Raw genomic sequence first — 288,358 nt, 5'->3', positions numbered from 1 at the left:
TCCATTATATTTATGTCCTTTATTGAGCTCATCTTTGCATGAAATATATATATATATATATATATATATATATATATACACACACACACACACACATACACAGTATATATGTATAGAATAACATGATTTATTCTCTCTGAAGAACTACTGCTCCTACTAATCTTTAGTATCAATTCAGAAAGACTATTTGGATCCAAGAAAATGTATTGATTCTACGAAATCTCAGGTATTTACTTGAAGGTCTTTAATATCATAGTTCCATTTCTACCTTGGATCTCATATCCTTTGAGCAAGAATTAATCTAATAGATAAAGAATGTTTAAACTTGAATTCCATTTATTCTCAGAACTTTGTTCATAACTTTTATTTTGGGTCAGATAGTGGGCTTTGATATTTTGGGATATTTAAGTTTTTGTTATATAAAATCTATATGACTGTTTACTTTTTAGACATTAACATCAAATAACTATTTTTATATCTCACAAATCTTTATTTCATTTGTTTGTATTTTGAGGAAAGTAATCAGAAGGTAATTGTTTAAAGAGGTATATTTTTGGTTACAAAGAATTTAATAGTATGTCTATTTTTCGTATGTTCACCTGCTTAAAAATGCTTTTATGTATTTCAAATAATTTTGGTAACATGTCCCTGAATCATTCTAGGAATAACAGTTTTTGACAATTCACTAAATTGTGTCTTACACATCTTGAACCAGCAGCTTACCCAAACAATCTCTGATCCTTAAAGCCAAGTCGGTTGCTTCCTATGCTCTCAGAGAGGCCAAGTAAGTGAATAAAAACCTTTGGATGTTTCTAGGGTACATTTCTTTAACTCCACTTTTCTCTCTCCTTTATTTTCTACTTACTTGAAGAGGTTTCCTTTTCCTGGACTTAGTTTTAAGGCTTTACCTCTGATCTCTATTTTATTTGATTTCAGTCCTTAAGAATAATCCCTTCATTCTCCCCCTCACCCCCCAGAAAATGTTGCTAAGGGTTTTATTTCTAACAAGAAGAAAATAATAAAATTAAAATGGACCAGTTGGAATCAAGTTTCCTGTTGAGAATGCTCTCATCATTTTAAACCTTAGCAACTCTGCAGAGTTTTAGTTTTGATCACCACGCATTCTGCTAGCCAAGTATTTACCACGCACCACAATGTATCAGGGATTACAAAAAAGCACCACCTCAATTTTTTGTTTCGTCAAGAAAAGACTATATCATCCCATAATGCAAGTAGACACATACCCACAGACACACACACACACACCCCAACACAGACATTTTTTGAAGTAAAGGAAGAAGGAGCCATAAAATTTAAAGTACAGTTACCCATCAGCATCTGCAGAGGAATCCATGACCCACAGCAATTACCAAAATCCATGGCAGCTGCTTAAGTCTCATATTTGGTTCTTCATGTCCTTGGTCCCACATCTGTGAGTTCGATGAACATCAGATCTTCTAGTAGTTATTTGTTGAAAAAAGAATGTTTGTATAAGTGGACCCACTCAGTTTAAATTCATGTTGTTCAAGGGTCAGCTGTAATGTGTATCTTCTAAGTGATATTGCTGGCCAGAAGTTTTATGTGTCTGTGGAAATAACTGGTAAACAATCTAAAAAGAATAGAAAATAGTTTTATTTGAATCAAACTGAGGACCATAGCCAGACACAGATGCAAGAAGCACTTAATTTTTGTTCCACCAGAGTACAAAGTGAAAATGAAAGTGAAGACACTCAGTCGTATCCGACTCTTAGCGACCCCATGGACTACAGCCTACCAGGCTCCTCCGTCCATGGGGTTTTCCAGGCAAGAATACTGGAGTCGGGTATCATTGCCTTGTCCAGAACCAGAGTACAAAACAGGGGCTTAAAAGGCAGATCAGCAAAATTACATAAGTTGTTTGACAAGAATTCTAATTAAAGCTGGCAAGAAGTAAGGGTGCTTGTTAAGCAGGGATTGGTTAGAGTCCAAAAGGGTTGCATAGTTACAAAGGGAAGATCTTGAGACCATACGACTGCAACTGGCAGCTGATAATAGATATTGTTGACAAAGTAGATCCAACCAGTCCATTGTAAAGGAGATCAGCCCTGGGATTTCTTTGGAAGGAATGATGCTAAAGCTTAAACTCTAGTACTTTGGCCACCTCATGCAAAGAGTTGACTCACTGGAAAAGACCCTGATGCTAGGAGGGATTGGGGGAAGGAGGAGAAGGGGACGACAGAGGATGAGATGGCTGGATGGCATCACTGACTTGATGGACGTGAGTCTGGGTGAACTCTGGGAGTTGGTGATGGACAGGGAGGCCTGGCGTGCTGTGATTCGTGGGGTCACAAAGAGTTGGACACCACTGAGCGACTGAACTGAACTGAACTGAACTGAGTAGATATTGTTCTGAGAACAGCTGGTAGTGTCTTGAGTCTCATACGGTTCAGAAAATCCATGTTCTTAGTAATACACAAACATGTATTAAAACATGCACAAGGGCTACCCAGGTCCGTTTTGAATACCTGAAGCACGTTACTCCATTTGATTTTTAAATGTATTTGTTTCTTTAATGATTTAAGTTGATGTACAATCCATGTTTGATAGTCTACAAACAGGTTGTTTTAGTTAATCTAAAGTTCAAATAAAATCACGTGTAAGTCAGAATGACTTCCCCCTACCTCAATATGTTGTGAAACTATCTTCCATCATATGCTAAACAGAAATATACTCTAAGATATCCAGATATAGCTCAGGGAGCTCTTGTTTCAGTATTTTCCTACAATGTCTTGAGAACCTTTGGTCCGTATTAGAAAATCTTTCTGTTAAAGTGAGTGATTCTAGCTAGCTGGTTGGTGGAAATTTGCCAAGACTTTCTTTCAGAGCATTTTATTGATTTAGCTCAACATTAATGGTCAGGAATCATCTAGAAAGAATTTACTTGTGCAATCTTAATTCTAGAAATATAGAAACTTCTTTATGAAACTTATAAGAAAGCAGAGTAAAATGATACTACGTAGTTGTTACAATCCACTAAGCTTACCTTATTGGGTGTAACTACTTACAAACCAGGATTTCAAAAATTATTCTCCTTATGGTTAATGATACTTCAACCCCTGCATTCATCATGTAAATCAAGGAGATAATTTTCCTGAGGTGGAAGACATCACCAAATTGCTCTTTATATTAACTATAGTAATAAAAGTTGAAATAAATTTTAGTAAAACACTGTGGGAAAAATCCCTTCCTAAAGTCAGTGCATGCCTCCAATTCCAGATAATTTCAAGAATAAAAAAACACATCATTTACTATAGCCAAGCTAAATTCCAGCTGTAGACAAAATAGCCTGCTTATACAGGTTAATGGATAAAGACCACTAAAATATACCCTCTTAAAAATAAAAAGATTCTAGTAATATATTTTTGATCTATTTCAAAGTAAACTAAATAAAACAAAATTGAATGATAAACATAGATTTTTCCCTTTTCTAGGTCACATGTTTGTCAGCTGCACTTCCTAATTTTTATTTCTTGATATGTAGTAAGGAACATTGCTTCATCTGTGGATTAGGCAATGTGTGAAAACACCCACAATTAAAAATTTCCTATATTTCTCTCCTTGAAGCCCCAGTCTTTCATTCTCATAGTCTGACAGTCATTTTATTGTTGTCTTGGAACTTTGACAGTGCTTCACACACAAAAAATCCTCAATCCTCATTTCCAATGACTATGACCTAGGTCAGTCCAACATCCACACTACTAGTTTTCAAAAAATATGAATACTTACTTTCAGTCACAAAAGAAAAAACTCATTTTCTCTCATTCAGTGATTACTTTAGAATATGCATCACAAAAAGGAGATTTTTTTTTTAAAGTATTTCAGGATGATTTAATCAAATATCTTAACCTTTTTAGCCCTCTTGTCATTATCCATTTATAAACGAGGTAAATTTTAGCAACAACATATGCTAATAGTCATAGTTTTAGGCTTTCAGCCAAGAAATTCATGAACATTAATGGGAAAGAGTCATAGACTCTGAGCAAAAAACAATTCAATAAGGACTATTTTTGTCTGATACCATTTCTAATTTATGATAAGGCCAACATGTACATATGCATTTATATATGTGCATATATATTTGCAGATGTACACATAAGTATGTGCTCAATCACTTCAGTCGTGTTCGACTCTTTATGACCCTATGGACTGTATCCTACCAGGCTCCTCTGTCTCTGGAATTTTCCAGGCAAGAATACTGGAGTGTGTTGTGATTTCCTTCTCCTAGGGATTTTCCCGACCCAGGGATCGAACCGTGTTCTGCTGAATTGCAGATGGATTCTGTACCCGCTGCACTGCCTGGGGAGCCCTGAGAGATAGGTATATATATGCATATAAAGCTGATATATGATCTCAACTGTAAAGACTCTCACTGTGGACTGTGTTTCTAGTAACTGTTATCTTCCATCAAGTAGGATTTGCACTGCTATTTTCACACTGGAATAGAGAAAATGGAAGTAGAATAAGTTTAAAGGCACATTTGCAGTAATCAAGGCAACAAAATTACTGATTAAAAACAATTGTTTCCTCTTTTATTCTCTTTTTCAAAATTTAGTTTTAGATTAATCTAATGTTTTAGATTCAATAGATTTATTCACTTTCTCCTTAAGCATATTCTACTGCTGAATGCCAATGCCCTCTTTTTAATTCATACACAAAACAAGAAATATGAACTTATAGGATAAATAATGGTAATATAAAACAAGGAACATTTATTCCCCGTCAATATCCTGAGACCTAAAATTTTAAAGTCGCTTACTAAAATTGTCCTTTCTATGAAGTATGGCTAAACAAAAGCCAACAGAATGTTGAACCCAACACTGACTGCCAAATTTATTTTGGACAAACACAGGATTGAGCAGTCAGTTTCCTTACTCCTTAAAAAATATCAGGAAAAAATATTAAGACAATCCTAACTAAAACTCATATTCAAGTGCATATATTTTGGCCACCTGATGCAAAGCGCCTACTCATTGGAAAAGACCCCAATTCTCGGAAAGACTGAAGGCAAAAAGAGAGGAGGGAGGCAGAGAATTAGATGGTTAGATAGCATCACCAACTCAATGGACATGAATCTGAGCAAAATCTGGGAGATAGTGGAGGACAGAGGAGGCTAAAATGCTCCAATCCATGGGGTCACAAAGAGTCAGACATGACTTAGTTACTGAACAACAACAAAATATTTTTATATTTTAATTTTCATATAATGTTTTGAAGTTTAATCTCTGATTGAAAAATCATCAATTTTACCTCTTTTTTAATAAAGCAAACTCACCCATGTAACTATCACCCATGTTAGAAAACAATATTATCGTAGGAGGAGCTAAGATGGCGGAGGAGTAGGACCGGGAGAACACTTTCTCCCCCACAAATTTATCAAAAGAACATTTAAATGCTGAGTAAATTCCACAAAACAACTTCGGAAAGCCGGCAGAGGACATCAGGCACCCAGAAAAGCAACCCAAGTCTTCGAAAGGAGGTAGGGAAAAATATAAAAGACAAAAAAAGGGACAAAAGAGGGAGGGACGGAGTTCCGTCCCGGGAAGGGAGTCTTAAAAAGAGAGAAGTTTCCAAACACCAGGAAACCTTCTCACTGCCGAATCTGTGCCGAGCCTTGGAAGCACAGAGGGCAACATAACAGGGAGGAAAAATAAATAAACAATTAAAACCCGCACACTGCGAGCCCTACGGTAACTCCCCCAGCAGAGAAGCAGCGCAGACACCTGCACATGCCATTAGCAAGCGGGGGCTGGGCAGGGAGGCGTGGCGCGGGCTGCATCGCAAGAATCTGGCCTGAATACCCCGAGCACTATCTGAGCGAAATAATTTGGGCTAGCAAACCAAACTGTGGGCTATCTACCACGCAAAAAGCCAGCCCTAACCTATGACACCGCCAGGCCCAAGCACGGAATAAACGACTGAACAGAGATAGCCGGCAGCAGACCATCCCCCTCCGGTGATAGGCAGCCAGAGCCGGAAGGGGACAATCGCAGCCCCAGAGAGACATTATCTATAAAACTGTAAGCAGGCTTCTTTGCTAACTAAAACTTCTTGGGGGTCTGGACGGTCAACATCTGCATGAGAAGGTGTGCCGGTGCACAACTAGATAACCGAGCGGTGGGGAGGCGATAAGTCGCAGCAATCGCGCGCGCAAAACACCTCATCACCTGAGCTGCTCGGATCTGGGAAGGGCACAAAACACAGGCCCAACTGAGAGTCTGCGCCTCTGAGGACTACCCGAGTGCCTGAACCTGAGCGGCTTGGATCTGGGAAGTACAGGCAGCCCAGGGCGGGCCGCGGATGGTTCGCGGCAGAGCAACCTAGAGCCTGAGCAGCATCTGCAGAGAGGCTACATGCGCTGTGAACTGGGGGCAGACCCAGTGTGGCTGAGGCACTGCGAGCACACGCCAGTGTTATTTGTTTGCAGCATCCCTCCCTACCTCCCCTCAGTGCGACTGAACAAGTGAGCCTATTTAAACAAACAAAAAAAAATTTAAGTCCTCTATTATTCCTTTAATATCCACTTTTATAACCGATTACTTTGCAAAAAAAAAAAGAAGACCCTATTTTTTTAAAGCAAACTTCATATATATATATATATTTTTTTAAATAACATTTTTGACTTTTTTTTCTTTTTCCTTCTTTTCTTTAACATTGTATTTTTGAAATTCCAAACTCTACTCTAGATTATTAATTTTAGCTTTTTAGTATTTGTTATCAATTTTGTACCTATAGTTTATTTTTGTTTTTGTTTTTATATAATTTCTGTGACCCTTTTTTCTTTTTCTTTTTCTCTGTTTCTTTCTCTTCTTCTTTTAAATAACATTGTATATCTGAAATTCCAAACTCTATTCTAGATTTTTAATTTATGCTTTTTGGTATTTGTTATCAATTTTGTACCTGTATTTTTTTAATATATAATTTATGCGACCTTGTTTGTTCTTGTTTGTTTGTTTTTTTTTTTCCCTCTCTCTTTCTTTTTCTTCTTCTTTTTTAACATTGTATTTTTGAAATTCCAAACTCTACTCTAGATTTTTAACTTTTGCTTTTTGGTATTAGTTATCAATTTTGTACCTATATTTTCTTTATAATTTTTGCGACCTTGTTTGTTTTTGTTTGTTCGTTTTTTCTCTCTTTCTTTTCCTTCTTCTTTTCTTTAACATCGTATTTTTGAAATTCCAAACTCTACTCTAGATTTTAAATTTTTTGCTTTTATGTATTTGTTACCAATTTTGTACCTTTAAGAACCCAATCTTCAGTACCCATTTTTCACTAGGGAGCGAGATTACTGGCTTAACTGCTCTCTCTCTCTTTGGATTCTCCTTTTTCTCCACTAGGTTGCCTGTGTCTCCTCCCTAACCCCTCTCTACTCTACCCAACTCTGTGAATTTCTGTGTGTTTCAGACGGTGGAGAACACTTAGGGAACTGATTACTGGCTGGATCTGTCTCCCTCCTTTTCATTCCCCCCATTTATCCTCCTGGCCACCTCTGCCACCTTCTTCCTTCTTCTCTTCTCTGTATAACTCTGTGAACAACTCTGAGCGGTCCAGTTGTGGAGTGCACATAAGGAAGAGATTACTGAATAGCCCACTCTCTCCTCTATTGACTCCACCTCATCTCATTCGGGTTACCTCTAACTCCCTCCTCACTCTTCTCTTCTCCATATAACGCTGTAAACCTCTCTGGGCGAAACAAGTTTCAGGGCAAGACATACCAAGCAAATTCTCCAGCAGCAAGGAACACAGCCCTGAGCTCCAAGATACAGGCAGCCCAAAGTCACCCCAAAACCATAGCCATCCCATAACTCGTTACTGGACATTTCATTGCACTCCAGAGAGAAGAAATACAGCTCCACCCACCAGAACACCGACACAAGCTTCCCTAACCAAGAAACCTTGACAAGCCACCTGTACAAATCCACACAGAGCGAGGAAATGCCACAATAAAGCGAACTCCACAAACTGCCAGAATACAGAAAGGACACCCCAAACTCAGCAATTTAAACAAGATGAAGAGACAGAGGAATACCCAGCAGATAAAGGAACAGGATAAAAGCCCACCAAACCAAACAAAAGAGGAAGAGATAGGGAATCTACCTGATAAAGAATTCCGAATAATTACAGTGAAATTGATCCAAAATCTTGAAATCAAAATGGAATCACAGATAAATAGCTTGGAGACAAAGATTGAGAAGATGCAAGAAAGGTTTAACAAGGACCTAGAAGAAATAAAATAGAGTCAATATAAAATGAATAATGCAATAAATGAAATTAAAAACACTCTGGAGGCAACAAATAGTAGAATAACAGAGGCAGAAGATAGGATTAGTGAATTAGAAGATAGAATGGTAGAAATAAATGAATCAGAAAGGATAAAAGAAAAACAAATTAAAAGAAATGAGGACAATCTCAGAGACCTCCAGGACAATATTAAACGCTACAACATTCGAATCATAGGGGTCCCAGAAGAAGAAGACAAAAAGAAAGACCATGAGAAAATACTTGAGGAGATAATAGTTGAAAACTTCCCTAAAATGGGGAAGGAAATAATCACCCAAACCCAAGAAACCCAGAGAGTCCCAAACAGGATAAACCCAAGGTGAAACACCCCAAGACACATATTAATCAAATTAACAAAGATCAAACACAAAGAACAAATACTAAAAGCAGCAAGGGAAAAACAACAAATAACACACAAGGGAATTCCCATAAGGATAACAGCTGATCTTTCAATAGAAACTCTTCAAGCCAGGAGGGAATGGCAAGACATACTTAAAGTGATGAAAGAAAATAACCTACAGCCCAGATTATTGTACCCAGCAAGGATCTCATTCAAATATGAAGGAGAAATCAAAAGCTTCTCAGACAAGCAAAAGCTGAGAGAATTCAGCACCACCAAACCAGCTCTCCAACAAATACTAAAGGATAGTCTCTAGACAGGAAACACAAAAACAGTGTATAAACTCGAACCCAAAACAATAAAGTAAATGGCAACAGGATCATACTTATCAGTAATTACCTTAAATGTAAATGGATTGAATGCCCCAACCAAAAGACAAAGACTGGCTGAATGGATACAAAAACAAGACCCCTATATATGTTGTCTACAAGAGACCCACCTCAAAACAGGGGACACATACAGACTGAAAGTGAAGGGCTGGAAAAAGATTTTCCATGCAAATAGGGACCAAAAGAAAGCAGGAGTAGCAATACTTATAGCAGATAAAATAGACTTTAAAACAAAGGCTGTGAAAAGAGACAAAGATGGTCACTACCTAATGATCAAAGGATCAATCCAAGAAGAAGATATAACAATTATAAATATATATGCACCCAACACGGGAGCGCCACAATATGTAAGACAAATGCTAACAAGTATGAAAGGAGAAATTAACAATAACACAATAATGGTGGGAGACTTTAAAACCCCACTCACACCTATGGATAGATCAACTAAACAGAAAATTAACAAGGAAACACAAACGTTAAATGAAACAATAGACCAGTTAGACCTAAGTGATATCTATAGGACATTTCATCCCAAAACAATGAATTTCACCTTTTTCTCAAGCGCACATGGAAACTTCTCCAGGATAGATCACATCCTGGGCCACAAATCTAGCCTTGGTAAATTCAAAAAAATTGAAATCATTCCAAGCATCTTTTCTGACCACAAAGCAGTAAGATTAGATCTCAATTACAGGAGAAAAACTATTAAAAATTCCAACATATGGAGGATGAACAACAGCCTGCTGAATAACCAACAAATCACAGAAGAAATCAAAAAAGAAATCAAAATTTGCATAGAAACTAATGAAAATGAAAACACAACAACTCAAAACCTGTGGGACACTTTACAAGCAGTCCTAAGGGGAAAGTTCATAGCAATACAGGCATACCTCAAGAAACAAGAAAAAAGTCAAATAAATAACCTAACCCTACACCTAAAGCAACTAGAAAAGGAAGAAATGAAGAACCCCAGGGTTAGTAGAAGGAAAGAAATCTTAAAAATTAGGGCAGAAATAAATACAAAAGAAACAAAAGAGACCATAGCAAAAATCAACAAAGCCAAAAGCTGGTTCTTTGGAAGGATAAATAAAATTGACAAACCATTAGCCAGACTCATCAAGAAACAAAGGGAGAAAAATCAAATCAATAAAATTAGAAATGAAAATGGAGAGATCACAACAGACAACACAGAAATACAAAGGATCATAAGAGACTACTATCAACAATTATATGCCAAGAAAATGGACAACGTGGAAGAAATGGACAAATTCTTAGAAAAGTACAACTTTCCAAAACTGGACCAGGAAGAAATAGAAAATCTTAACAGACCCATCACAAGCACAGAAATTGAAACTGTAATCAAAAATCTTCCAGCAAACAAAAGCCCCGGTCCAGACGGCTTCACAGCTGAATTCTACCAAAAATTTAGAGAAGAGCTAACACCTATCCTGCTCAAACTCTTCCAGAAAATTGCAGAGGAAGGTAAACTTCCAAACTCATTCTATGAGGCCACCATCACCCTAATACCAAAACCTGACAAAGATCCCACAAAAAAAAGAAAACTACAGGCCAATATCACTGATGAACATAGATGCAAAAATCCTTAACAAAATTCTAGCAATCAGAATCCAACAACACATTAAAAAGATCATACACCATGACGAAATGGGCTGTATCCCAGGGATGCAAGGATTCTTCAATATCCACCAATTAATCAATGTTATACACCACATTAACAAATTGAAAAACAAAAACCATATGATTATCTCAATAGATGCAGGGAAAGCCTTTGACAAAATTCAACACCCATTTATGATAAGAACTCTCCAGAAAGCAGGAATAGAAGCAGCATACCTCAACATAATAAAAGCTGTATATGACAAACCCACAGCAAACATTATCCTCAATGGTGAAAAAATTGAAAGCATTTCCTCTAAAGTCAGGAACAAGACAAGGGTGCCCACTTTCACCATTACTATTCAACATAGTTTTGGCCACAGCAATCAGAGCAGAAAAAGAAATAAAAGGAATCCAAATTGGAAAAGAAGAAGTAAAACTCTCACTGTTTGCAGATGACATGATCCTCTACATAGAAAACCCTAAAGACTCCACCAGAAAATTAGTAGGACTAATCAATGATTATAGTAAAGTTGCAGGATATAAAATCAACACACAGAAATCCCTTGCATTCCTATACACTAATAATGAGAAAACTGAAAGAGAAATTAAGGAAACAATTCCATTCACCATTGCAACGGAAAGAATAAAATACTTAGGAATATATCTACCTAAAGAAACTAGAGACCTATATATAGAAAACTATAAAACACTGGTGAAAGAATTCAAAGAGGACACTAATAGATGGAGAAATATACCATGTTCATGGATTGGAAGAATCAATATAGTGAAAAAGGGTATACTACCCAAAGCAATTTATAAATTCAATGCAATCCCTATCAAGCTACCAACAGTATTCTTCACAGAGCTAGAACAAATAATTTCACAATTTGTATGGAAATACAAAAAACCTTGAATAGCCAAAGCTATCTTGAGAAAGAAGAATGGAACTGGAGAAATCAACCTACCTGACTTCAGGCTCTATTACAAAGCCACAGTTATCAAGACAGTATGGTACTGGCACAAAGACAGAAATACAGATCAATAGAACAAAATAGAAAGCCCAGAGATAAATCCACGCACATATGGACACCTTATCTTTGACAAAGGAGGCAAGAATATACAATGGATTAAAGACAATCTCTTTAACAAGTGGTGCTGGGAAAACTGGTCAACAACTTGTAAAAAAATGAAACTAGAACACTTTCTAACACCTTACACAAAAATAAACTCAAAATGGATTAAAGATCTCAACGTAAGACCAGAAACTATAAAACTCCTAGAGGAGAACATAGGCAAAACACTCTCTGACATACATCACAGCAGGATCCTCCATGACCCACCTCCCAGAATATTGGAAATAAAAGCAAAAATAAACAAATGGGACCCAATTAAACTTAAAAGCTTCTGCACAACAAAGGAAACTATTAGCAAGGTGAAAAGGCAGCCTTCAGAATGGGAGAAAATAATAGCAAATGAAGCAACTGACAAACAACTAATCTCAAAAATATACAAGCAACACCTACAGCTCAATTCCAGAAAATTAAATGACCCAATCAAAAAATGGGCCAAAGAACTAAATAGACATTTCTCCAAGGAAGACATACAGATGGCTAACAAACACATGAAAAGATGCTCAACATCACTCATTATCAGAGAAATGCAAATCAAAACCACTATGAGGTACCATTTCACGCCAGTCAGAATGGCTGCGATCCAAAAGTCTACAAGCAATAAATGCTGGAGAGGGTGTGGAGAAAAGGGAACTCTCTTACGCTGTTGGTGGGAATGCAAACTAGTACAGCCACTATGGAGAACAGTGTGGAGATTCCTTAAAAAACTGGAAATAGAACTGCCTTATGACCCAGCAATCCCACTGCTGGGCATACACACTGAGGAAACCAGAAGGGAAAGAGACACGTGTACCCCAATGTTCATCGCAGCACTGTTTATAATAGCCAGGACATGGAAGCAACCTAGATGCCCATCAGCAGATGAATGGATAAGAAAGCGGTGGTACATATACACAATGGAGTATTACCCAGCCATTAAAATAATACATTTGAATCAGTTCTAATGAGATGGATGAAACTGGAACCTATTATACAGAGTGAAGTAAGCCAGAAGGAAAAACACCAATACAGTATACTAACGCATATATATGGAATTTAGAAAGATGGTAACAATAACCCTGTGTATGAGACAGCAAAAGAGACACCAATGTATAGATCAGTCTTATGGACTCTGTGGGAGAGGGAGAGGGTGGGGAGATTTGGGAGAATAGCATTGAAACATGTATAATATCATGTATGAAACGAGTCGCCAGTCCAGGTTTGATGCATGGTACTGGATGCTTGGGGCTGGTGCACTGGGACGACCCAGAGGGAGGGTATGAGGAGGGAGGAGGGAGGAGCGTTCAGGATGGGGAACACGGGTATACCTGTGGCGGATTCATTTCGATATTTGGCAAAACTAAAACAATATTGTAAATTTTAAAAATAAAATAAAATTTAAAAAAGAAAAAAAAAAAAAAGAAAACAATATTATCATCAACCCAGAAAAACTCACAAACCCCTTGTCAATCACTATAGCCCCTGAAAAGTATCTACTAACCTGTCATAAAATTTCAGGTTCATTTTGATTATTTTTAAACTGTATAGAAAAATTAAAGTATCTTTACATTTGTTTCTTGCTTCTTTCACTAAAGATTAAATTTTCAGATCCATTTGTTGCTAATCATGTAACTCATTTTTATTAATAAATATGGATTTTTATGAATTAATATGCAAATTTGCCACAATCCACTTAGTGATGTTTCCCATTAGTGATACCCCATTAGTGATGGTTGTTTAATATCTTTCATATATAGAAGTGAACCTTCATATATAGAAGTAGGATTTCTGAGTCATTGGATATGGTTTTGATGGAACTGCCAACTTTCTAAAGCTGTTTTAATGACTTTATTCTCCCCTCAACAGTGTGTGAAAGTTTAAGTAGCCCCATATCCTCATTAACTTTTAGTGTTTTCCATCATTTTCAGCTTAGTTATTCTGTGAGGTGGCTAATGCATTTGGCTCCTTTTTATGTGTATATTGGTCATTTTAACATCCTCTTCTAGAAATGGTTCATTAAGTCCTTTCTCTGTTTTTCTATTGGATTACCTATAATTCTCTCATTGAATATAGTTGTTCTCTTTATAGTCTGGGTGTTGGGGCTTTGTGAATAATATGTGTTATAAATACCTCCTCCCACTCAGTGGCTTTCCTGTGACTCAGTGGTATCCTTTAAGAATCAGTTCTCAGTCATTTTAATGAAGTCTGGCATATCTATTTGTATTTTGCAAGCTTTGTGTCTATTTTTATAAATTATTGTCTATTCTAAATCCAGGAAAATATTACCTTATATTTTATTTAAAATCTTACTTTATTTACCTTCTACCTTTGGATCAATAGTCCACTTAGAACTGACATTTCTTTATGTGAGCTAGAGTATAAATTTCATTTTTCACATATGGCTATCCAATTGACTTAGTGCCATTTTTTACCAACCTTTCACACTGTTCTACAGTATCATCTTTTCCATAAATCAGTTTGTAATATGTGTGTGGATCTATGTCTGGGTTCTATCCTGCTTCATTAAGCCTATTTAGGTACATGCCAATACCACAGACTCTTAATTTTTTACCTTTTAAACCTTGATGTCCAATATGTTCTGACCTCAAATTTTCTTTTTTTAAACCTGATGTTTAATTGCTTTACAATGTTGGGTTAGTTTCTGAGGCTTCCCTCAAGTTGTCTATTTTACATATGGTCATGTTATTTGTTGATGCTAATCTCCATTTTTCTTTCTTAATTTTTTTCCTTAGTCTTAGATTAAGTATTCTTGGTCATTTATATTTCCATATACATTTTATAATAATGTTATCAATTTTCATATAAACTTTCTTGGGTTTTATTTAGATTTCTTTGAAAATATGAATCAGTTTTTGATGAATGGTCCTTATTACAGTGTATGAAATGTAGTTTATGATTGGTAGTCTGCAGTTTCTGTAAGTTTATTACTTCATCAGATTCTTAAAAGAAAGTCTTTGTAAGTTTAAGTTTCAAGTTACCTTACCCAAGTTAGAGATGTTGAGAAATATATCTCAATGAATGTACATGAAAGATTGGGCTTTCAAGTATCAGACCACCACATAAGTAGAAAGGTACTGCATCTCATTTCATATTTTAAGTTGGAAAAAAAATTAGAAGCCCACATAAGAATGTAACATTTTAGAAATACTTCCATATTCTTATCTTGGACCTAAATAAGTATATCAGATCAGATCAGATCAGTCACTCAGTCGTGTCCGACTCTTTGTGACCCCATGAACTGCAGCACGCCAGGCCTCCCTGTCCATCACCAACTCCCGGAGTTCACTCAGACTCGTGTCCATCGAGTCAGTGATGCCATCCAGCCAGCTCATCCTCTGTCGTCCCCTTCTCCTCCTGCCCCCAATCCCTCCCAGAGTCTTTTCCAATGAGTCAACTCTTCGCATGAGGTGGACAAAGTACTGGAGTTTCAGCTTTAGCATCATTCCTTCCAAAGAAATCCCAGGGCTGATCTCCTTCAGAATGGACTGGTTGGAGCTCCTTGCAGTCCAAGGGACTCTCAAGAGTCTTCTCCAACACCACAGTTCAAAAGCATCAATTCTTCTGCGCTCAGCCTTCTTCACAGTCCAACTCTCACATCCATACATTACCACAGGAAAAACGACAGCCTTGACTAGACGAACCTTTGTTGGCAAAGTAATGTCTCTGCTTTTCAATATGCTATCTAGGTTGGTCATAACTTTCCTTCCAAGGAATAAGCGTCTTTTAATTTCATGGCTGCAGTCACCATCTGCAGTGATTTTGGAGCCCAGAAAAATAAAGTCTGACATTGTTTCCACTGTTTCCTCATCTATTTCTCACATAAAATGTAAAAAAAATAAACAAAAAAAAAAAAACACCAGAACTTAAAAGAGGCTTCTACAGAAGACAGAAAAGAGAGAAAAACTGGTTTAAATGTTTCTATTGCAGTGGGTCCTGCTATTTAATTGAACCCTAGAGATAATAGTGAAATTAATTCTATTAGAATATACAACTCATGTACACTGACTATTCCCCCCAAAACACAGTCCAATTAAAAAATTGACGGAGAATCTGAATAGGAATTTTTCCAAAGACATACAGATGACTACCAGATGCAAGGAAAGCTGCTCAACATGACTAATTATCAGGGAAATGCAAATCGCAATGACAATAAGATATCACCTCACACTTGTCAGAATGTCGTCAAAAGACAAGAAGTAGCAAGTGTTGAGGATGTGGAGGAAAGAGAACCCGAGTGCACTATTGGTGAAAGTGTAAATTGGTGTAGCCACCACCAAAAATAGTATGTAAGTAAGTGTTAGTCGCTCAGCCCTGCTAGGCTCTTTGCAACCGCATGGACCTCAGCTCACCAGGCTCCTCTGTCCATGAGATTTTTCCAGGCAAGGATACTGGAGTGGGTTGTCATTTCCTTCTTCAGGGGATCTTCCCAACCCAGGGATCGAATCGGGGTCTCCTGCAGGTACGGAGACCCTTCAAAAAAATAGAGTTATCATATGATCCAGCAGTTCCCTTCCTGGGCATTTATCTGGAAACACTAGATAGAACAAATATATGCACCCCAATATTTATAGTAGCCCTATTACAATAGATGATATATGGAAGCAACCTAACTGCCCATTGATAGACCAATGGAAGAAAAAAAGATCCGGTATATATACACAATGGGATATTACTCAGCCATAAAAAATCATATTTTGTCATTTTCAAAAACATGGGTGGATCTGGAGGATATGCTTGGTGAGGTAAGTCATACAAAGAAAGATAGATACTCTATGCTTTTACTTATATTTGGAATTTTAAAGACAAAACAAACAAATATAGCAAAACAGAAACAGACTTACAGATCAGAGAACAAACTAGTTAACCTGGGGAGTGTGGATGAGGGGGGAGATGAAATAGGTGGAGGAGATTAAATGGTATAAAATACAGTTATAAAATACATAAGTTACAGGGATGTAACATACAGCACAGGGAGGATAATCAGTAACTTTGAATGATGTGTAATCTATAAGAACATTGAATCACTATATGGCACACCTCAAAATAATATAATAAGTTAATTACTCTCCAACTAAAAAGAGGAAATGTAAAAGATAGAATGTACTTTAAATATGCTACATGTTTGGGAAAAATAGGGGGAAAGATGTTTTAAAAAAAAGAAAGAAAAGAAACTCCTCTGTTCAGTTCAAATCATAGTCCTAAGAATTCAGGTCAGTATTTCATTTCAACAAGTTACACAACCAGATTCCAAATATAATCGATTCTAAGAAGAAGCCAAGTGTTATGAATAACTAGATCACTTCTGAGAACTGCTCTATTCTCTTTCATCTCTTTGAGAGTAAATTTATTTTTTTTAATTTTATTTTATTTTTAAACTTTACAATATTGTATTAGTTTTGCCAAATATCGAAATGAATCTGCCACAGGTATACCTGTGTTCCCCATCCTGAACCCTCCTCACTCCTCCCTCCCCATACCCTCCTTCTGGGTCGTCCCAGTGCACCAGCCACAAGAATCCAGTATCATGCATCGAACCTGGACTGGCGACTCGTTTCATACATGATATTATACATGTTTCAATGCTATTCTCCCAAATCTTCCCACCCTCTCCCTCTCACACAGAGTCCATAAGACTGATCTATACATCAGTGTCTCTTGCTGTCTCGTACACCGGGTTATTGTTACCATCTTTCTAAATTCCATATATATGCGTTAGAGAGTAAATTTAAAATAACATTTTTTTTATCATTTTCACTTATTTCTTGACAACTCCTAATAATATAAATATAAATCATCTGTAATGCAAATTGTGTAACCTAGCACAACATACTAACTAAAATTGGCTCATTTTATTTTGCTAGGATAACAAAAAGGAACAGTTTTGAGGTCCAATTTATACTAGAAAGATGATAAAATGTCTTTTTCAATTATAGTTAACATTTTATTACATACTTTGCCTGATTCCTTAGATAAAGTAGGTGTTTTCAGGCCATTTACAGCAAACAAGAAAGACATTTCACTCTGTCCTGATATTTTTAGTTTATCTCAACTTTGAATGTTTATCAAAAGCAGTAAGACCTAGTATTATCAGAAGAAATATTTTAAGGTAGAATGCAGTCAAATAAGCAGTCTCAAATTTTGATGGCATTCTCAAGCAGGTAACAAATAATGCCTAACTGTACTACTCAGTATCTGAAATTACTGAGATAGTAAACTTTATATTTCTCCACCATAATGAGCTTACCAAAAAGGAAGATCTATTCAAAACTTTGTCCTGAATTAAAAATATACAAAAGGCTTTTTGGGAAAGATTATTGTCCTGCACTTTTGGTACTAGCATTTGTGTGGGATTGCAAATAACTTGATTTGGGAGAGAAAAGGAGCCTCACCTATCTTTTTTGCAGTTAACAATGTTTTTGTCTCTTATTTGGCAGAGAGACTAGTAAAGTGAGTAATACGCTCTTTGGAAGATAAACATGGCTAACATGAAAATGTTTGGGAACAATATGTAATGCTGGAACTGCTGGAACTTTTAATGACATTTGAAAATATATTTAAAACCAGCAGAGTAATAGAGTGTTCTATTGCCCAGGTACCTATTGAAATTTATAAGGAATTTCAGAATACACTTGAGTGTGAGCAGGTCTAGACAGTATAGTGATCTAGAAGGCCCAGGAGACCCATTTAGGTTTTAGATGAGGTGAAAAATTGATGTAATGACACTAGATATTGTGCCTCTTCTAACATTCTCAAGTAAAAGTGGAAAGCAAGTTCCTATGAATACCTACATATCTTAATAAAGAGATTCATGTCAGTTTCTAATGTACTCATGAATTATAATGAAGATGACTGTATACTCAAAAAATACACAAAAGAATTATTTTCTATTATTATTGTTTCTTCAAGATATGACCTAAAACTTTTCAGTCAAAAATGCCTCTTTCTTGCCTTTTGGAACAAAATCTTGTCTCTCAATTTTATACCTACCAAAGTGCTTAGATTAAAATCTCTTTACGTGAAAGGAAAATAAACATGCATTCCATAATCCTAGACATCTATGATGCCTTTATGTCTATGTATTTGCTCTACATATGGCTAAGAATAAGTTTCAAGCTTCTAAATCTTCAAAAGTGAGTTTTCTGTCCAACTTATATCTACAGTATATTTGGCACTTTGGTCATTCTCAGGCATCAAAACATGAGCCTACACTGTGGCACTGCTGCTGCTGCTAAGTCACTTCAGTCGTGTCCGACTCTGTGCGACCCCACAGAAGGAAGCCCGCCAGGCTCCCCTGTCCCTGGGAGTCTCCAGGCAAGAACACTGGAGTGGGTTGCCATTTCCTTCTCCAATGCAGGAAAGGGAAAAGTGAAAGTGAAGTCGCTCAGTCATGTCCAACTCTTAGCGACCCCATGGACTGCAGCCCACCAGGCTCCTCCATCCACGGGATTTGCCAGGCAAGAGTACTGGAGTGGGGTGCCATTGCCTTCTCCAACACTGTGGCACTACAGAATAGTAAAAAGAAGCAATGAAAGATGAACCAGAGGACATTCATTTCAGTTAGGAGTTGTCATTTGCAACAGGGAATCTTGGGCAAGAAGCCTAACCTCTCCAAAGTGGCCATCTTTGAGATGTCTTGACTGATATAGGGAGACAACTAAGATCTGTATAAAAAGCTCGTGTTACTACAGGTATGGAATTTATTGGATATACAATTTGTGCACTTTGTGAATTTTTGATATATTTTTGTTTTTTAAATGTATCCCTTTCTTCCTCAGAAATTATGTTATGGGCACACAATATTTGGGTCAAATGTGGACAGTTAGAGGTAATCATATTAAAAAATAACATTTTAACCTTTTGTCTTTCTTTACACTGTAGAAAATGTCAACATGACCTTGCCATACTATAATTTTTTTTCACTTTAAATTAAATTTGTGCACTAGCCATCTAATGATTAAGGAAAATCCCTATTCTTATAACTCTGAAATCCTGTAACAAATCTTATTCTTGTCTCAGCATCGTAACTATTATGAATTGTTTAATCAAAGCTTTATGTCTTTCTCTACTCTTGTTAATGTTTAATCCTCTGAATAGCCACCAGTGTATGACACTGAAACTTTATACTGCTGCCTTTAAACTTACCATTGCCTTTTCAGGACAGAAAATTTAGAGAAATAATGGCTTATTTAAGAAAGGAAATGCTACTTTTACTCATCTGACATGTATATTAGATAAACATTAGAAAAAGGCAATATGAGAAGAAGAGTAAAGAGAGAATATTTTATTTAGTACATTTTTTTAAGCTCTATCAATTTTTAGAAACAAATCAGAAGATTAAAATAACTTAAATATCTTAAAATATACATTCCTTTGTATATAGAGTAAAAGCCTAATGCTACTCCATGTTTCCAAGATACTGAATAAAATGTGTTTTTAAAACTTCTTCCAGGTTACATCCCATTTGAATCTGATGAGCCAATCTTGTTTTGCAAGGAACTAATAATTTTTCCTTTTTGTGTAGTTTGTAGATCATTGTAGAAAACTCATTTATGCTACTTTTAATGACATGTCACAGCTCATAAATATAGTTTAATATTGTTTTCATATAATAAAAGAAATTGCTCTCCTGTATTCAGTATATAGTGGAAATGTGTACTATTCAAGTTATAATTTTTCTCTACATTGTAGAATATAAAATAATCACATGTGCCAAGACATAAATATTGTTTCAATAACATTTTAGCAATTCTGAATTTCACATCATATTACCTATATTGAAAATTCTGTCAAATCACAAAGCAGAAATTACATAATTGACAGACTAACATTTATTCCTCAAGTACATTTTAGATGGTGTCAGACAGTGGCAAAAGTCTTTTTTAAGAGGATAACTCAATCCTTGATACTTTTAACAGGCCCCTCTTGTGCCATACATAGTGATAAAACAGGAATAAAGAAGTGAATAATATGAAAACTTTTCCTCTCAAAAGAAAACAAAAATCAACACGTCTTCTCTCTAAGGTTATATCAGCTGCTTTCTACAATTTCCTCTTTTTGGACTTCCATTCTGAGTATTTCCTACCAATAGATTAGCCTTCTAACAAAAAATACCCTTGCTGTTTTTGTTTAGTTACTCAGTTGTGTCTGACTTTCTGTGACCCCATGGACTGTAGCCCACCAGGTTCCTCTGTCCATGAGACTTTCCAGGCAAGAATACTCGAATGGATTGCCATTTCCTTCTCCTTAGAAAAAACAGGGTGGTTTAGTAAATAAATATTCTTCATATAGCCCGTCTATGGTATGATCAATTTTGTAAATCATTTATATATATTCATTGCTTATGTTTGAATTGAAATATGCCAATGCTGTTAGTTTGATACACTGGGGGGAAAAAGTGTATATGAATACAAAGGAGCTTGTCTATATATTATTAATCTAGTGGAATTTGATGTAATACAGATATATCTGACTATTTAAAAAGTGTTAGAATTGAATTAGTAAAATTCTTTGTTATCACATATTACATTACCTACATATGTCTTAAAGTATAATGTAAGATACTCTTGGAAAAGACATTTTGTTTCAATTATGAACATGCTTTAAACACATTTTGGAAAGTAATTGCACACAGTGATGTCACTTCAATCATTTTCAGTGAAATTCTATTTATTTTTAAAATCAAGAATGTATACTGAATCTTGAGTTGATCAATATTCACTGTGTGAGAAAATGAAACCCAAACTGGTTGTATTATGCACCCAGATATAAAAGTTTAATGTATTAAATAATTTCACCTGGCTTTTGATAACACAACATGAGCCAAAAACTCAATACTATGATGGAGTTCACTGTTTTGATTTTTCCTTCAATGTAATAAGACAGGGGGAAAAAAATGGAGCAACTAGAGCAAAAGAGGGAAAATCAGCCTCTAGTCCATTAGGATTTGATCAAACATGTAAAATATTGTAGTTGATGATAACAGATAAAAATCAAATATTTGAATCTAAGTGTTTTAGATAAAATCAGAAAACTTAGAGAACATGAGAGAAAACTGAAAATTCACTTGCAAGCCATTTATCTCCCTAGGGCTTCCCTGGTGGCTCATAGGTTAAAGCGTCTGCCTGCAATTCGGGAGACCTAGGTTTGGTCCCTGGGTCAGGAAGATCCCCTGGAGAAGGAAATGGCAACCCGCTCCAGTATTCTTGCCTGGAGAATCTCATGGACTGAGGAGCCTGGAAGGCTACAGTCCATGGGGTCGCAAAGAGTCGGACATGACTGAGCGACTTCAATAATCTCCAGTCTAGACCTTTCCAAGCATTGCAATATTCAAAACACATGTCTCCAATAGTAATGTTGTGATGTTCACTCTTTAATTCTTATAGTGGTAATTGGGCCTTGGGGCCTTCAGGATTCATAGGATTATTGCTTTTACCAAAGTTTGCCTTTTCCATTTATCTAACGTACTCTATTTTCTTAATATGATGTGATACAAAAAATACTAGGGAGAAATATTATTGGTTGTTAAGAAGAGAGAGCCAAACTTTGCACTGAGACACCAAAAATAGTTGAGTTTCTAGAATGTATTTGTTGTGTCTTTAAATGTCCTGAAATATTCTTCCAGTATACATAGCTATTGGAGAAAGATCTCTCCTACCTACCTCTGTTTTGCACCATCTCCTTGTTTAATCTTCCACGTTGTTGTTGTTATTGTTGTTGTTCAGTTACCCAGTCATGTCCAACTCTTTGCAACCCCTTGGACTGCAGCATGCCAGGCCTTCCTGCTCCTCACCATCTCCCGGAGTTAGCCCAAGTTCATATTCATTGTATTGGTGATGCCATGAAGCTATCTCTTCCTCTGATGCCCTCCTCTCCTTCTGCCATCAATTTTTTCCAGCATCAGGGACTTTTCCAATGAGTCATCTGTTTGCATCAGATGACCAAAATACTAGAGCTTCAGCTTCAGCATAAGTCTTTCCAGTGAATATTCAGGGTTGATCTCCCTTAAGATTGACTGGTTTGATCTTGCTGTCCAAGGGACTTTCAAGAGTCTTCTCCAGCACCACAGTTTGAAGGCATCAGTTCTTTGCTTTCTTCCTTCTCTATGGTCCAACTGTCATAACCATATGTGACCACTGGGAATACCACAATCTTGACTATATGGACCTTTTTCAGCAGAGTAATGTTTTTGCTTTTCAACACACTGCCTAGGTTTGTTATATCTTTCCTGTGAAGAAGCAATCATCTTCTGATATCATGGCTACAGTCACCATCCACAGTGATTTTAGAGTCCTAGAAGAGGAAATCTGTCACTTCTTCCATATTTCCCCTTTCTATTTTCCATGCAGTAATAGGGGCACTTGCATGGTCTTAGATTTTTTAATATTCAGTCTTAAGCTGGCTCTTTCACTCTCCTCCTTCACCCTCATCAACAGGCTCTTAGTTCCTCTTCACTTTCTGCCATTAGAGTGATATCATCTGCATATCTGAGGTTGCTGATATTTCTCTCACCTATCTTGATTCCAGTTTGTAACTCATCCAGTCTGGCATTTCTCATGATATGCTCAGTGTATGGGTTAAACAATCAGGGTGACCCCAGACATCCCTCTTGTATTCCTTTCTCAATGTTGAACCAATCAGTTGTTCCATAGAGGGTTTTAACTGTTGATTCTTGACCTTCATACAGTTTCCTCAGGAGACAGGTAAGACTGTTTGGTATCCCCATTTCTCTAAGAGTTTTCCACAGTTTGTCATGACCCACATAGTCAAGGCTTTAGTGTAGTCAATGAAACAGTGATAGTAGATGATTTTTCTGAAATTTCCTTGCTTTCTCTATAATCCAGAAGATGTTGGCAATTTGATCTCTAGTTCCTCTTCCTTTTCTAATCCAAGCTTGGACACCTGGAAGTTTTTGGTTCACATAATGCTGAAGCCTAGCTTGCAAGATTTTGAGTATGACCTTACTAGAATGGGAAATGAGTGTGATTGTCCAGTGATTAACTCATTCTTCGGTAAACTCTTCTTGGGAATTGGGATGAGGATTGATCTTTTCCAGTTCTGTGGCCATTGTTGGGTCTTTCAGATTTGCTGACATAATGAATACAAAACTTTGATGGCATCATCATCATCAACCCTTTAGAGATTTGAATAGTCCTGGTGGAATTTCGGGAGAAGGCAATGGCACCCCACTCCAATACTGTTGCCTGGAAAATCCCATGGATGGAGGAACCTGGTAGGCTGCAGTCCATGGGGTCACTAAGAGTAAGACACGACTGAGCGACTTCACTTTCACTTTCCACTTTCATGCATTGCAGAAGGAAATGGCAACCCACTCCAGTGTTCTTGCCTGGAGAAGCCCATGGACAGAGAAGCCTGGTAGGCTGCAGTCCATGGGGTTGCACAGAGTCAGACATGACTGAAGTGACTTAGCAGCGGTGGCAGCAGCTGGAATTTCACCACATCCACTAGTATTATTAACAGTAGTGCTTCTTAAGGCCCACTTGACTTCACACTCCAGAATGTCTGGCTCTGGATGACTAACCACACTATCTTCCATAGCCAATCAAAATCGGACACATCTCAGTTTTGGTTCTTAAATAATGTTTAGTTCTACACTCTGGAATACTGCACTTAAAATTATAAGCATGATGTTCAATATTTGCATTATTTAAGAGGAGAACAATATTTGGGCAGAGGAGGCAAAGCAAGAGTGTCTGAATCTAAAACAAAGATTTCTAAACTTGAAAGTGGAATCAGAATTAAAGGAAATGAAATGCTCCTACCTAAGACTGGGGCACATACCTCATCATGAACAGGATTTTAGCTGTGGTTTAGATGTCTACAATTCCATTTCACTATGGCATCTGCCCTTTATTCTCAACAAAAATTACAAAATGATAAAGCAGATTTAGCATTAGTATATGGTAGATCAGAATATAATGTGGTTGTGGCTGTTGTTAGCCTAAGACTAAAGAAAATAGAATGCTAGTACAGAGAGGTATGAATGCTTAGGATTCTGTTGAAAAGCTCCTATCGTCTTCTAGTTCACTTGGCTTTGATCATACCTTCTTGCTATTCTTTGTGTATAGCAGACAAGGTCACAATTTACAGGTCTTTGTTTTTGTTCTGTTTTTCCTGATATACCCTAAACACCTTGGACAGAGACTTATATGTTAATAGATGATCCATAAGATTTGGCAATTGAATGAGTAACAATTGACATAATATATAACAGTTTCCATCACTCTGTTGGGTGCTGTACTCAACTTGGGATAAATATGGTTATAATAAAATAGTCACAAATCTGACTGAAAAAAAATTCAGTTTATTGACCTTAAGTTCAAGAGAAAAGTACAATATAATGTCAAAAAACTAGTTTTAACTTTTTAAATTATGTAAATGCATGATTTACCTCTTCACTGCTAATTTATGGTATAATTTTTGAAAAATTTCTTCCTAGTTTTAGCTTACTGAGACTACTGCACAGATGCTCAGTCATGTCTGAATCTGTGTGACTCCATGGACTGTAGCCCACCAAGTTCCTCTGTTTATGGGATTTCCCAAACAAGAATACTGGAGTGAGTTGCCATTTCCTTCTCCAGGGGATTTTCCTGACCCAGGGCTCAAATCTGCATCTCTTGTGTCTCCTACATTGTCAGATGGACTCTTTACCATTGTGCCATCTCACTAAAACATATTAACTCCATATCTGAGTCAACACTAGAGGGCTTTATCATGATTCATAGTAAAAGTGGTGCTTTCCTTTAATATTTGATCATGGGTTCTGTTTTCTGAGTGCAAGTTCTTCTCTTCTGGGAATATAAAGCATGTGGTCAACTGGCATTTGAGATGCTGGTGTTTAACAACTTCCTAGAGAGCTTCCTGGATGTAACCTGAAACCAGTCCCACTTAGCAGAGGGCAGGGAGAGACAGAAGAAAACAGATAGATCACTCCAGATTGGTAGGTGATAGGTTTAAGAAGCAAGGGAATATACTTCAGAGACTTGTTTTGAGTGGCTACAAGTTGAGTCAATTTTCACATCCACCTGCCAGAATCTTAAAAATTTATACAGGGGCCTTATCTGGGTTCAGTCACATCCCCAGTTCAGGGAGTAGTCTCAATATCACATTTCTGTTTCAAGGCTGTGTACTTGGAGAAGCTTCTGTAGGCAGGAAAAGTGAGAGGATTGACATTCAAAGGACAGAAGCGGGTGGAGAGCCTCCAACTGCCCAGGTCCAGTGGGAGGGTCAACTGATGGTCACATCTTCTTGATGACTTCCTCTAACAGATATAGGCACTTACTCCCCACATCTCTGCAAGTGAGTGTTTCTTACTTTAATTGGAGAAGGAAATAGTAACACACTCCGGTACTTTTGCCTGGAAAATCCCATGGATGGAGGAGCCTGGGAGGTTACAGTCCATGGGGTGGCAAAGAGTCAGACACAACCTCACTCTCACTTTCTTATTTTATTACTACAGCATTCCAACAAAATGGCATATATTCTATATGGAAACATTAGTTTTTAAAGATTCCAACAATAATCACAAACATCAGATAAGGAAAAAAAAAAGTGCTGAATGGGAAAACAAAACCAAACTGAGGAGTTACTAATCGGTACTGGAGAAGACTCTTGAGGGTCCTTTGGACAGCAAGGAGATCAGATTAGTCAGTCCTAAAGGAAATAAACCCTTATTCATCGAAAGGACTGATACTGAAGCTGAAGTTCCAATACTTTGGCCACCTGATGCAAAGACTCATTGGGAAAAAACTCTGATACTGGGAAAGATTAAGGACAGGAGGAGAAGGGGTAACAGAGGAAGAGATATTTGGATGGCATCACCAATTCAATTGGAGAAGGCAATGGCACCCCACTCCAGTACTTTTGCCTAGAAAATCCCATGGATGGAGGAGCCTGGTAGGCTGCAGTCCATGAAGTCGGACACGACTGAGCGACTTCACTTTCACTTTTCACTTTCATGCATTGGAGAAGGAAATGGCAACCCACTCCAGTGTTCTTGCCTGCAAAATCCCAGGGATGGGGAAGCCTGGTGGGCTGCCGTCTATGGGGTCACACAGAGTCGGACACGACTGAAGCGACTTAGCAGCAGCAACCAACTCAATAGGCATGAGTTTGAGCAAATTCTGGAGATAGTGAAGGACAGGGAAGCCTGGCATGCTGCAGCCCATGGGGCTGCAAAAAGTTGGACATGACTTAGTGATTGAATAATGAAAAAGAACACTCATTATAAAGAAAATATCCAGAAGACAAAAAGAAGCAAACTACAAAACATAGTAAACTGATGGGAAAATTTTGTGATAGAAACCAAAACAAATACCTGTAGTATACCTGAAATTCCCATAATAAATCCAGGATGAGTCACACCGGTATCTGCACTGTCTTTTCCACATATGCTGGTGATTGTACAGTTCACCTCATCTCTTTCTGTGTATCCCTCTTTATAATCTACAGCAATAAAGGTCTGAAAGCTTTCATGACATAAAGCAGTGTACAATGTCTGTGAAATCAAGTTGTGAGTGGACTAGCAATGTTTTGATGTCCGGGACTTTCAAAGTATATTTGAAAAATCATTTTAACAGTATTTTTAAAGTTTTTAAAGAGTGCTTAAAAAAAAACACTATGCTTTTATTTATGCTTTACTCTTGGATGTTATTATAATTAGACAAAAACCACTACTAGGAAGAAAATTTCCATGGTTTACATCATGTTTTCACATATAGATAAGAGTCACTAGATTTGCCAAAAAATTATATGCCTACCTGGAATTTTCATGATTTATAAAAACCTCATGGATTTTTTAGAGCTATGTCACTGATATTAAAATTGGCAGTCTTAATGGGATTTCTTTTATTTGACAAAACATATAGTGTTCAAGGTTAATAATACATTTCAGCAACACATAGAGTGTACTTGGCAGATGTGTGTTCAATTTCATCATTTTGATAGGCAGATCCTATTCTTTTCCTCTTCATAATAAGTAAAATCCTGCCAAAAGCCAACAGTTTGAATTGCTTTAAAGTTCATTTTAATGTAAATTTGGAGAGAGTACATTTTTTCTCTTGCTACAAGCCTAGCAAGCCTGTCTCTGCAAGAAGACTGGCTGGCTGGAAAGGAAGTTGATGATTTTAAAAGAAACTTATTACAAAACAATGAATGGGATACAGTTGTATTACTTGTTCGGTGGGAAAAAAAAATGAAGTTTTCTTTTAGTGTAAGAGAGAAGGGTCTATTGAGACTGTCATGTCTAAAACAGGATTCCAAGCTATCTTTTATTAGCAAAAGCTTGCTATTAAATTTGCAGTATTTCAAGGATGATTAACACAGACTCTTTCCTAGTATTGAAACTCTGGAAAGACATTACAGAAAAGTCATAGCTTTTCAAAACTTAGGAATTTCAAAATAATCATCCTGTACTTTGTTACTGAAATTGATCACAAATATACTCTGTAAAAGCAGTCTTTATATTAGTTCACACATGAAACAATATTGAAATTCAACCCTTTTCTCTTGATTAAACAAACACATCTCAAATTATCCTACTTCAAAAAGATTATGATACAGGAGGCTCATTTTGTTTGATAAAGTACTGCGAAAATCCACCCGCAACAAGTTAACAAAAGACATCCCAGGTGGCCTAGAGGTAAAAATCCACCTGCCAAGCAGCAGACTCAGGTTTGATCCCTGGATCAGGAAGACCCCCTGGAGGAGGAAATGGCAACCGACTCCAGTATTCTTGCCTGGAAAATCCCATGGGCAGAGAAGCCTGGTGGGCTGCAGGACTAGCACCACCTGGGAAGCCTTTATAAATTCTACGTATGTTCTTTTAGAAGGAGTTAAAGTGTCTTTTGTAAATCCTGGACAAGATAACTATACTTTAATAATGTCCTGCAGATTAGAATATGCCAGCAAGCCTCAAGTTACTGAGTCACAACCTCCCAGAGAAATTGAACTTGTCACTTTTAACTCATCTAAACTATCTAGGGATGCATATCCAATAAGAAATCTCAGACTGGCTAAGGGACACATCTGTGGCTGAAGGAGTTAATGCAGCTTCATAAAGTGCTTACACGCTTGTCTCCCACTGGAAAACCTGACTCATTGCACATCTAGAATGTGCAAAGCAATTTCAGTCTGCAGACAACAGGCAGATGGACTGTCTTGAAGACAGAACTCCCTTGTTGACAGACAAAACAAGTACAGAAATGCAGCCTAAGGTCAAATGCTTGCAAACTGCTTGAACAAGCTTTAGGGAGCTAAATGGGCAAACGAACCTGATGTCCCAAGAGGGATTTTGGTTTTGGAATTTATTATAGTGTTCATAGTAATTGATTGTATTCTATTGAAAAAATAATTTATTTAACATGGATTAGAAAGGCTTTTAAAAAGATAGGCCATGAGGGAATTAACTTTGATATAACAAATAAGCATTAACACTGAAATGAAGAACATAATGCATTGTAATGCTCTATAGAAAATATTGCAAAAGCCTGAAGTAACTTGATGCTGAGTCATGTCAGTCATGTCTGAATGCTTGCCACCCTGTGGACTGTAGTCTGCCAGGCTCCTCTGTCCATAGGATTTTCCAGGAAAGAATACTAGAGTGGGATTCCATGCCCTTCTCCAAGAGATCTTCCTGACTCAGGGATCGAATCCACCTCTCTTATGTCTCCTGCATTGACAGGTGGATTTTTTACCACTACACTGCCTGGGAAGCCCACCTGGTACAAAGAGTAAACCTTAACAATACAAATATCTCTCATTATATTTTTTAATTATTTCCCCAAAATTATTTTCCCATTATAGGTTTTTATTTTTAATGTTAAATGATATGGGGATAAAAATAACCCTCATTTGTATATACTTAAAATTATACACCTTATGTCATTGAAATAAAACAAAGTTTACCACAAAGTATACTACCCGTGTACCGGCAGTGAAAATGCAGTAACTGTCCTAGATGAGGACTTGTATTTGGGAAAAATTCAAATTTTATCTTATTTCCTATTTCTGAGTATGTATATTGCTGCATATTATAGTCTACAATGTTTTCTTCTCCTTCCTTTTTAATGCATCTTTTCTAGAAATTCAAGATCTCTTGAGTTTTGTGAAATGCAATCAACTCAGAATCATTCAACAGTGTACAGCACTGCAGTGTTTATGGAGTGAAAACAAAACCAGCTGGGAAGAGTTGGCTCTCCAAAAAAAAGTGATTTAACTTAGAAAACTTTTAAACTTTAGCCATTGGAGATGTAGCTTGTGTGTCTGTGTGCATGCTTAATATGTGTTTGCATATTTGCACATACAAATATGATTGCTATAAATGGCCTGTTTAAACTGTAAGTTTGGCATAAATTCTTGGATTTATTATGTAAATAGTAGCTGTAAAGTTTTTAAAATTTGTGAATACCATTTTTATAAGCTTTTCTCTTTTAGAAAATAAATTTGTCTATTTGAATCAAGTCTATGAAACTGAGCCATCCTTAAAACATCTACTTGAAAGATACTTTCCTTGAATATCTTCTTTAAATTTCAACCCGTGGCTGGGAAAGCAGTGAAAATAAAAATGATTGTCTTTAAAAACAGGTGTAAACTATTTCATTCTCATTAAGGAAAATAATCTGCTTGCACAGAGAAGCTCTAACTGAAACAGCTTTTATGGAGAACCTACAAGTACAAGCAATTCTTCCAGACACTGTGAGGATGCAAGGAGAAATAAAACAGCATTTCCAGAAGGAGTGATTCTTAACTTCTTCTGCACAACAGAGTCATCTGGGGAGTCTTTCAAAATCCTCAAACCTTAAGTCTTAAGTAAGTCCAATTAAATCAGAATTTCAGGGGTGAAACTTAGGAATCAGCTCTCCCAAGTGACTGATGTGCAGCTTACCTAGAAAACTACTGTGCTAGAAGGATTCTTCTCAAATTTTAATGGTCTCGTATGTCACTTGCAAATCTTGATAAAATGTATATTCTGACTGAGTAGTTATGAGGGTTGCTGAGAGTTTATATTTTAATGCATTCCCAGAAGCAAGTTAGGGCAACATGACTTTCTGCTGTGTGAAATTATTCATTTCTAATTGTGAAATCATTTCATTTATGGAAGTCATTTGATACAATAGTGATAGATTCCTACAGAGACAATGTATATTTCAACTCTGAGTATCTAGTGCACTCTATGTCTGCTGCTGCTAAGTCGATTCAGTCCTGTCCGACTCTGTGCGACCCCATAGACGGCAGCCCACCAGGCTCCCTGGTCCCTGGGATTCTCCAAGCAAGAACACTGGAGTGGGTTGCCATTTCCTTCTCCAATGCATGAAAGTGAAAAGTGAAAGTGAAGTTGCTCAGTCGTCTCCGACTCTTAGCGACCCCATGGACTGTAGCCCACCAGGCTCCTCCATCCATGGGATATTCCAGTCAAGAGTACTGGAGTGGGGTGCCATTGCCTTCTCCACACTCTATGTCTAGACTCCTTTAAAAGTTTACTTGGTTGCTTTATGGCTTCTTTTATCATTCAAACTGTGAATGTCAGCTTCAAATCAAGGTATAGATCTGTATGAGGATACAGTTTCTCACAGAGTTTCCTATTTTTCACTCTTTTCCAAGAAAAGTTTATTGTACCACTTGTAGTTCTGAGTCTTTGGACAGTAGTACCCATACAACAATTTCTGTAGTCAAGATGCCAGTTATTACCAAACACTTTTTTTTTTTTTTTCACTTTGGCTGTGCTGGCTCTTTGTTGCGGTGTGCAGGTTTAGAGCCCAAGGGCTCAGTAGTTGGAGTGTGTGGGCTTAATTGCCCTGTGTCACGTGGTGTCTTAGTTCCCTGACCAGTGATCAAACCTATGTCTCCTGCATTAGAAGGTAGATCCTTAATCATTGAAGTTCCACCATGGAAGTCCCACCAAATACTTCTAATATTTTTTTCCTGAGTACATAATCTAGATACATGTTTCTCCTATCTTAAATTTTGGTATGGCTATGTGACTGAAGCTTCATAGATAGAATGTTAAGAGGTGAGATCTGACAATGCTTATGAACATTATTACACACAAACTTCCACGCTTTTACTTGTTTACTAACATTTTCAGTGTCCCCTGAGTAACTGTGTGAAGAACATCCAGATTTTTCCACCATAACTCACCACTAGCCTGCTCAAATGAGAAAAACCTTTAGAGGTGTTGAGCTATTATACATTATGAAACTAACCATGATATTCAATTCCCAATCTTGGTTTGTCCTGAGATACACTTTTTTTTTTTTTTTTTTGGTCTCTTAGGTTACAGAAATCTCTTTAAACCTTATGGGTTGAATAATACACCACCAAAAATGTGTTTCAGAGTCTTAATTTCTGGCACCTGTGAACATAGCCTTACTTGGAAATAGGGTCATTGCAATGTCATCAAGTTATAAGGTCATTAGAATAGACTCTATTCCAATGTTATTGGTATCCTCGTATAAAGAGAAGAGATACAGAGACAGCAAAGCATGGAGAAAATATACTGTGAATAGAAACAAGAGGAAAGCCACATTACAGAGGTGGGTATTGCAGTGATGCAGCTGGAGAAAGTGGAGAAACTCCAAGGATGGCAGGCTACCACCTGGGCAAGGAAGATATAAGGGAGTAGTCTACCCTGGGTTTCATGGAGTTGGGCCCTGATGACACCATGATTTCAGATTTTTAGCCTGCAGAACAATGAGAAAATACATTTCTGTTAAGTCACCCACTTGGGGGTACTTTATTACAGCATCCCTGGGAACTCACACAATTCTGAAACATAATTCGCGTGTTTGAATGTGCTCGGAGGACCTTGGCAAGTTCAATGGTCAGGATTCTTTTCAAGGAATCTGGGTTTTTTTTTTTTTTTTCAATGTAATTCATTTTATTTTTTTTTCTTTAATAGAAAATTATTTAATTAGTATACATGTGTTCCCCATCCTGAACCCTCCTCCCTCCTCCCTCCCCACACCATCCCTCTGGGTCGTCCCAGTGCACCAGCCCCAAGCATCCAGGTTTCTTTTCTATTTTTCCCAAATGATTCCATTGTAAATCTTCAGATTTACAAATGTATTGATAATAAGCCAGTCACCTTTCCTCATGATGAAAACTGAGAACTAAAACTACTAATTTTTTATTTTATTTTAATATGGGTTGACTATGTCCCTGTCCTGGAGAAGGCAATGGCACCCTACTCCAGTACTCTTGCCTGGAAAATCTCATGGATGGAGGAGCCTGGTGGGCTGCGGTCGCTAAGAGTCGCTAAGAGTCGGGCACAACTGAACGACTTCACTTTCACTTTTCACTTCCATGCACTGGAGAAGGAAATGGCAACCCACTCCAGTGTTCTTGCCTGGAGAATCCCAGGGATAGGGGAGCCTGGTGGGCTGCCATCTATGGGGTCACACAGAGTCGGACACGACTGAAGTGACTTAGCAGCAGCAGCAGCATGTCCCTGTCCACGTCATTGCACATTTACAATTTCAGGCAGTCGCCAATAACTTAATTGCTATTCCCAAAACTCCCAGAAAATGCCATTTGAATAAACATATAACTATCCAATATTCAGTAGAGTATATGAATTGGCAGTATTATGTCCTGAGAAAGTCAATCCCCTCATTTCTTTAACTATAAAACTACATCTACTAACTTAAAAAAGAAGAGATCTGTTGTACAAATAGCATTGCCTGAATGTGCTCTTCAGAAGGTATCTTGACATCTTTATCCATAAAAGTCAAACATAATTTTGAAAGGTGCTTACCTTAATCTTGTACATAAATCAGGCCCCAAATGAAAATATCATGTTGGCCTGGCACTTCTTGAGGGCAAAATATTTTCTGAACATAGGGAGGTATATTAGACCTGGACCCATTTTGCTTCAAATTGATTGAAATGGACAAAAATCAACAGTGGATAGATAACAGAGTCTTATCTTGCACCAGTTCTTGTAACACTCCTCTCCTGATCCAAGAAAACCAGAATGCTATTCCCATGTTCTCAACCAGAGCTTACCGAAAGGATTTTAAATTGCTTTCCCATTCTTCTTTTATCCAAAAACCGGAGGACCTGCCATAGTACTCTGCAAAAGGAATCAGCTCTGAAATAGAGTCTATCTACTTTATATATAGTTTCAGCTCAGAAAAGACAAAAGGTTTCTAATGGTAAGTGGAAATTTTGTCTAAAGTCCATAACTCTAGAAAATGATATTAGAGCAGCTGAGGGAGGAGACAAGAGGGTGACAGCATGAGGCACCTCAGTTCAGTTCAGTCACCCAGTCGTGTCCATTTCTTTGTGACCCCATGGACTGCAGCACGCCAGACCTCCCTGTCCATCACCAACTCCCGGAGTTTACTCAAACTTATGTCCATCGAGTTGGCAATGCCATCCAACTATCTCATCCTCTGTCTTCCCCTTCTCCTTCTGCCTTCAATCTTTCCCAGCATCAGGGTCTTTTCTTTTCATTCTTTCTTTTTTTTTAATATAAATTTATTTATTTTAATTGGAGGCTAATTACTTTACTGGGTCTTTTCAAATGAGTCAGTTCTTCTCATCAGGTGGCCAGAGTATTTGCACTTCAGCTTCAGCATCAGTCCTTCCAATGAATATTCAGGACTAATTTACTTTAGGATGGACTGGTTTGATCTCCTTGAAGTCCAAGGGACTCTCAAGAGTTTTCTCCAATGCCACAGTTCAAAAGTATCAATTATTTGGCGCTTGGCTTTCTTTATGGTCCAATTCTCACATCCATACATGACTACTGGGGAAAAAAAAAAAAAAAAAAAACAACGTACCTTTGACTAAATGGACCTTTGTTGGCAAAGTATTATCTCTGCTTTTTAATATGCTATCTATTTTGGTCATAGCTTTTCTTCCAAGGAGCAAGCATCTTAATTTCATGACTGCAGTCACCATCTTCAGTGAATTTGGAGCCCAATAAAACGGTCTCTTACTGTTTCCATTTTTTCCCCATCAATTTGCCATGAAGTGATGGGACTGGATGCCATGATCTTAGTTTTAGTTTTTTGAAATTTCTAAGTAAAATGAGTAATGTCCCCCCCCCTTTTTTCCCCCAGAAGAGAGATAATGGGAAAATACATTTCATAGTCAGACTGGTCATAATAGTTTGCATAGTCAGACCCTCATAGTAGTTTGTCATTACTTTAGCATACACCTGCAACATATCAGAACAACTGAATAGAAAGTGGAATAAGTTTGACCTCATTAAGTTTTTGGATATAGTGTATTTTTTCAAAAATATATCTTTCCATAATATCTAAATCAGAACCTATCTTTTTGCCAAATTTTTATAATTATGCTATGGGCTGAAGGAAATGGCAACCCACTCCAGTATTCTTGCCTCAGAAATCCCATGGACAGAGGAGTCTGGTGGGCTACAGTCCATGGAGTTGCAAGAGTCGGACATGACAGTGACTAAACCAACATGGGCTGAATTATTTCCATTCTCCCACCAGGTGACGATAGTGGCAAAGAATGCCAATGCAAGACTGGAGATACCTGGGTTTGATCACAGGGTGAAGATCTCCTGGTGGAGGACATGACAACCTGCTCCAGTATTCTTTTTGCAGAATCCCATGGACATAGGAGCCTGGTGGGCTACAGTCCTTTGGGTCGCAGAGTCGGTGACAACTGAAGTTACTTAGCATCTTCCTAACTCAGGGATGGAACCCAGGTCTCCCATGTTGCAGGTGGATTCTTTACCAGCTGAGCCACAGGGAAACTGGAGAATACTGGAGTGGGTATACTATCGCTTCTGGAGCGGATCTTCCCAATCCAGGAATGGTGCCACGAACCGGCTTCTCCTGCATTGCAGGCAGATTCTTTACCAACTGACCCATCAGGGAAGCCCTAGCATGCACTGTGCCCCATCAATTCACATGCTGAAGCCCTAATCCCAACTATCTCAGAATGTGACTGTGTTTGTAGGTCAGGCATTTAAAGAGAATTATGTTAAAATGAAGCTGTTAGTGTGTCCCCTTAATGCAATCTGAATGGTATCCTTCTAAGAGGAAATTTGAACACACAAAAGAAACACCAGGGATACCTGAACATAAAAGAAAGGCTTTGTGATGGTACAGTGAGAAAGTGGCTATCTGAAGAGAGAAGCTCAAAACAAAATCAAACATGCCAACACCTTGATCTTGGATTTTTAGACTCCAGAACAAGAAGAAAATAAACTTTTGTTGCTTAAGGCACCCAATTTGTGCTATTATGGCAGCCTTAGCAAACAAATAGACACTGCTTACCAGCTAATTGTATTTACCAGCAACATCACTTAGTATTTGATTTTATCATCTTTAATTATGATAGTCCTGATTTATGTGTATGCTCAGTTGTGTTCAACTCTGTGACTCTAAGGGCTGTAGCCCATCAAGTTCCTCCGCCCATGGGATTTCTCAGGCAAGAATACTGGAGTAGTTTGCCGTATCCTCCAGGGAATCTTCCTGACCCAGGGACCAAACCCTCCTCTCCAGTAGGTGGATTCTTTACTGCTGCATTATTGGGGAAGCACTATCTTGCTTGTTCCAAAAAAAGCCTGAGGCTTATTTTTTAAACACTAATTTACATTTGTATTTAATAACATACCTTAAATGTGATTTCATATTAACATACTATTTTACCTTACTATGAAATAGTCCATTCTATGAAGACAGCACTCTGTATTTAATCAATTCTACAATGGTAAACATTTAAGCTGCTACTAGTTTTCTGTTATTATGGTGCCACAGACTACTTTGTATATATATATTTGCTCAAATGTTTCCCAGACTCACCATACTGTGATTTTTTTCAAGTAATTGGTTTATTTATCAATTTAATAGGTGAAAAATGGGTTGCATTTAATTCATTGTGAGATTGATTTCATTTTTACTTGCCATTTATCTTTTGTGGACTACCATTTTCAGTTCTTTGTCCATTTTTTTTAATTGGGTTGTTCTTTTTCTCGTTGATTATATGAGTTTTTCATATATTAAATAAAGTAGTTTTTTCCTTTAGTATCAAGCATTTTTCCCCACTGAAATATTCCTTTTATATTGGTTGCAAATATTTCTTTTCCAGTTGGTCATTTTAATTTTAATTTTTTTAACATTTTATTTTGTACTGGAGTATAGCTGATTAACAATGCCATGATAGTTTCAGGTGAACAGTAAAGGGACTCAGCTATACATATACACGTATCCACTCTCCTCCAAACTCCTCTCCCATTCATGCTGCAATTTAACATTGAGCAGAGTTATAGACCAGGGATACAGTAGGTACTATTCAGTAAGTCTTCCATTTGTCTTCTATTCTAAATACCAGCTGGTCATTTCTAAGTACTTTTTATTATTTATTTATGTCCATAGGCATGTGGAATCTTAGTTCCCTGACTAGGGATCAAACTTGTGCCTCCTGCAGTAGAAGCACAGATTCTTAACCACTGGACCCCCAGGGAAATCCCAGCTGGTCATTTTAAAGGTCCCTTATGTATGATTGAAATAAAAGCAAAGAAAATTAAAAACATAAATGCTGTATTTTACAATGTAGCATTTTACTGATTACATGTTTAGATCACATGTTATTGATTCATATTTAGACTTAAAGGGGAGGAAAATTGCTATTAAGTTACATGGTATCTTAAGGGCATTGATGGGATTTTTCTACCTTTGAGCATATAGTACAGTTACGTTGTGATGAAAAACAAAAAATTCACTGAAGAAAAACAAGTATTATCAAAAATTTAGCTCACTGAACAGAACTAAATACATTTGTTTTTCTGCTAAACACCTAGTGTTAGCTTTTAAATCATTATAAGAAATTAAAAAAATAAAATATTAAACACTTTCTGTGCATATCAGAGTTGTCAGATGATGAATTTTGAAAAATCACTCCATTTTTATTATTATTTTTCTGTTTTTTCTACCTTACACAATGAAAAAATAATCTAAGTGCTATTTAGGGTCTTTGTCTAATTCACTAATATATTGTCAGCACCTAGAGAATATCCAGTATTAAATAGGTACAAAAATATCATTATTAAATAAAAAATTGATATTTACTGTACATTTTTGCTCCTCTTGTGAATAACCTCTTTCAGTTTAGCATAGCTATTTTAAAGTTCATATTTGTACTTTAAAATATTTGTCTGTTCACTAAAAATTACACTTTCTTTAACGTGTGGGCCTTAAAAATCAACCAGAGAAAGAAGACAATATTTCCTGTAAACACTGTCATATAAAACAAATGTATTTACTAAATACAAAAATGGAAATCACTTAAGCACAAATATGCTTCAAATTAGTTTAATTTTGACTAAATAAATAGTAATGGAAATAAAATCCACAGATAATTTCTGCATTTACTCTCCCTAAAAACTCTGCATAGAATGAGGAAAAAAATAAGCACTGGGAAACAGAAAACATAACACATGTGATTTTCGTTATTATTATTTTTTTTAATCACAAAACAGCTCAGAATATGCACATGAGCAATATATGTGAATAAACACTTGTATAGCGATGACAATTATCATTTACGGATCATTTAGCAAGCTCTGTGTGTCTCTCAAAGTATTCATATATATTTCCTTATTTAATCAATAATACATTGATTGTACAGTATTAAGTTATCTCCAGCTTTTTGTGACCCCATGAGCTGCAGCACACCAGGCTATGCTGCCCTACAGTATAGCCTGGAGTTTCCTCAAACTCATGTCCATTAAGTCAGTTATGTCATCCAACGATTTCATCCTCTGTTGCCCCCTTCTCCTCCTGCCCTCAGATATTCCCAGCATCAAAATCTTTTCCAATGAGTTGGCTCTTCACAGCAGGTGGCCAAAGTATTGCAGATACAGCTTCAGCATCAGTCCTTCCAGTAAATATTCAGGGTTAATTTCTTTTAGGATTGACTGGTGTATCATTATATTCCCATTGTATAGATTAGAAAAGTTCAGTATCTAAGAACCAAGTACACTACAGAGTTTTGAAGTTTTACAACTGATACTCAAACCTATACTAGCAAACTTCTGTGCCCCTCATCTTAAATACTATCCAAGACAAAGCTTAAAATCTGTCAGGGGGTAGAGAAAGTATTACATCCAGTGAAATATCATTATATGGCTGACTTCTCCTTAGAATCAATAAAAATTAGAACACAATAGAAAGATGTGCTTAGAGTTCTGAAAATTAAAAATCTGTCAATCCAAAATTATCTGTCTAGTGTAATTTTTTTAATGAATCTAAACCAGAAGCATTTAAAAAGAGTAATGCCTTAGAGAATTTGTGTAGAGTTGAAATGAGTCAGACATGACTGAGCGACTGAACTGGACTGAACTGAACTGAAATTAACTATAAGGAATGGTCAGCAAAGTTCTTCAGTTTGTTTCCCTTCTGGTTTCCTCAGTGTGTATGCCCAGCTGTGGGATTGCTGGATCATAAGGCAGTTCTATTTCCAGTTTTTTAAGGAATCTCCACACTGTTCTCCATAGTGGCTGTACTAGTTTGCATTCCCACCAACAGTGTAAGAGGGTTCCCTTTTCTCCACACCCTCTCCAACGTTTATTATTTGTAGACTTTTGGATCGCAGCCATTCTGACTGGTGTGAAATGGTATTACTCAGCCATTAAAAAGAATTCATTTGAATCCGTTCTAATGAGGTGGATGAAACTGGAGCCTATTATACAGAGTGAAGTAAGCCAGAAGGAAAAACACCAATACAGTATACTAACGCATATATATGGAATTTAGAAAGATGGTAACAATAACCTTGTGTACGAGACAGCAAAAGAGACACTGATGTATGGAACAGTCTTATGGGCTCTGTGGGAGAGGGAGAGGGTGGGAAGATTTGGTAGAATGGCATTGAAACATGTGTAATATCATGTATGAAACGAGATGCCAGTCCAGGTTCAATGCACGATACTGGATGCTTGGGGCTAGTGCACTGGGACGACCCAGAGGGATGGTATGGGGAGGGAGGAGGGAGGAGGGTTCAGGATGGGGAGCACATGTATACCTGTGGTGGATTCATTTTGATATTTGGCAAAACTAATACAATTATGTAAAGTTTAAAAATAAAATAAAATTAAAAAAAAAAAAGTTCTTCAGTTTGACTAGAAGTTATTTCAAATAGAAATCCAGATCTGCATGAAGAAAGATGAGTACCAGGAAAATTAAAATTGAGGATAACTATAAATTACCTTTTAATCATTTTATGAGTGGATGTATATATGTGTATCACATATTTAAAAATTCTTTAAAATAGTGTTGACTAAAGCAAAAATGATGTAAATATATTCTACTTGTTATACCATATGGAGAAGTAAAATATATGAATACAGAAGTACAAAGGACAAGCACAAATGGAATTACACTACTGTGAGGTTTGGGCATTGTTGTCAAATAGTATAATATTATTTGAAAATTCAATATGATTAATTAAATATTTGTACTATAAGAGTCAAGAATTATGCTGTCCAATAGGATTTCCTGTGAAAATTAAATATTTTGCTACTCTGTGCTGTCCAGTCCTTTAACCACTAGCTACATGTGGTTATGATGTTTTATTAAGTACATTTTTTTAAATTTTATTTTTAAACTTTACAATATTGTATTGGTTTTGCCAAATATCAAAATGAATCCGCCACAGGTATACATGTGTTCCCCATCCTGATTTAAATGACCCCATGTGGATAGTGACCACTCTATTGGACAATCCAGCTCTAGAGCAGTCACTAAAATTAAAAAAAAAAATGAAGAAATATAATCCAAAAATTAATAGAACAAGTAAAAAGGAATAATAAAGTATACTTACTTATACCAAGTGTATACCTGGTGTCTCAGCGGTAAAGAATCTGCCTGCCAATGTAGGAAATGTGACTTTGATCCCTGGGTCTGGAAGATTCCCTAGAGGAGGAAATGGCAACCCATACGAGTATTCTTGCCTAGGAAATCCCATGGACAGAGGAACCTGGTGGGCGATAGTTCATGGGATCACAAAGAGTCAGACACGACTTAGTGCGTAAACAACAACAGCAACACTTGTACCAACATAGAGGAAAAATAAGGAAGAAAAAGAACAAAGTACTGCTATAATTAAACACAACTCAAACACATCAATTATTTGATCATGTAAATAAATAAATCAACCAAAAGTCAAATGCTTTTAGATTAGAAAAGAAATCAGGACTCCAAGAGTGGGGGAAAAAGGCTTAGAAACACAAACTTTAAATATAAAGACATAAAGCAATTGCAAAGCAAATATCAGAAGAGAGCATAGCAAACACAAGAAAGCTGGTTTAACTGTATTTAATAAGAAAAAGTATTCTTCAAAAACTCACCAGTGATAAAGTATAACATTTCCTTATGATAAAAGTCCAATTCATCAGTAAGATAAAAATAAATTAGCATATACCTAATGGCAAAGATTCAAATACACATATCAAAAAATTGCTATAATCCAGGGTTTAAAACTCTCTATTCTGAGTAATTGATAAGTAGACAAATAATTAGTAAGAAGAAAGAAGTTCATTGACCTAATTGACCTTGCTGCTCCTGCTGCTAAGTCACTTCAGTCGTGTCTGACTCTGTGCGACCCCATAGACGGCAGCCCACCAGGCTCCACTGTCCCTGGGATCCTCCAGGCAAGAACACTGGAGTGGGTTGCCATTTCCTTCTCCAGAATTGACCTTGATAGAATACTATATCTCAAAGCTAAACTGTCATTTTTCTTTCAATAAACATTGACTACCATGGACAGAGGAGCCTAATGGGCTACAGTCCATGGGATCACAAAGAGTTGAACACTACTGAGCAACTAAACACATACACACATTCATCCATACTGTTGACATGCTGAGCCATATATTATCCCAGAAATTTTCAAAATATTGACCTTATTCAGTTTGTGTTTTGATTGCTATAGAATTAAATTAGAAGTCAGTAATTTAAAGATAAACAGAAAATCATCAGGTATTTGGCAATGTAGTAGTATATTTCTACATAAAATATTGGTCAAAAATTGACTATAAGAGACTGTCTCTTTGAGTCGTGTGTCTGTTCCAATACTTTCTATGAAGCCAGCCTTTTGGGTGGAGAGCACCATCTATGTGTTTTGGGGGCAGATGAAATTTCCCAGATCTATTCATGCCTTGCTGAATAACATCCCATTGTATTCCAGAATCATTCTCTTATTCACTCTGAAAATGACCTAAAAGATTTCCAAATTATTGGCTATTGGTGATATTGCCACAAGTAGAAAATAATTCCAATGTTTCTATAGCCTACTTCCTCCTGCCCTGAAGTATGATCCTGAAGACAGAGGAAGGAATGAGTCCCTTGAGCCTGATGTGTATTTAATTTACCCTCCCCTTCTCATGTTAGTTTTCCATATCCCTGTATCCTGTCTTCTCATCCCCTTCTCTTTCTTTGTTGAGATGATTTTCTTACTTTTCCCAAGAGTATGATTACAGAGCATTACAGAGGAAAATATGACCAAGAAAAATACTCAAAAATATCCCTGTGTGTATAGGCTGGTCAAATCATTGGTGATCAAGGTAAAAAGATAACTTCCCCATAAGAGTCTTGAAACATATATGCCTCAGATCAGTTCCTCATCATGACAGGTTAGACCAATATAGTTAAAATCACAAATGCTAAAAATGTGTAAGGCAGAGGTGTTCTGCACACTCTGTGACGTGCTGCCTGCTTTTCACATTACTCTATGGATTACTCTATTTTGAGCTCTAGCTGCTTTGCTAGATGCCTTTTAAAAATCTGTTCTTATACTTCTCAGCTGTATTATGGTAATGGCGAAGGTTTCAAATCAGGAAACTAGTAGAAAAATCAGGGACAAATCTATGACATTTTCTACATGGAGAATGAAAATAGAAGTGCTGGTTTCCTGTGCAATGCAATTTAATACCCCTTCACCCAAAACACCGGAGAAGGCAATGGCACCCCATTCCAGTACTCTTGCCTGCAAAATCCCATGGATGGAGGAGCCTGGTAGGCTGCGGTCCATGGGGTCGTGAAGAGTCAAACACGACTGAGCGACTTCACTTTCACTTTTCACTTTCCTGAATTGGAGAAGGAAATGGCAACCCACTCCAGTGTTCTTCCCTGGAGAATCCCAGGGATGGGGGAGCCTGGTGGCTGCCATCTATGGGGTCACACAGAGTCAGACATGACTAAAGTGACATAGCAGCAGCAGCAGCACCCAAAACACATACTTGTAACCTGAGTGTTAATTTTGACTACATACTGGATCTGTCTCTGTGATTTTAACCCTGTCTTGCAGCTTCTGTTATTATAAACAAACATGTTATAAACAAACATAATGGTCAGGGAACCTTGCCCTCCTCTGACCCTTAAACCTCTCTGACCCTTGCCCTCTCTCACCCTCCTCTTGACCCTTAAGCTAACGTGCCTTTGTTTAGTTCACAGAGAGATAACCTGAGCCTGCCTACCTGTGAATGACTGTGACATTCTTGAGTTACCATCAAAACCCTCTGCCTGAGACTTGCCATTCTAGGAGATATTTACAAGAATTAAATGATCTTTTACTTTACTTCCTCACCTCCCCTCATCTCTGATCCATGAAAGATCTTGGCATCCAGGCCCCAACAAGATGGTTATTTTGAGATGTTAGTCTGCCATCTTCTCAGTCAGCCTGCTCTCTGAATAAACTCGTATTCCTTGTCTTAACACCTCATCTCCTGGATTTATTGGCCTATCATGTGGTAAGTAAAGTGAGCTTGGACTCAGTAACATATAGACACCCACACAACACATACAAATTAACACACTCCCTTTTGGCTAAAGAAAATCAGTGTTAATATCAATTCCACTTCAGTCAGATGTGGGCTACAAAAGTATTTTTGTGTGCCTTATACTTACTTAGTATGCTATTATTTTGAGTATGTGTGCTGCATAAGTAAACACCAAAAAATGCAGTTGTAAAAAACAACCATTTTCATGTTCTTAGAATTTTATGAGTCAGAATTTAGGTGGTTGCAACAGAGGACTCATCTCTGCTTCACAGTGACTGAGCTTTGGTGGTTAAAACAGTAAGAGATGGGTGTGATGGATAAAATGGGACCATGTGTCTAAGGTCTTAATTGTGGTTGTTGGCTGATCCTAGATGTCTTCTTCACTCACCTGTTTGACACCTGGGCTGTGGGATGGACTGGCTGGAGTAGCTGAGGTGAACTGAGGGCATTTCTCTCACCTCCCCTCTTTTTCCTCATTGCTTTCTCTCTTCAGTATGACAGTTTCCGGGTTGTTGGACTTTTTACAGAGTCTCTGGCTTCCCCTAGTGGAAATATTCCAAGAAATCTACATAGAAGTAGCAACACTTCCAGTGAAATAGTTTTGGATGTATTAAAATACATTCCTAAATGTACTTCTCTAAACATTTAATTAATGAAGTAAACTATTAAGGCAAGCCCAAATTAAAGAGAAGTAAAATTAGACTCTACCTCTTAATGGGAGAAGCAGCAAGAACTTGTGACCACATTTATTTTTAACCATACAATGAGCAGTGTTAACTGTAGTCATCATGTTATATGTTTCACTTCCAGTACTCATTTTACTGGGGTGCAGATAACTTTTCAGCATAGTGTTTTCATTTACTGTGGATATGTTCCCAGAAGTGAAATTGCTGATCATATATGGTAGTTCTATTTTTAATATTTTGAGAGACTTCCATAGTGGTGTATCAATTCCTTCCAAGAGCACACACAGTTTCATTTTCTCCATACTCTCTATAGTATATATATCTTTTGTCTATTATATGTTCAGTTAAGTTCAGTCACTCAGTCGTGTCCGACTCTTTGCAACCCCATGAATCGCAGCATGCCAGGCCTCTCTGTCCATCACCAACTCCTGGAGTTCACCCAGACTAAAGTCCATTGAGTCAGTGATGCCATCCAGCCATCCATCTCATCCTCTGGCATCCCCTTCTCCTCCTGCCCCTAATCCCTCCCAGCATCAGAGTCTTTTCCAATGAGTCAACTCTTCGCATGAGGTGGCCAAAGTATTGGAGTTTCAGCTTCAGCATCATTCCCTCCAAAGAAATCCCAGGGCTGATCTCCTTCAGAATGGACTGGTTGGATCTGCTTGCAGTCCAAGGGACTCTCAAGAGTCTTCTCCAACACCGAAGTTCAGAGGCATCAATTCTTCGGCGCTCAGCCTTCTTCACAGTCCAACTCTCACATCCATACATGACCACAGGAAAAACCATAGCCTTGACTAGACGGACCGTTGTAGGCAAAGTAATGTCTCTGCTTTTGAATATGCTATCTAGGTTGGTCATAACTTTCTTTCCAAGGAGTAAGCATCTTTTAATTTCATGGCTGCAGTCACCATCTGCAGTGATTTTGGAGCCCAAAAAAATAAACTCTGACACTGTTTCCCCATCTATTTCACATGTAGTGATGGGACCAGATGCCAAGATCTTAATTTTCTGAATGTTGAGCTTTAAGCCGACTTTTTCACTCTCCACTTTCACTTTAACAAGAGGCTTTTGAGTTCCTTTTCACTTTCTGCCATAAGGGTGGTGTCATCTGCATATCTGAGGTTATTGGTATTTCTCCCAGCAATCTTGATTCCAGCTTGTGCTTCTTCCAGTCCAGCGTTTCTCATGATGTACTCTGCATATAAGTTAAATAAGCTGGGTGACAATATACAGCCTTGACATACTCCTTTTCCTATTTGGAACCAGGCTGTTGTTCCATGTTCACTTCTAACTGTTGCTTCCTGAACTGCATACAGATTTCTCAAGAGACAAATCAGGTGGTCTGGTATTCCTATCTCTCTCAGAATTTTCCACAGTTTATTGTAATCCACACAGTCAAAGGCATTGGCATAGTCAATAAAGCAGAAATAGATGTTTATCTGGAACTCTCTTGCTTTTTCCATGATCCAGCAGATGTTGGCAATTTGATCTCTGGTTCCTCTGCCTTTTCTAAAACCAGCTTGAACATCTGGAAGTTCATGGTTCACATATTGCTGAAGCCTGGCTTGGAGAATTTTGAGCTTTAGTTTACTAGCATGTGAGATGAGTGCAATTGTGTGGTAGTTTGAGCATTCTTTGGCATTGCCTTTCTTTGGGATTGGAATGAAAACTGACATTTTCCAGTCCTGTGGCCACTGCTGAGTTTTCCAAATTTGCTGGCATATTGAGTGCAGAACTTTCACAGCATCATCTTTCAGGATTTGAAATAGCTCAACTGGAATTCCATCACCTCCACTAGCTTTGTTCATAGTGATGCTTTCTAAGGCCCACTTGACTTCACATTCCAGGATGGCTGGCTCTAAGTCAGTGATCATACCATCGTGATTATCTGGGTCGTGAAGATTTTTTTGCACAGTTCTTCTGTGTATTCTTGCCACCTCTTCTTAATATCTTCTGCTTCTGTTAGGTCCATACCATTTCTGTCCTTTATCGAGCCCATCTTCACATGAAATGTTCCCTTGTTATCTCTAATTTTCTTGAAGAGATCTCTAGTCTTTCCCATTCTGTTGTTTTCCTCTATGTCTTTGCATTGATCGCTGAAGAAGGCTTTCTTATCTCTTCTTGCTATTCTTTGGAACTCTGCATTCAGACGCTTATATCTTTCCTTTTCTCCTTTGCTTTTCGCTTCTCTTCTTTTCACAGCTATTTGTAAGGCCTCCCCAGACAGCCGTTTTGCTTTTCTGCATTTCTTTTCCATGGGTATGATCTTGATCCTTCTCTCCTGTACAATGTCACGAACCTTATTCCATAGTTCATCAGGCTCTCTATAGGCATAAGGCAATATTTCACTGTAGTTTTGATTTGCATTTCCCTGATGATTAGTGATACAGAATGTCTTTTCATGTACCTATTGGCCTTTCATATGTCTTCTTTGGAAAAAAATTATATATTCAGTTGCTTTGCTGATTTTTTAAGTGGATGTTTTTTTTCTTTTTCTGGCCGTTGAATTGTATGAGTTCTTTATATTTTTGGATATTAACCTCTTATCAGATAAAGGGCTTGAAAATATTTTTTCCCATTCCATAGGATGTCTTTTTATTCTGTTGGATGTGTCTTTTGCTGTGCAGAGCTCTTTGTTTGTTTGTTTGTGTAGTCTACCTTATTTTTATTTTGTTGCTTGTACTTCATGTGTTCCATCCTTTTATGTGTCCACATTTAGTATATGAGAGACTTGGTTCTGTATAAAGTGGGTTACAAACTTACAGTGTTGAAGAAAAGCATAATAAATCAATCACACAGTCATTACCATTTAATCCATGTGAATTATACTGAAATACTTCCACAGGTTGACTGCTTAGCCTTTTTCTATTTTCTGCTTCTATCATAGGTTTTGCATTATCATCTTATCCACATGACCTACAATCAAGGATTTTCTACCTTCCTCCCACACCTTAAAGATATAAAATTTTATCTCTGTTGTAACTGTCAGTCAAAATCTAACCCATATTTTAACATAATTTTATACCTAGAATTCTATAGACACCATTTCTTTGGAAATATTCAGCATAAGCAGATGATTCTACTAAACTTACAAAAATGTTCTTATACTATATTCTTTTTATCTTAATAAAATGCTAGAGTCCCAGCAAGTCTCAATAAAGAAGACAAAATTTAGTGACCTGAAGGAAAATCAGTAAAACAGCATAAAGAAAAGAGTGAAACAAATAATATAGCAATGTTGGATGTTATTGTCTGCCATTACATGTTAATTTAGCTAAACAAATATTAGTTCACAAAAGAGGTATTTTGATATCAACTAATTTAACACATTTTTGCACATTTCTTAGTAGTTTTCATTTTAGAAATACATGAAAGCAAAATTTTCATATCATGATACATGTATCATATGTAGGAGCAATATTTTAACAGATTTCAAAAAGCAAGCTCTTTCAGAAACTATCATGAGATTATAGAGTCCATATAATTTCTTAGTTTAGTTTCTTATACATCTAGAGTTATATAATTTCTTAGTTTAAACTCTTCCAGGTGGAGTATTAATATCCAACTGATGGAAGGAGAAAAAAATGGAGCAAAGGAAGTACACTGTATTCCCAACTCATTTTGATAATAGTTTTTGTTCAGAATTATTATAAGGAAAGCACTCCAGAGATTTGTTAAACTATTCTGGCATAACATTTTGAATAATGTAAGAATTGCAAAACAAATTATGACTTTCTAATTGAGAAAATATTAATAGAATTAGAGACTTTAAACTCTAGACTTATAGGGGAAAAGGAGAAAAATAAATATTATTTTAATAGTATCCAGCCTCAAAGTCTTGTCTCACTTTATAAAGTTCAAAAGGGATAAATATAACCTAACCCTAAAATCATGTGTGTTCATCACTTTGCCAATTAATAACAGTCAAAGTCACAGAATTGAATTTTTGTGTTGTGTGCTTAGTTGTGTCTGACTCTTGTGACCGCATAGACTGTAGCCTACCAGTCTCCTGTGTCCATGGGATTTTCCAGGCAATAATACTGGAGTGGATGGCTATTTTTTTCTCCAGGGGTCTTTCCGACCCAGGAATGAAGCCCCAGTCTCCCGCATTGCAGACAGACTCTACTGATCAAGCTACATGTGTTATATAAGTGTTCTGGCAGCATTTTTTTTTTTTAAGTCATTCAGTGTTGTGCCCTTGGCTCATTTATTAAACTCAGAAAATGACATGTTCACCATGTGAGAGTGAAAAAGTTGGAGAATATATGGAAAACAATAATTTGTTAAATCACCCTTCTCCCTAGTAGAGCAAAATGCATTTGATTCATAGACATGAAAAAGAATATAGACATAGATATGCTTGAACACACAACACACTTATATATTTGTCTCACTTTGCCTGGAGAATTCCATAGACAGAAAAGCCTGGTGGGCTACAGTCCATGGGGTCGCAGAGTTGAACACAACTGGGCGACTAACACTTTCATTTAAATAACTTGAAAAAACAGTTATATGTCTCACCATTAATAGTCAATTAGAGAAACTCTATAATGATATGTACATTCTTGTTTGCATTTTTAACTGTGAAATAAACGTCAAAAATATTTGTCAGCATAATAAAACTCTTCCATTTCCTTAACAGATTTCAGCTATTAGAAACAGATGGTGTTTTGGTGGTAAACATAATTAATTTCATTTTATAGAATTTACTTAATTAGAATCGGCCTCCATATCTCACATGCATTGGATTTCATTGTTATGCATATTGTTTATAATTCTGCAAGCTGTCATAAATGCATACTGATTATTTTTAATTCTTAAAAATACCATTTATAAACAGAAGATAATCTATTCATTTCCCTGAATAAGTTGAAAATGAAATACATTATTTTAAAATTGAGTTTTATAGAATGTTATAAGCAGATAGATTACCTTGTTTCAAAAATGCATAGAGATGTCAGAGTGTCCACAAATTTGAAAATATATCACCATTTCATATCTCTTCAATTATGTTAATGTTTTTGTTTTTCATTTCTAAAGTATTAGCTGAAATATTTTATACTTCTAAGGTTTACAAAAATACTAATCATGACAAAACACATGATTATTAGACCATGAAATCAGTCTCAATTTATTCAGTTTTATAACCAGAATATTCCCAATGTAGATTATATGTAAGAACAAATTAATCTGATATAAAAAAAAACTGCCTGTTTCCTATATATTGGTTATACATAATGCTTCACAATGAAATGGTTAGTATTTTAAACATTGTTTGTGTATATGTGAGTTTATCTCCTTCTGACCACCTTCAGTTTTCTAATATTATAATGATGAATTAAATGTAATAATAGGCTTATTAATGATTGAACTGAACTGAATTCAAATTGTTTATATTTTTTAAATATATTTTTACCATTTGATTTTTTGTTTATATTCCAAAGAGCAAAACATTGTCCTGGCTGTTAGTCTATTTGAGCATAGCGTTCTTTCACTCTGTAAAGTACAATTAATAATTTATCTTTTGTAACTCACTATAGTAATGGTTTCTAATAAGTATCAAATGCTATGGTTAAAAGCTATGAATTTTATAATCTAACTAGAATTGGAAAGTTTAAGGAATATTTTGAATGTGTTTAAAAGAATTTAAGCTTCAGTTCAGTTCAGTTCAGTTCAGTCGCTCAGTCGTGTTCGACTCTTTGCGACCCCATGAATAACAGCACGCCAGGCCTCCCTGTCCATCACCAACTCCCGGAGTTCACTCAGACTCACGTCCATCGAGTAAGTGATGCCATCCAGCCATCTCATCCTCTGTCGTCCCCTTCTCCTCCTGCCCCCAATCCCTCCCAGCATCAGAGGCTTTTCCAATGAGTTAGCTCTTCGCATGAGGTGGCCAAAGTACTGGAGTTTCAGTTTTAGCATCAATCCTTCAATTATTGTTTTGTATATACTTATTTTTAAATTTTTAATTGAAGTATAGTTGATTTACAATGGCATGTTAGTTTCAGGTATACAGCAGTAATTAAGTTATACATACATCTGTGTCTACTTTTTCATATTTTCCTTTATAAGTTATTACAAAATATTTAGTATAGTTTCCTGTGCTATAGAGTAAATCGTTGTTCACTATTTTTTTTATATATAGTAGTGTGTGTCAGAGAAGGCAATGGCACCCCACTCCAGTACTCTTGCCTGGAAAATCCAATGGACGGAGGACCGTGGTGGGCTGCAGTCCATGAGGTTGCTGAGTCTGACACGACTGAGCGACTTCACTTTCACTTTTCACTTTAATGCATTGGAGAAGGAAATGGCAACCCACTCCAGTGTTCTTTCCTGGAGAATCCCAGGGACCGGGGAGCCTGGTGTGCTGCCCTCTATGGGGTCGCACAGAGTCGGACACGACTGAAGTGACTTAGCAGCAGCAGCAGCAGTTTGTGTATGTGAACCCCAAACTACTAATGTATCTCTCCCGCACCCTCACTATCCCCTTTGGCCTCTGCTATGTCAGAGAGCCTTTTTCTGTTGTATATGTACATTCTTTTGCATCATTTTTAGATGCTACATATAAATACGATATATGATATCTGTTTTTCTCTGTTTGGTTTATTGCAGTTAGTATTATAATTTAGGTCCATCCATGTTGCTGAAAATGGAATTATTTCATTTACTTTTATAGTTGGGTAATATTCCTTTGTATACATATACCACACCTTCCCTATTCATCCATCTTTTGATGGACATTTAGGTTGCTTTCAGGTCTTGGCTATTGTAAATAGTACTTCAGTGAGCATTGGGGTGCTTTTATCTTTTGAAATTATGGTTTTCTCCAGATATATGCTCAGAAATGGAATTGGGAAGATCATACTGTAGCTCGATTTTTTAGCTTTTTAAAGGCATCTAAACTGTGGTCCATAATGGTTGTGATTCCCACCAAAAATTATATAGATTCTGACCAACAGTATAGTGGGGTTCCTTTTATCTCTCACACTCTCCAGCATTTATTATTTGTAGACTTTTTGATGATGGCCATTCTGACTAGTATGAGGTTATAATTCATTGTAGCTTTGATTTACATTATTCTAATTAGTGATGTTGAGTGTTTTCCCATCTGCCTCTTGGGCATTTGCATCTCTTCTTTGGAGAAATGTCTATTTAGATATTTAGATCTACCTTTTACTTTTTTTAAAATTTTTTGTGCTGTCTTTGTCTGATTTTGGTATCACGGTGATGATGGCCTCATAGAATCAGTTTGGAAGTGTTCCTTCCTCTGCAATTTTTTGAAAGAGTTTTAGAAGGATAGGCATTAGCTCTTCTCTAAATGTTTGATAGATTTCTCCCGTGAAGCCATCTGGTCCTCTGTTTTTGTTTTTTGAGATTTTTTTTTTTTTTAATCACAGCTCAATTTCAGTGCTTGTAATTGGGTTGTTCTTAATTTCTATTTCTTCCTGGTTCAGTCTTGGAAGATTGAACTTTTTAAGAATCTGTCCATTTCTTCCAGATTATCCTTTTTATTGCCATATAGTTGTTCATAACAGTCTCTTATAATCCTTTGTATTTCTGCATTGTCTGTTGTAACCTCTCCTTTATCATTTCTAATTTTGTTGATTTGAATCTTCTTTTTTTCTTGATGAGTCTGGCTAAAGGTTTGTAAATTTTGTTTTTCTTCTCAAAGAACTAGCTTTTAGTTTTATTAATCATTACTATTGTTTCTTTCATTTATTTTTCACTTATTTCTGCTCGGATCTTTATGATTTCTTTCCTCCTACTAATTGTTGTTGTTTTTCTAGTTGTTTTAGGTGTAAACTTAGGTTGTCTGTTCGGTGTTTTTCTTATTTCTTGAGGTAAGATTGTATTGTTATAAACTCCCCTCTTAGTACTGTTTTTGGTGCACTCCATAGGTTTTGGGTTGTCAAGTTTTCACTGTCACTTGTTTCTAGAATTTTTTTGATTTCCCTTTTGATTCTGTCTGTAACCTGTTGGTTATTTAGAAATGTGTTGTTTATTCGATGCATGATGCTGGATGCTTGGGGCTGGTGCACTGGGACGGCCCAGAGGGATGGTATGGGGAGGGAGGAGGGAGGAGGGTTCGGGATGGGGAACACATGTATACCTGTGGCGGATTCATTTTGATATTTGGCAAAACTAATACAATTATGTAAAGTTTAAAAATAAAATAAAATTAGAGGAAAAAAAAATAAATAAAAAAAAATAAAAAAAAAAATAAAAAAAAAAAAAAAAAAGAAATGTGTTGTTTAATCCCCATGTGTCTATGTTTCTTACACTTATTTTTCTCATAGTTGATATATAGTCTCAGGGTTTTGGCCAGAGAAGATGCTTCATTCACAATTTCAATTTTCTTAAATTTACTAAGGTTTGATTTATGACCCAATATGTGGTCTATCAATGCAAAGACATAGAGGAAAACAACAGAATGGGAAAGACTAGAGATCTCTTCAAGAAAATTAGAGATACCAAGGGAACATTTCATGTGAAGATGGGCTCGATAAAGGACAGAAATGGTATGCAGAAGCAGAAGATATTAAGAAGAGGTGGCAAGAATACATAGAAGAACTGTACAAAATAGAACTTCATGACCCAGATAATCACGATGGTGTGATCACTCAGCTAGAGCCAGACATCCTGGAATGTGAAGTCAAGTGGGCCTTAGGAAGCATAACTACGAACAAAGCTAGTGGAGGTGATGGAATTCCAGTTGAGCTATTCCAAATCCTGAAAGATGATGCTGCACTCAATATGTCAGCTAATTTGGAAAACTCAGCAGTGTCCACAGGACTGGAAAAGGTCCATTTTCATTCCAATCCCAAAGAAAGGCAATGCCAAAGAATGCTCAAACTACTGCACAATTGCACTCGTCTCACATGCTAGCAAAGTAATGCTCAAAATTCTCCAAGCCAGGCTTAAGCAGATATGAACCATGAAATTCCAGATGTTCAAGCTGGTTTTAGAAAAGGCAGAGGAACCAGAGATCAAATTGCCAACATCTACTGGATCATCGGAAAAGCAACAGAGTTCCAGAAAAACATCTATTTCTACTTTATTGACTATGCCAAAGCCTTTGACCGTGTGGATCACAATATACTGTGGAAAATTCTGAAAGAGATGGGAATACCAAACCACTTGACCTGTCTCTTGAGAAACCTATATGCAGGTCAGGAAGCAACAGTTAAAACTGGACATGGAACAACAGACTGGTTTCCAAATAGGAAAAGGAGTATGTCAAGGCTGTATACTGTCACCCTGTTTATTTAACTTATATGCAGAGAACATCATGAGAAACACTGGGTTGGAAGAAACACAAGCTGGAATCAAGATTGCTGGGAGAAATATCAATAATCTCAGATATGCAGATGACACCACCCTTATGGCAGAAAGTGAAGAAGAATTAAAAAGTCTCTTGATGAAAGTGAAAGAAGAGAGTGAAAATTTTGGCTTAAAGCTCAACATTCAGAAAACTAAGATCATGGCATCCGGTCCCATCACTTCATGGGAAATAGATGGGGAAACAGTGGAAACAGTGTCGGAATTTATTTTTTTGGGCTCCAAAATCACTGCAGATGGTGACTACAGCCATAAAATTAAAAGACATTTACTCCTTGGAAGGAATGATATAACCAACCTAGATAGCATATTAAAAAGCAGATACATTACTTTGCCAACAAAGGTCTGTCTAATCAGGGCTATGGTTTTTCCAGTAATCATGTATGGATGTGAGAGTTGGACTGTGAAGAAAGCTAAGTGTCGAAGAATTGATGCTTTTGAACTGTGGTGTTGGAGAATACTAAGTCTCTTGGACTGCAAGGACATCCTACCATTCCATCCTAAAGGAGACCAGTCCTGGGTGTTCTTTGGAAGGACTGATGCTGAGGCTGAAACTCCAATACTTTGGCCACCTCATGCAAAGAGTTGACTCGTTGGAAAAGATCCTGATGCTAGGAGGGATTGGGGCCAGGAGGAGAAGGGAATGACAAAGGATGAGATGGCTGGATGGCATCAATGACTCAATGCACATGAGTTTAGGTGGAGTCCGGGAATTGGTGATGGACAGGGAGGCCTGGCGTGCTGTGATTCATGGGGTCACAAAGAGTCAGACACGACTGAGCATCTGAACTGAACTGAACTGAACTGAACTGATTGTGTTGTATCATGGAGAATGTTCCATGTACACTTTAGAAGAGGGTATACTCTTCTGCTTTTGGATGGAATATCCTGAAGATATCAATGAGATCCATTTCATCTAATGTATCATTTAAGACTTGTGTTTCCTTATTAATTTCCTGTCTTGCTTGCTGATCTGTCCATTGCTGTGAGTTGGGTATTAAAGTCTCCTATTGTTATTGTGTTATTATTAACTTCTCCTTTTATGTCTGTTAGTGTTTGTCTTATGTATCGAGGTGCTCCTTTGTTGGGTGCATATTTACAATTGTTATGTCTTCCTCTTAGATTGATCTCTTCCTCTTTGATTGATTCCTCTTGATCATTATGTAGTGTCCTTCCTTATCTCTTGTAATCTCCTTTATTTTAAGGTCAATTTTGTCTGATATGAGGATTACTACCCCAGCTTTCATTTGCTTCCCATTTGCATAGAATATATTTTTCCAACCTCTCACTTTCAGTCTATATGAGCCTTTAGGTCTGAAGTGGGTTTCTTTTTTTTTTTTTTTTTTAATATAAATGTATTTGTTTTAATTGGAGGCTAATGACTTTACAATATTGTATTGGTTTTGCCATAATTCAGCATGAATCTGCCATGGGTATACACATGTTCCCCATCGTGAACCCCCCCTCCCACCTCCTTCCCTCTACCATCCCTCTGGGTCAACCAGTGCACCAGCCCAGAGCATCCTGTATTGTAATAAGAATTAAAAAATTAATTCTTCAAAACTCAGCTTTCTTTATATCCAACTCTCACATCCGTATATAACTTTTAGGTAGGTTTATTCTGAGATAGTTTATTCTTAAGCTTAATATTTTTTAGAAATGATTCTTAAAAATTTATAAGGATTATATTTACATAATATTTCCACTTATCTTACTTATTGTGAAAAAGGTAAGGGGTTACCCTGGTGGCTCAGAGAGTAAATAATCTGCCTGCAATGCAGGAGACCCGAGTTCAGTCCCTGAGTCAGAAAGATGCCCTGGAAAAGGAAATGGCAACCCACTCCAGTATTCTTGCCTGGGAAATTCCATGGACAGAGAAGCCTGGTGGGCTACAGTCCTTGGAATCACAAAGAGTTGGATACGACTGAGTGACTAACACTGAACCCTGACTGTCAAAAAACTCAAAGCTCTGCTATTATCACAAATAATGACCACATATTGCAAATAATGACTCAAAGGTAAGATGCAATTTGTTCTGAAGAATTCTCTTAATAGTAATACATTATAATCAATATAATACAATATAATACAAATATAATACATTATAATCAATAGTTGAACTATTTCAAATCCTGAGATGATGTTATTGTAGCGTTGCACTCAATACATCTCCACAGTTGGAAAGCTCAGCAGTAGCCACATGACAAGAAAAGGTCAGTTTTCATTCCAATCCCAAAGAAGGGCAAAACCAAAGAATGTTCAAACCACTGCACTATCACCCTCATTTCACATGCTAGCAAGATGATGTTCAAAATCCTTCAAGCTAGGTTTCAAACAATATATGAACAAAGAACTTCCAGATGTACAAACTAGATTTAGAAAAGACAAAGGAACCAGAGATCAAATTTCCAACATCCATTGGATCATAGGAAAAGCAAGACAATTCCAGAAAAACATCTACTTCTGCTTCACTGACCACACTAAACCCTTTGACTGTGTGGATCACAACAAGCTACTGGAAATTCTTAAAGACATGGGAATAACAGAGAACCTTACCTGCCTCTTTTTTTTTTTTTTTTTTTTTAGTTTAATTTAATTTTATTTTTAAACTTTACAATATTGTATTAGTTTTGCCAAACATTGAAATGAATCCGCCACAGGTATACCCGTGCTCCCCATCCTGAACCCTCCTCCCTCCTCCCTCCCCTTACCATCCCTCTGGGTCGTCCCAGTGCACCAGCCCCAAGCATCCAGTATTGTGCATCGAACCTGGACTGGCAACTCGTTTCATACATGATATTATACATGTTTCAATGCCATTCTCCCAAATCTTCCCACCCTCTCCCTCTCCAACAGAGTCCATAAGACTGTTCTATACATCAGTGTCTCTTTTGCTGCCTCGTACACAGGGTTATTGTTACCATCTTTCTAAATTCCATATATATGCGTTAGTATACTGTATTGGTGTTTTTCTTTCTGGCTTACTTCATTCTGTATAATAGGCTCCAGTTTCATCCACCTCATTAGAACTGATTCAAATGTATTCTTTTTAATGGCTGAGTAATACTCCATTGTGTATATGTACCACCGCTTTCTTATCCATTCATCTGCTGATGGACATCTAGGTTGCTTCCATGTCCTGGCTATTATAAACAGTGCTGCAGTGAACATTGGGGTACATGTGTCTCTTTCCCTTCTGGTTTCCTCAGTGTGTATGCCCAGCAGTGGGATTGCTGGGTCATAAGGCAGTTCTATTTCCAGTTTTTTAAGGAATCTCCACACTGTTCTCCATAGTGGCTGTACTAGTTTGCATTCCCACCAACAGTGTAAGAGGGTTCCCTTTTCTCCACACCCTCCCCAGCATTTATTGCTTGTAGACTTTTGGATCGCAGCCATTCTGACTGGCATGAAATGGTACCTCATAGTGGTTTTGATTTGCATTTCGCTGATAATGAGTGATGTTGAGCATCTTTTCATGTGTTTGTTAGCCATCTGTATGTCTTCTTTGGAGAAATGTCTATTTAGTTCTTTGGCCCATTTTTTGATTAGGTCATTTATTTTTCTAGAGTTGAGCTGTAGGAGTTGCTTGTATATTTTTGAGATTAGTTGCTTGTCAGTTGCTTCATTTGCTATTATTTTCTCCCATTCTGAAGGCTGTCTTTTCACCTTGCTAATAGTTTCCTTTGATGTACAGAAGCTTTTAAGTTTAATTAGGTCCCATTTGTTTATTTCTGCTTCTATTTCCAGTATTCTGGGAGGTGGGTCATAGAGGATCCTGCTGTGATGTATGTCAGAGAGTGTTTTGCCTATGTTCTCCTCTAAGAGTTTTATAGTTTCTGGTCTTATATTTAGATCTTTAATCCATTTTGAGTTTATTTTTGTGTATGGTGTTAGAAAGTGTTCTAGTTTCATTCTTTTACAAGTGGTTGACTAGATTTCCCAGCACCACTTGTTAAAGAGATTGTCTTTAATCCATTGTATATTCTTGCCTCCTTTGTCAAAGATAAGGTGTCCATATATGTGTGGATTTATCTCTGGGCTTTCTATTTTGTTCCACTGATCTATATTTCTGTCTTTGTGCCAGTACCATACTGTCTTGATAACTGTGGCTTTGTAGTACAGTCTGAAGTCAGGCAGGTTGATTCCTCCAGTTCCATTCTTCTTTCTCAAGATTGCTTTGGCTATTCAAGGTTTTTTGTATTTCCATACAAATTGTGAAATTATTTCTTCTAGCTCTGTGAAGAATACCATTGCCTCTTGAAAAACCTTTATGCAGGTCAAGAAGCAACAGTTAGAACCAGACGTGGAACAATGGATTGGTTCCAAATTGGGAAAGGAGTACATCAAGTCCATATATTGTCACCCTGCATGTTTAACTATATGCAGAGTACATCATGAGAAATGTCAGACTGGATGAGGCATAGGCTGAAATGAATATTTCTGGGAGAAATAGCAATAACCTCAGATATGTAGATAACACCATTCTTATGGCAGAAAGTGAAGAGTAACTAAAGGGCCTCTTGATGAAGGAGAAAGAGGAGAGCAAAAAAGCTGGATTAAAACTCAACATTCAAAAGCAAAGATCATAGCATCTGGTCCCATCACTTCAGGGCAAATAGACAGGGAAACAATGGAAACAGTGACAAACTTTATTTTCTTGGGCTCCAAAATCTCCTTCACTGAAGATGGTGACTGCAGCCATGAAATTCAAAGATGCTTGCTCCTTGGAAGAAAATCTATGAAAAACCTAAGCAACATATTAAAAAGCAGAGATATCACTTTGCCAACAAAGGTTGATGGAGTCAAAGATATTATTCTTCCAATAGTCATGTATGGATGTGAGAGCTGGACAATAAAGAAGGCAGAGTGCCAAAGAATTGATGCTTTCAAACTGTGGTGTTGGAGAAGACTCTTACAAGTCCCTTGGACTGCAAGATATTGAACCAGTCTATCCTAAAGGAAATCAATCCCGAATATTCATTGAAAGGACTGATACTAAAGCAAAACTCCAATACTTAGCTATCTGATGCAAAAAATGGACTCATTGGCAAAGACTCTGATGCTGGGAAAGATAGAAGGCAGGAGGAGAAGGGGACGACAGGATGAGATGGTTGGATGACATCAATGACTCAATAGACATGAGTTTGAATAAACTCCTGGAGTTGGTAATTGACAGGGAGGCCTGGCATGCTGCAGTCCATGGGGGCGCAAAAAGCTGGACATGACTGAGTGACTGAAATGACTAACTGACTGAAAGGAAGAATTTGTGTAATATTGAAACCCAAAGTGTAGGCTCATATATCAGTGAAAAAGAGATGTATATGAAAAGTTCAATAATATTTTTAAGAACATCTTTTTGTAAGAAAATGTATTTTGTATAAAATACCTTTACATAGATAAATGCTTATGTTTTAATGGATTACCATTTGTAACCTTGCTCATTTAATTTTCTATATGACTACATATTCAAAGGAACGGAAAAAATTTTAAAACTAATGCATTTTTTTAGCAAGATAGTATTAACTGCATTTGGATTGAATATGTCTTTCTTAATCTTTAATACATTTAGTATAAAAAGTATTAACACACTGGCCCAGGAGAGAATTAACAAATTTATGTAGCCATTTACACATTTTTCTTTTCTAAAATATAGCTTTGAATCTGAGTGAGAGATAAGAAGGGAGAGTAAAAGAATGAAACTGAATAAGGAAAGAAGGAAAACAACCAACTATTAGAACTTTGAATATATACCAGTCAACTAACTAAAAAAGAAATTCCTTGTCCTTTTAAATATGGCCTAATCTAAATTACTGTTTCTATAGGCATCAAAGAAAATAAAGAGTTCTATGCATTTGTGTTAGGTGTGTATGTACATGTGTGTGTGAACAAACAAAAAAAGATCCTCTGAGTTTAGGTCATCACAAACCTATGATTTTGCACTTGTGAAAACATTTTCAGATTCTTACTGATTCTGTCACTGAAAAGGCCACTGAACCTATCACATGTGTAGAAATTGCTTAGTGGAACAGATTTATCTGGGCAATTACTACATTGACTAAGAAACAAGGAGGCCGAGTATCCCCTTAACACAATTGTTGTTTCATTGACTAGTGTTAAGTGAGAGACACAGCCTAAGGACATAGGAATAATTATGCCCTCCTGGGAGCCAAGCATGATGCTGTGTAAAGATTTGAATTCTAGATAAATCATTGGAGTAGTGTTGGCAGCAGTATGGATCCACGGTTAGAAAATTGGTTTATCCCCAGTGTGACCACATTGACTGAAATAAATGCCCAAAAATGTACAGAGCCAACAATTGTTCCTCAGTGGGAATCATTTTAGTCATTGTTAGTGTAGTTTCATTTAAATTACATCCAAGAGGTTGTTAATTGATATCTGGGGATATATTAATATCCCAGATAGCAAATACAGTTTTGTCATTGTACCTATTTTTTCTCTCTAGTAATAACTGATTTTAAATCTAATATCAAGGCCTACTCTCCAAAATAAATCTTATATAATTGTCAAGTCTGAATTTTATGATAAATCCAACTTATCAAAAACAAAATGGTCATTATTAGAAGTTATATTGTGTGCAACAGCTAGTCTCAATGAGCAAAGTAACATAGACTCTGTTTTTTATTTTTTCAGTGTCAATGTGCTATTAATTTATTCTTTTACATGATGGATACTAAGAGAAACATAAACCTGGTGAAACAAATCAAGATTTTCTTTGAATTAAAAGTTACAGAATTAGTTTTGTGTTTGCATATTCTTGCTTTCCCAGACATGATGTTTGTGACCTTTTTCCTTTATTCCACAACCATGATTTTAACCTTTTGCCTCAAATCTCAAGATAGAAGCATCCAGATTTATAGTATACTTCACTATAGAACTACCTCAATTCTATAGAACTGGTCCCTAAAATCACCCTTTAAATAAGGGCTTAATGCTAAAACTATTGGAAAAATAAAGGCTCAATTCCTGTTTTCACTTATTATTCTTTTCATACAACAATTATTTATTGAGCATATATATGTGCTGAGAGCAGATAATAAAATGAGGAGTACATCATCTCAGAAAAGACCTTAAAAGTACCAGCATCAGTCACTTCTCTGCCATACATCCTTACCCTTATTTTAACTGTACTATAAACTAAAATGTATCTCTCTCTCTTGGTCATTCTTTCATGCATGCATGCAGATGGTCACACGCACATCGGATGGTCAGTGTTTTAACCTGAAAATGTTATACTATTGTTGTTGTCGTTGTTGCTCAATTGCCCAGTAGTGTCCAGCTCTTCATGACCTCATGGACTGCAACACACCATTCCTCCATGTCACTCATGCAGAAGTTAATGTGTGTTGCATCGGTGATGCCATCCAGTCATCTCATCCTCTGACAACCTCTTCTCCTTCTGCTTTCAATCTTTCCCAACCTCAGGGTCTTTTCCAATGAGTCAGTTGTTCCCATTAGGTTGATAAAATATTGGAGCTTCAGCATCAGTCCATCCAATGAGTATCCAGGGTTGATTTCCTTTAAGAATGACTGGTTTGATCTTCTTGCTGTCCAGGGAACTCTCAAGAGTTTTTTCCAGCACAAAAGTTTGAAGGTACCAATTCCTTGGTGCTCTGCCTTCTTTACAGTCCAGCTCTCACAATGATATGAGACTACTGAAAAGACTAGAGCCTTGACTATACAGACTTTTGTCAGCAAAGTGATGTTTTTGCTTTTTAACACACTGTCTAAGTTTGGCATAACTTTCCTGCCTAGAAACAATTGTTTTCTAATTTAATAGCTGCAGTCACCATCCACAGTGATTTTAGAGACCAAGATGAGGAAATCTGTCACTTCTTCCACATTTTCCCCATCTATTTGCCATGAAGTGATGAGGCCAGATGCCATGATCTTATTTATTTATTTTAACATTTAGTTTTAAGCCTGCTGTTTCACTCTCCTCCTTCACTCTCATCAAGAGGATCTTTAGTTCTTTGCTTTCTGCCATTAGAGTGGTATGACTCATATATCTGAAATTTCTCCTGCCAATCTTGATTTCCAGCTTGTAACTCATCCAGCCTGGCATTTCTGATAATCTGCTCAGTGTGTACATTAAATAAACAAGGTGACAAATAGCAGCCTTGTCGCACTCTTTTCTCAATCCTGTACCAGTAAGTTGCTCCATACAGTGTTTAAACTGTTGTTTCTTGACCTGCATACAGGTTTCTCAGGGGACAGGTAACATGGTCTGGTACTGCCGTCTTAAGAATTTTCCACAGTTTGTTATAATCTACAAAACTGAAGGCTTTAGCCTAGCCAATGAAACAGAGGTAGATATTTTTCTGAAATTCCCTTGCTTTCTCTATGATCCAGCAAATGTTGGCAATTTGATCTCTGGTTCTTCTGCCTGTTCTAAACCCAGTGTGCATGTCTGACAGTTCTTGATTCATATAGTTCTGAAGCCAATCATGCAGGATTTTGAGCATAACCTTACTAGCATGTACTTACTAGTATAGTCCATGGGATCGCAAAGAGTCAGACATGACCAAATAACTTTCACTTTCAATTTACTAGCATGGGAAATAAGTGCAAACATTCTTTAGTACTGCCATTCTCGGGAATTGGGATGAGGATTGACCTTTTCTATCCTGTGGCTACTGCTGAGTTTTCCAGATTTGCTGATATATTGAGTGCATCACTTTGATAGCATCATCTTTTAGGGTTTTAAGTAGCTCTACTGGAATTCCATCACAGCCACTGTCTTTATTGACAGAAGTGCTTCCTATGGACCCCTTGACTTCACTCCAGAATATCTGGCTGTGGGTTACTGACCACAACACCCTAGTTAGCTGAGTCATGAAGATCTTTCTTGTATGATTATTCTGTGAACTTTTCCCATCTTATCTTGATCTCTTCTGTTTCAATAAGGTCTTTACCATTTCTGTCCTTTACTATGCCCATCTTTGGATGAAATGTTCCTTTGATATTTCCTGCTTGAAGAGATCTCTAATCTTTCCCCTTCTGTTTTTTTCCTCTATTTCTCCACATTTTTCATGGAAGAAGGCCTTCTTGTCTCCTTTTGCTGTTCTCTAGGCTTCCGAATTTAGTTGGGTATCAGTTCAGTTCAGTTCAGTTCAGTCACTCAATCATGTATGACTCTTTGCAACCTCATGGACTGCAGCAAATCAGGCCTACCTGTCTATCACCAACACCCAGAGTTCACACAAACTCATGTCCATCGAGTCCAAGATGCCATCCAACCGTCTCATCCTCAGTCATCCCCTTTTCCTCTCTCATTCAATCTTTCCCAACATCAGGGTCTTTGCCAATGAGTCAGTTCTTCGCATCAGATGGCCAAAATATTGGAGTTTCAATGAACACACAGGTCTGATCTCCTTTAGGATGGACTGGTTGGATCTCATTGCAGTCCAAGGGACTCTCAAGAGTCTTATCCAAAACCGAAGTTCAAAAACATCAATTTTTCAGTGCTCAGCTTTCTTTATAGTCCAACTCTCACATCCACACATGACTACTGGAAAAATATAACACTGACTAGACAGACCTTTGTTGACAATAATGTCTCTGCTTTTTGATATGCTGTCTAGGTTGGTCATAACTTACCTTCCAAGGAGTAAGTGTCTTTTAATTTCATGGCTGCAATCACCATCTGCAGTGATTTTGGAGCCCCCAAAAATAAAGTCTGACACTGTTTCCACTGTTTCCCCATCTAATTCCCATGAAGTGATGGGATGAGATGCTATGATCTTCATTTTCTGAATGTTGACCTCTAAGTAAACCTTTTCAATCTCCACTTTCACTTTCATCAAGAGGCTCTTTAATTCTTCTTCACTTTCTGCCATAAGGGTGGTGTCATCTGCATATCTAAGGTTATTGATATTTCTCCCAGCAATCATGAATACAGCTTGTGCTTCATCCAGCCCAGGGTTTCTCATGATGTACTCTGAATATAAGTTAAATAAGCAGAGAGACAATATACAGCCTTGATGTACTCCTTTCCCTATTTGGGATCAGTCTGTTGTTCCATGTCTAGTTCTAACTGTTGCTTCCTGACCTGCATACAGGTTTCTCAAGAGGCAGGTCAGGTGGTCTGATATTCCCATTTCTTTCAGAATTTTCCACAGTTTATTGTCATCCACACAGTCAAAAGATTTGGCATAATCAATAAATCAGAAGTAGATGTTTTCTGGAACTCTCTTGCTTTTTCGATGATCCAGCGGATGTTGGCAATTTGATCTCTGGTTCCTCTGCCTTTTCTAAAACCAGCTTGAGCATCTGGAAGTTCATGGCTCATGTATTGTTGATGCCTGGCTTGAAGAATTTTGAGCATTACTTTACTAGCATGTGAGATGAGTTCAACTGTGCCATAGTTTGAGTATTCTTTGCCAATGTGTTTCTTAAAGATTGGAATGAAAACTGTCCTTTTCCAGTCCTGTGGCCACTACTGAGTTTTCCAAAATTGCTGGCATATTGAGTGTAGCACTTTCACAGCATCATCTTTTAGGATTTGAAATAGCTCAACTGTAATTCCATCACCTCCACTAGCTTTGCTCATAGTAATGCTTCCTAAGGCCCACTTGACTACACATTCCAGGATTCCTAGCTCTAGATAAGTGATCATACCATCATAATTATCTGGGTCGTGAAGTTATTTTTTGTATAGTTCTTTTTTGTATATTCTTCCCACCTCTTCTTAATACCTTCTGCTTCTGTTAGGTTCATACAATTTCTGTTCTTTATCGAGCCCATCTCTGCATGAAATATTCCCTTAGTATCTCTGATTTTCTTGAAGAAATCTCTAGTCTTTCCCATTCTATTGTTTTCCTCTATTTCTTTGCACTGATTGCTGAAGAAGGCTTTTTTATCTCTCCTTGATATTCTTTGGAACTCTGCATTCAAATGGGTATATCTTTCCTTTTCTCCTTTGCTTTTTGCTTCTCTTCTTTTCACAGCTATTTTTAAGCCCTCCTCAGACAGCCCTTTTGCTTTTTTGCATTTCTTTTCCATGGGGGATGGTCTTGATCTCTGTCTCCTATACAATGTCACAAACATCTGTCCATAGTTCATCAGCCACCATGTCTATCAGATCTAGTCCCTTAAATCTATTTCTCATTTCCACTGTATAATTGTAAGGGATTTGATTTATGTCATACTTGAATAGTCTATTGGTTCTCCCTAGTATCTTCAGTTTAAGTCTGAATTTGGCAATAAGGAGTTCATGATCTGAGCCAGAGTCAGCTCCCAGTCTTGTTTTTGGTGACTCTATAGAGCTTCTCCATCTTTGGCTGCAAAGAATATAATCAATCTGATTTTGGTGTTGACCATCTGGTGATGTCCATGTGTAGAGTCTTGTCTCATGTTGTTGGAAGAGGATGTTTGCTATGACCAGTATGACCAGTTTTTCTTGGCAAAACTCTATTAGCATTTGTCCTGCTTCATTCTGTACTCCAAGGCCTAATTTGACTGTTACTCCAGGTGTTTCTTGAATTCCTATGCTAGCATCCCAGTCCCTAATAATGAAAAGGACATATTTTTTAGGTGTTAGTTCTAAAAGCTCTTGTAGGCCTTCATAGAACTGTTCGACTTCAGCTTCTTCAACATTACTGGTCGGAGCATAATAGACTTATATTACCATGATATTAAATGGTTTGCCTTAGAAATGAACAGAGATCATTCTGTCATTTTTGAGATTGCATCCAAGTACTGTATTTCAGACTCTTTTGTTGCCTATGATGACTACTGCATTTCTTCGAAGGGATTCCTGCCCACAGTAGTAGATATAATGGTCATCTGAGTTAAATTCACCCATTCCAGTCTATTTTAGTTCACTGATTCCTAAAATGACGACGTTGGGTATAGTTGGGTAAACATTTCCCTTTCTCTCATGCTTTTTGCTTCTCTTCTCTCTTCAGATATTTGTAAAGCCCTCTCAGATAACCACTTTGCCTTTGCTTTTCTTGTTCTTTGGGATAGGTCTGCTGCCTCCTGTGCAATATTACAGACCTCTGTCCATAGTTTTTTAAGCACACTGTTTACTAAATGTAATCCCTTGATCTGTTCATCACCTCCACTGCATATTTATAGGGGATTTGATATAAGTCATACCTGCCTGGATTAGTGGTTTTCTTTGCTTTTTTTAGTGTAAGCCTGAATTTTGCTATGAGAAGCTGATGATTTGAGCCACAGTCAGCTTCAGGTCTTGTTTTTGAAGACTGTATACAGCGTTGTCATCTCTTGTGTTGTTGAAAAAGGGTGTTTCATGTGACCAATGTATTCTCTTGGCAGAATTCTGTTAACCTTTGCCCTGCTTCATTTTGTACTATAAGGCCAAATGTGCCCATTACTCAAGTTTCTCTTGACTTTCTAGTTTTGCATTCCAATCCCCAATGATGAATAGAATGCCTTTTTTTGTTATTAGTTCTAGGAGCTCTTCTACATCTTCATAGAACTGATCAACTTCAGCTTCTTCAGCATCAGTGGTTGGAGTATAGACTTGAATTACTGTGATGTTGAATGGTTTGCCTTGGAAATAAACCTAGATCATTCTGTTGCTTTTGAGATTGCACCAAAGTTCTGCATTTCAGACTCTTTTGTTCATGATGAGGGCTACTCAATTTCTAAGGGATTCTTGCCCACAGTAGTAGATATAATGGTCATCTAAACTGGAAGGAATGATGCTGAAGCTGAAACTCCAGTACTTTGGCCACCTCATGCAAAGAGTTGACTCATTGGAAAAGACTTTGATGCTGGGAGGGATTGGGGGCAGGAGGAGAAGGGGATGGCAGAGGATGAGATGGCTGGATGGCATCACTGACTCGATGGACGTGAGTCTGAGTGAACTCCAGGAGTTGGTGATGGGCAGGGAGGCCTGGTGTGCTGCGATTCATGGGGTCGCAAAGAGTCGGACATGGCTGAGTGACTGAACTGCACTGAACTGAACTGAAATTAAATTCACCCATTCCCATTCACTTTAGTTCACTGATTCCTGAGATGTTGACGTTTACCCTTGCCATCTCCTGCTTGACCACATCAAATTTACCTTCATTCATGGACCTAACATTCCAGGTTCCTATGCAATACTGTTCTTTGCGGGATCGGATTTTACTTTCATCACCAGATACATCCACAACTGCATCTCATTTCCACTTTGGCTGAGTTAATTCATTCTTTCTGGAGCTATTAGTAATTGTCCTCCAAGCTTCCCCAGTAGCATACTGGACACCTTCCAACCTGGGGACACATCTTTCAGTGTCATATCTTTGTGTCCTTTTATACAGTTCATGGGGTTCTCATGGCAGATATACTGGGGTGGTTTGCCATTCCCTCTTCCAGTAGATCACATTTTGTCAGAACTCTCCACTATGACCCGTCTGTTCTGGGTGGCCCTACATCTCATGGCTCATAGCTTCATTGAGTTATTCAAGCCCCTTCACCCCGACAAAGCAGGGATCCATGAAGGGGTATAATACTATTAACACATATAAATTACACATAATTTCATGTGTGCATATAATTAGCAACATGTGTGCAGTATTTGCTCTGTGTTAGGCATTGTTATAAGCACTTTAACTCTGAGCATAATATAACTGAGACTTATAAAGTCGATGGTTTTGAATTTTTTTCACTTAAATGTATAGCTTTCATATACACTAATAGCTTTAAAAGCAGGAACAGCTTAAAATGTTAGTTCTACTGGAAGCTGGTTAACTTACAATTAAAGGAAACCTGACAATGCATTCAAAGCGAAGTAATTATTTTAGCATGTGATCTCAAAGAAGTAAAAAAAAAAAAAAAGCATAAATACAGAAAGGGAGAAGATGTCTTTTTCCTGATAAATCTCTATTTATTTGGTGCTTTAATTTATGAACAGATTTGACTTAAAGTGCTAAAGTTTAAATATTAGCATTTAATATTTATAGAATATAACTGAAAACATTCCTTGAGAAACATAAGAAAATATATCAGATATATCTATACTTAAAAGCTATTCTGAAAGTGGAGAGTGAAAAAGTTGGCTTAAAGCTCAACATTCAGAAAACGAAGATCATGGCATCCGGTCCCACCACTTCATGGGAAATAGATGGGGAAACAGTGGAAACAGTGTCAGACTTTATTTTTCTGGGCTCCAAAATCACTACAGATGGTGACTGCAGCCATGAAATTAAAAGACGCTTACTGCTTGGAAGGAAAGTTATGACCAACCTAGATAGCATATTCAAAAGCAGAGACATTACTTTGCCAACAAAGGTTCATCTAGTCAAGGATATGGTTTTTCCTGTGGTCATGTATGGATGTGAGAGTTGGACTGTGAAGAAATCTGAGCACCAAAGAATTGATGCTTTTGAACTGTGGTGTTGGAGAAGACTCTTGAGAGTCCCTTGGACTGCGAGGAGATCCACCCAGTCCATTCTGAAGGAGATCAGCCCTGGGATTTCTTTGGAAGGAATGATGCTAAAGCTGAAACTCCAGTACTTTGTCCACCTCATGCGAAGAGTTGACTCATTGGAAACGACTCTGATGCTGGGAGGGATTGGGGGCAGGAGGAGAAGGGGATGACAGAGGATGAGATGGCTGGATGGTATCACTGACTTGATGGACATGAGTCTGAGTGAACTCCGGGAGTTGGTGATAGACAGGGAGGCCTGGCTTGCTGTGATTCATGGGGTTGCAAAGAGTCGGACACGACTGAGTGACTGATCTGATCTGATCTGATATTTTCATTATAGTATCAATTATTTGGGAACTTTTGATTCAGACTATTATGAATTAAATTATACCTCCCCCATGTATTTATCTCAGAATCATGTGGAAATTAGTCAAATGTGTAAGCCTCAATTATATCATCCATAAAATAGAGATAATAATATGAAATTGATAGAATTGTTATGAAGCCAGAGATAGTACAGGTGATGTAATTAGCATAGTATCTAGCACACACTAGTACCTCAGTAAGTGATAGCTATCATTTGAGAGCATATTAAAAACACACCAATGTTTAATCCTACAAGGAAAGAACATTCCAGTAAGTAAAGCATGGAAATGTAATCCCAAAGCTACATTATTTTTTTTTTAGTTTATTTTTTAATCGAAGGCAAATTAATTTACCATGTTGTGTTATGAATCAGTTATAATTATATATATATATATATATATATATATATATGTATGTATATATATCTCCCCTCCCTCTTGTGCCTCCCTCATCTCCCCCACCCCACCCCTCTAGGTCATCACATAGTACCAGACTAGGCTCCCTTTGTTATATAGCAACTTCTTACTACCTATTTTGCACACAATTGTGTATATATGTCAATGCTACTTTCTGAATTTGTCCCACCCTTACTTTCTACCACTGTGTCCACAAATCTGTTCTTTATATCTCCATTCAGTTCCTGTAAATAGGTTCATCAGTATCTTTTTTCTAGGTTCCATATATATGTGTTAATATATGATATTTATTTTTCTCTTTCCGACTTACTTCACTCTGTTTTAAGAGGCTCTGGGTTCATCCACTTCACTACAACTGGCTCAAATTTGTCTTTTTTTATGGCTGAGAAACATTCCATTGTACATATGTGTTAATACTACTTCTTCTTTATCCATTCATCTGTCAATGGACACATAGGTTGCTTCCACATTCAGCCAGGGTCATATTTTTGAGCCTTGTGGCGCTATGAGTCTCTACTTTCATAAGGCTAAAAACAAATTTAAAAGATTCTCAAACATAAGTTATATTGACAGTGGAGAAATAGAAAATATCCTTAGAGTTAGAAAATATTTACTTGAGTTCCCTTCATTACCAGTTCCCTTCAAGAATTTTCTCAACTATGAGCTATCATTTATCGACTAATTTTCTGAGAGTATAGAGTCTTGTTCAATTCTTGACAGTAACACATTTTTCCATACTGATAAATATGAACTCTTATATGTAAAGCAGTTTTTGCTATCCAAATTGCTTACACATTTTGTTTATTATATCTCCATAAATTATGAAATTAATGCCTATTTTCATTAAAATATCACCTTATCAATTATATAGTTGTGTGATTTTCATTAAATTATATTTTATTCAAAGCTAAAAATGGACCTGGTTTTTTATATTAGAGTTTTTCCTGTCATTAAAAAAAATATTTGCTCAAAGATGAAATAGCCTGGCCACAGTTAGTGAAAAGAATTTAAGTGTAGGAAAGAAAAATGTTCCTTGGCTCTCATAGAGTCCTTGGCTGGGTTTGAAAAGAAACTGACAAAGGCAAATTAATGGGATAAATATTTTTTTAACGTAAGTTTTATTTGACATGACAGACTTCATAAGGTAATGAAACCCCAATAAACAGTTAAATCTGAGTGTTTTTTTTTTTTTTTCTCTAATTTTATTTTATTTTTAAACTTTACATAATTGTATTAGTTTTGCCAAATATCAAAATGAATCCGCCACAGGTATACATGTGCTCCCCATCCCGAACCCTCCTCCCTCCTCCCTCCCCATACCATCCCTCTGGGCCGTCCCAGTGCACCAGCCCCAAGCATCCAGCATCATGCATCGAACCTGGACTGGCAACTCGAGTGTTTTTATGCTAGGTCTAAAGAAAAGTAGACAGTCATGGAGAAATATTCTAAGTCAAGGAGTGCAAGGCAAACTGAGGAAATTTAGCAAAGCCTATTTGTTATGATTCTTTTCATACTGCTTTGTTTTGGGATGTGAAGATGTTCCTTCCTTTCAGTTACAGGTAGGGCACCTTTTTTCCAGATGTTTTTGTAAATTTTTCAAAGGACAAAGGTGGGGAGAAGGTCAGTGTGCATTCCAGCTTCTGCTGTGTTTTCAACTCTTTCTGCTTGAAATATTCAGTATGCCAAGATGCCATATTTGGTGGACTGGGTCCTGAAACTTGTTAGAGGAGTGTGAACTCTTCAAAGTTAGTACCATTAATTGTTGAAAAAGAAGTTTCAGAAGAAGTGGCAATGTTAATAGTAAATGTATCACGACAAATATTTATTGTGATTAGAATAAGCTAAGCTAATGATTATAGTAATATCAGAGACAATGTTAATTTTCAGTAAGTTTTAAGAAAGGTTAAAGTGAGATGATAATGGATGTTTCAGTTCAATTCAGTTCAGTTCAGTCGCTCAGTCATGTCCAACTCTTTGCGACCCCATAAATTGCAGCACGCCAGGCCTCCCTGTCCACCACCAACTCCCAGAGTTCACTCAGACTATGTCCATTGAGTCAGTGATGCCATCCAGCCATCTCATCCTCTGTCGTCCCCTTCTCCTCCTGCCCCCAATCCCTCCCAGCATCAGAGTCTTTTCCAATGGGTCAGCTCTTCGCATGAGGTGGCCAAAGTACTGGAGTTTCAGCTTTAGCATCATTCCTTCCAAAGAACACCCAGGACTGATCTCCTTTAGAATGGACTGGTTGGATCTCCTTGCAGTACAAGGGACTCTCAAGAGTCCTCTCCAACACCACAGCTCAAAAGCGTCAATTCTTTGGCACTCAGCTTTCTTCACAGTCCAACTCTCACATCCGTACATGACTACTGGAAATGGATGTTTAGGATGAGAGTATTTTGCAATAAAATGGAATGATACAGAAAAATTATATTGTAGAATAAAATTATAACCCCTATTTTAACTGAAGTCACTTATAATTATTCTTTCAAAGAGATGTCACAAGATTTTCAGGTTATAATATGATTATACAGATGAATAAGAAGAAACTAACTTTCATATAAGAACACTAGTATTAGAGTGGTAGATGTGATTATTAAAAGTATGATGAAATATGTGAAAAAAATTAAATGGGTTACTATCCTTTAAAATATCTAAAGCTATTATTTGTAATGTAGACATAAAAAGTACATTACTCAACAAGGAAACCATCAACAAAATGAAAAGATAACCCACAGGATGGGAGAAAATTTCTGCAAATGATGTGACCATCGAGAGGTGAATTGAGCTCCATATAACTCATTAAAAAATTCAGTAAAACATAGGCCTAAGATTTGAGCAAATATTTTTCCAAAGAGGACAACACAGGTGGCTAATCAGGCTCCTGATGCTCAATGTCACTAATTACTAGAGAAATGCAAATCAAATCCACAATGAATAGTTTCAAACCCTCACTCCTGTCAAAATGGTTGTCATCAAAAAGTATACAAATAACAAATGTTTGAGAGGAAGTAGAGAAAAAGGAACCCTCCCTTTCAACAGTGTTTAAAGGGATGCAAATTAATGCAGCCACTGTGGTAAACAGTATGATGGTTACTCAAAAAACTAAAGTTAAATTACCATATGATCCAGTAGTTCAAGTCCTTGGTATATATTTGGGAAAAAAAGCTCTAATCTAAAAAGATACATGCACCCCAGTGTTCATAGCAGCTCTATTTACAATAGCCAAGATATGGAAGCAACTCAAATTCCCCATCAATGGATGACTGATTTAAGATGTGGAATATCCATATAGCACACCTTAAATCAGTCGTTGATTGATATTCCACACCTTAAATCCATTGCCCATCGATGGGTATTTGTGTTGTTTCCATATCTTGGCTATTGTAAATAGAGCTGCAGTGAAAACTGGGTTGCATGTATCTTTATGGAATAGAACTTTCTTTATGAATATTAGTGAGCCATAAAAAAGAGATTGTGCCATTTGAAACAATGCAGGTGAACCTAGAGAGTATTATGCTCAGTGAAATAAATCAGACAGAGAAAGATAAATTCTGGATGATCTCATTTATATCTAGAATCTAAAAAAGAATACAAATAAATATATAAAAAAGCAGAAATAGACTCACATAAAATAAACCTCTGATTACCAAAGGGGAAAGGAGGGGGAAGAAATAAATTAGGTGTATGGTGACTGAACTGAACTGATGGGATTAATAGATGCAAATTACTATACATAAAAAGGAAAAGCAACAAGAATTTTCTGTATAACACAAGGAATCATGTACAGTATCTTGTCATTATTGTTGTTCAGGTGCTGAGTTGTATCTGATTCTTTGTGACCCCATGGGCTGTAGCACACTAGGCTTCCTTGTCCTTCACTATATCCCAGATTTTGCTTAAACTCAGTCCATTGTGTTGGTGATGCCATCCAACCATCTCATCTTCTGTGACAGTTTATTCCTCCTGCCTTCAAACTTTCTCAGCATCAGGGTCTTTTCCAGTGAGTCGACTCCACATCAGGTAGCCAGAGTATTGGAGCTTCACCTTCAGAATCAGTCCTTCCAGGGAATATTCAGGGTTAATTTTTTTTTTATGATTGCCCAGTTTCTTTCCTTGTGGTCCAAGGGACTCTCAAGAGTCTTCTCGAGCATCACAATTAGAAAGCATCACTTCTTAATTGCTTCCCTGTAGCTCAGATAGTAAAGAATCTGTCTGCAATGTCTAGAAGACCCTGGTTTGATCCCTGGGTTGGGAAGATCCTCTGGAGGAGGGAATGGCAATCCACTCCAGTATTCTTGCCTGGAGAACCCCGTGGACAGAGCAGCCTGATGGGCTGTTCATACGGTCACAAAGAGTCAGACATGACTGAGTAACTAACACTACTATTATAGCCTTCCTTATTGTCCAACTCTCACATCTGTACATGACTACTGGAAAAACCATAGCTTTGAGTGTATGGACCTTTATCAGCAAAGTAATGTCTCTGCTTTATAATACACTGTCCTGTTTTGCCATAGCTTTCCTTCCAAGGAGCTAGTAGTTTTAATTTTGGGGCTGCAGTCACTGTTCACAGTGCTTTTGGAGCCCAAGAAAATAAAATCTGTCATTGTCTTCACTTTTTCCTCATCTATTTAACACAAGGTGATGGGACCAGATGCCATGATCTTCGATTTTTGAATATTGAGTTTTAAGCCAGATTTTTCAATCTCCTTTCCCACCCTCATCAAAAGTCTCTTTAGTTCCTCTTCACTTTCTGCCATTAGAGTGGTACCATCTGCATATCTGAGGTTGTTAATATTTCTCCTGGCAGTGTTAATTCCTGTTTGTGAGTCATCCAGCTGGACATTCCACATGATGTACTCTGCATATAAGTTAAATAAGTAGGATACAATAAACAGCCTTGTGGTTCTCTTTTCCAAATTTTGAACCAGTCTGTTGTTCCATGTCCAGTTCTAACTATTGCTTCTTGACTTGCATACAGGCTTTTCAGGAGGCAAGTAAGGTGATCTGGTATTCTCATCTTTTTAGGAATTTTCCAGTTTGTTGGGATTCACACAATCAAAGGCATTAGGATACTCAGTGAAGCAAAAGTAGATTCTGGAATCCCCTTGCTTTATCTATGATCCAATGGATGTTGGCAATTTGATCTCTGGTTCCTTTGCCTTTTCTCAACTCTGGTTGGACATGTCTTGTAATAACCTAAAATGAAAAATAACCCTCAAAAATGCAAATCACTATGCTGTATGCCTGAAACTAACAAAGTGTTGTAAATCAATAAAAATTAATATTTTTATTTAAAAGAATGCATTATCATGCAGTCCCTCTGTAAATAAATCCAAAGAAAATACTTGCAATTTAACATATGATATTTAATTAAGGAAAAATAAATGTTATCTCACCAGTTAAATTTAAATACAACCTGGTTCCGATTCCACTTCTGTTGCTAAAATGTTGTGAGACTGGGGAAATCATTTAACTTCTCTGAGAGTTTGTGTGCTGATCTGTAATGGAGGGGATAGGAATCGCAATTTGACCTCTGAGGTCCCCTCAGGCTATAATAAGCTATGATTATATGAAATTAGCAGAGTTTAATAGAATGAAATCAATGGAGATAAACATGCCAATAAGGCTTTCTAATTCAGACTTCTCTCTTATAGGCTTATCTTTAAAAGGACATGTATTGCAAATAGAAAAAATTTACATAGAGATATTAAAATTTTCACCACTATGTTTCACTTGTAGCAAAACATCTCCCAAACCAAATGTTTCAATATATAACTATACTGAAACCATTACCTTTAGCAATTTGAGAAGCGATTTGGGATTACATAAAATTTACTTAATACATTTTTGTAATAGGAAAGATATTCTATTGCAAGTTTATGTATAGATGCATTTATGGTGTAACACTCTTCCTCAACTATACTTTCATGTTTTCTGTGAGAAAAACAGTGTCATAAGTTGCATTGCTTGATATTAATATATATATATATATATATATTTCATTTAATACTAAAATCATATATTAGAAATTGATTGCTATCTTAATTATACCTATTATTTTTGTAACTATTTTGAAGTTTCTGGAAAAAGCTAGTGATATTTTCCTAAAAACAAGTAGGAGTTATCTATCAAATGAAGGTTTTTTCCTTAATATTACAAAAATCTTATACTGTATCCTTCTCAGTTTTAATGACAGTTTATAAGAAATTTGCAAGAGAGATATGTCCATTAAGGAAAAGAAGCTAAACTGTTTCAGGATTTTTTCCTCCCACATCAATGTTCTGCATCTAAAAATAATGTTTCAGATTAGAAATGTGGAAACAGTGGCAAAGAGTACTTCCATGAAATGATAGATTGATTATTTGAGACCATTTTAAGGTCAATGATAAGTGCTCTAATCCACTTCATGAGACAGAAATTCAAGTTCTTCCACCTTTTAGCCCTGACATCTCTTATATTCTCATTTTCCACAGAAGGAAAAAGAGAACATGTAGGGTTCATAGCCCTGAAAATAAAGTCTTAACTTGAAAATACAAACTATAACTTCCATTTAAATTCCTTTTACAAGAACACATTGTTGTGTCCACATCTAATTGCAAGGATTATTGGGAAATATATTCACTCACAGAAAATAAGCATAGACAATGTTGGTTAACATTTAGAGACTTTGTGGGGTTTATTTTGTCTTATTTTGGTTTAGAACTATTCTCAATGAACTTTAATATTTAATGTATAATGCAAAATAAGCTATATTCTTGAATTAACTTCTTAAAGTGTTAAGGACAAAAGTCCTGTATTCACAATTCCCAGAAAAATATACACATTCAGAGAAACACCATTGTTAATTAATCATCACTTTAAAAATGTGAAAATATTATTCAACATTAGAAAAATATCACTTAAGATGAAGTACTAAAAGTAGTATAAATCATGTAAATACACCTAAACATGTTGTTGTCTTATATAATGCAAGCATTTTCACAATGATTACTTTTTTGTGCTATATATAAAAACGGAAAGTCAGAAATCTTGTTAGATTCTAACCTAAACCTAAAAATTTAACTGAAATCATTTTTCAAGAAATAGATGAAGATGTCCCTCTCACCATTCCTTTTCAGCATGATATTAGAAGCTTGACCTAATGAAATAAACTAGATAAGGAAATAAAAGGTATACATATTGGGAAAGAAGACATAAGACTTATTGTTTGCAGATGACATGATCATCTATATAGAATTTCCAAAAGAATTAAGGGGAAAAATCTTCTGGAACAAGCAAGGGATTATAGCAAGTTTGCAAAATACAAGGTCATAGTAAAATTTTAGTTATTTTCTTACACACCATCAGTAAATAGGTATTTCTTGGTATTACTGAAAAGAGCTAAAAATGTATATCCACACAAAAATCTACCTGAAACACAGATACTTATAGCACCTTCATTCCCAATTGTCAAAACTTGAAAGAACCCAAGATTCCTCATGGGTGATTGAAGAAATAAACTGTGGGACATGCAGACAGTGGAATATTATTCAGTGCTGAAAATGAGGTGGTAAACCAGGGAAAAACACAGAGTATAAATGCATATTATTAAGTGAAAGAAGCCACTCTGAAAGGACTACCCACTGTAAGATTCTAACTATATGGATTCCAAAAAAGAGGTAACCATTATGTAGAAGTAAAAATTCTACACTAAAGCATAAAGTTTCTGAAACATAACTTTATAATTTAAGAGATACTCTATACTGGGAGATTCAGCATTATTAAAATATCACTTACCTGCATTATCATATAGATTCCATTTAATCAACAGAATATTTCAACAGCTTTTATAGTTTTATTTTAGAAATTAAACTGTTTCAAATTTTATATTAGAAAGGTGAAGGAACAAACTTAGCCAACTTAATTATTAACGATAAAAGGAGGAAAAAAGTTGGAAGATATTACAATACCTGAGTTCAAGACATTACTATAAAGGTACATGAATTAAGAAAGTATGGTATTTATGTTAGTAATAGAACATGGCATGAATAGTATGAGTATAGATACCATTCATATAAAAATATGAATACCATACTTTTATATATGTATATGATATTTATATAAATTTATATAAAAAGTACATTTTAAAGTACTATATATATATATAAAGTGTGTTATTCATGTTAGGAAATAGATAGCTAAGAAATATACCTAAAGTTATGGACAGTTTATTTTTTATAGAGCTATCAAACCAATTCAAGATGGAAAAGAGTGTATTTTTAATAAATTGTACTAGAACAACTGAAAATCGTTATTGAAAAAAGTGAAACTTGACTTTTACCTCATATCATACAGAAGATTAATATGAGGGAAAGATGTTTAAATATGAAATCTAGAAGTCTGAAATTTCTTGAAGAATACATGAGAATATCTCTTGGACCTTTAGAAAAATAGTTCTAAAGGAAGACAAAAGCAGTGTTTTGAAACGACCAAGTGGACTTCATCTAAATCAAAAATTTCTTTTTTAAAACAATGCTAAGTAAATATAAAAAGAAAAAAAAAGTAAACCATTAAAGGTAGAGAAACATTCACAAAACACACATTATACATGCATGTAACAATGGAGTTGAATTCAGAATATCAGTAACTATCAGACCAAAAAAAAGTTGAACTAAACTTAGTCCATTCTGACTGCTATAACAAAGCAACAGAAATACCATGGATGTACTAGATAGTTTATAAAGAGCAGAAATTTATTTGTCACTCTTCTGGAGGCTGGAAAGTTCACGACATGATATCAACAATTTTTTTTTTTTACTTTTTTTTCCTGCAAGGTTGATTAAGGCTTTAATTTCATGCACAAAAAAGAAACCTCTATGCATAATTTTAAAAGGAAACAAAACCAAGGAAAAACAGTAAAGGGTATGGAGGAACATAAGACACAAATAAATTGTTGCTCCATAAAAAGCACCATAAAGAATCAGAATCAAAAATCACTTTGAACACAAAGAAGAATACCTCACTCTGTGGCCAAAGCTGCGGCTGGTGAGAGCCTGTTTCCCAGATGGCTGTCTTGTCACTGTAACCTTATATGGCAGTGGGAAAGGGATACCTCTGGGGTGTCTTTTAAAGTTCACTCATCTTCCAAAGACCTCCATCTCCAAATATCATAAAGTTGCCTATTAAATTTCAAAATCAGGATTTTGGGAAGGGGGACATCATCATTCAATCCATTGCATTAGCTCTCAGGAAAATGTAAATCAAAACAACAAAAAATTATTAGCTGCCTATTAAGGCAGTCAAGATTCAGAAAATTTATATCATGGAAGGGAGTATAAATGAGGTAGAGAAAAGTGAGAAAGTTCATGAGGGTGTTTGGAATTATAGTCAACAGCACAACCCTTGAACAACATGGATTTGAACTGAGCCAGTGCATGTATGCTTGGATTTTTCAAATAAATATAGAATTAGCCCTCTATATTCTCAGGTTTCCCATCAGCAGTTTCAACAAACAGCAGATCAGAATGTTCATCTGCTGTTGGCAGAATCCAAGGACATGGAACCTGGGATGCAGAGGACCTACTATAGGAATTAAGCATCACTGAATTTTGGTATATTCAGCGGCTCCTGTACAAGGGATTCTCAAGAGTCTTCTCCAACAGCACGGTTCAAAAGCATCAATTCTTCAGCACTCAGCCTTCTTTATGATTCAACTCTCACATCCATACATGACTACTGGAAAAACCATAGCTTTGACTTGATGGACATTTGTCAGCAAAGTAATGTCTCTACTTTTTAATATGCTATCTAGGATTGACATACCTTTTCTTCTGAGGAGTAAGTGTCTTTTAATTTCATGACTGCAGTCACAGTGCACAGTGATTTTGAAGTGATTTATACTTATTTAGTTCCAGTGAAATCAAAATCAAACAAAACATGACCCTGCCCACTCAGCAGGCAGCAGTCAATCTACTGACACCAGGTTGTGGTAAAGGACAGTATAGTGGGTTTTTTTTTTTTTTTAATATATATATATATATATATATATATATTTTTTTTTTTTTAATTAAAGGATAAGGGGTTTCCCCAATGGCATGTTTGATAAACAATCCACCTGCAATGAAGGACACAGCAGATATGGGTTCAAGCCCTGGGTTGGGAGGGTCCCCAGAGAAAGAAATGGCAACCTACTCCAGATTTCTTGCCTGAAAAAACCCTAAAGACTCCACCAAAAATTTACTAGAGCTAATCAATGAATATAGTAAATTTGCAGGATATAAAATCAACACACAGAAATTCCTTGCATTCCTATACACTAAAAATGAGAAAATAGAAAGAGAAATTAAGGAAAAAATTCCATTCACCATTGCAATGAAAAGAATAAACTACTTAGGAATATATCTACTAAAGAAACTAAAGACCTATGTATAGAAGGCTTTATATTGTCACCCTGCTTATTTAACTTATATGCAGAGTACATCATGAGAAATGCTGGACTGGAAGAAACACACCTGGAATCAAGATTGCTGGGAGAAATATCAATAACCTCAGATATGCAGATGACACCATCTTTACGGCAGAAAGTGAAGAGGAACTCAAAAGCCTCTTGATGAAAGTGAAAGTGGAGAGTGAAAAGGTTGGCTTAAAGCTCAACATTCATAAAACACAGATCATGGCATCCAGTCCCATCACTTGATGGGAAATAAATGGGGAAACAGTGGAAACAGTGTCAGACTTTATTTTTCTGGGCTCCAAAATCACTGCAGATGGTGACTGCAGCCATGAAATTGAAAGACGCTTACTCATTGGAAGGAAAGTTATGACCAACCGAGATAGCATATTCAAAAGCAGAGACATTACTTTGCCAACTAAGGTCCATCTAGTCAAGGCTATGGTTTTTCCAGTGGTCATGTATGGATGTGAGAGTTGGACTGTGAAGAAGGCTGAGTGCCGAAGAATTGATGCTTTTGAACTGTGGTGTTGGAGAAGACTCTTGAGAGTCACTTGGACTGCAAGCAGATCCAACCAGTCCATTCTGAAGGAGATCAGACCTGGGATTTATTTGGAGGGAATGATGCTGAAGCTGAAAATCCAGTACTTAGGCCACCTCATGCAAAGAGTTGACTCATTGCCAAAGCCTCTGATGCTGGGAGGGATTGGGGGCAGGAGCAGAAGGGGATGACAGAGGATGAGATGGCTGGATGGCATCACTGACTCGATGGACGTGAGTCTCAGTGAACTCCGGGAGTTGGTGATGGTCAGGGAGGCCTGGCGTGCTGCGATTCATGGGGTCTCAAAGAGTCAGACACAACTGAGCGACTGATCTGATCTGATCTGATAAAACACTGATGAAAGAAATCAAAGAGGACACTAATAGATGGAGAAATACACCATGTTCATGGATTGGAACAATCAATATAGTGAAAATGAGTATACTACCCAAAGCAATCTATAGATTCAATGCAATCCCTATCAAGCTACCAACGGTATTTTTCACAAAGCTAAAACAAATAATTTCACAATTTGTATGGAAATACAAAAAACCTCGAATAGCCAAAGAAATCTTGAGAAAGAAGAATGGAACTGGAGGAATCAACCTGCCTGACTTCAGGCTTTACTACAAAGCCACAGTCATCAAGACAGTATGGTACTGGTGCAAAGACAGAAATATAGATCAATGGAACAAAATAGAAGGCCCAGAGATAAACCCACACACCTATGGACACCTTATCTTTGACAAAGGAGGCAAGAATATACAATGGAGAAAAGACAATCTCTTTAACAAGTGGTGCTGGGAAAACTGGTCAACCACTTGTAAAAGAATGAAACCAGAACACTTTATAACACCATACACAAAAATAAACTCAAATGGATTAAAGATCTAAATATAAGACCAGAAACTATAAAACTCTTAGAGGAGAACATAGGCAAAACACTCTCCAACATACATCACAGCAGGATCCTCTATGTCCCACTTCCCAGAATATTGGAAATAAAAGCAAAAATAAACAAATGGGATCTAACTAAAATTAAAAGCTTCTGCACAACAAAAGAAACTATAAGCAAGGTGAAAAGACAGTCTTCAGAATGGGATAAAATAGTAGCAAAAGAAGCAACTGACAAACAACTAATCTCAAAAATATACAAGCAACTCCTGCAGCTCAATTCCAGAAAAATAAATGACCCAATCAAAAAATGGGCCAAAGCACTAAATAGACATCTCTCCAAAGAAGACATACAGATAGCTAACAAACACATGAAAAGATGCTCAACATCACTCATTATCAGAGAAATGCAAATCAAAACCACAATGAGGTACCATTTCATGCCAGTCAGAATGGCTGTGATCCAAAAGTCTACAAGCAATAAATGCTGGAGAGGGTGTGGAGAAAAGGGAACCCTCTTACACTGTTGGAGGAATACAAACTAGTACAGCCACTATGGAGAACAGTGTGGAGATTCCTTAAAAAACTGGAAATAGAACTGCCATACGACCCAGCAATCCCACTGCTGGGCATACACACTGAGGAAACCAGAAGGGAAAGAGACACGTGTACCCCAATGTTCATCACAGCCCTGTTGATAACAGCCAGGACATAGAAGCAACCTAGATGTCCATCAGCAGATGAATGGATAAGAAAGCGATGGTACATATACAAAATGGAGTATTACTCAGCCATTAAAAAGAATACATTTGAATCAGTTCTAATGAGGTGGATGAAACTGGAGCCAATTATACAGAGTGAAGTAAGCCAGAAAGAAAAACACCATACAGTATACTAACGCATATATATGGAATTTAGAAAGATGGTAATGACAACCCTGTATGCGAGACAGCAAAAGAGCCACAGATGTATAGAACAGTCTTTTGGACTCTGTGGGAGGAGGCGGGGGGAATGATTTGGGAGAATGGCATTAAAACATGTATAATATCATATAAGAAACAAATCTCCAATCCAAGTTCGATGCAGGATACAGGAAGCTTGGGGCTGGTGCACTGGGATGACCCAGAGGGATGGTATGGGGAGGGAGGTGGGAGGGGGCTTCAGGGTGGGGAACATGTGTACACCCATGGCAGATGCATGTTGATGTATGGCAAAACCAATACAATATTGAAAATTAAAAAAAATAATATAATAAAAAAATTTTTAAAATCCCATGGACAGAGAAGCCTGGTGGGCTACAGCCCAAAGGGTCCCAAAGAATTGGACATGACTGAGAGACTAAACACAGGAACATACACAGTTGCTTTCCAACGTTCTTCTGGTTTCTGCCACACAACAGTGTGAATCAGCCATAAGTGTATATATATATTATTTCCTTCTTGAATTTCCCTCCCACACCACCCCTTCCCACCCTCTAGGTTGTCACAGAGCACAGGACTGAGCTCCCAGTATTGTACAGCAACTTCCTACTAGGTATCTATTTTATATATTTCAATGTTACTCTCTCAATTTTTCCCATCCTCTCCTTTTCTCTGTGTCCACGAGTATGTTCTCTATGCATCACTATTCTTGCCTTGCAAACAGGTTCATCAGTACCATTTTCTAGACTCCATACATATGCATTAATATACAATATTTTTTTCTCTTTCTGACTTACTGCACTCTATATAATAGGCTCTAAGTTCATCGACCTTAATACATCTTTAATTCCTAGGTGCCCAACGTGGGCCAAGAAAGAACAGACAGTTCATGTTCAAAAGACTCAAAACTCCTCAGTGGCTTTCAGGGAAGAACTTTTAAAGTCAAGGAAAAAAACTGGAAATAGAACTGCCATACAACCAGCAATCCCACTGCTGGGCATACACACCGAGGAAACCAGAATTTAAAGAGACATGTGTACCCCAATGTTCATCGCAGCACTGTTTATAATAGTCAGGACTTGGAAGCAACCTAGATATCCATCAGCAGATGAATAGATAAGAAAGCTGTTGTACATATGCACAATGGAGTATTATTTAGCCATTAAAAAGAATGCAGTTTAATCAGTTCTAATGAGGTGGATGAAACTGGAGCCGATTATACAGAGTGAAGTAAGCCAAAAAGAAAACACCAATACAGTATACTAACGCATATATATTGAATTTAGAAAGATGGCAATGACAACCCTGTATGCGAGACAGAAAAGAGACACAGATTTATAGAACAGTCTTTTGGACTCTGTGGGAGAGGGAGCGGGGGAATGATTTAGGAGAATGGCATTGAAACATGTATAATACCATACAAGAAATGAATTGCCAGTCCAGGTTCAATCAGGATACAGGAAGCTTGGGGCTGGTGCACTGGGATGACCCAGAGGGATGGTATGGGGAGGGAGGTGGGAGGGGGGTTCAGGATTGGGAACACTTGTACACCCGTGACGGATTCATGTTGATGTATGGCAAAACCAATACAATATTGTAAAGTAATTAGCCTCTAATTAAAATAAATACATTTAAATTAAAAAAAAATAAAGTCATGGTGAGGGAAAGGTTTGTGGAGTATATGATCAGCTCATGTACTCTTTTGTTGGTTAACGGTGAAATAACCAGGTGGTATTTTTAGACTCAATGTTATCAACCTTCTAATTCCAACCAATTTGAAATCTACATACTAGTGGTCAGCAGTTAACCTCTTCCACCACTTGGGTCTTTAGCATTACCAAAACGACCTAAGGAAATGGCTCAGGATATTATCTATAGCCCTTGAGAAGGAACCAAAGGTCTTCAACTTTTTCTTATAACTAAATTATTATAATTTTGGCTTGCTTAATTCTTTGTTTCTGCATTTTCCAACTCCTCTGATTAAATTTGCTCTTTGGAACTCGGAGAAGGCCTAGGAGACTAAAGCATTTTCTGCAAGCAAGTTTCAAAGGACTTGGGCCTTGGGAGTCTGTCCCTGGGAAGATCTCACAGAGTCCTGCTCTGTTTCAAAATGTGAAAATTTTACTCCTATATTGTTCATTTTATCCTCCACTTTTTATGCCAATTACTTGTACACAAGTTTTGTCTATATTTGATATGTCATTGTTATAATTATTAGGATTCCCAGAAGGCTCAGAGGTAAAGAATTTGCCTGCCAATGCAGGAGATGCAAGTTTGATCCCTGGGTTGGGAAGATCCCCTGGAGAAGGAAATAGCCACCCAACCAGTCTTGCCTGGAGAATTCCATGGACAGAGAAGCCTGGCAGGCTATAGTCCGTGAGATCACAAAGAGTTGGATACAATTGAGCACACATAATTATTGCATTATATTTTCTTACATATTTTAAAAAAGCTGAGAGTAGATGGGAAAGCATATCTAATGCTTTAAAATTACATTCTTATCTACCATTTCTTACTCTCTTCGTTTCTTGCAGATTTGTTGCTAATCAGTGTCATTTGTTTATACCAACACAGCTTTTTCCCCACCTACCTGTTCTGTGTTGTTTTGTTATTGTCAAATATATTACATTTCTCTGTGTTATGGGTCCAGAAGTACAATTACATAATAATTGTTTTGGACTACTGCTTTTGAAATTAGTCATGAGAAGAAACAAGAAGAAATGTGCAATTATAGTCTTTTGTAATTACCTATATAATTATCTTTAATGGAACTCATTCCTTTGAATTTCATTCTGATGTCACTTGCTTTCACCTTGTAGAATTCATTTAGAATTTCTTGTAAGGTGTGTCTCCAAGCAATGAATTCCCTCTCTTTTCATTTACCAGGAAATGTCTTTATTATATTTTTTGTAAAGACATTAAAATTAGTATCAGATGCATAACAGAATCTTGATTGACAGCTTTTTGTTTTATTTTTTACTTTCATCACTTTGAATATGGTGTCCCAGTACTTCTTGTTTCTGATCATAGGACTGCTTATTTCTTATTGGGATACCCATATAAATAATGACTTGTCTTTTGCTACTTTCAAGATTTTCTCTTTGCCTTTGACTTTTTAATATATTGACTATAATGTGTCTGAGGGTATATCTTTTATCTTATTTTGAATTTGTTGAGCTACTTAAGTAAGCAGATTGATCTTTTCATTAATCTGGGCAGTCATTATTTTCTCAATTGTTTTTCATCTTTCTTTCTCTCCTCTCTTCTGCCGAGTTACACATAGATTATCTGGTTAACGGTGTCCCAAATTTCCTTTAGGCAGTATTAATTTTTCTTTAGTTTTTTTTTTTTTTTCTTTTTCTATTTTGGTTCTTCAAATTGCCTGGTCTCTATTGATCATTCTTTAAATATGCTTGTTCTTTTTCTTTTTTCTTTCAGATTAAAACTCTTATTGAGCTCTTCTTGTGAAAGTCTTATTTTGGTTATGTGTTTTTCAACTGTGGAATTTCCATTATGTTATTTATAATAATATCTATGGCTTTATTAATATTCTATGTTTCCATACATTCTATTTGTAATTTTATTTATTTGTAAAGTATATCTTTCTTTAGTTTTCAAGCATATTTGGGAGAGCTACGTTAAAGACTTTGTTTTCTGATTCTAGGCCCCTTCACAGGCAGTTTCTATTGCAATTTTTCCCCCCTAGTGTATGTGTCATGCTTTTACTTTATTATTTGCATGACTTGTAGTTGGGGGTGGAAAAAAGGGGAAATTTTAGAATGTAGTGGAGCAACTCTGATTATTGATTCTCCTTTTCCAGAGGTTTTTTTCTTGTTGCTTGCTTAGTCATTTTTTTGTTCAGTAATTATGCTAAACTTATTTTGTGAAGTTACTTGTCTCTGCATTTTGAAGCTGCTGATGTCCCTGTTCAGATGATTTTCCCCCTGCTTTTATATTTCAGTCAGGCTTCTTGTAGGTCACCCCTGAATTGGTATTAGCTGCATTTTACAAAGGTTTTATTTAAGCCCTCTTAGTCATTGCGATTTCACCATTTACTGTTATATATGTGTGGCTTATTTTGTCTTCAGTTTCAGAGACCATTATCTTAGAGATACTCTCTCAGATCTTTCCTAAGAGGGTTAAGCATGGGTATGCACTCAATTTTCCGAACTCCCAAGAATGAGAGCAATTTTGTTTTTAATTTTTAATTTTTGAATTCACCTGTAAGAGCAGTTTATAATTCAGTTTTTAGCCAGAAATTTTGTTTAAACTCCTATGTCAGTGGCTCTTCCACCATGTGTTATGAGTCTATTTGTGGCTTCAAGATGCTTCCAAGTCTACCCAGCATCTTGCTCTGATCACTCCTGAAATAATTCAACCAAATTCTTCCCAATTTCCCAGTGCTTACAGTGTTCCCTGAAGACCTATTCTTAGCTTTCTCTTCTTTTCATTCTCTATTAAACTTCTGGCTGTTCTATTAATACTACTTTGCTATATCATAGACCAATCAAATTCCTCTTATTTTCTCTTCAAGGTCTACTTTTTGACAACACCCTTAGGCATGGGAGTCTCCATTGTCTGATCAAAAACAAAAAAGAAATCAGCCCCCTCAGATAGAGTGTTTTCTAAGGTGACTCTCTCTAAGAGTTGAAATTGAATAGTTGTGGCAAACATTGTTTTTTTTTTTTTTTCAGATTTCTTCCTTTCTTCCTAGTGTGCAACTCCTGCCCTAAGAATGAATGAGGGGAGGGGGGGCACCCAGTATTTTTGCTGTAACATGGCTGAGTAAGAATTTTCACCATAGAAGTGGGGATTTCGTAGGGGAATGGAGACCTGGTTGTATCAGATATGCACCTAGATGGAATAGAGCCTCTAAAACAGGGTGCTTGAACCACCAACCTGGGTTTTGTCAGTAAGTGAGAAACTCAAGCAACCTATTTCTTCCAGAGTGAAACCATAGGCACAGAATAACTGGAAGGAACTCATCTTGGTATTACTTGCCTGCAGTAGGGTGTTATGTGTATAACTTCTGTAACTTGTTGCTAGAGTCATGGTAAAGTGTATTCAGTTCAGTTCAGTTGCTCAGTCATGTCTGATTCTTTGTGACCCCATGGCCTGCAGCACCACAGGTTTCCCTGTCCATTACCAACTCTGGGAGCTTGCTGAAACTCATGTCCATTGAGTTAGGGATGCCATCTAACCATCTCATTCTCTGTCATCCCTTTCTCCTTCTGCCTTCAATCTTTCCCAGCATCAAAGTCTTTTCCAATGAGTAAGTTCTTCGCATCAGGTGGCCAAAGTATTGGAGCTTCAGGTTCAGCATCAGTCTTTACAATGAATATTCAGGGTTGATTTCCTTTAGGATTGACTGATTTGATCTCATTGCAGTCCAAGGGACACTCAAGAGTCTTCTCTAACACCATAGTTCAAAAGCATCAATTCTTCAGGGCTCAGCTTTCTTTATGGTCCAACTCTCACATCTATACATGATTACTGGAAAAACCATGGCTTTAACTATACTGACCTTTGTTGGCAAAGTAATGTCTCTGCTTTTTAATATGCTGTCTAGGTTGGTCATAGCTTTTCTTTCAAGGAGGAAGTGTCTTTTAATGTCATGGCTACAGTCACCATCTGCAGTGATTTTAGAGCCCAAGGAAATAAAGTCTGTCACTGCTTCCATTGTTTCCCCAATGTGCCATAAAGTGATAGGACTGGATTGCATAATTTTACTTTTTTTTTTTCATGTTGAGTTTTAAGCCAGCCTTTTTACTCTCCTCTTTCACTTTCATCAAGAGGCTCTTTAGTTCCTCTTCCCTTTCTGCCATAAAGGTGGTGTCATCTGCATATGTGACGTAAAGCATGAGTTTACAGCTAAATTCATGGTCTCCTGCTATTCTGTGAAGGGATTTATTATATTTTCCTGAATGAATGTTCCATTGTTTATAATAATTTATTAGGGCAATTTCAGACTAATTTCTAGTTATCATAGTTAGATCAAATAAAATTTATTTTAAAAATACATAGTTTTTTTTTACTTTAAATTTTGCTTCTCACCAAACTGATTAATTTCAATTTTTTGCACCCAACTAAGATTTTGTTACTGTGTTTTAAGAGAGAGAAATGAGGATCAAAGAAGCTCAACATTTGGAAATGATTGGACAAATTAAGAGTCAAAGGTAAATGCAGCATTATATATAACAGCCAAGATATGGAAACAACCTAAGTGACAACCTAAGTGTCCCTCAATGGATAAAAAGGAGTTTATATATATATATATATATATATATATATATTCCACTGTGTGTGTGTGTGTATATATATATATATATATATAGCATCCCATTGTGTATACATATACACACATATATGTATGTGTGTGTATATATATATATATATATATATATGTCATGTGTATATATAAATATATAAATATATATATATATATATATATATATATATATATATATATATGTATGTATGTCTTCCCTGGTGGCTTAGTTGGTAAAGATCCTGCCTGCCAATGCAGGAGATGAAGGTTCAACCCCTGAGTTTGGAAGATTCCCTGGAGTAGGAAATAGCAACCCACTCCAGAATTCTTGCCTGGGGAATTCCATGGACAGAGGTTCCTGGTGGGCTACAGGCCATGGGGTTGCAAATAGTCGGACACAACTGAGCAAACACACACATAGGGCTTCCCAGGTGGCTTCAGCGGTAAAGATCCCACCTGACAACGCGGGGGACATAAGAGCTGAAAGTTCGATTCCTGGGTCAGGAAGATCCCCTGGAGGAGGGCATGGCAACCCACTCCAGTATCTTGCCTGGGAAATCCCATGGAGTCTGGTGGGCTACAGGCTATAGTGTCACAGAGAGTGGGACACTATTGAAACAGCTTAGTGCACACATGCACGCAGACACACACATATATATACACACGCACACAATGGAATATTATTCAGCCATTAGAAAAAAGGTAATCTTGTTATTTGCAATAATATGGATGGACCCTGAGGGCAATATGCTAAGTAAAATAAGCCAGGCAGAGAAAGACAAAAACTGCACAGTTTCGCTTACATGTGGAATCTAAAAATAGGAAGAGAAAAAAAAGTTAGAAAAGCATTTGCTATAATAAACAAACAAAAAAGTACTTGTTGGGGGCCAAGGGTACAGGAGAAATAGGAAAAGACTATAAAAGGTGCTAACTTTCAGTTATAAGATAAGTAATGCCTGTATGACATGCTAACTATAGTTGATAAACTATATTTTATAACTGAAGTCTGCTAAGAGAATAGAACTACAATGTTCACAACAAGGGAATAAAAAAGATAAATATGTGAGGTAATGGATATGTGATTGACTAAATAAGGGAAATCCTTTCTCTATGTGAAAACATAAAATTACCAGGATGTTAAATTTAAATATTTTATAATTTTATTTATCATGTATTCCTCAATAAAGCTGAAATTTTTAAAAAAAGGGTCAGAGATAAATCTGAAAGCAAGTTTTATGCCATTTCCTTGCACACTCCAGCTAGGCCACTCTTTGATATTTTGTTCTGTATTATCTGTTTCACACCTCTATCAAAAATCTTGAATACTAGTCTTTTACAATATTTCTGACTTCATTCAAGTCTCTCGAGTAGGAACTAGTGTGCAAATTGAAATGTCTCTTCCAAAGAAAGCCTGTAAGCAACTAAATTGTTTAGAAATTGGGGAAATGTCTGTTCCCTTGCCTACAAGATCTTATTCCATTTATCAATTGCAATCGTTTAGATCAAAGTTGAGAGACACATGAAATTCACTGTGAAGTCTGTAAACTGCAGAACATGTGGTATTTATTTCTTTAGTTTGCTTCAGCACAAAACCTTGAAATTTGCCCTTGTATTCTGAACAGATTTCTAGCAGGCACTATAGTTTTCAGTGTGTGTTTAATGTTAAAAAATAAACAGAGACATTTTCTTAGAATAAATATTCTAATTGTTTGGAAAACATTGAAAACGTTAACAGTTCTTATAATGAGCAGAAAATTGTGCATTGTTCTTTTGAAACACAAGCATTTTCTGACATAGAACTATGCCAGATCTCTATTACGTATATTGTGCCTCTATTTTCATATTTTTTCTAAGTCAGTATTGTGATGTAAAGTCTTTATTACTGTACATGGATTATTTTATATCCAACTGAAAGTCCAAAAATACCCAATTATATCAAAGAATCAGAAGAGAAAAATATTTTTCAATTTCCTGGAAATTTAATTTTACCCAAACCTCATCTTCGCAGAGTCTACAAATTCCTCTTCCTGAGACTAAATTTCTTTTCAGACATAAACTCCAAAATTAAAATTGGAGATACATTTTCCTAACTGGAACCCTAAAGTGAATACAATTCATTTTTCTGTTTTGGTAAAATTAGTCCTTATCCAAAGCATATGAAAGTGTGAGTCTCTCAGTAGTGTCTAACTCTTCATAGCCACATGAACTATAGCCCAACCAGGTTCCTCTGTCCATGGAATTCTCCAAGCAAGAACACTGAAGTGCATTACCATGCCCTCCTCCAGGGGATGGTCCCAATCAAGGGACTGAACCCAGGTCTCCTGTATTATAGGCAGATTCTTTACCATCTGAGCATGCATCCATCAAAAAAAAAAAAAAAAAAAAACAGAAGGAGAACAAGAGGTATGATCTGAATTTCTCAATTTTTTTTTCCATTTAATGATCAGGAGTTCATTCTAGTTGCATGCTTTGTATAGCTCTAGAATAAAGCTCATTCATCTGCCTAATTCTTTGTATTTCCAAATTCCATTTTATCCTCAGATGTCTTCATCATATCCACAAAATAAAACAAATTTCACAGTATTATTGGAAGATGAACTATCTAAAGAGCCCATAAACAGGTTGACATTATATCAGAAAGAATTCTATTATTTATGGAGCAGTTTTGAGGGGCTGACAACTAACTTAATAAAATATTTTACTACTTTGGCAAAATGTCAAATTGTAGAAACAAAAATGGTCAAAAACATGCCATGAAGATGTTGTCATAAATGTATTGTGACATTTAGGAAATTATAATCTTTGAACTGTTAGATTTTGGAGAAAACTCCTTTGTACACATAATACGTAAATCTGAGTATCTCACTAGTAGTATACAAAGTTCTATCAAAATAAAAAGGTAGTAAATCTAATATATTAATAATTGCAATTAATAATAAATATTTATAAATCAAATATTATTTAAAGGTGAAAACAAATTAGCAATCATTCACAGACTTATTAATGCAAGTGAGGTGGTGTGTTTGTGCATTTGAACTACTAAATAGTATATGATAATCAATTTATATCATAATGCATTATATAAGTTCTAATAATAACCTTCATAATCTTCTTATAAATTTATATTCTAAATGAAAATTTCTCAGATGATCTAAATGTCATTATATAACTTAGGGTAAATGTCATTAGTTTTTATTAACTTATATTTTAAGCTAATTTATAATCCATGCTATTACATACTCTACAAATTTTCTAAACTGTTTCATGGTTAAATAATACTTTTTTTTTTGTACTTTGCAGATAGCATAAACAGAATTCTATTTTAAAAAGTAGAAACGAACCAAACTACTTTTGTACAAACATCCGTTCTTTAAACATTTGTGGAAATTAAAAATAATAGATTTTCCCTAAAGTACATCTTAATTTATATAATACTACTTATATGTTTGGCTTCCCTACTGGCTCAGATGGTAAAGAATATGCCTGCAATGCGGAGACCCAGGTTTGATCCCTGGGTTAGGATGATTTCCCTAGAGAAGGGCATGGTAACCCATCCCAGTATTCTTGCCTGGAGAATTCCATGGACAGAGGAGCTTAGTGGCCTACCATCCATGGTTCATAGTCGTGTCCTGGTGGACACGACTGAGTGAATAACACTTTCACTTTTCATTTATGTGTTACACTGATTGCATATGGAAGTAAAAAGTAATCATAAATATTTTAAGTATAATTATTACATATAAATTGAACATGACTATTTTAAATAATATGTCTAAAATATTGCATATTTGGAAATTAAACTGAGTTTGAAGCAAAACCTCCTTTTGAAACATTACCATTTGTGTTCAAACCAAAAAAGATAAATAAATATTAATTAAGAATGTAAAATGTCTACAAAACATAAAGTGAAAAATAACAGATTCCCTAATTATAGGGTTTCATATACTGTCTTGGTTTATGATATTTACTGCCTTAAGTTAAACATAGATATTTGTAAGAACAGTTATGTCCTGTATACCTAAGTGTCTCTGTTTTGTTTGTGTATATCTGTGTGAGTGTGTATACATGAATGTGTATACAGGTATGTTAGAGAAAGAGTTAACTAACATGATTATAAAAGAAGATGTAGCTCACTCTGTTTTCACTAACTACATAATATTTTATTGTTTGAAACCCCATAAAGTAAAATAACTTATCTTCAGAAACTATGTTCAGTTCAGTCACTCAGTCGTGTTCAACTCTTTGTGACACTATGAATCACAGCACGCCAGGCCTCCCTGTCCATCACCAACCCTCGGAGTTTACCCAAACTCACGTCCATTGAGTCGGTGATGCCATCCAGCCATCTCATCCTCTGTCGTTCCCTTCTCCTCCTGCCCCCAATCCCTCCCAGCATTGGGGTCTTTTCCAATGAGTCAACTCTTCGGATGAGGTGGCCAAAGTATTGAAGTTTCAGCTTCAGCATCAGTCCTTCCAATGAACATCCAGGACTGACGTCCTTTAGGAGGGACTGGTTGGATCTCCTTGCAGTCCAAGGGACTCTCAAGAGTCTTCTCCAACACCACAGTTCAAAAGCATCAATTCTTCGGCATTCAGCTTTCTTCACAGTCCAACTCTCACATACATACGTGACCACAGGAAAAACCATAGCCTTGACTAAAGGGACCTTTGTTGGCAGAGTAATGTCTCTGCTTTTGAATATGCTATCTAGGTTGGTCATAACTTTCCTTCCAAGGAGTAAGTGTCTTTTAATTTCATAATGCAATCAAAAACTATTATTAGTGTTAACTAATAATATATGATTAAAAAAATAAAGAGGAAAAAGAATGTAAGAGACAATACAACAGAGTAAATGTGCTGAAGGGTTTCTACTATATTTCCAATGATATTAGATGAATTACAGTAAATGATCTTTTGGATTTACTCTTATGCTCAAAATAATTTAAAGAATATCATTCAGAAATTTAAAAAAAAGCAACAATAAACAGTTGAAACTGAGGAGAGAACTCTCAGGTTGTAAAATCTAATCAGTGATAGAGTTTGGGGAGCAAATGCCAATACTGTTGTGAAATGCAGGTTTTTGAGCCTATGTGATGTTCCAAAGTGATTCAGATGGTAAAGAATCTGCCTGCAATATGGGAGACCTGGGTTTGATCCCTGGGTGGGGAAGATCTCCTGGAAGAGGAAATGTTAACCCACTCCAGTATTCTTGCCTAGAGAATCCCCATGGACAGAGGAGCTTGGCAGGCTACAGTCCATGGGGTGACAAAGCATTGGAACGACTGGGCGACTAAGCACAGCACGATATTCCAAAGCATTGCAAGTAAACCTGAGAGGCCATCATAAATTCAGATTCAACAGGGAACTTTGTTCAACTGTTTAATTGTTGTAACTTTATTTCTCTCTCATTTAATGATCCAGGGGTGAATGTTTTAATGTTGACCAAGTTTCTTTTCTTAAAATTATCCAGGAACCTTAGATATTAGATTAGCGTTATGCTCAGCCATAAGTCTGTGATATCTATCACTAGGGTCTGTAACATTGTTAAGAGTTGCTCTTTTTCTCTGTAATTGATAAAGATGATAAATAGGTTTTCAGTGGAAGTATGCAATGAGTGCATTTAAATTGAAAACATATAAGAATGTGATATGTGCATAGAGTGCCTTGATAAAGTGTTTCCATTTATAAAATTTTCACCTAGAGGAAAATCAGATAGATGTGTACACATGTAAATAATAATGTGGTATATGTTAGTTATAAGAACAAATATATAGTTTAAAGTTTAGGTGTTGGTAGTGATTTAAAAGGACTTCTCAGGTGGCACTAGTGGTAAAGAACTCACCTGCCAGTGCAGGAGACATAAGAGATGTAAATTTGATCCCTGGGTTGGGAAGATTCCCTGGTGGAGGGCATGGCAACCCACTGCAGTATTATTGCCTGGAGACTCCCATGGACAGTGGAGCCAGCGGGCTATGGTCTGATCCATAGGATCGCAAAGAGTCAGACACAACTGAAGCAACTTAGTCAGCAAACAAGCAGGTAATTTAAACAACTCTATTTTTTACATCATCCCCAATAAACTTGACAGAATGCAAAAGGAGAGATTTCCAAAAAGTAATCATAAGAAACATACAATTCAGAGTGTTTCAAAAATGAAAATAGAGGCTATTTTTACATAATTTTTTCAGATGTTAAAATTTAAAAAGATTTTAAAATGCAAATTTCTTAATATGCTTGTATGCATATATTTTAAGTGTCTACATATATGTATATCTATAACAATCATATTTACAAGAAATATGAGCAAATAAGAAGAATAATGAGTTGTCTTAGAGAAGGGGCATGAGCTTATAGAAACACTTATCTCAGTTTGAATCCCACATCTGACCTGTATTATCTATGTGATTATCAGTAATTGATTTCCCCCATTTTCAGTTCAATCACACGAAAATCAGCTTAGTGAAGATTACATTTGTGTACCCATGGGTATAAAATAAGCAACTAGTTGTGAAGTACTCAATACAATGTTAAGAATAGTGTGCAATGATGGTAGCTTTATACTTTGTCTTCTATGGTTATTATTATAATTACTATTGTCATATATTTTTAAAGGAATTTTTGAAGTCTTTAATATAATGATTGTACACATGTCCCTTTTACCAAGATTAACCAGGTTCTGCTAGAACATTTTTAGAGACAGAGAAACACTATAAATTCCCTTTATCTATAAATGTTATAATTTTATGTAATTATGGCTATGCTAAATCTATACATCAGTATATATTACAAAACTATCCTTTTGACATTTATTCAAAATTCTTATGACTTTGCCTAACAATTTATCAGCAAATTATTCATACATTTTAAACTATTTTTTCATTTAGAAAGTTTCAATAATAATTATAATACAATGTATCAGTTTGATGGGAAAGTGTACACTTATGGATTTCCTTTGGAAACCAATTAAATAAGATACACTTATTGAAAATATTACACATATGTGGCAGAACAAGGCTGATATTTTGTGCATTCCTGAGAAATAATGTTTAATAACTGAGAAAATGGCAGTACGGTGCCACCCTGTATTTCCATTAAATAATCTATTCTTAAGATTTTTGCTTATTAACATTTTAAATCTCATTTTTGGAGCAAAAGATTAATAATCTTTGTCAGGATCTATCCAACCACCTTTAAGAAAAGTGTCCATATAGAGGAAGCCATCATTTTAGTTTTCTTAAATGCAGGTTGTTAGAATTGCTTCCTTTTTGCATATAGCTAGAATATAATTACAATAGATAATTAGAGAAAGTAATTACTGAGTTCTTCTTTCAGTCCTTGCACATTCATTAAGGATTATATATAAATCTAAATTAGCCTAAAAAATACAGTAGTTGACAGCTCAAAAGCTATCTTGAATTATAATATTAAGAACAGTCATCTTTTATCATAAATATCTGTGTTTAGTTTGGGACCATGCAAAGTTATATTAATTTGTATATTCAAGGTTTTTACATACTATAAAGTATTAATGAGGAACTGTAGGAACAATCTGAATTTGTATCTTTAAATCAGAAACAGAGAAAGGTTTTGTTTCCTTTTTTTTCATTTTACTTGTATTTTCAAATCTCAAAAGTTGTGTTAAGCCATTATTTCTATACTATAAGAGATACTATATACAGAATGATACTTTTTCTACCTTATTCTGTTCAAAATATATAAGCTGTGCACACTTTCTCTTTATTAAAAGGAAGGATAAACAATGAAACAATGTGAAGTGTTACTGCATTATAGCCATTGACTTTCTGTGAGTAAACTCAAAATAGGTTAATTTCATAGGATTTCAACCTAGATTACAAATCATAAAAGTCTCTAGCATGTGGATGTATTTGCAGCCCTGAACTTGATTACAATGTAAATTTCATGAATTTACTTTAATGATCATAGTCTTTCTAGTCTTTAACCTTTATTCCCATCATTGATGCCTGCCTAAGTATCCAATGCCTACCAAAAAATTAATAGTATTTAATTGAAAGAATTATTTGGTAGAAAAATAAAAAGGATTTTGAAATTGAATGAGAAATTATGTTAAAATTAAGGTTCATTTTTTTCAGGAATAGTTAATATTCTTAGAATATTTTGCTACTGTTTTCATATCATAAGGAAAGCAGATATACATCAATATCTACAAATTAAGTTATATAAAAATATGTTTTAAAGATTTCGCTTATTGACTTAAATTTCAGGCTTCCATCTGTTTTACCAAATATTAATTCATAGTAACCTTTGGATTAATCATGCAAGGAGATGAAACAAATAAAAGTTTTGAAAGATGTTTCTGAAAAGGAGTGAGTAGGAGAGTTGCTGTACAAGATATCAATGCATGTATAGTCATGGTAACCAAGACACGCTGTGCACAGAGATGAGCAAAAAGAGACTGAGAGAACAGAGAAGGAAGTGGCCAAAAAGCCTGCTTTGTATGAATTCTGATGTATACTGAAAATAACTTTAATATTCCTGAGGAAATAAAATATAATGCATAAATAGGGCTCAGAGAATAATTTTAACTACCAGATTGGAAAAAAATATAGTATCACAATCTCAATTGTTAATAAGGTAGGGATGTATGATCACACCACGGAGGACAAATTGGTACTCCCATTTAGAAAATCAGTTTGGCACTTCTTTATAAACTTGAGCTTGTGCATATGTTCCTTATTATTCAGCGTTAGTGCTTCCAGAACATAGACTTGTATACCAGAAGCCATGTATCTTATGTGCTGTTCATAATAGAACAACAACAACAGACACACACACAGAAACTAAAAATAATACATACAGCTATCATCTTTAAAATGGATATTGATTTAGATATGGTCAAAGAATGCAAAATTAAGCAATGTATTACTGAGAGTGTTTACCTATGACACAAGTTAGTAATATTAAGCAGATATTAAATGATACAAAATTCAGAAGAGTCGTTTCATCAAGAGGAAAGAAGAGCACAAATGTGAATCAAGGTTCACTTAATGCTTCGTTCCTTAAGGAATGTGATCAGGATACAGGTGTTTCTTCCTTCAGATTGTGAGTTACCTATTATTACATTCGGTTTTTGGTACGCCAGAATGCAAATAGAAATGAAAATACCATGAAAACTGGAGCAAAAGCTGTTTTTAAAGCTAAAAAAACAGATTGAATGGGATTTTTTAGTTTCAAATAATGGATAAAAGAAAGAAAAATGAATTATTTTATGTGCAAAATATTATTGTGATGGTTTAATTCTAGTAAACCAAATGTAATTTCTGAAATGATAAACACAAACTTATATACTCACAGTTTCAGATGATTTTTCCTAACCTAATTATATCCAAGAACTAAAAGAAAAACAACATTCAGTATTCTTCATTAATATAGAAAAGAGACAGAACAGAACATTCTGGTTACTGTGGAACATTCTTTTTCCAAAATCGTCAATAAAGAAGCACCCTCTACATTAGGAGGTTAGTCTCTCAGTTAACTATCCTTATGGTGGGCCCCTCCTCTTGACTTCCTTCTTAGATGGAGGAGAATACAGAGACTCATTTGAGACAGACTGCCCTTTATTAATCTACAAAATTATTGGTTAATTTATTTATTAGAAATAATTACATGCTTATATAGTTTCCCTACCATATTCCAGTGAAAATATTTTAGTGTATTATTTACTGAACATGTGATGATATGCACTAGACATAGTGACAAATTATCTAATAAAGTAAAATTAAAGACAAATCTAGTGTGACTGCTACATATCAATAGACCACAGTGACAAGAAGAATTTTAATATTAAGAACAAAATATTTCTCTCTTTGTTATTTTTTAAATTATGAAAATATGAGACCACATTCAAGAAGACTAGGAAAATATAGAATAAAGTTACATAGAGTTCCACTACACATTACCGTTATTTAAGTAGATAAATTAAGAATTTTAGTTGGAGTCTCAATATCAAACTCTCAAAAATTAATAGAATGAATATACAAAAAAGTAGAAGGATATAGTACATCTGAAAAGCACCAGTTCAACACAAGATTTATATAGTTTTCACATAATAGTAGGATACATGTTCTATTCAAGTTCCCATAGTCTTTATTTTTTTGTTGTTTTTGTTTTTTCTTTCCTTTTTTTCCCCCCATAGTCTTTAAATTAGGAGACACTAAAACATATCCAAGGATATAAAACAAGATGCAAAAATTTCATGATCTGAAGATATTGAAATCACAGAGTCTAAGAGCAGAATTTCTATTGAGGCATAATGCACTGATGCCTGTCCATCAGTCCCTACTGCTGCTGCTAAGTCGTGTCAGTCATGTACGACTCTCTGTGACCCCATAGACGGCAGCCCAACAGGCTCCTCAGTCCCTGGGATTCTCCAGGAAAGAATACTGGAGTGGGTTGCCATTTCCTTCTCCAATGCATGAAAGTGAAAAGTGAAGGTGAAGACGCTCAGTTGTGTCTGACTCTTAGTGACCGCATGGACTGCAGCCCACCAGGCTCCTCCATCCATGGGATTTTCCAGGCAAGAGAACTGGAGTGGGGTGCCATTGCCTTCTCCATATACATATACATATATACATATATATTTGTAGAGGTGGAATGGGTTGAACTGTGTATTGCATGAATGTATTAGTCACCATTAAATTCAGAGGAGAAAGAAAATAGGCTATGTCTGGTTAGATTTGAACTTAGTCTTAAAAAATGAAGAAAATATTCAGTATTAGAGAAAGAAGAGACTGATGAAAATGAAATAAAAAATACAGGAAGCAGTGATAATTTAATACAGGAAAACAAGGAAAAGGTAACCACTTAAGTAAAATCAGAGTTTCTGTTATTCAGTCTAAAAAATATTTTTAGAGCGCCACCTTTTGGTGAGACAATTTTCTGTGGGTCCTTTTTGTTTTTGAACTTCTTGCATGCAAAGGCACAGATAGTTTTGTCCCAGATATATTTTTAAAGGCAGTCTGTAGAGTGAGCCACCCTGAAAGATAGAGATAGTGTCTTTCTCTAGAGCAGAGATCTTTGTGTACTGGCCACAGTAGTAAAGTTAATGTCTCTCTCTGGGGCAAAGGTTGGACAGGTTTGACTGCATCACTGGCAAAGATAAGCATTTTCTGAAATTGGAGCTCTTTAGATGTGAGCAGAAACAGTGCTCATGTTACATACAACTAGTCACCTCTGAATTACTTCAGTGAGAGCCGGGAGACATAGGGACCCAGAGCAAATACAGAGTTCATGATATCTGTTTTGTTAAGAGTAAAACATAAACAAGCATACACACCGCATCTTTGATTCAGAGGTCTTCTGTTAGCTTGAAAGGAGAATAAAATCTCAGTCCCTTCGCATTTCTTGACACCTACCAAGTTCTAGGCATATTTGGGGCTTCCCAAGTGGCTCAGTGGTAAAGAATCTCCCTGACAAGGCAAGAAACTCAGGAGACAGACCATTAATCCCTGGGTCAGGAAGATCCCCTGGTGGAGGAAATGGCAACCCATTGCAGTATTCTTGCCTGGGAAATCCTATGGACAGAGGAACCTGGCAGGCCACAGTCCACGGGATCACAAATAGTTGGAAATGACATAGCGACTAAGCACACACACAGGTGTATTTTAGGCTTTAGGGAACATAAGTGAATAAAACAGACCATGATTTCTACACTATTAGAGCTTGTATTTTAAGGATATAAAATTTTTAACTCAAGGTATTCAAAAATTTTAAAATAATAATTAAAATAATAAAACATAGCATGTAAATAGAATTTTTATAAAATTTTATTTAAAATTGTAAAGAAGTGAAGGTAAACTTTACATAAAATGGTGCCATGTGAAAATGCTATGATGATCATATACTTTTAAGATATTATTTAACAGAGGATGTTGATAAGCATGGTAGGACCAGAGCGTAAAATTAATGGACTACCATATATTTTAAAGCCAACTAGGAATTCCTTAATGGTTATATCTTAAAATGAGTAACCAAAGTGAGGACAGAGACAATGTTATATAATCTCTTGTGTTTCATGAAATGTGGTCTAACTACACATTTTAAAAGAGGTTAATATAAAATTAGAAAAATAATTCTGATGCTGAATTTGACAAGACTCAAAATAAAATGATGGAGTGGCCATGAAGTTAGAAATGTGGTCTTAAAAAATGTTAAACTGGAAATTGATAACATAGATGATAGAGGAAGAGGTATCAAGACAGGACTCTACTTAGTTTTAGGAACCTTGATTACAGGATGATAGTAAGACTTCCAAATGAAAGGGATCATGAAACAGTGAAAAGTTGGCTCTAGAATTTAGTAAGAAGTTTGAATGTGAGGCAAAGTTTAGTATCATCCCTGGAGAATTGATTTCTTATGCTGCGAGAAAGATAAGCTCTCAAGGATGGTATAAAAATGAAAGAACAGATGGTCAAAACCTAATGTTGAATCACCCACATTTTCAGAGAGTTCCCAAAAATAATCCACTAAAGTGAAATAGAGTTGGAGAAAGAGAAACAGGAGAAGGATGAGGGGATTCAAGGTAGCACAGGGCCCCAGATACCAATGCAGACAAGAGTATCAGCAAGGAGGGAATGACTGTTTTACACAGGGACCAGAGAATGTCAAAACTGGGGGAAAATTATAGGTGACCCTCAATTTTGTAAAGGTAGAGGCCATAGAATTCATAGAAATAAAAGCAAGATAGTTTTAGAGCAATATTTTCTTAATATTATGTATGATTGTTATTTTTATTGAAACATAGTTGATTTACAGTATTGTATAGGTTGCTTTATTGTGTACAATATAGTGACTCACAATTTTTAAAATTTATACTCCATTTATAGTTATTATAAAATATTAGCTCTACTCCCTGTATTAGACACTACATCCCTGTAGCTTGTTTTATACATAATAGTTTATACCTCTTACACCCCTACCCCTATATTATTTCTCTCTCCCCACTGGTTAACTACTAGTTTGTATATATATACATATATATAACATTTCTTCTTTATTCATTCATCTGTGTGGACATTAGCTTAATGTGTGAACACTTAGCTTGCTTCCATACCTTGACAACTGTAAATAATACTACTGTGAACATTAGGATATATGTATCCTAATCCTATCCTATCCAGAAACCATAAAACCAGAGGAATAGGCAAAAAAGGTAAAACCCTCTTTGACATAAATTACTATAGTAATTTTTCAGATATGTCTCTTAAAGCAAAGGAAATAAAAGCCAAAGTAAATAAATGAGACATAATTAAACTTAAAATCTTTTGCACAGCAAAGGAAACCATCTATAACTTGAAAAAATATCCCTACTGAATAGGAGAAAATATTTGCAAATGATGTGACTAATAAGGGATTTCTATCCAAAATATATAAACAACTCATAGAGTTCAACATAAAAAATAAACTGATTTAAAAATAGGCAGAGGACCTGGATAGCTGTCTTTCCAAAGAGGAAATTCAGGTGGCTAACACATGTGAAAAGATGCTCAATATCACTAATCATCAGAGAAATGCAAATCAAACCACAGTGAGATATCATCTAGAACGTGTCAGAATGGCTATTGTCAAAAAGACCACAAATAACAAATGTTGATGAAGATGTAGGGAAAAAAAGAGATCCCTTGTACACTGTGGGAAAATGAGTTGGTGCAGTCACTGTGGAAAACACTATGGAGGTTGTTCAAAAAACTAAAGAGAGAACTACCACATGACCTAGCAATTCTAATCCTGGGTATATACTGGAAAAGCAAAAACACTAATTTAAAAAGATACAGGTAAAGCATAATTATTAAATTAATTTGTCAAATATTCTGTTAAATGATCTTTAATTTTTTACTTAATTTAATTACATATGATATGTTCGATATACAAAATGTCATTTAAGTAAATCTTACTCTTTTGTGTATATAATGTAATTTCAACATTAAAATTAATAATATAATGCCTAACTATAATTTTATTTGTTTTCAATAAGGCTTTTCTGTGCTAAATCCTGAGCAAAAAAAAAAATATGAATTTTTTCAATTAACTCATTAACAATAACAATAACAAGTGATTAATACTATGAAATGATTCAGTATGAGCAAAGGGATACATCTAGAGCAATAAAAATTATCCAATATTTCTTCATTTACTCTTAATTTCATTAACTTTCTGTGTGTCTTTGGGAAAGGAAATGTATTCCACATCAGTTTTTCAATGCGTGTGTAGGAATAAGAATGATACCTGCTTCAAAATTATCTACATACTGGTACAATTGATTTTCAAGCAAATGCAGAAAAATATAATGAGTGAGGCAGCAAATAATTTAAAGTTTCATTTCAATAGTGTTAAATAGTTCAGAATTTTTTTTATTATATTACTTTGTTTTAGCTACACAATTTCATTACATTAACTAATAATATGAAAAATACATATTTCTCTAAAATACATATGGGATCATAAGCCTTCCTCTCTCTAACCTAATTCTGTCTACTTGTATGAATAACCACTGAGTTCATTAGAGACTACTGATGTGTGCAAAGTAATTTGACAGTTCACAACGTCATATATTTAACTTTGTGAAAAAAATGTTAAATGCTGTTAGATTTATTGCTACATTCATGTGCCTACTGTCTTTGCCATCAACTCAAATAAAAATTAAAATGCAATACTTTGTTTGAATGCTGAGGCTTCTGTAGGCTATTATACACTTCTTCTTCAATAGAAGAAAGAAAACAGAATAATACTGTATTGTTTACTGTGATTTATGTTACTAATTTGGTGTCATAAACATGTTAAAAACTTAGCCATATCGCTTTCAGTACATTTTCATTTCCAGAGTTTCGTGAAAAATGATTGTGTACAGAAAAGAGAACGAGTGCCAGGAAAACTTAATAGAAACATATTCCACAGCTGTATTTAAGCAAAGGTGACAAGGATTGATATGCAAATGGTACCACATACAATCTACAAGGGAGAATAAAATCTCAAGGGCTCTCAACTCTTGTGGTTAAGGACATTTGCCATATGGAGTTAGTAAGAAGAATCCTACTGGAATTTTCTCCATAGATAAACATCTTACATATTTTTTATAATTGAAATGATATATCCAAGCATGTGATACTGCTTAAGATAACTGTAATATGCTACCACTTATTGTGAGTTAGCTACCTGCTAAACACTATATTGTTATAGTTTCTAATTTGTTTTCAAAATGTATCTATAACTTAGGAATTATCACCCCCATGTTTAAATGAAAAAATGGAGGAAGGGACAGAGGAACAGGCTTAAGCAACATGCAAAAGGATAATGACACACCTGCAATATAATCTATTTTATAAATTCAAAATACCATATTAGGGACCTCTCTGCTGGTCCAGTGGCTAGGACTCCCTGCGCCCAAGACAGAGGGCCTGGTTGGGGCCATGCCTGGTTGGGGAACTAGATCCCACATGCCAGAGCTAAGAATGCATATGCCACAACTGAAAGATCCTGCATGCCTCAGTGAAAATCAAGGATCCAAGTGAGACCCGTCACAGCCAAATAAATATATTTTGCAAATACCGTATTAGTATTTTCTGATGTTATATTACTTAAAATATTATCTATTATACAATATAAGCAAACAATCACTTTTAGATTTATTTAAGGAAAATATTTGTCCTTTTCACCCAGATCCCAACATATATTGGAAAATCTTTTTTTTTTTTTAATGAAAAGTAGATAGTTTTCTCTTGTCAATGGAAAAGATAAGGAATTTTATCTCCCACTCACTTTCCCAACATTAGTCTCATTTTGGTTGATCCTTGAAATACATTTCTCAATTCATAACTTCTGTCTCCGTTTCTCTACTTTTTTAGCTAATTTTACATGCATACATTTATTTCTTCTGATGATATTTAGTCTTAGGTAAACCTTATTAGTTGAATGAATAAAGTTGTTTTTTTTTATAATAAATGGGTTAGCCTTTCAAGTGGGAACTGAACTGACTTCTGATAAAAATCAGAAAATAACCATATACTTTATGATACTAAGCACTTACATTTGAATTTTGTGTATGTATATTTGATTTCTAAATAAAAATAATTAAAACAGATAGCTCTAAAGTTTTTTTGGAAATGCAGTGAAAGTTGTGAGAAATTAAATCTATGAATTAAAATTTTATTATAATTTTGAATCATAATATGAATGTGGATAATTAATCTTTCCCACCAAGTTCAGGGTCAACTGAGAAGCAACAAAGAATTAGCAGGTGTAGAAATATCATATACTTTTGTTTTGTTTAACTGATAAAGATCTAGCTTATTTGAGAGAAAAAAATGGTTTGCATGCTTCTTCTTATTCTTGAAATTGCCCATGAAATTAATGCTTGAAAGTGTCGAAGAGACATTCTTTACCCATATTGCTACTGTCTACTACTTTGGAGTATGTGTATGTGTGTGCAGAGGTGGCAGAGTGGGAGCACCCCTCACTTCAGCCGGTTGAGAAATTTGGATGAAGACTCTGTTCCCTTCTAGTAACATACCCTACCCCAAAAGAAATACTAAGGAGTGGTGAGTGGTGGAAGAAGACAGGAGAGTTTAGGAAATTTTTTTCTCATGAATGAGAACAGAATACTTGAGAAATGGATCATGCAATTCACCCTTAGGTTTGTTTGTTTTGTTTTTCAAACTTCATTCAAAAACCTAACTTTCCTTTTGGAATGCCAGAGTGAAAAGTGAAGGCAATAGAAAGGTTTTCTTCTCCTTTTCTCAATAATATACTCCATATGTAGAAGATAGATTACATGACTGGTAAATATAAAGTTTGCTTGAACTGAGACACCCTGAACTACAGGAGCAATCTTATTTTCATTTTATTAAGATAATATTAATAGTCAAGAAGATAAACTTGGTTGGTTCTGAACTATCCCATCAGCCAGTTAACAGTAATTTTTCTAGCCCTTAAATCAAAACTCATCTCTTTGCCTCACAATTGTTACAAATACTCATAACCTTAATAATGACAATTCTATATCAAATTATTATTATCTATTTATGATAGTCTCAACTTTTAAAATGTTTTATGACCCATATTATAGTGCCTTGAGAATAACAGATAATTAATAAATATTTGTTGATTTGGTTTCTAATTTTTTTGTTTTATAACTAACTGTATAGTCTCTGCTTAAACTGAAAATATCAAGAATTGAAAGAGAATTTAACATATCTCTAAGTTTCTTCACTTTCTATGTATAAATTGCTATTCCTCTTGGATTTCAACCTATTATATAATTTCTTTATGGTACTATCCATCACCTTCCAAAGGGCTGATGGTACCATTTGGGAATTGTTAATATAAGTACTTACCTCTAAATAAAGTTAAATGAAACATATTGTGTAAAAAGGCATTGAGGTAAACATTTTTATTGACACTCAGACTGGATGCATTTTTTTTAGGCTTTGAGTCAAATTTTGATTCTGTTTTTGAACACAATCTATTTTCTATTATGTAAATAGTTTTAACACTGTAAATTTAATAGTGAAGCATTTAACACATCTCTTCCTAATTTTATTTCTCATGCTAATTTCCAATCTATCTCAGGTCTTCTATTCATAGGATATAGGTATATTATAGTTATATCATATAATCAATTGTTTTTTCTATTTGCATGTTCACTATTGTACAATTTCAGTGACCAAATAATTCCTTATTTATATCAGAAGAATAGACAGGTTCATTACTGACATACATCTCTTCTGCATTCCAGCTCTGTTTGAGTATAACTCACTAAAGAGCAGGAGGAACCCATAAAAGGAAAACAAAATAAAGGAGAGTAAAGGCATATATTAAGGAAAAGTATATGAAACACAAAGGTTTACCTGAGAAATCAGAAGAAAGAGGGGAAAGAATAGAAAGATACGTATGTGAGAAAAAAGGCAAAGAGGAAATCTTCACCAAGGGGAAGGAAGAAAGGTGAAATCAGAGAAATTATATATTTTTATAAAATCTTAAGGGTCCTTGATATTGCTGCAAATAAGTATTAATAATCTCTCCTGCCGATTCCTCCAAGCACAACTCCAGATTCACATCACTCCACTTAAACCAATCTTTGATGATGAATGTTCCTTTTAACCACATTTTCTCAGAGTTCTTAGTTCAAATGCTTGTATGTATCCTCTGCTAACTGATAATGACTCTGTACTAAGAATGACTCAAGAGTCTGTTGACAATGTCTATCAATCCAAGGTGGCATCAAAATAAAGTTTTGTGCAGTGAAGAAAAAAAAAAAAAAAAAGGAGTCTAACTCCAGCGAGTCTTCTCTTTCTTTCCTAGTAACAAGCACTTGAGGGGCAGAATGCCAGTCTAATGTAAGCCAACTGTGAACTACTGAGAATATGTCAGAATCTATCCTTAGCAATCACCATTTCATATTTGAATAAAGGAGCCTGAATTTATATTTTAAGTACAGGAATTCTCACATGGGAAAGGTGAGTGGAAGCAGGATATTCTTTTTCTGCAATATTAAAGACAATATGATGATTTATATTACTTTTTCTTAATGTAAAAGCTGAGTCTTTTGGCCTTTGAATTCCAAAAGTTTGGCAGTTTACATTTTTTATGATGCTATCAAAAATGTAATAGCATATGAGTTACAATATCTAATGTGTTTAATTTTAGTCAAACTTATTATACATGGATCTAGAGATAGGAGGTAAATCTGTTCTTGTTTGAATTGACCTTAAAGAAACTACAGGAGAACATACACTGCAAGTATAAACCTGACCATGCAAATGTGTGCAAAATAAAACCAAATTTCTTTCCCTGAACTTAATGCTAACATGAGCATCAACTATAACCAGTATGCTAATTCAATGTAAGAATAGTCTAATAAGAATTTTTTTCAGATAACTTAGCTTTCCCCCTGCCCTTTCATCCAAGGGTAGATAAAAATTATGAAAAAGTGGACACACAGCCAGTGGATTGACAGAGGAGCTGCTGATAATTGATCAATATATTTCTTTTCATCCAAAGAGACATATATGGTTGTATGGTTGGGACATCATATCATCTAGTTCTAAGATTGTTTTCTTAATGCATTATATTCATTAAGATGTCCTGTGGATTTCCCTGGTGTCTCAGATGGTAAAGAAATCTGGCTGCAATGAGGGAGACCTGGGTTCAATCACTGGATTAGGAAGATCCCCTGGAGAAGGAAATGGCAACCCACTCCAGTATTCTTGCCTGAAGAATTCCAAAGACAGAGAAGCCCAGTGGATTATAGACCATGGAGTTGCAAAGAATTGGACATGACTGAGTGACTAACAAACAAACAAATATATATATATATATATATATATATTTACACACACACACAAACATAGTTAAAATTTGTATTGGAGTATAGTTGATTGACAATGCTGCTTTAGTTTCAGGTATACAGCAAAGTAAGTCAGTCATACATATATATGTATTGACTCTTTTTTAGATTCTTTTCAGAGTATTGAGTAGAGTTCCCTGTGCTATACACTAGATCTTTATTAATTAGCTGTTTTATATATAATAGTGTGTATATGTCAATCCCAACCTCTCAATTTATCCCTCCCCCCTTCACTGCCCCCCCCCCAGGTAACTATAAGTTTGCTTTCTACATTTGTAGCTCTATTTCTCTTTTTCTTCTATTTGTTACAACTTTCCTCCCTCAAACTCTGAGCCTCTCCAAGCCATACTCTTTCTCTTTCTCATCTTTATCTCCAGATTGAGAGAATACCTATTGAAAAGTAGGTTAAATAAGTTTTGATTTTAAAATATAATAAAATTTGCATTTATCTACACTGAGCAGTGTTGAAGACCTTTTCATGTGTCTCTCCACCATCTTTAAGAACAGGTGGCAAGAATACACAGGAGAACTATATAAAAAAGATCTTAATGACCCAGATAACCACAATGGTGTGATCACTCACCTAAAGTCAGACATCATGGAGTGCAAAATCAAATGAGCCTTAGAAAGCATCACTATGCACAAATCAACTACAGGTGATGGAATTCCAGTTGAGCTATTTCAAATCCTAACGATGATGCTGTGAAAGTGCTGCATTCAATATGCCAGCAAATTTGGAAAACTCAGCAGTGGCCACAAGACTGGAAAAGGGAACAAAAGAATACTGGAGTGGGTACCCTATCCCTTCGCCAGAGGATCTTCCCAACCCAAGAATCAAACTGGAGTCTCCTGCATTGCAGGCGGATTCGTTGCTAAATGAGCTATGAGGGAAGCCTCATGAAAGTGAAAAGGAACGTGAAAAAGCTGGCTTAAAACTCAACATTAAGAAAACTAAAATCATGGTATCTGGTCCCATAACTTCATGGCAAATAGATGGGGAAAAACATGGACACATGAGAGACTTTGTTTTCTTGGGCTACAAAATCACAGCAGATGGTGACTGCAGCGGTGAAATTAAAAGCTGAGCACCAAAGAATTGATGCTTTTGAACTGTGGTGTTGGAGAAGACTCTTGAGAGTCCCTTGGACTGCAAGGAGATCCAACCAGTCAATGTGAAAGGAAATCAGTCCTGAATATTCATTAGAAGAACTGATGCTGAAGCTCCAATATTTTGGCTAGCTGATGCGAAAGAACTGGCTCATTGGAAAAGACCCTGATGCTGGGAAAGGTTGAAGGCAGGAGGAGAAGGGGAGGACAAAGGCTGAGATGGTTGATGGCATCACCGACTTGATGGACATGAGTTTGAGCAATTTCTTGGAGTCAGTGATGGGCAGGGAAGCCTGGCATTCTACAGTCCATGGGGTCACAAAGAGTCGGACATGACTGAGCGACTGAACTGAACTAATCTGGAAAAATAGAAAGGAATGGAACAGAATAGAATAGAAAATGTAAGTGTAGGGGTAATTGGTCCTATAATGATTCATCAGAATAAAAACATCGGTACTTCGGTGACTTTAACTTACTCTTCTGGTGGTCTCATTTTATGCACATGTTGATTGTTACAGTTAGAGCTATCAGAGGTATCTACATACATTTTAATCTGTATGGTATTTATATCTCTCTAAGCAAAAAGGCATTCATGTTTGATTGAAAGAATATTTTGAAAAAAATTTTTAAAAATGGAAACAGAATCCATTTATTATTATTATTGTTACTGTTAAAATTGAATTATTAAATTTTTCTATATGTAATGTGTATATTCTTTATCATATGACAACTTGACATTTAACTTGAAGTTAAGTGTGTATGTATACATTTATTGAAAATTACACATTCCATAAGTCACACTTTTTAAAGTCTACATTTCCTCCACTGTCTTCAAATTACCTTCATCCCCTCACCTCAGTATTTCTACATTTTTCTTTATTTCTCTTTCAAATTGAAATTGTCTGCTCCTAAGGCGCTTCAGTCATGTCCGACTCTGTGCGACCCCATAGACAGCAGCCCAACAGGCTCTGCCCTCCCTGGGATTCTCCAGGCAAGAACACTGGAGTGGGTTGCCATTTCCTTCTCCAAAGCATGAAAAATGAAAAGTGAAAGTGAAGTTGCTCAGTCGTGTCCGATTCTATGCAACCCCATAGACAGCAGCCTACCAGGCTCCTCTGTCCATGGGATTTTCTAGGCAAGAGTACTGGAGTGGGTTGAAGAAACACGATGTAGAATTATAGAAGGAAACTTAAATATATTTAACAATGGCAAGTTCACAGTGTTTAATAATATACTTTGTTAAATATGTAATATTTCAATTTTACCTTCTCATTTTAATAATAAAAATTATGTTCCCTGATAATCAAAAATATGTAATCCAGAAAATTTGTTCTTGCTTTTTTAATCATTATCTTTTGAAGAAGTAAAACCTTATTTTATGCATATGTAGGGGACAGGGAGGCCTGGCGTGCTGTGATTCATGGGGTTGCAAAGAGTTGGACACGACTGAGCGACTGAACTGAACTGAACTGAGGAGTAAACTTACTCATTGTCTAACTGGTGAGATAAACTAGAGTTCATCTTCTTTGAAATGTAGCCATGGAGAGGTGCCTCTTTGTAAAATACGTTTTTAACAAGTCTTCAATACAGAATTCATTACAGTATATTAACTCAACTGTTTATTTGCATAACTGTCTTACTAAATCAAAATATCCCAAATCCAGAGACCTAAATTCAGGGATCATTCCTAAATTACAGACTTTCATTGTTCATTTATGTATCATTATTACCTATTTTAGTACTTGGGATATAGTTAATAGTCAATAAATATTTTTAAATTAAGAAATATTTCTTACCCAAAATGTTTTCTAATTCTATATTTTTTACTTTGTTTGATTCAGTCAGTTCAGTTCAGTCACTCATTCATGTCCGACCCTTTGTGACCCCATGAATTGCAGCACACAAGGCCTTCCCTGTCCATCACCAACTCCTGGAGTTCACTCAAACTCACATCCAACGAGTTGGTGATGCCATCCAGCAATCTCATCCTCTGTCCGCCCCTTCTTCTCCTGTCCCCAATCTCTCCCAGCATCAGAGTCTTTTCCAATGAGTCAACTCTTTGCATGAGGTGGCCAAAGTACTGGAGTTTCAGCTTTAGCATCATTCCTTCCAAAGAAATCCCAGGGCTGATCTCCTGCAGAAGGACTGGTTGGATCTCCTTGCAGTCCAAGGGACTCTCAAGAGTCTTCTCCAACATCACAGTTCAAAAGCATCAATTCTTTGGCACTCAGCTTTCTTCACAGTCCAACTCTCACATCCATACCTGACCACTGGAAAAACCATAGCCTTGACTAGATGGACCTTTGTTGGCAAAGAAATGTCTCTGCCTTTGAATATGCTATCTAGGTTGGTCATAACTTTCCTTCCAAGGAGTAAGCATCTTTTAATCTCATGGCTGTTGATTACATTAACTCAAATATTATCAATTATGTTTTGATTTGAATTAATATTTCTAGTTTTTATTTTTTAACTAAATGAAAGGTTCTTTCAATTCTATTTTACGAAGAATTTACAGCTTTAAAATTTTCAAAAGAGTCACACAAATGTTCACATAATTCCCTACTAATCCCTTTTCCTCTCAACCCCTATATATTACCCCTCCCTTTCTCACCCTCCCTACAGGTAACTTCTGCTTTGTTATCTTTATGTAAGTGTCTCCTTCATTTTTGTTTTATTCACTACTTTGTTGTTCTTTTTTTAGACTCCACATATATGTAATAAAATACAGTATTTACCTTTCTTTGTCTGACTTATTTCACTTAACCATAATGCCCTTCAGTTTCATCCTTGCTACTGAAAATGACAAGACTTAATTGTTTTTATGGCTGAGTAATATTCCATTGCATGTATATGTACACCACATCTTCTTCATCCACTTGTCTTTTGGTGCATACTTAGGTGGCTTCCATTCCTTGACAAATATAAATAATGCTGCTATGAACATTGGGGTGCATGTGTCTTTTCAAATTAGTGGCATTTTTTGTCGTTTATTTTTTTCTTTTATCAGATATATAGATAGATAGATAGATAGATAGATATACACACACAGACACACCCATGAGTGGAACTGCTGGGTCATATGGTAGTTCCATATGGGAAAATAGATGGGGAAACAGTGGAAACAGTGACAGACTTTATTTTCTTGGCCTCCAAAATCACTGCAGATGGTAACTGCAGCCATGAAATTAAAAGACACTTGCTCCTTGGAAGAAAAGCTATGACCAATCCAGACAGCATATTAAAAAGCAGAGACATTAATTACTTTGTCAACACAGATCTGTCTAGTCAAAGCTATCGTTTTTCCAGTAGTCATGTATGGATGTCAGAGTTGGACTATAAAGGAAGCTGAGTGCTAAAGAACTAATGCTTCTGAAACATGGTGTTGGAGAAGACTCTTGAGATTCCCTAGAACTGCAAGGATATCAAACCAGTCAATACTAAAGGAAATGAATCTTGAATAATTATTAAAAGGATTTATGCTGAAGCTGAAACTCCAATACTTGGGCCACGTGATGCAAAGAGCTGACTCATTAGAAAAGACCCTGATGCTGGGAAAGAGAGAAGGCAGGAGAAGGGGATGACAGAAGACAAGGTGTTTAGATGGCATCACCAACTCGATGGACATTGGTTTGAGCAAGTTCCGGGACATGGTGAAGAATAGGAAAGGTTCACATACTGCACAGTCCATGGGGCTGCAAAGAGTTGGGGATTACTGAGCGACTGGACTGAATTGAATCACTAGTGATGTTGACTATCTTCCCATGCATTTAGCCACCTGCATTACTTCTTTGGAAACATCTATTCATTTCTTCTGCCCATTTTTAAAATGGATTTTTTTTTTAATATATTGAGTTGTGTGTCCAACTACATGCCCAATTGTTAACATAAATAATATCAAGATTTAAAGATCTGTCAGCTTTGTACAGCTGACATTAGTTACTTCTTTTCTTGGTAATATCTTGAGTCACATGGAAGAATTAGTTAGTTCAGTCACTCAGTCCTCTCTGACTCTTTGTGACCCCATGAACTGCAGCTGGCCAGGCCTCCCTGTCCATCACTAACTACCGGGGTCCACCCAAACCCAAATCCATTGATTTGGTGATGCCATCCAACCATCTCATACTCTGTCAGCTCCTTCTCCTCCTGCTCTCAATCTTGCCCAGTATCAGCATCTTTTCAAATGAATAAGCTCTTTGAATCAGGTGGCTAAGCAGAGCAACCAGAGATCAAATTGCCAACATCCGCTGGATCATGGAAAAAGCAAAAGAGTTCCAGAAAAACATCTATTTCTGCTTTATTGACTATGCCAAAGCCGTTGACTGTGTGGATCACAATAAACTGGAAAATTCTTCAAAAGATGGGAATACCAGACCACCTGACCTGCCTTTTGAGTAATTTGTATGCAGGTCAAGAAGCAACAGTTAGAACTGGACATGGAACAACAGACTGGTTCCAAATAAGAAAAGGAGTACATCAAGGCTGTATATTATCACCCTGCTTATTAACTTACATGCAAAGTACATTATGAGAAACGCTGGACTGGAAGAAACACAAGCTGGAATCAAGATTGCTGGGAGAAATATCAATAACCTCAGATATGAAGATGACACCATACTTATGGCAGAAAGTGAAGAGGAACTAAAGAGCCTCTTGATGAAACTGAAAGTGGAGAGTGAAAAAGTTGGCTTAAAGCTCAACATTCAGAAAACAAAGATCATGGCATCTGGTCCCATCACTTCATGGGAAATAGATGGGGAAACAGTGGAAACAGTGGCTGATTTATTTGTTTGGGCTCCAAAATCACTCCAGATGGTGACTGCAGCCATGTAATTAAAAGACGCTTACTCCTTGGAAGGAAAGTTATGACCAACCTAGATAGCATATTCAAAAGCAGAGACATTACTTTGCCAACAAAGGTTCATCTAGTCAAGGATATGGTTTTTCCTGTGGTCATGTATGGATGTGAGAGTTGGACTGTGAAGAAATCTGAGCACCAAAGAATTGATGCTTTTGAACTGTGGTGTTGGAGAAGACTCTTGAGAGTCCCTTGGACTGCGAGGAGGTCCACCCAGTCCATTCTGAAGGAGATCAGCCCTGGGATTTCTTTGGAAGGAATGATGCTAAAGCTGAAACTCCAGTACTTTGGCCACCTCATGGGACGAGTTGACTCATTGGAAATGACTCTAATGCTGGGAGGGATTGGGGGCAGGAGGAGAAGGGGACAACAGAGGATGAGATGGCTGGATGGCATCACTGCCTCGATAGATGTGAATCTGAGTGAACTCTGGGAGTTGGTGATGGACAGGGAGGCATGGCATGCAGCGATTCATGGGATCACAAAGAGTCAGACACGACTGAGTGACTGAACTAAACTGAACTGAAAAGTATTGGACTTTCACCTTCAGCATCAGTCCTTCCAAAGAATATTCAGGACTGATTTCCTTTAGCATGGACTGGTTGGATCTCCGAAAAGTCCAAGGGACTGTCAAGAGTCTTCTCCAACACCACAGTTCAAAAGCATCAATTATTCTGTGCTCATCTTACCTTGTAATCTAACTCACATCCATACATGACTATTGTAAAAACCATAGTCTTGAATAGACTGACTTTTGTTGACAAAGTAGTGTCTCTGCTTTTCAATATGCTGGCAAGGTGGGTCATAACTTTCCTTTGAAGGAGTAAGCGTCTGTTAATATCATGGCTGCAATCACCATCTGAAGTGATTTTGGAGCCCAGAAAAATAAAATCAGCCACTGTTTACAATGTTTCCCCATATACTTGTCATGAAGTGATGGGACCAAATGCCATGATCTTCATTTTCTGAATTTGAGCTTTAAGCCAAATTTTTCACTCTCCTCTTTCAGTTTCATCAAGAGGCTCTTTAGTTTTTATTCACTTTCTGCCATAAGGGTGGTGTGATTTGCATATCTGAGGTTATTGATATTTCTCCCAGCAATCTTGATTCCAGCTTGTGCTTCGTTCACCCAGCTTTTCTCATGATGTACTCTGCATATAAGTTAAATAAGCAGGGTGACAATATATAGCCTTGGCGTACACCTTTTCTTATTTGGAACCAGTCTGTTGTTCCATGTCCAGTTCTAACTGTTGCTTCCTGACCTGCATACAGGTTTCTCAAGAGGCAGGTCAGGTGGTCTGGTATTCCCATTTCTTTCAGAATTTTCCACAGTTTATTGTGATCCACACAGTCAAAGGCTTTGGCATAGTCATAAGCAGAAATTGATATCCTTCTGGAACTCTCTTGCTTTTTTGATGATCCATTGGATGTTGGCAGTTTGTGTTCTTCTACTTTTCTAAAACCAGCTTGAACATCTGGAATTCACTGTTCAAATAATGCTGAAACCTGCCTTGGAGAAATTTAAGCATTACTTTACTAGTGTGTGAGATGAGTGCAATTGAGCAGATTTTTTACATTCTTTGGCATTGTCTTTCTTTGGGATTGGAATGAAAACTGATCTTTTCCAGTCATGTGGCCACTGCTGAGTTTTCCAAATTTGCTGCCTTATTGAGTGGAGCACTTTCACAGCATCATCTTTCAGGATTTGAAGTAGCTCAACTGGAACTCCATCACCTCCACTAGCTTTTTTCGTAGTAATGCTTCCTAAGGCCCATTTGATTTCACATTCCAGGATGTCTGGCTCTACGTGAGTGAACACACCATTGTGATTATCTGGATTGTGAAGATCTTTTTTGTACAGTTCTTCTGTGTATTCTTGCCACCTCTTCTTAATATTTTCTGCTTCTGTTCTCTATTGACCCCATCTTTGCATGAAATGTTCCCTTGGTATCTAATTTTCTTGAAGAGAGCTCAAGTCTTTCCCATTCTTTTGTTTTCTTCTATTTCTTTGCATTGATTGCTGAGGAAGTCTTACTCATCTCACCTTGCTAGTCTCTGGAATTCCACTTTCAAGTGGGTATATCCTAGCTTTTCTCCTTTGCTTTGCACTTCACTTCTTTTCACAGCTAAGACCTCCTCAGACAGCCATTTTGCTGTTTTGCATTTCTTTTTCTTGGGGATGGTCTTCATCCCTGTCTCCTGTACAATATAATGAACTTCCATCCATAGTTCATCAGGAACTCTGTCTATCAGATCTAGTCCCTTAAATCTATTTCTCACTTCCACTGTATAGTCATCAGGGATTTGATTTAGGTCATACCTGAAAGGTGTAGTGGTTTTCTCCACTTTCTTCAATTTCAGTCTGAATTTGGAAATAAGGAGTTCATGATCTGAGCCACAGTCAGCTCCTGGTCTTGTTTTTGCTGACTGTATAGAGCTTGTCCATCTTTGGCTGCAAAGAATATAATCAATCTGATTTCGGTCCTGACCATCTGGTGATGTCCATGTGTAGAGTCTTCTCTTGTGTTGTTGGAAGAAGGTGTTTGCTATGACCAGTGCATTCTCTTGGCAGAAATCTATTAGCCTTTGCCCTGCTTCATTCTGTACTCCAAGGACAATTTGCCTGTTACTCCAGGTGTTTCTTGACTTTCTACTTTTGCTTTCCAGTCCCCTGTAGTGAAAAGGACATCTTTTTTTGAGTGTTAGTTCTAGAATGTCTTGTAGGTCTTCACAGAACTGTTCAACTTCAGCTTTTTCAGCGTTACTGGTCAGGGCATAGATTTGGATTACTGTGATATTGAATGGTTTGCCTTGGAAACACACAGAGATCATTCTGTTGTTTTTGAGACTGCATCCAAGTGCTGCATTTTGGACTCTTTTTTTTTTTTTTTTGCTGTTGTTGTTCTAGCAATATATTTTTTTAATTTTTAAAAATTTAAATTTATTTATTTTAGTTGGGGGCTAATTACTTTACAATATTGTATTGGTTTTGCCATACATCAACATGATTCTGCCACGGGTGTACACGTGTTTCCCATCCTGAACCCCCTTCTCACCTCCCTCCCCATATCATCCCCCTGGGTCATCCCAGTGCACCAGCCCCAAGCATCCTGTATCCTGTATCGAAGACTATGATGGCTACCCCATATCTTCTAAGGGATTCCTGGCCACATTAGTAAATATAATGGTCATCTGAGTTAAATTCACCCATTCCAGTCCATCTTAGTTCACTGATACCTGGAATGTCGATGTTCACTCTTGTCATCTCCTGTTTGACCACTTCCAATTTGCCATGATTCATGGACCTAACATTCCAGGTTCCTATGCAATATTGCTGTTTACAGCATTGATCCTTTCTTCTACCCCAAGTCCCATCCACAGTTGAGTGTTGTTTTTGTTTTAGCTCCATCCCTTCATTCTTTCTGGACTTATTTCTCCACTGATCTCCAGTAGCATACACCTATCGACCTGGGAAGTTCATTTTGCAGTGTCCTATCTTTTTGCCTTTTCATACTGTTCATGGGGTTCTCAAGGCAAGAATGCTGAAGTGTTTTGCCATTCCCTTCTCAGTGGACCACATTCTGTCAGACCTCTCCACCATGACTCGTCCATCTTGGGTGGCCCCACATGGCATGGCTTAGTTTCACTGAGTTAGACAAGGCTGTGGTCTGTGTGATCAGATTGGTTAGTTGTCTGTGATTGTTATTTCAGTCTGTCTGCCCTCTGATGCCCTCTATAAGTGCCTACCATCTTACTTGGGTTTCTCTTACCTTAGACCTGGGGTATCTCTTCATGGCTGCTCCAGGTCAGGTACGGTGGCCAAGAGGAGCTACCCCTTAACCAAGGTAATGGAAGAATATGGGCATCTTAATAAAGTGTATGGTAATGGGGGGAAAAAAGAGTAGGAAATGGAAACCCTCTCCAGTATTTTTGCATGGAAAGTCCCATGTACAGAGGAGTCTGGTGGCCTACAGTCCTTGGGGTCACAAAGAGTTAGACACAACTGAGCAACTGAGTACAATGGAAAAAAATAAAATGAATTTTTCAAGCATGTGTGAATTTGGACAAGGAGTGGACTTTATAAGGCAATTATACTGAGTCAAAAAGAAATTCGAAGACAGGAAGTAACTGGGTGAAACATAAATCTGTGAAGGAAACAAGAGACAAGAAAAACAGGCATCCACTATTTGATATTTTTGCTTGGAATTTTGTAGTTATTTTCATTCTCTGCCTCTTCTACGTCCTGACTCACTATTTACTACCACATGTAGGTTTGTCTTCCTAAGTCCATTTTTCTTCTTTTTTCAGTGAAGCCTAGTCCAATTTCTAGCTATGATATTTACTTCAGTGTTCTAAAGAAAATAAATTTTAAAAACTCACAAGGGTTGTTAAAAGTATGTTTGTTTCTAAACCACATTTTCTAATTTAATGCTGTATTTCTTCCAGGGCTTCCTTGAAGTAGTGTTTTTCAAATCTGGCTGCTAATTTTTATGACCAAGGGAGATTTTTAAATGTGCTGATATCCACATATCAGTATATTTTTAAAAGCACTCCTGTTGATTCAAATGCACAGCCATGGCTGAAAGCTACTGCCAGAAATTGACTAAAACAATTGATTTACTTAGTGGGCATTTCATATAAAAGTGATGTCATCTTCAAAATCAGGCAACTAAATGATTTATTAGAATAGTCTCCATACACAAACTGAGATAAAGGCATTTGCCATGCTTTCTTGCAAAGAAGAATAAAATATCAATATCCAAAAGAAAAAAAAAAATCTCAGGAAAGAATCTTTGAAAATGCAGGGAATTTGCTGCCTTTTTTTAAAATATAGTTTTTAAAATGAAGGATATTCCATTTGTCCTCTTCTCTTTCTGTTTCTTCTTCCCCCAAAATAGAACAGAAGGTACAAGGCAGCAACCTACTTTTACTTCACTATTTGTCAAATTCTTAAAAAGAAAACATGACTGATAAGTGGTACTTAATGTTACAAGTATTTTTGTAAAAATGTGATACTTTTATTTGAATAACTTTTACATTGGAAAATAACTTATATTTTTAAATGCCTTAAAAATAAAATTTATTTGATAAATTCAAGTTCTGAAAAGCAGAAAGTGATAAGAAAAATGATTATACAAAGTGAATGCCACACAGAAATATTTTTAAGACATTTATTTCCTTTTTTCTTAACATAGATTTTCCAAAGTATAAGGTTCTGTGTTCCCCAGAGCTAAGATGACTCAATATCTCAATTTGGCCTAGGAAGCTAAAGTTTTTATCCTCCATATTTTAGGAAATGTGCAGGTCAGAGCATATTACTCCAGAAACAAGTACTGTCTATGTCTTCTTGTGAGATATCTGAGATGGCCTAATTTTGTGCTGGTTCATAACGCAATTCATGATTCCTTCTACTTTGCCACAAATGGTTTAGTTTCTCTTCTAAGACTCATTCAGTCCCAAGGGTTTGATTGCATTTTGTATGGGGGGACCCTGGATTCCACATAAGTTCAGGATTTGAAGATACTTCTTTTTTCCTATTCTTTTTGTGTATGTGTGTGTGAAATAGCTAAAAACCTTTAATACACTTTTAGTATAAGTGTAAATTGATACATTCACTTTTAAAAATAGATAGTATTTACTGAAGCTGAACATAGACATCTCTATGATCTAATAATTTCTACTCCTTGGTATGTTCTTAGCAGAAATGCATACAGTTGTGTTCCAAAGACATTATAAGAACATTAAAAACAACATTACCAATAATACTCCCCAAACTAGAACAACTGAATGTCCATTAACATTAGAATGGAAAAATATGTTGTGCTATACTCATATAAATGAACACTATACAGACTACATGCTGAACTCGGAATATATTGATATTTAAGACAAATAGATTCAGTTAATCCTCTATCTACTGTTTCAGGAAGCCTGTTTCCCTGACTTTGCATTTCTCTGAGGAGTCTATTTTCAATTCCTCCTGATGTGTTGACGTGAAGGAACAGGCCTTATTTAATTGATTTACTGAAGCTTCCTCATTTTGGTGAATTAATCAAGCATTGTGAGAAACAGATAAGAAATGGCTTTTGGGGAACAGTGTCACATATAAAGATTAAGGATCTTTCTCTATCACAAGATAGACAAAGCTGCTTCTAAATGTGTGACAAATGAGTTTGAGCTTGGTGGTTTATGATTAGTTTCTACTGATTACTTGTTTTCAATGATTTTTTGACCAGTTTTAATTGCTGAGCAAACAACATGTAGGTGAGCAAGGACGGACTGCTTTGGCAAGAATTTATAAATATGCTTTAGACCACACCTAACCATCCCTAACCTGTACTCCGGGAGAAGGCAATGACACCCCACTCCAGTACTCTTGCTTGGAAAATCCCATGGACTGAGGAGCCTGTTGGGCTGCAGTCCATGGGGTCGCTAAGAGTCGGACACAACTGAGCGACTTCACTTTCACTTTTCACTTTTATGCATTGGAGAAGGAAATGGCAGCCCACTCCAGTATTCTTGCCTGGAGAATCCCAGGGACGGGGGAGCCTGGTGGGCTGCCGTCTGTGGGATCGCACAGAGTCAGACATGACTGAAGTGACTTAGCATAGCAACCTGTACTCCGACGGTACAAGTGTCTGTCTGCAATGCAGGAGACCTGGGTTCGATCCTTGGGTCAGGAAGATCCCCTGAAGAAGGAAATGGCAACCCACTCCAGTACTCTTGCCTGGAAAATTCCATGGATGGAGGAGCCTGGTGGGCCAGTCCACGGGGTCGCAAAAAGTCAGACACAACTGAGCAACTTTTCACTTTCACAATCAGTACTACTGAAAGAGGGACTCAATTATCAGACAGAGGTAATCTTTATGTGTTCTGGCCCCTTAGGTATCTATCAATGTGATTTTCCTATCAGGAGTGCAAAAAGCCATATTCACTTTGAGTTTCTTATAGTATTGGCAAGTGCTGTCAGACAAGCAGCCTCAAACTTAAATCACTATTTTGTTTTTGACTGTTTTCAGGATCCAAGCTAACCTCTTGGATCCATGTAGCTTTTTTGTAGGCAAATAAATTTCAAGCACTCACATGCAAATGCAAAGTCAAATGCAAATCAGGGAAACAGGCTTCCTGAAACAGTAACTAGCAGATTAACTGAATCTATTTGTCTTAAATATTGATGCCTTCTGAGTTAAGCATGTGGTCTTGATATAAAAATAGAAAAACAGAAGTATCTTTATATACAGATTTTTTCTAGAATCTGGGATTCCTCTGTAAAAAATGAAATGACCTCTAGTTAAATAGCTGCATAAACTCTGAATATGGCCTTAGGTGTGCTCAGTCATTTAATCTTGCCCAATTCTCTGTGAACCCATGGACTACTATAGCCCACCAGGCTTCTCTGTCCATGGAATTTTCCAGGCAAGAAACTGGAGCAGGTTGTGATTTCCTACTCCAGATGGCTTTAGATAGCAGACATAAAAATTTTCATTATCCACAGAATAGAAAAATCAGTTTGGTTCAGTTTAGTCACTGAAGTGAAAGAGTTGTGTCCAACTCTTTGCGATCCCATGAATTGCACTACTCCAGGCCTCCCTGTCCATCACCAACTCCCAGAGTTCATTCAAACTCACGTCCATCGAGTCAGTGATGCCATCCAGCCATCTCATCCTCTTTCGTCCCCTTGTCCTCTTGCCCCCAATCCCTCCCAGCATCAGAGTCTTTTCCAATGAGTCAACTCTTCGCATGAGGTGGCCAAAGTACTGGAGTTTCAGCTTTAGCATCATTCCTTCCAAAACACCCAGGACTGATCTCCTTCAGAACTGACTGGTTGGATCTCCTTGCAGTCCAGGGGACTCTCAAGAGTCTTCTCCAACATCACAGTTCAAAAGCATCAATTCTTCGGCGCTCAGCTCTCTTCACAGTCCAACTCTCACATCCATACATGACCACTGGTAAAACCATAGCCTTGACTAGAAGGACCTTTGTAGGCAATGTAATGTCTCTAGTACTATAGAAAAAAGAAATGTTAGGCAATGGGGTGTATTAGAACATGTGATATTTTTTGGTAGAAATCAATAAGAAATTTATTGAAATTATTGCAAATCAAAGACTTGAAGAAAATTTTAAGATGTGTATATAATAATCTTGAAATCTATTTTGCCTAGAAATCAAGAAATAATTGTGGTGATCTGAATTTAAAAATGTTGTTATTTGTGTCAGATTAGAAAAGAGAAGAAATGAAGAGAGGATAAAATAAAAGTGAAATACTGGTTATTCTTATTTAACTTTTTTAAATTAGAAAATTTGAGAACACAAAGATTTGGAGTAACTGAGATAAAAGAGTTTTCTTGATATTGAAAGTATAAACTACTTTGAAAAAATAACTTGACTTCATATTCTTAAGTTGAACTTACAGTATTGTAATTTCATCCTTGTAAATACCCAAGAAAAGCCTTAATATCTGTGTGCCTGGAAGCATCTAAATTACAGGATCTTTGACTAGTATTGTATTCAAATGGTATACTGGAACCAACTCAGACTGATCCACTGGATAATCATAGAATAGAAAACTCACACAGTTAAAAATAATAAGCAGAGCGGATTCTTTACCACTGAACCATCTGGGAAGCTCCTAAATAATTGTACAGCAGTGAAAATGAAGGGACAACCTAAATGAATATAGTAACAGATACTGTGTTGAAAAAGAAGTCTCAGAAGACCAATAGGAGACAATTTTATGTAAAGTTCAAATATAAGTAAAATATTACTTATGTATATAAAACACAAGGTAGGCCATGGCAAACCTCAAATTCAAAGTAATTCAGGGATTACTTTTGGGAGTGATAGAATTGGAATATGAGTGTGTGCGTGTATGTGTGAAGCTCATGCATGATCAGTCGTGTCTGACACTTAATCCAATGGATTATAGCCTGCCAAGCTCAACAGTCCATGGAATTTTACAGGCAAGAATACTGGAGTGGGTTGCCATTTCAAGAGTAGGAGTTCAGTTCAGTTCAGTTGCTCAGTCATGTGCAACTCTCTGTGACCCCATGAAGTGCAGCAAGCCAGGCCTCCCTGTCCATCACCAATTCCTGGAGCCTAGCCAAACCCATGTCCATTGAGTCAGTGATGCCATCCAACATCTCATCCTCTGTCATCCCTTCTCCTCCTGCCCTCAATCTTTCCCAGCATCAGAGTCTTTTAAATGAGTCATCACTTCGCATCAGATGGCCAAGTAATTGGAGTTTCAGCTTCAACATAAGTTCTTCCAATGAACACCCAGGAATGATCTCCTTTAGGATGGACTGGTTGGATCTCCTTGCAGTCAAGGGATTCTCAAGAGTCTTCTATAACACCACAGTTCAAAAGCATTAATTCTTCGGTGCTCAGCTTTCTTTATAGTCCAACTCTCACATCCAAACATGACTACTGGAAAAACAATAGCCTTGACTAGATGGACCTTTTATGACAAAGTAATGTCTCTGCTTTTTAATGTGCTGTCTAGGTTGGTCATAACTTTCCTTCCAAGGAGTTAACGTCTTTTAATTTCATGGCTGCAGCCACCATCTGGAGTGATTTTGGAGCCCAAACAAATAAATCAGCCACTGTTTCCACTGTTTCCCCATCTATTTGCCATGAAGTGATGGGACTGGATGTGATGATCTCCATTTTCTGAATGTTGAGACTTAAGTCAAATTTTTCACTCTCCTCTTTCACCTTCATCAAGAGGCTCTTTAGTTCTTCACTTTCTGCCATAAGGATGGTATCTTCTGCATATCTGAGGTTATTGATATTTCTTCCAGCGATCTTGATTCCAGCTTGTGCTTCTTCCAGTCCAGCGTTTTCCATGATGTACTCTGCATATAAGTTAAATAAGCAGGGTGACAATATACAGCATTGACTTACTCCTTTTCCTATTTGGAACCAGTCTGTTGTTCCATGTACAGTTCTAACTGTTGCTTCCTGATCTGCATACAGGTTTCTCAAGAGGCAGGTCAGGTGGTCTGGTATTCCCATTTCTTTCAGAATTTTTTCACAGTTTATTGTCATCCACACAGGCAAAGGCTTTGGCATAGTCAAAAAAGCAGAAATAGATATTCTTCTGGAACTCTCTTGCTTTTCCAATGATCCAGTGGATGTTGGTAAATTGATCTCTGGTTAATCTGCCTTTTCTAAAACCAGGTTGAACACCTTGAAGTTCATGGTTCACATATTGTTGAAGCCTGGTTTAGAGAATTTTGAGCATTACTTTACTAGTGTGTGAGATGAGTGTAATTGTGTGGTAGTTTGACATTCTTTGGCATTGCCTTTCTTTGGAATTGGAATGAAAACTGACCTTTTCCAGTCCTGTGGCCACTGCTGAGTTTTCCAAATTTGCTGGCATATTGAGTGCAGCACTTCCATAGCATCATCTTTAAGGATTTAAATAGCTCAATTGGAATTCCATCACCTCCACTAGCTTTGTGCATAGTGATACTTCCTAAGGCCCACTTGACTTCATATTCCAGGATGTCTAGCTCTAGGTAAGTGATCACATTATCATGATTATCTGGGTTGTAAAGACCTTTTTTTGTACAGTTTTTCTGTGTATTCTTGCCAACTATTCTTAATATCTTCTGCCTCTGTTAGGTCCATACCATTTCTGTCCTTTATTGAGCCCATCTTTGCATGAAATGTTCCCTTGATATCTCTAATTTTTTTGAGGAGATCTCTAGTCTTTCCCATTCTATTGTTTTCCTCTATTTCTTTGCACTGATCACTGAGGAAGGTTTCCCTATCTCTCTTTGCTATTCTCTGGAACTCTGCATTCAAATGGGTATATCTTTCCTTTACTCCTTTGCTTTTTTCTCTTGTTCTTTTCACAGCTATTTGTAAGGCCTCCTCAGACAGCCATTCTGCTTTTTTGCATTTCTTTTCCATGGGGATGTTCTTGATACCTGTCTCCTGTACAATGTCACGAACCTCCATCCATAGTTCATCAGGCATTCTATCAGATCTAGTCTCTTAAATCTATTTCTCACTTTCACTGTATAATCATAAGGGACTTGATTTAGGTAATACCTGAATGGCCTAGTGGTTTTCCCCACTTTCTTCAATTTAAATCTAAATTTGGCAATAAGGAGTTCCTGATCTGAGTCACATTCAGCTCCCAGTCTTGTTTTTGCTGACTGTATAGAGCTTCTCCATCTTTGGTTGCAAAGAATATAATCAATATGATTTTGGTGTTGGCCATCTGGTGATGTCCATGTGTAGAGTCTTCTCTTGTGTTGTTGGAAGAGGGTGTTTTTGTTATGACCAGGGCATTCTCTTGGCAAAACTCTATTAGCCTTTGTCCTGCTTCATTCTATGCTCCAAGGCCAAATTTGCCTGTTACTCCAGGTGTTTCTTGACTTCCTACTTCTGCATTCCAGTCCCCTATAGTGAAAAGGACATCTTTTGGAGGTGTTAGTTCTAAAAGGTCTTATAGGTCTTCATAGCATTGTTAAGCTTCAGCTTCTTCAGCATTACTGGTCAGGGCATAGACTTGGATTATCATGATATAGACTGGTTTGCCTTGGAAATGAACAGAGATCATTCTGTTGTTTTTGAGATTGCTTCCAATTACTGCATTTCAGGCTCTTTTGTTGACTATCATGGCTACTCCATTTCTTCTAATGGATTCCTGCCCACAGTAATAGATATATGGTCATCAGAGTTAAAGTCACCCATTCCAGTCCATTTTAGTTCGCTGATTCCTAGAATGTTGACGTTCACTATTGCCGTCTCCTGTTTGACCACCTCCAATTTGCCTTAATTCATGGACCTAACATTCCAGGTTCCTATGCAATATTGCTGTTTACAGCATTGATCCTTTCTTCTACCCCGAGTCCCATCCACAATTGAGTGTTGTTTTTGCTTTAGCTCCATCCCTTCATTCTTTCTGGAGTTATTTCTCCACTGATCTCCAGTAGCATACACCTACCGACCTGGGAAGTTCATTTTTCAGTGTCCTATCTTTTTGCCTTTTCATACTGTTCATGGGGTTCTCAAGACAAGAATACTGAAATGGTTTGCCTTCCCTTCTCCAGTGGACCACATTCTGTCAGACCTCTCCACCATGACCCGTCCGTCTTGGGTGGCCCCACACGGCATGGCATAGACAAGTACTGTTGACCTTAATGGGCTCCTCTGGTGGCTCAGACAATAAAAATTTATCTGGAATGCAGAAGACCTGGGTTTGATCCTTGGCTTGCAAAGATACCCTGGAGAAGAGAATGGCTACCAGTTCAATATTCTGACTGATGAATCTCAGGGACAGAGGAGCCTGGAAATCTAAAGTCCATGGGGTTTCAAAGAGGCAGAAACAACTGAGCGAGTAAGCACCCACATGGATTGATATTAATTAATATTCATCTTGGACAGTGTATCCGTGACTATTCATCCTATCATAAAAAAAGTCACTTTTAGAAAATATTTAGAAAATATAATAAAGTTCCATTATCTGTAGCAATGAGGTTTATATATATATATATATATATATATATATGCTGCTAAGTCGCTTCAATCATGTCCGACTCTGTGCGACCCCGTAGACGGCAGCCCACCAGGCTCCCCCGTCCCTGGGATTCTCCAGGCAAGAACACTGGAGTGGGCTGCCATTTCCTTCTCCAATGCATGAAAGTGAAAAGGGAAAGTGAAGTTGCTCAGTCGTGTCCAACTCTTAGCGACCCCATAGACTGCGGCCCACCAGGCCCCTCCGTCCATGGGATTTTCCAGGCAAGAGTGCTGGAGTGGGGTGCCATTGCCTTCTCCATATATATATATATATATATACACCATTGCCTTCTCCATTATATATGGAGAAGGCAATGGCACCCCACTCCAGCACTCTTGCCTGGAAAATCGCATGGACGGAGGGGCCTGGTGGACCGTAGTCCATGGGGTCGCTAAGAATCGGACACGACTGAAGGACTTCACTTTTACTTTTCACTTTCATGCATTGGAGAAGGAAATGGCAGCCCACTCCAGTGTTCATGCCTGGAGAATCCCAGAGACGGGGGAGCCTGTTGGGCTGCCGTCTATGGGGTCGCACAGAGTTGGACACGACTGAAGTGACTTAGCATAGCATAGCATACATGTATGTATATTAATAACAAGGATTTTGGTAAGTCCAGTCTTACGCACTTGAGTTCCAAGGGGAGTGCTGGGTCAGGCAAATATATAAAAAAAAGAAACCAAAAAGGGGAAAAAAAAAAAGGAAAAATTTAAAATTAACCAGACAGAAGTTTGAAGATTAAATAATGAGTGAGCAGTGTCCCAGATGGAGAAAATGATATTTGATTAAGAAATAAAGGAAAACACATACCACAGTTTCAGATATACTATGTGGGTATATACATAGTAACTTCCATGCATTATAGCAATTCCACCCCTCCGCCATGTTACTAGATGAAACATTGGCATTGAAAGTTCACACAACTAGGAAGTGGGAGAGTTTGTGCATTTCACCAGTATATAATCATAAGAAAAGAGCTGCCAGAGTGTATTATTGAAAAAAAAATCTTAGAAAACAAAAATAAAGTTGAAGGAAAGAATACTAATATCCTGTAAATTGTGCCAGTCTTTCATAAAGAGAAAACTGAGAAGCGTTAAGAATCCAAAATCTTAAACAAACCCTCCTAAAGCTATTAGGGGAGTAAATAAAACAGAGAAGAGCACATCTCTTAACTTCATATCGACATTGTTATCATAGGAGATGAATATACACTCAGTGCCTCAGAATTCCAAAAAACAGGAGTGACCAGACTTTAGGAAATGAAACGCTGTCCAGGGAGCATAGGAAACTGAGAGCCCTGTGCGTGTGCAAGCCTGCTCAGTCGCGTCCGACTCTTTGCAACTCCATGGACTGTAGCCCACCAGCCTCCTTGGTCAATGAGATTTTCCAGGCAAGAATACTGGAGTGGGGTGCTATTTCCTCCTTCACTGTGTCTTCCCAACCCAGGGTTGAACCCCAGTCTCTTGAGTCTCCTGCATCTCCTGCATTGGCAGGCGAATTCTTCACCACTGCACCAGCTGGGAAACCCCGAGAGCACTGGAGTCAGTTTAACTAATGTGATCTTCTAGCTTTTGTAAGGGCCTTTTTAGGGGAAACACTAAACTGCCCCTCAGTGGGAGATTATCACATCCTGATGGATCATGGGCTTATTGGTTAGACCCAGTGCATTAAAAGAAAACCTTGGGGGATAGAAAGAAGCATCTTTATTTCTGTTGTCTCCAGGTTTTCATGTGGGGGGATTCCTGTGATGGATATTCATGACCCCTCTCCTTGCTCCTTATTTACTACTCTCCCTAAAGGATAATCTCCTTGGCTCTAGTTCCACTAAGTTCAGGAAACTGGAAGTATGGTTACTGTAAGTAAAGCAGTTCCTAACTTGATTGTACCTAAAACAGTAAAGTTGAATTGTACACTTAATAATGGCTAAAATGGCAAGTTTTATGCTATGTATATTCTACCACAAAAATTAGTTAGCTAATTTAAAAAAATCTTACTGGGTGAAGCAATAAATGGACTTTCTAGCACATTAATATTATGTGAAGGCTATGGACTCATCAGTATGTAGCTTTTGTTGCAAACATTGCAGGTTCATCCTGTGTAGTAGTTTCCTCCTCAGAGCTTTCACCCCCCCCCCAAAAAAAAAAAAGCCTTTCAAAAAATCTTCTGTGAGGCTATGATTGCATTGTCTTTTTTATAACCAGTTAGTTGAAAAGGAAAAGAGAAGGCAGCACTATCATGTACCTTGTTCTAAAAATTAGTAATCAATACATTGAAATATTCTTCAAAGTTAATTTTTATAGCATTTTTCCAATAAAAGTTTAGGTTATTCACACCTAAGTATGAAAGTAATAAATACGCTCTTTGGAAATATTCTCATGTTTTACCCCTGATGCAACTGTTACTTAAAAACACTCTTACAGTCCTCTGACCAGAACTGGGTTTCAGCCATACAACATAGCCAGACATAACTTTGGGTAGAACTTTTCAAAACAAATGCACAAGTTAGGTACCAACTCTGTGATCTAATGCCTGATGCTTTGATGTGGAGCTGATGTTATAATAATAGAAATAAAGTACACAATAAATGTAATGCATTTGAATCATTCTGAAACCATCACCTGCCTATGGAAAAACTGTCTTCCATGAAACCAATCCCTGATGCCAAAAAGGTTGGGTACTGCTATTCTAAAGAATTAGTTTGATGTGAATAAGAAGTAATAACTTAGCAAATCAATTATAAATAAAAGTGGAAAATGATATTTAATTTTGTTTTTTCTATCTTAAGCAAACTTTCCATTAAACAGGGGAGATGTTTGACAATATATGAAATGAGACATACTCCAAAAATTCATTATAACTTTATAATCACTATTTTTATGTTTATATGTATTAATATTCATCTGTGAGGTTATGCATGTGTATGTGCTTCTCCAAAGTCTAATCCAAAGTTATCTTTAACTCTATCAAATAGCAAAAAAGAGACATGCTGTTTTTACGTGATGTTATTTATCTATCTGAATAAAATGCTGAATTCAGATAAAAGCTGAAGAGATCAGTCTTTTTAAAAATGGGAAGTAATCCTTTCTTCCTCCAAATAAAATTGAACTATAACATTCTTCTTATCTTTCTAGGTGTCCGTGTTGCTTAAAGATTGGAAGTTAAATTTAAAAAGTAGGCAGAAGTTTGTATCTAGAAAGTGACATTTTCACTGTAATAGTTATCATTATTGTAATGCTGGTAAAGTCTAATCAATGATAAATGTCAAAATCATAAGTGTTATATATTGTGAGCTGTCTGAGGGCTAAGATACATGGAGAGAAATCTACTTTGAAGAGGTTAAAAAAAAAAAGGAAAATCATGATGGCTCTTTTCTAGGGAATATACTCTAAAGACAAATAACAAAGGTGTGCATTAAAGAGCCAAATTTAAAGAGTAGAATAGAGTATTTTAATTTGTTTTCTACTTTTTCAACCAGTGTTTCACTAAGATTAATAATGCCATTTAAAATTACAATACGACTGTATATGAGTTGTGACAGTGGGTATACTTGAATTAGAGGAAAGTGAAATAAAATGAAATTGAATGTTAAGCAAAGGTAATCAAAGAGAGTTTACATATGTCAAGAACTTTAAATATAATATCATATTTAATATTCACCTTGCATTCCATTACAGGTATTATTAACCCCAAATTCAAATGAACAGCAACAGCAAAAAATTTAAAGAGGTTAAGTAATTTGCAAAAGGTTTATGACTTACAGTGATAATAGAACACCAAGTGCTTGCTTATTCATTGACTCTCTGCAGCGCCGCCTCCTGGATAAATGAGGTAAAGACTGTTGTAGGCATTTTTATTTCCTCTGTGACACTGAGTTCACTTGGAAAAAGTCTCAGAGAAAAAAAGTGTATAATATAAACTCAGAGGTTTTAGAGTACCGGCCAAAGGTCTATGGGTTTGTTGAATTTTTAGTCTTGGCTGAATTGTGGCTGAGTAAGCAGAAGGGCATAAGAGTTCAGTTAAGGTTAAAAAGGACCATATGGCGTATCACCAGAGGAGCTTACAGGCTCAAGTCCTCTGAGAACCTGTGCAACTAAGAACTTAGGTTCATAGAGTTAACGGACAGACTTTAAGTAATGTGTTGGGAGAAGTACAGTTAGGTCCCTTTGGGATTGTGAAGTTACAGAAAGCGAAGGCAGTGTTCCAGAACCTGCCATCTGTAGGTCACGTTGACTTTCCTGCTCAGAGGCCCTTGTGAAGGGCATACATTGTGCACACATATTGAGCATTCTTCTGGAGCAGGGTTTAAAGAAAAGGAGCTACTTTCCTTCTTTCCTGAGTCATTGGAGGGACTGAGCCATTGCAAAATAAGATGCAAGAAATAACTTTAATAGAAGGTCATGCATTTTAACTTTAAAAAATTCCAAAGAAATAGAGGAAAATCAAGCTCATTGCCCAAGATGCAAGTTAAAGTAGACACAGAGAGGCAGGTCCCAGATGCCCCTCTAAGGAAAGATTCGCTTACAGGTCTAGGAAGTCAGGCAGTAGACAGACTCCAGCTGTCAGCTCCTTTAGCACCTTGTCCCCACTTCAGAGAGCTACCTTTCCGAGGGCTATATCCTTCTGAGGAGCCTGAATCCAGTGGGTTTTCAGGTAGGAGGTCTAAAGAATTGGCAATTTCAGCTCAATGTGGACCTTCCTACCAGCAGTCTTCACCCCAGAGCTCTCCCTGTGATTGGATCAGGTTTTTCAGGCCTCTGAACGCAATTTAATTCCTTCCCCTGCCAAATCCTGTGTCTCCCTTTTCACAAGGGTGGATTCTTGTTAAATATTTGGCACCCCAGACTCCATCTCAAATCTGTCTCTGGGAGACCCAGCACATGCTGGCGGCTCTCACTTCCATAGGCTTCCCAAGTGGCGCTAGTGATAAAGAATTGCCTTGCAATGCAGAAGACTTAAGAGACATGGGTTTGATCCCTGGGCCAGGATGATCCTCTGAAGGAGGAAATGGGAACCCACTCCAGTATTCTTGACTGGAGAATTCCATGGACAGAGGAGCCTAACAGGCTACAGTCCATGAGATCGCAAAGGGTTGGACATGACTGAAATAACTTAGCACACACTCACCTTCATAGGAGGTGGATCTGGAGATGGTGGGAGCTGGAGATGGTGAGGCCAAGAAAGAAGCCAGGTGTGAGGCAGAGCTTAGTTATCATCACTGCCTATTGAGTGATGGTGCAGATCCCACACTGATGCAGCAGAAGCCTTGAGGGTTGGGTGTGAACTGGATTTGTTCCCTGTAAGTGTGTGCACTATCAGCACCCAGCACCAAGACTCCCATGCCAGAAGGGAGGAGCATCGGAGCTAGTGAGTCCCGTGTAGGAACTCAACTTATGACTTAGCATAGGTTGTAGGGAGCTGGCCACAGACAGTGGTCCAGACCAGACACCAATATACCACCTGTGGGGGCACCAGTCATGTGCCTTCACGTCCCCTTGTACTTCATGGACAACTGGTGACCTCTCCCACCCTTTGCTGGCCTTGTCTTGTTGTAGAGCTGCACCGCCAGGCAGACAGAGCACATGTGGGCTGTTGGGGGTCATCAGGACCTGGGCCATGGGGGTCCAGAAGTCACCACTTTTTTAAAATTTATTTTTAATTGGAGGATAATTGCTTTACAATGTTGTATTAGTTTTTGCTGTAAAACAATGTGAATAAGCTGTAAGTATACGCACCCCCCCTCCCTCTCAAGCCTCTCTCGAACCCCCATATCTCACCCCTCTAGATGATCACAGAGTATCCGCTGAGCTCCCTGCTGTACAGCGGCTTCCCAGTAGCTATTTTACACCCAGTAGTCTATGTATGTCAATGCTGCTCTCTCAGTCCATCCCACCATCTCCCCTCGCTGTGTCCACAGTCTGTTCTCTAAGTCTGCATCTCTATTCCTGCCCTGCAAACAAGTTCATCAGTACCATTTTTATTGATTCAATATATACACAATTGAATAGGATACATGGTTCTTCAGAAGCACTTTTATTATTTTATTGAATGATTCATTTAAAATAAATTTTCAATCACAACAATATGGCAAAGCAAAGTGTTGATTAATCCTAATAGTTACTTTAATGTAGTATGGTTGAGAAGCTTGACAGCAATAGATTTCAGCATATGCAACACCTACACTGGAAATATACTAATATAATACTTATCTCTACACAAGAAATATTCTCCTTTGCATTAATATTTTTCCATTTATATTTTTAATAGATGTGAGTCCCATAGTTTTATTTTGTCATAATGAACTCTGAGTTCATGGCTGTAATAGTTCTTCCATAATAAAGTTAGAGTTCCAAGCAGAGGGGGATTCCCTGGTGGCTCAGATGATAAAAGAACCTGCCTGCAATGCAGGTGACCTGGGTTTGATCCCTGAGTCAAGAAGATCCGTGGGAGAAGGAAATGGCAACCCAGTTCAGTATTCTTGACTGGAGAATCCCATGGACAGAGGATCCTGGGAGTCTACAGTCCATGGGATTTCAAAAGTGTCAGACATGACTAAGCAACTAACACTTTCACTTTCAGAGAGGAGATATTTTTCTGCAGTGGTAAATAAAATATTTTTTAAATAATGAAAAACTTGCCTGAATTTTTTTCTTCAAGAAGATATAGAACATTTATTTATACTTTAGTTTAGTAGGCCACCTAGTAGCTATTATCTCCATAAACAGATGAGAAACTTGAAGGCTTAACTCAAAGAATGCCTGAAATAACTTACAGAAAGTTTATTCTTATAAAGTGAGTGGAATATTTAGAGTAACTTTGTTAAAAATAGTGACATTAAATTTGCACTTTAGATTCATGACCTCTATTCTTCAGAGGTTCTTTCTCATTTTCAACCCTCTCTGCCCTTTATCTCTGAATGGCAAATGTCCTTATAATGTCCCATTTGTCAGCATCAACTCTCCTGAACTTCCTTTGATCTCTGTAGCATTGACATTAGCTCAATTATATCAGCTAGGGTTAGATTAAAATTTTCTTCATCCAGCCCACACGGATTGGTTTCCAGAAATGATTAAGTCATTTTCAAGTATTGTGTACATCTTTAATTTCCTCTAAATTGCATATTTAAGACAATGTGTGTGTGTGTGTGTGTGTGTGTGTGTGTGTGTGTGTGTATCTGTGTGTGTTCTGTGTGCTCAGTCATATCCAACTCTTTTCAACCCCATGGACTGGAGCTCCTGATTGGAGCCCACCAGGCTTTTCTGTACATAGAATTTTCCAGGCAAGCATACTGGAGTGTGTTGCCATTTCCTACTGCAAAGAATCTTCCTGACCCAGGGATTGAACCCAGGTCTCTTGTGTCTCCTGCATTGGCATGTGAAATCTTCACCACTGCGCCACCTGGGAAGCCCAAGACATTTTATAAAGAAATTAAAATACATAACTTCAAAAAACATTGTAAATGAAATCTACTCTTTACACAGTTTAATTTTGGAAAAAAAAGATTTAAAAATACATTTTCAAAGTAAGAGATTTGATCACTTGCGTGCACAACTGAACATCCTTAAAAGATGGCGTAGTTTACCAAGAAGAACATAAGATTGATTATGAAACTTTTTAGATTCTGTTCATAGCTCTGCTGTTGCTTGACTTTGGCAAGATCTAAAATATAGTCAACTTTTCACTTGCTTCATGCGTATGAGCTAAATTAAATGGCTCCCCTCCCACCCATATGGTGGACTTTCTGCACAGATGCAGTTAGTATTACATGCTGTGCAGAATCCCAGCTGTAAACTGAAAATGGTGCTTTCATTTATTTTCTATTGTTTTTAGCTTTTTTTTTTCTTTTGAAAATAAGCTTAAGAAGCAAATGAAAAACAGAAAACAGAACCAGTGTATTGGCTAGTTCCACCATGAAGTGATGAAAGATAGAAAGGACTGAAAACCAAAGGAAAAGTAGTGATACATCTAAATGAAAAGAATGATTAAAATGGTGAAACTCATAATAAGCTTCTTAAAATGCATATTCTTCAAAAGAAATGTCCTCCAAAAGAAGTATTCAGAAGTCCCAAATGTTCTCCAAAGTTCTATCGAAGATGATGTGTTCTAAGGGAAAATCCTGTGCTCTGGTTCCTTTCAGAGGGTATAAAAATCTGAGAGCAAGGTGGGGAATACGTGTAGAACCTCAGTCAAATACATATCATTTAGTATTTGATTAAAGCAATGAGTAATTTTCAGCTTTACTATTAATATCTGGAAAAGGTAGGTTTAATATAAAAATAACTCTTTATTGTAATATAAGTCTTTGGGTGTTTTTATGAGGCATTTCTGTTCAGAATTTTCTTTGATTCCAGATTTCTATATGTTCCTCAGTAGAAAATTTTACAGAATCCTTAGGCTAAAAGCCAATCTAAAAATCTAGAAGGATCCAGCATGAGTGCGTACAAAACAAGCCGAGACAGTGAGATGTGCCTGAAAAGAGATGTGAATTTTGGAAAATGATGCACAAAAAAACTGCATTATTCAGGATCATTTTTTAGATAGTCTTTTCTCTAGCTAGAATATCAGTTCTATCACTACCATAGTCGATATCTAGCTTTTCATTTATGCTTATAACTCTATCATTTCTATCTCTTCTTTTAGTTGAAGTCAAATGGTCCTCCTTATGTAGTGGCAAAGTGTTTGGTCTGTAGTCCTTCATCTTCCTCAAGATATCTCAACAACATATAATAATGAAACTTTGATGAAATTAATATATTTCATTTGAAAACAATTTTTTCAAAGTTCATATTTCTCCCAAGTCCGGCCTTCTATACCAAAATAGCCTATAATAAGGAGTAGGCAAAATTAACAAAAAAAAAAGTATTAATTTTTTGTATGTTCTCTTGACTCGCCTATGTAATTCACTGTACCTAAAATAAGTATTGGGTATCATGTGACATATATTGCCAATTCTTTCCTAGAAAAATCTTACCTATATTGAAATCGTCTACATTTCAGAGTGCAGAATTTTACATACCTTGGCAAATATTCAGTATCTGTATATCAAATAATAGACAAGCACTAAAAATGCATAATGGTTTCCCAGGTGGTTCCGTGGTAAAGAATCCACTTGCCAGTGCTGGAGACTGCCAGTGCAGATTTGATCCCTGGGTCAGGAAGATCCCCTGAAATAGAAAATGACAAGCCCCTCCAGCATCCTTGCCTGGGAAGTCCCACGGACGGAGAGCCTGGTTGGCTACAGTCCATAGGGTTGCAAAAAGAGTCAGACATGTCTTAGCAACTAAACAAACAAAATGTATGCAAATTACCTATTTAAAAAATTGTTCAAAAAATTCTAAGTTAGACCACAGTCACAAGCAGAGACATAAAAAAAAAAAAGAAAAGAAAACTAAGTTAAAGGAATGCTGTACATCACTGAATTGTCCTAATCATATATAAAGTAATGTCAGATGGTGTTAACATTAGTGTCCTGGTTACCTACTGCTGCACACACAACTACCTCAAAAGTTAGTGGCTTACAACAACCATTATTTACTTTGATCACAGATCCACAATTTCGACAGGGCTGGGGTGGGAGGACTCCTCTTTGTTCCACAGAATGTCACTGATATGGCTAAACTATGGCTGGAGAATCTATTTCCAGGATAATTTGGTCAGATGGATGAGAGCTGAGCTAGGGTTGTCAGTCACGAATCTTGTCTTCTTTCCTTATGAGCATCTCCTTGAAACTATATGGGGCTCTTCCTAGAATATGGCTGGGTTTTGACAAAGATTATTCCAAAAGATAGGAAGTAAGAACTGCCACTTTTCCAAGACTTGAGCCTAGAACCTGTCACAGCATTATTTCTGACGTTTACTATCTGTCGAAGAAATCTCCCATAGTATCAAAACCACATCTGGGTGAGAAAATATCAGAGAATTTGTAGTCTGCCTTGATTTTTCACAAATATTAACAAAGCTGTATGAGGCAGGTTATAAGGAAAACCAATGAACCAGATTTGAAAGGTCCACTGATTTTAGTTCTTTATGTCTCAAACTATGTTTCAAGTTAGTGCACTCCTGTTTAATATGAGCTTATTTTTCAAGTGTCTGCAAATTACAGAAGTATCTTTGTGGATAATTGGCTTTGGATAAGTAACTTTGAACACCTTAAAGACACAATTTATATATAAGATAGATGCAGTTAATTTTTTCTGAATTTATCTTACTATTTTATTAGTAAAAATCAAGTAAAATAGTTAACATTTCCATGATTTATCTATTAAATTATAGCTAATTTGCTTAGCATTTTAATAAATATCAGTTTATAACATAATATTCACATAGTTATAAATAATATAGTTATTACTTACTAACACTAGAACTTATAACTGTTATAATTATCATTAATTTTAATTACCTTAAGTGATTCTAGACTGTCACATACTTAATATGTACCATTTTCTTTAATAAAATCAAAAGAAAATCCAATTTAAAATAAATTACTTTTTAGCTTTCACTCAAGACTCAGAGCTAATCATACCATTGCTTATAAAATTTAAGGTGTATGTTTCATTAATGTGTTTATACAATTAAATGTAATAACTTTTCAAACTGATTTCTAACTTTTGAAAATATTGTGGTGGGTAGTGGCTTGATTATACATTATATAGTGGTTTGATACATTATATCAAATGTGCCAGAAGGAAACTTTCTACTTAAATATAAAAGAAAAGATTTGGAAGCAACCTAGATGTCCATCATCAGATGAATGGATAAGAAAGCTGTGGTACATATACACAATGGAGTATTACTCAGCCATTAAAAAGAATGCATTTGAGACAGTTCTAATGAGGTGGATGAAACTGGAGCCTATTATACAGAGTGAAGTAAGCCAGAAAGAAAAACACCAATACAGTATACTAATGCATATATATAGAACTTAGAAAGAGGGTAACAATAACCCTGTATACGAGACAGCAAAAGAGACACTGATGCAATCTCAAAAATGACAGAATGGTCTCTGTTCGTTTCCAAGGCAAACCATTCAATATCACGGTATTCTAAGCCTATGCCCCAGCCAGTAATGCTGAAGAAGCTGAAGTTGAATGGTTCTATGAAGACCTACAAGACCTTTTAGAACTAACACCCACGTACTGCATTTTTGACTCTTTTGTTGACCATGATGGCTACTCCATTTCTTGTAAGGGATTCCTGCCCACAGTAGTAGATATAATGGTCGTCTGAGTTAAATTTATCCATTCCAGTCCACTTAAGTTCGCTGATTCCTAGAATGTCGACGTTCACTCTTACCATCTCCTGTTTGACTACTTCCAACTTGCCTTCATTCACGGACCTAGCATTCCAAAACAGATGTCCTTTTCATTATAGGGGACTGGAATGAAAAAGTAAGAAGTCAAGAAACACCTGGAGTAACAGGCAAATTTGGCCTTGGAGCATAGAATGAAGCAGGGCAAAGGCTAATAGAGTTTTGCCAAGAGAATGCCCTGGTCATAGCAAGCACCCTCTTCCAAGAACACCAGAGAAGACTCTACACATGGACATCACCAGATGGTCAACACCAAAATCAGATTGATTATATTCTTTGCACTCAAAGATGGAGAAGCTCTATACAGTCAGCAAAAACAAGACCGGGAGCTGACTGTGACTCAGATCATGAACACCCTATTGCCAAATTTAGATTTAAATTGAAGAAAGTATGGAAAACCACTAGACCATTCACGTATGAACTAAATCAAATCCCTTATTTCTATGCAGTGGAAGTGAGAAATAGATTTAAAGGACTAGATCTGATAGACAGAGTGCCTGATGAACTATGGACGGAGGTTCATGACATTGTATAGGAGACAGGGATCAAGACAATCCCCAAGAAAAAGAAATGCAAAAAAAGCAAAATAGCTGTCTGAGGAGGCCTTACAAATAGCTATGAAAAGAAGAGAAGCAAAAAGCAAAGGAGAAAAGGAAAGATATAATCATCTGAATGCAGAGTTCCAAAGAACAGCAAGAAGAGATAAAAAAGCCTTCCTCAGTGATCAATGCAAAGAAATAGAGGAAAACAACAAAATGGGAAAGACTAGAGATCCCTTCAAGAAAATCAGAGATACCAAAGGAACATTTCATGCAAAGATGAGCTAGACAAAGGACAGAAATGGTACGGAATTAACAGAAGCAGAAGATATTACGAAGAGTTGCAAAGAATACACAGAAGAACTGTACAAAAAGAGCTTCACGAACAAGATAATCACAATGGTGTGATCACTCACAATGTGAAGTCAAGTGGGCCTTAGAAAGCATCACTATGGACAAAGCTAGTGGAGGTAATGGAATTCCAGTGGAGCTATTTCAAATCCTGAAAGATGATGCTGTGAAAGTGTTGCACTCAATATGCCAGCAAATTTGGAAAACTCAGCAGTTGCCACAGGATTGGAAAAGGTCCGTTTTCATTCCAATCTCAAAGAAAGGCAATGCCAAAGAATGCTCAAACTACCGCACAATTGCACTCATGTCACACGCTAGTAAAGTAATGCTCAAAATTCTCCAAACCAGGCTTCAGCAATATGTGAAACATGAATTTCCAGATGTTCAAGCTAGTTTTAGAAAAAGCAGAGAAACCAGAGATCAAATTGCCAACATCCGTTGGATCATCGAAAAAGCAAGAAAGTTCCAGAAAAACATCTATTTCTGCTTTATTGACTATGCCAAAGCCTTTGACTGTGTGGATCACAATAAACTGGAAAATTCTTCAAGAGATGGGAATTCCAGACCGCCTGACTTGCCTCTTAAGAAACCTATATGCAGGTCAGGAAGCAACAATTAGAACTGGACATGGAACAACAGACTGGTTCCAAATAGGAAAAGGAGTTTATCAAGCCTGTATATTGTCACCCTGTTTATTTAACTTATACATAGAGTACATCATGAGAAACACTGGGCTGGAAGAAGCACAAACTGGAATCAAGATTGCCAGGAGAAATATCAATAACCTCAGATATGCAGATGACACCACCGTTATGGCAGAAAGTGAAGAGGAACTAAAAAGCCTGTTGATGAAAGTGAAAGAGGAGAGTGAAAAAGTTGGCCTAAAGCTCAACATTCAGAAAACTAAGATCATGGCATCTGGTTCCATCACTTCATGGCAAATAGATGGGTAAACAGTGGAAACGGTGTCAGACTTTATTTTTCTGGGCTCCAAAATCACTGCAGATGGTGGTTGCAGCAATGGAATTAAAAGATGCTTACTCCTTGGAAGGAAAGTTATGACCAACCTAGATAGCATATTCAAAAGCAGAGACATTATTTTGCCAATAAAGGTCCGTCTAGTCAAGGCTATGGTTTTTCCTGTGGTCATGTATGGATGTGAGAGTTGGACTGTGAAGAAAGCTGAGCGCAGAAGAGTTGATGCTTTTGAACTGTGGTGTTGGAGAAGACTGTTGCGAGTCCCTTGGACTGCAAGGAGATCCAACCAGTTCATTCTAAAGGAGATCAGTCCTGGGTGTTCATCGGAAGGATTGATGCTGAGGCTGAAACTCCAATACTTTGGCCACCTCATGCAAAGAGTTAACTCATTTGAAAAGACCCTGATGTTGGGAGGGATTGGGGATGGGAGGAGAAGGGGATGACAGAGGATGAGATGTCTGGATGGCATCACTGACTCGATGTACATGAGTTTGAGTAAACTCTGGGACTTGGTGATGGACAGGGAGGCCTGGTGTGCTGCGATTCATGGGGTCACAGAGTCGGACACGACTGAGCAACTGAACTGAACTGATTCAAAGAGATATAAGAAGAAGTAGAGTTCATAATGGGCCTAGAACATTTATACTATACAGAAATCGCAGAAACAAATATTTGCATTTAAATTAGCGATAGAATGTTAGTTTCTTATTAATTAATAAGCTAATTACTTATTAGTTAATCAGTTGGCCAATATATCTTAGGGAAACACCCAAACACATCACAGTGAGTTTAAAGATGATGACAGAGAGAAAATGAGGAAGAAAAAGATGATGATTGAGCCAAGCAGATGGAATGATAACATGGATACGTATCTAAAGGAACACAAGAGGGTGAAGAAAAGTGACAGGGAAGAAAATCTGTATTCAAATAGAAAGTGATTCCATTTTTATCTATACATATAGAAACTTTTATCAAGGAATACAGAAAACATGTTCTCATAGTGAAATATTACAGTGAGCTCTGAGTTGAAAAGTAAAACAATCTTCACTTTCAGAACACTAATAGTAAAGGCATACTTTTTACACACACACACGTATGTATGTATGTATATATGTGTGTGTGTATCATGGTAATAATTGAATGATTTTAAGATAAATGATGACATCTAAGAATCGTTTATAACTTTACAACTTCAACAATTAACAATTTGACCTTACAAAATCACATAATCTTTTCAGCCTTAATTTACTCATTTGAAAAGTGGGAATAACACTATTGATTCTAACTTTAATAGTGGGTTATACACAATAAAAAAGAAGCTAAACTATTTTGAAGTTACTAAAGAAACTGTAGAGGAAATTGTAAATATGAGCTACTTCTTCGTAACATTAATGATTTGAAAACTTAGAATGTCATTCTTTATCTCTCATACATTTAATCATTGTTTCAAATATTAGAGTGTTCATCAATATGAAAAAAATAAAATAGGAAAAGTATTGGAAATTATTGGAAAGAAACTTATAATAGTGAATGAATGACAGTTTTTTTTTTTAATTTTCATTTCCATTAAAGCATTCTAACTGTATTTAAATGATGCTATTATGTCGATTAAAATGCTGTAATAGAGTACAAGTTCAAGATCAAAAACTGCTTTCAAGTATAAGAATTACCAATGATGAAGATGGGTGGTTTCAGGTTGTTCTGACCTTCTTAGAATTAGATCTAAACAAAGAAGTCTTTCAGCTTTGGAGACATCATATAAAATTGTCACTGTTCAGGACTGACCTGAGTTATATGGAGGTGAATATGGGGGATATTACCTGTATTAATATACTGAGCTTGTGCTAATAGTTTTGAGAAAGAATAATGATTTTGAAAATTCAGACTAAGCATAAATCTTCCTGCTTGTTAAGCTTTATATAAGTCACCTTAAATCTTCAGGACCTAGAAGTTATCAGTAAATCAATAAATGAAATAATTGCAAACTCAAAATTTTGGAATGGAAATGGGAAAGAAAAAACTCTTTTTGCTTTTTCTATAATGCATATCACAGAATGAACCTGCAAATAGTTTACATAATATAGCATATAATATTTAAAGAAAGTGTTTTCAGGCAGAAAAAAAAAATCAGTATATAAAATTCAATGATTCTTCAAAGGACAGTTCCTTTTAAACCCAAATTATTCTATTCAAGCACAGAATGAGTCTTACTAAAGAAAGCAGCTATATGAGTAGTTTTTTTTTTTTTTTTTATTCCCCAAAGAGGTTAAAATATATTTGGCCCACCTTAGTCAAGGTTACAACTTCCTTGAGGCTTTATCTTCTAACAGAATCATTTACCTCTCTGTTAGCAACTTTTGTCTGGGGTTTTCTGCTTCCTCAAAGTCCCCTGTCCTGTCTGTAAGTTAAAAAATTATCTTATACCCAATTATTTGTGCTTTTGAAAACAGTATAAACTCAACTATAATTGGGTCACAATTAGATACAAAACTAATAAAGCTTTTAAGATTTTTGGTTTATAGGTGGCTCTCTAAATAGTGAGCCTTTACAACGCTGACTTACATTGGAAAGCACTGCAAATGGGTTATTGGAGAAGAAAGAGGCAATTCCCCGGGCTGGTATCTCAAAGAAAGAACAGAGATTTCTCATTAACCAGACATCTTATCCAGCAGCAGGGCTTACTTGACTATACTTTCAATGTAAACAGCACAGAACATTCAATATTTCTGTGTTCTCCAAGATTGTATTCAATCATGGTCAGTATTGAATAGCTAATTCCATACTGTATTGCTAATTTGCTATGTATTGTTATACCCAAATGAGTTGATGAGATAAACCTGAATTTATTTCCTGCCATGGTAACAGAGAATACTACCTCAGCAGAGGGAAGAGATGTTGATTGAGATTTTAAAGTTTAGCTTCAGGTGGATCATTGAATGTGAAGGCTTGGTTAGGATCAGGTAAGAATTATAACAAAATTGTTCATGATTGTGGACATAGAAAAGAAAGAATTTTGAGGCAAGCAGTACAAAAGGTCTTGTCATGTATCTTTCAGTAAGTTCTTGGACTGAAAAATAAAACACTTGGTAATTGCTATCTTCTAGGCAAGAGTTGTCTGTAATATTAACATGAAGTTGATGAAGTCAGCAGAGGAGGAAAGGCGTGCTAATGTAGACAGTAAGCTGTGCGATGGAGTCCCAGTTCTCAGCAGGAAATCCCCACAAAACAATATCAAAACTGATGAAGCAAGACAAGAAAGCAGACACCAGAACAGAGAAATAGCAGGCTCGATGAAGAGCAACATTTGAACACAAAGAAAAACAAAATGATAAGATTGGATCTTAAAGGAACTATGGCTTTAAACACACACAAACAATTTTTTTTTTAATTAATAGACTAAATAGCAAGATGGATATTGCTGAAAAGTAAACTAATAGGCACATGAAGATTGCTCCCAACGGAATAAGGAATTGTGAAGGATGAAAAAAGATGTAAGGAATTTGGTAAAATAATGTTAATTTCTAACATCCAAATTGCTTGAATGCCAGAAACAGAATACTATGGAATCAGTGATTCAAAAATCAGTTTATAATACTCAGTATGGTGAATATAGACATCAATATTGTATTTTAATCATCAAATTGGATACGACTGAATCTTAATTATCCTCAAAAAAGAAATGATGATTATGTGATGCTATAGAAATGCTAAGTATTGGTACAATGGCCATCGTATTATGACATATAAATGTGTCAAATCAACCCATTGTACACCTTAAATGCATACAATGTTATATGTAAAAAATATTTCAGTTAAAGGTACAAATATTAATAGAATAAAAAGTCAGTTTCACCTGAGAAAGTTTAAAAATAAAATTAATTATGCGTTTCTATCCTAACCAAATATTTTGTTTTTAATCTCAAGCAAAAAACATTTAAAGGCTTACCTGGTGGCTTAGTGGTAAAAAATCCACCTGCCAATGCAGGAGACACAGATTCGATCCCTGGGTCGGGAAGATCCCTGGAGGAGAAACTGGCAACCCACTCCAGTATTCTTGCCTAGGAAATCCCATGGACAGAGGAGCCTGGTGGGCTATAGTCCATGGGGTTGCAAAAGAGTCAGACATGACTGAGCGACTACTAAACAACAACAACAACAAACATTTATGCTTCACAGAACGATGTTCTGCTATTCATAAAAGCAGAAAAGTATTTCAACTGCTGAGAAGCCCCTGAAATCATAGTCTCTGAGAGTTCTAGAAAATGTCTCTCATGCAGTGAGCAATATCTTATATCAGAGATTATCCAATCTAGGATGCAAGTCTCTTCTTCAACATTTCCTTAAGTCCAAGAGTGCTGAGAAGCTCTTCATGTCTGAGCGCCCAGAAAATCTGATGAGGGGAAAGTCTATATATCCCATAGAGTGAAAGAGTGCTCCCATTGTCTGGAATTCCCTCTCCTATGAGTGCACAAAGTAGGTTGATGGCACGTCACTTGTCCCCACACTTTACTTAACTTTTTAAACAGAATCCTTATCCAGTTAGATTATTTTCAGAGTAGTTGAGTTATCTCAGTTAATTTTGATAATATTTTCCTAACAACATCCATGTTGCCTGTTATCACAGGATACATTGTTCCGCGCCTTTTATTTCTTTTTATATATTGTTTAGTTGCTAAGTTATGTCCAACACTTTTGTAACCACACGAACTGTAGCTTTCCAGTCTCCTCTGTCCATGAGATTCCCCAAAAAATAATACTGGAGTGGGTTGCCATTTCCATATCCAGGGTATCTTCCTGATCCAGTAATCAAACCCACATCTCCTGCATTGCTGGTGGATTCTTTCTGTTGCAGGGAAATTTACTTCTACATCAGGATGTAAAATTCCTTGAGAAAGGTGCTATTGAAACAGTTTCATTTTACTAAGGAAGGTATGCATGTTTCTCCAAAGTGGTTATTCAGAAACATAAGTACCACCTGTCAATTGCTCATCACTGATGACACAAGATAGTTAGAATGATTAGACTGCTATTTTGGGGCAGGAACCACTATTCTATCTTTGAGCAGGTAAGCAGCCTTATCGTCTCTTTAGGTTCATAAAGACTGTTAGCTATATTCAGAGGAAAAACAAGAGTCCTGCCTGACTCTGGTACCCACCATTTCAGTCAGGCTTAGATAACATCTACTAATTTTGATCTGAATAAAATCATCTCATTTTATTCATTTCCATTTTTAGCACTGACATAATACCTACCTTGCCTGGCAAATCCCATGGACGGAGTAGCCTGGTAGGCTGCAGTCCATGCAGTCGCGAAGAGTCGGACACGACTGAGCGACTTCCCTTTCACTTTTCACTTTCACGCATTGGAGAAGGAAATTGCAACCCACTCCAGTGTTCTTGCCTGGAGAATCCCAGGGACAGGGGATCCTGGTGGGCTGCTGTCTATGGGGTTGCACAGAGTCAGACACGACTGAAGTGACTTAGCAGCAGCAGCAGCAGTACCCACCTTCATACACTTTATCATGGAGGTTACATGCTAATGGGACAAAATGTGATATATTTCTTTTTTTTTTCTTTCATCATTGCTAAATAAAAACAAATCTGGATTTACTAAGGAGAAATTGTATTTGAAAGGAATATTGTAAGGGTGAAAAGGACTATTGTGATGGGAGAACAATCTGATCATAAGGCTTTTGAGTATCTCAAGGGTTAGGACAAGTTTTCTTTTATAGAGAGAAATGGACAAGGTTAAAAGGAACTCCATGAGGGGGAATGAGATGAAAGGGTGGCATGATCAGAAAGGAGATCAGAGAATGTTTCACTCTGAGGCCAACCTATTCTCAGGAAGGGCTGTTAAAGAAAAGTTGTATGCTGCCCAAAATTAGGGACCTGGAGAAGGAGAGAAGCTTAGCTAAAGTTTGTTTTGTTTTGTTTTTAACAAGAATTTGTTCTGACTGGTCAGTGGGGACGAGCAGTTCGGCTTCTAATTAATGAAGCAGAAAATGAGAATCAGGAAGATGTGGGTCTGGGTTTGTTACAGGAGTACAACAGGAACATCCATGATTCTTATCTAAATCATGTGGAGAAGAGAGGTTCATCACAGTAGACCTTTTCCTTGGAACACAAAAGGTTAGAGGATTTCTTAACTTTTGCTATTTTTCAGAATTACAGGGCTCAGGTAAAATTCAGTACTGTCATCATAAAGATCATTTTAGATAGGCATCAGAGATGCCCAAAATATGTCTTGAAATTTCAAAGCACAGTTCTATAAAAACACTTACAGTCATCCTGTGAAGTTAGAAGTGAAATATTTAGAGGTTCTTCTTTGAATAAAAGCCTGAATTGAGTGGCTGCATTTATTGTTTGTTCTGAGGGGCACATGTATACACACAACAAAATAAAAATGGTGTCTGTTAGTATTTAAACACCTGAAAGCTATAATACTTCTATCTCAAAAATGGTAATATTTTTATGTTTTTATGGATTACATATGATATGAGTTTTGCCAACACAGGAAAATCTAGAACAGATAGCCTGGGCTACTACTTTCTCACTCAAAATCTAGACTAGGTAGCCTGGGCTTCTATTTTCTCACTCAAAATGTAGCACATGAGTAGATGATTACTCAAAAGTTACATATAGTATATAACTCTTAGTTATAAAATATGGAATATTATGTAGAATATAGAGTGCCGTTCTACAATAGGTTTTCCAAAATTTGAAACTCTAGATTTTGAGTGTGGCCAGTCTTTCAATGCTGATTCTGCTGTTTGCTGCAGAATCAATAGTTTTGCTATAGTTTTGTCACCTTAGTAAGTTGTTAAGTCCTTTGTGCCTTATTTTCTACGTCTTTAAATTGATTACTCCAATGCCCACTAACTTAAGTGAGCTTGGGAACATAAAAGTGATTTATTGCATGTGGATTAAAGTGCCAGTAAAACAAAACAGCAAAAATACAAGGGATGAATTTCAGAATTAATAAGTTCCCTTATGAATGAATTCTGATAATAAGGATTGTCAATACTTGATGCCTAAATAAGAACTGACAGAGCAAAGATGCTACAATTCTGAATCTACTCACCCAGTAAACTCTGCCCTTGGTCTGCCCATGGGCCACATAAACTGTTCCTCACTGCTCGATTCTTTTTTTTACCTAGAATAAAATCCAAAGACATTCCATCCTTATATTTTTTAAACTTTATGAAATATTTGTTCTATTAGCACTAAAAAGATGACAGATACATGCAGTTTTAAAAGCTAATCATTTTCTTGTCACACCCCTAGAGTTTCTTCAACTAGCATAATAATAACTGGGCCATTATTCCTCTGAGAACTGAAAATGAATGTTCATAAATAATTGAGTTTCTAAAAGCCATAATAACAAGGACTTTAAATGGCACATTTACTTACCAAATTCACTCTTTTTTTCTGCCACGTAATTTTAATATACCTTTATAGGTACTGTGCGTGATTTCTTTCTATAGCATTATCTCTGGAGAACAGTGATTTTTTTTTTTCTGTAACTGAGTCTGAAAGAAAAAATCTAGAGGAATCTTTGAGATTAATACTTGTGTAAGAGGTGCTATGATTCAATGCTGAGGAAGTTTTAGACTTTATGAGTATCTTTGATAATATTATTACACTGTTTAACAAGAATGTCGGGGGCAATGGGAAGGACCTATAGTCATTTAAGAGTAATTGACAAGAAGGTTTGGGTGGCTCTCTTCTTCCTTGCATGTGTGTTTCTGTCAGGGAGATTTCACTACTAGCGTATTGTTGTTTGGTTGCTAAGTCATGTCCTCCTCTCCCATGACCCCATGGACTGTAGTGCACAGACTCCTCTGTCCATGGGATTTCCCACACAAGAATACTGGAGTGGTGTGTCATTTCCTTGCCCAGTTGATCTTCCTGACCCAGTGATCAAACTTGCGTCTCTTGCACTGGCAGGTGGTTTCTTTACCAGCTGAGCAACCTGGGGAGCCCAACTAGAATATGTTGCTCGTTGTTCAGTTGCTCTTTGTTGTTCATTGTTCAGTCATTCTTTGTCACCCCATGGACTGTAATCTGCCAGGTTCATCTGTTCTCCACTATCTCCTGGAGGTTCCTCAAATCCATGTCCAGTGACTTGGTGATGCTATCTAACCATCTCATCCTCTGCTACCCCCTTCCTCTTTTGCCTTAATCTTTCCTAGCATCAGGGTCTTTTTTGCATCAGATGGCCAAAGTAATGGAGCTACCGCAGGAGTCCTTTCAATGAATATTCAAGGTTGATTTCCTTTAGGATTTGATCTCCTAGCAGTCCAAGGGACTCTCAAGAGTTTTCTCCAGCACCACAACTCAAAAGCATCAATTCTTCGGCACTCAACCTTCTTTCAACTAGAGTATAGTACATCTTTTTGGCAGCAAAGATATGAGTCTGTTAAAAAGTAAATTGGGCAATAACACTGGGAAAAAATGGGACTATTCAAGAGCTGTCTGCAATTATCTTAGGGCTCTAAGGAGAGCAAAGTGAAGCAGCTGCTGCTAAGGAAAGGATCAGCAGTTGTTGCCTACATGCAGTGAAAAATCAACATAACCATGTTGGCAAACATTTTAATACAGTACCCACTCTGTAACCTCAGCTCACCGTGTATTTAACCCCTGAAAGAAACCATAGAGTCCAACGGACTGAAATCTCTGTCAACACTGTATGTGACAAAGCAACAAGCTTGTGATCTAGAGCCCTTGATATCTGTTATTTTGGCTATTCTGTTATTTTCTACCTGCTCTCCCAATGAGGAGGTGAGGGCATTTTAAAAAATAGAAAAAAGGTAAAAGAAAATGCAGGAGAATTAGTTTCTCCACATCACTTTTCTCTACTGTGTGCCCGTGTGAAATGAATTAAAGAGCAGTCTCAGAGAGGCGCAGAGTTGAGCATAGAACTGCTACCGAGCACGGAAGCATGAGCAGAGTGGGAGCTGGCCTGTAGGGGGAGCGCTCACGCTCTACCAAGCTTTGCTCCAAATGGGAAGCAATTTAGGCCTCAATCTCTGACATGAAGGTGTCTCTACAATTAAGCGGAGAGAAAGAAACTTCTTCCCACCCCATGACAGCCCAGACAGAGACTAGCAGCCAGTCAGTGAACGGTCTCCATATTTTGAACTCCCAGCTTCCTCCACCGAACTCTGTTTATCACAGCCCCTCTCAACTCCCGGTGCTGTGCTTAGTCTCTCAGTCGTGTCCGACTCTGCGACCCTATGGACTGTTGCCCGCCAAGACCCTCTGTCCATAGGGATTTTCCAGGCAAGAATACTGGAGTGGGTTGCCATGCCCTCGTTCAGGGGGTTCTTCCCAACCCAGGGATGGAACCCAGGTCTCCTGCATTGCAGGCACATTCTTTACCATCTGAGCCCCCAGGAAGCCCAAGAATACCAGAGTTGGTGTCCTATCCCTTCTCCAGGGGATCTTCCTGACCTAGGAATCCAACCAGAATCTCCTGCATTGCAAGCAGATTCTGTTACCAGCTGAGCTACCAGGGAAGCTCCTCAACTCCCTGCTTTACCCTTTAAAAACAAACATCCCCCCAACCTCTTGTTCTAAGGATTTGCCTTTGGTGTGCCATATCTGCGTCTCCCTCTGGCTATTTCTGAGTAAACTTGTTTTTGCTGGCAAAACAACTAGCTATTATATTATTAAAGTTAACACCTCTATAGACAACAGAGAGCTACCCTTCAGTCTCCACTTATAAAGTGCCCATAGGAGGTTTGTTTATAATGTGCTTTGTGGGTTGGAATAATCAAAGGATGAAAGCCAGACCCCTAGAGGTTAAGCCTAAGTATGTTTATTGGATTCATAGCACCATTGTTTTCACTCATAAAGTCAATGTCAAGTGCTTAAAACTTGCACATACACAAACATAAAATGGATATTTTTCCTCTTGAATGATGGTATTTTTATGTCCTCAACAATGATGTTTCAGCTTATCATCATTTTCAGATTAGTATACCAAGATTCAAAGAGGGTAAGTGAATTTCTAGAATTGTAACAGTTAAAAATGCCTACCTCAAAGTGTTGCAGTGTGAATTAATTAAACATGGCTGACTTAGGAAGACTTTATAATGGTGCTTGTCACATGGAAACTACTTAAGAGTGTTTGCTCTTATTATTACCCCTGTTTTCAGGAGATAGAATTGTTCATCTTGAATTACAAAGTTTGAAATGCCAGCTATGACTAAACTTTAACTGCCCTTTAAGAAAAAAAAAAAAAAAAAAAGAAAATACTCCAGGATTCATTTGCATCTAGGTACTATGCACTTCCTGGAGTGATGCTGGCCATGGAAGCAATACTGCCAGAAGATAAGGCAGGACCACATAGGTCAAGGATGCCTAACCCCCAGAAACCTCAAAGGAACTTGATTTAGATTTGACCTGTGCTTGACAGCATAATTGGCATGAAACAGGCAAAGTCAAATCAATGGGCAGCCCAGGCGATGGAATGGGGATCCTGGGCATGTGAGAACGGCCCCACAGAACACCCTGACTCAGCTCTGTCATTCCTGACATCTGGACATAAGCTGGCTTCAGGACTTGAGTCCAAGTTTACAAATGTCTTAAGTGAAAAGTGATGGAGGAGATGCAACTGAAAACATGCTACATGTTTATTCTTATAATAACTTGGCATTGTCTTTTGATGTTTATAAAACATTTTTTGGAAAACATTATCTCAGTAATTTCCTATAACAAAGGGCAAATATATTTATTAAACAATCTTAATGTAAAAAAAATAGTATTAAGAGGCAGGTACAAATTCATGTACCTCCCCTTGCAAAGTCATTTCCAATCCCACTCATCTTGAAAAAATAGAGTTGCAATGCTAAACCACAAAATTCTCAGGCTGGAGATCAGGCATACTGTCTTAGACAGTATGATTATAAAGATATGTGTTAATATTGTGGGATTCAGGGATTGAAAATACCACTTCCATCAGATGTGTTGGGTTGAGTGAGTGAGGAGTTGAAGGGTGCTTGCTCTGCTAAGAGCAGTCAACTGCTCCCAAGTCCGAATGTTGGCTGATGCCTTAATGGTTATTTCAAGAGCTCCTGAAATTCTTCAAAAGCTAGAAATTCCAATTTCAACGTGAATTCTCAATTTTTAATGGTAGACAGCTAGTTCAATTTTATAAAAAACATTATTCCAAGCATAATAATCCACTAGTGGGATTCTGCTATGTCCAAACCCTTTACCCCCAAGCAGTGGGAACTTTAAATCAGAAAATAGTCAGAAAGAGAAGTGAGTGAGTTTTATAGCAGCATTGGGGGTGGGGTTAGTGGTGTGTGCATCTGTGAGTGATTGCTCAGTCATTCAGTTGTATCCATCTCTCTCTGCAACCCCCTGGACTGTAGCCTGCCAGGCTCCTCTGTCCATGGAATGTTATAGTTAACAATACTGGAATGGGTTGTCATTTCCTACTCCAGGGGATCTTCAGGACCCAAGGATTGAATCTGTATCTCTTATATCTCCTTCACTGACAGGCAGATTCTTTACCACTGAACCACCTGGGAAGTCCTAGGGGTAGGGGTGAGACAATATGTTATTTAAGCATTGAGGTGATGGTGTGGCTACCAAGGGGTGGCTTAGTCATGTGTAGTAGACACTAGTCTTCCTCGTTATTTATCTCTACCAGTGAAACCGCATTGAATTGAAAGTGTTAGTCACTCTGTCCTTTCTGACTGTTTGTGACCCCATCGTCTGCCACCTGCCAAGCTCCTTTGTCCATGGAATTCTCCAGGCAAGAATACTTGAGTGAGTTGCCATTTCCTTCTCCAGGGATCTTCCCAACCCAGGGATTGAACCCAGGCCTCCTGCACTGCAGTCAAATTCTTTACCGACTGAGCTACCAGGGAAGTATACACACACACACACACACACACACACACACACACACATATATATATGCCAAATGTGTTTAAGAACATTTTCAAAGATATTACATTTTCAAGACTATTAATACTTTAAACTGTGAAAGAATTTTAAAAGTTATTAGAAACTATTGGGTTGGCCAAAAATTTCGTTTGAGTTTTCTGTACCATCTTATGGAAAAACCTGAACAAATGTTTTGGTCAACTCAATAATTTAATACAATTAACTTTAGGTGAAAAATATTGTAAGACTTTCCATTTCTAGGCTGCATTTCACATAATTGAAAAAAGAACTTCCTTGTTCAAGAAGGAGGCAATGAGAGAATTCTTAGAGATAGTGACGATCATATATTGTGCTGTCAGTTTTCTTGGGAGGGATGATTCAGGTTTAATTTATACCCTGCTTTTCTAATAACATTTTTTTAATACTAAAAGCTAAGATAAAACATGGAAAAGTGACTTAGGATGCTATGAAACCACATTATGATCAATTCATTTCTGTGCAATTGAGGAAAAAATAAAAATGTCTACAGAAGCATAAATGCAATAGGCTTGTTATGCAAACACAAGCCTATATATATAGGCATATATCCCTGGCCTCTACTTCCACTAGTCCCTAGTTCTTTCCTCTGTGAAACTCTGGTGCCAATGAAGATACTAGAAAAGTGAAAATACGTCCATAGTTCACACACCATCTGCATTTTGTAGTTTGCAAGAACATATTTCTTAGAATACAAGGAATGGAATATATTTCCCTCTTGGGACAACCAGATGAAAAGTACTCTTATTTCCCAATCACTGAATCACATTAATGTATCCCTAACCCAAAGAACATACCCCTTCTCCAAAATGGACTTGGTGGCAGAGTGGTAAAGAATTCACCTGTCAGTGCAAAAGACATCTGGGGTCAGGAAGATTCCCTGGAGGAGGAAATGACATCCAACTCCTGGAAAATCCCATGGACAGAGGAGCCTATTCAGCTACAGTCCAAGAGGTCACAAAAGAGTCAGACATGGCTTAGCAACTAAACAACAACAAAAAAAGACCCCACTTATCTACAAAATTGCTAATAAGATATTTGCCTGGGGATATGTAGAGCTCAGCCTTTGGATCAAATATCATTATTTGAAATCCAGCTACAATATATATTAAGCCCCTGGCTTTGAACAAATCATTATATTTGTCTGTGCTTCATTTACATTATGGCAATAAGAACAGTGAGCTGCAGAGTTGCTGTAGGTATAGCAGGATTCTGAGGTTGGATTGTGTCCCTGGTAGGGTTTTATTGTACCTAGGAACATTTGAAATCCTGGTAGGGTAGCATAAAGAAAAGTGAATTTGCTAGAGACAGTTTAATTTAAGTTTTTGCAAATGATAGAGCAGTATTCAGTTCATTTCAGTCGCTCAGTCGTGTCCGACTCTTTGCGACCCCATGAATCGCAGCACGCCAGGCCTCCCTTCCATCACCAACTCCCAGAGTTCACTCAGACTCACGTCCATCAAGTCAGTGATGCCATCCAGCTATCTCATCCTCTGTCGTCCCTTTCTCCTCCTGCTCCCAATCCCTCCCAGCATCAGAGTCTTTTCCAATGAGTCAACTCTTTGCATGAGGAGGCCAAAGTACTGGAGTTTCAACTTTAGCATCATTCCTTCCAAAGAAATTCCAGGGCTGATCTCCTTCAGAATGGACTGGTTGGATCTCCTTGCAGTTCAAGGGACTCTCAAGAGTCTTCTCCAACACCACAGTTCAAAAGCATCAATTCTTCGGCGCTCGGCCTTCTTCACAGTCCAACTCTCACATCCATACATGACCACAGGAAAAACCATAGCCTTGACTAGACGGACCTTTGTTGGCAAAGTAATGTCTCTGCTTTTGAATATGCTATCTAGGTTGGTCATAATTTTCCTTCCAAGGAGTAAGCGTCATTTAATTTCATGGCTGCAGTCACCATCTATGGTGATTTTGGAGCCCAGAAAAAGAAAGTCTGACACTGTTTCCACTGTTTCCCCATCTATTTCCCATGAAGTGGTGGGACCGGATGCCATGAGCTTCGTTTTCTGAATGTTTAGCTTCAAGCCAACTTTTTCACTCTCCACTTTCACTTTCATCAAGAAGCTTTTGAGTTCCTCTTCACTTTCTGCCATAAGGGTGGTGTCATCTGCATATCTGAGGTTATTGATATTTCTCCTGGCAATTTTGATTCCAGCTTGTGCTTCTTCCAGTCCAGCGTTTCTCATGATGTACTCTGCATATAAGTTAAATAAGCAGGATGACAATATACAGCCTTGATAAACTCCTTTTCCTATTTGGAACCAGTCTGTTGTTCCATGTCCAGTTCTAACTGTTGCTTCCTGACCTGCATACAGATTTCTCAAGAGGCAGGTCAGGTGGTCTGGTATTCCCATCTCTTTCAGAATTTTCCACAGTTTATTGTGATCCACACAGTCAAAGGCTTTGACATAGTCAATAAAGCAGAAATAGATGTTTTTCTGGAACTCTCTTGCTTTTTCCATGAGCCAGCGGATGTTGGCAATTTGATCTCTGGTTCCTCTGCCTTTTCTAAAACCAGCTTGAACATCTGGTAGTTCACGGTTCACATATTGCTGAAGCCTGGCTTGGAGAATTTTGAGCATTACTTTACTAGCATGAGAGATGAATGCAATTGTGTCATAGTTTGAGCATTCTTTGGCATTGCCTTTCTTTGGGATTGGAATGAAAACTGATTTTTTCCAGTCCTGTGGCCATTGCTAAGTTTTCCAAATTAGCTGGCATATTGAGTGCAGCACTTTCACAGCATCATCTTTCAGGATTTGAAATAGCTCAACTGGAATTCTATCACCTTCACTAGCTTTGTTTGTAGTGATACTTTCTAAAGCCCACTTGACTTTACATTCCAGGATGTCTGGCTCTAGGTCAGTGATCACATCATCATGATTATCTGGGTGGTGAAGATCTTTTATGTAAAGTTCCTCTGTGTATTCTTGCCACTTCTTCTTAATATCTTCTGCTTCTGTTAGGTCCATACCATTTCTGTCCTTTATAGATATAAGGGCATTGATCTGACAGATACAGTGCCTGATGAACTATGGAATGAGGTTCGTGACATTGTACAGGAGACAGGAATCAAGACCATCCCCATGGAAAACAAATGCAAAAAAGCAAAATGGCTGTCTGGGCAGGCCTTACAAATAGCTGTGAAAAGAAGAGAAGTGAAAAGCAATGTAAAAAAGGAAAGATATAAGCACTTGAATGCAGAATTCCAAAGAAGAGCAAGAAGTGGTAAGAAAGCCTTCCTCAGCGATCAATAAAGAAATAGAGGAAAACAACAGAATGGGAAAGACTAGAGATCTCTTCAAGAAAATTAGAGATACAAAGGGAAAATTTCATGCAAAGAAGGACAGAAATGTTATGGACAACTAAACGTGATCACAAATCAAACATTGTCTGTTAAAAACCAACTATTTTAAGGCCTTACAAGATAATTCTTTATCTCCTGATAAAACACTTTCTTTTGATTCAATCTATTCCTGCAGTGTGATCACTCACCTAGAGCCAGACATCCTGGAATGCAAAGTCAAGTGGGCTTTAGGAAGCATCACTACAAACAAAGGTAGTGGAGGTGATGGAATTCCAGTTGAGCTATTTCAAATTCTAAAAGATGATGCTGTGAAAGTGCTGCACTCAATACGCTGGCAAATGTGGAAAACTCAGCAGTGGCCACAGGACTGGAAAAGGTCAATTTTCATTCCAATCCCAAAGAAAGGCAATGCCAAAGAATGCTCAAACTACTGTACAATTGCACTCATCTCTCATGCTAGTAAAGTAATGCTCAAAATTCTCCAAGCTAGGCTTCAGCAATATGTGAACCGTGAACTTCCAGATGTTCATGATGGTTTTAGAAAAGGCAGAGGGACCAGAGATCAAATTGCCAAAATCCATTGGATCATCAAAAACCGAGAGAGTTCCAAAAAACATCTACTTCTGCTTTATTGACTATGCCAAAGCCTTTGACTGTGTGGATCATGACAAAGTGTGGAAAATTCTGAAAGAGATGGGAATACCAGACTACCTGACCTGCATCCTGAGAAATCTGTATGCAGGTCCAAAAGCAACGTGAGAACTGGACATGAAACAACAGACTGGTTCCAAATCAGAAAGAGAGTATGTCAACGTTGTATATTGTCACTCTGCTTATTTAACTTATATTCAGAGTACATCAGGGAAAGCTGGGCTGGATGAAGCACAAGATGGAATCATGATTGCTGGGAGAAATATCAATAACCTCGGGTATGTAGATGACACCACCCTTACGGCAGAAAGTGAAGAAGAACTAAAGACCCTGTAGATTAAAGTGAAAAAGGAGAGTGAAAAAGTTGGTTTTAAACTCAACATTCAGAAAACTAAGATCATGGCATCTGGTTCCATCATTTCATGGCAAAAAAATAAATAAATAAATAATGGGGAGAAAATGGAAACAGTGGCAGACTTTATTTTTTGGGGCTCCAAATCACTGCAGATGGTGACTGTAGCCATGAAATTAAAAGACACTTTCTCCTTGGAAGAAAAGTTATGACCAACCTAGACAGCATGTTAAAAACCAGAGACGTTACTTTGCCAACAAAGGTCCATCTATTCAAAGCTATCATTTATCCAGTAGTCATATATGGATGTGAGAGTTGGACTATAAAGAAAGCTGAGCGCCAAAGAATTGATGCTTTTGAACTGTGGTGTTGGAGAAAACTGTTGAGAGTCCCTTGGACTGCAAGGAGATCCAACCAGTCCATCCCAGAGGAAATCATTCCTGAATACTCATTGGAAGGAATGATGCTGAGGCTAAAATGCCAATACTTTGGCTACGTGATGCGACGAACTGACTCATTTGAAAAGACCCTAATGCTGGGCAAGATTGAAGGCAGCAGGAGAAGGGGACAACAGAGGATGAGATGGTTGGATGGCATCACTGACTCAATGGACATGAGTTTGAGTGAACTCTGGGAGTTGGTGATGAACAGGGAGGACTGGAGTGCTGCCTTCCATAGGGTTGCAAAGCACTGGACACAACTGAGTGACTGAACTTAAGTGAACTGATTCCTGCAGCATAAAACTTCCAAGTGGTTGTTAACTTGAAAAGATATTTTAAGGAGTCATAATGCAGGTGACATGTAGCAATGAAGCCATTTGGTCCTTTTATTATCACCATGAAATCTTGATTATATACACTGTCCTCTAATTGACTTTCATTGAAACCATTGAAAGCTTTCAGCCCAAGCACATTTTCCCTCAAAAATACAAACCATGATAGGAGCAAACCTCTTTCATTAAAACATGTTTTAATGTCTTGTTTTCTTTAAATATGCCAGAAATGAAAGTCAAATTGTCAGATAGTAAATGAAAAGTTGGCTTAAAGGCCTAGTTATTTTGTAAAATTAACAATAAGAAAATCAGGTTATGTCACAATAATGTGAAGCATCTGGAAATCTACAATGAAATTTTCTATATCACTCCCAGAAATAGTTCTTCTAACTGGTGGAAACATATTCACAAACTGAAAGCTTACCCAAGCAAATGGAGCAAAATAAAATTCATTAGTGTTTTATATAATTACAAAGAATAGTTTTCACATACCTGGCACAGTGTGTGACACCCAGCTGGGCTGTGGATGGTTTAGTTGCTAAGTCGTGTCCAACTCTTGAGACCCCATGGACTGTAGCCTGCCAGGCTACTCTGTCCATGGGATTTCCCAGGCAAGAATACTGGAGTGGGTTGCCATTTCCTTCTCCAGGGGATTTTCCTGACCCAGAGATCTAACACAGGTCTTCTGCATTGAAGGTGGATTCTTTACAAACTGAGCCACCAGGGAACACAATTAATGCTCTTTAAAAAATGATGGATATTTGAATGGATACATAAATAAATGAATGAATGCTATAATCAAAATATCTTACTGCAAATAAGATTAATGGTCTCCAGCTAACTTCAGTAGAAAATAAGAATCGTTGGGAAGATGATAGAAAGTTCACAGAAGGATAGAAATCTTACTGAAATTAAGAAGTTAAACAAACAACCAAAAAAAAAAAAAAAAAAGCTAAAGAGGAGAGTGCCTCTTTAAAGAGCAAATCTAAGGATATATCACAAACAATTGGCTAGGATGTCCTGTGACATGCTGTATATCAACTTGTTTTTACCACCATTGACCTCATGGTGCTTCCATCTCTGATATGAGTATCCACTATATAGAGTCTTGATCACATGAGCTTTGTCTGGTCCTTTGGGATTTCACAGTAGGAAGGCAAGACCTAAACTCTCATGAAGACTCACACAATAGAAATATTGCTACTGACTTTAAAGACAGTAAGAAAACAGCAAAAATCTATACAATATTGTAGAGTATGATACCATCTTTGGTTTTGATACATCTATATCTATGCCCAGCAGGGGCTTCCCTGGTGGCTCAATTGATAAAGAATCCACTTGACGATGCAGGGGATCTTGGTTCGATCCCTGGCTTGGGAAGATCCCCTGGATAAGGAAATGGCAGCCAGCTCCAGTATTTTTGCCTGAGAATTCCTATGGGCAGAGGAGCCCTGCAGGCTAAACTGTGAGGGATTGTAAGAGTTGGACACTACTTAGGAATTAAACCACAACCAACATATCTATGCATATGCTAACTGTAATTAATTTTGATCTTAGGGCCATGAATGAGTTTATTTGCTTTTTTTTTTCAGTTTGTATTTACTTGTATTTTAATAAAAACAAATAATTGGATGAAACTAATTATCAAAGATAGAGAACTTACTGCTTTAGTCTATTCATTCACTTATTCTTTTATCCATTGATTAATTCAATAAATATTTATTGAATAACTACTATATTTTAAGGGCTATGTCAGAAACAGAATATTGTACAATGAATACCATTAACCCTTATAAACTATAGGAGAGAATATGTCACACAAATATGTAAAGAGCTACACATTTTGATATGGAAAGTGATTATAATTGCTTAGCAATGTAAAGGGAGAAGGCAATGGCAACCCACTCCAGTACTATTGCCTGAAAAATCCCATGGATGGAGGAGCCTGGTAGGCTGCAGTCCATGAGATCGCTAAGAGTCAGACAGGAATGAGCGACTTCACTTTCACTTTTCACTTTCATGCATTGGAGAAGGAAATGGAAACCCACTCCAGTGTTCTTGCCTGGAGAATCCCAGGGACAGGGGAGCCTGGTGGGCTGCCCTCTCTGGGGTCGCACAGAGTCGGACACGACTGAAGAGACTTAGCAGCAGCAGCAGCAATGTAAAGTCTAACTGAGGAAGTGAAATAAAAGATGATGCCTAAAGAATATAAAAATTTGCTAAGAAAACTGGAGGTAGACCAGTCTAGGTCAAAGGCACACTTTTCTATACAGTGTATGTGTGAGTGTTTAGTCGCGCAGTTGCATCGGACTTTTTGCAACCCCATGATTCCTCTGTCTATGGGATTCTCCAGGCAAGAATGCTAGAGTGGGTTGCCATGCCCTCCTCCAGGGGATCTTCACAGCCCAGGGATCGAACCCAGGTCTCCCACATTGCAGGTGGATTCTTTACCATTTGGGCCACCAGGCACACCCTTCTATAAAGAGCCATATGGTAAATATTTTCAGTGTTGCAGGCCATATAATTTCCCTTGCAAATGCCCAAGTCTGCCTGTGCAGGAGGAATGCAGCCTCAGACAGTCCACAAAAACCAAATGAGCACACCTGTGTTCCAGTACAACAGTGGACTCTTCGCCCTTGGGCAGTTGTTAGCTGACCCTCTTCTGGCAAAGAACACATCAGGCATATATGAAGCCCCCAAGGCACAAAATCTGAGTAAGTTTATCAAAACACAGGATGTTTACTGAGCACTGTGTCTGAAATAGGAAACCCATGTTAAATACTTGCAACTGTAGTCATATATCACATTGACTTAGAATTATGGTTTCAAGCTAAGGTTTTTCAGACTTTGGTTTTAAAGTTTAGGGTTTTACAAAATAAATGGGAATACTTGCTATTTTTTCCATGATATAAAGTACTATAAATTAACTTGAAATAATGGGTTATATGAACAGTAGAAAAAATATGGCAATCCATCTTACTCTGTTGTTTTAATTTATTTTTTCTAATTATCAATATGTAAATTTTATAATTTGCTAGAATGCTTTCATTTTTCTATTGATATTCAAATTCATCAGAGGGATACATGTTCTATTTGCACATATTTTTCTATCAAGTTTGCCTCTATTTATAATAGTAACTCCTTTCTCGTTTATTATCTTGTATATTCCTTATCCCCCCCCATACATGCACATATATTTTTATTAGGTTTATGATCAATTTTTGAATAACTTTCCCCAGAACTAGTGTTTATTTTTTATCTTTATTCAAAAATTTTTGTATTTCATTAAATCAACTTTTATCTTTAATTCACTCTTAATTCAATTTAATTTCAAAATAGTTGAGTTTATGATTTAATTTTTTTTGATTTGTTGGATTATTTTCAGAGATTACTACTTATAAATCTTTTATCTTTCCAAATATACAAAACTTGTTAGTGTGATAAACACAAAACTTTCAAGGACATAGATTTTTGAAAGATGTACATTTTATAGATATTCATTAAATCATGATTATGATTACTTAACTTCTTTCTTAATGTTAGCATTTCCTAAATTTGAGAGCATTTTAGAAAAAAATCTCATAATCAAATTTAAGTCAAGTTCTTTTAGATTTGTAATAATTGCATTAAGTAGCTGATTTATTTTCATGCATATCTGATTATCATATTTTTTCACAAATTGTGACTTTTTCATATAAAATGTTTCATTTTATTTTGATTAGTAGGTTTTATTTTAGATTTCATTTTGACATATTAATACTGGTATTGTTTTTTCTCTTTAATTTGTCTTTACCTAATATCTCTTTTTCTATCTCTGTCATTTTTCAGATACCTTAAGTGTATTTATTGAAAAATATAAACTTTTTATTCTTAAACTTGTTTTTTTAATCTTTTTTGAATAATTAATTTTTTGTTCAATTATTCATAAATAATTAATATATGATTTCTTATCACTTTCTGTAGGCTATATTTAACAGTTTTTTCCCATTGCTTATCTGTTTCTATTTTCTTTTAGCTCATGTGCTTTCTGATTTGATAAAAATATACTTTGTTATTTCCCTATGATCATTAATAAAATGTATTGGTATTTAATTTTATTAATTCTTTCTATTTTCCCTTACCCTGCTCTCTTCATCAAAGACTTCTTTAATATGAAAAGAAAATAAAAAATAAAGTGAATAAAATACCTTGATAAATATTTTCTAGTATAATTCCCTTAATTTCTCCTTACATAAACCTCAATCTAAAATTTAAAATACATGTTTTGTCTTATGCTTCTTTTTTATTTATTTTTTTATTCCTTTGTTCTACTCTCATACCATAATAAAAACTTGGTAACAGCTTTATTTACTTTCACTTCTCATCTTCAACCCAACCCCTGTTTTCTGAGTTTTGTTGAAGTCATTTATTTTTTTTTTGGTAATTACTATTATTATTACACAACTTATGTCATTTTGGTTTCAGGACTCTAGATATTTATCTCTTAACTTAATATCCATTTTGTATATGTCTCACCCCTGATTCTTCATTCTTCCTAATTTTGAGTGTGTGTTCTTGTTCTTTGGTGAATTGTGTCTTGTGTTTTTTTGACATAGATTACAGAAGCTCTGCTGTTTAAATCTTTGCTTAACTTCAAATATTATGATTTAACTCATGAATTAGCTCTGATAGGTAACTGCTATTTCAGTGGGCATACAGACTTTGGATTATAGTCCTTTACACTCAGTACTCTTTAAAAGCTATTCCCACTGATTTCTAACTTCCACTGACATTAAATGTGAATTCTGTACCCTGAACTTTTTCTCCCTTTGTTGATAAGTTTTTCTTTATAGTTAAGTTATTATTTCACTTTAGAAAGTTATTTAATGTTGCAGTTGAGTAACTGCATTACTATTTTGTTCGTGCCATGGTCCAGCTTTTCCAGCAGTTCCATTTTGCTGTGTATATTATTTGTTTCTGCAAATTGAACAGTCTCTCATACAAGGTCCTATGAGATCAGAAGTCAATTATTTATTTTATATTAGTTTATTATGGAATTCCCTGGTGGCTCAGCCAGTAAAGAAGCTGCCTACAATTCAGGAGACCCAGGTTCAATCCCTGAGTCACAAAGTTCCCCTGAAGAAGGGAATGGCTACCCACTCGAGTATTCTAGCCTGAAGAATTCCATGGACAGAGGAGCCCGGTGGGCTACAGTCCATGGGGTCGTAAAGAGTCAGGCATGACTGAGCAACTAATACTAGGTTCATGTCTTGTCAATGGATTGCCTTCAACTTCAAACACAGCTAAGTGGTGTTCATGATTTTAGCTCCATAACTATGGTAGAACAAGAAACTAAGTCAATACTGGATGCTTGGGGCTGGTGCACTGGGACGACCCAGAGGGATGAACGGGGAGGGAGGAGGGAGGAGGGTTCAGGATGGGGAACATGTGTATACCTGTGGCGGATTCATGTTGATATATGGCAAAACCAATACAATATTGTAAAGTTAAAAAATAAAAGAAAAAAAGAAACCAAGTCATTCTGCTCCTTGAATATGAATATAAATGAAGATTTGCACTCTCCACATTTCTGTGTCCAGATATTTCTATGCAGGTAGAACATGACCAAGTCTTCAGCAACTTCTTACAATAAAGAAAATAACACTGTGATAGGTACTTTTATATCAATTTGACTGGGAAATGAATTGTCAAGACATCTGTTTAAACATTATGCTGGCTGTGTCCATTAGGGTGTTTCTGAATGAGATTAATATTCAAATCAGCAGTCTGAGTAAAGCAAATCACCCTTTCTTATCACAGTGCACCTCGTCCAATCACTTGACACCTGAGTAGAACAAAAGGTAGAATAGGGGAAAATTTGTTTTCTCTGCCTAATTGTCTGTTAGCTGGGACATTTGTCTCCTCCTGTGTTCAGCTCAAACTGATTTTATGCATTGGCTCTCCTGGGTCGCCAGCTTGCAAAAGCAAATCTTGAGATTTCTTAGCATCCATAATCAATTATATGAGCTAATTCCTTATAATAAGTATATCAAGTATAAGCATGATATGTATACTGTGTACCCATGTTTTGTTTGTTGATATGTCTTTATATCCTATTGGTTCTGTTTCAATGGATGACTCTAATACAACTTCCCTACCTTCAAACATCTCTTATGATCAACTTATCTGCTGGCTGGACCTAGCAATATCTAGACCTTGTCATAGGGACTTCAGTGTGACTATCTAGGCCTTTGTCTGTGCCTTAGACACTAAACTTGCACGTTTTCCCTCCATCCTGTTGGGATGATGCAATGGATACATGTCATCTAGATGAATGCATGGCCTAGCATATTTATTCTGGAAAAGAACATAACTTGAAGATGAAAAAGGACAATGGAAGTGAATTTTTGCTGTTGTGGTTTGGTGGCTAAGTGATATCGGCATCTTTTGTGACCCCATGGCCTCTAGCTCACCAGGCTTCTCTGTCCAAAGGATTTCCTAGGCAAGAATACTGGAGTGGATTGCCATTTGCTTCTCTAAAAGATCTTCCCAACCCAGTGATTGAACCCATATCTCCTGCACTGGGAGGTGGATTATTTATCACTGAGCCACCTGGGAAGCTTGAAAGTGAATTTAGGTATTTCCATTTCTAGATACCTCCTCTAGAAAGACTGAAGTGAACATCTAAAATGTTTGTATTGTTTTAAATATTAATAATACTTTGATTAAGGTGTACCTCTAGCTCTTTGAGATTTTCAATCCTGAAAATAACCAAGATGAAGATTCCATAGTATATGTAATGATAAACATGTAATAATAAGTATGATGACTAACATTTATGATGCATGTATTACTGATAGCTTATTTATATTTTTTTAAATATTCACAACACTGCCGTGAGGTTGGTTCTACATTTTCCTCATTTTATAGATGGTAAAAAAAGCTGAGCTTTAGAGAATTTAATTATATGTCAGACAATAGATAAGTTAATGAGCAAGGGCTTGAACTGATGCCTTATTCCAGTCTTTCTGCTTATAATCACAGTTTGTGATCTTATAGACCGTAGCCCACCAGGCTCCTCTGTCCATGGAATTCTCCAGACAAGAATACTGGAGCGGGTTGCCATGCCCTCCTCCAGGGGACCTTCCTGACCCAAGGACTGAACCCGAGTCTCACATCTCCTGCATTGGCAGGCAGGTTCTTTACCACTAGTGCCACCTGGGAAGTCCTTATAATCACTACCCAATATATATTTTAAGTAATGTAATTCAAAGAGAATGAGAAAAATATCCTCCTGTCTAAAATACTTCAGTTTTGTATTCATTCCTCCTGCTTTCTGATTTTTCTGACTTTGAAATTTCCTTGTCAAGAATATTTCAACAAAGTAACTCTGCACTAAATTTCAAAAGGCAGCATTATTATTTAATTAGCAAAAACATCTGTGATTTACTAGCACAAGATACAAGTAATTACAGGTAGCTAAAAAAATTAATTTAACTTCAAAAGCCTTATATATTTTGAGTATCTCTTTAGAAAATCTATCTGCTTACAGTTGCGATAACAGATAATAAAGCACATTTGTACTTTTTGAACAAAATTTTCTGATCATTCATGATAAAAAGCAATATAATAATTTCTATGACATTCGATCAGACAGATTAGTACCGTGTATTAACATCAAGAGTTTTTCCTCTACATAATTTTTATAAGAGTAGACTATTTTTTCTTTTATAATTTTATTTATTTATTTTTGGCTGTGCTGGGTCTTCATTGCTGCACATGGGCTTTCCCTGGGTGTGGTGAGCAGGGGCTGCTCTTCATTGCAAAGTGTAGGCTGCTTATTTTCGTGGCTCCTCTTGTTGTGGAGCACAGACTCTAGGGTGTGCTGGCTTCAGCAGTTGCAGCTCCTGGGCTCTAGAGCACAGGCTCTGTAGTTGTGGCACATGGGCTTAGTTGCTCTGTGGCATGTCAGATCTTCCTGGACCAGGGATGGAACCCGTGTCTCCTACATTGGTAGGTGGATTCTTTACCACTGAGCCACCAGAGAAGCCCCACAAAAGAACTTTGGTCAAACGTTGTTTGGATTTTATAAGAGGAACTTTTTACATGTTTGCTTTATTCGGTGTGTAGAAAGTACCATCAGTTACTGAAATTTGACTATAAAATATAAACTATGATATTTAAATTTAGTGCACTTAGAAACAATGAAGCAATAGTTCTTTAGAGGCTTTCTTTTTCTAAATGAAATGCACAGTTAAATATGTTACCAATTTTTTGCATTTTAATATCTTTATATGGCAGAGTGATTTTTATATTCACATAGGCCTTCTAGCTCATTCATTTCTTTTAGAGAAGAATAAATGTGCAGCATTCATGGTGACATATAATTCTTGGGTTGTATTCTATTATTTTTCTTGTGATTAAGGACTATGATTCAAGGAATATTCCATCTTTATTGGTCAATTATAAAATTGTATTAGATAATTACAAAACAGTATATGACTGCTTCTTTCACGTGAATTCATAGAGACATTATTATGATTCTCTTCCTGGTTTTCCTAGAGGAAAAAGTAGTAGTGAAGGAGAATGTGTGAAGTGACTGTCGATCAACTAAAAATCAGCAGATATTTTATGGCCAAATAATTGAAATTAAGTACACAACAGATTTATACTTTGAAGGATATACAAATGAAATTTGAAATGTAATATTAAAAATCATTACCTCAAAAACTGAGACATATGTATACTCTGAAGAGAGTATTTGCTTTGGGAATAGAAAATAGTTGCTGTCAGAAGTAGTTCATGTACAGAATCACAGAAAGTTATGGAGAATGACAGGTGAGAATCAATGTCAAGCTGGAACATTTTAGTTGAGATATTTGAGTGACTGTTAACACCACTTGGAAATACAGGGACAGTAAAATGATGAATAATTTATTGATGAGAGAATATAAGTTTTGTTTTATATTTTACTACTTTAGTGTGACTTTTGATCATTCATAGAAATATATCATGTAAACATTTTAAAATGTGAATGTGGAACTCAAAATAATTTTCATTTTTTAACATCAAATGTTCCTCAGTTCAGATGGAATACAAGTCATATGTAGATTTTAGCAAAAACAGCTAAAATAAGAAGTTGGTGCTAAGTTTCTTCAGTCATGTCTGACTCTTTGCAGCCCTATGGACTGTAACATGCCAGACTCCTTTGTCCATGGGGATTCTCCAGGCAAGAATACTGGAGTGGGTTACCATTTTCCTCTCCAGGGGATCTTTCCAACTCAGGGATAAAATCCTAGTTTCTTATGTCTCCTGCACTGGCTTGTAGGTCCTTTATCACTAGTGCCTCCTGGAAAAGTGAAAGTGAGGTCACTCAGTCATGTCTGACTCTTTTTGACCCCATGGACTGTAGCCTACCAGGCTCCTCTTAAATGATTTTGGCTGAAGTTTGATAGTAAAGGAACGAAAAAGGCAATACCTAATTTTCAAGGAGTTAGTATAATGATAGTAAAGACAGAATTGTATCACCTAGAGGAGAAGAGAAGAGTCGGGTCATAAGATCAAGAGGAAAAGCTAAGAAGTTAATCCAAAGAAATAATCAAATGAACAAGAAAGTCTTACTGATAAGCTTCTGTTTAAGAATAAAAGAGACTAATAGATTTTGCCAAGAAAATGCACTGGTCATAACAAACACCCTCTTCGAACAACACAAGAGAAGACTCTATACATGGACATCACCAGATGGTCAACACCAAAATCAGATTGATTATATTCTTTGCAGCCAAAGTTGGAGAAGCTCTATACAGTCAGCAAAAACAAGACCAGGAGCTGACTGTGGCTCAGACCATGAAGTCCTTATTACCAAATTCAGACTTAAGTTGAAGAAAGTAGGGAAAACCTCTAGACCATTCAGGTATGACCTAAATCAAATCCCTTATGATTATACAGTGGAAGTGAGAAATAGATTTAAGGGCCTAGACCTGATAGACAGAGTGCCTGATGAACTATGGAATGAGGCTCGTGACATTGTACAGGAGACAGGGATCAAGACCATTCCCATAGAAAAGAAATGCAAAAAAGCATAACGGCTGTCTGGGGAGGCCTTAACAATAGCTGTGAAAAGAAGAGAAGCGAAAAGCAAAGGAGAAAAGGAGAGATATAAACATCTGAATGCAGAGTTCCAAAGAATAGCAAGAAGAGATAAGAAAGCGTTTTTCAGTGATCAATGCAAAGAAATAGAGGAAAACAACAGAATGGGAAAGACTAGGGATCTCTTTAAGAAAATCAGAGATACCAAAGGAACATTTCATGAAAAGATGAGCTGAATAAAGGACAGAAATGGTATGGACCTAGCAGAAGCAGAAGATATTAAGAAGAGGTGGCAAGAATACACAGAAGAACTGTACAAAAAAGATCTTCATGACCCAGATAATCACGATGGTGTGATCACTGACCTAGAGCCAGACATCCTGGAATGTGAAGTCAAGTGGGCCTTAGAAAGCATCACTATGAACAAAGCTAGTGGAGGTGATGAAATTCCAGTTGAGCTATTCCAAATCCTGAAAGATGATGCTGTGAAAGTGCTGCACTCAATATGCCAGCAAATTTGGAAAACTCAGCAGTGGCCACAGGACTGGAAAAGGTCAGTTTTCATTCCAATCCCAAAGAAAGGCAATGCCAAAGAATGCTCAAACTACCGCACAATTGTACTCATCTCACATGCTAGTACAGTAATGCTCAAAATTCTCCAAGCCAGGCTTTAGCAAAATGTGAATGATGAACTTCCAGATGTTCAAGCTGGTTTTAGAAAAGGCAGAGGAACCAGAGATCAAATTGCCAACATCCGCTGGATCATAGAAAAAGCAAGAAAGTTCCAGAAAAACATGTATTTCTGCTTTATTGACTATGTCAAAGCCTTTGACTGTGTGGATCACAATAAACTGTGGAAAATTCTGAAAGAGATGGGAATACCAGACCACCTGACCTGCCTCTTGAGAAATCTGTATGCAGGTCAGGAAGCAACAGTTAGAACTGGACATGGAACAACAGACTGGTTCCAAATAGGAAAAGGAGTTCATCAAGGCTGTGTATTGTCACCCTGTTTATTTAACTTATATGCAGAGTACATCATGAGAAACGCTGGACTGGAAGAAACACACACTGGAATCAAGATTGCCAGGAGAAATATCAATAACCTCGGATATGCAGATGACACCACCCTTATGGCAGAAAGTGAAGAGGAACTAAAAAGCCTCTTCATGAAAGTGAAAGTGGAGAGTGAAAAAGTTGGCTTGAAGCTAAACATTCAGAAAATGAAGATCATGGCATCCGGTCCCACCACTTCATGGGAAATAGATGGGGAAACAGTGGAAACAGTGTCAGACTTTCTTTTTCTGGGCTCCAAAATCACTACAGATGGTGACTGCAGCCATGAAATTAAAAGACGCTTACTCCTTGGAAGGAAAGTTATGACCAACCTAGATAGCATATTCAAAAGCAGAGACATTACTTTGCCGACAAAGTTTCGTCTAGTCAAGGCTATGGTTTTTCCTGTGGTCACGTATAGATGTGAGAGTTGGACTGTGAAGAAGGCCGAGCGCCGAAGAATTGATGCTTTTGAACTGTGGTGTTGGAGAAGACTCTTGAGAGTCCTTTGGACTGCAAGGAGATCCAACCAGTCCATTCTGAAGGAGATCAGCCCTGGGATTTCTTTGGAAGGAATGATGCTAAAGCTGAAACTCCAGTACTTTGGCCTCCTCATGCAAAGAGTTGACTCATTGGAAAAGACTCTGATGCTGGGAGGGACTGGGGGCAGGAGGAGAAGGGGACGAAAGAGGATGAGATGGCTGGATGGCATCACTGACTCGATGGACGTGAGTCTCAGTGAACTCCGGGAGTTGGTGATGGACAGGGAGGCCTGGCGTGCTGCGATTCATGGGGTCGCAAAGAGTCGGACACGACTGAGCGACTGATCTGTTCTGCTCTGATCTGTTGATTGATCAGACAACAGGTTTTTTCCAAATTGGGTAAGGAGTACATCAAGGCTGTATATTGTCACCCTGTGAATTTAATTTATATGCAGAGTACATCATGTGAAATGCCAGGCTGGATGAAGCACAAGCTGGAATCAAGATTGCTGGCAGAAATATCAATAACCTCGAATACGCAGATGACACCATACTTATGGCAGAAAGTGAAGAACTAATGAGCCTCTTGATGACAGTGAAAGATGAGAGTGAAAAATTTGGTTTAAAACTGAATTCAGGAAACTAAGATTATGGCATCCTGCCCCATCACCTCATGACAAATAGATGGGGAAACAATGTAAAACATGACAGACTTTATTTTTGGGGGCTCCAAAATCACTGAAGATGGTGACTGCAGCCATGAAATTAAAAGACACTTGCTCCTTAAAAGAAACGTTATGAACAACCTAGACAGCATACTGAAAAGCAGAGACATTACTTTGTCCAAAAAGGTCCATCTAGTCAAAACTATGGTTTTTCTGGTACTCATGTATGGATGTGAGAGTTGGACTATAAAGAAAGCTGAGAGCCGAAGAATTGATGGTTTTGAACTGTGGTGTTGGAGAAGACTCTTAAGAGTCCCTTGGACTGCAAGGAGATCCAAGTCCATCCTAAGGGAAATCAGTCCTGAATATTCATTGGAAGGACTGGTGCTGAAGTTTAAACTTCAATACTTTGGCCACCTGATAAAAATAACTGACTCTTTGGAAAATATTGGTGATGGACAGGGACACCTGTGCTGCTGCAGTCCATGGGATCGCAAAGAGTCAGACACGACTGAGCAACTGAACTGAACTGACCTACCTGTTGATTTCCAATTACTAGATTGGTAGATACTAAGTTATTTATAAACTACAAAAGGCATGTTAATACTATTCTTTAAGAAGGTGAGGGTTGCCATTTCCTTCTCCAAGATGTCTTCCTGACCCAGGGATCAAACCCACATATCTTGCATCTCCTGCAGTGGCCAGCAGGTTCTTAACCAGCTGGGTCACTAGGGAAGCTCTACGAAGGTAAAAATAGTTTAGAAACTATCATGAAAAGAAGGAAAACAAACTTTAAAAGAAACCGATTAACTGACAGTATTAATGATTCATCTGATATATTCCCAGGGAATATAATCCTGTTGTGTGGACTGTATCATCATCTCATTTCCAACTGAGGTGAGCTGCACTCTTATATTAAAATCAGTCTATGTGGAGGGACAAAGTGGAGGATTTAACTCCAAATAGAAAATCTTAATAAAGCTTATAGCAGATAACTGAATGGAAATGTTTCCATGAACTTGGAATAGAGTATGATTTCTTGAATCGGGTGAAAAGTTCTAACAGTTAAGAAATTATACAGTATTTATTTTAGGAAATTGTTTTTATTAATAGCTTCTGTTAACATGTGAAGTGCAAGGCAGATAGTTAAATCTATTGTTTGCATATTTAATCATCGACAATCTAATCGCAGAATATGTAGGATTATTCCATAAATAATAAAAAAAATACAAGTCAAACTTAAAAAAGGACAAATGCCCTTGGGCAGTCATTTCACCAAAGAGGATATTCACATATCCCTTAAGAAGTCAATCCTGACTATTCATTGAGGGGACTGATGCTGAAGCTGAAGCTCCAATATTTGGGCACAACATGCAAAGAGTCAACTCATTGGAAAAGACTCTGATGCTGGTAAAGATTGAAGGCAACAGGAGAAGGGGGTGGTAGAGGATGAGATGGTTAGATAGCATTACCAACTCAATAGACATGAATTTGAGCAATCTCCGGGAGATAGCAAAGGACAGAGGAGCCTACCATGCTGCAGTCCATGGGGTCTCAAAGAGTTGGACATGACTTAGCAACTGAACAGCACCAGCAACATTAATGGATAAACAAGTGTAAAGTCTTACTTATTTCCAGAGAAAGTCAAATTAAGACTATGAGTCAACACTACATACCTACCTGCACATTCAAAAATTTAAACACTTGATTGATACTGATTGTTGTTAATGGTGTACAGCAACAGATACTCTCATACCTGCCAGCTGGGTCATAATAGGAGTACAAGGTCTTTGGAAATCTCATTGGCATTAATTGTAAAACCTGAACACAGATACACCAGATAATACAGCATTATTATTCCTAGGAGTATGCCCAACAAAAATGTATACAAAATTATGAACTTAAATACTAATAGCAGCATAATTCATAACAGCCAAACTGTGAAAATTCACTTCCATTGATGGTAAAACTTATAAGCAGTAGCATAAATATTATCATACAGTGAATTGCTTTACAGGATTGAAAATGAACAAATGGTAGACAATGCAGAAGTCCATAAGCATAATGGGTGAAAAATCCAGTAAGACAAGGGACCTTAATGTGAGATTTCACTTATATAAACTAACCAGTGGTCATTAACTGGAAATCTGGCAAAACTATGGAGACAGAGAAAGGTCAGTGGTTACCAGGATTGAGAGGTATGGGAGGTTTGAAAAATCGGACCCGAGGGAATTTTTAGAGTGGGGAAATTATCATGTATGATAGTATTATGGTGCATACATGACTAGTATTTGTTAAAAACCATGAAACTATGTAACACAAAGAGTGAACCCCAATGTACACTGTGGAATTTGGTTAATAATAATGTATTAATATGGGTTCTTCAATTGTGACAAATGCATCACCCCGATGAAAGATGTTAATTGGAGAAACTGTGGGCTTGGAACAGGGAGTGTATGGGAGTCCTCTGATCTTTCTGTTCCATTTTTCTGTAAACTTAAACTGCTCTAAGAAACAAAGTCCATTAATTATAGGAAAAAAAAAAAAGGACAAATATGTTTCCATGGTCCCATCAATCACTTCTTCAGCTTCCAGATTCCTTGACAGACATGAAAGATTCTCTCAAAATAAACACTGAACTAAGAAGGAGCCATAAATTTGAGCCTTTCTTCCATTAATGAGCCTTTAGTCCATAGATGAGTATGACTTTAGGACTTCATCAAAAGTTCTTCCACTTTCAGAAAATTAAAAATTAAAAAAAGGTTCTTCAACCTTTGATGTTTCCAACTGTAAGACATGATTAATTAAATAAGCAATTAGTCTGTTTCTGATCTAACTATGCTATTGTTTATTGAGATTTTATTTAACTAATGTAATTGTTTTAGCTTGAGAGCAGCAAGATGAATTTACTGAAACATAAATAGTAAATCCATCTTTCCAAAGAAGTACAGAATCAGTGCTTTTGTCACTTGGGCTGGATGTTTTGAAATATGCATGTGTGTTTGTGTGTGTGTGTTTGAATGAAAGAAAGAGATAATTTTCTAATTTATGCAGTGAATGAAAAAGTAATAATTTTAACAATATGGGGCCTTGAAAAAAATTAAATGTGATGAAATATGAGTTATCAAAACTGTAATTACAATATAAAGAAACAAAAGCCTATTATTTGTTATTAGAAATCTTACTTTTGTAGTGTGGCCAGCTATATTTTTATTCATTATTAATTGGATGGTATTATTTGCTTTTAAAATAATTTGTTTGTCATAAAAATATAGTTGAGATTCAGTGTATAAAGAAACAAAACTCAATTATAAGGCTGACTTGTACATGATTATAATTTGCAAAAAAAGATCAGTAGATATCCAGATCACAAGTTAAGTGTACATGTCCCTTTTTGTCCATTTCAGTGCACGGCTAACATTACTTTTTAAATTTATGAATAGATGTAGCTGAAATACTCAAAAAACCTAGAGTACTTGTACACATATTTTCAAATGCAGATTATATGTTACTGCCACCAAGAATAGCTTTCCCTAACCTTTGAGACTCACCGCAGATCATTGCGTAGACGTCCTCATAAGTACATTTAAGGCTGCTTCTTTAACTGAAAAATGTTAAGCACGTATTTCAATTACCATTGTGTCATTAGGTACATATGGTTTTCTTCCAGATTCAGTCATTTCATGGCTTGCTACTCATGCTGTTGTTAAGCTTATGAAAAGAGATTAATGTAATAACTTGTCTGTGCTTTCTCTTAATTAAGTTAGAATGTGTTTCATTCCCCTCCTTGTGTTTGATTGAAAATTAGCAAGATAACGATTTTCTGCAGTATTTATAGAAGAGCTGGTTTGAAGCCACTTGTTCTATGGATTGGGATCCCTTCAAGAGGTTCAGGCTCAGCTGATTTCAGGTAGAGCCAAGGAATCTCCTTTATAAAAACTCTTCAGTGACTATGTGTGTGCGCTCAGTTGCTTACTCGTGTCTGACGCTCTGGGACCCCATGGACTGTAGCCCCCCCCAGGCTCCTAGGTCCATGGGATTCTCCAAGCAAGAACACTGGAGTGGGTTGCCATGCCGTCCTCCAGGGGATCTTCCCAATGCAGGGATCGAACCCACATCTCTTAGGTGTCCTACTTTGGCAGGCAGGGAACATACTGGGAAGCCACTCAGTGACCATTATGCATACTAAAATTTGAGAGCTCTAATTCATAGGAGGGAAAAAAGGGTCAATTTTTCTTTTTCCAAAGCAAATCTTTTTAAAAAATCCAATTTCTAGTTATTAAAGACATATTTAATGAGAGCTTCCTATACCTATATCCATATCTATCTATTTGTATACATAAACTGCTCTGTAAGCATACAGAATTGAATCCAAAGTATACTTAAAGAAAACCTATGGAAAATTCTATAGGAAAACACCAATTAACAGAATCAATTCATGGCCAAACCATGATCAGCTTGAAGAGAAATCTTATGCATATCCTTCTGTATTTTTTGAGTCATCTCTAGATTGCTTGTAATACCTGCTGCTACTGCTAAGTCACCTCAATCATGTCCGATTCTGTGCGACCCCATAGACAGCAGCCCACCAGACTCCCCCATCCCTGGGACACGACTGAAGCGACTTAGCAACAGCAGTAGCAGCATTAACATGGAACTTCCTTATACTATGGAGTCTCACAGAGAACTGGCCAGAGAAAACTGTCACAACTTTGAAATAAACTGAACACTATATGAAGAAGTATAGAAATGTCTGTGTTAAAGGATTTTTTTTCACATGGAATTACCCAGGTAAGAATACTGGAGTGGATAGCCATCCCCTTCACCAGGGGATCTTCCTGACCCAGGGATCAAACCTGGGTTTCCCACACTGTAGGAAGAGTCTTTACCATCTGAGCCAATAGGGAAGTCCTTAAACATTATGCATTTAAATAATTTAAATGTAAATGAATTTTCATTAGTCATATTTTGTGCCAGCAAGGTAAGTGAAAGTTGCTCAGTCATATCCAGCTCTTTGCAACCCCATGGATTATACAGTCCTTGGAATTCTCCAAGCCAGTATACTGGAGTGGGTAGCCTTCCCCTTCTCCAGGGCATCTTCCCAACCCACGAATCAAACCCAGGTCTCCTGCATTGCAGGTGGATTCTTTACCACCAGAGCCACAAAGGAAGCAAGTAAAAACAGTGTTTTGAATAGAATAGGCAGAGGCAGTAACTTGGAGGAAATTAAGCCTCATTAGTATAATAAATCGGAGAAGGCAGTGGCAACCCACTCCAGTACTCTTGCCTGGAAAATCCCAGGGAAGGAGGAGCCTAGTGAGCTGCAGTCCATGGGGTTGCTAAGAGTCAGATACGACTGAGCGACTTCACTTTCACTTTTCACTTTCATGCATTGGAGAAGGAAATGGCAACCCACTCCAGTGGTCTTGCCTGGAGAATCCCAGGGACGGGGGAGCCTGGTGGGCGGCCGTCTATGGGGTCGCACAAAGTCGGACATGACTGAAGTGACTTAGCAGCAGCAGCAGTATAATAAATAAATTTAAATAAAATAAAGACTGTGAAATGATCAAGTAGATGATTCAGTACATTCCATAATTGAGGAAAACCTGTCTGGGAGATAAATTTACCATAATTATGTTCAAAGACTTACTAGAAAATGTAGATAATGCATATAAGAGATAGGTACTTAAGCAAAATGAGAAATTTATAAGAAAGGATCAAGTTGAAATTAGAGAAGTAAACTCTTGATATCAGAAGTAAAGAATTTCTTCAGCCATCTCAAAAGTAGCCTGATAAATATGTCAATGGAAATTATCTAAACTGAAACACAAAGAAAATAAAGGAAAATTTATTTTAAAAATCTATGGGAAAATATCAACCAATCTAACAATGTAATTGGAGTCCAAAAAGGAAAAGAGTGTCATCAATAGAACAGTTATATAGAAAATTAATGAAGAGACAGAAATTCTCACAGCACTACTAAAAAGGAGGGGAAAAAAATCAAGACTATCAGTAAGCAGTGACAATAGATTTAAGTACTATAATATTAACAACCACATTAGATGTAAATGGTTTAACATCCCACTTAAAAAAAAGTATTAGCCACATTAGATCAAAAAATATACCTCAAATATATGTCACATGTAAAAAAAAATGCAGCAGGTGATGTTTTTCTATTTCAAAAATAGAACAACAAAAAAAAAATCAAAATTTCACCCCTCTAAAAATGCAATGCAAATCTGGACAAAAGAGATCAGGATTAATTTTTTTGAACTATAGACATTAACCACTTTCAGCAAAGTGAGTGATTATTCAAGAAAAGCAGCTGGACTGCCAGTAAGCTCAGTGAGCTGTGTGGTATTTTAACTCATGCCAGTTTGATCCTCTTTCTCTAGTACAGTGTAGTCCTGAAAATAACAGCCAACATTTTCAGTACTGAAGTGAGCAATGACATCCTTTGCAAATTACTTTAATAATTACTTTTTAAAATATGTCTAGTCATTCTTTGGAAGACCACCTCAAAAATTCTGCCTTTATTTCACCTGACTTAGAACTGATCATTGCAAAATCTGCATATATGGGTTATTTTGTTAAAAACATTTACAGGACAAAGTTTTAGATACAGCTGCCAGTGGTGATATAACAACTGGGGCAAAGAAAGGAGTATGTCAAGAGCTTGGGAGAACTAAATATCAATGAGATCTTCATAAGGACTTTGAAAAACTCCAATGTATTCTTCGGGAGTCAGAAGTCCATGCTTATGCCTAGAGCTGTGCACTGGCTCAGGAAAGACCTGAACAGGTTTTCATTGTTCAGCTGAGCAAACTTGAGCCATGAGGAGGCAGAGCCCAAGGCCAAGTTGTCAAATGACTGAATGCTGAAGAGGCACCCAAACACATGGAGCCACTCAGCAAACACTGGAAGAGTTGTTTGGTTCTAGATATTTAAGGAAATTCTGTCCAATCATTTACTGACTACTAAGCTAATGGAAATGGCAACCCACTACAATATTCTTGCCTGAGAAATCCCATGAACAGAGGAGCCTGGTGGGCTACAGTCCATAGGGTCGCAAAGAGTCAGACATGATTTAGCGACTAAATCAACCAGGCTAATGGAACAGAGACCTCAAGCGCCAAATGCAACAAAAAACATTGACCTTTCAGAATTAACTTACAACATTTATTCAGTTCAGTTCAGTTGCTCAGTCATGTCCTACTCTTTGCAACCCCGTGGACTGTACCACGTCAGGCCTCCCTATCCATCACCAGTTACCAGAGTTTACTCAAACTCATGTCCATTGAGTCAGAGATGCCACCCAACCATCTCATCATCTGTCATCCCTTTCTCCTCTCTCCTTCAATATTTCCCAACATCAGGGTCTTTTTGAATGAGTCAGTTCTTCATATCAGGTGGAAAAATATTGGAGTTACAGCTTCAGCAATGAATATTCAGGACTGATTTCCTTTTCTATGGACTGGTTGGATCTCCTTTCAGTCCAAGGGCCTCTCAAGAGTCTTCTCCAACATCACAGTTCAAAACCATCAATTCTTTGGCACTCAGCTTTCTTCACAGTCCAAGTCTCACATCCATACATGATACTGGAAAACCATAGCTTTGATTAGACGGACCTTTGTTGACAAAGTAATGCTTCTGCTTTTAAATATACCAAGTTGGTCATAACTTTCCTTCCAAGGAGCAAGTGTCTTTTAATTTCATGGCTACAGTCACCATCTGCAGTGATTTTGAACCCCCCAAAATAGTCTGTTACTGTTTCCACTGTTTCCCCATCTATTCGCCATGAAGTGATGGGACCAGATGCCATGATCTTAGTTTTCGGAATGTTGACTTTTAAGGCAAATTTTTCACTCTCCTCTTTCACTTTCATCAAGAGTTATTAAACAAACACAAACTGCATTAAGGAGCAGCAACAAAACAACATGACAAAGAAGTGTATTGGATTTCCAAAGTTGTCACAATACTATATTGAAAATATCCAGTTTCCAATAGAAAACAAATTAATAGGTGTGGAAAGTAACACAAAATTATGACCCATATGTGGGGGAAAAAGCCACTAATAAAAATATTTGAAGAAGCACAGGTATATCTCTAGAGAGATATTGAGTTGGCCAAAAAGTTATTTTGAGCTTTTCCATAAGATGGTGTGGAAAACCCCAAATGAAACTTTTGGCCAATCCAATACTATAAAGCAGCTATTCTAAACATTTCAACCAGCTAATGAATGCCATTTCTAAAAAATTCAAGGAAGGATTGAGAATGATATCTCACCAAATAGAGAATATCAATAAAGATACAGAAATTACAAATGGAGCCAAATTGAAATTTTGAAGTTGACCAGTACAACTGAAATGATAAAACAACAACAACAACAACAGGGGGAGAGTTCAGTAGCAGTAAAGAATCAGCCACTGAAGATATGATAGTATCCAATCTTAGAAAAATGAACAGTGTCTGAAACCTTTGAGACACTATGGAGCATGTCAACATATGCATAATGAGAGATCCAGAAGGAAAGGAGAGAGAGAGAGAGAAAATGGAATTCTGAAGGAATATTGAATAAACAGCACAAATCTTCCCAAGTTCAATTAATCATTTAATATTGCTTATTCATCTGGCAAACCTAAAGTGGGAGCACACAGAAGAGATTACATATTATAACCATATTGGATTTCTGGCAGAAATGCAAGGTTGTTTCAATATATGAAAATCAATCCACGTGATATACCATATTAACAGAAAAAGAGAAAATAATCATTTTGATAGAAATAGAAACAGGATTTGACAGAATTCAACAGGTATTCATAATAACAACATTCAACAATCAAGGATTAGAAGAAAGCTTCTTTAGTCCAAAGAAAGGCATCTACAAATATCCAGGGCTGATAGTCTAGATAAGGGGGAAACATTGAAGGCTTTCCAACTAAGATCAGGAGCAAGATAAGGCTGTCTGCATTTGCCACTTCTGTTCAGTATTGACTTAGAGGTTCTAGCGAGGACAATTAGAACATGAAATTATAAAACATAGAGATTAGATAGGAAGGAGCAAAACTATTTCTCTTCACAGTTGACACGACATCAAAAAATACATACACACACACACAACTATTAGAGCTAATAGATAATTTCAGCAAAGTTGCAGAATGCCCAAGCAATGAACAATGTGAAAATGAAATTCATAGATTCAGTTCAGTTCAGTAGCTCAGTCGTGTCTGACTCTTTGCTACCCCATGAATCACAGCATGCCAGGCTATCCATCACCAACTCCCGGAGTTCACTCAGACTCACATCCATCGAGTCGGTGATGCCATCCAGCCATCTCATCCTCTGTCGTCCCCTTCTCCTCCTGCCCCCATTCCCTCCCTGCATCGGGGTCTTTTCCAGTGAGTCAACTCTTTGCATCAGGTAACCAAAGTATTGTAGTTTCAGCTTCAACATCAGTCCTTCCAATGAATATTCAGGACTGATCTCCTTTAGGATGGACTGGTTGGATCTCCTTTCAGTCCAAGGGACTTTCAAGAGTCTTCTCCAATACCACAGTTCAAAAGCATCAATTCTTCAGTGCTCAGCTTTCTTCACAGTCCAACTCTCATATCCATACATGACCACTGGAAAAACCATAGCCTTGACTAGATGGACCTTTGTTGGCAAAGTAACGTCTCTGCTTTTGAATATGTTATCTAGGTTGGTCATAACTTTCCTTCCAAGGAGTAACCATCTTTTACTTTCATGGCTACAGTCACCATCTGCAGTGATTTTGGAGCCCCTCAAAATAAAGTCTGACACTGTTTCCACTGTTTCCTCATCTATTTCCCATGAAGTGATGGGACCAGATGTCATAGATTAATTCCATTATAATATGAGCAAAGAACCTAAAATATAGAATAAATTTAATCAACAATTTCAAGATTTATACATGGATAGCTATAAAATATATTTTAGTATCCTAATAGCAAATAAATACATGACAAAATTCACAATGTAATTACTTAGATGTTAATTAAAATCCCAATAGGATACAACTACAGAACTCTTACAGTTAATTTTAATAATTCTGAAAACATCAAGTGCTGACATGGATTCAGAACAACTGGAATACTCATGCATGTGATGTTGGATAAGACTCTTGAGAGTCCCTCGGACTACAAGGACATGCAACCAGTCCATCCTAAAGGAGATGAGTCTTGGGTGTTCACTGGAAGGACTGATGTTGAATCTGAAACTCCAATACTTTGGCCACCTGATGCGAAGAGCTGACTCATTTGAAAAGACCCTGATGCTGGGAAACATTGAGGGCAGGAAGAGAAGGGGACGACAGAGGATGAGATGGTTGGATGGCATCACCAACTCAATGGACACGGGTTTGGGTAGGCTCCAGGAGTTGCAGATGGACAGGGAGGCCTGGTGTTCTGCGGTTCATGGGGTCGCAAAGAGTCAGACACGACTGAGCAACTGAACTGAACTGAAATGAATTGATAAGAAGGCAAAATGTCACAGTCAGTTTGGAAAACTTTGGCAGTTTCTTAAAAGGTTAAAACATATACTATCCATGTGATCCAACAATCTTGTTCTTAGGTGGTCATCCAAGAGAACCAATAACATATCCACACAAAGATCTATATTTGAATGTTCGCAGCAGTCGTAGTCACCATCCCCCAACATAGAAAAGAGCACCAATGTCCACCAAATTTTCAGCGAGCAAATAAAATACTGTTCATCTACACAAACATACTCAGAACTGAGAAAGAGTGAATGATACACACAACATTAATAAATAAATGCATTACACTGAATGAAAGAAGGCATCCCATATGTTATATAGTATATGATTCTATTTGTAACATCTGTAAAAGTTAAAAATTCAAGAGACAGGAAAATGTTTAGAGTTATCAGAGAATGGTGTTAGGGGAGAGAACTGACTGCAAAGAAACACAAAGAATATTTTTGAAGAGATGGAAAATCTGCTATACATTGATTACCATGATATTTATACAACTATAAACATTTTTTCAAATTAACAGATTTATATATTTCCTTTATGTATGTAATTCTTTAATTGTTTAGCATCTCTAAGTCATCTCTGACTCTGCAGCCCTGTGGAGTGCAGCACACCATGGTCTTCTGTCCATGGGGTTCTCCAGGCAAGAATAATAGAGTGGATTGCCATTTCCTTCTCCAGGATAATTCCTCAGTAAAACTGGTTAAAAAATAAGTGACAATGAATAGTTAATATCACCTGCAGAAAACAATGTCTTTGTTTTATGCTCATAAGCTGTCCAGGTAAGTTATGTTTTTTCAAAGCTATATGCTTTCAAAATTTATCTGCAGGTGAAATGATTTCTCTGAGACTCTCGCCCATGTATCCAATTACATAATTGTTATTTTCACTAATATGTTCAACAGGAATTCAAATTCATCATATTCAAAACAGAAATGATAATCACTGTCAACTCTGCCTCAAATTTGCTTTACATCTTTTGTTTATTATTTCAGATAGTAGGGTCAGTTGTTCAAGCCAGGATTTCTCCGATTAGGCTTTTTCCCTTTTATTCTCTTTCCCTATATTTGGTCAGACTCAATCTGTATCTAGCAAATAGTACAAAAGCAAAATATAATTTTGAATGAGTGAATAAATTAAAGAATTCTGGTCCTGGGAATAGAATCAATGTTTGAATGATACTGAACAAAGAAGCCCATGCCTTCAGATAAACATCATGAAATACTATCTCTGCTTTTAGAAGCAAAACAATGCAATTATGGACAGCATATGGGAGGGGGGTCAAAATTAATCTGCTACTGAGATGCACAAGTTAAATATCTTTAGAGAAATGAGGATAGATTGATTGAGCAAAACTATCACAAACCCTTCCATGTTTATCTCCTTAAGTTTTATGTTTTACATCCTGGGCCTTATTTATAATTCTTATATCTGTCTCTGTATATGAATTCATAACTGCCTTGTTCTCTCATAGGCATTCCATTTCTCTATATTTTATGCCTGGCTTTGCTAAATCAATTAGGTTCAATTGAATTTAGCTAAATAAGTCACAAAAACTAAACCCAGAAGACCGCATTATTTGATTTATTATATAAGCCTGTAAATAGAAGAAAATTGATTGGTCTTAAAAATAATAGGCACTCTCATCTAAAGGGAAGAAAAATGTAGCAAACTGAAAATAGTGGTGTTGGTGACAGCTATCTTGGTCATTCAAAAATAAAATTTAAATAGTACTCCTAGAGAAATGTGACAAGCCTCCCCGCCTCTCCTTCTTCATTTCAGTTTCTATAGAGACCCGTTGGCACTTATAAACTGAACTGGAGCTGCGTATGACTTGTTTTCACAAACCCATGATGGATAATGGCTAATGGGTGGGACTATGGCAACAAAGCACTGTCTTTGAACAAAATAGTTGTGGGACTTGAGGATATCATCTGCTTCACAAATGCACCAAGTTTCCCAGAAGAGCTGACCAATAAAACTGCCAGATCAGGGAAGGTCAAGCACGAAAGGACTAATAGGATCTCAGGGGAAGAGCATTGCAGCTGGTGGTTATTACCACTCACGGCTAGACCAGGAGATACGTTAAAAAAAAAAAATCAGAACTCTTTCAGCAGGTAGAATAAATAAACTTACTCTGCTCCATGGTTTTTTCTTTTCTTTCTTTCTGCTCCATGTTGATCTTTCTTTTCCTGCACGTAATCAAGACGGTATCATTTTCTGCCTTCACATTGATTTAAATAGTCGTATCTTTAACTTTTCCAAATGCTCACTCAGAGTAGAACACTTTTAATTTTGGTTATTAATAGTTTCTTCTTATTATTATTATTTTGTAAACCCTAAGTTGGGCCTTCCCTGGAGGTCTGTGGTTTAGACTCTGCAATTCCACTGCAGGGGGTGCTATTTCAACCCTTGGTTGGAGAAGTAGGATCCTGTAAGCTGCAGTATGCTTGGAGGGAGGTAGGAGAACAAAAGTAATGAGCACTGGATGAGGGCATGGCAACCCACTCTAGTATTCTTGCCTGGAGAATCCCACAGACAGAGGAGCCTGGCAGGCTACAGTCCATAGTGTCATCAAGACTTGAACACAACTGAATGACTTAGTAAGGATGAATAAAGCAAGGAATATTTTAAAATAATGTATATCATCAGATTATTTCTGGTCTATGTCCATAGTTTTCTGTTGACACTAAACAATAACATATTTTAGGAAAGTCTGTTAGGTTGTTTTTCATGCATTGATTTAATCATTTTTCTTAGAAATGGATTATTACTATTTTTCATGAAAAAATAAGATACTAAGATTAAAGAAAAAAGAGAAAATGCTGATTAATCTGACAAGTCCTTCTTATCATTTAGAGCCATTTACATGGATTAGACACAGATTATATTAATCAACTGTTATCACTGTACTGCATACTAAGTCGCTTCAGTTGTGTCTGACTCTTGGTAACCCTGCCTGTAGACTGTAGCCTGGCAGACTGTAGCCTGCCAGGCTCTTCTGTCCATGGGATTCTCCAAGTAAGAATACAGGAGTGGGTTGCCATGTCTTCCTCCAGAGGATCTTCTCCACCCAGGGATCGAACCAGCATCTCTCATGTCTCCTGCTTTGGCAAGCGGGTTCTTTAACACTACAGCCACCTGGGAAGCCCCACCACTGTTCATAGGTAAGTAAAAATATAAGTAACTAATTCAGGTATTCCTAAAATGCATTGAGAATCTAATCATTAACCACTTTTTCCATGGAGATTCATTGATAATATCAATAACAATATCCTTTACATCATTAAGAGTTTGCAATATTTCTTTAAAACATTTGTGAACTATTCATAAGCCACTCTTGGTATGCTGTTAAGCTAACTTTAGAAAAACACCACCCTGAGATGATAATTCTACATATTTCATTCACCAACTCCCTGAAACCTGCCCCTAGACCAAGTCAATCCTGAGGATAAAAAGAATATCCCAGGGGTGTCATTAGATTATCTTCCATGCCTCTGTCATCCATTCTACAAATTTTCAAGCTGGATATTTATTACAGGCAGTGATAGTTATAACATGACTATTCTCCAGCTGACATCAGTTTTAAGACAATGTCAACTATAAGATGCATAGTAATAGCAGTGTTAAACTCAGTGCAAGTACATATCATGCCCAAAGATACACAACTAGTAAATGGTCAAGCCAGGATTCAAACTAAGGCCATTAAACACAAGAACCCATATCCTTAATGGCTTTTAATTAAGTCTATTTCATATATGCATTAGCATATTAAATATTATAGAGAAAATGGGCATTTTAAATAAAATTTCCATAATCTACTTTCTTTATTTCTGATATACTTCTTTAAAACTGCTATCCTGATGCCGGGAGCCTAGCCTGGTTCTCTGTGATGACCTTGAGGGGCAGGATGCAGGAGGTGGGTTGGAGGCAGGCTCAGGAGGGAGGAGGTATATATATAGTTGTGACTGATTTACATGATTGTAGAGCAGAAACCAACAATATTTAAAGCAATTTTCCTCCAATTAAAAAAAAAAACAAAACTGCTATCCTGTTACCTTTAGTTACACTGCACTGAACTATTCCAGCTGTGTGAAGTTACTCATCCATCCTTCAGTGCACAAATTCTTTCTTGCTTGGTACACAAATGCATGAGGATATTGATGGCTAATGTAACAAATAAGTCGCTCAAATAAAATAATCTCAAAAAGGGTTATATATACACATTTTAGTTGAGAGTTTAGGTAAGTCTTCAGCGGTCACAAGTTGTTGGAAGAAATCTTCATGCCACTGTTTCCAAGATTATTTCATTCTGTAAGTGAGAACGAAGAACTATACATGGCAGGTGCACAATACTTACGGAATGCATGGATAAGTGAATGGATTTGATGTTCAATTATCTTGAATAAAATATGAAATTTTTATCCTTGATGGAACAACCCCTCCTGAGAAGTCATACTGAAAAAGCATATTGAAAGCATCTGCCTTTCAATGAATAATTCCTGCTGATCCAGTTAAACCAGAGTAAAATTGGAAATCAATTTTCACTTTTATTTTTACTAAATAATATTTTCTCATAGACAGAAAGAGCTATCTCATTTTTAGTAGATTTTTGAGGATGAAAATGATGTTGCAGTGTGAATGACTGCCTAGTAGAAATGAGAACAATAAAAAATATTTCTAAAGACGTAAAATAGTATGTCATTCAGGGATATCATGATCATATAAGAGATCATGTAAGTGAACAAGTGAAAAACGATGATTCTCAATATATTAGTCTTACTCAAATCAACTAATACTTCTAAAAGTTTTTCTAGAGGTATTATAAGACTGTATATAATTATTTTCAAGGTCTGACAATAGACAAAATTCTATCTAGCAATAATTAAAACAAGAAAAATATATGGTTTTCAGTGTATATTCACATATGTTGTTCTACCCTAGATTTTCACTTGAATCTTTAAGTTAGGATGAAAATTATCATGGATTTACAAATAAAGAAACCAGGACTCAAGTTAAATCATAACTGACAAGTTCAAGAATTCAACTCCATTGTCTTCCTTTACATCACTTCCATCATCACCTTTAAGAAGAACAAATCAAGAGTGAGGTCATTTACCTCCTTCTGATAGCCAATTGTGATGTAAGAAAGCTGCAAGTATTATTAATTTGATACCTTAAACCAATGAAGGCTGAAGCTGTTTCACATATTTCACTCCCCTAACTGTTACAGGTACCCTCTCTCATTGTAGTTTATTTGAAGTAACCTGTGGTGTGCGTGCAGCCATCCCTCGCCAGACTTGACCAAAACTCATTTCAGTTCAGTTCAGTCACTCAGTTGTGTCCAATTCTTTGTGACCCCATGGACTGCAGCTCACCAGGCCTCCACGTCCATCACCTATTCCCGGAGGTTCCTTAAACTCACGTCCATCAAGTCCGTGATGGCATCCAAATGACTCATCTTCCATTGTCCCATTCTCCTCTGGCCTTCAATCTTGCCCAGCATCAGCGTCTTTTCAAATGAGTCAGTTCTTCGCATCAGGTGGCCAAAGTATTGGAGTTTCAGCTTCAACATCAGTCCTTCCAATGAATATTCAGGACTGATTTCCTTTAGGATGGACTGGTTGGATCTCCTTGCAGCTCAAGGGACTCTCAAGAGTCTTATCCAACCCCACAGTTCAAAAGCTAAGTCCTGGCTACTTTGTCTACTTCAGTAGCCTTTTGACTATTTCTGACATTGTTTCACATTTACTTCTATTCAAATATTCTGAATATTCAAAATACCGTCCAGCCTTCTGTTTATTTATTGGATATTTATTGCTTCTGAGTTTTCAAAACATAGATGAAACAAAAGCTTAAAATTTCATCTTGGTTTATAACTTCCCACAGAAACAATCATGTCTTCAAAGGACTGTCTTAGTCTAATTGTTCTGAATAAACTTCAAAGGAAGAAGGCTGTCCTATTATGAATTTTTTCCACTGAGGAATTGGCTTGATTTAAATGCCTGCTTGTATTCATTTTGTGATGATATGAATAGATTTGCCCAGAAATGTCCTTGGAAGTTCACTCGGAATGCCCTGGTTAGTGAACCAGTTGAGAAAGTTGAGAGTTTGTTATCCCAGTCCCACCTTCTCTCATCAGATGGGGCTGTGCTCAATTTCAGCTTCCCATGGGTCAAGTTGTTGCTGTTCCTTGACAGGAGAGGGTGTGACATCCAATAAGCACCAAGCTCTCCAGGTGCTGTGCAGCCGGTACTCCTAGACCACTCTGCCAATAGCTGGCATAAAATTTCTAGACTGCCTGAGACCAAGCTCCCTTTGTTTTCCCTGTTCACAAGCTACTTTCTCACCCTTGCTCCAAATAATGAAGAATAAGGGGGGTCATTTTCCCTCCACTAGAATATAAACCACCCTGTATGCCCAAGCACTCAGGCCATACTAATTTTCTCTACTGGCAGAACTAGGGAAACCTCAACTTTCTCTTTGCTAGCTGATCTAGCCTTGCAAATAATACTTTATTGAATTCAGCTAGAATCTCCATAGAGAAAATGTTAGAGACCCAGAAGAAGCCCACTTTGCACAGCATAATGCTTTGCAACCTCTTACTTCTGAGCCCTACCTAACTAATCAGATAAGCATACAGGCACAGAGTGACTTAGAAGCAATTTGCACAAAAAATTATGGCTCTCACCTTCTAACCAGTATACTGTTACTAGTTTAAGTATGGGGCTTCCCTCGTAGCTCAGTTGATAAAGAATCTGCCTGCAATGAAGGAGGCCCTGGTTCGATTCCTGGGTTGGCAAGATTCCCTGGAGAAGTGGTAGGCTACCCACTCCAGTATTCTTGGGCTTCCCTTGTGGCTCAGCTGGTAAAGAATCTGCCTGCAATGTGGGAGACCTGGGTTCGATCCCTGAGTTGGGAAGATCCACTGGAGCAGGGAAAGGCTACCCACTCCAGTATTCTGGCCTGGAGAATTCCATGGACTGTATAGTCCACGGGGTTGCAAAGAGTTAAACACAACTGAGGGACTTTCACTCACTGGTAGCTCAGATGGTAAAGAATCTGCCTGCCATGTGGGAGACTCAGGTTCCATCCCCAGGTCAGGACGATCCCCTGAAAAAGAGAATGGCTACCCACTCCACTATGCTTGCCTGGAGAATTCCATGAACAGAGGAGCCTAAAGGGCCACAGTCCATTGGTTTAAAAAGAGTCAGACCTGACTAATTAACACACACTCAGTACAAGTATAAAAACTAGTGTAACTCCTAATTCTCTTTAAGCTAGAAATTCTTTTTTTTTTTTTTCCTAGCTCCTTAATGCAGGCTTAATTACCTTGAAATAATTACTTTAACTTAAGCAGAACTTCCAGCTGTTTTTGAAAACTTTCTACTTCAAAACTTATAGCTTTCTGTTATTTTCCATTGGGCTATTTAAACACTTATTGATAAATGTTTTTTATACTAATTCCCTTCATAAAAACTTTGGCTAGCATTTCTACCCAAAAGATGCTTTAAAAAAAAAAAATACATATTTCAAAGTAGTATCATTATTACCATTACTACTATAACTTGATTATGTAAACTTACTGCTGTGTTTTTTTAATAATAGACATCATGTTTCTATATTATATCCTCATTTCAAAAACAAAGAATATAACTCAAAGTGACAAGAACAAATAACTAGAATTGAATTCAAAGATAAAACTTTTTCTTTATATAAATATATATATGTATATTATTAATGATATTGTATTTTTGTATTCTTAAGTTCACCATAAAATTTTCATTGCTATTATAATTTTAATATGTAATTGGCACATATTCATTTTGTAATGTCTAATTGCAAAAAAAAGGAAAATACAACTGGTAATCTGAGTAGAGGGATTACAGGTAACTTTCCAGGTGAATTTTTTTCAATGGCCTACAGTTTCTAATTAATTTAGACAACTATTTTTTATTTAAGAATATTTAAAATGCCTTAGAGATTCAAAGGTGGCATCTAAATGATTTTTTAAAAAGCTTTGTGAATAGGCACTATTAACTATTTACAGGAAAAATATTGTCCAACTCAGAATTTCTGGGAGAAGTATATAGAATGTTTAAGGAGAAAGACATATCAGATTACATATACTTTTCTAAAAAATCTCAATGGAGAGGAATTAGTCATCTTCTAGGGTTCTCAATTTTCTCATTTAGGTATTCACACAAGTGCATTCACTACTTGATCACTTTTTGATATGATAATTCTATTACTACTTTGGCTTTTTCACTTGGTAAGACCATAGTAATTAGGTCTTTGTAAACGAGCATATTGGAGAAGGCAATGGCACCCCACTCCAGCACGCTTGCCTGAAAAATCCCATGGACGGAGGAGCCTCGTGGGCCTGCAGTCCATGGGGTCGCGAAGAGTCCGACACAACTGAGTGACTTTACTTTCACTTTTCACTTTCCTGCACTGGAGAAGGAAATGGCAACCCACTCCAGTGTTCTTGCCTGGAGAATCCCAGGGACGGGGGAGCTTAGTGGGCTGCCGTCTGTGGGGTCTCACAGAGTCGGACACGACTGAAGCGACTTAGCAGCAGTAGCAGCAGCAAACAAGCATATATATGACTGCAACTCATTGTTTTCTATGTGACAGGAATGATATTTGTATTTCTCACAAGTACAATGAAAGCTAAGTTTAATTACCCAGTTTTTTTTTAACTTTATTTTTAATTGAAGGATAATCACTTTACAATACTGTGTTAGTTTCTGCCATACATCAACGTGAATCAGCCATAGAAACACTTGTCTCTTCCCTTTTGAACCTCCCTCCTCAGAATTTTTTTTGAGATTATTTTTCAACAGATATTCAAAACAATGCCCAGTTTTAAGGTAAGACAAATAAAGACAAGTGCCATTTCAAGAACTTGCCCAAGGTCAGCTACAAATAAGCAACAGAGTCAAAATTTAGATACCACTCTTTGTCCAAGGAGCACATTAGCAGTCTTCCATCATATACCTTAACCCTCTGCTCTGGCTGTGGAGCTGCTGTCTATTCCATTTATACCAGGAATGGCACCCCACTCCAGTACTCTTGCCTGGAAAATCCCATGGATGGAGGAACCTGGTAGGCTCTAGTCCATGGGGTCACTAACAGTCGGACGTGCCTGAGCGACTTCCCTTTCACTTTTCACTTTCACGCATTGGAGAAGGAAATGGCAACCCACTCCAGTGTTCCTGCCTGGAGAATCTCAGGGACGGGGAGCCTGGGGGCTTCCATCTATGGGGTCGCACAGAGTCCGACACGACTGAAGCGACTTAGCAGCAGCAGCAGCAGCCTCACAATCACCAATAGCCGCCTCACAATCACCAACAGCCAAATGTGGCAAATGGTTTTTCCTTGGAGCATACAGCTAAGTATATGAGTGATCACACTTATGTACTCCCCCTGAGAATTCATGAATGAACACACAACTGCTTTATCATTGGCACGAGAGAGGAATCTACTGATGTAAGATTGCACTGTCATTATGCTTTCTAAGTCAGAAAAATAACATAAAAATGAGAAAGTTGACCTCTCTGTGGATTCATTTCTATACAATTTTCTTTGAGAAGAGCTTCAATCAATGGAAGTTCTAGCATTCATATTTTTCCAGTCAATGGTGGATATTAAACTTGCCTCACCTTTGCTGACTGTGTTATATGAGAGGCTAAACTGCTTGACTTCAGACCATCGCTGGTAATTCGCCATGATGGTGGGGCTGTACACCCTGATCCAAGGGAAATTTGCTTTCCCTTTGATAAACTGGGATTTCTCAACACTCTGTAACAGCTGAGTGACCTCGCTTGTTCTGGAGACAAGCTGTCCTTGTTTAATCTCCTCAGGTAATTCTTTTATTGGCCTAAATGAGAGACTAGTTGCTCCTTCAGAGGATGAGAAGTGATATGGTGTTGGTGAGAGTGAGGGTAGAAAAGTAAATGGCCTCATTTGCATTCAAATAAAGCCTCAGGTAAAAACAATAAGTGCCTTATGCTTAAGTAATTTACAGAAAAAAAAAACACAATTGTTTCAGGAAATTACATGCTATGAAAACAAGGAGAAAAAGCATATACAGCAGCTTAATACTACACTTACTCTTTCCTGAACTAATGTGTTTCAGTCTGAGAACTTTACCTCTAAAGAAGATATTCTAAATATTGCTGTCTTTTTTCCCCTGGTGTGCTATACATACTGTAAAGATATTGGACTAAGAATTTAATAACATTTATTAATTCTGAAGGATTTTAATCCACGATTAAAGGAAACCCTGATTCCTTTCAAAAAATTTTATTTTCATTTAGGGCATTGTAGAAATAATGTGTGTATATTAGAAATAATGTGTTTTGTTGTGGAAATAATGTGTGTGTAAATTCAATACTTAGAAAACTAAGATCATGGCATCTGGTCCCATCAGTCAGTTCAGTTCAGTCTCTCAGTCATTTCTGACTCTTTGCCACCCCATGAATTGCAGCATGCCAGGCTTCCCTGTCCATCACCAACTCCCAGAGTTCACCCAAACTCGTGTCCATCAAGTTGGTGATGCTATCCAGCCATCTCATCCTCTGTCGTCCCCTTCTCCTCCTGCCCCCAATCCCTCCCAGCATCAGAGTCTTTTCCAATGAGTCAGTTCTTCATATGAGGTGGGCAAAGTACTGGAATTTCAGCTTTAGCATCATTCCTTCCAAAGAAACCCTAGGGCTGATCTCCTTCAGAATGGACTGGATGGATCTCCTTGCAGTCCAAGGAACTCTCAAGAGTCTTTTCCAACACCACAGTTCAAAAGCATCAATTCTTCGATGTTCAGCTTTCTTCACAGTCCAACTCTCACATCCATACATGACCACAGGAAAAACCATAGCCTTGACTAGACGGACCTTTGTTGGCAAAGTAATGTCTCTGCTTTGGAATATGCTATCTAGGTTGGTCATAACTTTCCTTCCAAGGAGTAAGTGTCTTTTAATTTCATGGCTGCAATCACCATCTATGGTGATTTTGGAGCCCCCCAAAATAAAGTCTGACACTGTTTCCACTGTTTCTCCATCTATTTCCCATGAAGTGATGGGACCAGATGCCATGATCTTCATTTTCTGAATGTGGAGCTTTAAGCCAACTTTTTCACTCTCCACTTTCACTTTCATCAACAGGCTTTTTAGTTCCTCTTCACTTTCTGCCATAACGGTGGTGTCATCTGCATATCTGAGGTTATTGATATTTCTCCCGGCAATCTTGATTCCAACTTGTGCTTCTTCCAGCCCAGTGTTTCTCATGATGTACTCTGCATATAGCAGGGTGACAATATACAGCCTTGACATACTCCTTTTTCTATTTGGAACCAGTCTGCTATTCCATGTCCAATTCTAACTGTTGCTTCCTGACCTGCATATAGGTTTCTCAAGAGGCAGGTCAGGTGGCCTAGTATTCCCATCTCTTTCAGAATTTTCCACAGTTTATTGTGATCCACACAGTCAAAGGCTTTGGCATAGTCAATAAAGCAGAAATAGATGTTTTTCTGGAACTCTTTTCCTTTTTCCATGATCCAGCAGATGTTGGCACTTTGATCTCTGGTTCCTCTGTCTTTCCTAAAACCAGCTTGAACATCTGGAAGTTCACTGTTCACATATTGCTGAAACCTGGCTTGGAAAATTTTGAGCATTACTTTACTAGCGTGTGAGATGAGTGCAATTGTGCAGTAGTTTGACATTCTTTGCCATTGCCTTTCTTTGGGATTGGAAAGAAAACTGGCCTTTTCCAGTCCTGTGGACACTGCTGAATTTTCCAAATTTGCTGACATATTAAGTGCAGCACTTTCACCACATCATCTTCCAGGATTTGAAATAACTGGAATTCCATCCCCTCCACTAGCTTTGTTCATAGTGATGCTTTCTAAGGCCCGTTTCACTTCACATTCCAGGATATCTGGCTCTAGGTGAGTGATCACAGCATCGTGATTATCTGGATCATGACGATCTTTTTTGTACATATCTTCTGTGCATTCTTGCCACCTCTTCTTAGTATCTTCTGCTTCTGTTAGGTCCATACCATTTCTGTCCTTTATCAAGCACGTCTTTGCATGAAATGTTCCCTTGGTATCTCTAATTTTTCTTGAAGAGATCTCTAGTCTTTCCCATTCTGTTTTCCTCTATTTCTTTGCATTGATTGCTGTGGAAGGCTTTCTTATCTCTGTTTGCTATTCTTTGGAACACTGCATTCAGATGCTTATATCTTTCCTTTTCTCCTTTGCTTTCTGCTTCTCTTCTTTTCACAGCTATTTATAAGGCCTCCCCAGACAGCCATTTTGCTTTTTTGCATTTCTTTTCCATGGGGATGGTCTTGATCCCTGTCTCCTGTACAATGTCACGAACCTCAGTCCATAGTTCATCAGGCACTCTATCTATCAGATCTAGTACCTTAAATCTATTTCTCACTTCCACTGAATAATCATAAGGGATTTGATTTAGGTCATACCTGAATAGTCTAGTGGTTTTCCCCACTTTCTTCAATTTAAGTCTGAATTTGACAATAAGGAGTTCATGATCTGAGGCACAGTCAGCTCCCGGTCTTGTTTTTGCTGACTGTATAGATAGTCTCCATTTTGGCTGCAAAGAATATAACCAATCTGATTTCGGTATTGACCATCTGGTATTGCCCATGTGTAGAGTCTTCTCTTGTGTTGTTGGAAGAGGGTGTTTGCTATGACCAGTGTGTTCTCTTGGCAAAACTGTATTAGCCTTTGTCCTGCTTCGTTCCATATTCCAAGGCCAAATTTGCCTGTTACCCCAGGTATTTCTTGACTTCCTACTTTTGCATTCCAGTCCCCATAATGAAAAGGACATCTTTTTTGGGTGTTAGTTCTAAAATGTTTTGTAGGTCTTCATAGAACTGTTCAACTTCAGCTTCTTCAGCATTACTGGTTGGGGCATAGACTTGGATTACTGTGATATTGAATGGTTTGCCTTGGAAACGAACAGAGATCATTCTGACTTTTTTGAAATTGCATCCAGGTACTGTATTTCAGACTCTTTTGTTGACCATGATGGCTACTCCATTTCTTCTAAGGGATTCTTGCCCACAGTAGTAGATATAATGGTCATCTGAGTTAAATTCACCCATTCCAGTCCATTTTAGTTCGCTGATTCCTGGAATGTTGACATTCACTCTTGCCATCTCCTGTTTGACCACTTCCAATTTGCCTTGATTCATGGACCTAACATTCCAGGTTCCTATGCAATAGTGCTCTTTACAGCATCGGACCTTGCTTCTGTCACCAGTCACATCCACAACTGGGTATTGTTTTTGCTTTGGCTCCATCCCTTCATTCTTTCTGGAGTTATTTATCCACTATTCTCCAGTAGCATATTGGGCACCTACCGACCTGGGGAGTTCCTCTTTCAGTATCCTATAATTTTGCCTTTTCATACTATTCATCACTTCATGGTAAATAGATGGGGAAACAGTGGAAACAGTGTCAGACTTTATTTTTGGGGGCTCCAAAATCACTTCAGTTGGTGATTGCAGCCATGAAATTAAGACACTTACTCATTGGAAGGAAAGTTATGACCAACCTAGATAGCATATTGAAAAGCAGAGATATTACTTTGCTAACAAAGGTCCGTCTAGTCAAGGCTATGGTTTTTCCAGTGTTCATGTATAGATGTGAGAGTTGGACTTTTAAGAAAGCTGAGCACTGAAGAATTGATGCTTTTGAATTGTGGTGCTGGAGAAGACTCTTGAGAGTCCCTTGGATTGCAAGGAGATCCAACCAATCCATCCTAAAGGAGACCAGTCCTGGGTGTTCATGGAAGGACAGATGCTGAAGCTGGAACTCCAATACTTTGGCCACCTCATGCGAAGAGTTGATTCATTGGAAAAGACCCTGTTGTTGGGAGGGATTGGGGGCAGAAGGAGCAGGGAATGACAGAGGATGAGATAGCTAGATGGCATCACCGACTCGATGCACATGAGTTTGGGTGAACTCTGGGAGTTGCTGATGGACAGGGAGGCCTGGCGTGCTGTTATTCATGGGATCTCAAAGAGTTGGACACGACTGAATGACTGAATTGAACTGAACTGATGTATGTGTTCAGTCTTTTCCAGCCATTTCTAGCTCTTTGTGACCTCAAGGACTATAGCCCCCCTAGCTCCTCTGTCTATGGAACTTTCTAGACAAGAATACTGGGAAAGATTGCCATTTCTTACTCCAGGGTATCTTCATGATCCCAGGATAAGGCCTGTATCTCTTGTGTCTCCTGCATCGGCAGGCAGATGCTTTACTGCTGAGCCACCAGGGAAGCCCCATAGAAATAATACAAACAGCCGTATCAGTTAAAGATTTAAGCATTGTATGAAAAAAAAAAAACAAATCTTTTCTCATAACTAATGAATTCAAGAACAGAATTTATTCATATTTACTGTTCCATTTTGGCTTGTCTATAATCAGGAATGACTATATTATCTGATACAAAAATATATGTGAGTATAAGGTAGATAGATTCTATGGGAAAAGCAAAAGGTATTAGATTCAATTTCAAAACACTTAACATCTAGCAATTTCAAATATACTAGACAGATTTGTATGGGGAAAGGTATTGGTATCAAACAAAAAATCTTGCTTGATGGAAGCCACTGATAACTAAATTGGTGTCCCTCTGAGTCAGAAGTCTGTTTCTCTCATGTGTGGCCTTCTGATGCTTTGCCTGCTGCCCAAAGATGATCCTAGACTTCAGCATAATACATACACCAGCTCATCTTGGCATTTCTCATAACAGAAGTTAACTATATACAAACATTTATTTATTTATTTCTGTTGAGTTTCCCTCACTTTGACAGCTAGTCTACTTGGAAAAGGTCAAAATATATCTAGTTTAGTTTCCTTGTATGAGTTGGCCATTTCATTCATAAAAGGGCTCATTTTGGCCAAATCAAACTTTGGAAACAAAGGCAGCTCTCCTTGGAGCCTAGAAATGAGGTTTTACCATCATCAAGAGATAGCTCCAAGCTGCCTCTCACCTTTAGATTTACCTGCGAGTCAGGCACGGTTCCAAGAGTTCAAATTGTCCCATGCTTCCAAACTCTCATTTTGCTCTGATCTTGTTCCATAGAAACTCTAGACCTACATTTATCAATGAGTATCTGACTTCCACAAATACATCAAAATTTTCATAATTCAGTCCCACTATACGCAAGTGTCTTGAAGTTACAGAAAGGTTAAATGCATAACAATGAAGAGTACTGACTTTAAAGACAGAAAGGTTAAATGCATAACAATGATGAGTACTGACTTTATTTATTTATTTATTTATTTTTGAGTACTGTCTTTAAAGACAAAGTCCCCCTCTCACAAATCTCTTTTTCCACTTGTGTATCGGACAAAAGTGGTTGCTGGATAAGAAGCAGAGAACATGTGGTCAATTGTTGCTGAGCAAGTCCTGATAACATGATGTTTTCAGAACCTTCCTTTAGAATTTCACAGACTATCCCTCACTTTGGGGATTCAGTCAATATTTTGCACTGTTATTAAAAAGTTTGGCATTTTGTTTTGCTTTCGAGAAGGACTAAATTCAGAAGGCTAGAAAGTTCGTGCTGGTCATTGGCAGGGAGACCACAGTTTCTTTATACATGGCCCTCTCCTCAGGACTGCTTGAGTGTCCTTACAACATGACAGCTGAGTTCCCCAAGAGCAATCAATACAAGAGAAAGGGAGGCAGAAATCTCAATGTATGTATAATTAAGATTCAGAGGTCATACGCTGTCAGCCTGTCAAGTATTTTATTGGGTATAGAGGCCAGGCATGATTTAATATGGGAGGAGACTGAAGGCTATGAGTACTAAGAGCCAGGAATCCTTGGGTGCCGTCTTGGAGGCTGGCTACCATACGTACCATCTTTAAAACATGGAAAAATTAAGTGAATGAAGGACAGGCATAGTAGATAAAGTATAAATATGGGATTGACATGAAGCAAGTAAGCTCATAATCTTTGTGTATAATGTTGTAATCTGTGGCAAAAAAAGATGTAGCATCTTAGTTTTATGAAAAATAAGCCTATAGATAGACCTTAGTAATATTCTAGGATATTGTTTTTAGGGGTTTTTGAATTTTACACATTGACTTTATTATTATCAGTGACTTAATTAGGGGATCAATAAACAAAGGTACACATGAATGGAAAGGTGCAAAGTTTGAACCAATGCATATCTGAGGTGTGTGTGAATAAATGATTTGGTTAAACCCTGTAACTCTGAGGTCAGAGACCCAGTTAATGCCTGTACAACAGAAGTTAATGCTCAGGATTTTGTTCTCAGGCTATTAATATTCATAGGTCTGGATGGTATTACTATAAGTGAATTAATGAATGAGTAAGTATATCTATATAAAAGACAAGGAAAGCCATATGTGGTCCAATTATGAGTGATTAATATATTTTTGTTATTAATACATTTCTAAAGTGCTCAATTTCAATGGAAATCTATTTGGATAAATAGCATACAAAGATAAATACCTGGAAATCAATGTTCTGCATTTTTTGAGAAGTGCTGACTGCTTATCAAAAATAAGAAGCTATGATCTAATTGGTTATGTCTGGGAGTAATGACAGACAAGGCAATGGCAACCCACTCCAGTACTCTTGCCTTGAAAATCCCATGGATGGAGGAGCCTGGTAGGCTGCAGTCCAGGGGTCACGAAGAGTCGAACACGACTGAGTGACTTCACTTTAACTAAACCCATTTAAAAAGGAATTTGTTTCAGGAAATCTACTAGGAGATTTGCAAATCAATCAACCCAGAAAGCTCTATACCTCACAACTCAGGAGAAATGGAGAGGTTAGGCACATTCTCTTCCATCAGAAACACTAGAATTGAAAGCAAAAGAGGAAGGCAGGCACTGTAAGTCAAAAGAAACTAACCAATCTTTTCATTGACTTGTGTATAAAATTCTGATTGAATCTCTAAGGTAAGGATCATGACTGAAGTGAGCAGAGAGTCTATTGATAAAACTTAGCTCATTTGCCTCATATCTTTCACACATATGTGAGATTTTATATTATAAATATACATATATGTATTATACATATATACATATGATATATACATATATATATGATAGGCACATTATATATATATATGTGTGTGTATGTGTGTGTGTTTGTGTGCCTGCCTGCATGCTCAGTTTTGTGTGACTCTCTGTGACCGCATGAACTGTAATACCTAATTTCCTAGTTAGCTATATACAATATATAGTGTGTGTATATATATATTGTGTGTGTGTATATATATATATATATAAAATATGAAATTGAAAGTGAAGTCGCTAAGTCGTGTCCAACTCTTCGAGACCCCGTGGACTGAAGCCCACCACGCTTCTCTGTCCATTAGATTCTCCAGGCAAGAATACTGGAGTGAGTTGCCATTTCCTTCTCCAGGGGATCTTCCTGACCCAGGAATCGAACCCAGGTCTCCCACATTGCAGGCAGACGCAGGCAGACACTTTAACCTCGGATCCACCAGGAATCCCATTATATATATCAGATCAGATCAGTCTCTCAGTCGTGTCCGACTCTTTGCAACCCCATGAATCGCAGCACACCAGGCCTCCCTGTCCATCACCAACTCCCGGAGTTCACTGAGACGTCCATCGAGTTAGTAATGCCATCCAGCCATCTCATCCTCTGTTGTCCTCTTCTCTTGCCCCCAATCCCTCCCAGCATCAGAGTCTTTTCCAATGAGCCAACTCTTCGCATGAGGTGGCCAAAGTACTGGAGTTGCAACTTTAACATCATTCCTTCCAAAGAAATCCCAGGGCTGATCTCCTTCAGAGTAGACTGGTTGGATCTCTTTGCAGTCCAAGGGACTCTCAAGAGTCTTCTCCAACACCACAGTTCAAAAGCATCAATTCTTCGGCGCTCAGCCTTCTTCACAGTCCAACTCTCACATCCATACATGACCACAGGAAAAACCATAGCCTTGACTAGACGAACCTTTGTTGGCAAAGTAATGTCTCTGCTTTTGAATATGCTATCTAGGTTAGTCATAACTTTCCTTCCAAAGAGTAGGCATCTTTTAATTTCATGGCTGCAGTCACCATCTGCAGTGATTTTGGAGCCCCCAAAAATAAAGTCTGACACTGTTTCCACTGTGCCTGATGAACTATGGAATGAGGTTCATGACATTGTACAGGAGACAGGGATCAAGATCATCCCCATGGAAAAAAATGCAAAAAAGCAAAATGACTGTCTGTGGAGGACTTACAAATAGCTGTGAAAAGAAGAGAAGCGAAAAGCAAAGGAGAAAAAGAAATACATAAGCATCTGAATGCAGAGTTCCAAGGAATAGCAAGAAGAGATAAGAAAGCCTTCCTCAGCGATCAATGCAAAGTAATAGAGGAAAACAACAGAATGGGAAAGACTAGAGATCTCTTCAAGAAAATTAGAAATACCAAGGGAACATTTCATGCAAAGATGAGCTTGATAAAGGACAGAAATGGTATGGACTTAACAGAAGCAGAAGATATTAAAAAGAGATGGCAAGAATACACAGATGATCTGTACAAAAAAGATCTTCACGACCCAGATAATCATGACGGTGTGATCAGTGACCTAGAGCCAGACATCCTTGAATGTGAAGTCAAGTGGGCCTTAGAAAGCATCACTACGAACAAAGCTAGTGGAGGTGATAGAATTCCAGTGGAGCTATTTCAAATCCTGAAAGATGATGCTGTGAAAATGCTGCACTCAATATGCCAGCCAATTTGGAAAACTCAGTAGTGGCCACAGGGCTGGAAAAGGTCAATTTTCATTCCAATCCCAAAGAAAGGCAATGCCAAAGAATGCTCAAACTACCGCACAATTGCACTCATCTCACACGCTAGTAAAGTAATGCTCAAAATTCTCCAAGCCAGGCTTCAGCAATATGTGAACCATGAACTTCCTGATGTTCAAGCTGGTTTTAGAAAAGGCAGAGGATCCAGAGATTAAATTGCCAACATCTGCTGGATCATGGAAAAAGCAAGAGAGTTCCAGAAAAACATCTATTTCTGCTTTATTGACTATGCCAAAGTTGTCTTAAATGGATTCAAATATAAACTCTTATTAGTATTGTATCTCAGTTCATGTTGCTCCAACGTCCTCACTGATACTTGATTCTGTCTGTATTTTTCAACTTAGCCATTTAGTTGAAAAGTAGTATCAACTTGCGGCTTTTATGTGTATTTCTCTGATGACTAATGTGAACCATATTTCTAATATTCAATGGCCTTTTGAACCTTCTCTTTTACAAAATGTTAAGTTTTTAACCATTAAAATAATCTGATTATCTGGTTTTCTTTGACTAGCAGAAAATAGTTAATTATTTTGGCTAGGAGATCTTTATACATATATGAATTATGAATACATTTTCCACTTTATAGTTTAAATTTTCACCCTCTTACTGGTGCACTTTGATACACCAAGGTTCTTAATTTTAATATAGCTTAATTTGTCTTTTTTGCAAGTTTTGCCTCCTGTCTTAAAATATTATTATCTGCTCTAGTATTGAAAAATTATTTCTTGATATCTCCTTCTCAAACCTTTATAATATTTTTCTTTCACATTTACATCTGTAACCCATTTGGCTTTTATTTTTATATATAATTGTGAGATACCAATGAAGAAATTTGCTTTTTATAAATACTGGATTGACCAAAATATTTGTTGGGGGTTTTTCCATAAGATGGAATGGAAAATCCAAATGAACCCTTTTGGCCAACTCAGTAGATGTTGAATTGGCATGTATTGAGATCACAATCATTTCCACATTTCACTGACATTATAAGCACTGTTAATTAAAGATCATATATTTTGATGTAGCTTCCTAGGTGGCCCAGTGGTAAAGAATCCATCTGCCAATGTGGGAAATGCAGGTTTGATCCCTGGGTGGGGAAGATCCTATGGAGAAGGAAATGGCAACACACTCTAGCATTTTTGCCTGAAAAATTCCATGGACAGAGGGACAGAGGAGCTTGGTGGGCCACAGTCCATGGGTGGCAAAGAGTTGGATATGATTGACCACACATGCACACCATACAGAATCTATATCTTGTTCATATTGTTTTCTTCTTTTATTCTTTTATCTGAATACAATGTGTAAGTATAGCTTTGTAGTTCATTGTAGTATTATATTTAGTGCTATGTAAGGAGAAATATCAATAACCTCAGATATGCAGATGACACCACCCTTATGGCAGAAAGGAAATAAAAAGCCTCTTGATGAAAGTGAAAGAGGAGAGTGAAAAAGTTGGCTTAAAGCTCAACATTCAGAAAATGAAAATCATGGCATCCAGTCCCATCATTCATGGGAAATAGATGGGGAAACAGTGGAAACAGTGTCAGACTTTATCTTTTGGGGCTCCAAAATCACTGCAAATAGTGACTGCAGCCATGAAATTAAAAGACGCGTACTCATTGGAAAGAAAGTTATGACCAACCTAGATAGCATATTCAAAAGCAGAGACATTACTTTGCCAACAAACGTCCGTCTTGTCAAGGCTGTGGTTTTTCCAGTGGTCATGTATGGATGCAAGAGTTGGACTATGAAGAAAGTTGAGCAGTGAATAATTGATGCTTTTGAACTGTGGTGTTGGAGAAGACTCTTGAGAGTCCCTTGAACTGCAAGGAGATCCAACCAGTCCATTCTGAAGGAGATCAGCCCTGGGTGTTCTTTGGAAAGAATGATGCTAAAGCTGAAACTCCAGTACTTTGGCCACCTCATGTGAAGAGTTGACTTATTGGAAAAGACTCTGATGCTGGGATGGATTGGGGACAGGAGGCAAAGGGGACGACAGAGGATGAGATGTCTGGATGGAATCACAGACTCGATGGAATTGAGTTTGAGTGAACTCCGGGAGTTGGTGATGGACAGGGAGGCCTGGCGTGCTGTGATTCATGGGGTTGCAAAGAGTTGGACATGACTGAGCGACTGAACTGAATATTGCTAAGATTGTTCTTCTACTAGAAGGTTATTTTGCCTTTCTTTTTGGCTCTTTTTTTTTTTTTTTACTCATCTCTTTGTATATCCACATGACTTTGTAATCTATTTATTAACTTCTGAGGGGGAAAAAGTTATGAATACATTGATTGATATTGATATAAATAAATTTGACCTATTTACAATGGAGTCTCTATAAACAAACATGCTATTTAGTTTGATCATCAATAATTTTTTGAATAATATTTTTTAGATTTTAGTGTTAAATTCTTACCAACTTTTGTCATATGTGATATTTTCATTGCTGTGTCAGTGATACCACTTCTTAAATTTCCAATTGTGTTGTTCTATTTCTATAGAACTTTTTTTTCATATTGACCTTGGATTCAATGATAGCACATTCATTAATTTAATAAGATGGTTCATAGAATATTTGAATTTTTAGTTTGTCACTTTATCTTTAAGAAAATGACAATTTTACTGATAGTTCTTTACCTTCATTTCTTATCATTATAAGAAATGTTTTTTACCCATTTTTTGCCTCTCTTTTACCCTTGCCTTACTGCAATGTTCAGACTCTTCATTAAAATATAAAAGTGGAAATAGTGAGTATCTTTTTCCTCTTCACCCTCTACAAGTTTTCAACCTGTATTTTTAAATCACCAAATATATTTACCTTCTATGTTTTCTGTAGATATTTCTTGTCATTTAAACCTGGGATGACCCAGAGGGATGTTATGTGGGGGGAGGTGGGAGAGGGGTTCAGGATTGGGAACACGTGTACACCCAGGGCAGATTCATGTTGATGTATGGCAAAACCAATACAATATTATAAGTAATTAGCCTCTAATTAAAACAAAAGTATTTAAATTTTTAAAAAATCACTTTTTGTCCTGGCTTACTGAAAGATTTTTCATGAAAGGGTGTTGAATTTTAGTTAAGTGCTTCTATATGGCTTGTGTTGATATATATATATATATATATATATATATATATATATTTTCTATCATGATTCTTCTTGACAAGATTTAGGATTTATTGTTCTGTCAGCCTCATAAAAGTAAAGGTCACCTTCAATTTTTTTTTTTCAGAAATTTTGTGTGAGATTACAGTTATTTCTTTTTTAAAATAGTTATAAAAATTTACTATTAAAAGCATCTGGTACTGGAGTTTCCTGTGGCAACATTTTTAAAATAACAAATTTAATTTCTTTAACAGATGCTTCACTAGTAAGATTTTATATATCACTTCTTAAGTAAATTGTAATCTATGGACATTTGTTCATTCTAACTAAATTATGTTTCCCTTCTTCAAAGTTATTCATAATGATCTTTAGTTATTTGTATTACAGATCTATATTTATGCCATCTTTTCCATTTTTATTTTTGTTATTTTGTTTTTTATCTTTTTTGCCTTGATCAATCTCGTTAAGGATTAACAAATTAACAAATTTCAGTCTTTTCAAAATTCTAATTTTTGATTTTGTCTTTTTCTCTATTCTACAGTAGTTTTCAAATGTCCTTCATTTGTTTTCATTTTAGTATTCCTTTCTTTTTTTCACACTCATCCTTGAAATAAAAAGTTTTTTTTAAAAAATTCACCCATTCTTCTTTTTATATATGCCTATGTCATATTTTTTTTCTTTAAACATTGCTTAAACTATATCCCACAAGTTTTGATCTGTTATATTTTATTATAATTCAGTTCAGTAATTTTCTGTTATCTATGCTGATTCATTTCTTGACCTATGAGTTGTTTAGGAATGTATTATTTAGTTTTCAGGTAGTACACCTTTTTCTAGTATAATTTTATTACTGATTTCCATTTTAATCCCATAATTAGATAAAATAATTTGAATTACTTCAAATATTTTAATATTTCAACTTATTTAAATATTTTAAATTTTGTTGAAGCTTTGTTATAATTCACCACATGGTTGTTTTTGATGAACTTTATATATATACTTACAAACAAAATACATTCTGTTGTTGAGTGAGTATTCTACATATGTCAGTTTGTGTTATGATCTTCAGAACCTTTTTTTCCCTCTATTTTTGAGTGATTTTCTATCATCTGTGAAGAGATATGCTGATAATTGAAGTCAAAATAATTCCAAATGGATTTCATTTCAATGAATTTTTAATATTGCCTCACATTATTCTAAATTTTATCCATTCTGGAGAAGATTCAGGTGAGAGATCTATGTCTCGGTCATTGAAATAATCTTTAAATGGATGACAGCAATCCATTTATGGCATAAGTTTATACTAAACACACATCTTGGGCAGCTTTCCAGAATTGTCCATTAACAATTTTTTTTTAAATAAGTGTTTCTAGTTAATGCAATCAAGTGGAAAAACATTTATTTCATATCTAAATATTATTTTTAAATCTAACACTATAGCATTTTTGTGAATGTATATAGTTAAGTATTAAAGGAGCATGATATTTTGATAAAATCTGTGCTTAGCTTTCAATATTAAAAAAAAAAAAAAGACAACTTCAAATATGCTATCTGGCTAGTTATCCTATAAATTGCAGAAGATGATTCTTATTGTGAACTTTTTCCCTTACCAAATATTCTTAGATTATATTTGAGGTTAACAAATATCAAGTCAGCATTTTTAAATTGAGAGATGTTATATAAAATGGTAATGTTAATGCTTTGGAACCGTTAGAAATTTGACAAAACCAATGCTGTAACCTGCAGTGGCATTTTCTCTGCAACCTACAGCCTCCAGTTTTGGGACAGGTTTCTTGATCTTAGTAGCTTCACCCACTTAAGTTCCCTGCCTAGCAAATGTAGAGAGATATTTGTGAGTCCTGCCTTAAATAAAGTTGTGTGATCTTTAAGCATCTTAATAGTCATCATTCAGTCCACATCTTGGCAAATGGAGTGTGTTTGGGCTGCTGATCGAGTGGAGAATATTGCAGATCAAACTATAACAGAGGTTGTGAGGAGCAACTGGCAAATAATATGTGAAGGAGTGTGCATTTCATTTGTAAAACCATAAGTTTGAACGTTATTCTAACAATCACATGCTTGGAGTTTATTAGTGAAATTTTAATTAGGCGGAAGTTATATCTGTGAGTTTTTTAATTAAGAAAAAAGATTGAATACAGAAGAACACAACCCTAATGGTGGTAACAGGACATCAGAAATTGTAGAAACAATGGAAAACAAACTGGACGGAAAGAATGAGACCTAATTATTACCTTTAAGGAGCCTTCTTCTGTTCCCCAAGTTCCAGATCTTTGAAGCAGAAAAACAAGGAAAAATTCCCCATAATGAGCAACATATGTATATATTATGTGAGTTACCTGCAATGGTCAGGAAGTTTAGTGCTCAAAATCCAGGGTCTATGCCACATAACATCATTTAATGTTAACATAGCTTAATGGCAGTTTCTGGAATAATGACAATCATTAAAAAAAAAAGTGTCATTTTCTGGAATCAGGATATTCATTTAGAGGGAACCTGAAGGAAAATTCACCTGATCCTAAGTTTCTAAACCATATGAAGTCAGAGGTTATTACATCATTTTGCCTAGAAATGTTGTTAATCTAATTGTTTAAGATAAGGATGCAATTTTCAGAGAGGAAGAAGTTAAACTTTCCAGCATTTGTGGCAGATTAAATAGTTATTGACATTCATTTCTAAAGCGAGAAATAATTCACTGTGGAAGTTATTTGCTTCTTCAGATCCATAGACACAGCCAGGGCAACTGGATTTGGATGTACTTCCAAACTGAAAGAAAATTAATTGCCTAATTTCTCAGAGTCCATGTACATTCTGGGATGTGCTCTGACTGAACAAAACAAAATAGCAAGATTTTAAATACCAAGAGCATTATCTTACACTAAGAAAAATAGATGAAACTAAGTCTTTTTTAAATTACAAGACAGAGAAAGAAACAATTGAAAAGAATGTAACATTTGGATAACTAACTAGACAGAGAAACACAGAAGAAGGTCTCTTTTTTTGAAAAATATGAGTAATTTTTTTTCTCCTAAGCCAATATGACAACATATATCTGCCAGGAAAGTAAAAAATAAAAATGCCTAATACCATAACATTTGAATAATACTATAGTAATCATTGGATTATAGAACTGATATAGCTTAAAAGTTCACAAGAAAACTGTTTCTTCCACCTTAATTTATATATATATAAACATATATATGTTTATATATATATATGCTCAGATGCAGGTCAAGAATCAACAGTTAGAACTAGACATGGAACAACAGACTGGTTCCAAATAGGGAAAGGAGTATATCAAGGCTATATATTGTCACCCTGCTTATTTAACTTATATGCAGAGTAAATCATGAGAAATGCTGGGCTGGTGGAAGCACAAGCTGGAATCAAGATTGCCGGGAGAAATATCAATAATCTCAGATATGCAGATGACACTACCCTTATGGCAGAAAGTGAAGAGGAACTAAGGAGCATCTTAATGAAAGTGAAAAAGGAGAGCGAAAAAGTTGGCTTAAAACGCAACATTCAGAAAACTATGATCATGGCATCTGGTCCCATCACTTCAGGGCAAATAGATGGGGAAACAGTGGAAACAGTGGCAGACTTTATTTTTAGGGGGTCCAAAATCACTTCAGATGGTGACTGCAGTCATGAAATTAAAAAATTTTTGCTCTTTGGAAAAGTTATGACCAAACAATACAGCATATTAAAAAGCAGAGATATTTCTTTGCCAACAAAGGTCCATCTAGTTAAAACAATGGTTTTTTTAGTAGCCATGTATGGATGTGAGTTGGACTATAAAGAAAGTTGAGCCTCGGATAACTCATGCTTTTGAACTGTGGTGTTGGAGAAGACTCTTGAGAGACCCTTGGAACTGCAGGGAGATTCAACTAGTCCATCCTAAAGGAAATCAGTCCTGAATATTCTAGAAGGACTGATGCTGAAGCTGAAACTACAATACTTTCCACCTGATGTGAAGAACTCACTTATTTGAAAAGAATCTGATGTTGGGAAAGGTTGAAGGTGGGAGGAGAAGGGGACAGCAGAGGATGAGATGGTTGGATGGCATCACCGACTCAAGGGACATTAGTTTGAGTAGGCTCTGGGTGTTGGTAATTGACAGGGAGGCCTGATATGCTGCCGTCCATGGGTTTGCAAAGAGTCAGACATGATTGAGTGACTGAACTGAACTGATATATATATGTCACAACACACATAGATGGAAAAAGTTTTTATAATCTGCTATGACTGTGTTTGTTTGCCCAAATATTATCTGAATGAACAGTTGAAGGTTTCCAAAGACGTCTGCATCTTATTCTTCACCCACCTTGAACTTCCAAAGTATTCCCTGTGAAGAAGTATTATGAAAACATAAACAGTTGGCCTTGAAACTTAAATATATAATTGGAATTTCCCCCTCCCTATCCAGATAAAGAAATAGCTGTTGTTGAAGCCTGAGATGGCTAGTAATTCAAAATCTACTTTATAGTTTTATTTCAAGCCCATTCAGCTCAATATAGACAGAAGTTTAAAGCTAATACCAAGTGAAGCCAATGACATATTTTTTAAGCATTTAAGAGAACTCATCAGCTAGTTTCTACTGGCTTTTTTTGTTTGTTTGTTTGGCACTCAGTTGTGTCTGACTCTGTTATGCTATCCACTGTAGCCCTCCAGGCTCCTGTGTCCATGGGATTCTCCCAGCAAGAATATTGGGGTGGGTCATCATGCCCTCCTCCAGGGCATCTTCTGGACCCAGGGATCAAATCCATGTCTTTTATGTTTGCAGCACTGGCAGATGGGTTCTTTACCACTAGCGCCACCTAGTAAGCCACAAGCAGAGAGAAATAAGGTAGTTATAAAGGAGATGAGGAAGTAAAAAGTAAATTACAGGGAGAACAATAGTAGAGAGTATTTGGATGTGGGAAAGAAAGAGAAACATGAAAGATTTCTTTCACAAAGCTCACTTGGCTTAATGGTGAATCTCTCTGAAGCAGAATACAAAGGAGGAGGGCCACATTTTGGAGGGAAGATAAAGATATTGGTTTTAGATAAATTAATTGAGATTTCAGTACTTAATAAATGAATCTGTTGTCTCTTCAAAGTATTAATAACTGAGACATCAAGGGCTATGATTAATCAGGAGGATGTTGGCTAATTCCCTGGACTAGGGTCCTACAGGCCCTATGACATGCTGGACTCTGGGGAAGATAAGAGGTGCTTAACTGTGGATGGTTAGGAGATCCATCACATCAATTAGGATCAAGGATCCCCAGTCCAAACAGATGATACTTACGGGTATGAGACAGCAGCTTAAGCCAACTCATACAGTGTATTTCATGTGTCTGTAGTCGTATCAGTGCACCAGTATGAATCAGTCATGGAAATGTGGACTTTCATATTAGATAATGGTAGTGATGCAGTCACTAAGTTGTGTCCTACTGTTTGTAACCCATGGACTATAGCCCACCAGGGTTTTCTGTCCATGGGGATTCTTCAGGCAAGAATACTGGAATAAGTAGCCATTCCCTTCTCCAATGTATCTTCCCCACCCAGGGATCGAACCTAGGCCTCTTGCATTGCAGGCGGATTCTTTACTGACTGAGCCACCAGAGAAGCTCACATATTAGGAGAAGAATCTGTACTAGAGGCAGATGTTTGGGAGTTTTTTCTCTTTGCACTAGTGACCAGAGTCCTTCATATGGGTAGAATTTCTACTCTTTCTGTTGTATTATTCAATAAAGCTTTTACTCAATTTCTTACAGGCTTATTTCTCAAAGAACAGGGGATATTCTTTTCTCCGTGCCTTGAACTAAATTAATTAAATGGTTCTTTTATGTAAAAGTGTCAAACAAAGAATAATAACCGGAAAAAAAAAAAAAAAAAAAACCTCAAAGACAGATTTACTCATAGGGAGTTTTAAGCAAGTTACTTTTAATTTTCTACTTGGGTTAATCGTTAGACTAGATATCATCTATTTTAGCTTATTAATCATTTCTTTCTTTTCTTCCATGTCTAAAATTCAAAGTGGGATATCTATACTCACAGCATGTCTCAGAGTGTCAAGTAGTGTGAAGAGTCTTAGATTTTATCCTTCTTGCAAGCTAACAGGTGAGCCTGCCACTGTTTTATGGATGCTAGCAGAAGGCATGACACTCTGGAGTCAAATAATTTTATTAATCACAGCAATTCCAGGAGCCAGAATATCAGCATTTTCTTGAGCAAAGTTCCTCAATCTGCAGTTCCCTTGGGGCATGGCAAAGATGGCCAGATGAAGCCTGCACGTGAGTGAAATTTCTAATAGGAGAGAAACTTTGAGTTTAGGAAACCTAATCTTTGATCACAGATACTAAGCTTGATTTCCCTTTCATTCCAGACAGAGACACTATTTTACTGTATTGGGCTATGAACAGATCTGCCCTTTGTGTTGAAAGGAGATATTTCTAGCTTTCAAGGCTCTTTGCCAAGTAAACATCATTGAAAGTAATCTTGATCAAGATATGCAGGAAAATAAGAGATTTATAGAAGACTGTCTCCCAGTAATACCTGTCCCTCATTTTTCACAATTCTGACTTCTGGGAAATGTCCTCATAAGAGCACATCTCCACTGACTATTTTGGTTAACTTGACAGACAGTGTCTAGGACCAAATCTGTCCCATTATTCTCCTTCTGCATTTAACCTAGGCTGTTACATGGGTCTAAGCAGCAGGATGAGCCCTTCCTGCAGATTTCAAATATGTCCTGGCATGCTGGTCTCTACTGGCTGAACAAATCCCATAAACTATCAGGGTCTACCTTAGAAAGCCATGTTCTATTTTTCAGTTTCTAAATTTTCCATTCCATGAGACATGGATCCAGTGCCCCAGGACTTAGTACTAATTACCAGACTCCACCTCTGTGCAAAAAGTGAATTTTAGGAGGAATTCCCTGACTTAGAGCATGAGTTTATGGTAAACAGTGGAGAATGTGTGAGGAGAGGGATAGTTTGAGAGTTTAGGACTGAAAATGCTATCATATTTAGAATAGATAACCAACAAGGACCTACTGTGCAGCATGGGGGACTCTCTTCAATATTCTGTAGTAACCTAAATGGGAAAAGAACTTTAAAAAGAATAGATACATGAATATATATAACCAAATCACTTTGCTATACTCCTGGAATTAACACAACATTGTTAATCAACTGTGCTCCAGTATAAAATAAAGAAGATTTTAAATAAATAAAATTGGGAAAATAGTTCTATGGAACATCACAATTCAAAGGATACCACTGAACTGAGGATAATCTGAAAGTACTCTAAGGCCAGAGGAGAATTTTTTTAAACACTTGAAGATCACTTATAACCATATCTAATGAGCAAGGCACCATGTTTCTGAAAAGGAGGCAGGTTAATACCTGGTTTTCACCCAAGAACTGTAGTCCGAAGTCCCCAGTTTAGTTTGAATAATTGGCTTAGTACACAAGCACATTTTTATTGAACTTATAAAGATCTGCTATGTTCCTCACTTTCATCTGCATGGCATGGTAATGAATTCAGCCAAATGGTCATTATCTTTATGGTCTAAGACTGCTTATTTAACAAGGTAATCTAGCTAACTTAACTTAAAATGAGTATAGCCTTATTCCCTCCTAAAGGAAATCAACCCTGAATATTCTTTGAAAGGACTGATTCTGAAGCTGAACCCCCAAAACTCCTGATGCTAAGAACTGACTCACTGGAAAAGAGCCTTATGCTGGGAAAGATTGAAGGACAAAGGAGAAGTGGGTGGCAGAAGATGAGATGGTTAGATAGCATCACCAACTCAATGGATGTGAATTTGAGCAGAATCTGAGAGACAGTGAAGGACAGAGGAGCTTGGCATACTGAAGTACATGGGGTTACAAAGAGTCAGACGTGACTTAGACACTGAACAACAAGGCTTATTTCCGAGACTCCTTTCAGGATGCCACTCGGGGTGTACACTAGTCAGAATGACCTGAAGTTGCCTTTACAGGAAAGAATGAAGCATAATACCTAAGAATGGTGGAGATAGGAGCCTGAAATGGGTGTATATAATCTCCAAGTTGTTCATCCTGATCATTATCCAGGAAGTAATTAAGAGTGTATTATCCCATTCTGGTTACAGTCATATTCAGAGACAAACATCCTTCCTAAATATGTGAACAAAAAAGAACTAAGGTGGCAGTCAGAAAATGTTTTATTGGGTTGGCCAAAAAGTTCATTTCGGCTTTTCTGTAATATCCTATGGAAAATCCCAAACAAACTTTTTGGCCAATCCATCAATTTTGGAAGAGACGTTTCTAATATGCAAACATACCAGATATCTTTAAATGGTAAAAAGCATGGAAGATCCACTGAATATCTTGCAAATCATTTATTGTTAAGTGGTTTTTGTGACAAAAGCCTACCAGTATCAGATTTCAGATGATCCAGAAATTGAAAATGACATGTATTATTTTCAAGGGCTGAATAGTATAGCAGAGTCAGCAATTGAGCTAGAGCAGCAAATCTCTAAACTAAAAAAGCATCAACAACAGTAATGCATAACATTTCTAGCTCCTGGGGTCTCCTACACCATGTAAGCTGGGTCATCTAAGTATAAAAATTAATGGAGGTTGGCAACTATCACATAAATAACTCCCATAAAAATGATGCCTCTCATTCCATACATGAATAATTTCAGCCTCCACCATGCTCTTTCCTATTTAGCATGAGCATTATTTTGATGGACTTCCCTGATGGCTTGGTTGGTCAAGAATCTGCCTGCAGTGCCAGAGACCTGGGTTCGACCCCTGGGTCAGGAAGATCCCCTGAAGAAGGGAATGACAAGCCACTCCAGTATTCTTGCCTGGAGAATCCCATGGACAGAGGAGCCTGGTGGGCTACAGTGCATAGTATCACTAAGAGTTGGGCACGACTGAGCAACTCACACTTTTATTTTTCTAGGGCCACTATAAAACAGTACCACAGACTGGGTGGCTTAAACAACAGAAATTCATTTTCTCACCATTCTAAAGGCCAGAAAATTAAGGTCAAGGTAATTTCTTCTGAGGTCTCTCTCTTTGATTTGCAGATGACTTCCTTCTTGTCTTGTCATATGATGATCCTCTGTGTACATGCACCTTTGATATGTCCTTGTGTGTCCAAATTTCCTCTTCTGAGATGAACACCAGTCTGGTTGGATTACGGCCCACCTCCATGGCTTCACTTCACCTTAATTACCTCTCTGAACTCCCTATCTACAAATATTGTCATATCCTGAGCTACTTAGTTATAGAGCTGTTGACTAAAACATATAGTCACAACCTGAAAGTGGAGTCATTTTTTCAGTGGCAATGTATAAGACTCCGAGCCTGGGAGACAGCATCACAGTAGCTCTGAGAAAACTGCTCCAAGGAGGCAGGAGCAGAAGTCAGGCTATGTACAAATTTGCAACAGAGCAAGTAGGCAGTCTGAACATCAAAAATCAAGTATCAAGTTAAGGAATTTAGCATTCTATGTATGGGAAGATGCAAGTCTCTGGATTCACTGAATTCATTCCTTTCATATGCACCTCAGCTATCTGGGGCTTGCCTGGTGGCTCAGATGGTAAAGAATCTGCCTGTAATGTAGGAGACCTGGGTTTGATCCCTGGGTTGGGAAGATCCCCTGGATAAGGAAATGGCAACCCACTCCAGTATTCTTGCCTGGAGAATTCCATGAACAGAGGAGCCTAGCAGTTGAAAATCCATGGGGTCACAAGAGTCAGGCACGACTAAGCGACTAACTCAATTATCTGGGGGCAACCTGTTTCCTTGTTCATTCTAAGGAGTGGTACATACTGCTTCTTGCATTCCCCCAGGTCTTCAGCCATCACCATAGGAGGTGGCAGCATCTGCTGGATCAAAGTTCTGGGAGCCCTCATTCACTTTTCAGTTCAGTTCAGTCACTCAGTTGTGTCTGACTCTTTGCGACCACATGAGCTGCAGCATGCCAGGCCTCCCTGTCCACCACCAACTCCCAGAACCTACCCAAACTCATAACCATTGAGTCAGTGATGCCATTCAAACATCTCATCCTCTGTTGTCCCCTTCTCCTCCTGCCCTCAATCTTTCCCAGCATCAGGGTCTTTTCAAAGAGTCAGCTCTTTGCATCGGGTACCCAAAGTATTGGAATTTCAGCTTTAACATCAGTCCTTACATTGAACACCTAGGACTGTTCTCCTTTAGGATTGGTTGGATCTCCTTGAAGTCCAAGGGACTCTCAAGAGTCTTCTCCAACACCACAGTTCAAAAACATCAATTCTTCGGTGCTCAGCTTTCTTCACAGTCCAACTCTCACATCCATACATGACCACTGGAAAAACCATAGCCTTGATTAGATGGACCTTTGTGGAAAAAGTAATGTCTCTGCTTTTGAATATGATATCTAGGTTGGACATAACTTTCCTTCCAAGGAATATGGGTCTTTTAATTTCATGGCTGCAATCACCATCTGCAGCGATTTTGGAGCCCCAAAAAATAAAGTCTCTCATTGTTTCCACTGTTTCCCCATCTATTTCCCATGAAGTGATGGGACCAGATGCCATGATCTTCATTTTCTGAATGTTGAGCTTTAAGCCAACTTTTTCACTCTCCTCTTTCACTTTCATCAAGAGGTTCTTTAGTTCTTCTTCACTTTCTATGTGATGTAAGGGTGGTGTCATCTGTATATCTGAGTTTACTGATATTTCTCCCAGTGATCTTGATTCCAACATGTGCTTCTTCCAGCCCAGCGTTTCTTATGATGTACTCTGCAAATAAGTTAAATAAGCAGGGTGACAATATACAGCCTTGACGTACTCCTTTTTCTGTTTGGAACCAGTCTGTTGTTTCATGTCCAGTTCTAATTGTTGCTTCCTGACCTGCATATAGGTTTCTCAAGAGGCAGGTCAGGTGGTCTGGTATTCCCATCTCTTGAAGAATTTTCCACAGTTTATTGTGATCCACACAGTCAAAGGTTTGGCATAGTCAATAAAGCAGAAATAGATGTTTTTCTGGAACTCTCTTGCTTTTTCCTTCATGTAGCAAATGTTGGCAATTTGATCTCTGGTTCCTTTGCCTTTTCTAAAACTGGCTTGAACATTTGGAAATTCACAGTTCAGGTATTGCTGAAGCCTGGCTTGGAGAATTTTGAGCATTACTTTACTAGTCTGTAGAAACCAGATATCGCTGAAGGCTGTGATATTTATTGTTTATTGACATGGCAGGAGATATTTTCATTTCACAGAGCTTTAACATATGAATTTTGGTAGGATACAATTCAATCCATAACAGCATGTTTCTTTATATATTCATGTTCCAAATTGTGCATCTCATCAGGGTTACTACCTTTCATACATTAGATGTCAGAAAAATTTCACTAACTTTCATGGAATAGACTCAGAAAAAGGAGAATTTTAGCAGGCAAGATTCAGCAAAGGAAGAAAAGATGTGTTTTGCCCATTCTATCATCCTGCAGAAGGCATGTGAGGGATGGTTTGGGACGCACAAGATGAATATACTATGTAGTGAAGGGACCTTCTTAGAATAAGCATCTGATCCACAGAGAAACACATGCGATTTCCAGATTTGAGTGTCAGGCTGTTTGGCTTGGCTTCTAAGACTTTCAAGAGTTGTCTGGAAGAAGGGGCATCTCGGGCATTGAATGAGTCTCTCATTTCCACAGGAGAGTGTGAGATGACCTGAGGTAGTGCCTCATAAGCGTCGCACCATCTCTTGTTCAGAGGGGAATCACAGAATAATCCTCTAAGACTCAGACAGCAGTTCTTCAAGTCTTTCCCCTGGGATCTATGGAGAATACGCATGAGGTTGTCAGGACAATGTGGTGATTCCAATCTCCATCCAATTCCCTTGTATCATTTTTCTCACAACTCATGGTCAAGATTCATGATCATTTTCAGAAAAACCCTACTTTTTGTAACAGCTAGATGTAGTTTTATTGTTTAATTGCTGCTGCTGAGTCGCTTCAGTTGTGTCCGACTCTGTGCGACCCCATAGACGGCAGCCCACCAGGCTCCCCAGTCCCTGGGATTCTCCAGGCAAGAACACCAGAGTTGATTGCCATTTCCTTCCCCAATGCAGGAAAGTGAAAAGTGAAAGTGAAGTCGCTCAGTCGTATCCGACTCTTCGCAACCCCATGGACTGCAGCCCACCAGGCTCCTCCATCCATGGGATTTTCCAGGCAGGAGTACTGGAGTGGGGTGCCATCACCTTCTGATCCCGTGGACTGTAGCCTACCAGGCTCCTCTGTCCATGGGATTTCTCAGGCAAAAATACTGGAGTAGGTTGCTATTTCCTTCTCCAGGGGATCTTCCCAACCCAGGGATCAGACTCGTGTCTCCTGCATTGGCAGGTGATTTCTTTACCATTCAGATAGCAGGGAAGCCACTACACATATACTACTTTGTGATAATCAACATCTGTCTGATTCTGATGCAAGAGGAATGATTTCTGGGTATTGGTTTGATTACAAGATGGAACTTGTGTATTCTGTAGACATAATGTGATTCTGGAGCAGTAAAATAACTCATTTTAAGAAAAAAACAAAAAGTTAAGGTTGAAGACAAAGATGCATTAATGGAGATTGCCTGTGATCTTAAATGTTACTAACAGGAATTTGGCCATTCTGTGAGAGGTTACTAGGGTCTTTTGTGCAAAACAAATTTTAGCAGATGTTTTAAATTTCAAAACACCACAGTTCTTTTAAGTCATTTTACACTTAAATTATTCAATGTGGGCAGATAGTTGGAGCCATCTCATTAATGATGGTATCTATGGGTTGTTTTTTCTCTTTTATGTAAATCATGGCAATTGTAATGATAGTTTAGGTCACTTTAGACGCCTGGAGGCCAGAAACTTTGAAAGAAGCCCAGGACATTTTAGAATTAGAAAAGCTCTGTTCTCCATTTCACTCTAATATGAAAAAAATAGGAGATTGGCACCATCATACTGAGATTAAAATAGACTCATTCAACAAAATGTCTTTTTAGTTGTGACATGTATATTATCTGATTTTGCAAAATCTGAGAAACTGAATCTTATTTCCTGCCATAAAAGCATGTGATTTTAATGTGTGTGTATATATGCATATATATATTCACACAGATAAATTAATGTCATTAGCCAAATGATCATCATTAGTCAAATGATCACATAATTTTAGTTCCTCACCTCTGCAAGTTGAGAAAGAAAATACATTGCATCATAATACCTTTCACTGAAACATTGGAGAAATAGACAGTTTTAATAAGCAATAGTGTTCAAGAGACATTAAAATAGAGTACTAAGCTTCAGCTTGGGAATACACAATGAGGATTAGTCACATTGCTTATTCAATATCATACCCCATAGCATCTAACTAAATCTGTACTATATTTGGATTAACAGCTCACAGTAGAAAAAGAAGAAAATCATTTAATAGTGGGAAGTGATCTGTATTGGTTATCTAATATAGCAGTTTTTAATGTGGGGAGCAAGATTGCTGGGGGGTCTTCAATGCTGTCTGGTGAGATGCTCAAGGATGTTATTTGATATACACCTTTGATCTGTCTCTTATATTTTATTTTCATCTTCAATCTTTTAAATATGTTTGTTTATTAGCATTATGCAAATATAAGTTGTATAGTCACATATGCATATAATTTAAAGAAATATAAACATGTTAATTATGTGTAATTATTTTTGCTTATAAAGATGAGAAAACAATGAATTTAAGAACAAAAGGAATAATATATTCTTTTAGACAAATCATTATGTTATTTTTTGTTCCATGCTTAGAGTATAAAGGGCAAAAAGTATCATATAACTTATATTCTGACAATTGGATGTTCAAAAATATTTCAATGACTCAAAATATTGATAACAGCCAACAAGCTCAAAAGTCAATTATTTAAACATGACTCTGCAAAATTATCTTTCATAATACGTCTTTGTTTCTTATTGCTACTGCAACAAATTACAACAAATTCAGTGGCTTAAACCAACACATATTTGTTCTGGGAGTCTATAATTGGTTAGCAGGACTATGTGATCTGAGACTCTAGGAGAGATTTCATTTTCTCACCCTTTCCAGCTTCGAGAGGCCACCAACAGTCTTTGGCTCATGGCCCTCTTCCTCTGATTTCAAAGCTGAAACTGTAGCATCTGCAAATCTCATTTTCTGCCCCTCTGCTTCAGTAGTTACATCACCTTCTGTCTGACTTGAACTCCTCCTGTGTCCCTTATATATAGACCACTGTGATTACAGTGGGCCCACTTATGTAATCCAGGATAATTTTCCCATCTCAGAATTTTCAACCTGTTAGCATCTGTGAAGTCTCTTTTGTAATTTAAGGTAACAGTCACAGATTCTGGGTGGGCGTCTCTGGTGGCTGAGTGGTAAACAATCCACCTGCCACTGCAGGAGACATGGGTTCGATTCCGGTTGGGAAGATCCCCTGGAGAAGGAAATGGCAACTCACTGCAGTTGGTTATTCTTGCCTAAGAATTTCTAGGGATAGAGGAGCCTGGCAGGCTGCAGTTCATCACCTATTCTGAGGATAAGGAGAGGAACATCTCAGGAAGCCATTATTCAACTTACCATACACATAAAACATTTTTAGCTCCCTGAGCTCCTCCTAGTCAAAAATAGTTTCACATAGTACTGATAGCCACTCAGAAATATGTCTTTAGTCTCTTCATACTATTAATTCCTTAAAGAAGGATGAGGGAGAGTAAGAGAAGAAGAACAAGGAATTGTGTGCAAGGTCAGGAAGGGCTGAGGTTTACCCTGCAGACATGGAGTCAGGCATAGTTATAAGATTCCAGCTAACTAGATTTATAGGCGGCAGATTCAAACCAAGAAAAGTCTAGGCAAGAGATTTTTATCATAGTTCTCTCAATCTTTAATTATTAATTTTGGTCATCATTTTGCTTTTGTCCAGCATCTATCTTCAAGTAATTTTTCAAAGTGTCTGTAATGTCTATAATCTAGTATATAAGAAGATTTTATTGTCTTTTGGTATGAAAATGTTACTAGTTATAAAATCCCAAGGGAGAAAATCATTTCCTTTTTAAATGTGAATACATTACTTCAGTCAGTCAGTTAAGTCACTCAGTCATGCCTGACTCTTTGCGACCAATGGACTGCAGCACACCAGGCCTCCCTGTCCATCACCAACTCCCAGAGTTTACTCAAATTCACGTCCATTGACTTGGTGATGTCATCCAACCGTCTCATCCTCTGTCGTCCCCTTCTCCTCCTGCCCTCAATCTTTCCCAGCATCCGGGGCTTTTCAAATGTGTCAGCTCTTCACATCATGTGGCAGAACTATTGGAGTTTCAGCTTCAACATCAGTCCTTCCAATGAATATTAAGGACTGATCTCCTTTAGAATGGACTGGTTGGATCTCCTTGCAGTCCAACGAACTCTCAATAGTCTTCTACAATACCACAGTTCAAAAGCATCAATTCTTCGGCACTCAGCTTTCCTTATAGTCCAACTTTCACATCATACATGACTACTGGAAAAACCATAACCTTGCCTAAAGGAGCTTTTTAATATTCATTCTAGGTTGGTCATAACTTTCCTTCCAAGAAATAAGCATCTTTTAATTTCATGGCTGCAGTCACCATCTACAGTGATTTTGAAGCCCCCAAAAGTAGAGTCTGCCACTATTTCCATTGTTTCTCCATCTATTTTCCATGAAGTGATGGGACCAGATGCCATGATCTTAGTTTTCTGAAGGTTGAGCTTTAAACCAACTTTTTCATTCTCCTCTTTCACTTTCATCAAGAGGCTCTTTATTTCTTCTTTACTTTCTGCCATAAGGGTGGTGTCATCTGCATATCTGAGGTTATTGATATTTCTCCCGGAAATCTTGATTCCAGTTTGTGCTTCATCCAGCCCAGCATTTCTCATAATGTACTCTTCCTGTAAGTTAAATAAGCAGGGTAACAACATACAGCCTTGACGTACTCCTTTTCCTATTTGGGACCAGTCTATTGTTCCATGTCCAGTTCTCATATCCTAAAACTATGGTCAACACAATTTTTCTCCCATGTGGAAACTTTCCTTTCCTTTTTCATTTTCTTTTATGTTAATGAATTCTGACTATCAGCTAGGAACTTTCAGAACTACTTTACATGATCCTATTTAACCCTTGCAAAAAACCAGAAATAGGTGAAATCATTAGCTATTTTAAAGACTAATAAAACTGAGTCATAGCAGAATTATTTTTTTACATAATGTTGCTCTGCATTTAAACACCCTGTTATTCAGGATGGCTACATTATGTTGCAGTTAACAACTCCTAGAATCCACAAAAGGTTGTTTTTAATGAAACTCAGATGTATAGTTAGACACTGTCTCAAGGCAACTATACTCCTTGCCTTGGCTCAGCTGCTTGATCTGATGACCTACCCTGTGCTTCTATACCCAAAACTGTCAGAGAAGAAAGCACAGAAATTACACTGGCTATTAAAAGACTCAGAGTGACATACACTAGCCAGACATATGCACCAGAACTAGTCACAAGACCCTGTTTAACTGCAAATATGGCAATAGGAGGTCATCCTGCCGTGTATACTGGAGGGGATGATGATTTATTATACTTATTTGTAAGTAGTCTTCACAAGCGTCTTCCGCAATGGCAGAACAGCATTTCAAGCCTGGACAGTCTAGCTCTAAACCATGAGCTAAACTACTTGACATCATGTATAATTTTTCTTTATTTTTATAATATGACCTGTATCAGGATTTATTCAATTAATTGAAAATTTCCACTTGTTTCTACTAAGTGCCTGGCAATGTTCTTGAAGCTGTGAATATTGCAGTAAACAAAGTTCCTGACTTCGTGCAGCTTCAATTCTAGACACTGGTCTTTTCTCACTGTGAAGATCCCTTTTATTCTGTCTCCAGATTGAAAATTCAGTCTTTTTCATTTTAGCTCTTTAGTTCTTTTTTAAAATACTGTTTTTTCTTTATTTACTCAGCTTTATCAGTTCAATATCCCCATCAAGAATGCAATATACCATTATTTTATATTTTACTATGAAAGTAAAAGTCCTGCCAATTAAAACATGTGACATATGTTGTAAACTTCTTTCCTATTTCAAAAATATTAGCATATGGAAAAGTAGGATAATAGAACTGGTTAAATACAATATTTCTTGAATTATTACTTTGTTCTAATCTTTCTTTTTTTCTAACTAAAATAACTCTCTTACTTTGGCTCTGTTTTTTTGACAATATTTATGAACATCTATTTTTCATTCATCTCTTTTGACTTTAAATTCAGGTAGTGTGCATGAGTGTGCCCTATAATTTGATGCTCTCAGCCAATTCTCTTTTTGAATTCATTTACTTATGAAGTTTTGCCATCCTGTCTTACTTTACCATCTTCCTTTTTATCTCGTCTTACCTGATTTTTGTTTTACTCCTATTTCAAAGACATTTTTGGGTACCTGCCCAATTTTCAAATACCTTCTTTCCTAAAATTATAGGCTTCTGTGGTGGATAACAATTAGATCATACTATAAGTAGAACATACTGTTCACCTTCAGGGAAGAAAATTGCCATTCAGCCTCCAGCTGTCAACTCATTCATAGTCAGCCTCAACTGTCTTGTTCCAGGTCATCATTTTTCTGGAACAAACCACCTCTGCTGATGGAGTAGAGCTGAGTGTAAATGCCTGGCCATATCAACCTAAAGCCAGGCAAACTTCATAAGGAGATTTGCTTGAACATTTGCCAAAGCTTAGCCTGAATTTCTGTTCAATTTGTCCCTCTTTACAAATCTACTTCCTCTCCTTTCCTTTCAAAAACACTGATACTTAATGAATATCTTGGGCTTCCTGGTGGCTCAGTGGTAAAGAATTTGCTTGCTAATGCAGGCGATGCAGGTTTGATCCCTGGTTGGGATGATCCCCTAGAGAAGGAATTAGCAACCCACCCCAGTATTCTTGGCTAAGAAATCCTATGGACAGAGGAGCCTGGCGGGCTACAATCCATAGGGTCGCAGAGTCAGACACAACTTTGCGACTAAACAACAGTGAACATCCTGTACTTTAAACTGCATCTCAGTGTACATAATCCAGAAGAAACCTCCTGTTACACAAACTGCATCTATTTGGAGTTTGGCCACAGGGTTGTATTAACTTTCACGCCTCTGTCATAACACTGCCTGAAGAAAAAGCTAGACCATTTCCAGTTCTTACAGAGGATCAGATTTATCCATTGTATTGGTAAGATCATGCTTATAGGGCTGAGTGAGCTAATACACTGATCCTACCAGGTAGGATGACATCTACCACTGGCCACCCCAGTGCCAATACAGTAGGCACCGGACAGGAGTGTTCACTATAGCAATGGCAAGAAAATAGGCATGGGCCTGACAGAATGGACCTTTGTTTACCACGGCTGGCCCAGTTACTGTTACTGTCAAAAGTCCAGTCTGCTAGAAATAAAGAGCAATGCTGAGGCCCCAGTATAGCACTATTATTCAAGGAGACAATCCAGCCACTCACTGGCAAGTTTTTGACTTAGTCTCTTTCCATATCAAAATGGCCAGCAGCTTGATCTCACAGAAACAGACACATATTCTGACTATGAGTTTGTCTTTCATGCCCTCAGACCCTCAACAAGCACCACTACTTGGACATTTGCAGATTTTTTAATCCCATGACCTGGATCTTGGCTAATGTCCCTTTCTAGCATATACATGGTCACGCAACCATGGGATCAACTGGTGAGAGCTCGTACTGCATCACTCAGGATCTGGTGACCTGATTGAAGCAATGGATAATGTATACTTGAGTCATTAATCTGGATGTAACTAACATTCTTTGAAAATGGGATGTCATGCCCCAGAAGGGAGTATACCTATCAAATCAAAGACCTTTACGTGATTCCATACCCAATATAAAGAATACATGACTCTAACATACACTATGGCTCTATTATACAACAGGGAGATCAAACTGTCAATCCAAAAAAATGAACTCTGAATATTCATTGAAAAGACTGATGCTGAAGCTGAAGCTCCAATACTTTGACTACCTGATGCAAAAAGCCAACTTACTGGAAAAGACCCTGATGCTGGGAAAGATTGAAGGCAGGAGGAGAAGGGAGTGACAGAGGATGAGATGGTTAGATAATATCACTGACTCAAGAAACATGAGTTTGAGCAAACTCAGGGACAGAGTAAAGGACAGGGAAACCTGGTGTGCTACAGTCCATAGAGTCACAAAAAGTTAAATAATTAGTGACTGAATAATAATCAAACAGTAAGCTCTATCTGCTTACTAAGTTATGTCCTTTTTTCATAAAAGCTACTTTTGTCTATGGGTTTTGCAGTAGATAATTTTCAGACATTTGCTTTCCTCTTGCATCTTTATGGTAATATTTCCTTAATTTTCTATAGAATTTCAAGATAAGCTTTCTTTTTTTTTCCTTTAATTTCTTTATTACAGATTGAGCAAGAAAAAATATTTATACTTATTATTTTCATTAATCAAGGTGTGGAAATATCCTTTACCTGGGCACACATTTTGCATAATAACTGGCTATATCTCCTCTTCATATGTGGACTTGAAAGTTGGTTTATGGAATACAGTGTTCTGTCCTATTCCCATAAGCTGACTGCATTCATAGAACATAGGTTTCCTATACTGAACTCCAACTAAGATCATTGTTCGTTTTTCTGATAATCAAAAATAAAGAACAACAAGATGCTGAGAATGTGCTATTTCCAGGAATATTCTCATATCCACCCTGCTGAAAATGCTTTATTTAGGATGAAAACACTTCTAGGTTGCAATGCTCTATACTTCTATACCACTTTCCGTCTTTCTGACTCCCTGCTGCATTGATTTCTTAGAATTGCAATCCCCAAATGGCTATAAAACTATGGGCAACAGTACAAAAGCCTCTTCAAAATGTATCAGCTGTCCAGCATAATAGTAGCTATCCAGTTTTCCAGTTAGTAGAGCCATGGGTCTCTGGGTCAGACTATAATGAAGTTTCTATGTTTCTGTTGATAAGTAAGCTCAGTTTCTTCAGTAAAGTGTAAGTCAGTCTATAATTACCTTTCTTGATCAGGTTCAATTATCCCTGTAGTTGGTGGAAATACTTCCAGACCTTCATATCAATTATCTCAGTGTTTCACTCTGGTGATTTTATTTCATCTCATTTCATCCATTCATTCATTCACCAATTTCCTTGTTTATTTTCAGATAGCTTCTGGTCTAAGTTTAACTATTTTGAAGTCATAAATTACTTTGCATTTGTTTACTCTGTACTTGATTTTCTCTTCCATTGTCTCCATTCTTGATCGTGCACTATCAATTATTACAACAGCCTTCATAGTCAGCTCTTTTTTGTGCTATTTTATTAAGCCACTCTGTCTCTGCTTCACACTTTGTTTTCTATATTCAGGCTTATTTTGCTAAGGCTATTGCTCCACGAACCACCTTACTCCATCGGCTAAGTCACACCTGTGACTTAGGAAGCAGTGTGTATGAATTTTAATATGATATGTTGATTGAAAAAGAAGCCAAACAAAAAATTGCATGCATACTGTATCATCCTGTTTATATGAAAGGCTAAAGCCAGGCCAAATAAATTTAAAGTTACAGAACTCAGAATAGCCTTTGTGGTAAATGCAGACTAGAAGAGGGCACAAAAATTACCTTAGAAGATTCTATCTCTATTGGTCACACTTATCCAATTCTACACTTAATATTTGCACATTTGTATATTCAACTGTGTGTAGGTTTTAACTCAATCTAATGATATATTATACAGAGCTAAGAAAAAAGCTAAATCACAGATAACAATGAAACCCACAAACCAAAACTAAAAATGCAGCAAAATGCTAGCCTGAAAATGAACCTATAGCTTTAAAATACGTAGTGGTTATATTTCAAACAGGCAGATAGTGACTTAAATGGAATGTGATGGAAGCTTCTGGAATGCTGGGAATATTCATATTCTTGTTATGGATTATGGTTCTGAGGATATGTTCAATTTATAAAAAAAAACTAACTATACATATCATATTGATATATAAATACATCAAAAATATTTAAAATAATATTATTTTAATAATAAAATTTTATTTAAAAATTTATTAAAAAATTTGCAAGGAGTTTTTTATAAGTCAATGATTCATCATTAAAATGTTTCTTGAGATAATTATGAGAGAGAACATAGTCATTCACAATGTTGATTATTATCAGCAAAGAGATCAAATAAATGAAAAAAGAAAAAGCACAGCAAAGGAGAAAGGAAAAGGGCGATGATCAACCAGATGAAACAAAGGCCACTTTTTAAGAGACAAAGTTCTGAGTCTTAAGGAGTAGTGGAGTTTGTTTTATGCATCATGTGATGTGAGCAATACATTTCAGTTCTGCCCTCCTGGCTGACAGCTGTTCTTTGGATAAGAAAGTGAGAAATTAGAATGATTTCTACTTGAAGAAAACAGATGGTTACTTAAGTGTGCTAATTTCTGCCATTTAAGATTAAAAGCAGAAAGAAACATACTTTGTACATGGTGTTTATTTTTAGACTTTTATTGAAACTGCTTGCCTGTTAGCTGCATTATTCATTGCCATTTTCAGTTGCCACAAATGTTGTCAATTTTAAAATAAATAAATACTATGGTCACTAAAACTGTACCATGTTTAATGTGCATGTATGTACTGTCTTGTTTGATGTGCATATATATACAGTTTTTTCAATATAAATATATTTTGTTATATATTTATCTTCCAGTTTTACACATCTGTCTATATGCATTTTCTTTCCATATATATTAATAGATGCACTGTTGATCTATTATTGGCATAGATATTAATAATTACAAATCTCCAATAAAACCACAGTCATCCAATTTTCTCCATGAGAGAAATGCTTTTACACCAGAGTAGTAACTGAGCTACACTAGTATAAAGCTGTAAGTACTAAAATTATTGCAAAGGTGTTTTAATGATCTAGCAATATTTGTCATGATCTTTACTGAAGAGAAGCCAAAAATATAGTTTGTTATTCTATTATAAATCTGTCAGACTAACTTTCTGGATGTCTAGTCTAAACCCATCCTCAGGAGCATTCCTAAATTGTACACTGGAACAAAAGACTTCACTTGGTGTAGGTTCTTGTTGGACCAGGTTCCTTTCATCGCTAAAAAAAAAAAAAAACAAAAATTAGAAATCCATGGAAACCTTTCTCTTCATGTACTTTTAATAATATGAGAACTACTTTAGAGAAGGGCCTGTTTAAATGAACTACAAGAGAGGTCGCACTGTACATTTCAGTCTCTGGATCCCTTCCCTGTCTTGTTACCTGAGTAGAAATCTCAATGCAAAGTGGGTGAGAGAAGAGTTATATGTCCACCTTCGGGATGAGCCAGAAAGAGGAGGGCTTCTTCTGGGAAGGTTGGTAAGTCAGAAAGAGATCTTAAAATAATCTAATATCAAAGTAACACCCTTCATTCACATCCACAGACAAAGACGATTCCCCAGTCTCTACAGAATGATGGCTACAACTCTGTCATTATCAAGCAAAACCTGCTGAGAGTTCTGTTTATTTAGTCTGACATATTCCAAGGGATATGTCCAGTCACACTGCAAAGAATCAAGGAAATAAAGCCAACACTGAGAATAAAGAAGGCAGTAAACTGCATGTCACCTTACCTGTAGAATTTTAAGCATAGCAAGAATAACACAGCTGCTGTGGGGACCTCAGTCCCCACAGGAACAGGAAATAAACAGGAAATTAGCAGGAAATACACAGGAAAATAACAGATGCTTTAATTTTAATTTGGGAAATTATAGATTATTTCTTGGTCTTAAAAAAAGATGTGTTCAGTAATTTTCTATTGTATTATCCCTGAATATTGAGGCATAGTTAGGATAGTGATCTATCAAATATATATAAAGCATATATATATATATATATATATGTGTGTGTGTATATATATGCACATATATATTATGTACAGATATATACACTTAGTTTGACACATCTATGTACGTACTATAAGCACATAAATACAGATATATAAGTACTTAGCTTCATATATATGTATGTGTGTATGCATATATATAACACACATTTTTTTTTTCCATAAGATGTTACAAAAAAATCCAAATGAACTTTTTGGCCAATCCTATCATATATATAGGCTACCCTGGTGGCTCAGTGGTAAAGAATCTACCTATCAATGCAGAAGATGTGAGTTTGATCTCTGATCTGGGAAGATACCCTGGAAAAGGAAATGGTAACCCACTTCAGTATTCTTGCCTGAAAAATCCCATGGAAAGAGGAGCCTGGCAGGCTACAGTCTATGGGGGGTCACAAAAAGTTGGACATAGTAACTGAACAACAACTTTATATATATAGATGATAGATAGACATGACAGAGATAGAGACAGAGAGAGAAAGAGTTAGAGAATGTATATGTTCTTTAGGTTGAACTGAAGGCAGAAGCTTCCAAACATGTATTTAATTATAAGTATCCATGTGCCTAAATACTTATCTAGCTGTATATGTAATAGATACTTCTAGCTTTTAAAACACCGTGATTACTATAAATCTATAATGAGACAATATAAAGATCACATTTCCAATGTAAAGACTTAAGACTGCATTAGCCAAGCACATATGTCAATTATTTATTTTGAATAGCAACACCAATCATTATATGAAAGTTTGCATGAACACAGCCTCGGTTAATTTCTTTCTGAAACAGAACATTTTCAATATTAGAGCACTAAATTTGAAATTTAATATCTGTTCATACCCTGGTAACTTTTATAAGCTCTGTTACATTTGTATGCCATGGAAAACAATGGAAGAAATATAAAAAAAAAATGTTTTTTTTTCCCCAAAATTACTTCTAATGAGCAAAGGATATTAATGGGTGAAAATAGCTAGCATTTATTCATTACTTAATATGTACTGTATAGCTTTCTAAGTGATTTATATATAATAACTCATTAAATCTACATTAGCAGAAAGTAGCCAATTACATAAATGAGTAACCTAGGGCAGAGAGAGGTAAAATAACTTACTGAGCTTATTACTTACTCATGTTCTGTGCTTGAGATGTCAGGAATTTGAGCCCTGACATCCCAGCTAAATTCATCATATCCTTTACCTTGTGCTGTATACTTTCTTCACTTTCCTTATAACTTATCATGTATCCCTAGATTTATAGATTTGAGCCTATATTAAACTAACTCCCTGAATTTTTAGTTAACATAATATGAAATTACAAAAAGAGTTTTCAAAATTGTAATTTTCTGTTACTTGTAAATTCATGTTAATGAATACATAAAAGGAGCCCATCAGGCTCCTTTGTCCATGGAATTTCCCAGGCAAGAATACTGGAGTGGGTTGTCATTTCCTTTTCCAGAGATCTTCCCAAATCAGGGATCAAACCCTTGTCTCCTATGTCTCCTGCATTGCAAGCAGATTATTTACCTGCTAAGCTACCAAGGAAGCCCCATAAAATGGATAGAAATAAACATAATTCAAGTGACCTCACTATTGTGTATATGGATAACTTTTTAAAAAATATTCAAAATAAATACAATAAAGGAAAAAAGGATGTGATAAATGCCCAATTATATAAATCCCATGAAAAGCAACGGTAATATATAGTATGTGAAAGTATCCAACTTTTCTTCTGCTTTCAATGACTGGTGATGTAGAGACTGAAAAAAGTTTACCCATGCTAGTTGATCTCTGACATTATCCTGTGACTTCTGAGTCATTCCCAGTACATACCATGCTTTCAAGCAATGTTGTAAAATGTAAGTATTAGGCCTGCAACTGATAAGTACAACATAAGCTCTTGAATGACTTGTGTGCCCCCAAAATAATAACTATAAAGAAAAATCAAGATGAATTGTGACCTTAGTTATCCTCACTGGAAACTCATTCTAGAACGGATACATAAGGTGGTCGGACTTTTCATCTCACTCTATCCCACATTGTGCTTGAAGTCTCAATAAATTTCAAGTGATATGTGAGACTAGATTGGAAACACCGATAAGTGATGTTCAACTCTCAATTCTTAATGGGGATATTGTTCTTCTTTGGATGTTAAAAATGGCACTTCCTTCTCACTTTTCCCTCTGTGATGGCTCTAAATCCTTTGAAAGACCCTCTACCAATCACTCTTGTCATACACAGCACTGAATAGCTGTGCGCTGCCACAGGAAGGAAGAAACCAAGTGTTTCAGTGGCATCAACCTAGAGGCATATGTCAAAATAGTTATGTACAAAATCACAAGATTTATTAAAGTTACTGTCAAATTTCTGGCCTTGAAAATTTACAATTAGCCACATGGGAAGATGGTTAAAGTCATTCTTCAAACCCCTTTGACTCATTACCGTATAGTGCTCCCTCTTCTCTCTCTCTTCTCTCTCTCTACCACCTGCCCTCCCTCCCTCTCTCTCAGTCTCTTTCTCTCCTAAGAGAGAAAACCATGCCATAATTTAGAGGTGATGCGACATTTATCTTTGCATGGAAAATGACTGACTCATTCATTCAACACAGACATTGCCCCAAGTGAAGTCTATAATTTCTTTAAAAAATGGCAAATGTCAAGCTTCTCTAGTGGCTGAGTGGTAAAGTACCTACCTGCCAATGCCCAAGACCTGGGTTTGATCCCTGACATGGGAAGATCCCCCCTGCCTCAAAGTAACCATGTCCGTACCTTGCAACTATTAAACTTGTGGTCTAGAACCCAGGAGCTGCAACTACTGGGTCCAAGTGTCTCAACTACAGAAGTCCTAGAGCCTGTGATCTGCAACAAGAAAAGCCACCACAATGAAAATGAGAATTGAGAATGGACACCACAACTACAGAGTAGCACCCACTCTGCAACTAGAGAAAAGCCCACACAGTAACAAAGACCCAGCACAGCCAAAATAAGCCAACAAACCAAAAACAAAAAAGATTACAAGTGTCATCAACCTTACTTTTACTTGAAGGACCGAGAGTTCACAGGAAAATCAAGCATGCAGTTCCGTCAGAAAATGATGAAGAAAACCATGTGTTTTGGGGTTGAGGGGCATTTATGCTCTTGTTATTCATTTATTTTTACCTTGTCTAATTGATATGAAAATAATCAGCATTTTCAAGGATGAAGTAATCGAGTTTCCTGTACACATATATACCCAGTTTGCTCTATTCCTGAATTTTTACCTCTTGAATATCTAATAATTAGGTCCAATTAAAATACAGAGGCTATGCAGTATTGTTTTGGTCTTCCCTGATTATTATTAATTACCCACTCAGCAAAATTTGTCTTCAAAGCAATAATGTTTGCTTGTTCTCAACATCATCGCTATCAGGACTCTAAAATTGTATCTTTCACTTGAACCATCTCATAATTTTTCTTTCTCCATTTGACCCCCTTACACAAATTTTCTTAAGTTCTGAATAATGATACACCTGAAAGAAAATATGACTGTTCCATTATCCTAACTAAAACTCCTCACTGTCAGTCTGGGACACATTATGGTGGTTTTCAAATAGAAGAGCTTAACTAGACAAAAATTGTAAAACTTGCCCTCCCAAATCTATCTATCCCATTCCTTTTCCCATTATTATATGAAAAGTGAAAGTGAAGTCATTCAGTCATGTCTGACTCTTTGCGACCCCATGGACTGTAGCCTATCAGGCTCCTCAGTCCATGGAATCTTCCAGGCAGAGTACTGGAATGGTTTGCCATTTCCTTCTCCAGGGGATCTTCCTGACCCAGAGATAGAACCCGGGTCTCCGACATTACGGGCAGACGCTTTACTGTCTGAGCCTGGTGGAATATCCATAGTATTAAAAGTTACTTATCTTAAAATTCTCTTAGATGATTCTGCTTCAGACATCATAATTACTTGCCTTTTACCTGCCCTTCCTTACTTTGAGTGGCAAAAGTCCAAACTGCTTGAAGTAACAATAATAATAACAATAAAGCTTGTTCTATTCTTCCATCTCCTTGAAACTTGTCTCATTACTTCTTTTTTTGTTGCTGTTCCATAGCTCAGTCATGTTTGACTCTTTGCAACCCAATGTGCTGCAGCACACTAGGCTTCCCTGTCCTTTACCATCTCTTGGAGTTTGTTCAAACTCATGTCCATTGAGTTGGTGATGCCATCCAACCATCTCATTATTTCCTTAAACTTCCATAATACTTACCATTAATCAGATCAGATCAGTCGTTCAGTTGTGTCCGACTCTTTGCGACCCCATGAATCGCAGCATGCCAGGCCTCCCTGTCCATCACCAACTCCCGGAGTTCATCCAAACTCATGCCCATTGAGTTGGTGATGCCATCCAGCCATCTCATCCTCTGTCGTCCCCTTCTCCTCCTGCCCCCAATCCCTCCCAGTATCAGAATCTTTTCCAATGAGTCAACTCTTCGCATGAGGTGGCCAATGTACTGGAGTTTCAGCTTTAGCATCATTCCTTCCAAAGAAATCCTAGGGCTGATCTCCTTCAGAATGGAATGGTTGTATCTCCTTGCAGTCCAAGGGACTCTCAAGAGTCTTCTCCAACACCACAGTTCACAAGCATCAATTCTTTCGCAGTCAGCCTTCTTCACAGTCCAACTCTCACATCCATACATGACCACAGGAAAAACCATAGCCTTGACTAGATGAACCTTTGTTGGCAAAGTAATGTCTCTGCTTTTGAATATGCTGTCTAGGTTGGTCATAACTTTCCTTCCAAGGAGTAAGCGTCTTTTAATTTCATGGCTGCAGTCACCATTTGCAGTGATTTTGGAGCCCAGAAAAATAAAGTCTGACACTGTTTCCCCATCTATTTCCCATGAAGTGATGGGACTAGATGCCATGATCTTCCTTTTCTGAATGTTGAGCTTTAAGCCAACTTTTTCACTCTCCACTTTCACTTTCATCAAGAGGCTTTTGAGTTCCTCTTCAGTTTCTGCCATAAGGGTGGTGTCATCTGCATATCTGAGGTTATTGATATTTCTCCCAGCAATCTTGATTCCAGTTTGTGTTTCTTCCAGTCCAGCGTTTCTCATGATGTACTCTGCATATAAGTTAAATAAACAGGGTGACAATACCTAGCCTTGATGAATTCCCTTTCCCATTTGGAACCAGTCTGTTGTTCCATGTCCAGTTCTAACTGTTGCTTCCTGACCTGCATACAGATTTCTTAAGAGGCAGGTCAGGTTGTCTGGTATTCCCATCTCTTGAAGAATTTTCCACAGTTGATTGTGATCCACACAGTCAAAGGCTTTGGCATAGTCAATAAAGCAGAAATAGATGTTTTTCTGGAACTCTCTTGCTTTTTCTATGATCCAGCAGATGTTGGCAATTTGATCTCTGGTTCCTCTGCCTTTTCTAAATCCAGCTTGAACATCAGGAAGTTCATGGTTCACATATTGCTGAAGCCTGGCTTGGAGAATTTTGAGCATTACTTTACTAGCATGTGAGGTGAGTGCTTTTGTGCGGTAGTTTGAGCATTCTTTGGAATTGCCTTTCTTTGGGATAGCCAGATGTTTTTAGATCGTTCCGCAAATCATATTTATCCACTCATACATACAAAACAGTCCATCTTAAAGGAAATCAACCCTGAATACTCATTGAAAGGAAAGATGCTGAAGCTGAAGCTCCAATACTTTGGCCACCTGATGTGAAGAGTCAACTGGTTGGAAAAGACCCTGATGGTGGGAAAGATAGAAGGCAGGAGGAGAAGGGGGTGACAGAGAATGAGACCGTTAGATAGCATCACAGACTGAATGGACATGAATTTGAGCAAATTCCAGGAGATAGTGGAGGACAGAGGAGCCTGACATGCTGCAGTCCATGGGATTGCAAAGAGTTGGACATGACTTAGCAACTGAACAGCAACATACTAACATCTTTGCCTAAAACAGGGATGAGTCTTTTACCTGTTTTTATATTTTTATTGGAACATAGCCTAATCCATTTCTTATGTAAGATCTGTATCTTCTTTTACACTACAGTGGCAGAGTTGAGAAGCTTTAATAGAGGCTGTGTGCTTAGTCACTCAGTCATGTCTGACTGCGACCCCATAGAGTCAATAGAGTCATAGAGTCAACAGAGGCTGGGTGACCTTCAAATCCTAAGATACTTACTATCCATTCCTTCTTTTACAGAAAATGTCATCCAATCCCTAACCTGAAAAGTGAATATATCCTTTTACTTTTTGACTTCTAACCATTATTTATAGTCAAAATTAAAGTGTGTTTTAGTTTTACAAGAAATATGAGAAATGTGCATGCCAAAATTGGGTTATTGACATTTGTCTGAGCAAACTTTTCTTCTAGACAACCATATACAGTAAGCATATGTATATTAAAGTTTTCCATAGATTTGCCTGTCTTCTTCATTCTGCTTTGTAAGAGACACTTTCTCTTTTGACTTCTGTATTACCAAGTGCCTAGAACACAGCAAGCAGACAACACTGGCGATTTGAAGTGAGTTAATAAATGCCAGCGACTGTGCTGGGGAAGGAGGAGACTAGGATAACAAAGGTGCTGTAACTGCAGTCTAATAGATCACATTGTAAGAGCAAAAACTTTCAATTATTAATTATTAGAATGCAATATGATAATGATTCTAGTTGTGACAGTAAACAAAGAGAATTGGAGGTTCATAAAGAAAAAACTAATTGCCAGAAAGGAAGTTTGTCTAGAAAAAAAATGTACCAATAAAAGAGATTTTTAAAAAGGAATCTGAGCACCAAACATGTGTCAAATGTGTCTAACTAGGATGGAATTAATGGTCCAATTATCTTATATAACTAAAACTGTGAGAAAGAAAGCAATATGACTAAATCACAAAACAAGGGAATAGATAAGCACTGAGTTTTTTCACTTTCTGAAACTCTTTCTCACTCTATGAAACAAAGTTGCCCCCTTGTCCTTCTTCTTAATGTAGTGATTAAAACCTGAAAAGAAAATACCAGTCTCAGCCTTGACTCAAATTCTCTCTCTTGCCCTCCCTCAAAACTTTACAGGCTTATACTTGGGGTGTGGAGTGGATAAGAAAACGGAGCTGGCTTTTAACCAGGCTTATAACTCCAAACTCTTTGAATGTGAGATGGGGGCAAAATTTGATCCTAAGAAAACTTCTACTCTTAATTTCTAATATCCAGTTTTCTCTCTCTTTTTTTAAAATATAGCATTTTAAGTATTGTTAATTAGTCTCTATTCTAGTACTCTGCTTCTGCATCCAGAGACAAAGAATACATACAAAGAATAATTGTAAAGTTGAAATATGTATTAATCTATATAAATTCAATAAATGTATTTAAAATACATCATTGGTGTGTGCTAATTGCTTCAGTTGTGTCCAATTCTTCCCAACCCTACACAGCATAGCCCATAAGGTTCTACTGTCCATGATATTCTCCAGGCAAGAATACTGTAGTGTGTTTCCATTTCCCTCTCCAGGGGATCTTCCCAATCCAGGGATCGAACTGATGTTTCTTATGTTTCCTGAATTGGCAGATGGTTTCTTAAACATTAGCACCACCTGGGAAGCCATCATTGGAATATATGATTATATATGTTGATGATACAATTCTAATATATTAACAGAATGCATTTTTAATAAGTTCAGGTAAATATATGGGAATACATTCATCAAAATATTTTAAAATATTCATATTTCTATAAGAATATATTTATTAACATCAATACATCCACCAGGAAATATGCTTGAGTATTATCTTAAATAAGAAAATTCACAGAGACTTCCTAAGATCCTCTGCTTCCTCCTTTTACAGACTGTTAACAACTCTAAGTTTAATGATGATCCCTTCTCATTCCGATGGCTTAGGCTGCTTCAAACAACATTTCGTGCTTAAATACCTCCAGCAAAGAAGCAGGCACTGGACTCCAGTCATAAGAATGGCCACAAAACAGGTGATGCACATGACATTCTCCTACAGACACACTTTTCATGCTCTCTCCACCTTGGTTAAAGGAATTTAACCAAGTCCTTGATAAACCCCAGTTTATCAAGCATGTTGCCAGGGACCAGGATTTTATTTCCCTATTTGTAGATAGCTCAATACCAAAGGGTGATTATCTCAGGCTTCTTTAGTGGTAAAGAACCTACATGCCAATGCAAAAGACCTAAGAGTGGCAGGTTCGATCCTTGGCTCGGGAAGATCCCTTGGAGGAAGAAATGGCAACTCACTCCATATTCTGTCCAGGCTCCATGGACAGAGGAGCCTGGCGGGCTACAGTCCATGATGTTTGTTATAAAGGGTTGAACAGGACTGAAGCAATTTAGCATGAATCTCAAGTTTCTGCTTGAGAGTAAGAAAGGAATTAGGCAGAAATTCTTAAGTAACCTGATTTCCCATTTACTCTTTTCTGCAGTCTAAGAAAAATAAGTGGGAATAGGGATGATGGTTTTGGAGTAACAAATCTAGAGTGATCATTTTTAGAAATATTTTTGACTAATTTTTGCATGATTTGATGGCCCTTTCCTTGGAAAATTGAGTGTTTAATGTTTCTTCTCTATCCTTGAATCCTAATTGTTGTATCCGAGGCAACTGGAAAAGGTACCACTAAGATTATATCTCATAGGTATTAAAAGTTGTATTATCAGAGAGGAAAGATCACCTGAAAACAGAGCATTCAAGTCACAGGAATCAGTATATTATAGTACACAGAGACATAAAGGGACATTGCATGTTGAGCAGCACTAAATACTCAGAATTTTGGAATGAGGATTAAAAAAAAAAAGAAGGAAGAAGGTTAAGAGTGAAAGGTTACTGGGGAACAGATAAGGAAGTGTCTTATACGGATAAAGTTTTAAAGAATATCTATGTTTTAAATTTGCTTTATTAAACATATTCTGATAACAGAAACATTTTCACTATAAATATGTTAAAATATAAATTCTACCAAAATTGAGTCCTTTGTTTTTATCCAGAGGATCCGATGAGCTTTATATGCATAAAGGGTAAAATTTATGTAAAAAATATTCTTCTTACTTTTTATAAAATGTTATTTTACACAGAAAAAATTCTCAACATGATTTTTATATATTTTAAATGTTAACACAATTTAAATATTTGAATAAAGGTACTGAGTACAGTTTAGCTTACAGCTCTGTGGGAAATTCTTGACAACTAGACCTCTGCAATAAATATCTATTCAGGAAGATATTTGAGACAGCTTAACAATAGCAGACTATTAGACTGAAAATCAGTTATACACACATACACATATACACAGGCCAATGTAAGTGTACTGGGCGTTCTTGAAGCTATAAATTATCCTCAGTTACTCACCTATCTAAAAAATCTGTGGGCTTTTAAATGGATATTAAAGGAAGTCTCATTATGCAAAGAGCAGATTTTTATAGCTCTAGAATGAATATGCCAAATAGTATAAAAATCTGTATGCATGGTTGAATAACATTATCAGTTTCAAAGGTAAAACGGGAAAATTTAAGAATAAAAGTGTTGTCCATTTCTATACTGCAAACTCCAGTAAAAATAACCAGTTTCAAGTGATGACAATAAGTAGAGGCTGTAAAGTCTGGCTTTATTTTGTAAATAAATATATTACATTTTCAAGACTAAGAATATATTTTCAATAGAATTGGATGAGTATGTCTAAACATGAAACTGAATATCCATAATGACTCAAATTTGACTAAGCATAAAGGTGATTCTTTTTTAATGATACATATTCTCAAATGGAAAAAAATGTCATTTGTAGACTTTTTAAAAATCTGCTTTTATTCTTAAATAAATATTATATAACTGTAAATATTTTAAATATCAAGTTAAAAAAAATTTGTGGGCTGCAATGCTACTTCCAGAAACGATGCAAAAAACAATTCATAGCAATCAGAGCTCTTTTGTTTATTTGTTTGTTTTGCTTTACAGAATTTTATTGTTTTCTGTCAAACATCAACATGAATAGCCATAGGTGTACAATCATTTCTTATTGTGTAATGTAAAATAAGGGGTTAAGTAAAAGATAAGAAATTTTAATTTGCAGATAAGGCCTTCCCAGGTGGCTCAGTTAGTAAAGACTAATCCTGCCCAGCAGAAGACCCAGGAGACACAGATTTGATACCTGGGTTGGGAAGATCCCCTGAAGGAGGGCATAGCAACCCACTCCAATAATCTTGCCTGGAGAATCCCATGGACAGAAGAGTCTGGCAAGCTACAGTTCATGGGTTTGCAAAGAGTCGGACATGACTGAAGCAACTCTGCATGCACACGCCTTTCAAGAAAGATGAGTTAATCTAAATATTCATATTGATTAAAATCTCCTAATCTGAGCACGTTTGATTTTCAGATTTTAGTATAAAAGTCTTTTTTTTTTTTTTTTTAAACTTGGGATGAAGACATGTTTAGGCAAAGAATACAAAACAAAAGTCAATTCTCAAAAAAATTGACAGAAAGCTAGCCCTTATAGAAGTACTGCCAATAGAGTATGATTTCTGAGTACTTTGTACTTCAGTTGAGACTAAGAATATTGTACCTTGGTGAAAAATAGCAGGAGTGGATAGTCAGGGAAACGGAGATGTCTTAAATTAAAAAAAGGCAAAGCCAGGTACCACAGTCATCGTGTCACTCAGAAGTCATACTCTACATATCTCACAATCCCTACTGATGATAATTTTAATATCACAAATTCCTCTGTCTCTGCTTTGTATCTGTGTAGTGTTGATATGAATCATTCCTAAAAGGTGAATTCTGAAAATAACTTTATACATTGAATGTCAGCAATTTCGAATCATCAAAAATTGCAGTTACTTCATTTTGCTCTGTGAACCTCTGCTAATATTATGTCTTCACTAGCATGAAACACTTATGATAATTCATGAAAAACTATTTCATTAATAAGTTGTATAAGTTGCATCTGTTGTAATAGAAAAAGTGTGTAGTTATGGAAAAAATGCCTGCAATTGCTCTAATTCTTCATTTCTATTTTTTCGTGGATTTCTGAATTCATAAATTGTTAATTCAATATGTGCTCTAAACTTAACATGGGGTAGGGACATTTTCAAGTATGTATTCTCCAGGGATGCTTACATTATTTTATTTTAGTTATGATTCAGTATAACTATCTATATTGAATCTAGAGTGTTGATGTAGACTTTGTTTACAATTTATCATCTTTTGAGACTCTTATATAAGAGAAACATATAGAAAACAAGAAGATTCCAAAATGAAAATAAAAACTAGACGTTACTGTCCTGTCTTCTGGGGAAGACAGACACTTAGATCACTTTAATAAGATGTGAAAAGTACAATCACAGAGATATTCACATAGAATTGTTGGTTCACAATGAAGGTTTTATTCAAACTTGGAAAAAAAAGAAGCAGTTTTCTAGGTAAATTGGAATTGGTTTTATTTTATTTATTTTTTTTTAGTGTTTTTTTTTAAATTTTATTTTATTTTTAAACTTTACATAATTGTATTAGTTTTGCCAAATATCAAAATGAATCCGCCACAGATATACACATGCTCCCCATCCTGAACCCTCCTCCGTCCTCCCTCCCCACACCATCCCTCTGGGTCGTCCCCCAAGCATCCAGTATCGTGCATCGAACCTGGACTGGCATCTCGTTTCATACATGATATTTTACATGTTTCAATGCCATTCTCCCAAATCTTCCCACCCTCTCCCTCTCCCACAGAGTCCATAAGACTGTTCTATACATCAGTGTCTCCTTTGCTGTCTCATACACAGGGTTATTGTTACCATCTTTCTAAATTCCATATATATGCGTTAGTATACTGTATTGGTGTTTTTCCTTCTGGCTTACTTCACTCTGTATAATAGGCTCCAGTTTCAGCCACCTCATTAGAACTGATTCAAATGTATTATTTTGGAATTGGTTTTAATTCAAATCTCAAAGAAAGGCAATGACAAAAAATCTTCAAACTACCACACAATTGCACACATTTCACATGCTAGCAAAGTAATGCTCATTATTCTCCAAGTCAGGCTTCAACAGTACATGAACCATGAACTTCCAAATGTTCAAGCTGGATTTAGAAAACACAGAGGAACCAGAGATCAAATTGCCAACATCCACTGGATCATTGAAAAAGCAAGAGAGTTCCATAAAAACATCTACTTCTGCTTTATTGACTATGTCAAAGCCTTTGACTGTGTGCATCCCAACAAACTGTGGAAAATTCTTAAAGAGATGGGAATATCAGACCACCTTACCTGCCTCCTGAGAAATCTGTATGCAGGTAAATAAGCAACAGTTAGAACTGGACATGGAAAGATGGACTGGTTCCAAATTGGGAAAGGAGTATGTCAAGGCTGTATGTTCTCACCCTTCTTATTTACTTATATGCAGAGTACCTCATGCAAAATGCCAGGCTAGATGAAACACAAGCTGGAATCAAGATTGCTGGGAGAAATATCAATAATCTCAGATATGCAAAAAACACCACTCTTACAGCAGAAAGCAAAGAAAAACCTCTTAATGAAAGTGAAAAAGGAGAGTGAAAAAGTTCTCTTAAAACTCAACGTTCAGAAAACTAAGATCATGGCATCCAGTCCAATCACTTCATGGCAAGTAGATGGGAAAACGATGGAAACAGTAAGAGACTTTATTTTGGGGCTCCAAAATCACTGCAGATGGTGACTGCAGCCATGAAATTAAAAGACACTTGGTCCTTGGAAGAAAAGCTATGACCTACCTAAATAGCATATTAAAAAGCAGAGACATTACTTTGCCAACAAAGTTCCGTCTAGTCAAAGCTATGTTTTTTCCTGTAAGACTTGGACCATCAAGAAAGCTGAGTGCTGAAGAATTGATGTTTTTGAACTGTGGTGTTGGAGAAGACTCTTGAGACTCCCTTGGACTGCAAGGAGATCCAACCAGTCTATCCAAAAGGAATTCAGTCCTGAAAATTCACTGGAAGGACTGATGTTGAAGTTGAAACTCCAATACTTTGGCCACCTAATGTGAAGAACTGACTCATTGGAAAAGACCCTGATTTTGGGAAAGAGTGAAGATGGGAAGAGAAGGGGACAACAGAGGATGAGATAGTTGGATGGCATCACCGACTTGAGGGCATGAGTTTTAGTAAGCTCCAGCTGTTGGTGATAGACAGGGAAGCTTTGCATGCTGCAGTCCATGGGGTTGCAAAGAGTCAGACAGGACTGAGCGACGGAACTGTTCCTTAACTGTTGTGTTTCTAGGTAAGGGCTTCCCTTGTATCTCAGTAGGTGAAGAATCTACCTGCACTGCAAGAGACCTGGGTTCGATTCCTTGGTCAGGAAGATTCCCTGCCAAAAGAAATGGCAACCCACTCCAATGGCAGGCTGGTTGCAAGAGTTGGACAGAACTTAGCTATTAAACCACCCCCAGGTGTTGGAGGTTTTTCTAGGTAAGGTGTCACTAAACTGGGGCAAAAACATAAACTGGGAGAATAATCTAGTGTGGAACCAGAAAGATGGAGATAGAAGAAATATTTCTGTCTAAGAAAACCATCCACATGAGCAAAAAAAGAAATTTATCACAGAGAGTTCAACACCTTTGGGCTTTCCAGATGGCACTAGCGGTAAAGAACCCAACGGCCAATGCAGGAGACATAAGAGATGGGGATCTGTTCCTTGTGTGGGGTTGATCCCCTGGAGGAGGGTATAGCAATCCACTCCAATATTCTTGCCTGGAGAATCCCATGGACAGAGTATCCTGGCAGACTACAGTCCATAGGGTCCCACAGAGTCAGACATGACTGAAGTGACTTAGCAGGCTACACCTATATTCACCACCTTTAAACTATAAGGCTAACACTTAGAGTCTTTCTCTTTCATCTTTCTCCTGAATATCAGATTTAGTCAATAAAACAGAATTCCCCATAACTTCACTTATTACCCCTTTCTTCTACTAACTAGCAAAGAGAACAGTCTAGAACTTGATACTGAGTTATGGTTTTATCTTATTTATTTATTTTTGGACAATGTGTCCCTTTCATTCTAGAAAATAAACAAAAATAAAAACAACTAATTGCCCCTGTATGGCTTATTCCATGAACTATTTTTTATTAAATTATAATAAGTACCTTCTTCAAAAAGACAACTACACTATCAAAAACATAAGAATTTTTGTATAGGTCCCATTAATTAATGTGTTTGAAAATAAGCTTCAATGTTCAAATAAAGAAAAAGAAAAGAAAAAGCCTACAATAAAAGTTTGTTGTCTATGCCATTCCACTTTTTAATTTAGGAACATTTTCATGTCTGAAAATTTATGGGTATCTGGTTACAGGGAAGCAAAGTATAGGATAAGTTTCTGGAAAACACACCAGTTTCCTGCTTTTCTCTTCTGTTTGAGTTACCTTCCTAGTAATCATACAAACTTTAGGAAAATATCTCATAAACCTGGCTTCAAAAGTAAAACTTTTTTCTTGTTTTTGTTTTATTTAGTTTAGATATACATTTAGAATATATTTTCCCAGGATCATAGTAGTCCTGATTTGTTTCAACGTCTCCCAGTGTTAATATTTCATAAGGTTTACATGGGACTTGTGACATGACTTATTTAAAGTTAGCAGGAGAGCAGCCATCCTCCTTTGGCAATTCCACTTCGCATACGAAATGCAGGTTTTCTCATGCACTACAACACCTGCATAAATTTGAAAAATTGAGAATCCTGAAAATGGTATTTCAATAGCAGTTTATTTCAGCAAAAGGACAAAATTTTCCATGCAGTATGACACCATGAACAAGGTTAATGCCCTGTGGAAACTACATTTCCCTGAAGATTTATTGTCATTGATGATGATTCTAAATAAATACATACATAATCCTCCTATTACACATACTTTTCTGTCACATGGATATCAAAATACTGCTAAAAGATGTCTATGTCATGTAAAGAAAAACCTATACCTACAGAAAACATAAAGCACAAGATTCCCATGAACAAAAACACACTAACACAGCTGAGTGGGAGTGGATCAATAAGTCTTTTTCAATAATGAGCATCTGATGTAATTTTATCTCATTGACAATAAATGCTTGTTAATTTTTAAATTTCCCTTATCCATCACCACATTCAAAGTTAATGACAACTCTCACAAAACAGAATATAGTAATATACTTACCTGAATTGACAGAAAATTATCATTTTGTTTCCTTTCATTTTAAACAATGAATACTCTCACGTTAGCCCTGACCCCCACACAAAAAAGGAAGAAAAAATGCAATAACAATCCCCTGCTATCAAGTGATGAATCATTATGGTTATGAGGAATTTGTCAGAGTCAGAGGCTTCTAAAATTCCAGTGCCTATTCAACTTGAAAATGTATAATATATCAAAAAAGTATGTCTATTATAAATGAATCCTTGAACTCAGCCCAGGCTAGCATACATATTCTCTTAGTCTCTGTCTCTTTGTCTCCTATCTCTGTCTCTCTCTCCCTATACATACACCCAGACACACTCACATACACACACAAGCACACACAACTTTTCCCACAAGTAATCAAAACTAATTACTGAAAAGCCTTTAAAACCTCATTGTTTCATAGCCAAGAAAATAACAAATATGGACTGAAAATCATTTAGAGAAACCCTAGGACAACAAATAAATACAGAATAACTTGTTCAATAAAGATCTGTAGATTTAATTTACATTTCTCTAATAATTAGTGATGTTGAACATATTTTCATGTGCCTCTTGGCTACCTGTATGTCTTCTTTGAAGAAATGTCTATTTAGCTCTTCTGCCCATTTTTTGATTGGGTTGTTTGTTTAATACATTGAGCTGGATGAGCTGTTTGTATATTTGGAGATTAATCCCATGTTGGTTGCTTTGTTGGCAAATATTTTCTCCCATTCTGTGGGTTTTCTTTTCATTTTGATGATGATGATCGTTTTCTTTGCTGTGCAAAGACTGTTAAATTGAATTAGGGCCCATTCATTTGTTTTGGTTTTTATTTTCATTACTATCAAAACTACAATGGTGCATCAGCTAACGATGTTTAGAATGGCTATCATCAAAAAATCTACAAACAATAAATGTTGGAGAGGGTGGGGAGAGAAAGGAGTCCTTCTACACTGTTGGTAGGAATGTACATTGGTACAGTCACTATGGACAGTATGTATATTCCTTAAAAAACTAAAAGTAGAGCTACCATATGATCCAGCAGTTCCACTCTGGGCATGCTGCTGCTGCTGCTAAGTCACTTCAGTTGTGTCCGACTCTGTGCAACCCTATACATGGCAGCCCACCAGGCTCCCCTGTCCCTGGGATTCTCCAGGCAAGAACACTGGAGTGGGTTGCCATTTCCTTCTCCAATGCATGAAAGTGAAAAGTGAAAGTGAAGTCGCTCAGTTGTGTCCTACTCTTAGCAACCCCATGGACTGTAGCCTACCAGGCTCCTCCGTCCATGGGATTTTCCAGGCAAGAGTACTGGAGTGGGATGACATTGCCTTCTCTGCACATATACATAATTACAATCAAAAAAGTCATTAATTTAATATTCTTCAATTTGTATTTCTAAAATTAATTTTGAAGATGCAAGTTTAAAAATCAGCTCAAATCATCAAATCATCATCAAGTTTTCAAAAGAAAACTCAATATTCATTAAGAAGATATAACATTACAGTTTTCTAGTAATTGATAGAAACATTTTTCTCTTGAACTTGGAAACTACCAGAATGATGACTAAAGAAAAGTCTGGGCAGGCTTTCTGCAACTGTCAGATTCAATTTGATTAAATAATTATTTAAGTCTCAAAAAGTATCTTTGGAAATATTTTAGGAAATTGTAGTTGAAAATTGTTCAAATATGTATCTTTGACTAAATATATATATGTACAAATATATATGTATGTGTGTTTATCTGTTTATATATACATATCTTCATTCAAGAGTTTAAATCTCCTGAAGAATCTTGCTTATGGAATTTGTAGTATAATTTTCACATGTTAAAATAGCATTAGACTTTTACAAATTTTCTATTTTAATACTGTTGTCTAGGTGGTATGGGAAGATGGTAACATATTTCCCACATTAAATCAAATAATAAAGTCATGGAAAGTCTTATTGACTGTGCAGAATTGAATATTGATGACATACCAATAGGAAAATGCATTATAGCTCTAAAAGTACCTTATACTTCTCTACATAGACCCTTATTCTGCTGCTGCTGCTGCTGCTAAGTCACTTCAGTCGTGTCCGACTCTGTGTGACCCCATAGACGGCAGCCCAGCAGGCTCCCCCGTCCCTGGGATTCTCCAGGCAAGAGCACTGGAGTGGGTTGCCATTTACTTCTCCAATGCATGAAAGTGAAAAGTGAAAGTGAAGTCGCTCAGTTGTGTCCTACTCTTAGCGACCCCATGGACTTCAGCCTACCAGGCTCCTCTGTCCATGGGATTTTCCAGGCAAGAGTGCTGGAGTGGGGTGCCATCGCCTTCTCCGGACCCTTATTCTAGTGATATATAAATATTATAAAATAAAAACTGATAATTATAAATGGTGGAGAGATAATATTTTGTCTTGACACTACTAAGAGCTGTGAAAGTCAACAATAGCCTTCTTACAGAATCATGTCCTGTGTCCAACTCTAGAAATAGAAAAATCAACATTTTTTTTACCCAAGAAATTAAGGCCTATCTGCATGTTCCTTGTTTTCTTTTCCTTTCCTTACAAACATATCTCCCCTACTTGCCAACACTTTCATTCCCTTTCATGAAGGCACACATATATTCATACAGATGATACTGTAGGAAGCCTATAGATTAATTAATGTTGATTGTACCAAGTGCATCAAACTCAATATTTTCTTTAAATTCCAAGTAATCTAGGGAATTCATTTAACATAATAAGGAAATGCTAATATACAAAGAAAAGGGGTTATGAAATCAGTATAAGAAACTAAAAGAAGACAGAGAGGAAAGTATGCCAATCCTTGCTGCAGTGTTGTAAGAAAGCCTCTTGAGGAGATCAAAATTGAGTTGATTATTTTGAGTCATATTTTACCAGATGGTCACTGAAATTTGGGATGTAGGAAGAGGAGCCACTTCAACTAGACATTATATCATATGACAAAGTGTAGAAAAGGGAGAGGAATAAAATCTTGTAGTGTTGAAGTATATAAGCAAAAAGAGGTCAGATAAGGAAAAGACATGTGTTAGCAGTAAGATATTTAAATCTTTGACAATCAAGTGGTATGGAAAACATGAAGCAGAGAAATATCAACCTTTTTAATTTTGTAGTTAATTTTTTAGTACTTGAATGAGCATTTTTAATTTTGTAGTTTGATTCCTTATATGTTGTAGGAACAACATTCAGATTCTAATTAAGATCAGCGTTCCTCCTGCATGTTGTAATATACTGACTCGGATCTGCCTTTGTCACACTGAATTGAGGTTTACTGCTTAGTCCTATAACATCCATGCTTTCAAGATAAGGACCATATTTCTGATTCACTTAGGTGACCCCTAACCCGTTAAATAAAATAAAGTTGTAACAATTATTTGATGAATTAATGAATGGATGACTCACTTTTCCTCTCTCCCTGCCCTTGGGAAGTATTTGCTCTTTATCCATTATCTTCTCTCTCAGTAAATGTTACCACAATCCATCTAATTAGCTAAGATATTTGCCTGGAAATTTTCTTTACTCCACTCTCATGCAAGCAACATTAATCTATGAGAAAATCCTCTCAGTTCCTTAAATTACACCATGAATTTGATGACTTTTCACATACTGAACCATTGTCTGAACTACTGCACTATCTTGCTGACTTATTTCTTCAGTTTTTAGTTGACAGTCTCCATCCATAAAGCAGCAAGAGTTATCTTTTAACAGATATAAATCAGAACCTGTCACTAGTACCATCAAAATGATTTTCTGGTTCAACATCTGCTTTGGATATGGAAAGCTGGAAAGAGCATCACCCCCACTTAGACAACAATAAAGATCCAGATAAATTACAAATTTAAAGGTTTCCTTGAACCTGTAATTCAATTTCCACTGTCCAACATGAAACATTTAGAGATTCAATCACAAAGTGTAAAACTCATGAAAGAAATAAGGGGGAAAAAAAAAAAACAAAACATAATACCAAAGACAAGGCAATCAACAGGACCAGACTCAGAGATGAACCCTATGTAGAAATACACAGAAAGATAATTTACAACAACTGTGGTTAATATCGTAAACTGCCTACTGGAATGTGAAAAACAGATGAAGAATTTCAATAGAGACAGAAAAGGTGAAATGGAATTACTAGTGTGGAATGGAAACTCTTCTACATACAGTGCTGTGGGACAAGAATACACATTTTAACATACATGTAATTCAAATTCCAGACAGATGAGAGAGAAGACATGAACAAGAATATATGGCTGGATTAAAAAGTACATCTACACACAAAATATGAAGGGCTCTGAAAGCTGTTATAATTAAAGTATATATACAAATAATTGTTCTCCTTATGTTAAAGCAGAGGTCCTCAACCAAGGGCAATTTTACTCCCCAGGGCACATTTGGCAATTTCTGGAGACTTTTTATAATGTTTATAACTAAGACAGTGATACTGCAATATATTCGGTAGAGACCAGAGATCCTGCTAAACATACTATAAAACAGGACTGTTCAGTTCAGTTCAGTCGCTCAGTCATGTCTGACTCTTTGTGACCCCATGGACTGCAGCACACCAGGCTTCCCTGTCCATCACTAACTCCCAGAGCTTCCTCAAACTCATGTCCGTCAAGTCCACGATGCCATGAAGCCATCTCACCGTCTCATCCTCTGTCGTCCCCTTCTCAGGCCCTCATTCCTTCCCAGCATCAGAATCTTTTCAAATGAGTCACATCTGAGTCATAAATGAGTCTTCACATCAGGTGGCCAAAGTATTGGAGTTTCAGCTTAAACATCAGTCCTTTCAATGAATATTTAGGACTGATTTCCTATAGGATGGACTGATTGGATCTCCTTGCAGTCCAAGGATACTGTCAAGAGTCTTATCCAACATCACAGTTCAAAACCATCGATTCTTTGGCGTTCAGCTTTCTTGATGGTCCAAATCTCATATCCAAACATGACTACTGGAAAAACCACAGCTTTGACTAGACGGACCTTTGTTGGCAAAGTAATGTCTCTGCTTTTTAATTGCTGTCTAGGTTGGTCATAGCTTTTCTTTCAAGGAGCAAGTGCCTTTTAACTTCATGGCTGCAGTCACCGTCTGCAGTGATTTTTGGAGCCCAAGAAAATAAAGTCTCTCACTGTTTCCATTGTTTCCCCATCTATTTGCCAAGAAGAGATGGGACCAGATGCCAGGATCTTAGCTTTTTGAATGTTGAGTTTTAAGCTAACTTTTTAACTCTCCTCTTTCACTTTCATTAAGAGGCTCTTTACTTCCTCTTCTTTCTGCCATAAGGGTGGTATCATCTGCATATCTGTGATTATTGATATTTCTCTCAGCAATATTGATTCCAGCTTGTGCTTCATCCACCCAGGCACTTCACATGATGTACTCTGAATATAAGTTAAGTGAGCAACACACCACCTTGACTTACTCCTTTCCTGATTTGGAACCAGTATGTTGTTTCATGTCCAGTTCTGACTGTTGCTTCTTGATCTGCATACAGATTTCTCAGGAGAAAGGTTAGGTGGTCTGGTATTCCCATCTCTTGAAGAATTTTCTATAGTTTGTTGTGATGTACACAGTCAAAGGCTTTGGCATAATCAATATAGCAGAAGTAGATATTTTTGTGGAATTCCCTTGCTTTTTCTATGATCCAGTGGATGTTGACAATTTGCTCTCTGGTTCCTCTGCGTTTTCTAAATCCAGCTTGAACATCGGGAAGTTCATGTTTCACAGGCTGTTGAAGCCTGACTTGGAGAAATTTGAGCATTACTTTGCTAGCATGTGAGATGAGTGCAATTGTGCGGTAGTTTGAACATTCTTTGAACATTCTTTGCCCTTCTTTAAGATTGGAATGAAAACTGACCTTTTCCTGTCCCATGGCCACTGCTGAGTTTTCAAAATTTGCTGACATAATGACTGCAGCACTGTAACAGCATCTTCTTTGGTTTTTGTTTGTTTGTTTATTGCAGTATGAAATGGCAATAAACAGGACAGCCTGGACATCAAAAAATTACCTGATCCAACATGTTACAAAGATATTTTACGTTTCAAAAGTGAATGGTAGTAATGTGCTGTGCATTGTAGCACAGATCAAAGTAAAATGCTTTACTATAATAGCACAAAAGTTTTGGTGATTGAAATTAGACGTGTAAAGCTGTATGTTTACTAAAGGTAAATGGATATAGTGTCATTTGTAGAAAAACTCTGATATTTTAAAAATGCTATTTAAATCCTAAGAAAATCACTAATTTTCTTTTTACAAGTAATAAAAGTAATGAAGAAGAAATGAAGTGAAATTTTCTCAGTCATGTCCAACTCTTTGCAACCCCATCGAATGTAACCCACCAGGCTCCTCTGTCCATGGGATTTTCCAGGCAAGAATATTGGAGTGGGTTGCTGTTTCCTCTTCCAGGGTTATCTTCCCAACTCAGGGATCAAATCCTGGTCTCCCACATTGCAGGCAGATTCTTAACCATTTGAGTCACTTTGCTAAGTCACTTCAGTCGTGTCTGACTCTGTGTGACCCCATAGACGGCAGCCCACCAGGCTCCCCCATCCCTGGGATTCTCCAGGCAAAAACACTGGAGTGGGTTGCCATTTCCTTCTCCAGGGCATGAAAGTGAAAAGTGAAAGTGAAGTCGCTCAGTCGTGTCCGACTCTTAGCGACCCCATGGACTGCAGCCCACCAGGCTCCTCCATCCATGGGATTTTCCAGGCAAGAATACTAGAGTGGGGTGCCATTGCCTTCTCCCTGAGTCACTTTACCTAGTGTGAAAAAATCAGGTACAAATAATGAGTCAATAGTGAAGATAAAATGTAATTTAAAAATGAATGCACAATTCATCCAGAGTCAAGCTAAATAAATAAATAAAAAGAGGTCAAGGAAAGTAAAGAATAAAACAAATAGAAAAAAGTTATTAAGGTAAATTTATCTATGTAAAAATAAATCAGTAAGGGTAGATTTATTAAGAAATTAGTAAGGATAGATTAGATCTAAATGTAACAAAAATTGTACTAAATATATATTATCTAAAACTAGCAATTAAAGACATTTATGGTCAGACCAGAGTAAGAAAGCCACATTAGATACAAAGACACATATAGAGAAAAAAACCACAAAGCCAAAAATCAAGTGTATACCATGCAAACATCAAACAGAAGAAAACTGGAGAGGTAAAAGTGATAGCTGAAAACTTAAGTATCTGAATAAGGAATGTTACTAGCAGGGAATAGAGATGTTATGTAAGGAGGTCAACAGACCAATAAGATATAACAGTCTTCAGTGTGTGCTGTACCTGACAAGAGAGCTTTAAAATATAGGAACTGATGGAACTTAAATTAGAAATGAAAAAAATTTACAGTTATAGTTGAAGACTTAAAGACTCTTTTCAAGAACATCAGTAAAAATGTAGAAGGTCTGAACAAAACTTTCAACCAATTTGGCCTAATTAACATTTATAAAATACTCACCAACAATGTTAAAATATATATGATTTCTAGGTTCACAGATCATATTCAACAAGACAGATGTATACTTGACCAAACATTTTTTAAAAGTCTCAATATTTTCAAAATAATTAATATCACATCAAAGAGTACTCTTTAATAGAATTAAAATTGGCATCAAAAACAAAGATCTGGAAAATCTTGAAAATTTTAGAAATTAAGCCATTCATTATCAAATGACGTGATTCTAAAAGGAAGTCACAAAAGGAATAAAACACTATATTGTTTCAATGAAAATAACAGCATATCTGTATCAAATTTGTGGGAAACTAATAAATTAGTGCTTACAGAGAAATTAATAGTCTAAAAGGCTACACGGTAAGGCTTCAAATAAAGTATTTTATGCCCACCTTACGAAACTTGAGGCCTTCCCTGGTGACTCAGCTGGTAAAGAATCTGCCTAATATGCAGGAGACACTGGTTCTATCCCCAAGTTGGGGAGATCGCCTGGAGGAGGGTATGGCAACCCAATCCAGTATTCTTGCCTGTAGAATCCTCATGGACATAGGAGCCTGGCAGGCTACAGTCCATGGGGTTGCAAAAAGTCAGACATGACTGAGTGGCTTCAACTTTCACTAAGAAGCTTCAAAAACAGGAGGCTTTGAATACAGATGTAGTTGAAATACTAAAATAATAAAGAAAAAAGAAGAAATCAATTATTGGAAACAAAAATAATAGAGAAAATGAAACAAAAAGCTGGTTATTTAAAAAAAAAAAAAAAACTGGTTAATCCTCTAGCCCAAATGATGAAGAAAAAGGAGAATACACAATTCATAAATCACCAATATCAGGTATGAAAGAGTAGCCGTTACTACAGATCATCAAGATATCCAAAAGATAAAAGTAGGCTATTAGAATATTTGTATGGTCCTAAATTTGAGAACTCAGGTGGAATGGAAAATTAATTGAAAGACAAAGTATTCAAGAAGCTCATTCAGGAAGAAATAGCTGTGGCTGAATAGGACTAAATCTATTTAAAAAATTGAGGTAATTATTAAAAGTATTTCTAGCAAAGATAACTCCAGACTCATTGGCGCATTCCACCAAGTTTTAAGAAGAAATAATATAAATTCCACAAAAAAGCTCTTCTAGAAAGCAGTACATCATTATTAAATACACTAATAATATATTTTAACAAGGAGGATCTAATAATTATGACTACAAAGTAGTGATCAATGTAAAACACATCTACAGCACAATATCTCTAATGGAATAGGACAAGGAAAACATGTATGATTTCTATGGGTAACAAAGTGCTGATGCGATTTATTATCCACATATCTCATTAAAAGAAAACAAAAGGTTAAATGTCAGTATGAGACTGATTAAAACAAAAACGTACTTTTTTAAATCTCAGTTCATGGATTTCTTATATCCATGAAGCTCTGGATTGACTGAAGACATTGATTTAAAACCTCTGCTTAACAAAACTATACACCATTTTAATGCTATTCATTTTTAACAATAGACAAAATGGTATTTAAAAATTAACGCATATATATGGAATTTAGAAAGATGGTAACGATAACCCTGTATGCGAGACAGCAAAAGAGACACAGATGTATAGAACCGTCTTATGGACTCTGGGAGAGGGAGAGGGTGGGATGATTTGGGAGAATGTCATTGAAACATGTATAATATCATATATGAAATGAATTGCCGGTCCAGTTTCGATGCATAATACTGGATGCTTGGGGCTGGTGCACTGGGATGACCCAGAGGGATGGTACGGGGAGGGAGGTGGGAGGGGGGTTCGGGATAGGGAACACGTGTATACCTGTGGCAGATTCATGTTGATGTATGGCAAAACCAATACAATACTGTAAAGTAATTAACCTCCAATTAAAATAAATAAATATATATTAAAAAAATAAAATTTAGTTTTCAACAATGAATAGATAACCTGTCTCTGTGTCTCCATGTCTCTGTCTTGTCTCTGTCTATATATACAGATATATATGTAGATGTAGATAGATAACCCCTTAAGAATTTTGCAAAAAAAAATACAAATTAATAAAAATACAATTTTATAGAAAGACTTCTTATCATGAGTGAATTGAGAGTTTCCTGCCTTTACAAAATGGTGCTTGCTTTTCAAATAGGTATCTTGGGATCCTTAGCTATTTCACAGGAAAAAGATCTGAAACAGTCTAGTGCTCGGGTTTGGAGAGTTGGTTGCAGAATAGTTCTCTTGAAAGTGTCTGATAGAATCCAGAGATAAAGAGCCAAAGGTAATAGGGAGGTCTGCCAGAGGACTCTATAGAATTGAAAGTATTTGCAGAAAAGTGCCCCTCAGGTAATTGATAAAAAGTAGAGGTATAGTCCACTGTGATAAGAAACTACCAAACATAAGAGAATTAAAAAATTTCTTCTGGGAAATGCTGACCTAATCCATCAACTTTATTTTTTTTAGTCTCTTTCTATTTCACTTGCCTTCAATAACGTATTTATTTTGACAATGTGGAAAGGTTTACACAAACAGCTTGTAATGGAAAAAGTATAATAATCCCTAAATTCACTTTCTAGGGCAAGTTTACTTGCAACAAAAGAAGGTAGAACATTGGTGGGTTTTTAGCACATTTGGGCTAACTGTAAGCAAACAGGGCTTTACAAAAACATTGTGGAAATTTAATTAGTTTGCTTAGTTGAACAGAGCTCTGGCTTTTAGTGGGGGGGAAAAAAAAAGTAGAGGTTACATTAAACAGCCAAAATATATTTCTGCTTCCCATGTAAAAATATAGCTCTATACAATATAAAATCTTCTATCTTATTAAAAATTAGTACTCTGAAATCATTTTCACACTTTTATTGAATGAGTTATACAATTGTCAGGAAAGAGACCAATGTTTGATATTAACAATATTGATCAGATATTTTACTTGGTGTAAACAAAAGTATCCTAAAATGTATTAGTTGAAGAATCATAGAAAATGGATTTTAGCATTTTGTCTCCAATTTTTTGGATCATGAGACATCACCCATCAAAAATAAAAGCCTTTAGCTCTTATTCTGCTGTGACCCTAGGAATCCCCAAAGTAAAGTGTCGCACAAAAGTCTAAATTACTGCCTAGTGGCCTATACATCACTGACCTAGTTTTCCCTTAACATGTCTGTGCCTTTTTGTCTGTGTTCCTCCTATTCTGCACCAATCCACCTGCTGTGGTCTGCTGTGTGAACTGCTGTTTTCCTTGACCAGTCTTATTGACCTCTGACCACCTTAGGGAAGTCATTCCCTTTGCAGTCACTCCTCTAAGTTCATCGTCATCTCTGACTGCTTCTGTGGTTTTTACTTCTCTCAGGAAAATAGGAAAACTTATTCCCTTGGGCATGTCAGAACTGTGTAAAAAGAGGTTACAAAGCAGAACTATTTGTGCCCCCAGTGATTCAGTTCTGTTATTGTTGTCATCTTTCCAGGATCACCGAATGATAATACGAGAGGTTAATGAACAACTTTACATTCTACCCCAAATGGCTGGCCTACTCTACCATGAAGATCCTGTTCAGTCTGAGTCCCATACAGGGTCTTTTCTCCTTAGTAGACAAAGTTTTTTTCTTCTAAATTATCTCATTATCTTTTTTTTTTTTTTTGTAATGTGCATTTTTTGGCATTCTATACCCACCCCCTATCTGTCAGATGGATTTGCATCTCTTTCTTTTATATTCCATTGGGATTTGTGACTGTAAATATAGAGAAGTAGTTGGATACAAGCTTAGAAAAATATTAAGTATTTAATAATGATTAATGAGTTATGTTTGCCCAGAAATCCATTTGGTAGTCCTCAGGAGGCAATCTAATCACATTGGCTGGCCTAGCCAGCAAGTCCCAAACTCAACTAAGGCTCCAAAAAGGCAACATGTGGCACAGCCCCTCACGCAGATATCATCTCCCTAATTCTCACTATAAGTCAGCAATGCTCTTTAGAATTACTATTTTGTATTTTGTAATAAAAGAAATCAAGATAAATTGAAGTCAAATAGAAAGTGGCAATGTTGGAGAAAAACAAGACATACTTAAACCCCCAAATAGATATATCATTATTCAAAATATCATTAGAGTTATAATAGAAATTGGTTGACTACTAGAAACAAATCCAGTGCAGCAGTCCCTTTTCCTTTGTAGCCCCAGTAGCTGAACAAACACTATCAAATGAACTTATGCCTGCAAGTGCTCTTTCCTGGATAAAAATCAACATAGAAGCTATTAATTTTAGAACCTCAGGAAACAAAATAACTACTTATTCCTCCTGCTTCTGAATCAAACTGTTTAGACTCTCTCCAATATTTTGTGGGAAGCAAGGTATGTAGTGGTTAGACCCATGGTCCCTGGCATCCACAATCAACTCCTCTACATATCCTACATCAACTACTGACTCACTTGTAATTTGAAATGAAGTATTTCATATTTTTGCTTTCATTTTCTTATCTCAAAAGGAGAATGATAGTAGTATGCAATAAAATCATGTTGAAAATTAAATGATATATAACCTGTAAAGAATGTAACACATTGCCTGACATTCAGCAGGCACTTAATGAATAATAGTCATTTTAAATTTGAAAAAAAAAAAAATACAATGCAGAAATCAAGTCAGAAAATAAAGGAAGAATCTGAGGAGTATGTGTTTTAAATTTCACATTTCTGTATCTCAAACATATTTATTAAGTCTTTGTGGAAACTGTTTACAGACTATGGTTAATATCCACTTTCAAGGAATTAAAATTATTTTTTTCTAGTACTGTTATAATTTATAAAATATAGTTGATGTTTGAGGACAGAGGGAAAGCTTCATAATACTTGCTTTATTGTGGGAGGTTAAATGGACCAAGAAAATGTGGCAGGAATTCAGGGCAGCCTTATCGGGTCACATGTGATTAGCAGTCCTGAGTTTAAAGTTAGGCCAGCTAGAAAGGCTGATTATTCTTTTTAAGTCACATGGTTTTAGTTATAATAGCTATTAATAATACAATTTAACCAAGATAGGCCTTTTGCTATTAGGGTGTACAGAATGGAGAGAGGTGTATCAGTTAGGAAAACCTAGGTTATGCTTCAGAAAATAAATAATACACAGTAACTCAAGTTATTTCTTGTTCATGTTGCAGTTTCATCACCATCAGGGGCAGTGGAGGGTTGCTGGGTAGATTCAGCCTCTGGCGTGTCTCCATTTGATTAAATGCTTCAATTTCAAAGGATGCTTAAATCACTTCTACTCAGAGCTCATTGAGGAGAATTGGGCAAGTGGCCCCACCCAACAATAAGAGAACTAGGAAGTGTGGTACTACCTGACCAGGAGACAGTCAGAATATTTAGTAACAACGCTAGTGCTTGCCACACACAAGCGGAAGAAGCATCTTTGTGTTTACTGATATCAAGGGCAATGTGTGATAGATAGCATCAATGTAGGAGTGAGTTTAAGTGAGGAAAGAGGTAAAAAATAAAGGGTAGATGATCACAGAATCAGTAAATAACTAGGAAAAGAATGAAGAACAGGTAGTGAAATCAGATAAAATGTGTTTCAAAGAAGAAATGAGGTAGAGGGGGTAGGTTCAGCCTGAGGAAATGAGTAGTAAGACAGGTGTTATCCAACTTCACGTTTGATACCCATTCCAGTATTCTTGCCTGGAGAATTCCATGGAGAGGGGATCCTGGCTGGCTACAGTCCATGGGGTCGCAAAGAGTAGATCACTACTGAGCAACTAACACTTTCACTTCTCAGGTTTGGCTTACTGAGAGCTGCACATAAAAAGTCATTTCAGGTGAAAGCCAGGTATCATTTGCAGGAAAGAAGTAAGGAAATGAGGAGAGGTTTTTTTAATTGTTTAATTTAAACTGTAGTCTATGGGTTCACAAAGATTGAAGGCAGAAGGAGAAGGAAACAGCAGAACAAGCTCCAGTAGTTGGTGATGAACAGGGAAGCCTAGTGAGCTGCAGTTCGTGGGGTCTCAGAGTTGGACACAACTGAGGGATTGAACTGAACTAAAAGAGTTGGACACAGCTGAGAGACTAACACTTCACTTCAAGCAATGTACAGATCCATATGTGATGTGTTTCCACAGAATGAAGCATAACCTAGGCTTTCTGGGATCTGATGATTCCTGATGGTCAAAGTGCAAAATAAATTTGTGTCCATGCTCTCCAAAGCTTATTGCAGTGGTGACTGTGGAGAGAGAGAAGGGACTTGCCCAGAGCACAAAGAACATATTGGCTCCATCTAATCTATATATAATTTTCAACATCGTGAATGTGGAGGAAGTCACAAGGGTGTTCAGTTCAGTTCAGTCACTCAGTCGTGTCCGACTCTTTGCGACCCCATGAATCGCAGCACACCAGGCCTTCCTGTCCATCACCAACTCCCAGAGTTCACTCAAACTCAGGACCATCGAGTCAGTGATGCCATCCAGCCACCTCATCCTCTGTTGTCCCCTTCTCCTCTTGCCCCTAATCCCTCCCAGCATCAGAGTCTATTCCAGTGAGTCAACCCTTCACATGAGGTGGCCAAAGTATTGGAGTTTCAGCTTCAGCATCAGTCCTTCCAATGAACACCCAGGACTGACCTCCTTTAGGATGGACTGGTTGGATCTCCTTGCAGTCTAAGGGACTCTCAAGAGTCTTCTCCAACACCACAGTTCAAAGGCATCAATTCTTCAGTGCTCAGCTTTCTTCACAGTCCAACTCTCACATCCATACATGACCACTGGAAAAACCATAGCCTTGACTATACAGACATTTGTTGGCAAAGTAATATCTCTGCTTTTCAATACGCTATCTAGTTTGGTCATAACTTTCCTTCCAAGGAGTAAGTGTCTTTTAATTTCATGGCTGCAATCACCATCTGCAGTGATTTTGGAGCCCAGAAAAATAAAGTCTGACACTGTTTCCACTATTTCCCCATTTATTTCCCATGAAGTGATGGGACCAGATGCCATGATCTTAATTTTCTGAATGTTGAGCTTTAAGCCAACTTTTTCACTCTCCTCTTTCACTCTCATCAAGAGGCTTTTTAGTTCCTCTTCACTTTGGGCCATAAGGGTGGTGTAATCTGCATATCTGAGATTATTGATATTTCTCCAGGCAATCTTGAGAGGAGTAGGATAATACTGACCATTGTTTAAATTATTTGCAATCCAGCAGAAACACATTTGCATAATAAAATCTTGGAGTACAATTACTGCCCCATGTAGAGTAACCTTTAAATTTACTCAGAAATCTGTTGTTATTTAGTCGCTAATTTGTGTCTGACTCTTTTGAGACCCCATGAACTGTAGCCCCCAGGCTCCTCTGCCCACAGAATTTCCCAGGCAATAATACTGGAGTGGATTGCCATTTCCTTATCCAGGGGATCCTCCTCATGCAAGGATTGAGCCCACACCTCCTGTACTGGCAGGCAAATTCTTTACTACATAGCCACCAGGGAAGCCCCCTCAGAAATCCCAGTTTATTTTCTTTCCTACTAATATATGGATGAAGAACATAGTAAAAGTCTCAATTAGTTTGACATTCACTTCTGGGAAATAAATGATGGGTATATGTACATAATTAGATGTTGGACTAGAGAAATTTCTGGAATTTTGCATATGATTCCATTCCTAAAGGTTTGTTATAGTTATGAAGTTTTTATGTTTTATGTGGCTGAATTGTTAAGTAGGTAATTATTTTAAAAATAGATCTATTCAACTAAGATATTAGGATGAAAATCTATTAAAGAAGATAGTGATACAATTGGTTTCTGACCCAGTAAATGGTAACTTGAGGAAATAAAGTTTTTAAATCACTTAATTTATCACAAAAGTGTTTGTTAGATTTCTGTAATTTAAAAGCATCATTGTTCCCATCTTTATTTCTAATGAACTTCCTATCAATTAGATCACCAGAATGCTTTCTCTAAATTTCAATTCGTAGATGTTTATAAAATAAACATATCTATTGTACGTTTCATATGACCAATTTTAAATGTCTTTAAAGATAAAATGTTTTGAATTAAGGAACTTATAAAAAAAAACTCAACATTTTGTGGTAGACTTGAAAAAGAAGTAGTATGTTATCTTAAAATTAAAGGTTTAAAGCTTCCCCTATAAATAATATAAAAGGGATATGTTTTATTCATGTACAGAAATGAACCTCAAGGAAGTATTTCTAAAACTAATAGTAAAAGAACAAAACACTGAATAACAATCATCTTGGCTTTATAAGAACTTACTTTCAAGTCACTTTCTGCTTACTTTCTATTTTGATTTTCTAAAAATCAAGCCGCAGTGAGGTTTTGGTTAGCAATAAGAGATCACTGGACAACCTCTCTGTGCTTCCAAGGCCAAGGTGAGATTACGTAACAGCATTCCTTAGAGAAATTTAATCTGTATTATCCCTATGGTCTTATTTCCTATTTTTAAGAGATGTGTTTTGCCTGATGAACTAGTTTTTCTAGTGAGGTAGGTCTTGACCACCTTTAGATAAATAATATACAATTTGGGGGCTCCATTCATAAACAGCTCAGATAGCAAAAAAAAAAAACAAAAAAAGGAGGGGTCTGTGTACCAACTTCTACTGTATTCTGCATTATGTAAATCTGGGTTCTGTTTGTTAATGATATTCTCTGCTAGATGTGAAGAAATTTTAAAAGGGAGAGATACTGTGACATCGATGCTCTTAAAAATCATCTTAGGGAAGATTTAAAGATGATTATGAAAATTTATTTTAATATAGGTGTGGAAGATTTTATTAAGGTGGCATGTCAGATGAATTTGTTAGTTAATAAATTACACTCAAACTATGGTTGACATGATTACAATTTGTTTCTTCTGAGACAAGAGCTCTGAACCCAATGAACTTGGAACTGCAGAGGAAAACTACTGTACTGAGCTTGTTTGAGAGATTGGCTAGCCTCCACACTAGACTTGATTGTACTGTAGACAGGTTCAGATTAGGTACTAATTCTCCGTGGCTAAAATGCCTTCAACTCAGTGAAATAATGGTTTCAAGCATTGCTGAGCAATTTGCTGATAATAATGTCACAATTTCAAAGTGATTGGCTGATTTAGATGAGAAAAACTCCTTGGGGCATATGTGATTTATAAAGTTTCTCTCCTTTATGTCTGCTTCAGATTCAAATACAGCTGATAAAACTAAGAGAAAGGTTTTACTTCAAAACTGATGATATCCTTAATCATATAACTGATTGCTGACTAAAAATTCCTTAAGTTCTTGCATACTCAGATTCTTTAATGAAGATTACACTAATATTTTTATTCACATTGGCTTAACAACAAAAAATCTATCAATAATTAGACTATGCCTAAAACTATATCATCATACATCATTGCTCTAAACATCTACATTTTGAAAAATAGAAAGTATATGTATTTAACACTGCTTTTCATACGGTTGATCTTAAGTTCAAAACCATGGTATGCCAAGCCCATCATGATCTTTGTTTTCCCTTGCTTTCCAAATTTATTTGTTTTATATCTCAATTTATTCTTTGTTTTCTAGTAATTCAAATTGGCTATAATTCACAGAATCCATTATGATATTTTAGACTTCTTTTTCTTTATATTTTGAAATTTCCTAATCCTTAGAATACCTACTCTGTTCTTGCTACTGAACTTTTACTCATCTGAGTAATGAGTAATAAATAAATACACCTGAGAATAAATTCTCAGTGTATAAATAAATAAAAAATAAATAAATACACCTGAGAAATAAATTCCTCAAGTAAATTTTATCTTGTTGTGTATGGAGGTAACTTTAGGCCAGATCTCCTGGGTCCTACATTTTGTAATACTTCAGTTCCATATTAAACAAATTGTCTATCATTTATATTTTGTGTTATAAAGCTCTTTTTCTAGATAATTAAAGTATGAAGGGTATTCACTTTATCTATATATGATCAAAATATTTACTGCACAAAATTATGTAAATAATAATAATTTATTTGAATCAATATGGAAATGTTTTCTAATAATATTATATTGCATGTGGCAAATTCACATACATATGAATTAGAATGCAATCTATCTGAAAAAATCTGCAAAATTCCCAAACCCTGAAAACTTCAGGAGTTCTAGAAGATTACCAAGAGCAGTAGATCTGTTCAGAGAACTTTGACTCATAATCTCTCTAATTGACTTTCCTGCAGCTCAAAACATTTCTTTAATCCCAAACTAATATTCTTGTAGTAGAAACGCATATAGTTGACATTGAGGGTAAAATTGGGGGAGTGTGGATACAGGAAATATTTTATGTTTTCTTCCCATGAATTCTCACAGATATTTTCCTTGCTATTTACATTTTCAAGTAGTTTATTTAATATAGTTTATATTCCATAAAATAAAAATAGACAAATTTTAGTTGTAATTTAATGAGAGACTAACATTGACATATACATTACCATGTATAAAATAGATAGCTAGTAGGAAGCTGCTGTATTGCACAAGGAGCTGATTGGTGCTCTGTGATGACCTAGATGGATGGGGTAGGGGAGGTGAGAGGGAGGGTTAGGAAGGAGAGGATACACACACACACACACACACACACACACACACATATGCACACACATATAGTTGATTCACTTTGTTGTATAGCAGAAACTAACACAACTTTGTAAAGCAATTATCCTCCAATTAAAAAAGTAAAATATACATATAGGGCTTATAAAAAGGATGAGTTTGCTTTTATTTCACCTTGATCTCTATGGAACTGATAAGTACACAAGTAAAGTAGGAGTCAAAATATTTGAGAATCAGTTGCCTACCCCACATATAAGTAGAAATCTTGCATGGGGATTAAACTTATCTACAACCATGAGAGTTCCAGAAAAACATCTGTTTCTGCTTTATTGACTATGCCAAAGCCTTTGACTGTGTGGATCACAATCAACTGTGGAAAATTCTTCAAGGAAAATTCTTCCTCTTGAGAAATCTATATGCAGTTCAGGAAGCAACAGTTAGAACCGGACATGGAACAACAGACTGGATCCAAATAGGAAAAGGAGTACGTCAAGGCTGTATATTGTCACCCTGCTTATTTAACTTACGTGCAGACTACATCATGAGAAATGCTGGCCTGGAAGAAGCACAAGCTGGAATCAAGATTGCTGGTAGAAATATCAATAACTTCAGATATGCAGATGACACCGTCCTTATGGCAGAAAGTGAACAGGAACTAAAAAGCCTGTTGATGAAAGTGAAAGAGGAGAGTGAAAAAGTTGGCTTAAAGCTCAACATTCAGAAAACGAAGATCGTGGCATCTGGTCCCATCACTTCATGGGAAATAGATGGGGAAACTGTGGAAACAGTGTCAGACTTTATTTTTTTGTGCTCCAAAATCACCGCAGATGGTGATTGCAGCCATAAAATTAAAAGATGCTTACTCCTTGGAAGGAAAGATATGGCCAACCTAGATAGCATATTGAAAAGCAGAGATATTACTTTGCCAACAAAGGACCGTCTAGTCAAGGCTATGGCTTTTCCAGTGGTCATGTATGGATGTGAGAGTTGAACTGTGAAGAAAGCTGAAAAAAAAAAAGAAAGCTGAGCACTGAAGAATTGATACTTTTGAACTGTGGTGTTGGAAAAGACTCTTGGGAGTCCGTTAGACTGCAAGGAGATCCAACCAGTCCATCCTAAAGGAGGTCAGTCCTGGGTGTTCATTGGAAAGACTGATGCTGAAACTCCAATACTTTGGCCACCTCATGCAAAGAGTTGACTCACTGAAAAGACCCTGATGCTGGGAGGTATTGGGGGCAGGAGGAGAAGGGGACAAGAGAGGATGAGATGGTTGGATGGCATCACCTACTCGATGGTCATGAGTTTGAGTGAACTCTGGGAGTTGGTGATGGACAGGAAGGCCTGGCGTGCTGCAATTCATGGGGTCATAAAGAGTTGGACACGACTGGGCGACTGAACTGAACTGAACTGACAAGCATGGATGGGCTGATATGGCTTCCTGTCAATGAATACATATTGTGGCTTCCTGTCAATGAATAAATATTGTGTCCTCAAAAATGTTCTAAAAGTTAAGGAAGATAAAGAATTTGAATCAAATTGGTTATAATTTATTAGGAAACTAATATTTACTAACCTGAAACAAGATTTATATTACATAAAATATAAAATTCCAAGGAGTAAAAGAAATAATATTAAAGGGATCAGTAATGAAATAGATTGTTGTCCAACTATTCATTGCTCTTCATAACTGCTTCATAGATCCCTATTCATTATCAGGAATTACTCAGTATTTCTATTGATAGAAATTATGCCTCACATTTTTTTTAACTTAACCACGAAATATGCTTTGACCAGTGGAATGTGAGTAAATGTGATATTTATTATGTCAAAAACCAAAGCTTAAGTATTACTCCATGCTCTGGCTCAGTCTCTCTCTTATTTGGGTACTATCTATTCCAGGAACTTCCCTGATGGCTCAGATGGTAAAGCATCTGCCTACAATCCAAGAGACCCAGGTTCAATTCCTGGGTCGGGAAGACCTCCTGGAGAAGGAAATTGCAACCCACTCCAGTATTCTTGCTTGGAAAATCCCATGGATGGAAGAGCCTGGTGAGCTGCATTCCATGGCGTCGCAAAGAGTTGGACGTGATTGAGTGACTTCACTTTCACTTTCTATTCCAGGAAATGAAGTAGAAGTGAAGTCTCTCAGTCATGTCTGACTCTTTGCGACCACATGGACTATAACCTACCAGACTCTTCTATCCATGGGGTTTCCTAGGCAAGAGTACTGTAGTGGGTTGATATTTCCTCCTCCAAGAATACCAAGTCCTAGATAGAGTCTGCTTCATTCAGTCCCAGGCTAGAAAACATTGGGAGCAGAGCAGAACATCTGCCAACTTCCTGCCCTTACTGTAATATGAGCAAGACATGAATATTGTAAAGTTCTGATATTTTGACCCTGTTGTTTTTCCAGGACTTATAATTATTACTAGAGTCAGAGCGCTACTATAGTATATATAAAACTAAAATAGGGTGCTACTGACTTTGGGCCCAGTGTCAGGCAGTGTGGACATCATTAACAAAGCTTAGATAAATAACAATCCAAAGTTATTTCTGCTGAAATTTTGCTAAATCTATAACCTATTTTAAAGTTAGGTAGTGTATAAAATGAATTTGTTCCCCCTACACTGGTTATTTGGAGAAGGAAATGGCAACCCACTCTAGTATTCTTGCCTGGGGAATTCCATGGACAGAGGAGTCTGGCAGGCAATAGTCCATGGGGTCACAAAGAGTCGGACATGACTGAGCAACTATCACTCACTCACACTGGTTATTGGGCTTCTCAGGTGGCTCAGTGGTAAAGAATCAGCCTGCCAGTTCAGGATGCAGGAGATGTGGGTTCGAATCCTGGGTCAGGAAGATCCCTTGGAAGATGAAATGGCAACCTATCTCAGTATTCTTACCTGGAAAATCCCATGGACAGAGGAACCTGGTGGGCTACAGTCCATAGAGTTGCAAAGAGCTGGACACAAGTGAGCAACCAAGCACACAAGCAAACTGGTTATTAGCTGTGTTTTGCATGGTACCACAGAAAAGAGATGAATCTAAGAAAAAATTAGGCTACTGGCAGTAGGAGATGAAACGGACAAAGAATTCTCAAAATTCAGGACTTACAGGTTTGAAAGATGGATTCAATTGCAGTCATCAAACATAAACTTGAGAAAGGTCTGTGTCACAAAGTCTTAAGAGAAACATCAAATCAAGGCACGAGTTCGGGGGGAGGTGATCATCAAGCTGTTTGCTAAGAAGAGTTGCTAAGACTTCTCACTGACTTATGAGCAGAGAAAAGAGACAAAAATTGTGGTTCCCCTAAAGAACTGTTGAGGTCAAAATAGCTACCAAGAAGTCTAGACAAGAGACATGTCTCAAAAAGAATTGTGGGTGTGACTACTGGAACAAGAGCTGACTGAAATCACATAGCAAAAAGTCAAGTGTCTGAAAATTGTGCCTCCAAAAGTGCCACAGCTTGGTTTAAAAAAAGACTAAAATGCAAAACAATCCTTAGCTTCTTAATTGTTCAATGACAGATACAGAAAGTTACTCAGCTTCCACCATGCTGATTCTCCCAGGTGCCTTTCTGAGGTGACCAAGGAGAGTAACAGAACAAAGGAGACACTCCAGGAAGGCAAAGTCTAAATTATGAGAAACAAGGATTGGTGATCAGTGACCAACAGAGGAGTGAATTAAACTGGGGGTTAATCAGGGAGTATTCCCTAAATTCCATGATGGTGGACCTTTATTGAGATATAGAGATTAATTGCCATTCAGTAAGGACTCCAAGCGTCTCTTCTTTTTCTTTGTATGACTGGGTATGTTTATTTGCTTAGAGTACTCCTGTTTCACCATAAAATATTTGGTGTGTATGAAGAATATTCTTGTATTATTTGCTCATATGTTTCTAAATCATAAGGAACTACATCTGGATCTGATTGAGATCATGAGATGTGGGACTTTGCATTTTATGCCTTAATTAAAGGCACTTGCTTTATACCTAGGGGAAGTATTGAGTGCCTTTTTTATGCAGGAGGAAAGCCAGTTATATCCCATCAAGAGTGCAGATTGGAGCAACTGGTGTTATTGTTTGAATTATCTGCTCTCTCCCCTCTAAGAGTACTATACAGTCCTATCTTCCAGAAAGTGGAGAATACTTTCCTACTTCAATGTAAGACATGTGGAAGTGGTTTGTTTTAGCCAATAAGATAAGAGTAGACACGTCATACAAGACAACAGTTCAAACCAAATCTTTGGGTACGTTTATGTAATTTATTTTAAACTCTTCCTTAAGAACAACATAGCCCAGATGTTGGTTAATCCTTCACAGTGTTTTCTGGAACTGATGCACAGGGCTAATCTGAGTTCAGTCAAATTCAGCAGATCTCAATTAACCCAAAGCTGACCTGTAGCCTACCTTCTGCCAACCCTAGAGTTGATTTTACTATAGTAAAAAATTAATGTTTCCTATGGCAATAAAGAAATAAGGAAAAACTTCATATTTACAGGTAGGATTTAGGCATATTTTGGAGACTTGGCATCTGGATAACAAGAGGATGAAACAAAATATTTCTGAAGCAAAGGTCAGAGCAATTGCAAAGGTATAGAAGCAGGAATAAAATGGACTTGTTGGAGAAAGAATAAGGAAATTATTCTCATTATAGAAAAAAGTTAAATGATGAGAAATAATAAGAAATGGACTAAAATTCTGAGCACATTGTTCAGATGTACCATCTCTGAGACTTTATGAATGGCATAGTGGATTAATACAGACAGCCTGTGCTATGGTCATATGTTTCTACCTTCTGTTGTCTCTATGGTTTGTGTATATGTTGAAAATGCTTTCCTCTCAGAATGCTCCTAATTGTCACAAGATAAGACCTAGAAAAGCAAGTCTATTTTCAGAGTTATCACTTTCCTATTATGGTTTGTTGAAACATATTTAAATCTTAATTTGTTAATGTAAAATTATTTAAGCTTTTATTGGCTCTGAATTTGCACCCTTAGAAATTAGTCACAATAATAATCTAAATGTAGAAAAAAGTAATAAAATGGCAAAAAGCATCATTTCATTTATCTCTATTGTTGAACTGGATTTTAATTGTCTAACAATTGAAGTAATAGTATCTTTTTCTGTAAGAGAATACCACTGTCAGCTACTGAGAAAGTTGTCTTTGAACTATGTGACCTAATGCCCTGTGGTTGCCCAGCTACAGCCTTCAGTGACATTTCTTTTAATCCCAATGTCATCAGAGTCAACGTTTGGGGAACATGAGTTTATTTCAGAATAACAGATGAATATTGAAGCAATTTTTCTTGATTCCTTTATGAAAAAAATGATGATTTTCAGTTTAATTCATTAAAAAAATATTTCATGGATGACAGGTGGTCTACAATAGTGAAATGTGTTTGTTTTTATTTAACCTATGAAGTCCCTATGTCATTAAGTGATGGACTCATCTTCCAAATAATGGAATTTTATTTATCGGCATAAAGTAGAATGTTAACCTTAGCAGATATTAAAGTATTTGGCAATGTGGTTGAATTCAATAATCCAGTGATTTATTGAATCAATTGAGTTTTATTTTGTATTTAATTCTAACTGAGTGGCATAAGTTTCTTGGATTAAGATGTTACTTTAAAAAAAAAAGATGTTACTTTACAGAAAAACAAGCCTTTTATATTTTCTTTCTTGTACACTGTAAATTTGAGATTGGCTTAGCAAGCCATGTTTGAAAGCCAATCATACTATCTGAATATTAAATCTCATATTTATGTAGTTATGCATTAAAAGTAATTTTTAGAACATTTATCTAAACTTTGAAAGTTGAAAATATAACCTAATTGGTTTAACTGACTTTGTACTATAAGATTTACATTTCATAGTAGCCTAAAAAGGGACATTAAAGTTTTTTGGAGACTTCCCACAAATGCCTGCCCTTGGCTCAAAACAGATATGTTTCCAGGAAACTAGATGTATGACTAACAGAATTCTGCTCTGTGTCTCCCTAATATCTGTTCACTCCTGTCCTTTTTTTTCCTAGAAGGAAATATATGGAACTCCAAGTATTATTATTTCTATTTAGTGTCTGGATGCTTATAAATTTTAAAATTATAGCCTTATTAAAACATATGTCAAATACTTCAGGACTTTTCAAGTACTATTTTGAGACCCTTTAAAGTTTGTCCTTGGTTGTAGGATATATTATAGGCTCCATATTACCTCAGAGTGCCTTCAAATTTGTTCTTGGATCACTCTCCAGAAGAAATCCACACCAGGTACCCAGTCCCTTTGATGTTATTTTGGTTCCTTAAACTTTTCAGTCATCACAGACCTCCTAAGTGCTGTAACACCATTCTTTCACCTTTTTTGTCTATCCAATGTCAATCGAATCTTCATGTCTCAAGACTTAAGCCATTTTTCTTATGAAACTTTTTCTGAGGTCTCAGACTAGCTTAGCTGCCCCATTAAAAACTCACTCAAAAAAAGAGTATATGTTCCTTTCTAATATTTATATTCTAATCTTAATTTCTGCATTTATCCTTTTTTAAGGAAGGCATTGTTTTTTTAGATTAATTTATTTTAATTGGAAGACGATTACTTTATAATATTGTGATGTTTTTTGCCATACATCAACATGAATCAGCCATGGGTACACATGATCCCTCTCATCCTGAACCCTCCTCCTACCTCCCTACCCACCCCATCCCTCTAGGTTGTTCCAGAGAACTGGCTTTGAGTGCCCTGTTTCATGCATAGAGCTTTCACTAGTCATCTATTTTACATATGGCAATATATATGTTTCAATGCTATTCCCTCAAGTCATCTGACCCTCGCCTTCTCTCACATAGTCCAAAAGTCTGTTCTTTACATCTGTGTCTCATTTGCTGCCTTGCATGTAGGATCATCATTACTGTCATTCCAAATTCCATATATATGCAATAATACACTGTACTGCTGTTTCTCTTTCTGACTCACTTCACTGTGTATAATAGGCTCCAATTTCACCCATCTCATTAGAACTTACTCAAATGTGTTCCTCTTTATAGCTGAGTAATGTTCCATTGTGTATATGTTTCACAGCTTCCTTATCCATTCGTCTGCCAATGAACATCTAGGTTACTTTCATGTCCTAGCTATTGTAAACAGTGCTGCAATGAACATTGGGTACACGCGTCTCTTTCAATTCTGGTTTCCTCCATGTGTATGCCCAGCAGTGGGATTGCTGGATTGTATGGCAGTTCTAGATGGGGATGGGGATAGATGGGGAAATAATGATAGATGATGTATCTAACCATACGTAAAATAGATGACTAGGTGAAACAATGATAGACTTTTGGACTATGTGAGAAAAGGCAAGGGTCAGGTGATTTGGGAGAATAGCATTGAAACATCTATATTACCATATGTAAAATAGATAACTAGTGAAAGATGGATGCATGAAGCAGGGCACTCAAAGTCAGTTCTCTGGGACAACCCAGAGGGATGGGGTTGGGAGGAAGGTGGAAGGAGCATTCAGGATGGGGGAGATAGATAGGTAAATGGGGAAACAATGGAAACAGTGACAGATTTTATTTTGGGGGACTCCAAAATCACTGCAGATGGTGACTGTAGCCATGAAATTAAAAGATGCTTGCTCCTTGGAAGAAAAGTTATGACCAACCTAGACAGCATATTAAAAAGCAGAGACATTACTTTGCTGGCAAATGTCCATCTAGTTAAAGCTATAGTTTTTCCAGTAGTCATGTTTGGATATGAGATTCAGACCATCAAGAAAACTGAGCACCAAAGAATAGATGCTTTTGAACTGTGATGTTGGAGAAGACTCTTGAGAGTCCCTTGGACTGCAAGGAGATCCAACAAGTCCATCCTAAAGGAAAACAGTCCTGAATATTCATTGGAAGTACTGATGCTGAAGCTGAAACTCCAATACTTTGGCCACCTGATGTGAAGAACTGACTCATTTGAAAAGACCCTGATGCTGGGAATGACTGTGGAGGGAGGAGAAGGGAATAACAGGGGATGAGATGGTTGGATGGCATCACCAACTGGATGGCATGAGTTTGAGTAAGCCCCGGGAGTTGGTGATGGACAGGGAGCCCTGCTGTGCTGCCCATGGGGTCACAAAGAGATGGACACGACTGAACAACTGAACTGAACTGAACTGATGGTAGTTCTATTTCCAGTTTTTAAAGGAATCTCTACACTGTTTCGGAGAAGGCAATGGCACCCTACTCCAGTACTCTTGCCTGGAAAATCCCATGGATGGAGAAGTCTGGTGGGCTGCAGTCCATGGGGTCGCTAAGAGTAGGACACGACTGAGCAACTTCACTTTCACTTTTCACTTTCATGCATTGGAGAAGGAAATGGCAACCCACTCCAGTGTTCTTGTCTGGAGAATCCCAGGGATGGGGGAGCCTGGTGGGCTGCCATCTCTGGGGTCGCACAGAGTAGGACACAACTGAACGACTTAGCAGCAGCAGCAGCAGCAGCAGCAGCTACACTGTTTCCATAGTGGCTATACTAGTTTGCATTCCCACCACCAGTGTAACAGGGCTCTCTTTTCTCCACACTCTCTCCAGCATCTATTGTTTGCAGATTTTTTGATGGCAGTGATTCTGACTGGTAGCATATTACAACCTTGTGTGATCATTTTTCAGTGTCCTATCTTTTTGACTTTTCATACTGTTCATGGGGTTTTCAAGGTAAGAATACTGAAGTGGTTTGCCTTTCCCTTCTCCAGTGGACCACATTTTGTCAGAACTCTCCACCATGACCCGTCCATCTTGGGTGCCCTACATGGCATGGCTCATAGTTTCACTGAGTTAGACAAGGCTGTGGTCCATGTGATCAGACTGGTTAGTTTTCTGTGATTGTGGTTTTCATTCTGTCTGCCTTCTGATGGAGAAGGAGAAGAGAGCTATGGAAGCTTCCTGATGGGAGAGACTGATTGAGGGGGAAACTAGGTCTCGTTCTGATGTGAAGGGCCATGCTCAGTAAAACTTTAATCCAGTTTTCTGTTGATGGACAGGGCTGTGTTCCGTCCCAGTTATTTGACCTTGAGGCCAAACTCTTGTGGAGGTAATTTTAGATAACGTTGACCTCTTTCAAAAGGTCCCATGCATGCACTGCTACACTCAGTGCCCCCAACCTTCAGCAGGCCACTGCTGACCCACACCTCCACCGGAGACTCCTGGACATTCACAGGCAAGTCTGGGTCAGTGCCTTGTGGGGTCACTGTTCCTGTCTCCTGCATCCTAGTGCACACAAGGTTCTGTTTGTGCCCTCCCAGAGTCTATTTCCCAGTCCTGTGTAAGTTCTGGTGGCTCTATGGTGGGGTTAATGATGACCTCCTCTCAAAGGTCTTATGCCATACCCAGGTCTACTGCTCCCAGAGGCCCTGCCCCTGCAGCAGTCCACTGCTGACATGTGCCGCTGCAGGAGACACTCAAACACAGTTCTATCTCAGTCTTGGTGGGGTCTCTGGGTCCTGGAGTGCACCATGTATGTTTGAGCCCTCTGAGCATCTCTGCTGGGTTTGGAGTTTGATTCTAAATGTAGTTTCGCCCCTCCTACCATCTTGCTGGGGCTTCTCTGCCCTTGGACATGGGGTATCTACTCACAGTCGCTCCAGTCAACTGAACTGAACTGATTCTGACTGACATGAGATGACACCTCATTGTGGTTTTTGATTTGCATCTATGTAATAATAAGTAATTTTGAGTATTTTTTCATGTTTTTCTTACACATCCATATGTCTTCTTTGGAGAAATGTCCCTTTAGTTCTTTGGCCCAGTTTTTGCTTGGGTTGTTCGTTTTTCTGCTATTGAGTTGCATGAGCTGCTTGTGTACTTTGTGCATTTATCTTTAAAACAAATAAATGGGGAAACAATGAAAATAGTGACAAACTTTCTTTGCTTGGGCTCCAAAATCACTGTGGACAGTGACTGCAGTCTTGAAATTAAAAGACACTTGCTCCTTTGAAGAAAAGCTATGACCAATTTAGACAGCGTATTAAAAAGCAGAGACATTACTTTGCCAACAAAGGTCTGTATAGTCAAAGCTATTGTTTTTCCAGTAGTCATGAATGGGTGTGAGAGTTGGACTGTGAAGAAGGCTGAACACCAAAGAATTAATGCTTTTGAACTGTGGTGTTGGAGAAGACTCTTGAGAGTCCCTTGGAGTGTGAGGAGATCAAACCAGTCAATCCTAAAGGAATTCAAGTTCCAATATTTTGGCCACCTGATGCAAAGAGTTGACTCATTAGAAAAGACCCTGATGTTGGGAAGGATGGAAGGCAGAAGGAGAAGAGGATGACAGAGGAAGAGATGGCTGGATGACATTTCCAATTCAATGGACATGAGTTTGAGCAAGCTCCAGGAGATGGTGAAGGACAGGGAAGCCTGGCATGCTGCAGTCCATGGAGCTGCAAAGAGCTGGACATGACTGAGCAACAATCTTTAAAACTATATTATGAGATAGAATGTTATGTTTGTCAATTCCTTCTTATTTATTTAAACCTGGGCAGAATAGCATGTGTAATTAATTCAGCTGACAGTAGTTATCTGAATTGGAGAAAATGTGTCCATGGCTGAAAGGAAAGGAATGCTAAACTCTAGAATTACAAAAACAGGCATGACTCAGAAGAAGGTCTAGCACGTAGAAAATAAATGTGATTAACTCTCCCAAGTATTTTTAGAATTATGTAAATGTCTTACTCCACTTGAGAATGATATTTTCATTGAATGCAAGCTCTTTATTTGCCCACTTTAATTGTACATCTAGACAGATATTTGGTAGCTGCGACATAAAGGTCAAATAAACTCCCTAACTTGTTTTTCAGCACTTTCAGCAGGTTTCCTGCAAGTTAAATGAAAGTATCAAATAAGAAATTGCAGTATCAGTTTTTTCTCCCTAATTATAACAGAATTTTTTATTACCATTTTGAGTGTTGCTATTTCATCGGCAATCTTGAAGTAGCTACTGCCTGATGCCTCTGGTAGAGGGAAAAAAGGTCATGGCTAACACTGTATTGGCATCTTGCCTTTGTCTAATCACAGCAGGAGCCATTGGTCTATGGAATGTTTAAAGAAAAGAAATTTGTGGCTTATGTGATGATTGAGCAACTGTACAATACCCCAGTAGGGGGTTAATTAGAAATGAAAGGGCTTAAAATTTCTCTCAAAGCAGATCTCTTTGGGGAGGTCATTTTCAGAAAGCATCTCATTTATGCATCTCTGAAGTGCTTTTTAAAAAGCATATTCTTTTAACAAATGGAGAGTCAGCCAAAAATCAGGAGGATCAGAATAAGAAGAGATACATTAATGAATAAGAAGTGACTGTAACAATCCATTAGGAAACCTAGTAATTTCTGTCTGTTTAAATAGTGCCATTTGCCTATATTCTACCACTGATATTATAAAATAATACTAATTTTTATGGCAGGCATTTTGTAATTGCTTGTTTCAGTCATTTTTTCTGTTTATATTAAAGGACAAATATTATTCTTACATTAAATTATGTTCAGAGTAAGAGAGAATTATATAAATTATCTGCAGAGGAAAACCAGTTAATTTTGTCCTACTTACATCATAAAATGGATGAGATACTGTTGAAACCATGAAAGAAAATGTGATGTTTCAGTGAAGACTCAAATGAATATAGGATCTTCTACTAGCCATAGAGAAAAGAAAAACAAAACATAAATTTACATAGTTTTTTTACACTCTGGTAGCTTATAGTCTAGTAGAAGATATGTAGTAGTTTCAAAAATCATTATAAGATAATAGGTGTCTTTTTTCTAGGTCCCCAAAAATGTCACCTCCATGATAACCTATGGATAAACCAAAGCCAAGTGTATTACTTCAGTAGTGGGGAGCCCTTGTATTGACAGTCTTCTGAGGGTCTCAGAAAGGAGACATCAATGGCAATATATTCAGAAGGTTTTGGAGATTTCACTTTTCTCCTTTTTCTTTGAGGATTCACTTTAGAAATTTATAATTTTAAGTACCTTCTTCTCTCTTTGAAATGTATATAAATCCTTTTGAAGACTAGATTGGCATTTTGTTGGTTTATAGCCTCGGGATGTCTTTCTCAAAAACTTGAAGATTGTTTCTTTGAAATGTAATCGTCAAGAGAGATAGCACCCCTAACTCCCAGTTTCTTTGGGAAGATAGGATGCCCTATTTCTGTGGGCATTTCACTCTGAGATGCTAAACTACTTCCTATCATAAATATATGATAAGTTTTTTGTCTTTTGAATAAAGCTAATTAATTCACACAGATGGAGATCAGCGTAATAAGTCAAAGCTAAAATGAACTATGTGTGATAAATGGTGCTGTCAATTCTCTGACTTGAGGACTACTTATCACTTATCTTGAAAACCTGTAAGTAATAGGTCGTATCTGCATGCTTGTGTAAAAGTGTGAGACTTATTTTTGTCTTTGAAATCTCTTAGCAGATTGCTTGTAATGAACATCACACTCTGGTTTAATTAATGTTTACTCAATAATAAACCTGTTCTTTTTCTCTACTACCTCTGTGGAAAGAATTTCTGGGTTGGGAGACTTTGTTTTTAATTCTGTTTCCCAACACTGTTTGGGACTGGGCAAAATTTGTTCTGTGATAATTTAAGATTGGTGGGCACAGGGAGAGAAAGGTTTTAAGTGAATCTTGAAAAGTAAAGATTTATTTGTTCAGCTAAATAGAGAAATATTATTCTGAGAAGGAGCTATGAGTAAGTAGCATAGTCCATTGTTCAGATAAACAGATTTTTAGTAAGTTCCTAAAGCAATGAATAAAATTACTATAACTTCATTTCCATGGATAAATTTTTTCTGGAGTATTCAATTCATGTTAATTGCAGGCAACAGAATATTAAATTCATGTTAGTGTAAAAAACAAGCTGTGGGGCTGTAAATGGTTTTAATTCTCATGTGGAAACTTGCCATTTCAATGATATAAGCCAACTGTTGTTGGTGTTCAGAATAAAGAGGCATCGTATTTTAGTTGTGACAAGAGAAGGCATGTTCATGATTCTTGTAATTCATGACTGCTTGAAGACAAGAAAGAATTTCAATAAAAGGGCATGAGTAGCAAAGATGTTCTAGCTAGGATTGATTGAATAGGATACAGAACTATCATCTTGGGTAAAGCAAGGGAACCTGAATATGTAGCTCCATTGATAAGTAGCCAGAGATGAGGCTGAGAGAAAAATAGGGGAGAGATTCAGAGGAACTGATTGTTGACGTTAGGTTTCTACTTGGTAGGAATCAGGGAAAGAAAATCAAATTCATCACTGATTTAATAAAGACATGTCAATTCAGTGATATCTCTAGAGAAAATATAACAGTTAGAAGGTTTTAGAAACAAGATATATTATTATTATTGACTTTAATTATCCAGTATCAAAAGATGTCTGGGACTTCCCTGGCAGTCCAGCAGTTAAGACTTTGCCTTCCATTTCAGGGCATGCAGGTTTCATCCCTGGTTCATGCCTCCTGACCAAAAAATAAACATACAACAGAAGCAATCTTTTAACAAATTCAGTAAAATGACCTGAATTTTAAAAAGTCTTTTAAAAAGAGCATTCATTAAAAAATAAAAACATGAAAAAAATGTCTGGAGCAGTAGGTTCAAGGGTTATATTGAATGTAACTCAGCTTCTCAACCATTCTAGGTCATCTTCATAGTATTCTCTTGTTCACAACAATCCTATAGATCAGGTATCACATACTCACACGACCAGGTCCAATCCGGAAAATAAAAAGGTGACTTTCTCTTAGTCATTTTTTTCTTTCTTTTTAATCAGGAAGATATACCTTTCAGGAAATCCTCCAGAAGACTTCAGATAAGATCAGAATGGACAAGACTAGGAAACATACTCAGAATCTTGTTGCAAGGAAGGAATATGAAAGTAGGTGGAAAGAAAGAAGAGGGGAAAATTACTCCAGTACAGTTTTCAATTTACATTGTATAAAGCTTCAAAAATGAAAAAAGATCAATTTTGCCTCTAGAACTGACACAAGTGATAGGCAATTTAATGGTACAGTTAAGATAAGACAGAAACAAATGATAATGAATACATAAAATGTCAGGAGACTTGTGGTACTAGGTTAACTAGGAAGAGGGTGGGAAGATTTGGGAGAATGGCATTGAAACATGTAAAATATCATGTATGAAACGAGACAAAAAAAAAAGAAAACAATCAAGGTATAACCCAGTCTCATGTTGTATTGTGGCGTACATTCCAGAACATCAAAGTAATTAATTTTGAAAAAATGAAACTATAAACTAGACATGAGAATGTTTTTTTTTCCTTTGAGATAAGATTATATTAAAGCATAAAATCAATAATGCAAAGGAAAAGAGATCATAAATAAAAAGTATATAGTACAAACTTCATGACAAAAATAAAGCATCAGAAAAAATTGTAGAAGAAAATGTTTTCAAAATATTTGTCTTTTATGAATGCTTATGTACGATTACTAATTTAGAAAGTTTTTACCTGATTATTTTTAAAACACATATAAATGACCCCTAAATGGGTAAAGAACAGAAAGAGAAAAAAAATAAAAAGAAAAAGTTGTGAGAAGAAAGTTACTAATAATCAAGAACTGCAAATTTGAGCACAGTAGTACTTCCTACCATATGCCAGAAAACGATAAAAATGAGTATATAAGAGATGTTAAGAATGTTGGAAAAATAGTCTTTCATATTTCATCAGATGAAGCAAGTGATGAAAACATGCCTCATTTGTAAAAGATGATTTGGTAATATATATATCAAGATATAAAAATCTGTTTTTGACTTAGTCTTATAGACTATAGATACTGAGTAATCCTGTTATGAAAGTATTGTTTTGTATACATGATATATAGTAACCTGTGTCATTTGGACAAGCCTATGGAGTAGAAAAGAAAGGCAATGCCAAGGAAATCTCAAACTACCGCACAATTGCACTCATCTCACACTCTTGCCGGGAGCCGGTGAGGCATTCCGCTCGTGACAAAGGTCATGAGGAAGGAGGCTCGGCATACGCAAAGGCGTGTTCGAGCCTCAGGAGTCCGCCCGGATATTCTCGAGCATTTTCCCCCCAAAAAAACCAGAGTCTGCCTACTTTATTGCTTTGTGCTCTCACCTCTGACTTTACTGGGGGCTGTCCCCTACCACCATCTCGCTCTCTCTCTGTCAAAGAGTTAACTTACAGCTCCAATTAATAAAGTTCCTGGGCAATTAGGAGTGTTTAAATCCAAACCCCTCAGATGGCTCTCTAACTCACCTGACAAGTTTACCCGGACTCCTGCAGCTATGCATACGATTGTTTACAGTCTCCCAGCCTCCAGAGGCACGGGAAGTTTAAGATATTCAAATAGCTTAGAGCCTCTCAGAGAGTTAGAAACTGTCAGAATAAACTAGTAAAGGATTTCATTGATGAGCCAATGCTTGTTGCCAAGTTTTCACATCCCCTGAATTGTATCCTTGAATGTGTATTAATTAATAGTTGGTATATAGAAAAAATAAGTAGTGGCCTTGGTGTTAGTAACTTTAGACCCTTAAGGTAATAAATTCTTTCCTTTGTTGTAAACCCATTACACATCCGCCCTATAGGAATGCAATTTTATCTTTGGAAGATGGCGCCAAACCTTAAAATAATTACTCTTAGAGAAAATAAGTCTTTGTTGATAAGTCCTTGTCAAGAGTCATAAAATGTTAGTAGGCCTTCTGGCCAGAAAATGATGTAAATCACCTAAACCATTTGTATACGATAAATTTGCAGGAAAGAAACCCTGGTTTTTGATAAGAATCAAAGACTGCTGACTTTGCATCCCCTATTATCCTCTATGTGTAACTTAGGGTATAAAAGCCCCTGTTAAAAATAAAGCTAGGGGCCTTGCTTACCAATGCTTGGTCTCCCCATGTCATTCTTTCCTTTAACTTCCGGCTGAAGTCTCCATCTGGAGCGTGGATATCCTCTGAGACCACTTATTTGCCTGGGCTTCTAAGACCCACTCGAGAAGGTGTCTAAGGTGGGGCACCTTCCGCTATTCGAGAGGGCGCCTGCGGCCTCCGTGGTCAGAGCTAACCTGGTGTCACGGGTTATATTGATTTTCCGCGTAAACCAAGCTACTTAGCCTCTTTTCTCCACTGAATTTTCCTACTGAGCTATCCTCATTCTATTACTCTTTATATCTCTAATTACCATTTGAATAGGTCGCCGACACCGTCTCCCCTTCGAATACCCTGGATCAGCCGGGGCTGGTCCTCGGCACACTCTAGTAAAGTAAGGCTCAAAATTCTCCAAGCCAGGCTTCAGCAATACGTGAACCATGAACTTCCTGATGTTCAAGCTGGTTTTAGAAAAGGCAGAGGAACCAGAGATCAAATCACCAACATACGCTGGATCATCAAAAAAGCAAGAGAGTTCCAGAAAAACATCTATTTCTGCTTTATTGATTATGCCAAAGCCTTTGACTGTGTGGATCACAATAAACTGTGAAACATTCTGAAAGAAATGGGAATACCAGACCACCTGACCTGGGTCTTGAGAAATTTGTATGCAGGTCAGGAAGCAACAGTTAGAACTGGACATGGAACAACAGACTGATTCCAAATAGGAAAAGGAGTACATCAAGGCTGTATATTGTTACCCCGCTTATTTAACTTATATGCAGAGTATGGCATGAGAAACGCTGGGCTGGAAGAAGCACAAGCTGGAATCAAGATAGCCTGGAGAAATATCAATAACTTCAGATATGCAGATAATACCACTCTTTTGGCAGAAAGTGAAGAGGAACTAAAAAGCCTCTTGATGAAAGTGAAAGTGGAGAGTGAAAAAGTTGGCTTAAAGCTCAACATTCAGAAAACGAAGATCACGGCATCTGGTCCCATCACTTCATGGGAAATAGATGGGGAAACAGTGGAAACTGTCAGACTTTATTTTTCTGGGCTCCAAAATCACTGCAGATGTTGACTGCAGCCATGAAATTAAAAGACACTTACTCCTTGGTAGGAAAATTATGACCAACCTAGATAGCATATTCAAAAGCAGAGACATTACTTTGCCAACAAAGGTCCGTCTAATCAAGGGTATAGTTTTTCCAGTGGTCATGTATGGATGTGAGAGTTGGACTGTGAAGAAAGCTGAGCACTGAAGAATTGATGCTTTTGAACTGTGGTGTTGGAGAAGACTCTTGAGAGTCCCTTAGACTGCAAGGAGATCCAAACAGTCCGTTCTGAAGGAGATCAGCCCTGGGATTTCTTTGGAAGGAATGATGCTAAAGCTGAAACTCCAGTACTTTGGCCACCTCATGTGAAGAGTTGACTCATTGGAAAAGACTCTGATGCTGGGAGGGATTGGGGGCAAGAGGAGAAAGGGACAACAGAGGACGAGCTGGCTGGATGGCATCACTGACTTGATAAGACGTGAGTCTGAGTGAACTCTGGGAGTTGGTGATGGACAGGGAGGCCTGGTGTGCTGCAATTCATGGGGTTGCAAAGATTTGGACATGACTGAACGAATGAACTGAACTGAACTGATGGAGTAGGAATCATTATTAATCTTTTCTACAGATGAGAAAACTACAGCCCTGTGGGAAGAAATAATCTCAGGGACACAGCTGATAAGGCTTTGGGCCAGATTTCAAAACTGTGGTGTCTGTCTCAACAGGTCACATACATAAATATCACATACCTTGTTTCTCTCCTTTAAATAATCTTATGTAAAGAAACATAGAAGAGGAACTAAAGAGCCTCTTGATGAAAGTGAAAGAGGAGAGTGACTAAGTTGGCTTAAAGCTCAACATTCAGAAAACAAAGATCATGGCATATGGTCCAATCACTTCATGGCAAATATATGGGGAAATAATGGAAGCAGTGAGATACTTTATTTTTGTGGGCTCCAAAATCACTGCAAATGATGACTTCAACCATGAAATCAAAAGATGCTTGCTCCTTGGAAGAAAGCTATGACCAAACCAGACAGCATATTAAAAAGCAGAAACATTACTTTGCCAACGAAAGTCTATCTAGTCAAAGCTATGGTTTTCCTAGTAGTCACATATGGATGTGAGAGTTGGACCATAAAGAAAGCTGAGGGCCAAAGAATTGATGCTTTAAACTGTGAGTATCCCTTAGAACTGCAAGGGGATTCAACCAGTCCATCCTAAAGGAGATTAGTCCTGAATATTCATTTGAAGGACTGATGCCAAAGCTAAAATTCCAATACTTTGGCCACCTGATGCAAAGAACTGACCTAGTGAAAAAGACCCTGATTCTGGGAAAGGTTGAAGGCGGGAGAAGCGGACAACAGACAATGAGATGGTTGGATGCTATCACCGACTTGATGGACAAGAGTTTGAGTAAGCTCTGGGAGTTGGTGATGGACAAAGAAGCCTGGAATGCTGCAGTCCATGGGATCACAAAGAGTCGGACACAACTGAGCGACTGAAGTGAACTGAACATAAAGAAATAGAGAAATTATAAAGGTGTATGTCAATACATTTGCATAAATACTTTTTAAGTAGTTACAACTTTCAGATGAAATAAGCATCCAAACACGAATTTTGCTAAAAATGTTTGCATTTCTCAAAATTGGCAGCGATGATTTTTTGCTTCTGGTGGGCAATTAGACACACTCATATTCTTTACTTTAGAGATTCTTAAGTAAATGACAAAATTCGTGTTCTGAAAATGTCTCATCTGTAGCTATTTTATTTTAATTTGAGTAACAGTTTGGCGAATTCTTGACAGTATGAAGAAGCATGGATTTCTGGGACAGAGGATGTAGGTAGGATGGAGTGTTCAGATTTTAGGACTGCTTGGGGACTGTCTTACTTTCCACCTTCTTCCTATCTCCCATAAAGAAAGTGAAAGTGTTGGTTGCTCAGTCATGTCCAACTCTTTGCAACCTCATGGACTTAATCCCACAAGGCTCCTCTGTCCATGGAATTCTCCAGGCAAGAATACTGGAGTGGGTTGTCATTCTCTTCTCCAGGGGATCTTCCCAACTCAGGGGTCAAACCCAGGTCTCCTGCATTGCAGATGTATTCTTTACCATCTGAGCCACCCTGTTTCCCATTGACAGCCAAAATAGTCCCTTGCAAAGTGCTATGTTTGTGCTTTTTTCTATTCAGAAAGTATGTTGTTGTGTAGTCATTTCAAGTAGAGATCATGGACTGAACCTGTTTTTTTGCCTAGTTTGTTCATTAGTCTCTGTGTTAACTTTACCTTCTCTTAGGCAAAGGATAGATGGTTTAAATATAGATAGATAGATAGATGACAGGCCATATAGCTTGTAATGGCTACAGAGGTGGAGGGTTCAGCCCTTGAGGTCATAAAGGACCTGAGATGGCTTCCTACCCAGCACCAGACTTCTGAAACAGGGAAACTGAGGACATGTCAGGAGTGTCTGAAATAGCCTGGACCAGCCAGAGGATATAGGCTCTGAGGATGAGCTAAAGGAGAGAGATCAGTTAAATGAAAACAGGAACTATGGGGTGGTTGGACCATATGCTCTTGGCATGGAGTGTTGTGAGAAACTTGAAATCTCAGAAACTACTGTGGACAGAGGGACAGAAAAATTCTAGCCGGGATGTTTTGAGTTACATTAGTCCTTGGTATCGGAGAAGGCAATGGCACCCCACTCTACTAGGCTGCAGTCCATGAGGTCGCTAAGAGTCGGACATGACTGAGCGACTTCACTTTCACTTTTCACTTTCATGCATTGGAGAAGGAAATGGCAACCCACTCCAGTATTCTTGCCTGGAGAATCCCAGGGACGGGGCAGCTTGGTGGGCTGCTGTCTATGGGGTCGCACAGAGTCAGACACGACTGAAGCGACTTAGCAGCAGCAGCTGCAGCAGCAGTCCTTGGTATAGGGACCTATGAAAGGTTTTCAGGTATGAAAAATAACAGAAACAAAAACCCAGAAAATATTTGCCATGAAGGTGCTTAAGAAAACAATGAGAGTAACAACAACAAAAAAAGTGCTAAAGATATAGCTCATACAAAAATCAGGATGGAATATTCTGGAGAAAGTAAAGCATCTCTTCATTGTGGATTTAATTTATGCTTTTCTGACTGGTGGAGAATTCTACTTCATCCTTGAGTATCTCAGCAGAGGAGAATTATTTATGCAGTTAGAAAAAAGAGGAAATATTTATGTAACACACAACCTGCTTTATTGGCAGAAATCCCCATGGCTTTGGGACATTTACATCAAAAAGTGACTATCTACAGACACCTGAAGCCAGAGAAAGTCATACTTATTCACAAGGTCATGGAAACTAAGAATTTGGACTATTCAAAAAATGTATTCATGGTGGAACAGTCACACACACATTTTGTGGAACAGTAGTATAGATAACCCCTGAAATATTGATGAGAAGTGGCCATAGTAGAGCTGGGGATTGGAGGAATTGGGGAGCGTTAATACAGGACATGTTGACTGGAGCATCTCCTTAACTTGGGAGAAGAGAAAGAAATGTCCTCAAGTGTAAACTCGATTTTCTTACCTCATACAAGAAGCCAGAGATCTGATTAAAAAGCCACTGAAAAGAAATGCTGGTTCTTGTCTTGGAGCTGGTCTTGGAGATGCTGGAGACGTTCAAGTTCATCCATTCTTCATATGCATTAACTGGGCAAGAATTGCTGACTGTAAGGAGGAGCTCCACCCCTCACCCCACCCTACCCCACCCCCACCCCCTGCCTTTAAATTCCTGTTGCAATCTGAAGAGGATGTGAATCAAAGTTTACATACCGAGTACCTACCTGTTGACAGCCCTGGCGGCTCCGAGTTCAGTAAGATTGCCAGCCACCTAGAAATGAGGCATGTTTCGCATATGTGGCTCCATCTGTCCCTGAAAACATAGAAGAAAAGTTTTCCTCTGAATTAAAAATCCAGACACCTTGAAGTATTGGCAACCCACAGATACCCATTGGCTCCATCAAATTTCTGGGGCTTTGAGGGGAAGAGATGCTATGTCTAGCATGGCAAATCCTCAGCCACCTGTGGAATAGTCAATGGAAATAAGTAGAATAGAGCAGATGAATGTGACCACGAGTGAGGAACCACAACTTCCAAAATGACCTCCAAACTGCCACACATTACAAAACCAAGTTTTTCCCATGATCTTCAAACAACCAGAGCACCTGCATATGAATCTACGACAGAGCAATGCTTTTAATGAATTTAGGACAAAAAAAGTCAGAAGGGGAGATGTGAATAGCCTTCGAGGTAAAACAGGAAAACAGCCTTGAAGAGTTAATATCATTACATAAAATACTTCAGGCAGGAAAAATAAATATGGATTTTTAAAAATCAGTCAGCGATGCAAAGGAACTGAAGTGAAATAGTATTTCAAAACTCTTCTGCCTGAAATGCAGTAGACCCAAATTCAAGCCCGGGTTGGGAAATATCCCCTGGAGGACAGAATGGCAACCTACTCCAGTATTCTTGCCTTGATAATCCCTTGGACAGAGAAGCCTGGTGGGCTACAGTCCATGGTGTCATAAAGAGTCGGACACGATAGAGCATCTAACAAGGAGGGAGGCACATCAATCAATTGATTCTAACAACGTCTTTTAATGTTATCAAGGATTTTCATGTTGATGACTTGAAACTGGCAGTGTTAAGGGTATAGGCTAACTTCTGAATCACTGTCATGCTCTGACTGTATGGAAAAGAGTTAACTTTTCATTACCTAAAGTATGAAATCACCTGTAATACTTGTAGCTAAGAAAAATTAGCAAGAAAACTTGGTTAAGCTTTTTCCAGCAATATGGAATTAAAGATGAAATAAACTTATAAATTGATGTTATATATGCAAACAGCCTAAAAGGTGCAAGTCATGTTCTGAGACTTTACTGAGACCTTACTGAGAACTATAGTTCAGAAGACAGCCTCTCAGTATCTAGATGGTGATGAAGACCCCTATTTTTTTTCCTGTGTGAATATTTTAAATATGAAAGAAAAATAATATTTACTAATATAAAATAATATTTACTAATTTACTAGTAAAAATAATATTTACTAATATAAAAAGAGAAAGTGAAAGACAATTTATGGGCTTTTTTTTTCATGTTTTCAAGAGTATTTGGTCTTAGAAACATTCATGGCATTTAAGCTTTAAAATGATACAAAATCTACCTATATATATATAATATTTCCATTCAATACAATTCAATATATATATGCATATATACACAATGTGTATTTGGAAATTTTCTTACACTAAAAACTAATCTATAGAAACAAATCTGTTAACTCATTTCATTTTGCTAAAGAGCTGACCTACCAGGTAACAGAAATACACAAATATGCTGCTGCTGCTGCTAAGTCGCTTCAGTTGTGTCTGACTCTGTGTGACTCCATAGAAGGCAGCCCACCAGGCTCCCCCATCCCTGCGATTCTCCAGACAAGAACACTGGAGTGGGTTGCCATTTCCTTCTCCAATGCATGAAAGTGAAAAGAGAAAGTGAAGTTGCTCAGTCGTGTCCAACTCCTAACGACCCTATGGACTGCAGCCTACCAGGCTCCTCCACCCATGGGATTTTCCAGGCAAGAGTACTGGAGTGGGTTTCCATTGCCTTCTCCAATACACAAATATAGGAATGAATAAATGAATGAATGAGTAAGTGAATGAATAATCAAATAAGTCAAGAGATTTTAAGCTAATCTGCTTTTAAAACTAGGCCAGTTTAATAATTAAAACCATAGGTAATCCTTATTATAAGCATAAAAACAATTAGCCACTTGAATATTTGTCATTCCTTTCAGCACAGCTCTAAGATGGATTTTGGAGTAGGTGGGAGAGCCTATATAACCTCAAAATACTGTCAGTGAATTCTGACTCTTCAATATTTTGAGCAGTGCTATACTGGTAAATGTTTTAAAATAAGCTACCTGGAATTTAAATGAATGAATGAATGCACATGTTCCTGCTCTGATTGGTGGCACTTGTCAATTTCCACTTTGTAAACACTCCAATGAATGCATCTTGAATTACCAATGTATAGGAAGAGCTGTGAATAATTGGCCCTAGGAAGCCAGTAGGAGCCTGTTTCATATTCCTGTTTCTGAGACAATGGAGGTCCCATGAACATGGCTCCTCCAGCTTGTATTCCTTGGAGGCTGTTGTAACATACTCTGTTCTCTGTATGCTTGCTCAGGACCCATATATTAGGCCTCACCTGTGCCCTGTTGAAACTCTAGACCTGGGGTTGGCAAACTTTTTCTTAAAAGGACAAAGAGTAAATATTTTAGCCTTGTAAGTGTTTAATCTCTATTCCAACAAACTCAACTCAGCCACTGAAGCTCAAAAACAGACGAAGACAATAGGTAACATGACAAACGTGTCTGTGTTCTAATAAACTTCTTTCTTATGAAAACAGGCAGCAGTGCTGCAGAACTTCTGTTTTTGTCCCTGCCAATGAAGTCCTGACGGTCTGCAGCACCCTGCACCCAGGTCTGCGCCTGAAGCTATGATGCTGAGCCTGCCTGCAGGAGTGCAGTGAACAGTTATCACATCCGTGTACATAGTTGCGCCATATAGTCACAGTCCCCATGCCTCCATCCTCAGCTCAGCTTACTAACAGCAGACCAGGATGTGGAAGGAGAAACAGGAATTTTGGTCACTTACCTTCCCTCTATTTCCTTCATTTTTTTTTTTCTCCTCTTAATCCTCGCTAGAAGGCAAAGGCATTATTTTTGTCATGTCACATAATCCTTTACTGAAGAACAAACATCACTTAGCCCACCTGACTGGCATAGGCTTCACTCCACATTGGAATTCATTTTCCTTCAGACTGACTCTTTAGGAATTTGAAATTATTTTTTTGTGTTTATTTTGTATTGATGTGTACTTGATTTGTGTGCTGTGTGCTCACTCAGTCATGTATGACTCTTTGTGATCCCATGGGCTGTGGCCCACCAGACACCTCTGTCCATAGGATTCTCCAGGTAAGAACACTGGAGTGGGTTGCCATTTCCTTCTCCAGGGGATCTTCCTTACCAAGGGATTGAACCCATATCTCTTGTATCTCCTGCATTGGCAGGCAGATTCTTTACCACTGGGTGACCTGAGAAGCTGGACTTACAGTGTTGTTTATTCATGTTATACAACATGGTGATTCAGTTATATATACATTTACATTCTTTTTTGGTATTATTTTATATTATAGTTTATCATAGGATCTTTTATTTTTTTTTTAATTGGAGAATATTGCTTTGAAATCTCTCTCTCTTTTTTTTTGTCTAAACATGCATTTCAAACCCCCTGCCTTACTAAAGGGGTCAACTACCCCACAAACTCTGAATGATATCGTCATGATTCAGGATATAATTTAAAAGAGAGATTAAAGTACATTTGAGTCATTTCTATTAAGTGAATGTATAAGTATTAAGCAAAAATCAAGATAACCATAATATGGGTATTAAGAAAATTTTTTAAAATTACACAAAAATATTTTAAATCAGAATCATTAAAATATTCAAATACTTCAAACTGAAGACCCTATGGGGAGCCTATAAAAATATTCTACAATTTGCAAAATGTTGGGGCTTTCCTGATGGCTCAGTGAGTAGAGAATCCACCTGCAGTGCAGGAGATGCTGGTTCAATCCCTGGGGTGGGAAGATCCCCTGGAGAAGGAAATGACAACCCACTGTAGTATTTTTGCCTGGAAAATTCTATGGACAGAGGAGACTAGTGGGCTACAGTCCATGGGGTCGCAAAGAGTTGGGCATGACTGTGACTGAGCACATGGCAAAATGTTATTTTCATGAGGATTAAGTGGAAATTGAAAAGACAGACTAACTGGCAAATAAGGAAGGAAAGTGATGGTACAGCAAATGATAGACTCTCATGCCAAAGTTTGCCTAAGCGTTTCAGCCACAGACAAGGGGGAATAGCTGGATAAGAGGAATGTTGTGCCAGATGTTCCAATTTCCATGAACCTAAACTAATCACCCACTCTGGTTTCAGTCTATGGGAAAAAAAAAGTTCCTTCAAAAGCAATAGGATTTGTGTTACATAAAATACCAGTTCTTTCTAATTCCTATTCTTAGTCCTCTCACTAAAGTCAGAAGAGATTAGAAATATGCTGTTTGAATTTTTCCATTTAAATGTTACTTTACACAACTGGACCAATACATTTTCCTATTTTATGGAACTTGATATCCACATTTGAAATGGGTTCCAAGGGACAGTGAAGAGGAATAAAGATGTGGAAGAAAATCTCCAGATAGACTTCAGCAGTTTAATTTTGTACTGGACAATTTCCAGAATCTAGTTTTACTTGTCTGTATTTTAGTTGCAAAATGATATTACATTTTATCCATGTGGAACACATTTAAAAACAATATTCTCCTTTAAAACAGTAAGAGATACATAGTATTGCATGCCTCATTGATAGCTGAACATGATTAAGGAAATGAAATTGCCCATGCCTAAATAATTCTTTAAAAGTGTGCCATTAAAAAATATCAGATGATGACAAGTTGTAATTATTACCTTTTATAAAATATCACTATATTTAGAAAAATAAATATACTGGGGTGCAATAGCCATTAGTTTTAGAGACAAGAAAGTAAAGCTAATGCTAATACAATATATGCTTATAGATTTTTTAGCTAGATATTTTCTTAATTAACTTTATTAATGACAAGTTTGGATTGGAACAACTAATCTTTTTATTTCAAATGATTTTCTTTGATTTATGCCATTGTTTTAAGACTAGAGATAAAAGTAACTTCCTTTGAAATATCAATATCAATAATTAATGTCACCACTTATTAGCATCAAATCAAATAAAGGAAGAAACAGATAAATGCAACATTAACAATTCAAAGATGCTACACAGCTCATCTATGCACGTTTTCTTGACTTATAGTTGAGAAAATTCAGACATTTAACTGCTCTCAACTCACAAATACTAACAAAAATAGATATAGTTCATGATTTTAGAATATACAGATGAAGGAGCTGAGGTGTAAAGGAAGATAATGAATGTCAGGGGTAATATAAAGCCAGGAGTACTTATCAACTGACAATGATCAAAAGGAAGTTAGAATGAGGGTTTCCAGGGCTGAGGGGTGGAGGAAACAGGGAGATGATGGTCAAAGAAGGCAAACATTTATTAAACTATATGGATGTCTTTCTTATTTTGCCCATTGTGTGTAGTAAGTTTAATATATGATGTAAAAATGGCTATATTCAAATAGACAAGAATATCTTCAAAAATCCTGCTTGAGACAAATGAATGTTACTCATTGCTAACCATGTTAGCTGTGCCAAGACCAGAAAAGAATTGGATTTGGGGTCTGAACATGTAAATTCAAGGGTAAGTCTATTAACAACTTTAAGCAGATGCATGGATGGGAGGCTCCCTAAGGAATGGAAAGGCTCCTGCAAGTGATCTAGAAAGTACCTACAGTACAGAGGAGATAATACATCTTTTTTTTTTTTTTTTCCTATTCCAGTATCTCTATGTGTAGTCAACCACAGACTCTTTTAACCAAAGGTAAACTAGATAGCATATTCAAAAGCAGAGACATTACTTTGCCAACAAAGGTCCATCTAGTCAAGGCTATGGTTTTTCCTGTGGTCATGTATGGATGTTAGAGTTGGACTGTGAAGAAAACTGAGTGCCGAAGAATTGATGTGGTGTTGGAGAAGACTCTTGAGAGTCCCTTAGACTGCAAGGAGATCCAACCAGTCCATTCTGAAGGAGATCAGCCCTGGGATTTCTTTGGAAGGAATGATGCTAAAGCTGAAACTCCAGTACTTTGGCCACCTCATGCGAAGAGTTGACTCATTGGAAAAGCCTCTGATGCTGGGAGGGATTGGGGGCAGGAGGAGAAGGGGACAACAGAGGATGAGATGGCTGGATGGCATCACTGACTTGATGGACGTGAGTCTGAGTGAACCCGGGAGTTGGTGATGGACAGGGAGTCCTGGCGTGCTGCGATTCATGGGGTCGCAAAGATTTGGACACGACTGAGCGACTGAACTGAACTGAAACTATTAAGAGTGGTGGGGACTGTGACAAACTGACCCAAACACCAGATTAAAGAGTGTAGTTTTTCACTCAGCTCAAAGTGATTATTGACATATGGGAATGCAGACCTGGTTTTGCCAGAACTCCCAGTTTTTCTTTTTTTTTTTGCTTGTTTTGATTTTTAGAAGTCTGAAATTTGCATGTTTTTTTCAGTGAAATGTCATACAGACACACACAGACATATGTGCAGTTAATTAAAAAACTGTTTTATCACACTGGTGTGGGTCAAACAAAACAAGTCTTTAAGCCAGATCTGCTCTATGGCCACAGTTCAAGTCTTCTGCTTTCATTGGTTTTTCTTAGATGTTTATTGAGATCCTGATAAGTTGCATAACTTTGCACTAGACCCTTTAAATGTTGAACAGTGGTTCAAGAAATTCCTAGTAGCCAATATTTTATTTATGTGATGTTTAAATTTTTACATAAATTTGAAAAAAAAATTATTGGATGGAAAATAAGGTTCCTAACTGTACATACATTATTGAAGCCTGGGAAAGACTATAAAGGAAAGGGTGATCAATTTATTTCTTTAATTTTATTGAGTTATTGCCATAAACTTCGTCATCACTATTTCCTACAAAATTGTCTAAATAAGCAATAAAATATATCTTTAGAAGGCACTATGAACACTCAAAGTTGAAAGATGATGAATATTTATAAGAAAAAATTATCTTCAAAATAAAACCATTATCTCACTATTAAAATAATGCTAACTTTTAGGTGAACAAGCTGTAACATGGTGACTATAATTAATAATACTGTGTTCTGTACTTAAATATTGCTATGATAGTAGACCTTTAATGTTTCACTGTAACAACAACAACAAGGAAATGATAGCTATGTGCAATGAAGGAACTGTTAATTAACTACTTTACTCTGGTAAACATTTTGCAATATGTAAGTGTATCAGATCATCAGCTTTATGGCTTACACAATGTTATATGTCAATTATATCTTAATAAAGCTGACAGGGTGGTGGGGGCAAGCTAAGGAGACAGAGGTTTCAAATTTATCTCATTAAGTTCCTGGTGGCTAAATCAAAAGAGTACATATGTTTGATATTAAGATTCTTAATTCTTCAAGCTAAAAAGAAACCATTTGTCTAGGGGGAGTCAAATTTGTTTATTTGCTTGCTTGCTTTCCTGGTACTAATATCTGAGTGAAAGGCCTCTAAGAAGTTTCTTATGATGCAGAGACACATGTCCTCAAATACCCTAGTGACTTCAAATTATCTCTTTTTATAACTTTCCTCAATGAAAGACAGATTTCCAAGGCACCAAATCACTTATTATGACTCTAATTGTCTGACTCGATTTGAGTAAAATTAAGACTACCTGGAGAAGGGATTATTCAATAAAAACTACACAGCTATTTCAAAACTAACTCAGATCTCTGGAGTCATAAGTAATAATATCTCCAGTATTAAATTTTATAGACAATTGGTATATTCCTAGATAACTGGGTGGATTCAATCTGGTTTATCACTTATTTTTCTTTAAATATATATCCTTCAGCATAGACTTTGATAGATTTTTCACTTTGGAATGTTCATTCTTTGTTATTCTTCAAAAAATGCTTGTAGATTTCCCAAGCTACAGGTGAGGAAATAAGATGCGATCTGAAAAATAAATTGACTGAATATTCAATTCCATCAAATAACTGGATGTAGACAAAGCTTGCAAAGAATTCATTTGCAGAGAATATATGTCCAAGTTCTTTGCAAGTTTACCCATAGCTCAAACACAGGTTAGATATAATTTTACAAACTCACTTACTCATGATTTGGGTGAAGATCATTTTCTTCATAACCCTTTGTGATTTACAGTATTTCAAATAATGTATAACATATAATACATGTTTAATGGATTTTATATGAATATATAGATGATAAATTAGTCTGAAATCAATCAGTTTGTTTTACTCCATAATTGGACTCATCCATCAGTTATTAGTAAACCATTCATATTCCATTCAGCAATAGGAATAATATGTTTTCTTAGTAGGTATGCTTTTCATCAATGAAGATAGTTCTAGATATAAGTTACAAAAAATTAAAAAAAAACTGGATAAAACAATACGATTTATTGTTTCAAGTAACTAGTATGGTCCAGGAAAGGGTGGTTTTTTTATTAGTCAATTTACTGGAACAGTGATATCATCAAACACCTGAGTCCATTTCCTCTTTCTGCTCTGTTATTACTCATGTAGTTCTGGAATACCTCATGGATACAGGAGGGCTGCACACCTGCTGGTAACATATTCTAATAGATAGAATGCCATGGCATGCCCAAACACTGGCAAAGAGAATGGGGACATCTACCACTCCTGGGCCTGAGACTTTCTACTGTCGAAACCAAAGAATAGTAAGATGAAAACCTTTTTGCTGAGAAGATTACTACAACAGTCTGTAGCATACCTACATTGTATTGAGTTAGGAAGTTATTTTAATTTTCACAGAATGGTAGGCATGAGAACTACTGATTATGCTTATTGTAAGCAGAACAATATGCCTTTTGAAATGTATCTGCAGTTCTAGTGCTCCTTCTCTATGAGATTTGCCTTGGGGTAGGCAACACAAGAGAGGTTGGTTCAACACTTGGGTTGGGAAGATCCCCTGGATTAGGGAATGATAACCCACTCCAGTATTCTTGCCTGGAGGAGCCTATGGACAGAGGAACCTGGCAAGCTACAGTCCATGGGGCTGCAAAGAGTTGGACACAACTGAACGACAGAGCACTCACACATATCTAAAATTTATATTTGAGAGTTTCCAAAATATTAGGAAAAAAACACTGATTTTTTTACAGAGCTTCAGGTTTATAGATTATGGAAACCAACTCCTAGTTTTCCTTAATTAAACACATTCATGATATTTTATTCTCAACTTTTCATAATGATATATGGCCTTAAAGGAAATCAGCACATAAGCTTTAATAAAAGAAAGAGAGGAAAAAGGAAGGAAGGGAGGGAGGGAGAAAGGAGAAAAATAAAGAGGAAGAGAAAGAAGAGAATAAAATAAAAACATAATTGCAGGGATTGTATTTTTTGCTTAGAAAAGTGATATTTAAAACAAAAAATGCAAAGTATTACAGAAGCTGTGCGAACCTTTTTTTTTATCCTGGTCATTCAGCAGCCATGATCAAGTGCTCATTATGTGCTTACCACATGCCAAGATAGTGTATTAGCTAAAAGATGATTAAGACGTGCTGCTGCTGCTAAGTCGCTTCAGTCATGTCTGACTCTGTGTGACCCCATAGACGGCAACCCATCAGGCTTCTCTGTCCCTGGGATTCTCCAGGCAAGAATACTGGAGTGGGTTGCCATTTCCTTCTCCAATACATGAAAGTGAAAGTGAAGTCGCTCTATCCTGTCTGACTCCTAGCAACCACATGGACTGCAGCCTACCAGGCTCCTCCATCCATGGGATTTTCCAGACAAGCCTGGTCATTCAGCAGCCATGATCCAGTACTCATTATGTGCTTACCAGGTGCCAAGATAGTGTATTAGCTAAAAGATGATTAAGACATACTTTCTCCCAAAATCCTTTAGACATTTTAATCTTATTTCAGTAAATGATATACTTTATTTAGTGAAGATGACTCTTATTTATTAATGAGTGGGATCATCTTGAAGTATTTTCTCTTTTGTCCATTGTACTCAACATTTAGGGGGGGAAATGATTGATAAAAAGAAGATACAAATCTTGTTTTGAGCAGAAAACTGATCTAATATCCACCAGCTATACACTATCTTGAAATAAATGATATGAATTTAGAAGACCTGTATTCTGTTTAAATAGAATTCAAGATATTGTCTCATTGCCAGCAGAAGTAACTCTTAAGTGGAACAGTTAAAAATAAACCCCTGATACTAGCCAAATGTTTATCTTTATTAACATCAAAAACAGCCTCAGGGATGCTTGTTTCCTCCTCCATTACCCCACCCATGTTCTGCCTGCTAAGTCGCTTCAGTCATGGCCCACTCTGTGCCACCCTATGGACTGTAGCCCACCAGGGTCCTCTGATTATGGGATTTTTCCAGGCAAGAACACTGGAGTGGTTTGCCATGCCCTCTTCCAGGGGATCTACCCCATCTGGGGATCAAACCTATGTCTCTTACATCTCCTGCTACTGGTAAAGAATCTACTAGAGCCTCCTGGGAAGCCCCACTTCATGACAATGGAGTATAATGATGGTAGGTGTAAGGACAAAAGCATTCATTAATTGCAAATCTACATCTGAAGAGAGAAGTGACATTTTATTGTGGTAAATAAAAATAGCAAAGATATTGACATAGCATAGAATAATTGCTTACGGTATAATTGAAATATGGGGAAATGTGGTAAACAATTGAGGGAAGACAGGGTCCGTTAGAATTAGTAGAAAGAATAAATTATATATTGCTGTTTGTCAATGAGCATTAGAAGAATTATTGATGTGTGCAACATGGATTACTTCAAATAGATTTGCAGTAGAAATTAGAAAACTGTTTTGAATCCTGGTGCCTGCATTCATTCATTTATTTCTTACTCAACTGTTATCAAT

The 288,358-nt window shown here is 37.0% G+C and overlaps 1 pseudogene; it reads left to right on the top strand.

Annotated features, from left to right (window-relative positions):
• The first annotated feature begins 130,161 nt into the window (after positions 1-130,161).
• On the top strand, positions 130,162-280,243 carry LOC113897500 (annotated as a pseudogene).
• The last annotated feature ends 8,115 nt before the right edge of the window (positions 280,244-288,358 follow it).

The sequence above is a fragment of the Bos indicus x Bos taurus genome, chromosome 1, assembly GCF_003369695.1.
Source record: "Bos indicus x Bos taurus breed Angus x Brahman F1 hybrid chromosome 1, Bos_hybrid_MaternalHap_v2.0, whole genome shotgun sequence".
In the NCBI taxonomy this organism is placed as follows: Eukaryota; Metazoa; Chordata; class Mammalia; order Artiodactyla; family Bovidae; genus Bos; species Bos indicus x Bos taurus.
This window is presented reverse-complemented; position numbering and strand designations above follow the sequence as displayed.